The following is a 239,284-nucleotide window of genomic DNA, read 5'->3' as shown; positions in this document are numbered from 1 at the left end:
CATACTATGGAAATGTGAACGGCAACTTAAAAGAGAGATGGACTCCGCAGGAAAACAGTCAAGGAATTAGTTCTGTATAGACTGACTGTTTACATGCAGGGGACTGAGGCTAAAGACCCTCTTAATCTTGGTTTATAGTTTATTAAACACGTTAAGATTTGAAAGCCACAGCTCAAAAGGCTGTGTGTCTTTTCAAGACTAAACGCACATTTTCTAGCTTATAGTCCTGTGTCCTAATGAAAAATACCCATGTATATATTTTCTTCAGTGTAACTGGAAAACGTCACTGTTTTTAGTTTAGAGTAAGTATAAAATCAGAAAGAGAACCCCTGTGCAAGTAAAAGTCAAGTCATTTAAAGAAACATGTTGTATTCCTCTTCTGAAATACCACCAAGCCATAGGGCTACCAAGGTGGATAAACAATGATTTTAGCCCTCAAGGAACTTACGGGCTGCTGGCAAATCGGATAAGAAGTCGATTGTATTGGAAAGGTAAATGTTGAATGCTTCAGATAAATGGAGTAGTTATTCCCAGCAGTTAGAGAGATTAGAAAAAACTTTATGAAGGAAATTTTGTTACAGTTAGGTCTTAAAAGAGAGGCATTTAAAACAGAGAAATGTGTCATTATGGACAGAGACGAGGAGTGTGAAAAGGAGTAACAAAGAATTGTCAAGTGATGGTTGCACAACATTGTGAATGTGCTAGCTGTCACTAATGGTCAATTTTATATTATGTGTGTTCTACCACATAAAAAAAATTTATCAAAATAAAAGATTTTAGATTACTGTTAAAGTATTTTCACATAAGTTGACATTTGATTCTGTTAGTAACCACACCAGACATGAACTAATGCCATCGTTTTACAGATAAATTTAATCTCTGAGAGGCCAAACTGTTGCCAGCCTTAAATGCCATGCTAAAGCGACTAGACCATGTTCTGCATTTGATGGAGAACCACTGGCTTGGAACAGAGGAGTGTCTTGAGCATAACCCGACTTGAGCAAGATTTACAGGCATTACACATAATCAAATCAATAAATACAAACTGTTGTACATGCTGCAAAGGATACAGGGTACCTATTTGAGAGTATGCCAGGGCACCTGATCTGGCTTCTGGGGTTTAGGAAACGCCTTTCTGAGAAAGTTATATTTAAGATGAGACTTACAGAATGAATAGGATTTATCCATGGAAAGGACAGGGGAATGGGCATTCCAAAGAAAATAGCCTTTTGAAATCCCTGAGGTAAGAAGGAGCTGCGTGTTCTTGAGGACTGAAAGGTGAACACCGTAATTGGAGTATAATGAGCAAGAAAGAGGCATGATGAGAGGAGACTGGAGAGAGGAATGCAGGCTAGATCTTCAGACTCTTCCTTAAAAAAATTTTTAAGTTTTTTTTTTTTAATGTGGACCATTTTTAAAGTCCGTATAGAATTTTGTTACAGTATTGCTTCTGTTTTTTGTTTCTGTTTTTTAATTATTTATTTATTTTTGGCTGCGTTGGGTCTTCGTTGCTTCACACTGGCTTTTCTCTCGTTGCGGGGAGCGGGGGCTACTCTTCGTTGCGGTGTGCGGGCTTCTCATTGCGGTGGCTTCTCTTGTTGCGGAGCACAGGCCCTAGGTGCGTGGGCTTCAGTAGTTGTGGCACGCGGGCTCAGTAGTTGTGGCTCGCGGGCTCTAGAGCACCGGCTCAGTAGTTCTGGCACATGGGCTTAGCTGCTCTGTGGCATGTGGGATCTTCCGGGACCAGGGATTGAACCCCTGTCCCCTGCATTGGCAGGCAGATTCTTAACCACTGCGCCACCAGGGAAGCCCTTGCTTCTGGTTTTATATTTTGGTTTTTTGGCCACGAGGCATGTGGGATCTTAACTCCCCGAGCAGGGATAGAACCCACAACCCCCTGCATTGAAAGGCAAAGTCTTAACCAGTGGATCGCCAGGGAAGTCCCTAAAATTTTGTCTATTATCCAAATCCAGTAGGAAGCCACTGGGTTTTAAAGAGGGGAATAATGCGATTTGTGTTTTAGTAACCTGTGATATAACTGATCATTCTGACTGCTGCTCTGTGGAGACTGGATTGGACACAGACAGGAAGTAGGGAGACCAGTAGGAGGTTGTTGCAGTACTCCAGGCAAGAAATGGCAATGACCTAGACAAGATGATGGCAGTGGGGGTCGAGAGAGGGGAACAGATGCCAAATACATGTGTGGTCTACAGGCAGGATTAGAGTCGATAGTAGGAGAGTCTCTGAGGGTTAAGAGACTCGTTAGACAAGCTGGTGGAGCTCCTCAAGGGCAGAGAGCCAGCCAATTTTTATTCAGACAATATCCAGATAACTGCTGTGCACTGTAAGGATTTGTGCAGGTTTCTGAGTGATGGTTATGGTAGTAAACCTAGAAAGCCACCTAGATGTAGGCCCTGCCTAGAACCTTATACCCAGGACAGAGTGGCTCACTCTAGCAACTGGGTTGGGATCCTGAGTCATGAAAAATAGTTAAAGCTTTGGCAAGTGGTACTGTTGAGGGGAAAATAAATGTGATTTCTTAAGCTTTCTGTCAGTCCTCCTCGGTTATGTCCCACTCAGCAGAACAGATCTTCAGAGGTCGAGGTTTTGACAGCATGTTAAATGGTTTTTTAACTGTACTGCCAGCAGGAGAAGCATTCTCTTTTTAGATAAAAAATAGAAAGATACAAGTAACAGGGATTTTATTTTCAATGAAATATTTCAAATATACAAGAATAGAAATAATGAACACTTACATACCTACCATCTGGCTGTGTCAAACCTTAACGCCATGTCCTATTTCAGTTGCTTCATTTCATAAAAAGTATTCTGAAAACCATAGCTTGAAGCCCACTAGGTACCATTCATCTCTTTCCCTAGAGAATACTATATTGAATTTAATGTTTTCATTCTTGTGTGTATTTTTGTATTTTTACAGTGTATTATGTGTGCATGAACAATATGTAGTATTGTTTTACAAGGTTTGATTTTAAATTAGATATGTTATTGAGATCGTTCTGCAACTTATTTCACCCAGCTTTGGTGTTGAGATTTTATTATCTTGATATACATTTCTAATTTATCCATTTTATTTGCTACATGGTATTCTATTATATAAAAAATTATCTGGGGCTTCCCTGGTGGCGCAGTGGTTGGGAGTCCGCCTGCTGATGCAGGGGACATGAGTTCTTGCCCCGGTCCCGAAAGATCCCACATGCCGCAGAGTGGCTGGGCCCATGAGCCATGGCCGCGGAGCCTGCGCGTCCAGAGCCTGCGCGTCCGGAGCCTGTGCTCCGCAAAGGGAGAGGCCACAACAGTGAGAGGCCCGCGTACCGCAAAAAAAAAAAATTATCTGTTCTCTTGTCAAGAGACACTTCGGGTTTACAGTCATTAGCTAATATAAATAGTGCTGGCATAAACACATTTTCCTTGTGTATACAGACGAAAATGTCCCTTAAAAATTCTTTATTAGATATTTCCAAATTGTTCTCTAAAGTACTTGAACGAGTTTACATCACCACCATCCTCCCAACATTGAGCACAAGTTTCTCTTTTTTCCATACGTTTCTAAGATTTTGCTTTTTATATTTGGATCTTTGATCCACTAGAATGTATTTTTGTGTATGGTGTGAGGTTGAGATCTAATGTATTTTTCCCAAATGCATAACCAGTTGTCCCAGAACAATTTAGTTGTGTTACCCCTCTGTCATATATCACATTTGTACACATATGTCATATTGTTTCTGGGCTCTCTGTCCTGTTTCATTTGTCTGTTTCTTCATCAGTAGCATACTGTCTCAACTACTGTAGCTTTATAAACTCTTACTATTGAGTCGGACAAGTTTCCTTCATCTCATTCTTCAAAATTGTCTTGGCTCTCTGCTGTTCCACATTAATTCTGAGATAAATTTGTCAAGTTCTAATGAAGACGATTGAGACTTTTCTTATAAGATTGCATTGAAATTATAGATTAATAGGGAGAAAATATTGAGATTATTTTACTGAATCTTCCAATCCATGAACATGTTATACCTCTCTATTAATTCATATCTTTGAATATACCCTTCAATATTGTTTTGTAATTTTCTCCATAGAGGTATTACACATTTTTTTAAACTTTTCTTAGAGACCTTATAGTTTTTTGTGCTATTGAATAAGTATTTTTCGTTGTTACATTTTTGTTTGTTGTTACTGGAGTGGTAATGCTGTTGATTTTTTTAATATTGATCTTCTATCTGGCAACATTGCTGAACTCTTAAAGTGTCTGTGTCTTTTTGGAGTTTCTATATAGTGACACTATTTTTATATTTTTTAAAAAACAATCATCCATGAAACCTTAACTTCTCACTAGTCAGCTATTGTCACAGTCAAATACTTGATTAATTTCTGTACTCAGTACCTTCTCTCTGGGTTTACTTGTTGAAATACATCCTTTATCATTTATTTAGTGAGTTTCCATAGGTGGCAAATTTTTCTTTTATCTGAAAGTTTCTTTATCTTCGTTCTTATGATCTGTCTTTTCTCCAGTAAAGAATGCATCTTTATTATTGGCGATCTATGGTGTATCTAAATATACATATATTTTTAAAGATACTCAGACTAGACTTTCAATTTGAGGACAAAAGCATTTTTATTCTAGAAAACTCTCGGCCATTATTTCTTCCATAGCTTCTAGGCCATTCCTCTCATTTATTTGTCTCTTTAGGTCTGGTCTTCATTTTCAGGGGAGTTCTAGAGACTTACTTCTGTTCACTAATTCTCTTTTTGATTATATCCAATCTAAAGTTTATCCCACCTATAATTTGTTTCAATTATTATTTTTGTTTTCAGGATTTCTAATTATTTTTATTTCATATTTACCTGATTTCATTTCATTTCATTTAAGACATGTGCTTATTTTATCATTCTTTTGTCCTTTTTAGTAGATGTTATATATATATTTTTTCTCTTGAAAGTCTTTGTTCTTTAAAATGTTACCTGAAGTGAATTCATGTACTAATTATTTTGTTGGCAGTTCTTCTAACCCATTTTCCTCATATATTTTGGAATTTGTTTGTAAACCCTTTTGAACGGGAAGTAGTTTTTCCCTTTTCCTCCTCTTTGCTCTCCACTTCTCTGCTCATACCTCCTGTCTTGGAGCGAGTCTTCTAACCCAGCTCAGCCCATGCTAACACAGCCCCTGGTTTCAGGTTGCCCCTTCTTGCATGGAGCACTTTCATTGCTACATGTTTGGAGTACAGTGATGATTAAAGCATGAATTCATTGACCTGATCTGACCCAAAAGTCTGTGAAGAGTAAGTTTTTGTCATAGAGGGTGAAGGGTGGTAACTGGTGGTTTTACTTCATGGAGGACTTTAGGTCCAGTTTATGGGAGGCTGCCACCATCATGGGGCTCTGCTGTACACCTTTCTGCTCAGCCTCCAGGGATTTCTCTTGAGATTCTTTGCTTGCTCTTGTATCTATATTTTGCTCATTCACTTCTTGCATGTAATACTGTTAACACCTTTCTGCTCCATCTCTGCTCCTTCAAAAAATTTAACTCAAGCATGATATGACTTACAGATTTTTGACAATTTAAAAAATTTGGTTAGTCAAGGGTAAAAAAGCACAGCTGAAATGTGTCCCTTTGATGTACCCTGTCCTTGCCCCCTTTCTAGAAACTTGGATTGGTCTGCTTGTGGTCATAGCCAGCATTACACTACTTCTGGTCTCCCAGGTCATTGAAAGAATCAGGACTTCTGAGAGCCACAGTAACACATGCTCCAGTTACTGAAAAGATTGTCCTGAGCTCATTCACATCTTTATATACTCATCTTGGTTTGTTCCGGTTTTCCACCCAGGATTCCCGTTATACAGACATCTTCTTGCAAGTGTTTCCATTCCCTTCCTTTTCCACTCTGTACCTGGTGCCCGTATAATCTGAAATAGCAGGGAAATGACGGTCAGCTTTCTGGAACCTGTGTTTTCAACAAAACTCTCTGATCCCAGAAAAACCATGGATCGAGAGGTTGCAAAAGGACTGCTTATAGTAAGTTCTCAACTGCTAAGTCCAACCCCTGCCAAGCATTATCTGGTCTTGTAACCTGGGGAAGTAGGCCTTAGTAAAAGTAAGACTCTCAAACCAGCCTTAGCTTTATGAACAAAATTTATCATTTTTCTTTTAAATGAAGTACAGCAACCTTCAGTATCACTGTTGCTATCACATTGCATTCAATCATACTAAGATATTCTCAGTGCCAAATACCCACTTCTATTTTTTCTCTCTTTAGGACCTAGGGGTTTCAAAGATGTATGTGTCTACAACCTTTTAAATGTAACCATCTGGGATTACAGGGCTGGATTGAAGGAAAATGTCTTTGTAAAACTTGCTAGTTTTGGGAAGCTCTGATTTTGGTGAGTTTTATTAGAAGGAGAAAATAAGACGTGCTTATTTTTTAAAAAATTACATTCTGAACCTGACTTCTTAGTATACAGTTATAAATTTTTAAGTGTAAGAGCTAGAACATTAAAGCTTCTAGATGATAATCATGGTAGAACATCTTCATTACCTTAGATTTCTTAGGACACAAAATAAACACTAACAATAAGCAGTTGATACAGTGGACTTTATTAAAAATAAAAATTTATGTTCAACACAGGACACTGCTAAGATAATAAATATACAAGTAACAGACTGGGAGAAAACATTTGCAACATGTATATCTGACAAAAGACTTGTATCTCAAATATACAAAGAATTCCTATCCCTCAATAATAAAAAGAAAAAACATCCCCATAAAAAAGAGCAAAAGACAGACAGATGCTTTAGAAGGTAGAGGATTGGCCAGTAAAAAAGCACATGAAAGAGTACTCAGCATCACCAGTTATCAGTGGAATGCAGATTTAAACCACAATAAGATACTAATTCCAGTTCTAGGTAATTTTGCTGCAAATAAAATGAAGACATATGTCCACAAAAAGACCTATACAACAATGTTCATAATGCTATATTTATGCTAGTCTAAAACTGGAAACATCCCAGGGGTCCATCATCAGAATAAACACAGTGTAGTATAGTCAAACACATTAGAGATAGTCATGGAATATACCAGCAAGGTAAAAGGAGTGAACTGCTGATAAATACAACAACATGGATGAATCTTTAAAACACATTGAGCAGCCAGACATGAGAATCTAAACTTTATGATTCCACTTAAATAATATTCTAGATTAGTCAAAGCTAATCTATGATAATAGAAATCAGATTAAAAGATCAGTGGTTGCTTGGTTGGTGATCAACTGGGAAGGGTCATAAGGGAACTTTCTGGAATGACAGAAATATTCTCTAACTTGATGGGGTGTAGGTTACATGGGTTACGGATGGTCAAAACTGATCTAACTGTATACCTAAATCTGCATAACGTAAAATCTTTTTAGAAGATTTACTCAGAGTGAAAGGTTGAATAGGAAGTATTGGAAGGAAAAATACTACTTTTATCTGAAAAGAATTTGAATCTATAAAGAACTCTACAAATCAATAATAAGACAAACATATTTAAGAATGGGCATGTATGGAAAGCTGGTTGGATTTTATTTTTAAACATAGTATAAACACATAGGGCCAGTTTATTGTCTTTTGTTTAAATTATGTATGTGTGGGGTTCAGATTGCTGTTCACTCTCTGGATTCTGTTTAGGGAAACTGAAGGGCACAGGGATATGCATACTTCTTAGAGGCCAGCCCTCTCCTTTTAGACCTAGACAAGGTGGCTCTTCCCACCACCCCCATCTCTGTGTCCTTATTTGAGAGAATCTTGGATCCTTGTGCCAGGAGCCTAGCCAACCTGTGAAGAAAATCTGGTCTTGTGGTTATCCCGTGAATGACTTACTTGTTAGGTTTTCTAAACTTTGTTTCACTGGTATGACTAAGGAATGAGCAAGTGTAACCCTACTGGACTTCGAAGACTCAGACTCAGGTTTTGGTAGGCCTGTGTGTATCAGAATGATGGGAGAGAGCTCACTTCTGAGCTGGAGACTGTACTGTTGAAGATGAGCCTTTCGTGTCCCGTCTTTTGTGTGTGTGTATATAAGAATGATTGTCAGGGAGATTTATTACTGACTTGAGATTTATTACTTACATGAGGAAAGTTTCTACTGCACCTTTTTCTTATTTGCCCTCGTTTTCTTCCTTTTTTAAGATGTGTAATTGCTTTTTTTTTTTGATTGCGTTGGGTCTTTGTTGCTGCCCACGGGCTTTTCTCTAGTTGCGGTGAGCAGGGGCTACTCTTCGTTGCGGTGCACGGGCTTCTCATTTCAGTGGCTTCTCTTCTTGTGGAGTGCGGGCTCTAGGGCATGCAGGCTTCAGTAGTTATGGCACACGGACTCAGCAGTTGTGGCACACGGACTTAGTTGCTCCGCAGCATGTGGGATCTTCCCAGACCAGAGATCAAACCCGTGTCCCCTGCATCGGCAGGCAGATTCTTAACTACTGTGCCATCAGGGAAGTCCTATTTGCCCTCTTAAATGTCAGAATGTACTTAGAAAAACCAGAGAGAAGTTTTCAGCTTCCCATTGACAATATATAGAACTTGGATATTTCTCCTGTATCACTCAACTACTAAACCACCCACCCACAACAACAGGTAGCTACTGAGCCTCTTGTTTTGTAGCCAAACAAGCATATACAACTAGTCCACACACAGTTGTGGGAGAGTGCTGATGACTCATTAGCGTAGCTTTCATTTCTGAATGTTAGGAGCTAGAAGCAGAAGACGTTTCTTTCTTTCTTCTTCCCTTCCCTTTCTCCCTTTCTTTCTCTCCCTCTCTCTCTCTTCCTTGAGTCTTCTTTGCTGTGCATGGGCTTTCTCTAGTTGCGGCGAGTAGGGGCTACTCTTCGTTGTGGTGCACGGGCTTCTCATCGTGGTGGCTTCTCTTGTTGCGGAGCACGGGCTGTAGGCTTGCAGGCTCAGTAGTTGTGGCTCGTGGGCTCTAGAGTACTGGCTCAGTAGTTGTGGCGCACCAGCTTAGTTGCTCCGCGGCACGTGGGATCTTCCCGGACCAGGGCTCAAACCCGTGTCCCCTGCATTGACAGGCGCGTTCTTAACCACTGTGCCACCAGGGAAGCCCCAGAAGACATTTCTTGCTCCATGTGCCCCACACACCTGCGTGCTCAGAAGGCCAGGTACCTTGACTGCAGTTCTTATGCCTCAAAGACCACATGTCTATGTCATAGGTAGAAATCACTGCAACTCTCTTCGGTTGTTGGCTGGGGGAACTAAGAGCCGAGATTCTTGAGTTCTCAAATTCTTTCCCTGTGTTCATGTCATATAGTCTGTTTCAGGCCTTGTAATATTCCCTGGCCCTTTTGGATTTCTTGGATTTTCTTTATTTTCCTTCCTTTCCTTTCTCACTTGACATTATTATCAGTCCTTGCTTGTGAACCTTTTTTCATTCAACAAGGTAACAGAAATCTTTTTCCATCACTGTTGATTAGATTGTCTTTTCACACCCTTTTTAAAACCTTTCATTGGCTTTAGAATCAATTTTTAAACCTGCCACTAAAAGCTCTGTTAAAAAAATGTCTTCCCAATAACACTGTTTCCCTCAGTCTCATTAAGAATACTTTTAAATGCAGAAGTTAGAAAATGGTGAATAATTATAGCTGTTCCTGGAAGTCACTGTGTTCCTTAGTAATTACATGTTGTTATCTTTGGTTCTGCTTCCTTGACAGTTCCATCAAATTGTGAATGATTGTCTTGAATTTAATGAAATTCAGTCCTAGCAGAAAACTGTTGTTGGGTCACAGATTCAGCAGCAAAGCTGTGATGCTGATGTGGGAATAGGGATGTTTATACCCTTTGTGTTGACAGAAGTTAATTTTGGGGACATGTCATGTGGGCTTTTCTTAAGAACATAAACATTTCACAAAATGAAAGCCAGAGGCTTTCTTAGCAATCAGACAAGAGCCAGTTCTGCTTGTCAGGGAAATGGGACAGCGTGAGTTCTCATCAGGTATATGCCTTGCTTAACTGAAGCTCAAGTTCCTTCTCTTTGGTTCAGAGCTCTGAACTTGGATATTCAGTGTCTGTCTTTACTCCACCGTCCCTAAGCAATCCACCTTTGGCGCTGGGTCTTTTGCAGGGTGAGAAAGACTGGCAGAAATATGAGACTGCTCGGCGGCTGAAGAAGTGTGTGGACAAGATCCGGAACCAGTACCGGGAAGACTGGAAGTCCAAAGAGATGAAAGTCCGGCAGAGAGCTGTAGCTCTGTACTTCATCGACAAGGTGAGAGCCTCTTCCCGTCACGTCGTCTACCATGTTCATCTTAACGAAGATGTGGGAAGCATTTACTCCTCCAGGCCCTGTGCTATAAGTACTGCTGGAGAGGCAGTGATAGCCCAGACATCTGTGGTCCTGCTCACCTGATCTCTGGTCCAGTAAGGAAGGTAGAAGTGGAGAGAGAGGTGTTCAGTGTCTGATGCTGTCTAGATACAGTCTGCCTAATAGGAGGATCTTCATGAATCTGAATGTGCCAGAAATACTGACACTTTCAAACTCTTTCTGACAATGCACCACCCCCCCCAAATTTTATTTTATATCACAACCCAACACATAAATGTGTTTGTGTGTAACTGAAACAAATGTTGCACAAAATAATGCTTAGCCTTTCTATGAGCAGTGAACTCTGATGTCTTTTACTCTTTCTTGTTTTTAAACAGGATGGTTATAATCCTTAAAATTGGTTAAATAATCTGCCAATGTATCACAACTACAGTTTAGAAGTCAGTGCTTTGAAGATCAGTTTCTCAGCACTCTTTTGGAAGAAAAAGATTTCTTATTTTCCCCGGTTTTGCACTGAGTATATTTATTTTAACACAAGTTCTTATTGTCTTAAAAATTAAGCAAAATTACGAGACTAGCTTTTTGAGTCTGATTGCTGAGAGTTTAAAATATGTTCTTTCCTCTATCCCCATTTGAAAGGACAAGAGTAAACAGAAGCTTAGATTTCTGGGAAAGTTTAATATCCCTTGACGATCCACACTTCATTTTATAAGGGAAGAAGCAACAATGCAGATCCGGAATTCCCAGGCCTTGCAAACTGATGCTCTGTCCCTGAAGAGAATTGGGAGGCTTCTGGTTTTGGTTTCCTACAGAGCCTGTGATGTTGACGTTTCTTCATTCATGCTTACCTTTTTTTTTTTTTTCCATTCTCTCATCCCTGGGCAGCTTGCTCTACGAGCAGGCAATGAGAAGGAGGAAGGAGAAACAGCGGACACTGTGGGTTGCTGCTCACTTCGTGTGGAGCACATCAATCTGCACCCAGAGTTGGATGGTCAGGAATACGTGGTAGAGTTTGACTTCCTGGGAAAGGACTCAATCAGATACTATAACAAAGTCCCCGTTGAGAAACGAGTAAGTTAATGTGGCCTGAGCTCCCTGGCCTGTTTTTTCATTCATTCATTCAACAAGCATTTGTTGAGTGCTTTTTCTGTGCTCTGTGCTTTGCTGAACACTAGAAGAAATGGCTTGAAAGAGAGTGGAGAGGTATTGTTTGGTGTCCTGTGTACCTCCTTTTAGTCCCTGCCCCTCACCCCATGCTACTTTACTGGAATGAGGGGCCATCTCCTGTGGCAGCATTCAACAGAGAATGCTATAGAGAGTTGGCCCTCACAATGAACTGCACGTTAGGTTTATCCCATCACACTGTTTTAATGATCTAACCACACTTCAGTATTCCCTGGTCATGTTGCAAATTTGTCATTTTCGTAGCATTGCTCAACTTTCCCCCAACTCCTCATTCAGCAAAAAGGTAGCCCTTGAGTCCCCAGATCTCTGAGCCCATAGCTGAAGAGGGTGCTGCAGCACCACGGTCCGCCAGAAGTACTGGGCTTGAACTGGAGACCTTACAGAGTGCAGTACCCCAGTAGTCCAGCCCTTCAGCGGTCTGATGTTTCATCAGTAATTAGGTTTTGCTGGCTGTGGAAATGTTTCAGATTAAACAAAGCTAAAGAGATCTGACAGTTAAATGTAATATTTGAGTTTAGGTTGGATCCCATACTGGGGAGGTAAAGAACATCATTGGGTCAGCTGACAAAATTGGAATATGGACAATAGATTGGATAAAAATGTGTCAGTACAAATTTATAAAGCTGAGAAGTACCGTGTGTATATAAGGGAATATCTCTATTCTTAGGAAACACACTGAAGTATTCAAGGGTAAAGGGCCATAATTATGTAAGTACCCAGAAATGGTCCCAAACGAATAATTGTGTATATACACACATAAATGTGGAAAGGAAATGAGTGTACGTGTGCACTGCACAAATAGGAAATGAGGTAAAATATTAATGGTAGGTGGATCTGGGTTAAGGATATGGGTGTTTCTTTGTGCTCTGTGGGGTTGTTTGTTTGTTTGCAAGTTTTAAGTTGCAGTTATTTCCAAAGTAGAGGTTTCAAAAATAATAATAATTAGGCTCTGCTTATTTCTTTTAGGTTTTTAAGAACTTACAACTATTTATGGAGAACAAACAGCCTGAGGATGATCTTTTTGATAGACTCAATGTGAGTGGGTAAACTGCACTGGGTTGAAGAGGGGTCCAGCCAGAGCCTCCCAAGGTCCTAAAGGAGAGGTCTGCCTGGGAGTGACTGGGGCTCTCCCCTCGGCCTGTCCTGGGGCACCTTGTATACTCTCCCTTCCTCAGGCACACAGCAAATCCATGGCCGAAGCCCTGGGATGGGGTGGACGAACCCTGCCTGTTACCCTCTGGCTCCTGCGGAGCCTTCCCTTGGCTGGATGCTTAGCCACCTGTGCTAGAGACCCAAGACCTGTCCCTGAAGTCTTATTGGGGAAGATCTTAATAGGGAAGGATACAGTTGCTTTATTGGCCTGCTTAAGATTGAAGTGTGCTTCTTTGGGAGGTACATGCAACTCTGTATTCTGGAATTCTTCTCCCATTTCCTAACTTCCCACTGGCAGGACAGTAAACTTGGCAAGGTGTAACTGCACTGGCATAAATTTCCTGGAGCTTGCCAGAAGGGCCAGGGTGGTATGTATGGCTTTTACCTAAATCCCAACATCCTCTTCATTGCTTTGTCTCCTCCAGACTGGTATTCTAAATAAACATCTTCAGGATCTCATGGAGGGCTTGACAGCGAAGGTGTTCCGTACATACAACGCCTCCATCACGCTACAGCAGCAGCTAAAGGAACTCACAGCTCGTAAGTACTGCCTGACCAGATAGGGCCCATGGCCTTAGTGATGATGACCACTATCCTTACTCAGCTAAGTCCTAGATCTGTTCTACTTATCCTCCTTGACATTGTGACTGGAAACTTTTTCCCTCCATACCTCTAATAGAGGGCTAAGGCTTAGATGTATAAACAGATCAGTGCTGTTTCCCCTATTCCTACTCTAGCTTCTAGAATAGTTTTATGAAATGCTGACAGGGGCTTTCTGTCTGCTCTGATAATGCCTGCATTTTGTGTTTTATATCTATGTTATTTAAAAGCTCATAGAATGAAGATAAAGTGCTATGATGTTCTGTTAAATTGGAGAGAGTAAGGCTGTCATGGTTACTAAAACAGCATAGGAGCAAATCCTTTCCCTGAGGTTTCTTTTTTTCCCTCTTAAGAGTTGGTAGTATTCGGGACTTCGCTGGTGGTCCAGTGGTTAAGAATCCACCTTCCAATGCAGGGGATGTGGGTTCGATCCCTGGTCGGGGAACTAAGATCCCACATACTGCAGGGCAACTAAGCTCACGTGCTCTAGAGCCCACGCGCCACAACTAGAGAGCCCGCATGCCGCAACTACTAAGCCCACGTGCTGCAACTACTAAGCCCACGTGCTGCCACAAAAGATCCTGCATGTCACAATGAAGATCCTGCATGCCGCAACTAAGACCCGACACAGCCAAATAAATAGATAACTAAATAAGTATAAAAGAAAAAAAAGAGTAGGTAGTGTCCTCCTAAAAACTAGCTGCAGAAAGTATCACCAAGATCCACAAGCTTTTTTTCCTCTGGAGCCTAGTCACTGCTGAATTTCCACTGTCCTCTAGAAATATGTCAAATGGTATTAGAAAATGGTATTCAAAAAGCCAAAGATGGGTATGTTGAGGGTCAGTATTTTAGGGTGGGGCAAAGAATGCTATATGACACAAGTAAAAACATTTCTTAGATGACACTTTGTATTTTTCTTTCTGAAAGATATAGTGCCTTGTGGTTTTAAAATGTAAAATTTCTGGTCCCTTCATTTTACCCTCCTCTACAGGCTCTTTCTGTCCCAATTCCCATATTTTCTTCAGGCTATTTTGGGTGGTTAGATGGGGGAGGTGGGCACTGAGGCAAGCAGATGATTCTCTTGACTCTCAGATTTTGACCTTGTGCCTTGTGGGAACCTGAATTGATCATCTGAGTGAGATGAGGACCAGTAAAACCTTTACGTGAGGATAAAGCGCCGGGGAAGGGACATTGTGTGTTCTCTCTTCTTATACAGATGGACTCTTATTACCATGTTTCTTTCTTTACAGCTGATGAGAACATCCCAGCAAAGATACTATCTTATAACCGTGCCAACCGAGCCGTTGCAATTCTTTGTAACCATCAGAGGGCACCACCAAAAACTTTTGAGAAGTCCATGATGAACTTGCAATCTAAGGTATTTTGGATGTGGATGGTGGGGTAGCAAAATGAAGAGAAGCATGTCTGCTATGGGCATTTATACTCCACCCTTCTGGGTTGGGATATCAGAAAGGTTCATGCTAAATAAACGGAAATTTGGTAGTAACTATTGCTGATCAAGATACTGAATATCAGGTACTCATTGTTCAGCAAGTCTTTATTCTGTGTTGAGAAGGTAAATTTGATGTACCCTCTTTGAAATACTGCTAATTATTGTCCTTATACATGAGGATAATGGATATAAAGATAGTCTTCACAATTCCTTTCCACAGCCCAGAAATACAACTATTTCCAAATTATATTGTTTTAAATTGAAGATGATGAAACAATATTTAATTTCCCCCTAATCCTAGCACAACTATTTTTATTTCTGCACATTCCACATGAATCATATTTTTATATAGCTCATCATCAAACATCTGTTGAATACAGGCTGTGTGCCAGAGCTGCTGCCCTAGAGGGAGAGGGTGATGTGCAAACAACTAGACACTGTTCCTCTTCCAGGTGCCTCTCTCCTTCCTCCAGCTCTGCCTGGTACTGAGCTTTTAAGCGGCAAGGCACTTAACATTTGATGATGTGCATTTCTGTGTTACCAATGGCTACATAACTAATCCATTCTAATGTATTAATCCACAATGAGAATTCGTAGATATTTCACTACAAAGCAGACACATGGGTTACAAAGTAAACCAATTATCTTGAAATATGTTTACCAAAAAGTCTGATACAGTAATAGATGTCCTTCCTTATTAATTTATTAAGTTAGATCTTAGGTGGGTCTGATAATTACTATAAATGTCAAGGTAGTCATGAATATAAATGATACTTTGATTTCTGCAGCAATATGAAAATATATGAACTAGCTATGGGTGATAAAGTCATAGATACTACTGATATTACTGTGTTCAATTGCCCACACTCATAACTGAAGAAGAAATGATGAGTTTCAACTAGAGGTTAATTAAACTACAGATTGATTCTTTTCCATCTGCGTTCACAGCATACTGTACTTGAACAACTGGAGTTTAAAAACTACTGCTGTAGAGTGAGGCTGCATACATATTCTGAGGCCCAGGGTGTTTTCCTTCTGTTGAAATTTCTTCCAGATAGATACCCAGCTGTAGTACATATGGGTCAGAAGACACACATAACCTGCAGTTCATGCTACAGATGCCATCTGGCTTTCCTGAAGGGATGCACACATCCACAGTAAATACATGTGTGTCCACAGACATCTCAAATCCTTGGATCATGTGACTGGCAGGCAAAGAACCTGTACAGACCGCCCATCCTAGCAGCTCTGTTAATGGCAGTCATCTGGTGCCGTTTACTCTCCTCATGCTATCATTTCAAGCCAGAAGTAAAAGCATGACTCTTCAGGTGGTATTTACCTAATTCAGGAGACCCCTCCCTGGAGCATGAGGAGGCCTTTTGTTGGTCTCACTCTGGAACCACTGTTTGGGCACCCAGGCTGCCTGCCAGACGAGCCCTCTAAGCACAGGAACCATCTCCTGTGTGCCCACAAAGCAAACACATGCCCCTGTTTGCCAAGTGAATCAATGGAGTCTTTGATGCTTTGAGAGAATTCAACATAGCCTGCCAATTTAGCATTCACAGAAATGGTTAAAAGATTGTGGTTTGTTGCATTTCTGGCCTAAGAATCTGGCTAGTGGTGTCTGTGATGCTTTTGTGTCAGTTCCTTCAGCTTGACTTTGGACAACATAGATGTTGGAAGTAAGCCATTCATAGTAAACATATTTAATGATTCTCTCACAATGGTGACCTCTGTTTCCAGTCTTAGGCTGTGCGTGTAAATCTAACAGACAATTCCAGGCTGAGAGCAACAGCTCAGTGTGTATGAGTCAGGCATGTATTTACTCGGCAGAGGTTCCCTTGACCTTACAGGTTAGCAAGGTAGTAACAGGTCAGGGGCTCTCCTGCTCCCAGCAGTGTGAGCTCACTGCTTTGGGGCTCTAACTCCACAGTGTTGCTTAAGTAAGAAGAACTTAGGGCTTCCCTGGTGGCGCAGTGGTTGAGAGTCCGCCTGCCGATGTAGGGGACACGGGTTCATGCCCCAGTCCGGGAAGATCCCACATGCCGCGGAGGGGCTGGGCCCGTGAGCCATGGCCACTGAGCCTGCGCGTCCGGAGCCTGTGCTCCGCAACAGGAGAGGCCACAACAGTGAGAGGCCCGCGTACCGCAAAAAAAAAAAAAAAAGAACTTAGAACTGGTTCTTTCAAGCAAGAAAGACTGGAACTGCCTTTGTCTCTTCCTTTAAAGACTGGGTCCCCATGAGATTTCATTTGAAAAAAGAGCTCCACAGCTAAAAAAGTTTTCAAATCTGCTTTGGGTGATGACCATTTTAATTTCCTTCCCATCTCAATTTTCTCTCCTTTTAAAAACAGAATGCCAAAGCCAGGCCATGCCATGTATTGGCTTGGAACAGACTAAGCTGAGCTCTTTGGCTTCCTGGGTACCTTTTAATTGCCATTTTCTAGTCCCTCGGATATTCTCTTCAGTGCATCCTTCTTTCTTGAGAAGTTGGCAGCTCCTTCCCAGAGTGCTGGTAGAATCTGAGGAATGAGCTGCGCTCAGTAGATGCAAGGACCCTATCTCAGCTTCATAAAGAGTATCTCCTGCAGTTGTATTCTTAGAATGGAAGCGACAACCTGGCACGAGAGCCATTTGATAAACAGCTCTCACCTGTAGCCCTCCTCTCCCAGTATCTAAAACCGAAGTGTTCTCTGACTGTAAGATTAGCACCCACATTCCCAGTCCCAGTGGGTTCTTTTCCCTGAGCTTCTGGATTAATGGGGGCCCTGGGTCACTGCCTATAAAACCCTCATTTCTTCAAGGGTGACTGAAGAACGTAAATGGCCAAGTAGCATTTGAATTCAGCACCCGCTGCACATCTACTCTGTGCCTTCATGAAGCCACCCCTAGTTGTTTTGACCTGGCAAACCACCAAGACAGCCTGCCTGGTGTAGACAACTTCTAGGTTTCATCCTCTCTTGAGGAGCCCTTCTTTGTATTCTCTGGGCTTACTTTATTCCTAAATCTTATTATTCTTCCCCACCCAGATTGATGCCAAGAAGGAACAGCTAGCAGATGCCCGGAGAGACCTGAAAAGTGCTAAGGCTGATGCCAAGGTCCTTAAGGATGCAAAAACCAAGAAGTACGTGCCTGGTGTGATACAAAGCTGGGGGTTGTTGTGAGAGAAAAAAGGGCGGAGCATCAGCCAGAGGCCCTAGCCTTTCTAGGGTTTCTGAGTGATGTCTTTTAGAAACCTCTGTACCTGGGGCTTTTCTGCTTTTACTGTCCCTGGATGGCACCATGGGGTTGCAGTGCTCTTGTCCAGAGGCCAGGCCTGGCTCTTGATGACTTCCTTTCTTCCAGGGTGGTAGAGTCAAAGAAGAAGGCTGTGCAGAGACTGGAGGAGCAGTTGATGAAGCTTGAAGTACAAGCCACAGACCGAGAGGAGAATAAACAAATTGCTTTGGGAACCTCCAAACTCAATTATCTGGACCCAAGGATCAGCGTGGCTTGGTAAGCACCGCACCCTTCTTGAACTCCACCTGCTGGCTTGAGAAGGGTGATGGGGGTTCCAAGAGCGTTGTCAGCTTTCACATGCAGTTCCTACGCTGCACACTTAGAGTCCTCTGGGAAACCTCTGTCTTCTGCTGTGCCCACTACAAATGCACTGGAACATCCTGGATGGTCCTAAATGGTCAACACTGTTACACCATCTTGGAGTGTGTTTGTTTGTTAATGCAGGTATGGTCCCTACCCCTAATGGAACTTTAGGACAAGAATGGAGACTCTTAGTCCTTATTGAAGGAAAAATACAGAAGAGCCCACCCATCTACCTACACTTTAACTTTTGAATAACATTTTTTTTTCTTTACAAGTGAAGGAAGTAAGGTATGGACAAGGAGAAAAAAAAAATGAGAATACAGATCTGAGAAACCTATGCAAAGAGTTTGTGCTACTGTTTGCTTGTTTCCCTGTACCACTGCCCCGCCCCGGCCCCAATTTCCAAAATAAATGGCTTTTTTGGAAGATGCTTATTAGTTAACTTGAGTTATTATTAGCTTCTGGGCCTAGGAGGAGCAGTCATCTCCTGTGGCCCTGCTCCTCTGGGCCAGGGGTTCCAGCAAGCTCTTGTATCCTTTCGACTCTTTTTGCCCTGTTTAGTGCTAGAGGTTTGGTTAGCTTGACAGGCAATAGACTGCAGTGGTTAAGAGCATGGACTCTGGAGCCAGACGGCTTGGGTTCGCTTTTCAGCTCCATTTTAACTAGCTGCATGAGAATGAAAGCAAATTACCTAACTTCTCTGCCTTAGTTTTTCATCTGTACCTTTTTCATTTGTACATCTATAATAGCATCTACTTTAGAAGTCTTTGTCAAGATTAAATGAGTTAAGCACATGAAGCTCTAAGAAACATGTCTGGTACCTTATTAACTCTCATTCTCACCAGACGGATGTGAAGAAGGTGGCACATCCAAGCCTCAGCCTTGGGTCTGGCCCGTTGTTCCCTGAGACACACTAATCCCCGTTCTTTCTCCCTTGTCTGCAGGTGCAAGAAGTGGGGGGTCCCAATTGAGAAAATTTACAACAAAACCCAGCGGGAGAAGTTTGCCTGGGCCATCGACATGGCTGACGAGGACTACGAGTTCTAGCCTGTCTTGAGGGGCAGGAAACAGTTCTGTGAAAAGGAACAGTGTGGTTTGGGGCAGATGGATAAACTGTGAGCCTCGATTGCCCTCGCACCTGAGGGAGAGGGGCAGCAAGTCTTAACAAAGCAACATCTTTGAGAAAAGATAAACCTGGAAATATTATAAGGGAGAGCTGAGCCAGTTGTCCTATGGACAACTTATTTAAAAATATTTCAGATATCAAAATTCTAGCTGTATGATTTGTTTTGAATTTTGTTTTTATTTTCAAGGGGTCAAGTGGATGGGAATTTGTCAGAGTTCTGCCAGACAAATTCACTGTTTCACTGAAACATTTGGATTCTCTTAGCTACTGTATATGAAGTCCGATTATATTGGTGCGTTTTTACAGTTAGGGTTTTGCAATAACTTCTATATTTTAATAGAAATGAGTTCCTAAACTCCCGTCTCCCCCATTTCAGGAATTTAAAATTAAGTAGAACAAAAACCCAGCGCACCTGTTAGAGTTGTCACTATCTATTGTCATGGGAATCAGTTTTCATTAAACTTGAAGCAGTCGTGACATCGGCAGTGTTTTGGTTCAGACACCTGTTCACAGAAAAGCATGATGGGAAAATATTTCCTGACTTGAGTGTTCCTTTTTAAATGTGAATTTTTATTTCTTTTTAATTATTTTAAAATATTTAAACCTTTTTCTTGATCTTAAAGATCGTGTAGATTGGGGCTGGGGAGGGATGAGAGGGGGTGAGCGAGTCTAAGGATAATGAAATAATCAGTGACTGAAACCATTTTCCCATCATCCTTTGTTCTGAACATTCTCTGTGCCCTTTCAGATACCCATCTTTTTCATTTTAAACCCCAGTCTTTCACTTGAAAGATTTTATTGTATAAAAAGTTCCACAGGTCAAAAATTTAGAGGAAAATGAGTATTTGGTCCAAAAAAGGAAAAATAATCAAGATTTTAGGGCTTTTATTTTTTCTTTTGTAATTGTGTAAAAAATGGAAAAAAAACCACATAAAAAGCAGAATTTTAATGTGAAGACATTTTTTGCTATAATCATTAGTTTTAGAGGCATTGTTAGTTTAGCGTGTGTGCAGAGTCCATTTCCCACATCTTTCCTCAAGTATCTTCTATTTTTATCATGAATTCCCTTTTAATCAACTGTAGGTTATTTAAAATAAATTCCTACAACTTAACGGAAACTTGGTGTCTGCCTCTTTGTAACCCAGGGCCCCAGGCCAGAATGGAGCTCTGGGGCTGGGACTTGGAGTGGGATGTGGTCTGCCTGCTCCAGTGATGCCTTCCTCCCCAGGAGCTGGGGGCTGGGCCAGGCCTGGAAGGGGCTGCATCTGTCCTGCTGCCGTGGGTGTGGGTCACAGAGGAGGGAGCCAGAGTCCACATCCTTAGAAAAAGGCAGACCCAGGAAGTGAGGGCGAGTACAGAAAATCTACAAGAACAGGTGGGGTGCAAGAACTATATTTGGAGCATAGGGTAGGTTTATTGAGCAAGACGGAGCAAGTGTATTCAGGAGACAGATTTTGGAACACTTTCCATGTGTGCTGGCAAGAAGCAGTAGGAGCTTCTTTGGGTTTGCTTATGTGGCTAAGGTTACTGTTAGGATGGCAGGAATGAAGGGTACTAAGCCAATCAGAACACTGGATCCCAGAAGCGCTCTCCCAGATGGAATGCAGACTTCTTTTGTTGATTGAGAGAAGGAGTGGTCTGTGACCACTTCTCTGTGCTCTAGTACCTGAGCTGGCCAGGGTCCCTACAAAAATTGTTTTCCCATTCATCCTAGGTTACAGCTGTCTGGAATTAGGTTGAAAGGTGAGGTCTCCTGGTCAAATGGAGTCAGGGGGGCAGGAAGGCCAAAGTGGTCAGAACTGGTCCCTTAGCTAGCCAGCAGGCACAGGTGTACTCTGGGAGGAGAGCCATCTCCCTGATGGTCTCTGAACTTCCTGGGGCTGGGCCCACTGCAGAGAATCCTGAGGGGTCCTTGGCAGCCTGTATGTCACTGGCCAGTGAGGGAGGCAGCATTCACCCCAGGAAATAAAGGAGGTTATGTAGCCACCATTGCTTTGGAGCAAGAGATTGCAGCCAGGCATTTTTGAATTCTATGGTTCTGGGGCAGCTAGACCACTGAATGTAAGGAATAGTAACAAGAGAGGCTCGTCCAGTGCCTTATCAATACACTTCAGCGGACCTGCCACAACCAGAGGACAAACCTTGGACCACAGCTAGAAACCGGGGACAGGCGGCCTTACAGGCAGATTTTACTGATGAGCACAAACTTGTGCCCACCTTTCCTGGCAAGGACCTTCCTTCTGCTGAGGGCAGGTGCAGGGCAACTAGATACTGGTCAAGAATGGTTGTGAAGGACATCCTGGGTGGTGGCAACAAGGCTGAGAGAGCAAGCCAGAGAATGGGAAGCTGACCTGGCCACTGCAATGAGGGAAGAGTCTAGACAGGTAGGTGAGGGCCAGGTATGAAGGGCCCCGAAGGATGCTTGAACACGGAGTCAGGAGACCACCCCTTCCTATTCATCTGGCAGGTAGGTTCCCTCCTCCCACTTCCAGCCTCATCTGGGAGCAGAGGCCAGATGTGCAGGGTCTGACCCACTCCCTCCTGTCAGGCTCCTCCATGATGCTAGAGTCCAGCTGTGGGCAAAGGGAGACCGCTTCCACACGCTACCACAGCCAGACATCCGGGTGCTTGCTTGCCTCCGCCCTCCCCCGCCACGTCTGGTCAGCCCGTCCGTTCTCCCTGTCAAGTCTACCTCAGGCCTCTCCCACATTTAAAAAAAAAACAAAAAAAAAAAAACGAGAAAAGAAACCACAACTCCCAACCCTTTCCAGCCACCACCCCCTCCCTCTCTCTGTTTCACAAGCACCTGGAATGAGTCATCTCTACCACCCGGTCACTCCCCCACCCACAGCAACTAGCTTCTGCCCCATCTTGCCTCCAGTTCCCCCTCCACTCGGACCACAATCACCCATGAATGAACGACCAAACCACTAAATGGGCTCTGCTTCTGCATCTTATTTAAACTCACTGTGGCACTGGACACCTGACCACTTTTTTTTAATTACTATTGATACATATCATAAATCCACCCATTCCAACTGTACAATGATTTTTAGTAACTTGAGTGGTGTAGCCATCACCATAAATCAGTTTTAGAACTTCTTCCCCCCAGTAAGATCCGTCATGCCCACATACAGTTAATCCCCATTCCCACCTCCAGCCTCCACTAATCTACTTTCTCTATAGATCTGTCTTTCCTGGACATCTCACATAAATGGAATCATACAACGTGTGACCACTCCCTTAAAGCACTTCTCTCGGGTTTCCATGGTGCCACCCTCTCCTGATTTTACCCCTCCCTCTCAGGCTGTTGCTTCTGTTTCCTCCTCTATCAGGTCCTTAACTGCTGTGGTTCTCTTCTCAGCCTAGCTGATTTCATTCACACTTGAACACGATGACCTCCACATCATTTCCTCCAGCCTAGACCCCCTTCCTGAGCTCCAGACACATACTGCACTGCCAACTACGTCTCAGTGGGGATGTCCGTGTTCAATCTCAAGTCTGTAGAACCGAGCTCAGTACCCACCACTCCAAGCCCACTGCGCCTGGTTTCACATCTCAGGGAAAGGCACCACCATCCACTCTGTCCCCCAACTGGAACCTAGGGCAGCCATCATCCTTCACATCTTTCTCTCACTTCCACAACCAGTAAATCACCAACTCTGATATCACCTCCTAAATACCACATACACCAAATATAGGTATTTCCTCCACAGAAAACTTAAAAAAAATTTTTTTTTTCTTCTGAGAAAAGTGTTTACTTATATTTCAGTCCTTACAAAATCCCTCATATATTGCGTTATTCTCTCAACTGTTTCGAACCGAAAAGCACTTTCTGGAGAAAACACATTATCCTGAAATGACCTCAGTCAAGCTAGTTTTGGATGATTATAAGTAGTCCCTTGACAAAACGAGTAAACAAGGAGGCAAAGAAATTTACCACAGACGCGGTAATTATTTCTCACAATCCCAAGTATTACATGTAAACAGGCCTCTTCAAGATCACTTTAAATAGCAAAACGGTGTTGATTTTTTCAGGTTTGAAAATGATACTGCAGTTATGTATGTATGTTTTTAAAGAGTCTTTTAGAAAAACACTGAAATATTTATAGATAACATTATAGAGCTAAGATCTGTGTCAAAATTATATGGAAGGGGTTAGCGGGTAGAGTCTGGCACAAAACAAGAGTGGCCACCAGTTCATAATTAAAGCTGGCTGATGCTATCCTGTCTCCATTTATATATATTTGAAATTTTCTGTAACATTTTTAAAGCAATACAGTTTAAGTGGTGATTATGTAGATGATTAATATATATCTATGGGAGAAATGAAAAGAAACCTGTTTTAATGTTATACAAAAAGGTAATTATGCTTAGGTTAACATTTCTAGTGACAGTATCACATACTGATTCAAAAAGTATTTTCTCTGCAACAACACAGATGAATCTCAAAAACATTATGCTGAACATAGACCCAAGGGTACACACTCTATGATTCCATTCACATGAAATTTTAGAACTCACATAACTAATCTGTAGTGACAGAAAGTAGACAGTGATTGCCGGCTGGGGGCAGGGGAGATTGACTGTAAAAGGACACCCAAACACTTTTTGGGGTGATGGAAATGTTCTATGACTTAACTGGGTGGAGGGCACATGAGGGTATACATTTGTCAAAGCTCACCAAACTTTACACTTAAAATGGGTGCATTCTGGGCTTCCCTGGTGGCGCAGTGGTTGAGAGTCCGCCTGCCGATGCAGGGGACGTGGGTTCATGCCCCGGTCCGGGAAGATCCCACGTGCCGCAGAGCGGCTGGGCCCGTGAGCCATGGCCGCTGGGCCTGCGCATCCGGAGCCTGTGCTCCGCAACGGGAGAGGCCACAACAGTGAGAGGCCCGCGTACCGCAAAAAAAAAAAAAAAAAAGTGTGCATTTTAGTCTATGTAAGTTATTCCTTATTAAAGCTGATTTTTCAAAAGTGCTCTTTCTCAACTGAGAAGGAAGATGACGTGCTTTCAGAAATTATACTAGATGACTCAAAAAGTGGCTTTAATGGCGACAACTATATAGAAGTCAAAGATTCATGTAAAGAGGGACTTCCCTGGTGGCTCAGTGATTAAGAATCTGCCTGCTGATGCAGGAGACACAGGTTCGAGCCCTGGTCCGGGAGGATCCCACATGCCGCGGAGCAGCTAAGCCCATGCACCACAACTACTGAAGCCCGCATGCCTAGAGCCCATGCTCCACAAGAGAAGCCACCGCAATGAGAAGCCTGCGCACCGCAATGAAGAGTAGCCCCCACTCGCCACAGCTAGAGAAAGCCCACGTGCAGCAATGAAGACCCAACACAGCCAAAAATGAAATAAATAAAATAAATTTAAAAGATAAATAACTAAAATATGTAACTAAATACACTTATATGTGGACATCTGAATCATGCATCTCTAAAAATATTTATCAATACATTTTAGTTGCAAAAATAGCCACAAAACACCTGGAGTGTGACCTTATTGTGAAAACAGGTGACTGACTGTCTTATATTTAGAGCTGCCATATCTTAAGGCATACCCCTCACTTTGCTCTGTCCCCACAGCCACCAACAGGTCTAGTAAGGTCAGCTGTCCCTTCCCAGTGCTCCAGGGGCCCTTATCACACTAAATTGTCATCTGTTGACAAACGTCTGTTGGCATTTCTCTCTCCACTACTGGAGTGGGAACTCAGTCTGATTCATTCTGTCTCAGTGCTATAGAGGAGGCATCAGGAGTGTTTGTTGGAACAAGGGAAGAAAAGGTGGAAAAACAGCAGGTCCGGCCTGGCCTGTGCCAGTGGCTAGCAAGGGCACTCCCCTTCTCTGCCTGCAGCGAAGCAGTTACAGTATCCCTGCCACCTCCCTGAAGAAGGGACATCTGGAGTCCAGCTCTCCTGCCTCAACATCTGGGTCCCATTAGAGGAGCCCATCAGCAAAGGGGAAGCAGGGTCTGCAGAGAGAGCAGAGTCCTGGCCTGGTTTCCCCCTGAGGGACAGAAAACACGAGGCTCTGGAGAGTACCTCCCAGGTGAGCAGAATAAGACAGAAAAAGTGTGAGGCCCAATGACTAAGGTGGAGCCAATGGATGGATACTGGGGATGAGAGCTCAAAAGACATGACCGCAGGTTGTGGGATGGAGTTCAAAGTGCACTAAGGTGAATGCTTATTAAGTACCAGCTGTATGCTTAGGAGCAGGCTGGCTGACTCAGATGCTGGAGAAGGGCTGGTCAGACATCTAACATAAGAAACTACTGAGTAACAATTTTAAAAAGTTTAAAGAAAAGGGATAAAGTTTCATGCATGGATCAGATTTGATGCTGCAAGTCTATAAATCTGCCTACCTTCAACTGTGGAAGGGGCTTCACTAAGCTATATTTTTATACCTTCTATATTCACTCGAGGTCATTACAAGGAACAATGAAAACTGTGTCGGCATTTGCTGTTAATCTGCTGAGAACATTCTCCACTATTTCAATCAAATAAGTGTCCACTTGAGAAACTTCTTTTATAACTTAAACCCAGGAAAATTTTTCTCCCCCAAGGAATCAATTATCAGAATAGAAGGAGTTTTTGCTTTGGCTACCAGGAAGCTCAGCCAACATTCAATTCTCAATCACAGCCGCCATGTTAACCCATATTAACCAAATTACATTCCTCCTTCAGGTAACAGCATATCCCATTTCTACAGTACAATATTTTTGCCTTTTAAGAAATGTTTCAAGTACTTAAAAGACTAGAAAGAAGACATCTGTGATGGGCACAGTGATGTGCCACTCAGATTCCCCTTCAAGGAAGCACTTGTTTCCGGGAAACCTGTCAGCTCGCTAAGACCACCGTGGCTGCAGACAGCTGTCTGGCCAAGGCTGTGCTCTTCCCAAGACAGCCCACATTCAATGGCTTATTGAGGTGCTGCAGCAGAGCTCCCTGGGGGGCTGGCTGAGGCTGTCGCCAGGCCTGAATCACAGCTTAACTTCTCCCTGCGTCCCCTCCTGTTTCCTTCCCTCCCTTCCACAGTGTTGATCCCAAGGGCACTCCCTAAAAAATGTTCTGCACACTAACCTCTGACACAAAGCCTGCTTCCCAAAGAACCCAGCCTGTAACAGCATTTAACCAAATAACTGAAAACAGAAAACACATCAGGTATGGGTATTAAGGAAGGGGTAAGAAAACACAATAAAATGTTCATACCTACATGGAAGGCAACACAGCATGGACTCTGGATGGGTTTGAATCCCATCTCTGCCACCTCTTAGCTATGTGTCCACGAGTATGCCTCTCAACCTCTCCATGCCTCAATTTTTTTTCTGTGAAATGGGGATAATGAGAGAACTTATCTCAGTGCTGTAATGAAGAGTAAATGAGCCAAGGGGGTAAAGCAGTTATACTACATGCCAAGTGCTGTTCTAAGTGTTTGCTAAATAAACACCTGTGGGGTCAGGCCCACAAGGCCAAAGGGGCAACTCGGCTGGGACTCCCCCCCAAACTCCAGGCACAGGTACTGGCATAGCCGGAGCATGCTGAAGCATGAGTGTTGACAGAAATAGGCCCAAGCCGGGCTAGCTTTGGTGATGTCATCTGTGTGGGCCTTGCGTGGGTGCTGGGCTGCTCCCTCCCAGCCAGCGCAGCTGCAGGCACTGCCAGTAACACCCACGTACCCATATATATGCTGAGCTGGGGGAAGCCCATACCAGTCACACCCTCTGCACACCCTGCTTTTCCTGAACCTACTTTGGTGGAGGGAGGCACCTGAGACCTGGGATGCTGGCTCAGAAGTCCCAGGAAAAAATGGGGCCCTGCTTCCTGATTAAGAGCCTGGCACTAGACTGAAAACTTGAGATCCTGTTGGCAGGAATTTCTGGAGCCCCCGGAGGCCCGGACCCAGAGGCAAAAGTAAAAGCAAAAGCAAGGAAGCATGGGCTACATGTCGGGAAGCTCTCAGAAAATGGAAAAACGGAGATTTTTAAAAAGCATCACCACCCACAGGCTGCCCAAGTTGGCCCAAGAAGTAAATGAGGGCTGCAGCACTTAGGAGGCCTCCTGGAAAAACGGATTAGATCAGATAAGCAGGGAGGGGCCCAGTCAGCCCCAACCTGTCTTCCTGGCCTCATCACCTCCCGTGTTCCCTCTCATTTAGTAAACTCTAGCCCTCTTTCTATTCCTAAACTTACTAAGCTCTTTCTGGTCTCAGGGCCTTTGTACATGCTGTTACCTCTGCCTGGAAAGTACTTTCCTCCAACCCACCTCTAATAATTCACCCAGCCATCTCCTCACATCCTTTAGGCCTCTGCTGATGTCTTCTTGTCTACTAGATCTCAAGTAAGTCTCCCTAATGTTTTAGCTCATAGTCCTCTGTTCTTTTTCTCCATAGCCTCCATGATAATTGTCCCTACATAACAAAGTGTTTATCTAATGTCTGTGAATTCCCGGGGCGCTGGTGCTGAGTTTCTCTTGTTCTCCTGACTCATGGTTCCGACACCTAGCACAGAGAAGCTCAAGGCCGCAGACAGGGGCAAGCACCACTTCAAGCCCCAGCAAGCCCAAACCACACGCTGCGAGCACTCAAGTTCTGCACTCAGGTTTCCTGTGCCCAGGGCCAGCCACTCCCAGAGCCAGCCACCCCCAGGGCCTCCCCTCACCCTTGCTGATTAGCCATCTAGCCTCCGTGTCCACTGTCCACTGACCACCAGCACCTACTGAAGCCAGTGGCTTTCCTGTGAGGCAGAAAATGCATGGCATCAGACAGATTTGGGTTCAAATCCCCATTTGTTAGTTATGTGGCCTTGGGGCAAGCTGTAGAACTTCTCTGAATCTCAGTTTCTTATCAGTAAATTGGGAACAATCATCCCTGATTAGAGTAATTATGAGGATCAGGTGTGATAACATGTTGTAAACCTTGTAATGCTGGGCCGGGCATTGGGTCAACTTTCATTCCCTCCCTCCTACTTTAAAGGCCTGTCACTAGGTGGCAGCCCATCTCAGCCACTCCACCTCCCCTTGGGTAGCTGAATCCTACTAGCACAAACACCTCAACTGCAGGCTGAATTCTCAGCTCCTTGGGGGTTGCACTTGAGGGGATCAAAACACACACACACACACACATGCTACCACTACAGCAAGACAAAGTCAGAGGTAGCCCCAGACACTAGTCACCACCCAGATGGGGGGAAAGCCCGAACACACACGTATATGTACTCACACATTCCTGGAAGCCTGGATCTTTCTCCAGCATCAGCTGAGTGCTCTGCTGAGCCTCTTACCTCTGACGTGCAGTACGTTGTCCTGCTCTGTCTGGCTCTGCCTGGCTCAACATCCGTCAGACAGGCTCCACTGTGACCGCAGGTGTCTTTAGTTTGGGCGGTGTTCTGTGACAGGGGCAGCTAGATTGCAGGGGTGAGTCTAGGGAGTGGCTGCTGGAAGACAAAGAGTGGGAATTATTCAAATAACCAACAAAAGGCCTTGTGGCTGGAGAATGGAGTGAAGGGGAGGTGGTGAGAGATGAAATGGGTGAGAAAGGGGCCAGACCACATAAGACCTGCTGGGCCAGGTAGGGAGAGTGGATTTTGTGTGCCGTGGGAAGTTATGAATGGTTTGAGGCTGGAGGTAGGGAATCATGATTTAATTTCATTTTAAAGACTAGAGCATAGAGAATAGATCCAGGCAAGACCAAGGAGGCTAAAGAGTCTGTCTGAGAGAAGCTGGGCCTTGAGCTCGTGGGTGGAGCGGAGATATCCCAAGGTAGAGTGAACTGGACTTGATGGATTGCTGTGGGGTTTAGGCAGAGAGAGGAATCAAGGGTATCTCCAATGGTTTTGGCCCAAGCATCTTAGAGGAGTTTAATGCCACGTTCTGAGAATGTGAAGGCTATGGGAGAAGCAATTTGAAGAGGGAGGTGAGATGTCTGTGTTACGTGGGGACGTGGAGCAGGTAGTTGGATGTGGGGGAGATACAGCTTTGGCACTAGGGTGCCTGGGTTTGGCGGGGGAGGGGGGACGGGGGGGTGACGCCATGGGAAGGGTCAGGTCGCCTTGGGAACTGACTCAGGACCCACCGCAGAGGAAGAGAAGCTTCTGGAGGTCGAAAGGCAGCGGCCAGAGAGGTAGGAGGAAAACAGGGGGAGTCGGGCCGGGAAAACCAAAGCTCTGGAGAGCATCTGCAGGAGGGGCGCAGTGAGGTAGGGCCTGAGCCCGCGTCCTGCCGCGTGGAGACGCAGCGTGCGGTGAGGAAAACACTGGTCCAGGCAAGGGACAGAGGCGAAGACCGCTGGAGGACTTGCAGTGGATGCTCAGGCCTGGGGTACTACTCCGAATAACGGGACCCCCCCAAGGCCACACTGGCCACTGGGCCGGGACAAACGTGGGTCCAACAATCTTAGGAGCTGCCCGCGGGCCGGCCCTGGGCGGCCAGAGGGGAAAGACGGGACAGGCCGGCTGTCCGTCAGAGCCTGACGACCAATCCGCAGGAGGCCCCGCCCCCGCCCCTCCCCAGAGATGGAGCTCGGAGGACCCGCCTCCGCCGCCGCCGCCGCCGCCGCCGCCGCCGCGGGTGTGAGGCGAAGCGGCCTGGCCTGGTTCCCTCCGCTGGGCAGCCCGCCCAGGTACTGGGTTTGGCTGGCGGGCCCGGGGGGCGCTCCGCACCCTCACCTCTCCTCCCGGTCGCTGCGCGGGCGGCGCTCCGGAAGCGGGCTTGAGGGAACTGCTGCGGCCGGGCCTGTGCGGGACAGTGGGCTGGGCAGCCGGCGTGTGCGACTGACGGCCGAGTCGGCGCGAGGCTGCCGCGCGTGACGGGGCCGGCCGTGGCCGCCAGGCTGTGTCCGGGGCCGCGTGAGGTAGCTCTGCGGGACGGAGGGACTGGCAGGTCGACCGCGGGCGGCGCGCTCGCCCCCAGCCGGGGCCTATCCGGGGGTCGCGGGGCGCAGGCGCGGCGGCGGGCGACGGGCGGGGGTCCTCCCCACGGGCGCGCGGGCGCCTTTGTTCCAGGCGCGCGGGCCGAGGCGGGGCCTGCAGGGCCGCCCCGCCCCCCGCTCAGGCCCCGCCCCGTCTCCGCCCGCAGGAGCCGCCGCCGGGGTCTGCTCGCCCGCCGCCTCCGCCGCCGCCAGCTCGCTCCCGGCGGGCCTGCGCCGCGGCAGCCTGTGCCGCCCCCAGCGCCGGAGCCATGGCGGGCGCCGCGTCCCCCTGCGCCAACGGCTGCGGGCCCGGCGCGCCCTCGGACGCCGAGGTGCTGCACCTCTGCCGCAGCCTCGAGGTGGGCACCGTCATGACTTTGTTCTACTCCAAGAAGTCGCAGCGGCCCGAGCGGAAGACCTTCCAGGTCAAGCTGGAGACGCGGCAGATCACGTGGAGCCGTGGCGCCGACAAGATCGAGGGGTCCAGTAAGTGCGCCCCCCTCCCTGGGGCCCGCCGCGCGCGCGGGGGCGGCGGTGGTCTGCGCGGCTCCCGCGCGCCTCGGGCCGCCGCTGAAGAGAGACTTGGGCAAACTTTCGGGCTTTCCCCCCCACACCCTGTGGGCCCCGCCCCCGCCTCGGCCCGGGTGGTCACCGGGGGCGGGGGGCATCCGGGTCCTCAGTCACCTGACAGGACACCCCCTCCCCCAGCCGGGGGGGCGTGTTCCAGGCTCTTTGCCCAGAGGCCTAAAAATCCTAGCGGGTTGGAGACCAGCGAGGCCGGCGTCTGGTCCCCCACAGCCCGGGAGCGGTGTCGGCCGAGGCGACGGGAGCCGAGGCAGCGTGCCCCCTGCCAGCCCCAGAACCGGGGCCAGACCAGATGCGCGCTCTTTCTCCGAAAAGAGCAGCCTCCGCGAAACTCTGGGCCTCCCGGCTGGGCTCATACTTGGAACGGAACCTTTGGGGTCCCTGGGTAGAACTTAGGCAGTTGCTACGGGAGGGCTGGTTTTGGAGCGGAACCGGGCCTATGCATCTCCGTCACGGGGAGAGGGAGGAAGGTGGTCCTGTTCGGTTTGGAAAAGCCTGAGGGGAGGCAGTGGCTGCTTTTTCCCGCCGCCTCTTTTGTCCCGAAGCTGAATTTTGGAGGTCTGTGTGCGTGGGCAGACACCCAAAGCCGGGGCACGGAGAGGGGCCAGGCTCCCCTTGTCCTTGGATGCACATTCTCAAGAGCTTGGCTCCCAGGAGGCCAGCCTCACTGCTTTGTGTCAGGTACTGTTCAAGAGCACGCAGCCAAATTGGGGTCTAGCCCTTTGTGGCCTGTGGCCTGTGCCCCGTAGCTGGAGGGAGCCAGGAGTGGCTACTCTTGATTTCCTGCCTCTTTGCCTTCCCAGGCCTGACCTTGGCTGCTTTTGCGAAGGAGGGAGGTGGGGGATTTTGAAAAACCCCAAATCCTTCAGAGTGTTATTCCACTGAGCGCATGCTTGTGCTGTGGCCGGATGGGCCCCCAGCTCTGCTCTCCGTTCCCCCGCCTCCAAGTGTGAGGGGTGATTTGTCTGCAACCCCAGGCTGTGGGTTGCTTCCTGCAAGGACCCCCAGAGACTGATGTTAGAGCCAGGTTCAGAATTAGGTCCATGTGTAGGAAGGGGGTTCAGGAAGTGACACCCCCAAGGGAAGGTCCCACAGACCTCCTTGGCTGTGGTGAGAAGATGGCTGAGAAGATTGGGAGGAAGGAAGGTCTTACGGTGAGGCAGCCGTCCTCAACTGCAAACTCCAGATCTGACACAGCTGCCGAACTTCCACACGGCAGCCGCCTTCCTCGGTGCCCCTGTCGGCCCTGTCAGCCATTGGGAGAAAATTTTAGTTATTTGAGAGACTGGATTCCAAAGTGGAGGAAGGACAGACACTGCAGAGAGCTGGGATGGCCCTGGAAACATCACCCAGGCATCAGACTCCAGGCGCAGCCCCTTCCATGTTTCTGTGGTGCTCTGTGTGCTCGCTCTCCTGAATTGGTAGCACGGGCTGGAGGTTCCCAGATAGACTTCTCCTAGGTAACAGGCTGCATTTCAAACCGTGCTCGTGACCAGCAGGCAGTAAGTGCAGCACAGTGGTTGAAGGCAGGGTTGGATTTGAAGCCCGTGTATATTAGTTGTGTAGCCCCTGCAGCTAGCTACTTCTCAGAGCTTTAGTTTCCTCATCTGAGAAGTGGGAGTAATAATACATCCACTATATTTTGTTGCTCTGGGGGTTAAATGAGAAGATTAAAACAGCTAGCACAGTGCCCGACACATTGTAAATGTTTAATAAGTGTAAGCCGTTATTAATGGTAACAATAATGGAGTATGACTGCTCTCCTGGACTGAGACTGTGTGGCTGCAGAAGAGCGTGAGGGTGAGGGTGTCGGAAGGGAGGAGGATGGGGCCCCAGTTCCCATTTCACTGAGATCACTACCCGGAGATGGGAGGATATGGTTTTGTTTTGCCCTGACCCAACTACTCAGCTACCCACCTACCACGTAGAACAGTGGATAGAGTAAGTATAAGGAGATATGCACATCTGGCTCATGAGTGGGTAACTTTCTCGTTTGTACGTGGGGCATGTACAGAAAGAATGGGTGTGGAGAGGCAAGAGGCTAGTCCACGATGTCTCAGGTGTTTGGGGATGGAGACAGGAATGCAGAGGACCTGATGACCCCAGCCCCCAATGGTGGGTCAGCCAGAGAGGTACAAATTCAGTGATCTCATCAGTTAGCTGGTGATATGCACATCTGGCTCATGAGTGGGTAACTTTCTCGTTTGTACGTGGGGCATGTACAGAAAGAATGGGTGTGGAGAGGCAAGAGGCTAGTCCACGATGTCTCAGGTGTTTGGGGATGGAGACAGGAATGCAGAGGACCTGATGACCCCAGCCCCCAATGGTGGGTCAGCCAGAGAGGTACAAATTCAGTGATCTCATCAGTTAGCTGGGATTTGAGAGGCCTGGAACGTGGGCAAAGGATGTAGAAGGGGCCCTGGCCCTTTGATTTTGGAGGCCCGGTTTGAAGGATTCCGGGTGAGAAGGCTAATGGACACTCGTGTGGAGTTCAGACCTTGCAAACAGAGCCTCATGCTGAAGCTGCCCCATTGCTGTCTATTCATGGGTGCACCTCATTGTGGGGTTCTGATCCCTGCAGCCCCCCTCTGTAGGTTCTGAGAAGTTTAGACTCCCAGCAGGGCCCCTTACCGTCTGGCCTTTTCCTGCTGACCCTGTAACCTGGCCAAAGAGAGAGAGACACTTCTGGGACCCTCAGGGTGTCCGTGGCCCTGAGGAGAGACTGGGGTTCAATGAAAGTGCCCGGCACTCATGTAGAGCAGGGGTCCCCAACCCCCGGGCCATGGACTGGTACCAGTCCTCGGCCTGTCAGGAACCGGGCCGCACAGCAGGAGGTGAGCGTGGGCGAGTGAGCAAAGCTTCATCTGCTGCCCCCCGCCATCGCTCGCATTCCCGCCTGAAACGCCCCCGCCCCCTGTTAGTGGAAAAATTGTCTTCCTCGAAACCAGTTCCTGGTGCCAAAAAGTTTGGGGACCACTAATGTACAGGACCTCAACAGGACCTCATTCTGGCCTAACTCTGTGCCCTCTCACTTTATCCTGCACTTGTGAGACGGGGCTGGCAGGTGCTCACTTCTCCAGTGGGAGTTTGGCTTAAAAGAGGGGTGGGGAAGTGCCTTGGTGCTGGTTGTCACGGTGGTGTGACAGGAACCAGGTCAACGTTGGGCTTTTTATGTTACAGATACTGACTTAAATGAGCACAAAGCAATTACAGACCTCCTGCTGAGTGCTACAGAGACTTTTCATCATGTTTTCTTGGTTTATCCTCTAAAGGGCCTGGAGTACCACCCCACTTTACAGATGAGGAAATAGAAATGTAGGGAGGGAATTGTGCTGCCATGTGACAGCCTCAGTTGGACCCGGCTCTCCAGTCAGTGGCTGGTCGGCCAGTCCCAAAAGGACTCAGAGCCCCGGGATTGTGCTGTGAGTGGTCTCAGGCCCCCGTTCTGTGGTCTGCGTTGCTCCTCTGAGGAGAAACCGTTGTGTTCAGACTGTTCCTTACAGACAGCCTCAGCCTCTCTAGGCTCTGGCTCTACACTTTTCCCTCTGGTGCCTTCTGGGATGAGAGGTTCAGTCGAGGGTCATTGTGGGAACAGTGTCTCGGGTGGAGGCTCCATGGTGGGCTCTGAGTGCCATCCAAGCGTATCTGTGGGAACTTTTGCAGCCCCAGCCTTTCGTCTTTGATTCTTACATTGACACCCTTCTAGACGCCAGGCTTTCTCAGGTGGTGAATGAAAACAGGCCCTTGCCCTTAGGGAAACTAAAGGGGACAATGGAATGGTACCTTTGATGCCAGGGGTAGGGGGTGGCAGAAGAACGCAAACCGCCTTGGACAAGGCAGTCAGGCTCACAGGGTAGGTGACATTGGTACCAGCTGTCTGAGGCCTGACCCCTGTGGCTGTCAGACTGCTGAGGAGATAGACCACAGGACCAGCCCTGAGGGCTGGGCCCAAGGTGCCCGAGGAGGGCAGGCCTGTATCATTGGGGATTTTCTTTGTGCTGGCTGGTTGCTCCCGGGGGGAGAGGGGTGAGAGCACATGTCCGGATCTCCAGAGCTAGCCATCCTCGCCTGTGCGTTTCCTGTCTGACTAGTTTTTCCAGGGGAAGTCAGACCTCTTAGTGTTTCCTCAGCCCCCCAGGCTTGCCCTGATGTGTGGGTTTCCAGACCAGCACGGCCAAGCTCTCTGTCCAGCTGGGGCTTTTTCTTTCCTGTGAACCTAGGAAAGGGGCCTGCTTCACAGATGCCTGGAAGAGCTGAGCACAGCAGCCCTGGGGCCCCCAACACCTCCACCTTCTCTCTGTGTGTGCACGTGCCCACACAGACGTACGCAGATGCACAGGCTTGAGTTACCAGTTAGAGAGCTTGGTCACTAGCTTGCTTTGGGTAGCCCCTTAGAATGAGGGGCATTTATTTGCTCAGTAAATATTGTGTGAACACCTCTTATTTGCCCAGTGCTAGGCACTAAGGGTTCAAAAGATGGATAAGACTTGGTCAGTGGCATTGAGGGACTCCCAGACTCCTGGAAGAGACAGATTTGGGAACGTGTAATTATAACCCTGTGTGTTATGTACCTAGAGGTACATGCTGAGAGCTTTCTGAGTGCAGAGTAACGAGCTCTGCTCAGCAAGCAGGGGGTCGAGAGGAGAGAGCCGGGAAGGCTTCACACGGAAGGTGGCCGGGGAGCTGGGCCTTCCTGAGTGGTTGAGGAACTTGCCTGTACCCTGGCTGAGGCCCTGGGGATCGCTGTGCAGGGGTTGGGCTGGGGGCAGCGTAGGGAGGGCCACGGCATGCTGTAACTCGTGGGTTGTGCTCTGTTCTGTAGGCCAGCTGTCACCAGAGGCTGAAGCAGGACTGTCCTGTGTTTGTCTGGGAGAGGTTGAGGAGGGAGACCCGTGAGCCACTGCAGTTTGCAGGAGAGACCTGATGAGCACAGCACAGCCTCCTTGCGAGGCAGGCAGGAGGCGGCAGTGATGGAGGGGAGGGGAGGGGCTGGGGCTGGAGGGAGGAGACAGTAGAGCCAGAGTAGCTTAGCATTCGGGCTCTGAACTCTGACTGCCTAGGTTAAAATCCTGTTGTGCCGCTTACTTGCTCTGTGACCTTGAGCGGGTGACTTTATCTCTCTGGACTCCTTGTTTATAAAAGAGGGATAGATTACATTTTTCTCATAAGGGAGTTACGAGGATTCGGAGAGAATCTGCAAGATGCTTTGCATGGAGTGTAGCACCGTGTAAGTGCTTCACGCATGGGAGCCCTGATGAGGAGGAAGGTGAAGATTAAGTTGCCCAGGAGGACCTGTTAGTGGAAGGGAGCAAATGTACCTGTGGTATTGAGGGGATGGCCACCAAGCGCTTTGATTCGGAGACAAGGAGGCCCCCTAGCCTCTTCCATGAAGCTCTCAGGAGCCCCTCTATCATCAGGGCTCTTTCCTGACGCTGACTTTTGCAGGGTGCCAGGGCAGTTGGCTGTGAGCAGCGGTTTTGGTATCATATGAAGATATCAGATTGGCCTATTTCTGAGAACGTCGCCCTGAGAAATGCTACCTGAGCGCCTTGGTGGGAGACCCCTGTCTTCCAGGAAGTGCTTTAATGCCAGCACGTCAGTGTGCTAGGGCCTGCCTTTGCCTCTCCCGTCGCCGTCCCTGTCGGTCTCCGTTAATTCAAAGCATCTCTTCCCACTCTGTGCCCTTTTCTCTGGGATGTGGCTTCAAGGAAGTCAGCGGTGGCTAAGTTGGAGGGAGGAAGTGAGGCCTAATGTAGCAAAGTCCTGACATTAGGGGATAGGAGACATTTTCCCCCTCTCTGCTCCCTCTCTTAGAACTGCAGAAGTCAGTGGGGACTTTGAGGGGAGTCCCAGGAGAAGTGGAGGTGGGGCAGGAGGAGGGGAGTGTTCTGGAGCTCCTAGTAGAGTGCTTTGTTTAGAGAAGCATGGCGCCCGGGCTTCTCTGGGGGGAAATCTTTTGAGAGCAGCATGGTAACAGGTGATAAGACTCTAGGCGGAGCCCAGGGTGAGGAGTGGCCTCCAGCAGCTGTAGCCAGAATCAGTCAGATTTGGGTCTGAGTCTCAGCTCTTCCTGTGACCTTGGGTACACGTCATTTTAACCTATCTTAAACTGATCTTCAGCTGTAAAAATAATTTCTCCCTCACGGAGCATATATTAACAATGGTCAAATGAGATCCGTATGAGAGTGAGAGATTCTATGTGAGAGTGCTCAGCAGAGCATGTTGCACTCGTGGGTGCTTAACAACTATTTGTTTCCTTTGCTTTCACCATAACTAACTACAGAGCTCCAGTTCTCCTGTCCACCACGAAGCTGGATGCCGTGGCTGCTCTGACAGCCTGGGCTAGAAGTCTGTTTCCTACTTCTTTTCTTTGTTCCCTCCCTGAGTCTGTACACAGAGGTCGGGGGCAGGAGAAAAATTGGGTACTTGAATAGTGCATTAGTTCATGGAGCATTTTCTCATCCATTGTGTTGTTTAAGCTCCACCACAGCTCCAACTGAGAGGTGGGAATGATAGGCTCTCCCTTGTAGATGAGGAAACGAAGGCCCCAAGGCTAAGGTGCCCCAGCAGGTTCATGGTAGTGCTGGGACCAGAGCCTGGAACTTCTGATTCCCACTGCAGTGTTCAGTTTATTCCTCCACTCTGGGGAAATGACAGTAAGGTGGGTGTTCTGCAGGACCAGAGTTGTTTTACTTTATGTGGACAGAACTCCCTGATCTCTCCTCTGCCCTCTGGGCAGATGTCCTGGTCGATGCGCCCAGGCCCCCTTCCTGGCACGCTGGACTCAGAGCCTCCATCAGGACCCTCTGCTGCCCTCGGCTTGCCACAGCCCCCATCAAGATGCTTCTGTCCCTGCTGCGGGGGCCAAGGTAGCAGAAGAGCCTCGCCCTGACTTGCTCTTACTGGGCTGTGGTGACAACCGCACTGAGCCTCTGCCAGGGCAGTGGGAGCCTGGGCTCTGGGCTCTAGGTGCCCTGAGAAGGGCCTCTCCAGGACCCCGACGACAAGCTGAAGCACATGCCTTCGTCCACATGTTCCTTCGTTCATCCCACATTTAGTGTGGTCTTAGCTCCTGTGTGTTAGGTACGCTGAACCAGACATGATGACTCCAGCCTCTGACTTGTTCACTGTGGCAGTAGATCTCTAGCATAGTGAGCTTTCCGTATCACCATAGCTACTCTTTCTTTCCTTGAAGGGAAAAAAAAAAAAAAAGCCCTGAAAACAGCTTTCTTGGGCCCTGTGGCACACTGAACAAGTGAGGTGCCACTTGTGCCTCCCTGGCTTTGGACTCTGGCATTTGCTGATGTGCCAAGCACTGTGGAGTCTAGCGGTAAACATAAAGGTTAAGGCACATATAGCCAGAAAGAAAAAATAACGACGGAGTCCGGGCACGCTGAGAAGGAAACAAGCCAAGCTTGCTCTGTCGGTCTGGAGAGATGAGGGTGTGCTGTGTTCATCTCCATGGCTGACGGCAGCCGAGGCTTGGCTCTCCCGTAGGCCGTATGTGTGCGCCGTGGCAAGCCACCCCACTGTTTCCAGAGGGGGGCCTTGGCGGCTCTGGGTCTGCCCCCAGGTGCAGAGCCTCAGCACTCCGGGCAGATTAGGCTGGAGGAGGATTTGGGGAAAGGAGGCCAGGGAGGAATTAGTTCCTGTGACTTGAGCACGGGGTACAGTGAGGGTGGCCCCGCTGTTGTGGCAGGTAGGCTGCAGCCCTTGTGGGTCAAGAGGCTGCCTTGGCTGGGGTCTCGGAAACAGAGAACTTTGTGTTCACACTCCAAGGTATTATAGCCGTGCCCTTGCCTAATTGTATCTCTCCGCCTTCACCCCAACACACATACCCCTGCTTGAGCTGCCCCCGAGCCACAGCTTCCTGCCATCACCCCATCACCCCAGAGTTAGAGCCGCTCATCACAGCTGGGTGTGCTGGGGCCTCCAGAGGGAGTGGAGACTGAGGCTGCCTCGAGAGAGTGCCCTCAGCCCTAGAGGAGAGGGAAGAAGTGTGAGAAGGGGGAGGTCCTTGGATATGCTGGGGCTGGGGAAGAGGTGGTGGGGACGGTGCAGGTGGTCGCTTTGGTGGAGGCTGAGGTCCCAGGAGATGCGGCTCGGAGAGTCTCCGCTTGCATTCCTGCCGCAGTTCTTGATGGTCTCCCTCTCCTCCTTGTAAGACTAGTTCCTTTTGAGGAGGTGCTTGGCTTGCCTTTGAGAGGCTGCAGTGGCTGAGTGCCCAAGCACAAGTACTAGGTCTCTCCCCGACTTGTCACCTCTAGGAACCAAGCCTGTCCTCGGGGAAGCAGAGAGGGCTCCTTTTTATAGCCCACATGTAGGCTTTGTGTATAGGCTCTGCTGCTTCCTTCTGGGCCCTTCCCGGTGTTGGCCGGTGGCCCTGGCTTCAGCAAGACTAAGGATGCAGAATACATGGGGCAGGGCTTTCTCCTGCAGGAGACTGGCATCTCCCTTGCTGAGCCAGGCCTGGCACAAAGCAGCCTGGAGTTAGGAAGCAAGAAAAGGAGGTGACCCAGTCCTTGATCCTGGGAAGCTTGTGATCTGGAACGTGCAGAAAACCGTGAAAGCCGAGGGCCGGCAGGAGATAGTTGTGCCTAAAGTGCTGTTGGCTGAGCGCGGGGCTCCAGAGAGCATCAGCCTGCCACTGTGGGTCACTCCCCCTGCTGGCTAGCAGGCTGGCGTTGGCTAGAGGATCAAGGCGTGGGTGAGGAGTGGACGGTCTGACCAAAGCTCCAGGCCCTGGTGGCAGACATCTGACCAGACTGGTAAGGCGTTGGGCCACGGAGAGTTGGACCGCTTGTTTGTGTGAGACCTAATTCTAACTCATCGGGGGTGGGCCATTCACATTGGGGTTGGCTTCCTGTTTTCTTGGACACCTGGGGACGTGGCTGAGCTGAAATGTCCTGAGGGAAGTGGTTGTTTAAGGGGCGCCCCCCAGGTCCCAGTGTCCTTGGCCTGGCCTTGCCCTTGCAGGGGTAGGGCACTGACCATACTGGGACTCTGGCTGTGTAGCTGTGGGTGTGTGGTGGGTGAATGCAAACCCCATGGGATTGTGTGACTTCAGCCTCAGGCCCAGAGAGTGTGGGCCCGAGTTCATGGAGTGACTGACCCTAGGAAGGAGGGGAGGAGTTGGCCACAGGTCCCAAAGGCTTCTGCGCCTACTTGAGGGTAGGAGGTCAGCTGGGAAGTTGGGTAGCGACAGGGGCAGGGGGCGACGAGTCCCTCTCTGAGGCTCTGAAGACCACTTCCCCCTGTTTGTCCTCCGGTAGCTCTCCTATTCTGACCCTAACACAGTAATTGAGTATGATGTGTCTGTGTTCGCCTGTCAGTTCCTAACTGGGGCTGGCCTTTCTTGGGAGCTCTTAGCATATCCAGCAAGGAGGTTAGAAAACGTAGTATATATCGGTTTGTCAGGGGTTACTCAGAGCCTCTTGAGGCCAGCAGTAAAATAACAGAGAGTCCCCTCCAGTGAGAACACCTGATGCCTAGACTGTTCCTTGAGGGTGTCCTGGTCCCTGGCCTGAGAACTGGCCCACACTGGAAGGGTGAGGCTCTGCAGGCAGGGATGGGAGGCTAGCAGGCAGCTGTCTGTGCTACAGGAGGTGAGGCCAGGAGCTGTCTTAAGAGGGTGGAACCAGGGAATTAAAATCAGGAAGGGCAAGTCCCAAGGTAGCCACTCCTTTCAATAGGGGAGGTGATTTTGAAGAATCTGAGCTGGGCTTCCTGGGGAGGCAGGGAGTGGGTGTTCCCTTTCACCTCGGACTGAGGTCAGAGAGTAGATCACATACTGGGGCCTTGGCTCCCCGGGAAGCAAAAGGAGGACAGGAGAGTGACTTGGCTTGGGCTGGTGTTGCCCAAAGGGGGTGGCCCACTGAGGAGAGGCTGGACCAAGCAGCTCTAAACCGGGAGAGCAGGTGGGTGTACAGAAGAGGGCGTCTGAATGAGCAGGCCTGTGACTTACTGACCCTTGTCATTGTTTAGAACGTCTCCAACCTAATCAGGGTTGACTCTGTTGGGGGTTTGAGGGCTGGCCCCACATGTCCCCCAAAGAGGGAAGGGCCCATGGTGACAGTAACAGAAACCAAAGAGGCGGGGAGCCAGGGCCGGGGTCGTGAGACAGCATGGGGGTCAGCAAGCTCCACAGGGGAAGGCCTCTGCCATCCCCCTCCCACCTGTACCCCAACTTCAGCCCCTATCACTCAGCCCCCAGCCGGAGGCCCCTATCATTTCCTTTCAGGAGAGGGCCCCAGATTTTTTCTTTCTTCTCCTAACAGTGCATTTCCTGCTAGGCACTGGGGCATTGACGCCAACAGGCATGGAGCTTATGCTCCAGTGGAGAAGACAGTCAGTCAAATAGCCTTAAAATACACAGCATTCCCACTCATCTAGGTACTAGGTAAATGTGGTTGTGAATGATATTAGAAAAGCCAGTAGGACTTGTTCAAGGATTAGATTGGAGGGGGTGAGAGAAAAGATGTTAAGCATGGTTCTGAAGAGTCGAGTCTATGCACCTCTTTGGAGATGATGCTGTTAGCGGACCCAAGAGGTGTGGCAAGAGGCCTCGTTTTGGTGAGGGGTTGACTTTGAGGCGAACAGGTGGAGACGGCAAGTAGGCAGTTGGTTTGAAGGGTCTGAAGCTTATAGTCGAGGAGTAGGCTAGAGCTGTGTTTGTAAATTGCCTGCATTGACACTGACTGGGGAGCAGGGAGAGCATCGGGAGAGGAGAGGCCCTTGGCATGGGCCTTGACGAAGGCCAGCGTGGGGACAGGTGGGGATAGGCCTGGAGCCCAAGAAGAAGCAGGAAATCAGGAGAGGAGAAGTCAAGGGCAGAACTTCCAGCAGGAGGGAGGGTGTGGACACCCGTGTTGATTGCCCTGAGGGTCAGGAAAGAGGAGGCTAGAAAAGTGACTTATGCTTAGTACTCTGGTTCTCCAGGTGGCCTGAATGTACCATGAGGAGCATTTCATTGGGCCTTTTGAGATCCTGGACACTCCAATACCCAGCCCTGCTGGGCCCTCATCCTCTTCCCTGTAGCTGGGAGCCTGGCAGACACAGGCCATCTAGAAAGAACTCGGGCAGCACCAGCCTGCAGAGTGGGCAGATGTCAGCATCCAAGGGACTGCCTGGGGCGTCATGTGGGCTCGGGCAGAGAAGCTGGGGCAAGCCCCTTGTTGCACCTGCCCCCACTGTGGTGTTGATGGCCAGCGGAGGCCTACCTTCCCTCCCCTCTCATCCATGAAACTCTGAATGCCCTTTTCCCCAAACCCCCAGACTACTGCATCGATGCCTTGGCTTCTGTGATCCTCCCTGGCAGACCTGGACAGGCCAGTCCTCCAGACCTGCCTTCTGTGGACAGAATGGTCCGAGACTTCCCACATCCAGCTCCTCACTTTCTCTGGCTCTCGGTGCCACAGACACCTCCCTGTTGTTCTACTCTTTGCAGGACCTCATAGTTATCTGCTTCCCCATCTGTTTCCTCCACCGGGCAGGAGCTTTCTGGCTTTCTCAGGGGCAGGAACTCCAATGCCTTACTGATCTCTGTTTATCCAGGACCCACCCCAGGGCCTGACGTGGAGTAGACAGACATTTGAAAGTTTGATCCCGGTGATGGAATGAAAGAACAAGCCCAGTAGATAACTGCTCATCTCTCTCCCAGCTTTGAGTTCCTTGGGTGGGGCCTCCTTGCCCTTCCTTCCTTTGGAGCCAGGGCATGCTGTTCCCACCTCTGAAATGGATGGGATTAATTTTGCATCTTAGGGAAGAGGGCTGCCTGCCTGAATGGTGTGAAGGCTTGCTGGGCTGCCCTGCTTTTTCTCTGCAAACCCAAGTTCAGGGTGTGTGCTGCTGTGGGGCCGCTGCAGAGGGTCCCAGTTCTACATGAACTACCACGTGACTGTGACAAGACCCTTGGGAGCCTCCATTTCCTCATTGCTCCACAGAGGAGGTTCACCTAGAATCTAGACTCCAGATGATTCATGAACTGGCGAGGATCCTTGACAGCTGTGACCTGAAGCAGTTAGTATGTAGGAGTGCAGGGTTCCGTGTAGGAGGATCCCACAGATCCCCATCCAACTGTCCGAATGGCCTTTTCCTGTTTATTAAGGTGGGAGAAGGGCTGGCTGCTCTTCTCGGTCAGGTGTTTGGGGAACAGTGATGGACGAAACCCCAGCCGGGAACAGATGCTGAGCTCTGCCCTGGGTGTGCCCTGTACTCCAGGGTTTGGCTAGGCCTTCCCTGTTGCATCTGGGAAGGGGTTTAGTCCTCTCGCCCCTGCTGGTCTGGTTTGAAGGTGCTGCTGCACAGGAATGGGAAGGAGATAAACTCCGGCCTCACCTTCCCTTTGCTGCATGACCCTGTGACCCTGGGTCTCTGAGTCAGGATCCGTCCTTTGTAAAATGGAGGCTGAGAGCTCCCCACCCCTCCGCTCTCATCTTTCTCCCTGGGAGCCGCTCCAGACTGTTCTGTTGGGCGGGGATAGGGGGGCTCTCATTCCTACTCCTTGAGCAGTAGGTGGCCGACATGGAAGCTGCTGGCCATCCCAGGCCCTGGCTCCTGCTGCATCAGACTCCTTTCCCACCTGTGTGCAGGTTCTGTCTTATCTCCTCTTTGGCCACCTCCATCCTTCTCCTTCCAAGCTGTGAGGCTCTGTCAAAGCTGTATAATCCTGGCCGATCCAGGCACCCTAGGGTGCAGAGGCCTCTGGCTCCCTGTGTAGGGCAGCAGAGGTGCAGAGCTGGGAATCAGCTGGTTGGCAGTGCGCTTCCCTTCGTGGATTCCTTTCTCCATCTCAGCATCCTCTGGGGGAGAAAGTTCAGCTCCATTTGTGCTCTCTCCGGCCCTGATGTGTAGTTTCTTTGGAGGGTGGTACAGGAGGTGCTGACTTGCGGGATGGGGACTGGGAGTGGTCCATCTGTTTGGCCCCGGCTGTATGTGGAGAAGATGTGATTGATGAGAGATCGTTTCTGGGAAGGTCTGTACAACTCTTCCGACCCCTGGGACCCGCTCTTTTGAATCTCCTGGTGGCCTTGGCTTAGACCCAAGCAGGGCGTGGTGCTCAAAGAGCCCTGCCTGTTCTCTTTTGTTTTCCCCAAAGCACCATTAGCTTCCCATGGTTCCCACCGGCTACAGGAACCTGTGTACAGGAACCTCCCAGTGTTTTCAGATTACTCTGGCCCCTGGGGCGGTGCCCGCGCCCCCCCCCCCCACCCTGTGTCTGGTCCTTCTTTCTTCTCTCCACATGGTCACCCCACTGACCACTGCATTTGCATATTTGTTGGAGCTCCTCAGCCTTTGTTGCCCCATGGCACCACCTCTTCCAGGAAGTCATCCCTGATACTCTCTTTGAGCATCTGTGGCCTCTTAGATAATTAGCTCTGGAGTCTAACTCTCGTGTGTTCATTCCTGCTTCTAAGCACTCTGTAAGCATTTTGAAGCCTCCCCAGGGACCTGGGTTTGGGGAATGGAGAGGAGGCAGATGTGGTTTCTTCCTTGTGGAACTCACAGGTCAGTGGCCTTGACACCAAGGAGGCATCAGATGGTGTGACCAGAATGCGGAAGCACCAAGTATGCCACGGGACCAGGCCTGATGGAAACTTAAGTTGAGAAGGTGGGCCTGGCACATGCAGAGGCTCAGAGGTAGGGGGAGCGCTGGGAGCGGATGTGGGGCTGGGGTCTCTGGATCTCGTGGCTCTGACTGGACTTGGGCCCTTTTGAGGAGTGCTGAGCTTTGCCCACCTTCCTCCAGGACACGCTGCAGGGCTGGGCGTCCACAGCCCACTGTCAGGGGCAGTGAAAACCCCAGGGGAAGGGACCTGTCCCGGTAACATTCACTTACCTCTTTCAAGCTTCCTAGATGTTTTTAAAAAAACTTTGGTATTTATCATGACTTACAGCTATTTTAAGTTGTAAAAAGTATTTACATGCATTTTTATACGGTTAGTTTCTTTTTTTTAAATTAATTTTTGGCTGCGTTGGGTCTTCGTTGCTGCGTGCGAGCTTCAGTAGTTGTGGCACACGGGCTCAGTAATTGTGGCTCGTGGGCTCTAGAGCTCAGGCTTACTAGTTGTGGCACACGGGCGTAGTTGCTCCGCGGCACGTGGGATCTTCCTGGACCAGGTCTCGAACCCGTGTCCCCTGCACTGGCAGGAGGATTCTTAACCACTGCACCACCAGGGGAGTCCGGTTAGTTTTGAATTTCCTGGTGGCCTTGGGGAGAAACGGTTAGTTTCTATTGCAGAAACGGTTAGTTTCTATTGCAGTTTCCACCAATTAATTTATGCACTTAAAGGGAAGACTCTCTTAAGAGAAATATTTTGGCGAATGCATGTTTCATGTCCAGAAATTTGTGATATGTGTCATTTCGGTTTTTTGTGTGTGGTGGTGCTGGTGGTTTTCTTGACCGTATCTTCATCATTAGGGGGTTTAATTTTCAGTATGTTCTCTTGTCCCTTTCTAGCAAAATCACTTTGCTGACTCTGTGTAGTTCGCTGTCTGCATGTGAAGGGTTTATGGCAGGCCCACCCCCACTAAGGCCTTCACTTTATCCACAGGCTACCTAAGAGCTGAGAGACTTGCCCGAGGCCCAAGCTGTATCCTCAGAAACAGGATTTGAAACGTGGTGTTTGTGATTTCAGATCTGTTAGCATTCTCTTCTGGTGCCCCACCCTATGCAAGGCCGGGGTATGTGTAGTGCCGGCACGGCACGTGTTGGCTAGTGCACACGTGCGTAGGTGAGATGCTGTGACTGCAACAGGCCCGGTGCTGAGGCTCAGGAAGCAGCCTCTGGCTTAGAGCATGTCATGTCCATGTGCACCGATGTGAACTCGGAGGCTCCACAAGTCCCACTCTTCCCCCATGGTGCCCCATCCCCGTGAGACCCTTTTTGGAGCTGGGGAAATGGCTACTTGGGTTATTTTCCTTGGGCCAAGGCAGCTGTGGGCCAGCTTTACCTCGCCTAGGTTTGGGTTTGCCCCCAGCAACTCTGACAGTGGCTGCTGCTGGCTCATGTAGGCCCCATGTCAATGGCACTAGGCACACAGGCAGGGGGCGTCAGACTTCACTGGGACTGGCGGCTCCTGGCAGGGCCCTTATGCAACCCAGTGAGGTAGGAGGAATCCCCAGTTTACTGATAGGGAAACTGAGGCCAAAAGAGTGCGTGACTGGGCTTCCCTGGTGACGCAGTGGTTAAGAATCCGCCTGCCGATGCAGGGGACACGGGTTTGAGCCCTGGTCTGGGAAGATCCCACATGCCGCCGAGAAACTAAGCCCGTGTGCCACAACTACTGAGCCTGCGTGCTACAGCTACTGAAGCCTGTGCACCTACAGCCTGCGCTCCACAAGAGAGGCCACCACAATGAGAAGCCTGCGCACCACAACGAAGAGCAGCCCCCGCTCGTTGCAACTAGAAGAAGGCCCGCATGCAGCAATGAAGACCCAACGCAGCCAAAAATAAGTAAAATAAATAAATTTTTTTAAAAAAAGAGCGGGACTGCCCAGGACCTCACAGCTAGAGTTTAAGATCTGTGTGGTTCTCCTCTGCTGGGCCTGGACAGCCTTCAGGAAGGGGATGGTCAGGGCAGGCTTCCTGAAGGAGTGGGAGGAGGCAGCCTGGCCTGTGAGCAGGTCCTCAGCCCTTAGGGCTGGCATGAGAGGCCAGTCCCTGGTCCAGGTGCGGTGGTCCCTCATTGGCCCAGAGCCTCTTGAGGAGGGCAAGTCTATTTCTTCATGAGAGTTTGTGGGCGATTAAATGCCAGGGACTGAGTCCCCCCTCACCGCCCAGGCTTGTCGCTGTCTGCCATGGCCTTGCTTGGAATGGTAATACCCACGCTGTTCCTTGGGGCCTCTGCGTGGGCCTTGGGGACCTGGTCCTTAGAGGAATGAGCCCTCCATGGCTCCTAATGGGCTGAGCTGGCTGGGTTGTGCTGATGGACCCCCCCAGGCCCTCTAGGGTTTGGGTGAGCTTGGGGGTGGGCCTTTGTCATAAACGAAAGCCCTACTCCCTTCTGCTGCACATCAGCCCAGCCTGGCTGCAGGCCCCTGGTTGTGGGATCCTGCCCTTGTCCTCAGAGAGTTCCCCCATCTTACTCCCCCATCTCCAGCCTAGCCAGGACCTCCCAGTACCACTGGCTTTTCTTTTCCCCATGTCCCTTGAATGTTATTCTCCGTGGTTCTATGTGGGAATGAGTGCTGGGTCGTGGGTTTCCTGCTCCTCTAAGCAGTTTTCCTCCCTCCCCCAAGCTCCCAAGTCCTGAGAGGGTCTCTCTTCCTGCCCTTCCTTCAGGTCTGACCCAGACCCTGCAGGGCAGAGGCCGTGCCTGTCCCAGGGGGTCTCCTCCCCTTGATGGCAGTCCCTGGGCAACTGGTCCTGGCTCTCAGGAAGAGGACCCTGCTGTATTTATGCTGGGAGGCAGGAGGGTGGGGCTGAGGTGGGAGGTCACACAGGATGCAGCTTTTAAGAACCTGGTAGCGCCTCTCACCGTGGTGTCTTGTCCTTCCAGCCTGCGGTTGGCTTGATGGACTTGGAGGGCCTGAGGGCCGGGCTGACAGCTCCAATGGGGAGAAGTACAAGGGGCCTTGTGTGGCCAGCAGGAGCCTGGGAGACTTGGGCGCCTGGCCCAGAGCTGTTGTGTGCCTACCTGGTCCCTGTTTTGGGGACCAGCCTCTTTTGCTTCCGGCATGGTCTCACTGGAAATGTACTCAGGAGCACGGGGCAGGCCACAGGGCACCTAGGACCCGCTGGCAGTGTGTGTTGTGTGTACGTGTGTGTGCATATGCAGCACATGTGTGGGGTGCTGCAGGTGGCCTGGCAGCAGGCTTCAGATTGACCCTGCAGTTGCTTGCCGGGCGGTAGCCACATCATGGACTAACTACCTCTGATGACTGGTGGGCAGCTGCGCGGAAGGGCCCAGGCTGTGGACCACACAGGCCTCGTTGGCCTGTATGCGTTGTGTGTGTGAGGTCGTGTGCCTGTGTGAGAGGTGTGGGAGCGGGGTGACAGCAGCTCTGCACCGGAAAAGCATGCTGGTTTCTGTTTCAGAGGGCAAGGTTTGTGGTTATTCTGCAGTTTCTGATCTGGGCATTTCCCCTGTTCAGCTCCTCCTTCCATCTTTGGGAACCCTGTCTTCTCAGGCTGGGTCTTTGTGACCCAGTCTCCCTCCCCACCCCCCCTCTGTTTTTACCTGAGCATAACTCTTCATTTTAAAAACCACTCCCATTGTGCTACCCCTCCCCCCAGTGGTGTGCCTGCTTTTTCCGTTGTTTGTTCAGTCATTCAGCAAGCACTGGGTGGCCTTGCCCAGCCTGGGAGAGATTGAAGAACAAACACACACGTAGTGCCCCAGGGTGTCAAGGGCATGATTACTGCAGGAAGGCTCTTCCAAATTGGGTCTTTGGTGAGAGAGAGTGGAGTCTGGGAGGTAGACAGCCCCTGGCTAGGGACCAAGGTGAAATGGGGGACAGGAAACACAACAGTTCTTGCCCTCAGTCCAGCTTAGGTGGGATGGAGCAGAGAAGATGGGAGGGCAGAAGTGGCAGTAAATCACTGGAGCCGCATCACAGCGGGCCTTGAAGGCCGGAGAAGGAGTGGGTTCTCCATAGTGGGCAACCTCAGGACGGATCAGAACAACAACAGCCTATACAGATTCGTAGGCTCAAGAAGGATGGCTGATTGGTGAGAACTGGGGGGCCCTCAGCTGGAGGACTGGGCCTGTGAGGGTTGCTGAGGGCACGGGAGCAGGGCCCAGGGAGAACTGGCAGTGTTCTGGCAGGGGAGCTGGACCTGGGGCTGGAGGCGATGCCACTGTTTGAGGTGGGATAGGTGGAGCACAGCTGTGGCTAGAGGGACAGGAAGAAGGCCTTGGGATTGGGCCTCTTAGAACATTCCAGCCGGGGTGCTGTGCACTTCAGGCCAGGAGGGCTCTGGGGGGAGGTGGGCCAGGCAGCATGCTGGCAGCCCTCCTGGCTCCAGATCTTCCGGGCCAGTCTGGGTCGAGAGCATTTGAAGAGGCTCTAGAGCCAAGGGAGCGCTCAGAGTCATTTCTGGCGGCTAAGCCAGGCTTCTCTCTTTTGACCTCCCTAAATCTGTCTCTTTATCTGGCTGGAAAGTGTGCCCTCTGTGCAGGGTCCCAGCCAGCACCCAGGGACAGTGTGAGTGTGCAGCCAGGCGCTCTCCAGGCCTGGGGTCACAACCTGTGTGCCTGCTCCGACTGTCTGTGCAGACCACAGACCACCGAAGCTGACAGAGCCGACGGGGTGGGGGAGGCTTGAATGAGTGCCCACCATGTGCCACCTACAGGGCTGGGCGCTCTGGGCTGTTAGGACCTTTGAGCTTACCAACACCTCCAGGTGCCGCAGTCTGTTACCTGTGTTCACCGAGGGAAGCAGTGGGGTCAGAGTGGTTGTCACTCTGCTGAGGTCACGCAGCTAAGGTGAGGTGGAGCCCGGGAGTCTAGTCCCAGCAGGCCCACCCCAGGGCCCACGCAGGTCTTTTCTGCCACCCTGCCTTCTAGAGAAATTCAGTCAAGCTCTCTGCTCTAGAGATAGTAAAACCGAGATGGAGGGAAGTTAAATGAGTCACTCAGTGTCATCTCAGAGGTAGTGGCTGAAGCAGTTCATCTGCCACTCTGACCTGGGTGCTGCCCCAGTCTGTGCCGTGAGGCCAGAATGGGAGCCATCCGTGGGCAGCCACTGCTCTTGCTGGGTCTTGCTCAGGGATATTTAGGGGGTGAGCCGTCAGGCTGCACCAGTTCTCTTGGCCCAATCCCTCCTTCCTCCTACGGACCCTGAAACCCATTTGGGCCTGCCCAGCCCCAGGCCTGCCCTTGAGACTTTATGATTCAGTTTGTGTACCTGTTTTTTTTTTTTTGCGGTACGCGGGCCTCTCACTGTTGTGGCCTCTCCCATTGCGGAGCACAGGCTCTGGACGCGCAGGCTCAGCGGCCGTGGCTCACGGGCCCAGCCGCTCCGCGTCATGTGGGATCTTCCCGGACCGGGGCACAAACCCGTGTCCCCTGCATCGGCAGGTGGACTCTCAACCACTGCGCCACCAGGGAAGCCCTAGTTTTAGTACTTTTGTGTCAGGAAAGGGTCCTCACAGAACAGCCGTGGGTCCCCATTTCTCTTTGTAGAGTCCGGCTCTTTCCCAGGTCAGAGTGAACTGCCTATATTGTCACCGAGGGAAGGTACACAGGACGGAGATTCCTGTTCCCGCAGACACTCAGCTTTTAGCAGAGCTCTGTCCTTAGACTCAGCCCAGTTCTCTGCTGTACCCCAGTAGGACTGAGTGGTCTTGACTCTGCCCGCCTTCCCGGGGTGGGGGGGGTCTCTCTTTGTGGTCCTCCATGAGGAGAGTGTGGGAATGAGTGGGAGACAAGGCTGCCCTCGTTTCAGTGCTAACCCTGAGAGACCTCAGCCTGACCTTGACCTCTTCCCTGCCTTCCTAGTTGACATTCGAGAAATCAAGGAGATCCGCCCGGGGAGGACCTCACGGGACTTCGATCGCTACCAAGAGGATCCTGCTTTTCGACCGGACCAGTCACACTGCTTTGTCATCCTGTATGGAATGGAATTCCGCCTGAAGACCCTGAGCCTGCAAGGTGGGAGCTGAGGAGGTGGAAGAGTTAAGGGCAGCAGCCCCTGGCCCCAGGCTCAGCTCTTTGCCCCTTGCTCATAGCTACGTCTGAGGACGAAGTGAACATGTGGATCAAGGGCCTGACTTGGCTGATGGAGGATACGTTGCAGGCGGCCACACCCTTGCAGATTGAGAGGTAAGAACCCCCTGCAGACGTGCTTAGGGTTGGGGCATCGGGCTCTAGGGAGCAGGGCAGGGACTCAGGCCTCTGTGCCCAGAGTCTGCCTGCTGGTCTCCTCCCTAAGCCTGGACCTCACTTCGGGCTTCTCTCCCTCCAGGTGGCTGCGGAAGCAGTTCTACTCAGTGGACCGGAATCGTGAGGATCGGTGGGTCCTGCGCTGTGGCTCTAGCCCAGCAGGGTGGGTTGGGGCCGCCAGAGCAATAGCCCACCTCCAGGCAGCTGCCTGGAGAACCGGAGGACCTGCCTCAAGCAGGGTGGGCAGGTGGTTCTGGCACAAGGAGCTTCCTGCAGAAAGCCCTCTGATGGCCTTGTGCGAGCTGGCAGGAGAGGCCAGGGACGATAAGCCATGTGCCCTGCCACTGTGGGCAGAGATAGGCAGTACAGAACTGGCTCTGGGTGTCCTGTAGTTTGTGTGTGTGGGGGGGGTGCTTTGAAGCTCACGGCTTTGAGGCCATGGTGTGACTACCAGAGGGGCTACAGAGAGGTTCAGGACAAAAGCTGGGTGATGCATGATGAGGACCGTTGACTGGGAGAGAGGTGGACACCACGGAGGGTGTTGAAGAGAAACATGACATGACCCGGGTTCAGTTGCACAGAACTGCTAGCTGCGCTTGGAGGGTCCAGGGCAGGTGGAGTGGAGAACTCAGGGAGCAACTCCAACGCTCTGGGTGAAGAAGACTGGGTCAGGGTGGGGTATTAGGAAGGGGTTGGATTTTGGCTAGGCTGTATTTTGAAGATAGAGCCCAATAGCATTTCCTAACAGATTGATTTTGGGGTGAGAGAGAGTTGAGGTTTACGGTAAAAAGCTTTTTGGCGTGAGCATCTGGAAAGGTGGAGTTGCCGTTGACTGAGATGGGGAAGGCTGTGGGAGGTGCACACTTGAGTGGGTGAAGTTCTGTGATGCCCTTAGATGTTCAGGTAGAGATGTTGAGCAGGCAGGTGTGTAGAACGAGTTCAGGGGAGAAGTTGGGCTGGAGCTGGAACCTGGGGAGCACATAGGTGATATGGAAGGCCACGAGGCTGGTGATGCCTGGGGGTAACCTTGGCAAGAAAAGGGAAGGAGGCTGGTGGCTGATCCCAGGCCCATGCTGCCTCAACACTGGGGACTGGGGAGGTGAGGAGAGGAGCCAGCCAAGGGAAGTGGCTGCTCTAGAGTTAAGAGGAAAATCGGAGGGTGTAGAGCCCTGGAAGCCCAGGGAAGAGGGGGTGGCCAGCTGTGCCCGGCCTTGTCACGTGTGGGGAAGACTGAGAGGTGCTCCTTGGACTCGACAGCACAGAGGTCGTTGGTGACCTTGAGGCAGGCAGTGGACAGTGGGGATGGGGTTCAGGAAATGAAAGGAGCCTGGGTCTCTCCTTTAAGGCACTGCTGTGAAGAGGAGCAGAGAAGGGGCAGTGGCTGGAGAGGAAGCAGGGCAGACAGGTGTTTGGGGGGGAGTGGTAACAATCTGCGTGTAATGCTGATGGCAAGGAGTCCACAGAAGGAAAGCTTGATGACGCAGCAAGTTTCCTAACCTGCCCAGTGAGGACCCTGATGGCCCCACCCCCGGTGACTGAGACCAGGCAAGCGCTTGCTGAACAGCACTGGCTGATAGATAGCAGGACTGCCCAGGGCAGGGCTGGACTCCTCAGGGAGTTTTGGTGCTGCCTGCCAGGCCCTTGGGCAAGAGAAGGAGGGGTGCCCACATTCCCCTCCCTGCCACCACCTCCCAGGAAAGAAGGCCTCCCTCTCCCAATCGTGTTCATCCTGTTGCCAGGCCCAGCATTGTCCTCCGCCCCATTCTTGGGCAGGGGTGCTTCCCTGTCAGACCCCGGGAGTGTGCTCCATTGCCAGCAGTGGTATTGGGCTGAGAAGGATCTTCCCCCTCCTCCCCTCGGAGGCCCTGACTCCCAGGGGCAGTGGGCGGGAGTCCTGTGAGCTGCCTGCCCCTCTCGGGGAGTTTGAGAATGAGGTGGAAGGAGCCTGGAGGTCCCGCAGTAGTGGCTGCCTCTCTCTGTCCTTGGGAGAGCTGAGGGCCCAGACGTGTGGGCTGAGCGGTGCTGGTGGGAGGGCGGCCCGAAGATGGGCTCCCCTTGCCCCGCCCTGACCCACTTTACTGAGGCTGGTGACCCCTCCTTGCCAGAATCCTAGACTTTCCTTTGCTCAGCTGAGGAGACTGAGGCCCAGAGAAAGGAAGGGACTTCCTTTGGTTACCCCATGGTTCTGAGCCAGCCTCACTGTCAGGACTGCAAGTCCCAGAGTAGTGTTGTTTACCTGTTCAGCCCCAGGTGGACTCAGCCCACAGGTCAGAGGTCGTGAGAGGTGGGGTGAGGCCACTGGCGATGTCCTTGTTTCCTCAGTATATCAGCCAAGGACCTGAAGAACATGCTGTCCCAGGTCAACTACCGGGTCCCCAACATGCGCTTCCTCCGAGAGCGGCTGACGGTAAGGGCCGGTGGGCCGTCTGCAGGCGGGTGGGGAGGCTGGCTGCCCCAGGCTCTGCGGGAGGCCTGACCGGAAGTGCCGCTCTGCCTCGCAGGACCTGGAGCAGCGCACCAGCGACATCACCTACGGGCAGTTTGCTCAGCTGTACCGCAGCCTTATGTACAGCGCCCAGAAGACGGTGCATGAGCCACCTACCCCCACCGCCCCTACCCTGCTCTCCCACCCCAGCCCCGCTTGCCTCAGCCCTGCTGCCCTGCTTGGGGGCGATTGGGTGCCATTTCTCCAGTTCTTCTCCTCGTGAGGCCTGCCCCTTTCTGTTGCCCCAGCCTTTCTTCCTGAGAGCCCCTTCCCCACGTGGCCTCCCAGGGGCTCTCATGCTGACCTGGTTCTGTCTCCTGCAGATGGACCTCCCCTTCCTGGAAGCCAGTGCCCTGAGGTTTGGTTTGAGTTGGGGAGGTGGGGTTCTCCCTGGGCCCCTTTGTCCCTCGCCTGGTTGATTCCCGATGCAGGTGGGAGGCAGCGGGAGCAGGGGAGCCCTGCTGGCCCATTCCGGGCGGCTGTGCTGGCCGGGAGCTGGGCCCTGCCTTCCCAGGGGCCCCTCATTGTCTGTGGCCCACGCTAGCCAGCCGGCCGCCAGGCATTTCCCTTCTCTTCCGCAGGGCGGGGGAGCGGCCGGAGCTCTGCCGGGTGTCCCTTCCTGAGTTCCAGCAGTTCCTCCTCGAGTACCAGGGGGTAGGACTGGGCTGGGGTTGGGCCAGGGTGCTGGCTGAGAGGGGCTGGGCTCACCACGGGATGGAGGCCCCTCACATGCCCCACCCTCCCACCCATCAGGAGCTATGGGCTGTCGACCGGCTCCAGGTGCAGGAGTTCATGCTCAGCTTCCTTCGAGACCCCTTGCGAGAGATCGAGGAGCCTTACTTCTTCCTGGATGAGGTGAGCCCTGCCCCTCACCCTCCATCGGGGAATCAGGGAGCAGACGGGCCCACGGGAGCCCGGCCAGGTCCCTCCCGCAGTCCATCGTGCCCCCGACCTGGATTGAGCACTCTCTCCCGTGTCACCCTGTGCTGTGGCCCAGGGCAGGGGCTCATCCTCTCTTCTCTCCGCATTTGCTCCTGGGCAGTTCGTCACCTTCCTGTTCTCCAAGGAGAACAGCATATGGAATTCGCAGCTGGACGCCGTGTGCCCCGACACCATGAACAACCCCCTGTCCCACTACTGGATCTCCTCCTCGCACAACACGTGAGTGACTCCCTTGGCCCACACCCGACCCCGGGAGGTGGGTCTCGCCTGACCACCTCGCCCTGCTTCCCTGTCCAGGTACCTGACCGGGGACCAGTTTTCCAGCGAGTCCTCCCTGGAAGCCTACGCCCGCTGCCTGCGGATGGGCTGCCGCTGCATCGAGTGTGCGTGGGGGCTAGGTTGGGCGGGGGGGCGGGGGGGAGGCCTGCCCGCTTGACTCTGGTCACCTTGCTTGCTCTCCAGTGGACTGCTGGGATGGTCCAGACGGGATGCCAGTCATTTACCACGGACACACCCTGACCACCAAGATCAAGTTCTCAGACGTCCTGCACACCATCAAGGAGCACGCCTTTGTGGCCTCAGAGTGAGTGGCGTGGCTCGGCTCCAGCTCTCTCCTGGGTCCCCTTGAATGTGCTACCCCCTCCCTGCCTTCCACCTCCTGCCACCTGCTGGAGCCCACCCTTCCCGAGCCATTCACTTCCTGCACGCTTGGCCCACATGCTCACTCCAAGGGTCTTTCTCAGCCTGTGGAACACAGTCAAGCTTTTCTCATCCTCAAAAATTAATTCCTTAACCCTGGGCTCACAAGGCCATTGTCCTGCCAGTTCCTTTCCCGTCACAATCCGGAGAATTGTCTGTGCTCCTTGTCTCTCACTCTGCAGTTCCTATTGTTCCCCACAACACGTGGTCACTAGTCTCTCCCACCTCACTGAGGGGGTCACTGGGGTCCCCCAGTAGCTAAATTTGGAGGCTGCTTGTCACCTCTCCTGACCTTGGGTGTAGGATGTCTCTCCTTGCTGATGGGGCAGCCTCCGTGATGAGATCAACTCTGGGGACACCTGCCTGCAACAGTCCCAGCCGTTGGTTTCTGCTGCACCCAAAAGTGCCTCTCTAGACCCCTCTCCTACCCCCCACAGTGGCCAGGGCCTGCCTCTTCTCTGGGGTGACTACCCTCTAGAAGGGACCTTGGGCCCGAGGCTCCTAACACCTCACTCTGTGAGGGTCTGAGCCGTGACTCCTAGGAATTGCAGGATCTGTGTTATGCACTGGTCCCCCACCCTGCAGGTACCCGGTCATCTTGTCCATCGAGGACCACTGCAGCATCGCCCAGCAGAGGAACATGGCCCAGTACTTCAAGAAGGTGCTCGGGGACACACTCCTCACCAAGCCCGTGGACATTGCTGCTGACGGGCTCCCCTCACCCAGCCAGCTCAAGAGGAAGATCCTCATCAAGGTAGGGCTTTGGGGGCCCCACTCCTCCGCTCCAGCTGTGGGTCCAGGCCTGGGTGAGGAGGTGGGGCTCTGGGCCTGGGCCTGGGCCTGGGAAGCCACGTGGTGGCCTGTCCCCCACAGCACAAGAAGCTGGCTGAGGGCAGTGCCTATGAAGAGGTGCCTACGTCCGTGATGTACTCTGAGAACGACATCAGCAACTCCATCAAGAACGGCATCCTCTACCTGGAGGACCCCGTGAATCACGTGAGCGCTGGGCCTGGCTGGGCCTGAGGGGCAGGGTGGTGAGAGGGCTCTGTTCACAGGCCTCGCTCCCGCCTCTTCCAGGAGTGGTATCCCCACTACTTCGTTCTGACCAGTAGCAAGATCTACTACTCCGAGGAGACCAGCAGTGACCAGGGCAACGAGGACGAGGAGGAGCCCAAGGAGGTGAGGGGCTGGCCCAGGGCCGGGGGCCGGGCTGGGGTCAGAGTCACCGAGTGTCTCTGCTGTCGCCCTCTGCCTTGCAGGCCAGTGGCAGCACAGAGCTGCACTCCAACGAGAAGTGGTTTCACGGGAAGCTCGGGGCAGGACGGGATGGGCGGCACATTGCCGAGCGCCTGCTCACAGAGTACTGCATCGAGACCGGGGCCCCCGACGGCTCCTTCCTCGTGCGCGAGAGCGAGACCTTCGTGGGCGACTACACCCTCTCCTTCTGGTAACCCTCCCAGCGCGTGCACACGTGGATCCGACGCCGGCAGGGGAGGCCAGGTCCCACAGTGCGTCACGCGCACACACGCTTGCAGTTAGCGCGGAGCCCCTAGAGGGCCGCCCCCACCTGAGCCGTCCTCAGGGTGTCTCCTGCTTGAGGCCTGGTGCCTCGCCGCGGGTGGAGCGTGGCGTGTGGCCCGGCCTGCTGCTCACTGCCTCCCCGTGTTCCCTCAGGCGGAACGGCAAAGTCCAGCACTGCCGGATCCACTCCCGGCAGGACGCAGGGACCCCCAAGTTCTTCCTGACTGACAACCTCGTCTTCGACTCACTCTATGACCTCATCACACACTACCAGCAGGTGCCCCTGCGCTGCAACGAATTTGAGATGCGCCTCTCAGAACCCGTCCCGCAGACCAACGCCCACGAGAGCAAAGAGTGAGGGAGGGGATGGGGACGGGGCAGGAACCCGGGGGTGGTGGCCGGGTCTGACTCGGGCCCGTCCACAGGTGGTACCACGCGAGCCTGACCAGAGCGCAGGCCGAGCACATGCTGATGCGCGTCCCCCGGGACGGGGCCTTCCTGGTGCGGAAACGGAATGAGCCCAACTCCTACGCCATCTCCTTCCGGTGAGGGGGTCCCCCTGGGGTCTGGGGCGGTGTGGGCACGCCTGGTCTGGGCTGCCCTGACCCTGTGTGGCTGTTCGGTCCCTGTCAGGGCTGAGGGCAAGATCAAGCACTGCCGCGTCCAGCAGGAGGGCCAGACCGTGATGTTGGGCAACTCAGAGTTTGACAGCCTCGTGGACCTCGTCAGCTACTACGAGAAGCATCCCCTGTACCGCAAGATGAAGCTACGCTATCCCATCAACGAGGAGGCGCTGGAGAAGATCGGCACAGCGGTGAGAGCCTGGGAGGCAGGGCGGGGCAGGCCGCACCTGACGGTCCCGGGGTGCTGTGGATGTGGGGAGCAGAGAGGCCCGGGGGCCGCGGGGCTGCTGGGAGGGCCAGCTAGCCCAGCTGGAGCCAGGAAGGCATCCTGGAGGGAGTGGCCTCTGAGTGGCATCTACAAGGACAGGCACAAGCTGGCCGGGTGAAGAGGTGGGGGCAGGCGTCCAGCAGAGATCCCCGTGGGCCAGGATGTGGGGTGCGGAGGTCCTAGGGCTCACACGGGGAGAGGGTCTGCCCGGGGCTGGGCACAGACCAGACTCTGTCCCCAGGGCAGGGGCGCATAGGCTACAGAGGCGCGGCTGTGGAGGGAGACCAGTGAGGGAGGAAGGCAGGGCTGTGGGGCGGGGCCCCAAGGGCTCTGGGCCAGGGGTGTGGCCCTGGGGAAGAGGAAGGGGTCCAGCGCAGAAGGTCCACTTGAGACTCTTGTCCTTGGACCTGGGTGGCCTAGGCGCGGGCTGCCGCCTGCTGAGGCTGGGGTGTGAGAGAAGTGTGCTGGGGGCTTGGGGCAGGCGCAGGGGGGCTTCAGGAACCGAGACTTTGGAGCCGTGGGCGCAAGGGCAGAGAGAGGAGGGGTGAGGCCAGGCCCCTGAGGTTGGGGGACCCTGGCGGACCAGGTGTGTGAAGGCAGCAGACTTGGTCCGGTGAGGAGGGGTGGGGACACGGAAGCCTGCAGCCTCTCTCCCCTCTGGGCGTTAACAAAGCCCCTTCTGTCCCGTTTCCAGGAACCCGACTATGGAGCCCTGTATGAGGGCCGCAACCCCGGCTTCTACGTGGAGGCGAACCCCATGCCGACTTTCAAGGTGCAGCCTCGGGCTCTGGGCGCAGGCAGCTGGGGAGCATCTCCAGCTGCCTGGGGCTTGCATTCTCTGCTCAGGGCCACCTGCGGTCTTTGGGGAGAAGTGGTGTTGTGGTCTTCCGAGGCCAGAGAGGGGGTGAGAGGTGTGCGGTTGGTGTACGACCGCGTCTCTCCCGGCGCCGACCCCTCCCCAGCCCTGTTCCTGGGGGTCCGCACCGACCCTTCCAGACTACTCCCTGGGTGACCCCTGTTTTCTCCCTGGGGGCAGTGGGGTGGGGGTGGGGCACGCTGGCCAGAAGACGGTGTTCTCTGCTCCTCCCTCCCTCCCCTCATGGAGCTCTGTCAGGGCTTTTTTCTAAGGGGTAAGGAGCTGTGCCCTTTTCCTCACCCGCTTTCCTCAGCAGCCATGGAGCCTGGGAGAAGATTCCTTCTCCTACTTTGCAGATGAGGAATGATGGGGTCCCAGGCACACTGCAAGCCTTCCGGTCCCAGAGGAGGCACTCAGCACCCGCAGACACTCCCCTCCTAGCCTGGCTCCTGGGGCCCTGGGCAGGGGCTTGCAAGGTTCTCCCTGGACCCTGAGGAGCTTCCCTGGCAGAGGCCCTGCTCTCCTGTTCCATCTGCCCTGGAGCCTCCCACAGGCCCGGGCTGAGGACGGTAGTGAGGCTGGGTCACTGGCGGTGGCGCCTGAGCCCCAGCTGGGCAGCCCCAGCGCATGTGCTTGCGGCCACAGGTCAGGAGAGGAGGCAGAGGGCCTGTCTGCTTTGACCGGTGATTCTCTTCCCTGCAGTGCGCCGTCAAAGCTCTCTTCGACTACAAGGCCCAGAGAGAGGACGAGCTGACTTTCACCAAGAGCGCCATCATCCAGAACGTGGAGAAGCAGGAAGGAGGCTGGTGAGCCAGCTGAGAGCCCGTGGTGCGGGGCCAGGCATCCTGGGTGCCGGCGGCATGGACAGTGAGAGGGGCTTGGGCGGCACGGGCCTGCACGGGCCCCGAGGTGTACCTGCAGGGCTGCCTTCCTCTGGGGGGGTTGGGGTGGCTGCTAGGGGTCAGCATGCTGCGGCTTCCCCAGGTGGCGTGGTGACTATGGTGGGAAAAAGCAGCTGTGGTTCCCGTCGAACTATGTGGAAGAGATGGTCAGCCCTGCGGCCCTGGAACCTGAGAGGGAGGTGAGACCAGAGCCCCGTTGGTGGGACGGGGCTCCCATCCCCAGACTCCCTTCCTGTGCACACGCCACCACGGGCAGGGTCAGCGTGCCTGTGCGTGCACAGCCCCTCAACGTGCGGTCCTGTCTGCCCCGCCGAGGCCGCGGTCTCTGATAAACGTGGGCCACGCTCGTGCATTCACACGCTCGCTTGTCAGATGTATTTCCCATGTGGGCACAGTGGGCTTGCTGACCGTCCGTGGGCTTTGCCTTCCGCAGCACTTGGACGAGAACAGCCCCCTGGGGGACTTGCTGCGGGGGGTCTTGGATGTGCCGGCTTGTCAGATAGGTGAGCCCCCAGCCCCTTCTCTGCCCCTTAGGGTCACGCAGTCCCTGGTGGCCCTGTTCAGGCCCCAAGGGAGAAAGCCAATGGCCGGACCCCTAAAGGCTGCCCTCACCCTGAGCTCTCCCCATTCCTGGATACACTCTTGACGCCCAGGCTCCCTTCTTCACCCCTGGCCTTGACCCCTGCGTGCTCGCCCTGCACAGGCGCTGTGGAGGGTGCCACTGGCGAGCTGAAGCCCACGGTCCTGATGGGCTGGTCGCTGGGTTGACAGAGGCTTGGGGACGGGGTGGGGATGGGCACGCGGCCCAGAGTGGCAGCGACTTATTGCTGGTCTGCAGCGTTCTCAGCTGTGAAGCGGGCCTGGCAGAGCAGTGCTGCCTCCTCACGAGGTGTGGGGTGGGGACTCAGGCACGTCTGTCCCCAGCTCTGCGCCCCTCTCCCTCCCTCCCTCCCAGCCATCCGTCCTGAGGGCAAGAACCACCGGCTCTTCGTCTTCTCCATCAGCATGGCATCGGTGGCACACTGGTCCCTAGATGTGGCTGCCGACTCACAGGAGGAGCTGCAGGACTGGGTGAAAAAGATCCGGGAAGTGGCCCAGACTGCGGATGCCAGGGTGAGAGCCTGCCAGTGGCCCTCAGAGCAGCGGGGCAGCCCCGGGTGGGCAGCCCCCGCCGCTAGGCAGGGATCGGAGGAAACACACGTGGTCGGCGGTATGGCATGTTGAGGGTGTGTTGAGTTTGAGGTACCTGTGGGACGTCCAAGTGGCCCTGCTCAGTGGGCTTTTGGATACCAAGGGCAGAGGTGAGAGGACAGGTCGTGGGCTGGAAGCAGGAGTGGGTGCCCAGGGGCTTAGGGATGAGGTGGTATAGGTTGGGAACCAGGTGTGTGACCTTCGAGGATGTAGGTTTCAAGAAAGAGAGGCAGAGGGGTCTGATGCGCGGAGGGCTGCAGAGCAGACAGGCAGGGTCCGAATCTGAAAGTGCCTGTTGGAGTTGGCAGCAGCCGTGTCAGGTCGTGGTTGGGTGGGATGGCAGTGGGCATCACGGAGCGTGGAAGGCAAGGGCGCAGCCTCTGCCGGGCAGGATGGTGGAAGAACGCGGAGCCCAAGCTGGGTCGGAAGGACCAGCCTCTGGAGGAGGGAGGCTCTTCCACTGAGCCTGGGGCAGAGGAGGAAGTGCTTGCCAAGGTGTGGGAACTCCTGCTCAGTGCCACCGCAGTCATTTGGGGTGGGGTGGAAGGCCTGCAGTACACATCTGTGGCTGCTTTGGAGAAAGGACACCCACGAGCCAAGCCGAGAGGGCTGGGTGCTGAGGATTCTGTCAGAGCAGGGCCCGGAAGAACAAGGCAGAAAGGACCAGGAGGTTGAAGGGATGGCTCCTGAGGTCTGGGCTGAGAGGGGAAGGAAGAGTCTGAGAATAGGAGCCCCTTCTGGAAGGAAGCGGGCCTCCAGGGGTCAGAGGACGGGACGGGGGCACTTGTGAGTGGGCCTCCGTAGCTGAAGTCTGGCCACAGCGAGTAGTAGGTGGTTGTGTTGAGTGAGTGAGGGGAACTGAGGGGTGAGGCTTCTGGGCCAGGGTGGGTGGGAAGGACGACGGTCCTTAGGACACAGAAGATAAGCCCGAGTCCCCAGCGAGGTCACAAGGAAATGGGGAGGCGGCCTATGTGCCTATGTGAGGGAGGCTTGGGTACTGAATGGTCACAGCATCTCTGCAGGTGCATCCAGCTCAGGGCCCTGGGGTGTCACTGGGGCCCGGTTGGTGGTGAGGATTCCACTCTCCTAAGTCTTGGAGAGCATGTGTCCTCAGGGGCAGGGAGGAGAGAGTACGTTTCTGGGGTGAGACTGGGGACAGACAGTGGGGTCTGGAAGGTGTGGGTGGGCATGCCCCAGGTGGCTGGGGGCTTCCCTCTCCTGGTGGGGGGAGGGAGGGGCCCGGAGGAGTCCTGCCTGGGCTCAGGGCCTGTGTGTCACCAGCTCACTGAGGGGAAGATGATGGAGCGGAGGAAGAAGATCGCCCTGGAGCTCTCCGAGCTTGTCGTCTACTGCCGGCCTGTTCCCTTCGACGAAGAGAGTAAGGGTCTGGCCCAGGGGCAGTGCGGGGGTCTGGCCCCCAGCAGCGCCCGGGTGGGCGGGCTCTGTGAGCTCTCTCCTTGTTTGGCCCAGAGATCGGCACAGAACGCGCCTGCTACCGGGACATGTCGTCCTTCCCGGAAACCAAGGCCGAGAAGTACGTGAACAAGGCCAAAGGCAAGAAGTTCCTCCAGTACAACCGGCTGCAGCTCTCCCGCATCTACCCCAAGGGCCAGCGGCTGGACTCCTCCAATTACGACCCCTTGCCCATGTGGATCTGTGGCAGTCAGCTGGTAGCCCTCAACTTCCAAACCCCAGGTGAGGAGGTGGCCCATGGGGCGGGGTCCTGCCGGGCAGCTGGGCTGGAGTCCACTGTAACCCGGCTCTTCCAGACAAGCCTATGCAGATGAACCAGGCCCTCTTCCTGGCCGGCGGGCACTGCGGCTACGTGCTGCAGCCGAGCATCATGCGCGACGAGGCCTTCGACCCCTTTGACAAGAGCAGCCTCCGTGGGCTGGAGCCGTGCGCCATCTGCATCGAGGTGGGAAGGGGGCGCTCTGCTGGGCTCCTTCCAGCGTCCAGGCCGGGGTGCTGGTTAATGCCATGGGGCAGGGGGCACTGGACTGTCCTGGAGTTCGAGGAAGATGTAACTGTTTGCTGAGGTGGGCGTGTAGCTACCAGCCTCCCCCGTGGGGCTGGGCTCTGACCAGCACAGGCTGGAGGCAGCTGGCTAAGTGTGGACAGTGCTTGGCACTAAGGAGTCGGGCTATCCAGTAAGGCCAAGCCATGGAGAGCCACTGCCTGGCAGGAGTGGGCAGAAGACAGGCAGGAAGCTAGTGCCAGTGGTGAGCTAGCGGCCCACCGGCAGGAATCGGCTAGATGGTACTTAACTTCCTGGAACGGGGCTTGAGTGAGACGGAGGCCCCCTGCCGCCCCTCGAGGTCCCGGGGCTCGCTCTGTGGTCGCACCCTTGAGGCCCCTGGTGAGCAGCCGTGATGTGGGCAGCTTGGTGCTGTGGGGTTCAGGTGTGGGGCCTGAGCAGTCTTGGAGGGAGGAGTGAGGACGGCGTGGGGTGAACCAGGTTTCTCCCGGAGAGGAGCTATTTTTTTTGTTCTAGGGGGAAGTAATTTTTAAATTTTCATGTTAAAATAGACATGGATTTCATGTGGAGTTGACTGCAAAAACTCACGTGAAAATTTTGGTTAAGGCTAGGACTTCTTCAAAGGAACTTCTGCGGCAGCTGCCTTTAGAGCCCTGATGACTTGAGGGATTTAGTGGGCAGTGTCCTTGGGGCCCAGCAGAGGGCGCACTGCCTCCGCTGGGTAGTGGGGACTTGGCATGAGTTGGAAGGACCATCCTGGGCCCATCTTTGCCTGCCTTACAGGTGCTGGGGGCCCGGCATCTGCCGAAGAATGGCCGAGGCATCGTGTGTCCTTTCGTGGAGATTGAGGTGGCCGGTGCTGAGTATGACAGCACCAAGCAGAAGACTGAGTTTGTGGGTGAGTCTCCTCCCCGCTCACCATCCTCATCCTCCAGGGCACTGAAGGCCCCTCCGCACCTGTGATCCGTCCTCTCCTGGCAGTGGCCTGAGGCCTTTTGCCCTTGCTTTCGCAGTGGACAATGGACTGAACCCCATGTGGCCAGCCAAGCCCTTCCACTTCCAGATCAGTAACCCCGAATTCGCCTTCCTGCGCTTTGTGGTGTATGAGGAAGACATGTTTAGTGACCAGAACTTCCTGGCTCAGGCTACCTTCCCGGTGAAGGGCCTGAAGACAGGTGAGGACCCTTCCTAGAGACTGTGCCCCCCGCCCCGAGATCTGGCTTGTGGGTGAGGGGGCTTTGCTCGCCTTCCTCTTGGGCTCAGGGCCAGGCTTTCTCCTCCTAGGATACAGAGCTGTGCCTTTGAAGAACAACTATAGTGAGGACCTGGAGTTGGCCTCCCTGCTCGTCAAGGTCGACGTTTTCCCTGCCAAGGTACCTGCGGCCAGGTGGGGCGGGGCAAGTGCCGGGCCCAGCCTCACCGGGGGCCAGTCAGCCGCTGACCCCCTGTGCATCTGCCCCTGTTGAAGCAGGAGAACGGCGACCTCAGTCCCTTTGGAGGTGCGTCCCTGCGGGAGCGGGGCTGCGACGCCTCGGGCCAGCTGTTTCACGGCCGGGCCCGGGAAGGCTCCTTCGAAGCTCGCTACCAGCAGCCATTTGAGGACTTCCGCATCTCCCAGGAGCATCTCGCCGACCATTTTGACAGTCGGGAACGAAGGTGAGGGGGTGGAGGCGAGGTGGCCAGTGTGCAGCCTGGAGGAGGGGGCCTGAGAGACGGGAAGGAGTGGCTGGTCCGCCTTCGGTTCCTCTCCCTCCTGTTGGCCTGTGGGCTTTCCCCCTGGGCTGTAAGGCTCGCTGCTGGTAAGGACACTCTCCCCTTCCGTCCAGGGCCCCGCGAAGGACTCGGGTCAATGGAGACAACCGCCTCTAGCTGTGCCCCAGCCTCGTTGAGAGCAGCGGGTGCTGTGCACCTCACGGAGGGCCGTGGACTGGGTTCCTGGGAGGCTGCCTGCGTGGCAGCCTTCCTGGCCTTGCCGCCTGGAGCCTGGATTCCAGCAGTGGACGCTAGACGGAAAGCATGCCGTTAATGAAATGTATCACTCACTATTCGGGGCCTCCACGCCCCAGCTCTGGGTGAAGGCAAAAACTGTACTGTGTCTCGCATTTAAGCACACGCATCTGGCCCTGCCTTCTGGAGATGGAGCCTTCCATCTGTGGGACCAGGACCACGGCCGCAGCTTCTCAGAGAGAGAGAGAGGCTGCCTCAGCCGGCGGCATGGGAGGCTCTGAGGGACCACTGACATTCCTGAGAGGAGGGAAGGAGGAGCAGCTTTGCTGGGCTAGGGCGACGAAGTTTACGTAGTCCTGCAGCTTTAAAACCACAGCCGGGCAGGGAGGGAGGGTACGTGTTCCCGCAGTTCGGCCCTGGAGCCAGGGCGGAGGAGCAGAGGGCCTGCCTGGCGAGGAGGACGCAGCACAAGGGCACATTGCCCACGACCAGGAGCACCACCCAGCCTGACAGACGCGGGGCCGCGTGGGCAGCTGGGCTGTGGAGGGTTGCCCCGAGAGGGCCAGCGGAGGAGGCCGAGCCCCGGGGTGCCACCTGGAGCGGGGACAGTGACGACGTGCCCAAGGCCACAGCAGCACCCCGGGGCCATGGGAGGACGAGGGCCCCGGGGCTGGACACGCTGGGCTGTGGCGCCACCTGCCTGCGGCCTGGACGCAAGCCTGAAGCACCCGCTCACCAGGGTGGACCTGTTCGTGGGCGCTGGATGTGCTGGGCGGCGACTCCTCCCACGTGGTCAGCGAGGACGTGCCTGCATTCACGCCACGGCCCCCGAGATCCACAGCAAGGCAACAGCTTGGTCAGGACGATCGGCGCCGGTGGGGCCAGAATGGAAAAGCAGGTCACCAAGGCAGAGGTCAAGCTGGGCACTGTCCCCGTACGTTCAGGAAACTCCTGCACACAAGTAACGTGTCCTCCCTCAGCAAGGCACCCTCTGCAACCCCAGCAGGCTGGCTGTGACCCCCAAATCAGACCGAAGACCACTTCTTTCCCTGTTGCATCGAAAGACCTTGGATCTGAATCTGCCGGATGACAGTGCAAGGGGACGCTGTCTGAGATGATCGCAAGTATTTGTGAAATCATCAATCAAATCCTGTTAATAGACGTACATGATGTTGGAGTATGGAATTTTAAAGTTTATTTTTTGCACACTCTATTTCTCGCGATCTTCATTACTTCACATAGGATGTATGATTTTCTACGTCTTCCACTTTGACCTGAAAGCTGCTTGGTGAGGGGCTTGGGGAAGCAGAATGAATGAACTTATCTGTGCACTGTGGCAGAACTGTTATTTTTATGGATTTTACAGCTCAACTAACAAACAGTGTTACCTTTTCAAGATTTATATATACTCTTCAGAAGAACCACTGAGCCGTTAAAGCCTTGTTGTTATTCGAGCCTAATAGTGATTCCGTTTTCTATAGCTTACTTTTAGGATAGACAGTAAATTATTTAACATTATATTAAACTTTCCATATCACGGACTGTAAACCGAAGGAAATTATACAATTTCTGAGAAAACGTATTGATTTATTTAAACTAATTCTGAAGTTGTATTTGAAAGTATGACCTCACAGTCAGCTGTCCATAGCAAACATGTCTATATATGGTTGCCAACGTTTGGTTTATAATTTAAATGTTAATAAAAATTTTAAATTTTATTGGAAAGGCTTTCCTTCTGAAAAGGACTTTAACAATTAGAATTATTTTTCTTCTCCATGGTACTGTAATGACATTCTGCTCCCCACCCTTGGATGGAAATGTCTGTGAGGAGCAGTGGTGGGCTGCCTGCCCTGCTGGCAGGGGTTGATCTGGGATGTTAAGCACCGTCAGGAATGGGCGAGGCGGGGTCGGGGCGGGGGGGAGTGGGGAGGAGAAGACAGAGCAAAGCCTGTTCTGGTGATGGAGGTTTCTTTAAAGGCAAGGAGAACACAGGATGCTTTCCCTCAGGAAGGAAAGAGGGATTAAGGAGCTGCCGGCCTCGTGGGGGACAGGCAGCCGGCTGCTGAAGGGCACTCACTGTTACGCTCAACGGCAGTTTCTGTCCAGCTGGTGAGAAGACCCAAGGAAGGCGATGGAAGCTTGGGGAGGACAGAGGCCGGGGTCCAGGCCCGTGGGCGTGAAGGTGCTTCAGCACAGCCAGCGTTCAGCTCACGCAAACCCGCTGCCCGCCCCTGGGCACAGGGCTGGCCGTTCGCAGCTCTGTTGCCCTCTTAAGAGCTAACTAACTGTCAGATAAATTACCCTCACGCCCTTTACCCTCTAACTTGTTCTTCTGGAGGCTCGGCAAAGCCTGCTGCTGTCGGGAGACTTGTCACCTAGGGATGCTTGCCTGGTGGTTATCCTGCGGTAGAAGCAGGTGAGGAGTTTCTGTTCACCTCCCAGGTCCAGCAGATCTTCCCTCTGGGCTACCGGGAGGTGTGAGGCCACGCCCTCGTCCAGCTCTTCCACCGAGGGTGTGGCAGCATGGAGTGCAGCCTGCCTGTGAGCAAGCCCAGGTTTCCACAGGCAGCCAGCTTTCAGGGTGAACAGGAAGCAACCAGAGTCCCCTTGCCAGTTCCGCAGAAACCTCGCCTTAAAAAAAAAAAAAGCATTCAAATGTACATTTCTGGGTGCCACTCTGGTTGCCTCTGTAGCTTGCAGACAAAATCTCTGTGCCTAGAACATGGTTTAATGGGCCCTTCCCTTCCTGTGGCTATTTTTGTAATGGTCTGTGCTGCTGTGGATCGAAAATAATGCTGTACAGAGAAAAGAGCTGCCTGCCTGATGGATGGGTGGCGACAGGCATAGTAAGCCAGCCCAGGAAGCCTGAGAAGATCTGTCATTGAAGAGACGCAGGTAGGTATAATCAGTTGGTTGGTTGTTAGAATGATCATTGGCACGCCACCCTGGTGTGATAATGCAGGTAGGTACCCAAGCAGGGTCACTGGCCTTGGAGAGACGAAGATTTTTTTGAAGACGAGCCCAAGGTGGATTTAGTTGTCAGTTCAGAGCATCCCTTTTCTGTATGACAAATCAGACCAAGACGTACATTCCCCAAGTTCTCAGATCTGGGGCCAGTCCTGGTCCATTGTAGACCCCCTCTGAGTACCATCCACCAGGAGAACTGGGATCGCAGTTTAAAGTGTTTCCTGTCATCTCTGAACTCGATCAGCCGGAGCGCCCCTGCTTGGGTTCTTGCTGGCCCCTTGGCTTTCTTCCTGGAGCTTCATGGTCTGACTCAGAGGAAGGTGGTCCTTTCCCTCGGACAAGAAGGTGGCAGGTGGGAATTAACCTAGGCTTTCCTGACCCGTGTTTTCCCAGAGTCTTATGGGCAGGAGAAGAAAGCTTTTCTAACCAGTGACGAAGAGGTTCTGTGCTGGCCGTTGGGTAAGGAGCCATCTGTGCCGTCATGTGGCTTCCCTGGCTGTGGATGTAGACCACTTTCATTTTCCCAGGACATCCCTCCTTTACTGGCTCTGCTGTCTCAGGCAGCCTCACTGACCTGAGACACGCCTCCTCCGGGCTCTCCTACAATAGCCAGGTGACTGCCTTTGCCTTTCACTGCAAATGTCTTGATCCTTCTTCCTAGTGGAAAGCAGGACAGCAAATTGGAGCAAATGCACAGATCAGTGTCACCTCGAATTCCTCCAGACCTGACAATGGTTGAATGACCCAGGAGGCCCAGCGGGGGCGGGGGGGGGGGAGAGACCCTCACTTGGGATGGGACCTCCCGGCCCACGGTGGGGAGTGGCCTGCCTCACCACACGCACACACAGCACCACCTACAAGTACAGGGGCTTTCTGCAGCCTGACCAGAGGGCTCAGGTCAGGAAGCCCCGCTCCATGGCTGCCCTGCAGGGAGGAGAGAGGAGCGGTTTCTGGCCTCGTCACAGCCCTTGACAAGGGCCTGCGGTCCTGAGCGCTGAGGGCAGGGCCTCCCCACACACACACCTGAACGTCATCACCCACGGCTGCGCCTAGGGCTAGATACTCACTGGCCTTCCAGCTTGAGCTCATCTCTCACCACCTCAGTTCTGTTGGGCGAGAAAACAACGCTAAGTAGTACCAGGTCACCCCACCAAACAAGCTCACGGAACAGAACGCAGTCGTCCTCCTGGCCATTTCAGTTGAACTGATCAAGTCCTGTCTCAGCCTGAGAGTCCTCAGTGGGTCTTCCAGAGTCAGTCTGGGGTTCTGTTCCCTGCTGGAGGCCACTGCAGCTGGCCCAAGGACACCCACAGTGACCCCTGGCTGCCACTGCTGCCCACTCCGTCGTCCATGGTTAGGTCCTCTGTGAGCTGCTGCCTGTGTCTGCAGCCACCACGGGGTCAGCTGACTGGCTTCAGGGTTCCACACTCAGTTGGTCTAGCTCCCGAAGACTTGCTTGTTAGGTTCAGCAAAAAGCTGCTTCCCCAAGACTTAAGCTGGCCTCCAGAGGGCCAGGTCAGGAACAGGGCCTGGTGTGTCCCCGCCCAGGGGCTTCGTCAGGGGCCCCTTTCCCCGTTGGCACAGGCCCTGAGCGTCACCCCAACAAGATTCAATTGCTTTGAACATTAGAAGTTGGCCTTTAATCCTACTCCTTCAAGACCCCAGGGTCCTTAGACATAGCCACCCTCTCCTTAGCCAATGACAAGCTTATCAGTACCCTCCTCCCAGATGGCTGATTGCTCCAGGTCTGACTCAGTTTCCCTTTGTCTAGCATAAATTCTGCCACACTGCACTTCATTCCCCCAGGAGGCACTCCAGTGACCCCGCGCGTGCGAGACGGGCGAGCTGGAACTTCCCTGGAGCGCCTGAGGGAAACTGCCCCACTCACCCCTCCACGTTGTGGGTCTTGCCCCCAGGGTAAATCAGGAGATAGAAGCGTTCTCAGCTTTCTTTGATTCCCCCACAAAATAGTCAGCAGATGAGAAATGCGTTTACGTTTTTATTTAGGAGCAATCGAAAGATTTTCAGTACCATTTCGGCCCATTTCAAATTGTACAAGCAGTTTGTCCCTGTTCCCCTCCCTTATCCAAATCCACAGATACAAAATCTAGGAAATGTGCAATTTGCATCTTAGAAATAGCAGCATCCCCACAGGGGACCTTGTGAGGCCTGGAGACTCAGCCCGGAGAGGGCAGCGCACTCCTCCCGCCCCAGCACAGCCCCGGTCCAAAGGCAAGTTCCATCTTTCTGTTAAAAACATGTCCCTAGGGCGAAGAGCCCCCTCCACCCAGGCCCGGTGACAGCCAAAGTGTGCCTGTGCCTCTCTCTCGGTTTGGTCTCTCACATGCAGCCACTGCAGGAGGAGAGGCCCTCTGGACAAACAGAAGCCGGGCAGTGGCCTCTTAGCACCAAGACGATGGCTTCTTCGGCGTCTCCGGGAGACGGGAAGCGCACCACAAGCCAGCTGCCCCTGCCTTCTCCAGCCTCCCTTCCACAGATACCCTCGCCCTCAGGGAACAAAGGGTCTGAGCTGAACACCAGACCGGAAGTGGGTGGCAGAAAACCAGGAACCTGCAGGCCTCTGGCAACCTCTTCCCGACTTGCACAAAGGCGGCGCCGCTCAGTACCCTTTCAGTCAACCACGTCAGGGGGGCGGGGTTGGGGGAGGACGAGGTCTCTTTTCAACAACAACGATGGCACAGTCTGGCCCTCCCGACGCACTGAACAAGGCGGGGTGCTGGGGGGCAGGGTGGGAACCCGCTGCCCGGGGGCAAGCACCCCTCCCCACGCGCATCACCCAGTGGCCTGCCGACCAGGCTGCATCCGCTGAGGGTGGCGCTGGCTCTCCGGGCCACGTCTGCAGCAAACCGCAGGACAGGGCAGCGGGCCGGGCCGGAGCCAGGGATGAATGACAGTCTCTCTCTGAACACAAATTACAGGATTAGCAGGCACCCCTCTCCGGGTGCCTGCTCTGCGGCTGACTCCTGAGAAAGACCACGGGCCTGCAGCCTTCTGCGCTCCACGACTCCAGACGGCCTCCACCCGAGACATTCCACCTCCAACTCCAGTCACATCGGGGGCCTTCAAACCACTCATCAAGGGAAGGAACAGATGTCATAAAGCATTAGCCGAGAAAAGCTACTCATCAACACACACGCGGCAGAGCCCGGCTCCTGAATTCAGGAAAGGGCGCTCACGGCAGGTAAGCACGCAGACTCCTCTCAGTCGCCGCTTGCCACCTGCCCCGAGTGGACAGCAGGAGAGACTCCCGCAGCCGGAGGGGAGACAGCCCGCTCCACCCCGTGGGGCTCTGGCCCGAGCAGCCTGAGGGCTGTGAAAGCCTGGGGCCTAAGACAGCAAAGCAGGAACTACGCGTTCTCTGCGAATCCTCACGGTCCCACAAACCACAAGACAGGATTTTAACAACGCGAGGCAACAGGTGCTGGCCCCGCCCCTGTCCACAGGGTCAGCGGCGCCTGCTCACCCCACACTCTGGGTCCCCACCCCTGCTCAGGTAGGATGGTTGGTTCCCGCGGGGTCCAGGCTGTCGGTCTCCAGTCTGGCTGCAGGGCTGGGGCTCCAAGCAAAGGAGAGGCCAGACTGACAGGCAAGTCACGGTTCTTCAGGGTTGAAGAGCCAAAGAGCGTGCCTCCCGTCCCCCGGGGGGTTCCGTCTGCTCCTCCTCCCACTCGGGCTCTGGGCCAACCAGGGGGAGCTGACGTCAGCCCTCGCCCCCCTCCCCAGCGCGACAGCACTGGGAACACACACAGATTGCAGCAGAAACGAATTCCAACCGAGGTCTGTGGGTTCCATCTAGACCTAGAGCTGGGCCGCCCAGCGGCTCTGTGATCCCACCTCCACCCTCCACTCACTCGGCCCAAGTCAGCATCCAACCCTTGGTTGAGAGGTTGCCTGCAGCCGCCCCAGCCCCAGCGTTGCTCGGCTCGGCTACTGTGAATGGACCACAGGAGACAAAACAGACTGAAGCCTTGCTCCGGGAGGGGCCCGTTCAGGAGAGGGCGTGGGCTCCACACTCCCCACTTTTTCGGGTGTTGGAGCTTCTGTGAGGGCAGGTGCTCCCCCAGTCACACGGAGATGGCCCCCCAGTCCCGGGCAGGAAGGCTGGGAGGGCCTGTGCTCCCAAGAAAGGGAGCGAAGGAAGCCGGTTCAGGAGAGCTGGAGAGGGGCCTCCAGTGGGAGTGGGGAGGATGGAGCCCCGTTACTCTCCTGACCTGGGCAGGCTGCCGGCTTCTGCCTGGAACGGCTGGCCACGCCGACCTTTACGTGTCTAGAGGACTTTTCTTCTCCAGCACATAACTGAGCCTTGCCAATCAATGGGATACAGGACAATCTAGACATAATACAAAAGGTAAGTCAAACCAATAACCTGCCCCAGGTAAAGTCTGAGCAAGGAAAAAGGGGGAAGAAACTTTAGGAAAAGCCCAAACTCCAGGTTTGGTTTGTTTAAGGTTTTCTTCTTGGCTGGTTCTCCTCTCCTGCAAAGTGCCTTTATCCACTTGGGCTGCGATGTTTGAATAGACAGAGCCGCTCCAACCCGAGGATTCTGGTCCGAGAAGAGGACAGGAAAACAAGAGGCAACCGGGCCCGAGGCAGGGCCGGCACAGGCAGGGAGCTGTGGGTGAGGAGGTGCCCCAAAAGGGCGACGCTGAGCCTCTGTGGAAGGCAGCCTGGCACATGGGGGAGAGGGGGTGTCACAGGCCCTGCCATGGGACCACGGACTGAGCAGGACAAAACCCATGGCACCCACATCTTGGCCTGGAGAACATGCTGAGACTTCCTGGTGGAACGGCCTCCCAGGGCCGTGAGCGCACTCGGGACCTGCAGGTACCACCGACCCTCGCCCACCTCCCACCTTTGCTTCCCGACAGCAGGTGGGCACTTGGCTGCGAAAGGAGCTCCAAGTCGTACAGGGCCACCCACCCCAGGTGCCACGAGTCCTCCAGCCAGGCTTTCCACTTCAGGAGCCCACGACTCAGGAAAACGAGAGCCCACCTTCCAAATCACAAAGCTCGTCAACAGTCAAGAATTAATACACGTAATCGAAGTACGCAGAGCATCTGTGCCACAAACCCAGGTTTCCTTTGTCAGAATGGCGATCTGGGCTCACCTACTAAAACTGCATCTACAACCCCATGTAAAAAATACAATAAACCAAACATGTACAAGACACAGGCAACAAGAAACACTGACATAGTTCACCATCTCTGATGAGTCCAAGTGCATACAGAGAAGAGGGGAAAGATTAGTCACCTTACGAAACAAGCTTTTTCTTTGGGAGAGACTAACCCCACCCTACTTCCCTCAACTCTAGAGCCCACAGACTGCCCTCTCCTGAAGGCAGCAGCACAGTCTAACCCTGGGTGGGGCGCAAACCGTGGTGACCTCCCTGGCCACGGGGCCGGCTGCGGCCGTCCTGCATCCCCACCGCACTCTGGCGCGCGCCGGCTCCGGGCTGCTGCGGCTGTGTCTCTGCAGCCGGTTGGCTGTGTTCCTGGTTTTGCCCCCAGGGCCCCGGGTACCTGCTGCGACGTCCCTTTAGGCACCTGCTCGATGAACCAACCATTTCTGTCTCCATCACCTCATTCCTTAGTCACTCGGGTCCCAGAGTAAAGGAAGGAGGAGGGTCTGTCCAGCCTGGGCAGTCTCGCCGTTCGGGGGGTCGCCCTGGCTAGCGGGCAGGCTGACTCCTGTGAGCAAAACCTGCCCGCAGGCAGCACCGTGACGCTTCCACTTTTTAAGGACGAGCTGGTGCTGAGCTCGGGGCCCTACGTCCTGCGTGAACTTGTCCACCATGTAATTTATGTTTTCTGTTTCGCTGTTTGGGTTGTAAATGACATGAATACAAATAAAATAACCAAGAAACTCCGCTGTAAAGACACGGCCCTCGGCTGGGGCACGCAGGGCTCTGGGAGTGACGCCGGCAGGGTGGCGTCGCAGACACTCGGATGTGGCTTCGCGCGGGGCCGCCCCGGCCTCCCCCGCAACCCCCCGACACGGGCTGCTCTCCCCAACACCCACGTGCTGCGTCAGGCAGACGCGTCACAAGTAAAGCATCAAACGAGTATCTGTGCTGTATATGGATACATATAAATTAATCTGCATGTACATAACCACTACAGGAAAAGTTCTAGGTGTCTGTTCTCTGAAGGAAGGCAATCACTCGCCATTCTGGGCAATTCCGCAAAGAGGCCTTGGGGCTAAATATGGAAAGGATACAAAAACAGGCTACCAAACTTGCCAAGTCCTCACAAGTCACCTGTTTGAAACCAAGAGGTGGTCCCTAACAGGACAGGGCAAGCAAGAGGAGACTCTTTAGAAGAACAATGGTTCAAGGGCTTTTGGTTTCCGAAAAAAAGCCTCTCCTGGAGGCAGGAGGTGCGACCCCCGTCTCTGTGCTCAGAGCCAAACCTGGGAGATGCCCTGCCCGGCCCAGTTCCCGGGGGGACGGGGGAGAAGGACCGTGCCGAACACCGCCCCCCCCAGTATTCTTGCCCAAAGCCCCTGCCCTGTCTCTGGGGTCTCCGAGGCCTTGGTGCTCTGGGAAGCGGGTGGTTTCTGGGAGGTGATGCACCTTTGCCAGCCCCCTCTTCACCTGCTGCTCTCGGGGCAGCCGGTCTCGGGGAGATCGGGATTTACCGTTCAGCACAGCTTTGTAGGCAACTTTCTCAATGTTTCAAAGGCACCTTTTCCTGTGACTTTTCTCAATTAAAAAAATGGATATGAGGGTTAGGCTTAAGTAGACAGAGATCTTGGTTCCAAGTCTGGGGATATAAATATAGAACTTTAAAAACATCCTCACAAGGACCTGTCCAGCGATGTCCAGCACACCAACCAGGCCCCAGGCACGGGGGCCAGGAGGGCTCTGGGTCTTCTGCTGGGAACCCCACATGCAGGTCTTTGTGCTGAGGGCCACCCTGGCTCCGATAATTCCGAGAAGTCCCCGAATCCCGCCAGCTCTCAGTCTAACCAGGCGAGCGTGGGCCTGCCTTCCCAAACCAGAGGCGGCTCTGGGGTGAGGGTCGATAGAGGGCAGAGAGAGCCCCAGCAGCTGTGCGCCTTCACTCCCATCCCCCATCCCTGTTTCGCTTGTCAATTTTCCTCTAAATGTGTCTAGACTGAAAAAAAAAAAGGCGGCACATAGGGCAGTACATTAGGCTTAACAACAAATGTTTCTTTAGTTGATCTGATCACTGAAGAGTTATGGTCCATGATTCAAACTCCCATGAAAAAGCAGACTTACTGTAACAACTTACGAGAGTGGTAAGCATCAAACACTAATCACATAACCGGTCAGTTTTCTGAACTGCGGGTAACAGCATGTTCTGCACTATCATCCCGTAAGGCAAGGCAAACCTGCTATGCAATGTTGCTGGTCACCGCTTAAGGAGCAGAGGTCCCTTCAAAGGTACCACCTTCCCGAAGGAGCGCAAAGGGGGCCCCAGCGGTAGCAGGTGTGGTTCTGAGCGTGTGATAACCCCGGCCTGACCATGGAAGGTGCGGGAACACGCAGCCCAGCGATCTCCAGAGAACAGACACAGGGCATTTCCAGAGATGATATAAAAGACCACGTACTGCTTTGCTAACCAAAGTTTCTATGTAATGAAAGTGTTTATAATCTGATGTTTTATTAAATGTGTATAGGCAGATTTATATGTTAAAAACTTGATTCTGTGTCTATGAATATGAAATCTGAACTATTTATCCACTGGAAGGCAAAAGAAAGGTCCTACATTGTGGGCGGAAGAACTGCCAGACGCTCCTCCCTGCTCGCTGGGGTGGCGGGCCGGGTGCGGACGGCGGCAGGCTTGGCCGCGTGGAGACCTGTGTGAGCATGGCGGGCCGGGTACGGCGGCGGCCCGGGGCAGCAGAGGGGGGTCAGGCCCTTCCATGTGGAGGGCGGCCGCCCCGGCCAGGCCTTCACAGCCGTCGGTTCCGGTTCAGTCAGTTTCTGAGGAGAAAACACAGGCCCGTCACCTCTATGTGCATCGCCAGGATGGCCCGTCCTCCCACGTCTGGGGACTTAATCCCACCAGCCCCTCCCTGCCTTCCAGCCCGAGGGAAGGTGGGGAAGGGCATTTGGGCTGAGGACGGGGTGCTGGCTAAACCCGGCGGGGCACTGGGACCACCCAGGGGCCACCCGAACCGGGGCATGGAGCCGGGGCGGGAGCCTGACTTCTCTGGGCCGGGAACCCTCGCTGTGCGCCACCCTCCCCCCATCCCCGGATCTCCAGGGAACGCTGCTGTCGCACAGCAGCAGCTGGTCTACTTCCAAATATGTGTCCCACAGATGCCCTCCCTTCATTTGTCGGGGGTCGTTCAGAGAGGCCCTCACCATCGATGCTTACAGGTGGGGCCCCGGCATTGAGGCTGGCTCGGGAAGCCACGAGAAAACAGCTACAGACAGACAGGCAGACAGGCCCTCCCTGTCCCCTCGGGTACCTCCCTCAGCCAAAAGAGGGTGACGCCACAATGGCACAGCCGCCCTGGCCGCTCCTGCTCTGTCCCACCTAGGACACCAGCTCCTTGCTTAGTGTTGGAGCTACCAGCTGAGGGGAGCCGGTGGATTTAAACCCATTCCTCCCAACTCCAGGTTAGCATTTTTAATTGTGGTCAAATATACGTCACATAAAACCTACCATTTTAACCATTTTTAATAAGTATACAATTATGTGGCATTAAGCACATTCACAATGTTGTGTAACCACCACCCTATTTCCAGCTACAAGAATGTAATTCAAAAAAAAAAAAGGGGGGGGCTACCATGGTGGCGCAGTGGTTGAGAGTCCGCCTGCCGATGCAGGGGACACGGGTTCGTGCCCCGGTCCAGGAACATCCGAACATCCCACATGCCGCAGAGCGGCTGGGCCCGTGAGCCATGGCCACTGAGCCTGCGCGTCCGGAGTCTGTGCTCCGCAACGGGAGAGGCCACAACAGTGAGAGGCCCGTGTACCACAAAAATAAAAATAAATAAATAAATAAATAAAGAATTTAATTCAGTAGAATTTCAATTAAAAAAAACAAAAAACCTAAAGAAATTAGTTTTCCTAGTGCCCAGCAATCTGCCATGCTGCTGGCAGAGCCAAAGCCAGGGGTGGGCAGGCCCGGTGCTGGAGAAGGTGCCTGAGGCAACCCGCCCTGTGAGCCCACACCTGTTCCCTGGTGCCCGTGATGCTCCCTGCGGGGACCTCACTGACTCACAGGGGCTTGGAGGAAACAAGGTCGAGTCCAGAAACGCCGGCCCTGGAACCACCTTCTAAAGGTCCCAAATCAGGGAATCTGGGAATCCAGATACTTCCTTGGTTTCCACAGCTTCCCGTGAAGAGCTCAGCTACCTCGCTCCTGGCCAACCTGTGACAAGGCCACCCAAGAGGAGGGTGGGAGGGAAGGGAGAGGCCAGGAACTCAGAGATCAAGACCCAAGAAAATCAACACCCAATAACGTGATTTGTCTGAGGCTTCAAACTGTCTTCAGTAAAATAATCTTCTAAAGCTTTCTTTCAAGTACTACTGTCCTGATCCAGAGAAAATGAGGAACAAAATTCAAGCATTCGATTCCATGTTATGTCTAAGAGGGAAGAAGATTTTCCACTACCTCTATATCAGGAAGAATAACTGCAATGCAAATTACAGGATTTTTCATCATTTAGGAAAAAAAGCACTTTGTGTATCTAAGGTCAATTAAAGGCTCCCTCTGCTTTTGTTCACCAACTGGGGTTGAATTTCCTCGTAAGTCCTATTCTCTCTCTTACCCAGCGGTCGTGGTTCTATCTGGCTCAGATGACATTCTGACCTATTCTCCTTTGGCTAAGAAATGACTAGAAAAGGGTGGGCCCTTGGAGGTTCACTACACTCCTTCCCCTGTGCAGGTTTAACAAACACGAAACAAAAAAACCAAGTGTCAAGCCTTTATCATATGATGATGCTCCAATGGATTCTGCTGCCAGGTGCCCCCCGAAGCAGCCAGACAACACGGTCCTGCTGCCAGACAGCCTTAGAAACAGCAGATGCCCCGGCACTGGATTCGGTGCCTGCCACAGGTGCCCCCCAGACCCACAGGGGACGGCACAGCCCCACAGGCTCCTTACCCAGCTGAGGTCCAGCCTGGGGACTCGGCGTGTCAACGGGCTCTGAGCTGGCCTCAGGGGCACCGGGTTCCCATGACTCACTGTTTTCGGACACCTCTGAATAGGTGTCGCCCATCCCTTTGTGAACTGCTGCAGGGTCGCTGGGGCCCTGGCCCTCACCACCCGTGTCGGCCACGGCCCGGGTCTCCTCACCCATCCTCTCGGCAAACCACTGCTTGACCTGCTGGGCGCTCATCTGGGTTTTGTCGCAGAGGCTCTGCAGGTCCTGCTCGTACAGCATCTTGTGGGTCACGTAATAGTCTTGCAGCAGCTCCCGGTTGCCGGGGCTGATGACCAGCAGCCCGGGGGGGAAGTTGCCCCGTCTGTAGTCTTCGTACCACTTGAGCTGGCCGTTCTTCAGGGCGTACCTGCTGTCCCCAAACCAGCGCACCACCTCGGGCCGCGGCAGGCCCGTCTGGGCCATGATGGAGTCGTAGTCCTGGTTGCTGGGCCACTGCGTCTGCAGGAAGAGCTGCCGCAGCAGGTGCCGCTGCTGGGCCGTCTTCCTGTAGCTCACCTTGCCCGGCAGCTGCTCCGCTGGCTTGCTGGGCACGTCGTCCTCGGGCTCACAGGCGCCCAGCCCCGGGAGCTCGCCCTTGCCGTTGGCCTCCGTGACTCGCAGGTTCTTGAGGTTGATTTTGATGGGGCTGACTTTGCGTTCTGCCAGCACGTGGCTGCCGGGCGTTTCTGGGGAGCCATCTTCCCCTGGGACCCTCGGGTCCCTGGCAGAGCCCTCCTCCCCTTCATCCTCGGCGGCCTCCTCCTCCCCCTGAGAGGCGCCCTCCTCAGCCTTCTTGGCCTCCTCGGCACTCACTTTTTTCCGTCTCTCTGAAAACCAGCCATCAATCTCCCTGCGGGTCATTTTGGTCTCGGTCCTCAGGCGGTCCAGTTCCTCGTCGAGAGGAAGGGGGTTTTGGGCAAAACTGTTCTCCAGGGCCCTGAGCTGCTCGGGGGCCCGCTCCTTGTATTTGGTTGGTGTGAAGTCGGGGGTCTGGTGCCAGGACTGTCGCTTGGCAGAAGGGGGGGTAGCTGGGGTGGCCGCTGTCAGGAGGCAGGTCACCTCCGGGGCCTTGGACGCCAGGGAGAAGGGCACCTCGGGCACAGAGTCGACGAGGAGGGCGCCATGCTCCCCGGCCAGCCCGGCCCTGGAGCCCTTCAGGTTCCGGCAGTGGTACCTGCGGTCACTGAACCACTTCCGCACCTCACGGGTGCTGAGGCCGGTCACTTTGGTCAGATGCTCAACTTCGCTCTGTCCTGGGAACTGGTTCCGACAGAAGCTCCCTTTCAGAGCTGACAGCTGTTCATGAGATTTCTTGTTTTTGTAGATGCTGGCATCCAGGAAGGCTTGGGAGGTGATGCTGGGACACGCCGTGAGGAGGGACTGGGCGGCATTCACCACCTTCACGGCGGACGTTGTATTTGAACACACGGTGTTAATGGGCGCGACAGCGGGCAGCTTGGGGACAGATGTGACTGCCAGGGGGAGAGATGAGCTGGGTGCCTGCAACCCATTGGCCATCAGTGGCTGAGTGACCAGAAGTCCCCCGGCTGTGCCCTCTGGCTGGCCCACCACGTGGCCAGGCAGAGTGGGCTGGATGAGATGTTGGACGTTGCCGCCACTGGCAACCAGCGGGGTGTTGAGGACAGTGATTGTGGGCTGGGGGACGGACTGGATGACCGTGTTGAACATCTTCTTCCGGGCGTCCTCAATCTCCTCCGGGGACCAGCTGATACCTTGCTTCAGCCTCTGGGCGGTGAACCAGATCTTGAGCTGCTCTTCCGGGTACTTGGTGACCACGGTCAAATAGCAGAGCTCGGCTTTGGTTGGGTAGGGGAACTTGTGGAAGGAGTTCTTCAGAAAGCTGTTGGAGTCCATGGCCGCGTTGTACGTGGGGATGCTGCTCAGCGGGATCATCACTTTGGGGAGGGACTTGGCCGTGGGCAGGGGCTGGTGGGCGTGGTGCTGGGCGTGCGGGGGCGGCTGCTGCAGGGAGAGGAACTGGGCGATGCCCGCGGGCAGCACCGGCACCGTCCCCAGCAGGGGCCCGTTGGCCGAGTGAGGGGGTTTTGTGGAGTTGGTAGAGGCCTGGCTGACCGGGGCTACCCCGTTGACAAAGGCGTGGTCCCCCTCTTTCACCTCCGTGTCCCCGGCTGAAGGGGTCGGTAAGGCCTCCCCAGCAGGCTGACTGGGGACGTTCTCCTTTAGCGTGTGAATTTTTTTGGCTTCGGCTTTGCCTTTCATTATCTTCATGATTGGAGTTTTGGTGATGATGATTTCCGCCTGTCCATCTGTCCCTTCCATGTTTGGCTCCCCCGATGGGTCGGGAGGGCTGGTGCTCTCGGGGACACTCTGCTCCACGACGACATGATTGTCTGGCTTGGCCACATTCCACACAAAGCTGGCTTCCCCCGAGTGACACTTGGCATTGTGCAGAGAAAGCCCTTCGGGAGTTTTTGCCAGAAAACTGCATTCAGTGCATACAAAGTTCGGGTCTTTGCTAAAGTCTGTGTGCTCTGAGCTCAGGTGTCCCACAAACCGGGTTATGTCCTGGGATCTGAAGTCACAGCATTTACAGGCATATGTGTAGCCGTCCAAGGTGCTCCGGTGCCCGTTGGCCAGTGCGGCACTGTCTGGACTGCTGGTGCCCTGGGTGGCCTCGCTGCTGGCGGTGGGAGCTTCTGGGGGCGGCTCCTGCGGGGGCCCCTCAGGCACGGGCTCCTCGGGCAGGGCCTCGGCGCCGGTGTCCTGCAGCACCACGGTCTTCACGGGGATCATGCACGGGGTGGTGGACTTCCTCTTGCTGGCCATGGTGACAGCCGCGTTCGGGGGTCAGTGGGCGACAGTTCGTCCTGTCGGGGGCCTCACAGCGCAGGTTCCAGCTGCTCCATGAGGCCCAAAGAAACAGCTTCCAAGGGCGGCTTTTTCAGTTGTTTGCAGAAAGCGAGTTTTCCCTATTAAACCTGAGGAGGAAAAGAGAAACGGTGAGCATCCCTCTCTCGGGCTGCGTGTGTATTTCCCAGACTCCCAGGCACACTCCACTGCTTGCTTTCGATCACCCGGGCCTTTTCCCAAGGAACCAACATCCAACCTCGGATGTGACTTTTGAGTCAGAAGCCCCACAAACACTCACAAAAATAGTGCCCTGAGGAATGACGCGGGGACGTCCCAACACCACTGGACAGACTTCAGCCATGTGTTTCTGTGTTGTGTTTCCCTCTGTTTCCTCGCATAAAATAACTCAGATTCAAAAATGACAACAACAAAAAAAACCCTCTTCTGGACCTCCAAATGAATTCTGACCATGTCATAGCGAGAACAAAAGATCCTAGTGTAATTCTTGTTTAAATGTTTGGGCCCACAAGGGTTTTCTTTTCATAGCCTTCCCACGTGTGAGAGCAGGATGCCCGCTCCAGGCCCAGAGGCCAAGCCCACTGCAGTGCGTGCACCAGGGAAGGGCACTGATGCCACAGGAGCGGGGCTCTGCGGGCTGTCCCTACCTGCTACCCTGTCACCCCAGCCCCCTGTTGCTCAGGTGAAGCCCGAGGTCAGAAGGTCAGGGGATCCGCAGACGCGGTTTGTGGCCCATGAACTGTACATCTGTCTCTGGGGCAGCAACCCCACAAGAAGCCTCACCTTAGGTGTGCACGCTACCCGTGACCTTGTAGTGGGCTTACTTTTTATTTTTTTCAGTGCCTTTATTAGTCCTTAAAAAAAAAAACAAAAACAAACCTTAAATCTTTGTTCCATTTCAAATTTATTTCAAAAGCTGGGATGATTGATTTATTTACATGTTAAATACTACTACTACTAATTCTTTCATGAGATGCCAGGAGAAAAGTATTTCTGTGATCTCTACTATTAACATACCACCACAATCATCATTACCTTTTTTTTAGCAAATTGCAATGCTGATAATGACTAAAATAATAGTAATTCTAATACCAGAATCATGTTATCATCAGTGTTTGGATTTGATATAAAAATGTAAGAAAATTAAATACCTCTATTCAAATTCTTAGTAAATAAACACAGCAAACTATCTTTTCTGATTTTAAGACTAGTCCTGGTGATCATGATGATAAAAAATACTTACTCTTAAAAAAATAGTTGGTGTGAGATAAGGATAAACAGATACCCAGTGTACCCACCTGTCACCATTTCCCCCACTGATGTGAAATGTCAGGCATGTTTTTTAACTTAATAGTAAAAAAAATATATCAACAGAAAATGGAATTTAAGAAAGCCACCTATAATCTTCCATCTAGTCCAGATATTTTATACACATTTTTAATCATTAATGGGCACACACTTGTGTTTTGGTTTTTTCCACTAAACATTTCATCATCAACAGTGTCGTTAAGTCAGCTTCGTAATTACAATATGCAACAGCTGCCTAGTCATGTACCACGACGGACTTAACCTCCTCTGCTGTGAACTGGCTTTCCGCGCGCCACTCTCATAGGTGACAGTGAAATGACCTCTGGGCATAGAGGATGTATTTCTTCTATCATATTATTTCCTGAGCCTGAGCGCACAGAAACGGGTAATTTACCAGCTCAACAAGTATCAACATTTCTAAGCTCTTCTATCTATATATTACCGGCAAACATTTTAAATCAGGTGCTTTACCACCTGATTAGATTCCAAATCAGGAAAACTAAGAGTAATACAGTTTCGTTTCCAGTAAGCCAATCAGATTTTCCGATAAGACACTGAAGACACCAAACAGAATATCTGAATGTGCAAGTGCCGTAAGAAAAAACAGATAAGTCAGACTTCATCAAAATTAAAAAACTTCTGCGCTTTAAAGGCCATCATCAAGAAAGTGAAAAAGACAAGCCACAGAACAGGAGACAATATGTGAAAATCACATATCTGGTAAGGCGCTCATAACTGAATAATAAAAAGACAAAAACCCAATTTAAAAATAGGTAAAGGACTTAAATAGACATTTCTCCAAAGAAGACATACAAATGACCAATAAGCATATTAAAATAAGTGCTCAACATCATTAGTCATTAGGGAAATACAAATTAAACCACAATGGGATACCAATTCACACCCACCAGGATGGCTATAATCACAGTGACAGATAATACTACACGTGAGGAAGTGGGGGAATCTAGAGCCCTCCTACGTTGCTGGTGGGAAGGTGAAACGGTGCAGCCACTGCTGCACTTCAGAAACCAGTTTGGCAGTTCCTCAGAAAGTTATATATACACTTACCATAAGACCCAGTAATTCCACTCCTAGGTATATACCAAATAGAAGTGAAAATATGTCCACACAAATATTCAGAGCATCCTCATGATAATAGCCAAATAGTAGAAGCAACCTCAACGGCCATCAATGGGTGAATGAATAAACACAATACGGTATGTCCCTATGACGGACTACTGTTCAGCCATAGAAAGGCATGAAGCACTGACACATGCTACAGCACGGACAGAAACATCATGAAGGCAGACACAAAATGCTACATATCACGTGACTGCATTTGTATGAAACACCCAGAATAGGTACATCCACAGCGACAGAAAATAGGTTAGTGTTTGCCAAGGGCTGAGGGGAGGGGAGAATGGGGACTGACCACTAATGGGGATGAGGTTTCTTTTGGGGGTGATGCAAATGTTCTAAAATTAGGTAGTGGTGATGGTTGCATAAAACTGTGAATATACTAAAAACCACTGAAAGGACTTCAAAAACCCAAGAAAGGTGGAGGACAGAAAGTTACAGCACTCAGTTCTGTAGAAGAAGGTCATCATTCTCACTTCTAAGGTTACAGGTGATGCCACTGATTTATGACTTCCTGATTTGCCTTCCTCTTCCTGACTTCTGCCCTGGGGAAAGGTGAAAGGCAGTGGCTGTGAACGTCAGGTTTGAGGCGAGAGAGGGAACAGAACCGCAGACCTGGCAGCTAAGGAAGCAAGCATGCTCACCAGGAGGCCAGGGAGCAGCGGAGCTGAGGAGCAGGGAAGTGCAGGCCCAAGGTACACAGCACCTGACACTCAGGCCTAACTGACATTTGCTATGGGGACTGGGCTCCACCGAGGAAGAGTTACATTATGTCCCTCGTATTTTATTTACTAAGGCTGAGAGGGGGACAACATGAAGATGCATTTGATTTGGGGAAATGGTCCCAATGTCATTCACAACTGAGTCTCAGGGTAGCCCCAAATTGTCTTTCAAATCAATGATGGAGGGGAGCACCACTGCCCACCACTCTCTGAGGGAGTCAGTCATCCATGATGAAGATGATTGAATAACAGCAGTGGGGGAGGGGGGAGGAGGGGCAGCCACTGCCACAGGTCACTGAGTGTTTAATACCAATACCATAGGGAGTGCTTTTAGCCACACCCTCTCATTTTACTCTCACAGCAAACCCCAGAGGAGGAACTACTGTCACTCCCGTTGTACAGACAAGAAAAACAAGGCTCAGAGAAGTGTAGTAACCACCTGAAGGGCGCACAGCTAGGAGGCAGCAGAGGCTGGTAAGCTGGTTACGGCGGAGCCTGCCCTCAACCGCTCCACGCACTGAGCTCTCCGAGCAACCACAACACTGCTGGAAGAAGGCCTGCATGACTTTCCTGAGCTGTATTTACCCCCGGTGTTTATTAGGAAAGATTTCAAACATTCAGCAAAGTTGAAAGAATTGTTCAGTGAATACCCACGTACTCACCACCTGGCTACTGCCACGGGGCTACTTCCAGCAACATGACCCATATAGGTAAGCTGGGGTTGGTCTATTTGTCATACATTTTTTAAAGGGTATCCAATAAAAGCGGTGCTTAAAGGAGAAAGCTCTAATTATCTAGAAACCACTCCTCCAGAAGGCACTCATGGACCACGCCTGACAAGCAAGGCAGCAATTACTGTGAGGAAACAGTTTGCCGAGTCGAGCCCCGTGTGAGGTGAGCTGTATGAATGTGAGGTTCTGTGCTGCCAGAGACTCGCAGCAAAGGACCAGACGACAATTGCAGGTTCTTCATTCTTTGTACAATTCTTTCTACACCCTTTCTCGAAAGCTTCTGTCTTATAAATGGATTGCTTTTTTAATGAGGAAATAAGACTGAAAGTACATAGCTTTCCCCCCAGAATCTGTCTTTGGAACCTGGGAATTGCTCAATTCCCTAAATTAACAAAGCTGCAGCTAATTGTCACTGTACTTCAACACTGCAAAGTATCACACATATGGGGGCTGGAAATGAGTTTGTAGATCACAGTCTTAAAGTGTTTAGCTTTAAATTATAGATAAGTCAGAAACTTTCTGTTGTTGTTTTAATTCTCAGGAAGGAACTGAAAGGACAGTAAGAGTTCAACAAAAGATTTCAAATGTTTAGAAGGCGACTGTCAATAGACGCTTTCCAAATGTTATGGTGGCCGGGCCTCGGCCCTCCTGGACATGCAACCCACAATTTATTGATAGAAACAGGAATAATGGGAGAAGCTGACAGAGTTATAGAAACATAATCAGAGATTTCAATACACTACTCGTGGTTTTGAAAGCTCAAGTAGACAACAAGAAAGGATGTGAAGAATGAGACTTCTGTAACGAGGATGATTTGACAGATTTGGGTAGTCTTGAATATTCCACAGTAATCAACTTCATATTCTTTTAAGAACATTCATGAGACATATTTAAAAGTGGGTCACGTGTGGGGCTTCCCTGGTGGTGCAGTGGTTGGGGGTCCGCCTGCCGATGCGGGGGACGCGGGTTCGTGCCCCGGTCCGGGAGGATCCCACATGCCGCGGAGCGGCTGGGCCCGTCCGTGGGCTGTGGCCGCTGGGCCTGCGCGTCCGGAGCCTGTGCTCCGCGACGGGAGAGGCTGCAGCAGTGAGAGGCCCGCGTACCACAGAAAGAAAAAAAAAAAAGTGGATCATGTGGTATAACGGGTCACAAGGAAACCTCAACTCATTCCAAAATAAAAATTTGCAGGTAGCATTCCCTTTTCTTTGTAATTGTTAGCAACACAGATTTACACTGAAATGTATCTTTTTTCCTTTCTATTTCAAATGATGCTCTATGTAGAGTTTCTCTCAGAAATAATGAAGAAAAGTGAAAATCCTTCCTATTCTCCCCAGAGATAGCGACTGTTAACAATCTAGGGCCCATTATTTCAGATATGTTTTCTAGACATAAGTTACTACAACCAATTTTTTAAAAAACCAAAAAAGGAGTTGTATTTTCACATTCTGTTCTGATCCTCTTTTTTTCTTCCCACAACAATGTAGTTCCAACATCTCTCCCGGTCAGAACCTACAGTTTATCTCACTCTTTTAAACAATGTTCCAATTTATGCGTGCATCATAATTTACTTAACCAACCTAGCTCTTAACAGACATTTGCATTTCGCCAATTTTTGAAACTCTTACAAAAATGTTTCACTGGTTATCGCTGCGAATACTTTTGCACATTTGAAAATATCTGAAATTCTGAATTTCTGATAAGTACAATTGCTGTGGCATTTAAAATGCTGTCGGTAAACTACAAAACTGCCCTCTAAATAGGTGGTACTGACTTTCACCCCCATCACCAGAGAATGAGGTGATCTAAGTGTCACTGCATGTCATCACTACTTCTAGTCTTTGCTAATACGTACATGGAAAACTGGTCACTACTGTTTCAACTTGCATTTCTTTACAGGCATGGCTGACAAGCTTTTCACGTGTTACTGACATTTTGTGATAAATTATTTTTTGTCCATTTTTCTACGGATGTTAAGAGTTCTCTATATATTAAGGAAATTGGCTCTTCATCATCTATCAGAGGAAGCTGAGGTTTATACCAACATCGCAAGGATGTTTTAAAACTAGGAAATCTCTAAAAATCATTAACATCATTAATAAATTAAAGGAGAGAAACCAAAACAGCACTTAATAGGATTACACTCACGTTTTTTCTTGTGGTAAAAAACACGTAACTTAAAATTTACCATCTTAACTACTTTTAAGTGTACAGTAGTGTTAACTACACCCACACTGTTGTATGTCGGATTTCCAGACCTCTTTTTATCTTGCAGAACTGCAACACTATACTCACTGAACAAAAATGGGTCCCCTTTCCCCTTCCCCAGCCCCTGAAAACCACCATTCTACTTTCTGCCTCTACAAGTTTGACAACTTTAGACGCCTCGTGTAACTGGATCCATGCAGAACTTGTGTTTCTGTGACTGGCTTATTTCACTATGCCCTCAAGGTTCACCCATGTGGTATCATGTGACAGGATTCCCTTCCTTTGAAGGGCTGAATAATATTCCATTGTGTGTGTATACATATACATACATATATATACATTGTGCGTGTGTATATATATATATATGTGTATACATATGTGTGTGTGTGTGTGTGTGTGTGTGTGTGTGTGTATTCTCCGCATTTTCTTTATCCATTCATCTGGTGATGGACATTTAAGTTGCTTCCATATCTTGGCTATTGTAAATAATGCTATGAACATGGGTGTACAAATATCCTGCTTTCAATTCTTCTGGATATAAACCCTGAAGTAGGTTTGCTGGACACATGGATTTACTAAGGAACCTTCATAATGTTTTCCATAGCATCTACACCATTTTACATTCCCAGCAGTGACAAGGGTTCCAACTTTTCCATACCCTCACCAACACTTATTATTTTTGTGTGTGGGGTTTTTTTGGGGGGGGGGGCATGGGGTAGATAGTGGCCATCTTGTCTGGTCTTGGTATCAGGTAATGCTGACCTCATGAGTTTGGAAGTGTTCCCTCCTCTTCAATTTCTGGAAGAGTTTGAGAAGGTTTGGTGTTAAAATTCATTCATTTATTTTTTTAATAAATTTATTTCATTTGTTTATTTATTTATTTATTTGGCTGTGTTGGGTCTTTGTTGCCATGCATGGGCTTTCTCTAGTTGCGGCAAGTGGGGACTCTTCTTTGTTGCGATGCGTGGGCTTCTCATTGCAGTGTCTTCTCTTGTTGTGGAGCATGGGCTCTGAGCATGCAGGCTTCAGTAGTTGTGGCATACGGGATTCAGTAGTTGTGGCTTGCAGGCTCTAGAGCACAGGCTCAGCAGTTGTGGTGCCTGGGCTTAGTTGCTCCGCAGCATGTGGGATCTTCCCGCACCAGGGCTTGAACCCGTGTCCCCTGCATTGGCAGGCAGATTCTTAACCACTGTGCCACCAGGGAAGTCCCATTCATTCATTTATTATTGAGGTACAGGTGAATTCAAATTTTTTACATGTTTGGTAGAAATCTCCAGTGAAGCCATTTGGCTTTTCTTTCTTAAAAGGTTTTTGATTACTGATTTAATCTCCTTATTATTTATAAGTCTGGCCAGATTTTTTATTTCTTCATGATTCAGTCTTGGTAGGTTGTATGTATTGCAGAATTTATCCATTTCTTCTAGGTTATCCAATTTGTTGGCACATAATAGTCTCTTATGATCTTTTTTATTTTTGTGGCATCAGTTGTACTGTCTCCTCTTTCATTTCTGATTTTTGTTATTGGGTCTTCTCTCTTTTTTTCTTAGTCTGGCTAAGCATTTGTGAATTTTGTCCTTAAAAAAAAAAAACTCAACTCTGTTTTGAATATTTCTACTGTTTTTTATTCTCTATTTTCCCTCTAATCTTTATTAGTTCCTTCCTTCTGCCAGCTTTGGGTTTAGTTTGTTCTTCTTTTTCTAGTTCCCTGAGGTATAAAGTTAGTTGATTTGAGATCTTTCTTCTTTTTTTAATGAAAGTATTTACCACTATAAATGTCCCTCTTTGTATTGCTTTTGCTGCATACCTAAGTTTTGGAATGTTGTGTTTTTGTTTTCATTTGTTTCAAGGTATTCTCTAACTTCCCTTGTGATTTCATCCTTGACCCACTGGTTGTTCAAGAATGTGTTGTTTAATTTCCTCATATTTGTGAATTTTTCAGTTTTCCTTCTGCTATTGGTTCCTAGTTTCATTTCACTATGGTTGAAAAAGATACTTGATACAATTTCAATCTTCTTAAATAGCTTAAGACTTGTTTTGTGTCCTAACATGTGATCTATCCTAGAAAATGTTCTCTGTGCACGTGAGAGGGTGCATATTCTGCTGTTGCTGGGTGAAGTGTTCTATATATGTCCATTAGGTGCAATTGTTCTTTAGTGTTATTCAAGTCTAAACGACCATTCTTGAAAAGATTTAGCAAATGAAGGAAATAAAGGAAAAAAGAAGGAAATGTCCTTAGATGAAGGATTTCTCCCAGAAACCACAGCAAACATTATACCTAATAGTGAAACATTCAAGTCAGGAACAAGATAAGGATTCCCGCTATTATCATTTGACACAGTAATAGGATGCTAGATGGTAAAAACTGTTGAGACAAAGCAGTGTTACTTGCATATGAGGGGACTGTCTAGTAAGAAAACCCCCTGAAAATTAATTATGACTAATAAGAAAACTGACAGGATGATGAGATATATCTGCAACACACACATATCATTAAGTTTCCCATATGCCAAAAGTAATCAATTAGAGAAGGAAATGGAGGTGGGGAGAGAGTGAGCCCATTCACATTAACAAGCAAATGTGGAAAAGACCTCAGAATAAACCTTATATCACCTCACACCTGTCAAAATGGCTATCATCCAAAAGTCTACAAATAACAAATGCCTGTGAGAATGTGGAGAAAAAGGACCCTTGTACACTGTTGGTGAGAATGTAAATTGGTGCAGTCACTATGGAAAACAGTATGGCGGTTCCTCAAAAAACTAAAAATAGAACTACCATATGATCCAGCAATCTCACTCCTGGGCATATATCTGGAAAAGATGAAAACTCAAATTTGAAAAGATACATCACCCCAATGTTCACAGCAGCACTATTTATAATAGCCAAGATATGGAAGCTACCTAAGTGTCCATGAACAGATGAATGAATAAAGAAGATGTAGTGCGTGTATGTGTGTGTGTATGTGCATATATATACATATATGTGTGTGTGTGTATACACACACACACATACATATGTGACAGAATATTACTCAGCCATAAAAAAGAATGAAATTCTGCCATTTGCAACAACATGGATAGAACTAGACAACATTATGCTTAGTGAAATAAGTCAGACAGAGAACGACAAACTCTCTATGTTGTCACTTATATGTAGAATCTCAAGGGTAAAACAATCAACTGTATATAACAAAACAGAAACAGACTTACAGATATAGAGAACAAACTAGTGGTTACCAGTAGGGAGAGGGAAGGGGGTAGGTAAGATAGAGGTATGGGATTAACAGACATAAACTACTCTGTATAAAATAAACAACAAGGATATATTGTACAGCACAGGGAAATATAGCCATTATTTTGCAATAACTTTAAAAGGAGTATAATCTATAAAAATACTGAATCACTACGTTGTATACCTGAAACTAATATAGTATTATAAATCAACTATACTCAATTTTAAAAAAATTTTAAATAAACCTGATAAGATATGTGTAAAATCTATATGACAATAACTATAAAACTTTAATAAGAACAAAAAAGACTTAAATATATAGAGAGCCATAGCATATTCCTAGAGATAAAGATTTGGATTTATATAGATGTCAATTCTCTCTAGATTAATCTCTAAATTCAGAAGAATTATAATCACAATCAAAATTCCATCAGGTAAAGCAAGTACTGTAAAATGTTAACGGTAAAATCTAGGTGGTGAGTATACGCATGGTCATTATAAAATTCTTTCAGTTTTTCTGTATGTTTGAAACTTTTTATTTAAAATATGTTGGGAGAAATGCATCATGATTTTTGATGGAATTTGACAAGCTGAATCTGAAATTCCTCTGGAAGGAAAAAAGTACAAAATAGCTTTAAAAGTTTTGAGACAGAACTATTTAGAGGAACTTACTTTACATCAAAACATATTTTAAGGCTAGAATGATTAAAATAATGTACGATCAGCATAAGAATTGATAAGTGGATGAATGGATCATTTACATACACTTTGAATACATGGGATTTTCAGGCTATGAAAGCAGTGCTATTTTTAAATCAGTTGGGAAAGAGAGGCAAATAAGTATTAGGACAACTGAGTTCAACACATTATAAAGAACAATATTTTTCAAGCGAATTTAACAGAGAAATATAACAAGCAAAATTACAAACATAGTAGGAAAAAAAAAAGAGAAGTTTATAGTTGTGCTGAACATTTTAAAGTTCTTCCTATGCAAGACTCAAAACCTAGAAACCACAAAAGAAAAGGTTGATTGATTTGACTACATAAATATTAAAAACTTTTGAATAGTAAAGGAAGCCATTAATAAGGGTTAAACACAAGTGACATACTGGGATAAATTTTATAAAGCACATTATAAATAATTAATATTTACAATGTGTAAGACAAAAATATAGAAAAAGCTGCAAAGAAAATGAACAAGCAAAATACACAAGCTATAAACTAGGAAAGATGCTCAACCTCACTAGTAATCAGGGAAATTGAAATTAAATAAAAGATGAGGTTTTTTTCCCCCCATTCTTCACAGATTGGCAAAAATTGGAAAGACAGACCATACAGTATTCGTGCACCATTGGTGAGAGCATAAATTGGTGAAATTTTTATTACGGTCAATCTAGTAACAGCCATCAAAACTTTAAAAGGCATATCCTTTTATCTAGCCATTTCACTCCTAACAACCCACATAGTCGGATGAAGTACTAAAATACAGGCACATGATCACAACGATATCAGTAAGGTCATTCACTGCATCATTTCCTAGCATTAAAAATGTCCATTAGTAAAGTAGTGATAAAACAAAAAACAGAACATATGTACTAGGAAATGAAATGCAGCCACTGAAAAGGATTAAGACCTATGTGTACTGATGTAAACATATCTCCAAGACATATTTAAACAATAAAATATGTAAATATACTGCATAATAAAATACATGATTTCATCGTATAGTGAACAATCTATCTAGACTTGTATTTGTTTGAATATGAACGGAATTTAGAAGAACAAAGGATAAATACTGATCCATTAAACAATAATGACTTTATCAGGAAGGAGAAGAGCATTTACTTTTTTTTTTTTTTTAACTTTATGCCTTCTATATTGTTTGAATTTTGTTACAATCACGTGTTGCTTTTAATTTTTAAAATAGCAGTAAGGATTAAAATAAATAGAATGATTAGTGCCAGTGAGCAGTACACCCTGCAAATAGGGTAGCCAGCATACAGAATGGCTGTGAATTGCTCATTTACAGCTGGGAGGTTTCACTGTGATGTGAACCATTCTGTGCACAAGAGGTACAAGAGGGGGAATGGGGGCGGCATCCTGATACCCCAAGGCCTTGTCAAATTGGAGCCCTATTTTGTGCCACTATCTTATCATTTACTTTGCAAACTTGCCTTGCTGAAGTCATTCAACTGGAACAATAAATGATAACTGCCATGGATTTCCCTGTACCAGAGAGGCGGAGGGAATCGGACCACTCACTGTTTTCAAGTATCATTTTCAAGTCATCAGTGGATTTGACCATTTTGTTGAACCCTTGCCATCCTGAAATCCTTACGGGCACAGTTTGATTAGGCAGAATCCTTGGAAGTGCAGTTTTAACCCTTGAAAATAGCCCGAGTTACAAACATCCTAAAAATTACATATCGGTGTGAAGTCACACATAATAGCTGAAAAATTTAGTGAACCCTACACACTGGAAGTGTCAAAAAGTTGTATGGGGGCCAGATGTGCAAGAAAAGTGAAACAGAACACCCAGAAGGTTCTCGTGTGAATTCAGTCCGGGCTGTAAGTGACAGAACGTACAAATACCTTTTAGAGTCGCTGTTTGGCATGAATCAAGTGATCCCAGTAGCAGTACTGTGAACCACTGCCATAAACTCTGAATTAAATCAATGGGTTCCATCTCCAGAGACTTCTGAAGTATAAGATAATACCACACAAAAGTGGATCAATTTGCACTAATGGCGCCACCGCTATGCTAGAAAGTCTGAGAAATTTATTTCCATGCCAACCAGGAAACTGGATTTACTTCAATTCTCTCTCTCAAAGTGCTTCATAGCCTGCAAAGCGCTTTCATCTCTCTCAATTCATCCCAGTAGCCTCCGGAGTTGGTTATTATTGCCCCTGTGCCCATAGCACCGAGGAGCTATTGAGCAAGAAAGGGGAGGTGACAGGACCGAAGTCACACGCAGATTCGCATGTGAGCCTGATGTTTCAACTCCTATGTTCTTTTTTAGGCCACATCCACTCTGAATACCAACTGAATAATAAACCCACTACCTATAATTATTTTTTACATTAGTTACATTATTAATTGCATAATTTTGGGCCTTCTTACAATGGGCTCAAAGATTTTTCCAAGCTGAGTTTGTCCAGTGTTGTTATTTTTAAAGATTAAAATGACTTGACAGGGCTATCATGATCCTTAATATGTATAACATTTTTAGACTGACAGAAGAGGGGAGGGATTACTTACTCTCATGACTAGAGAACTCTGTTACAGTGGGGCTAAGTGATTAGACTGAGGTTAGTCAGCAGGAACCTACAACAAAAAGAACACAAGGGAGACCATCCATCCTCAGGAATGTATATGGGCAGGACCTTGGCAGCCCAGCAGATCTGCTGGCTGGATTGTCAGATTTCTGCTGAAACAAAGAAAGGAGTTACAAAGAACTGAAGTCTGTCTCTGAGCCCAAGGCCTCCAGTGTCAAAGCCACGTCAAGCCCAGAGCTGGCCTCATTTTGCTCTCTGGATACTTACGGGTCACAATACTTCCTGCATTTAGTAATCACCATCCAGCGGAGGGCTCAGGGCCAGAGCTCTCTACTTATTTGTCCCCCTCAAACAATTCTTGTTTCTGTCAAGTCAGCAACAGAAATCGCCTGCTCCCGTCAGATGTTATCACCTCTACAGTGAACAGTAATTCACTCTTTCTCAAGCTCAGAGAGGCGATGATGATAAAAAATACAGTGGCCTCAGAATTAAAGGGACTTTAGAGACCACATATTTCAATCGCTCTTCTTTGCATGAATCATCTTGAAAGTATCACTACTGTGGTTAGGTGGCTAACCACGCAGTCCCTCCAGGTGGTTAGGTGGCCTATGCTTGACTACCTCCAGAGACGGAGGTCAGCACCTACTGGGCTTGAAAAGACATTGGAAATGGCTCCTAGTCAGCACCCCCAAAATTACCTTCCTGTGTGTTTTACTCACTAAATTTAATTTTTCACTCAAAAATAGTTGAGGACTTACTATGTGCTAGGCACTGGGTATGCAAGGATTTTTTAAAAGATGCCACCCCTGTACTGAAGAAGCTTATCACTTATTGTAGTTATTAGGCTATTCATCTGGAATCTGGGGCTTACTTTCCTTCTGCACACAGTGGATTTCCCTGACCACCTGTAGTTGGGTGTAAACAGTGAAATGTAAGCAAATGTGTCATCTCTAGGGAAAAGCATTAAGAGAAAGTACACGCTTTGCTTCACTGTTTACTCTCTGGCCTGGCAACTGGCAATGTTTCAGATCATGGTTACTGTTAGCCTGGGTTAGGGAAAACAAAAGCTGACCTGCAATGTACACATAACGTGAGCAAGAAATAACCTTTGTTGTTTTAAGCCACTGCAGTTTTTGGAGTTGCTTGTTACTACAGCATAATCCAACCCATCCTGACAGATACACAGTACAAGGGAAGCCAGACAAATAAATCAACAAAACTCGAATGACAAGCCGAGTGTTGCAGTGGAGGCATTGCAAGATTCAGTGAGGGTGTAGGAAAAGATTTACCACCACCTAAGTTTTCCGGAGTTGGGTAAGGCTTCACAGAAGGGGCAGCCTTTGACATAGACATTGGAGGATGAGTAGATACTGACTAGCAGACATGTTAAGAAAAAGGTGCTCTAGACAGAGGAACTCTTTGTGCAAAACCACGGAGGAAAGAGGGGACATGGTTGGAGAGCTACCAAGGAGTTCGGTTTTGCTGGCATATGAGTCTGAATGTGGTGTATTTCCCATGAAGCTAAAGACGCTGAAGCTTCAGGGACCCTCACTTGATGGGCACTTTCCAAGGAATGTATCTATATTTTTATAAATTTATGCTTATATTCTAGACACTTCCCCTCCCCCCCAGGAGACCCTCCCTCCTAATGTTCAGGTTCCACCAAAGCTGGGTCTGCTTCTGATGGGGTAGAGGGGAGTAGGAGATGACAACAGGTCTACAGAGAAGATCCGAAGACCTATAAATCTTCCACATGACACCTTTTTCAACATTTGAAAAAAGGAATCATGTTCCCTAAGAGTCTTTTACCCCCCAAGCCAGTCATTCTCATTCCTGCACTTGGGGTCATGGGTTGGAATGTCTGGCGTCATCTCAATTGCTCTTCTCTGAATGTGCTATTTGTCTAGAGCCCTCTTAAGAGTGGCACCTGAATCCAAATCGAATTCTCCAGATGGAGTCTGAATGTATTTATCACTTTTCTTAATGGAGTTTCATGCATCATACTTAATCTTTCCATAAAAGTTGCTACCCAGGGCTTCCCTGGTGGCGCAGTGGTTGGGAGTCCACCTGCCGATGCAGGGGACACGGGTTCGTGCCCCGGTCCGGGAAGATCCCACATGCCGCGGAGCGGCTGGGCCCGTGAGCCGTGGCCGCTGAGCCTGCGCGTCTGGAGCCTGTGCTCCGCAACGGGAGAGGCCACAACAGTGAGAGGCCCACGTACCGCAAAAAAAAAAAAAAAGTTGTTACCCAATGATGCCAGATTATTTACACTGTGAAATTCTCCAGAAAAATATAAGCATTGCTCTTGGATTTAATTCACCCCCAATACCAATACCAAAATACAACACTTGATTGTTTCCCTTTAGGTTTGGCAGACTGTGAAGAACAAGTTTGATAGAGAAAAGAAAGAAAGTTAATTCATTTAACAAATGTTTACTAAGCACCTACCCCATGCCAGGCACTGTCCTAGATGCTAGAATATGGGTAAGGCAAAAAAGAGATATAAAATTCTCTGCCGTCCTGGAGTTTACATTCTAGTTTAGGGGACAGACAATAAACCAAATAGATAAGTGAAACTGTGTGTTAAAGAGGAGTAAGTACAATGGAGAAAAATGAAGCAGGGAAGGGGGACAAGGAATGTGGTAGGTGGGGAGGGGATGAGGTGGCAATGTTAATTATGGTGGCTAGAATGGCTCTGCTGAGAACATGACATTGGAGCAGGGACTCAGAGGTGAGGAAGTGAGCTATCTGGAGTTGAAGAGTGTCCCAGGCACAGGCACAAGCTGGTGCAAGGACCTTGAGGTGGGAATGTGTCTGGTTTGTTCAAAGAACAGCAAGGAGGCCAGTACAGCTGAGTGGGAGTAGTCAAGAGAGAGCAGGAGAAGACAGGGTCAAAGAGGTGGGGAGGCAGACTGTGCAGGGCCATTGTGACGACCTGGGTTTCTCTGAGATGGACAGTGCCCTGGGGGCGCTTGGAGCAGAGGGTTGATGTGATCTGACTTGTGTCCCACAGGACGCATCTGCTGGCCGTGTTGAGAACAGGCCACAGGAAAAGCAAGAGGAGAAGCAGAAACCTGTCAGGAGGGTATGGCAGCAGTCCAGGCAGGAGATGACAACAGCCTGGTCCAGGACAGTAGAGATGGAGGTAAAGAGAGATGTCTGCATTCTGGACACATTCTGAAAGTAGAGCTGACAAGACTTCCTAAGGATGGAGCATGTGAACATCGCATCCACAGGAATCAAGGATGACTCTGAGGTTTCTGACCTAAGCAACCGGAAGGGTGGTGCTGCCATCAACCAAGATAGGTTTGAACCTGGGAAGCTTACTATCAAAAGCCAAAGCAAATGCGTACTGAGACTGGAAGGTCCCTTTCTAGGTGGAAAACTGGACTGGGCTGGTTTGGACATAAGAATTTCAGAGAACTAATGGGTCAGGCTGCTAATGAGCAGGGAGGCTGTGCAAGGCCAGCGTCCCAGTGAAAATTCTGGTGTCTGCCGAAACCTGCTCGAACCCACAGAGAAACTATGGGAAGCAGGGTGGGGGCTGGAGGGTGAGGAGGTGGGGACAGGGGGAAGCTGGGGACAAACCGAGGCTACTTTGAAAGCCAACTAGTCAGAACCAGCACCTTTCAAAGTTAATCATGTTACAGGGAAATGTACTTGAATCCCAAATGCTGTTCCAAGTACAAAAGTAAATTACTTTATTAAATTTAAAACTAAAAATTCAAGAGAGCAAAATAGGAAATGGTTTGTTCTGGATATGGTTTTCCTTCTGAATTGCATTGGTTTTGTTTTAACTGAACTTTTCCAGCATGGGTCAGAGACTTTACAGGCTAGATAGCTTGCAGGCCAGTGGGCACGCCTGAGCCTCTCAGGAGCATTCATCTAAAGCGAACTCTCTGGCTCTCCCCCCTGGGGGCTCTGTTCTCCTCTCCCCTCCCAGGCTCAGCCTGCACTGTGGACTTTCTTCAGTGGCCCCACTACAAAGCCCAGCAAGAGCTCACACACAAGAAAGGATGCTCCATTGCACTCAGAGCACAAGAAATACTAATTAAAACCACTCTTGATTCTCCTTCTTTCACTTACTTTGGAAAAGCTTGAAACATGTGACAATGTACTGAGTTGGCAGGGAAGTGAGGAAATTAGGCGCTCTCACACACGGCTTGTGGGAGTGAGAAGTGGTAAAATCTCTACCGAGAATGTTTAACAATAGCTAACAAAATTACAAACGCTCACCCGCTTTGATTCAGCAAGTCTGCTTCTAGGAACGTAGCCTACAGATGTGCTTGTCCATGAGCGCAGTATTGTAGGTATAAGGTGGTCCACTGTCAACCCCATAGTAACAAAGAGCTGGAAATAACCTAACTGTCCCACAAATAGGGGAAGGGGAATAACATGCACCCGTGAAAAAGAGTGGGGCACACTTTTTACACTGCTATGGATTAAGCTTCAAGATGTCTTTTTTTGGGGGGGTATAGTTGATTTACAATGTTCTGTTAGTTTCAGGTGTACAGCAAAGTGAATCAGTTATATATATATATATATATATATGATCCACTCTTTTTTTTTTTTTTTTAGATTCTCTTCCCATTTAGGCCATTACAGAGTATTGAGTAGAGTTCCCTGTGCTTTTCAGCAGGTTCTTATTATTCTTATTAGTTACCTATTTTATACATAGTAGAGTGACGATGTCCTGATATATGTTGTCTTTTAAAAAGCACAGTGCAGAAGAAAAAAACATACATGTGCTTATGTATACACGCACTTCAAATCTCTCCAGACCAGGACGTGAGAAACTAGTAACAGCGGCTGCCTCTGGGGAGAGGGACGGGGTGACAGGGAAGCTTTTGCCTGTGAACCATTTCAAATGCCGAACAATGTGAAGGTGCAGGATATTCAAAACAAAAGATTAAAATGTGAATAAATATATACATGGAAAAATGTTAGCCCCTTTCCTAAAGTATGTGAGTTGTTACAAAGAGCAACAAGTGAAGCAGTGAGTGGCTGCTGGGGCTGGGCAGAGGGCCTTGAAGAATATGTGACTGGGGCCCAGCACCATGCAGAGCTCCTCCATAGTTCAAACTTCTAATCAACACAGATGGGCTTGTGTTTAACTTCTGTAGTGGTGCGCTAGGGCACATCACCTACAGCTAAATGGAATACCTGCAGCTAAATATACTCCGCCTGCCTCCAGCCTAAAGCCATGGTTGTAAAGTGACTTCTAAGCATTGAAGTTGGAGGAATGGGACAGTACATGCAGAGCAACCTCTTTCCCAATCAAAAATTCCTACAGCAACCTGTTATCCAGTCTCCATTTGAGTACCTCCATGGTCTGAGAGCTCATTATCACTTACAGCAATTTATTAAAAGCTCTTTTCTTAGTTGGATCTGATTCCCAGGTTTTAGACTTGTGTTTTGAACAGACACAGAACAAGTCAACACTCTTCACTATGTGAGCAGTCAACTCTCTCTATACATCAGCCTTTCTCGCAGTTGAAGGTCATCATTTCATTCTTTAGTATTCACCTCTGCAGTGTGAGCATCCCGAATTCAACCCACTCTCTCTCTAGTGACCTGCTTTTTGAACACTCTCTATTTTGTCTATGTCTCTCTCAAAATGTGGCAATTAGAACCAAACAAGCATTCAAGATTTAGCCTAAACAGAAGAGAATTAAACCAGGCAGTGTTTTAATCATTCTATCACCACTGCTAATACTATCAGAAATCTATCCAGGGAGAAGTTCTATTTTCTTTTTGTCCCCACACAAATGAGGGATTTGAGGCCCAGAGAGGTGAGGTGACCCAGTGGGACAAGGGAACACTGTTGGAATTTGGTGGGACTGGGATTCTTTCATCACGAGGCCACTGGAGTACACATTTTACAATTCTGATAGAGCAGTTAGTTCTCTGCTTTCTTCCCCTTTGAATTCTACCTTCTCGTCTTTTTTTCTTTCCTTCCAGTTTTACTGAGATATAACTGACATACAGCACTTCGTAAGTTTAAAGTGTGCAGCCTGATGAGTTGCCTTCCCTACAGCATGAAATGGTGACCACAATAAGTTTAGTGAACATCCATCATCTCAGACAGATACATTAAAGAAAAAGAAATTTAAAAAAATGTTTTTCCTTGTGATGAGAACTCTTAGGATTTACTCTTAACAGATTTCCTATATAACATCCAGCAGTGTTCACTGTATTTATCATGTTGTACATGACATCTCTAGTGCTTATTTATCTCCTAACTGGAAGCCTGTCCCTTCTGACTGCCTTCATCCTATTCCCCCTCCCGTCACATACCCACCTTCTCGTCTGGAGGGAATGTTTCGGTTTCTTGTCTTCATTATAGCCATGCCACATGGGTCACAGCTCTGTGGCCAATGAGGCTCCTGTGGGCTCCAGAGGGCCTGGGTGGGGATGGCATCTGGGGCCCCTCCGTGCCGCTAACACCTCTCTCCCCAGGGATAACAGCCCTTGCGAGATCTTCTCTGAAAACCCTCTTCAAACATCTAAGTCAGCCCAACCTCCGCCCTGAACAGTCTTCTAGCACAGCACCCTCTTTCACAACACTTACCAAAATTTGTCATTGGCTCCTTATCCACATCTTTTCCTGCTTACTGTCTCTCACAGTTGGCTGTAAGCTCGATAAAGTCGGGGCCTAAACCCCCAGTGTCCTCACTCAGCATCCAGCTCAGTGCCTGGCACACAGTAACGATTTTCAGTGAGTGCATGGATGACTAAATGGGAGCTGAGAACGGGGTTAACAACTCTAACCACCAGACAGCTGGGTTTGGGTCCCAGAGCCCTGCCACTGTGAACTGTGTATTCCTGGGCAAATGACTCAATTCCTCACTGGTAAGATGGAGACAATGACGCCGAACTCACAGAGCTGACATGATATTCAGTGAATTGATGAGTGCACATAAGCATTTAGCGTGCCGCCTCGTTCACAGTAAGCGCTCAGTAAATCACAGTGACTGCAGCAATTGCGGCTGCCCTAATTCTACCACCTTCCACTCAGAGGCTGGCCACTGGAGGATGACAATTAACTGGAATAGCAAAAGGTACATCCGCTCTTTTATCCTGTTTGCTTTTTTTAAAAGTTGTGTTAAAAAAAACACATAACACAAAATACACCAGCTTAATACTTTTAAGTGTACAGTAGGATTAACTAGACCCACACTGTTGAACAACACATCTCCAGCCCTCTTTTCATCTTGCAAAACTGAAAGTCTATACCCAGGGAACAGCAATGGGTCCCCTTTCCCCTTCCCCAAGCCCCTGGCAGCCACCGTTCTATCTTCTAAGAGTCTCTGCCTACTTGAGGTGTGGAGCTGTGCAGTATTTGTGTTTCTGTGCCTGGCTTATTTCACTTAGCATTACGGCCTCAAGGTTCACCCAGGTTGTAATATGTGACAGGATGTCCTTCCCTTTTTAAGGCCGAATATTTCATTGTATGTATAGACCATGTTTTTATCCATTTATCTGTTGACAGACATTTGGGTTGCTTCGGCTAGTGTGAAAATGTTGCTTCATATAAACAAGTGTGTGCAGATCTCTGAGATGCTGCTTTCGATACTTTTGGATAGAGATTGCTCTTTTTTTTTTTTTTTAAACTCTCCACAAACCAATCATGCCAGTGGAGCAGCAATAGTCACAGAGGTCATATCTGCCTTCACCTTTCTGCTCCTGTCACCAAGTTATCTCTGTCCCAAGCTCACTCCCTAGTCCTTTCTGATGTCCTCCAGGTTCCTCTATTTTTAAGTGAATTCCATAGGTCAAAATTTGAATTTATATCTTTGTCAAGAAGAGAGGGAAGCTATTAAGCCTCTCCTTCTCCCCTCTGTTGCAAAATCTCCAGGTCCCTCATCTGGAGTAGGGCCCTGCCCCAGGTCTAAGCAGGACGGGGCTGCAAGAGGCCAGGGCCCAGGCCCCTGGAACAGTGCAGGGCTGTGGCATAACCTCATTTGGTCCAGTACAGTTTTAATAATGTTCAGTTTATGAGTAATTTTTCTCCCCTGCACCATGCGGGATCTTAGTTCCCCAACCAGGGATCGAACCCGGACACCGGCAGTGAAAGTGCCGAGCCCTAATCACTGAACTGCCAGGGAGTTCCCGATGAGTAATGTTTTGAATGCTGCTAGTATCTCATCAGGAAGTTATTCGTTTCCCTTGACAGGTAAGATTAAATAACATTCACTGGGTTTAACAGCCTTGTGACAGAGCCAGGGTATTTGTATGCAAACCCACTTCCGATCTTATGATGTCCAACCAAAGGGTCCAACTGGACGTGATCAATAAAGTTCCACATCTTCTCGTAACTCTTCAGGATCACTTTCACATTATTGTCCTGAAGAGCAACAGAACAGAGGTGTTGAGAGCCAGATGGAAGACACATTAGGGGCCTTCTGGGGGCACGTGGCTCTGTTTTGAGGAACTGTGGGTGCCAAGGTCACCCAGAGGCAAGGAGGAGCAATAGGTCTCAGCACTCACGCCTCCTCTAGTCTATAAAGCAGTAATAAGAGGGGCTATGATTGTGCAAAATATAAAATTCCCACAACTATTTATTCACAAACATCGTCAAACCAGGAATAAAGTACACACATCTCCCCATTCCCATCTCAGCCCTCTTCCTACAAAACGTGAGTGGGTGCGCGGACACACACACTCACCACTGGTACACTCAGGAGAGTGTCTGAGGAGGTGTAATTTCTGCTGCAAACGAGTAAACGTATTTATTTTCTTGCCATGAGATTTCAGGAACCTAAATCAAAAGTTTCTAAGATCTTTTCTTGATAGTGTATAAGAGAACTGCTGTGATGTGCCTGCCATCATCTATTTGCTTATCTGTTTTTAAACGAAAGGCTGCTTTAATATTACATGGTGGTGGTATTTCTATGATAATCCTGGACAACAAAAGTTCATCTGACTTTACTTAAAATATGACTTAATTCTCATAAGAACAGAGATCACCCCCTTAACTGGCCCTCGCCCACGCCTCCCCACCACAGCCAGCTCCCACTGTCACACTTACTCAATTTCCTTGCTCAGTCAGTCCTTGGCACACTGCAGGCTCCATTCCCTCCTATTCTGCCCAAACTACTTGACTAAGGTCACCAGTCAAGTGGCTCTTTCTGACTCCCGGGTGGTGAGTCTCAAAGTCATTCAGGACCTAAAGGAGGTTAACACCCACACCTCGACAAGCTCTCCACAAGGGAGCAAACTCACCCCGGCCTAGGGCTTTGCAATCTCCTGTACCCAAGTGACTTCAAAATTGCCCTTACCAGCCATAAAGTACTTGTCAAGCTCCAAATCTATCACTTCCAACTGCCATTGGTTCTTGTAGGTTTTTTAAAACTAGACACAGTTTCTACCTCCCCTTATCTTGGCATTCACCCCTCAAAACAGAACAAAACAAGCAAAACAAAAAAATTCAGTCACCATGTTCTACTGCCTAGATCTTCATCTCACGTCTCATCATCCATCCAGATTTCCAAGCACGAGATCTGATCTCCAAATCACTCCTGTATCCTTTATGCAGCCCTCTCCCATCTTCCCCTTACCTGGCTGCCATCAAATCTTATACATGGAAGAATGTTTCAAATCCAACCTGTCTCCATTCCTCCAAGACACAGCCCAGTGGCTACGTGCATTTATGTCCTGGTTTATGTCCTGATTCTGCCTCCTGTGAGCTTGGGTACCCTGGACAAGGTGCTTGTGCCTACTCTGTCTCCATTCCTCCTCTGCAAGTGGAAATAACAGTCTCAATCTTTCAGAGTTATTACAAAAATGAAGATCTGAGTATAACGGGTGCAACACCATGCGTGACACCTAGCAAGTGCACCATAAACGATGGCTACTGGCATCATCCTCGTGTCTTCTACCCTAATTCAGTCCCTCATCTGCTCTGGCCTAGAACAACCCTTCAGGTTCCCAGCCCTTAGTTCTTTCCCCCTTCAGTCTACTTCTAACATTGCCACCAGGCTCAACATCTGAAAACACAAATCTGTTCATGTCACTCCTTGGTTTCAAGAATTTCTGTAGGCTTCTTACTTCCAATCAGAAGATTCTACACGTATGTAGTTCGATACTTCAGCCACCAGCCGCATGTGGCTATTCAGCACTTCAGTTGTGGTGTGTCCAAACTGAGATGTACTATAAGGGTAAAATACACACTGGATTTGAAGATTTAGTATGAAGAGGAATGTAAAATAACTCACTAATAATTTTCTTTAGTAGAACAGAGTTCTTCATTTAAAGCAGAGACAGAACAAACGCCAATTTAGTACCTTTTAAATTACCTTTTTATATCAACATGCTTACATTTTTTGGTAGTTTCTTATTTTTTCTTAGTCCCTTACTCATGTCTCCTTTTTCTCTTTTTCCATCTGAAATGTCTATAGTCTCAGAAGTAATTACATCTTTTTTAGAAGGAGAGGGATTTAAAAAAAATATTGTGGTAAAATACTGTAAAAAAAAAGTACGTATTTACATATAATACAAAATCTATGTTACACATAACATCAAATCTTAATCATTTTTAAGTATACAATTCAGGGGCATTAAGTATGTTCACACTGTTGTATAACCATCATCAACACCGTCCAGCTTCAGAATTCTTTTTATCTTGCAAAACAGAAACTCTGTCCCCACTAAACAGTAACTCCTAATTCCCTCTCCCTTTAGTCCCTGGAAACCACCCTTCTGCTTTCTATCTCTATGAATTTGACTACCCTGGGTCCCTCATATAAGTGGAATCACATGGTATTTGTCCTTTTGTGACTGGCTTATTTCACTTAGCAGGACGTCTTCAAGGTTCATCCATGTTGTAGCATGTGTCAGAATTTCCTTCCTTTATAAGACTGAATAATATTCCTTTGTATGGATATAACACATTTCATTTATCCATTCATCCTTCAATGAACATTTGAGTTGCTTCCATCTTTTGGCTACTGTAAATAATGCTGCTATGAACATGGGTGTACAAATATCTCTTTGGGTCCTTGCTTTCAATATTTTGGGGGTATATACCCAGAAGTAGACTTACTAGATTGAATGGTAATTATATGTTCAACTATCTGAGTAACTTTCATATTGTTTTCCATAGTAGCTGCCCCACTTTATATTTCTACCACAGTGACGAGAGCTCTAATTACTCTACATCCATGCCAATATTTGTTATTTTCTGGGTTTTTTGATAGTGGCCATCCTAAGAGGTGTGAGATGGTATCTTACTGTGGGTTTGATTTGCATTTCCCTAATGATTAGTGATGTTGAACACCTTTTCAGGTGTTTGTTAGTCATTTGTATAACTTCTTTGAAGAAGTGTCTATTCAAGTCCTCTGCCCATTTTAAAAATCAGGTTGTGCTTTTGTTGTCATTGAGTTGCAGGAGTTCTTTATATATTCTGGATATTAACCCTTATTAAATATACGATTTGCAAATATTTTCTTCCATTCCACAGGCTGGGCTCCCACTCTGTTGAATGTGTCCTTTGAAGCACAGAAGTTTTTAATTGTGATGTAGTACAATTTATCTATTTTTTTCTTTTGTTGCCTATGCTTTTGGTATTATGTCCAAGAAAGCACTGCTAAATCCAATGTCATAAAGCTTTTCCCCTATGTTTCCTTCTAAGAGTCTCATAGTTTTAGGTCTTCAAATTAGGCCTTTGATCCATTTTTAATTAATTTTTGTATATGATATAAAGGTAAGGGTCCAACATCACTCTTTTACATGTGAATATCCAGTTTTTCCAGCAGCATTTGTTGAAAAGACTGTCCTTTTCCCATTTAATGGTTTTGGCACTTTTGTCAAAATCATTTGACTTCATCTGAGGGTTTATTTCTGGGCTTTCTATTCTCTTCCAATGGTCTGTATGTCTTCGTTAATAATTTTTAATACTAGGTACATGTTGAAACAACATTTATGATATATTGGGTTAAATACAGTCTTAAAATTAATTTTATCTTTTCTTTTCACTTTTTCAATGTGGTTCCTAAAACATTTTAAATCACACATGTGGCTCGCATTATACTTCTATTAGACAGCGCTGCTCTAGATGCTCTGAACTCAGACCACCAGGCAACAGTTGACACCGGGGGTTCAGTGACAGTCTGCAAGCTCCCTTCCTTTTGTGTTTATCATTACAGTGCTTAGGGAGCAGGAGAGAAGTGTGGTTGAGAAGTGAGGTTTTTGAATCAGAGAAGTTCAGGCTTCAGTCTTCAAGACCTGCCCTGTCCAATGCAACAGCCACTAGCCACATATGCCCACTGAGTACCTGAAATGTGGCTGGTGCAAACGGAGATGCACCGGAAGTGTAAAATCCAGACTAGATCTCAAAGACTCGGTACCAAAATAAGTGATGTAAAATATCTCATTAATGACCTTTATATTCATTACATGTTGAAATTTTAATACTTTGATAGTTGGGTTAAATAAAATGTATTGTTAAAATAAACTCCAGTTGTTTGTTCATTAATTTTTAATAGTTTTTTAAGAGCAGTTTTAGGTTCACAGAAAAACCCTGTGGCAGGTATAGAGACGTCCCGTACACCCCCGGTTCCCACACATGCACAGCCCCACCCATCATCAACAGCCCCACCAGGCGGTACCTTTGTTACAACTGATGAACGTACAAGGACACATCATCATCAGCCAAAGTCCACAGCTTACATCACAGTTCACTCTTGATGCTGTACATTCTATGGGTCTGAACAAATTTTTAACAACATGTATCTACCATTACAGGACCCTATAGAATAGTTTCACTGCCCTAAAAATCCTCTGTGCTCTACCTATTTATCCCTCCTTCCCCCCAACCCCTGGCAACCACTGATCTTTTTACTATCTCCACAGTTTTGCTTTTTCCAGAGTGTCATATAGTTGGACTCATATACCATGTAGCCTTTTCGGATGGGCTTCTTTCACCTAATAATATGCATTTAAGGTTCCTCCATGTCTTTTCAAGGCTTGATGGCTCATGTCTTCTTTATTTTTTAAAACGTTGCTCCTAGAATTTTAAAATGACTTAGGCAGCTCACATTACATTTCTGTTGGATACTTGTTGGCTTGGCACGGGCAGTTTTTCAGAGGCTGGCATCTCCCTGCCTCTCCAGCCACTCAGGTCATGGCTGGCCACCCCGAGTTCCCTGCCCCATGACATGCCAGCCTCCTCGCCTTCACATGTACTAGAGTCTCCTCACTAGACTTTACCTTCCTTTTCCCTGAAGATTAATTCATATCCAGACCCAGTTCAAATATGACATGTTCAGTGAAGCCTTTCTAAACTTCCACTGCACCTAAGTCACCTTTTACAGCACTTTGCACTTTATACTGTAAAAAAATTTTTTTTTTTTGGCTGTGCCCCATGGCTTGTGGGATCTTAGTTCCCCAATCAGGGATTGAACCTGGGCCCTCGGCAGTGAAAGCACAGAGTCCTAACCACTGGACCACCAGGGAATTCCCATACTGTAAATTTTTATGTGCCTGACTTTCCCTTTAGATTTGAGCTCCTTGAAGTTAGGGACCATGTTTTGTTCATCTTTGGGTCCTCGATCCCTAGCACAGAGCCTGACACTCAGTAGGCATTCACAGATGTTGAATGACTAAATGAAGAAAACACTACAAAATTCAGATTATCCTCCAATAAGAGACAAGATATCCACTTAGACATCAGACAGCTCAGAAAAGTATCTTAAATGCAACAAACCAGGCTGCAAAAGTATATCAGCCAATAGTTAAAACTATTCACAAGCTAACATTTGTTTTTTAAGTCAAATCAACACCGTAATAATATTTATAAAGCATGTCACAATTGAGAGATGGTAAACCAGTCCCTAATGGTGAGTGGATTCTGATTGGCTTGGAAATGGGGGGGACTAGCTATGGAAACTGAATGGTTAAAACCACATTCCATATCCATTAGCTGACAGCCCAGACCCCACCAGAATAGAGGCCCTGAAACTGAGCCTTTGATGTAGTTTCCAAAGAAAGCCACCAAGATGATTAAAGGGTTGGAAAATGAGATTTATGGGGAATGGCCACAGGAACAGAGACAGTTTTGCCCAGACAAGAGAAAAGGCCAAAGGGTGACTTAATAACCATCTTCAATCATTGTTACTACACAGATGATGGTGACCAGATGGTCTCCATTTCCACCAAAGAAAGAATACTGAAAATGGACTTAAGCTGAAGCATAAGAAAAGCTGTCTAGTTTTAAAGAAAGAACTTAATGGCTAAGAATTAGCTTACAGCAAAGCAGACCCAGGGAGTGTGTGCTACAGTCTTTATTATGCTAAGAAAGCAGCAAGTGGGTAGAGCTTGTTCAGGCCTTCAACAATCCTTTGTTGAGGGCAAATCCTCAACTGGCTAATCATCAAACGAATCACGTAATGCACAACCATAGGAATAGAAAAGAAATAAAGATACGAACATTGAAACACAGCACCCTCTGGTGTACATAACTGTCCTCCAATCAAGGAGGATTCTTGACATATGTATTTCTCAAAATATAGGGTACAAACCATGATAGAGTCCAGAGAAACTTACACCAGACTGGTCCTAATGTTCATTTAATCCCTCCATCCATCTGTATCAAGCACCTCCTCTGCACTTCCCCTTTGGTACCAGGAAGGCTCTTACACAGGCAACCTCACTTCTGTGAACACTGAACATGGCTGCATCCCAATCACATTAGAATGTTGAACTCAGACTCTGATACATCAACTGGCACACAAACATCTCACGCTGTACGCCGTTCAGGAGTACGTTATATACAGAGTTAGGGAACACCCGAGTGGGGTGCTCCTCTAACGTGTCCCTCTGCTCTGCCATGGTGCACATGGCCCTTCCTTTCCAATCCCTCTTTGTCTCCCGAATGCCAACAGGCCACTTTTTACATCTTCCTAGGCTATATGCTCCAGAACTTTCCAAGCTCAAAAGGTTTGAGAATCAGTCAGGGATGTTTTGAGGTCCTCCCCGTGTCTTTAGTCATCTTGGTGCTGGGTGGAACCTCATTACATGACACGTACACTTCATTCATGTGACTCACTACTGCTAAAGCAGCTGGTGTGTGTCCTCGATCACTACTGCTAAAACAGCTGGTGTGTCCTTGATGAATAAATCACAGGCCCTGTGTCCAAGAGCCACAGTCCAGTGGGGGAGATGGATAAATACAGGTGTAAATCGTTGTAGCTCAAAGCTGTAAGTGCTAACAGAGCAAAGAAAAAAGGGAATGGAAACACCAGAGAAGTACTATCTGGGAGTTCCTCAGGACATGAGAGCAGAACTGACATCCTGTGGGAGCAGGTCTCAAAGGGTGAGAGGCATTGCCCAGGCAGAGGAGGCAGGAGCAGGTATCACTCTAGGTGTAAAGATCTAATGGTCCCCAGGCATGTCACCACTGGGAGAACGGAGCCATGTAACACACTACGCCTCCTGTCCCAGGGTCTCCTTGAGGAGGCAGGAGAAATGCACCCGAACAACCTGACCTCTGTACACTATACAAAGCTCATGCCTAAGTGGCAACAAACAAACAAAAATGATGCAGACCAGGTACCGGTCTGATGAAGGTGTGAACGGGCTGGAGTGGCGAGTTCTGCGAGGCAAGGCATCTGGCTGGAAAGCTCCAACAGGAATTCCCCTGACACCCTCCTCGGCCCCCCTCCGTCCCAGCGAGTCCCATCCTTGCTTGGCGGCTCTCTCCCTTACAGCACTGGCGACAACGCACTGTGACTGTGCGTACAAGCTTCCTCCCCCATGAGGCCATGGGCTGAGACAAGAGCAGTCATCTTTTTATCACTATGCCTCGATCACTCCACACATGTGGAGCTCAAACAAACTGGATGAGTACACCAAGTCATCAGTTCATACGCGTGATAGGGTTTAAAAGGGCAGAGCGTGGACCTATTACCCCAACACCTTCCCCTATGCAGTTCACCTTGTTTTGTTCTTCCTCGTAAGCTATCCATCCTCACCTGGTTCAGGCTTTCCTATTCTTTCATTCTATCCTCACAAATCAACCCTGACCCTCCAACTGAGGAAAAGGAGCACATATCTGTGCCCCCAGTTAAGAGTGACCTATGTCGGGACTTCCCTGGTGGCACAGTGGATAAGACTCCACGCTCCCAATGCAGGGGGCCCGGGTTCAATCCCTGGTCAGGGAACTAGATCCCACGTGCTTGACGCAACTAAGAGTTCACATGCCACAACTAAGGAGCCCTGGAGCCGCAACTAAGACCCAGCGCAACCAAATAAATAAATAAATATTTTAAAAGGAGAGTGACCTATGTCACATGGAAAACCCACTAAACCAAAGAGGTGACAGGGAAGTGGCTTCCCACACACCCGGAAGAATGTGAGATTACCTCCTCACAAGGGAAAAAGAGAAACCCAACCCGATTACAGTGTAAAAATAGGTCACTGCCTGAATATAGCCCTTTGGGTTACTGGCAGCCAAGCCCCTTTTGCCTCTGGCTCCAGTGTCACAAGAAAGCGGCGGCACCATCTTAGAATAAGGGCTCCACGGCCAGCTGCCAGCCTCGGCCTGGCCTTCCCTCTGGCATCCTAGAACTACTAGGCGCTCAGCAAGCCTCTGTCACGGCTGGCGTGGAAGAGCCAGAGCTGGTAAGTTTTGTTTTGAACAAACTAGGAGGCAATTCAAGGTTGTGCTTATGACAAGTCTCTTTCCCCTGTATCCAGCCACACTTACTTCAGTAGGAAAGAAAGGAAGACTTTCAGTAGCTTGCTTGTACCTAGGCGGGGCCAACAGCAGCCTCTCTTCCATGACAGAGTTACAATTATGATCACTGTAATGCTTTACTTGCAGCAAATTCTCTAGGTGTGCATGACCGGAAGGGGTGTCAAAATTTTGGTTCTATGGAAAAAAACTGCTGTGGATTGCTTTAAAAAAAAACAAAAAAAGCCTGAGAATTACCGATCAAGAATCAGTGGTAGAACAGAGAAGGTGGGAGTTCCCTGGTAGCCTAGTGGTTAGGATTCCAGGCTTTCACTGCCATGGCCCAGATTCAATCCCTGGTCGGAGAACTGAGATCCCACAAGAAAAAAAGAACACTGACTGACTGCCCCTGGGTTAATCACTGTGGTGACATGCAAGGGGTTACCTGATTGGGCTTAAACACTCAAGGGCCACCCCCGGAGCTGAGGTGGGACCAATCCCTCTCTACCAGAAGACAAAAACATTGTTTGCTATGGGAGGAAGTGGGGAGGTAGAAGACATGGGGGAGGAATGGGGACAATTATAAAGTCCTTCACACATCACCTGGTGCTGAATTTGACTCAGATACCCAGTATCGAGGGCAAACGTGAAAGTGCATTTTGTGTTTGTTTGTTTCTGTTTTTTGTTTTTTGGCACATGGCAGGTGGGATCTTAGTTCCCTGACCAGGGATCGAACCCGCGTCCCTTGAGCTGGAAGCGCGGAGTCTTAACCACTGGACTGCGGGGGAAGTCCTAAAAGTGCATTTTGAGTGATACTTTATCATTTAACAAAGATGAACGTTTATTCCTATACAGAGACAAATTCCCTTGGAAGGTAAACTCAAGAAACGTATGTCTCGGAACTCTACGTAGGGGAAAATAGGTAAAGGTGAGGAGAGCGGTCTGTTTGGAAAGATGCAATGAAACCCACTCGAACAGGCCATTCTTACACTGATCCTCCGGAAGGCAGAGGACATGACAGTAAAGCAAAACCAACTGAAGTTATTTCAGCAGAGGGCTGAGATGAAACGGTCCAGATGCTTCTCTTCAAATGATCTAACTTACTGCAAATAGAGATTGACTTGTCTTAGACGCCTTCTTATATATCAAATTTCTAAAAATTAGCTACAACACTTTAAAAACCTGACCCCTAGAGTTTTTCAAGTTATTGTCATTATCAGGTTATCCTCTGAGAGTGTGTTTGTATGTACATGTGTGTACCTGTCACTTACTTTAAATAAAATACTTGAGGGCTACTAGGTGCTCAGCTCTGTGCTAACAGGGTGGAAATGGGAGGATTAAAGGTCACATCTCTGCCCTCAAGGAGTACAACCACCAGCTGAGTAACATTACTATTTGTCAGGCACTGTACTAACTGCTTTACATTTATTTCCTCATTTAATTTTATCCTCACAGTGATCCTATGAGCTAAGTATCATCAATGGATTTTCCAAATTAGGAAACCAAAGTTAAATGGCTAAGCAACTTGACTCAGCTCACACAAGCAGCAGGCAACAGCTGGGATTCACACCTAGGTCCTCCTCATTGCAAAACTACGCTCTTAACCCACAGCACAAACATCCCGTAAGAGTGAACAGTACAAGACAGTACGTCAGAGTGAAGAGCTCAGTGCTGGGACGCAGAGCTGAGTGCCTCCGGATTCTGGGGAAGCCAAAGAAGGCACATGGTGTGAGGATGAGGATGAGCCATCACATGCTGCTGTCACTCATGTGAGCCGATGCCCAAGTGCCAATACACCATCTGTCCCCTGGCCTCGCACCCATGGCCACCTCCTGTAATATTTCTTCACTCTTAACCATTTATAAAAATGGAAGGCCAGCAACCTTTGTGCAGGCCTTAGGATGTTTCATAGCTATCTCCAAGGATGGAATCAGTTCTTCCTTGATGTGCAAAGATTTCCTCTCTGTTCTAGAGATACGACCACATATTGAGGAATTAAGTTTGAAACTCTTTAGGCAAATACTAGATGTTATTTCCACTGCTGATGATTTGTATATCCCTAGCCCTAGCTCTAACCTCTTGGCACTGTGGCAAAAAGTAAATGTAACATAATGTCTGAACAAAATGTGATACTACTTCCTCGGTGCTGGTCTCCGTGTACCAGAAAGTGGTGGGAGTGAATGGAGGCAGTGTCCCTCTCATGCCTCAGCAGCCCCTTTACCAGGCAGCCAGCCGACTTCTGGTTACCTCAGGGCAGGGCAGACCTCCCAACCTCCAGGCTATGGTTCCAGGGCTCTGATGTTCCAAGTGAGGGAGAAATATCTCCTTCTAAAACAGCAGGGAGTCAGAAGCATATGGGATTTCTGCTTCCATGGGATTAGGGGAAAGTATCAATACTCTAGTACTTCTTCAGTGAATAGGATGTGCTGGTACTACGGCTCCTACTCATTCTCATGTAAGGAGCAACACTGAGATGTGATCTGGAACTAGGACTGCTGCTATCAAGGCAATAGGAAACAATTCTGTTTTCAGGGTCACATCTGGGACCCTGGAATCATTTCCAGTTTCAACCTACATTGGACTGATCACTGTGTACCAGGTTCTGAGCAAACATCTCCTTCCTCATAGCTGCAAACAATCCTACGAAATGGACATTATCTCTACCTTACTTGTGTGGACGCCAGGGCTCAGGGAAATAGTTATGTCTATGGTCACAGAGCTGGAGTGTTATAGTTGGGGACCAGACTGAATCTCCTGATGCCAAGTCCAGTGTTCATTCCATGTTATAAAAGTTTGCGGCCTTGGGATATTATTATTATATAAACTGGGGTTTGGATGGTCATCCTCATTATAGCCAAGCTCTCACTTTGCTTTCAAAGGAGAAAGAATAAATCATTTTGAAGGGGGCTATTAGAAGGCCAAGGGCGGTAAGTGTTGCAGTGAATGGACACAAGCCGTGTGGAAACTCTGGGGTGAGAATCAGCTCTGACTGAAGTTGGGATGGAAAAGACCTCAGAGAGGTGAGGCCACCCACTGGGCAGGAGGCGCTCTGGGGGTTAACAAAAGCCCCTAAAAGCGCAGACATGGAGAGGAAAGCACAAAGAAAGGGACTCGTGTGGGAAACCCCTTACAGCAGGGCTTCTCAACCTTGGTACTAACATTTTAGATCAGATAATTCTTTGTTCTGGGGGCTGCACTGTAGGATATTTAGCAACATCCCTGACCTTTACCCACTAGGCGCCTGTGGCACCTCCCATCTTGTCCCTTGTTGTGACAATCAAAAAAGTCTCCCGACATTGCCAAACATCCCCTGTTGAGAACCACTGCCTTAGACAGTGATGTGTCAGCAACTGGGGGCTGGCTGGCAGGGGGTCTGGGGAGGAGCAGAGAAAGAAGGGGAGGCCACGAACCTGGCAGGGAAGGGAACAGATGCGTGCCCTGAGTGTCCTCTCGTTAAGCCCTTCAGGTACGGACTCTGACGACATTAGGACAAATGGGGCCAAACATGATCCCAGGATGAGATCCCTTTGAAGGGTGCCCAGCAGGACCCTGGCTGGGAGGAGAACATTTGCAGGAGAGAAAGGGTTCTAGACTAGGCAACTTGCAAAGGGCACCCTTACTCCCATACTCTCTCTTCTCCTTTCAGTGAACGGAAGCAAGAGAGGATGACACAGGGAATGCTACAGGAGCCTGGAACTCCCAAACCTATTGGGGAGCTTTAAGGGGACCTCGACTAGGAGGATGAGGGAGCTGCGATTTGCCTGTGACGGCAACACCACCCTTCCCCCCAGAAGCCATCCCCGACTCCCGCACCTCTCACCCTTGGACCACAGTCGCCCAGGAAAAGCGGAAAGGAATTGGGATACTTATCCTGGGAGACAGGAAGCAAAAAGGAGAAAGGGGGTGAAGATGAAAGAATTTTGAGCTTCAAGAGAGATATACTGACAGAGTTCACAAAGGGGACCATGTTTCTCAGCGAGGTAACAACAAAGTAGAACTGGGTCTGGGGGTTTGAGGAAAGGAAAGAGGCAGAGAAATTAATATTTACAAAATGTCCACTGAGTGCTAGTTCTGGGCAAGGCCCACTGCATGAGTTACACGTTCGGGTTTGACAGCATCATTCAATACCTATGTGCGGTGTGGGCATTACAATCTTTTTAGAGCAGAGGAAAGTAAGGTGTAGGGAGGTGAGGAATTTCTCTTTGTTCCCGGCTGGAGGGGCCTCCCCAAATGACCAGGGGCCCCAGGCATGGTTGGCGAGTCCCCCTCCCCCCTCTGCTGTGCCTCCTCCCCTCGGCTCCAGGGCCCACAGCCTCTTGCTCCCCTTGCTTGCCTGCCTGCCTGCTCCACTGGACTGAGGCTGTCAGGGGCTGTGTTTTGGGTTCTGCATGTCCAGCATCTCCTTATGTGCCGGGCACGGGCCTGCATCCGCGAAGGAAGCACGCAAGAGTTAATGCGGAGGCAAACAAAGAGCCGTGAGGCCCAGCTGTGTGAGCTGAGGGCAGAAGCAATGAGCACACCCGTTACATAAGTGCTTCTCCTGCTCTGCTCAGGCCCGGGAGGAGAGCGGGGCTCTTGCCTCCCCTGTGCTATATATAATCTCTGTTTTGGCAGAGGAGCTTGCTACAGTTCCACAGCTCACTCACAGGAGATACTCATGTTTTCTTAAGAATCCAGCAAATTTTCTTTGACTAGTGATGCCACAAAATAATAAGACAGACTTGGTGTAAGGTTTAGACACTTTTCCCACATTCCCAGCATTTTTCTCTCTCAAAAACAGTATTTCTGGTTCCACTTCAAGAAGCAAAGGAAGGGTGAAAATGAGATGGCAAAGAGACAGCTTGCAACATCCCATAATTACAGCCTTTGATGCTGGAACCTCAAGGCTCCAATCCCAGATGGGACAGTGTTTCCCTTTTCGAGGCTCCAATCCCAGATGGGACAGTTACCCTTTGGTAACTAAACAGGGGCTGATCCATTAACCAAGAATATGTCCCCCCCAACACCTTTTTTTCTGGCCGCACGGCTAGTGGGATCTTAGCTTCCCAACCAGGGACTGAACCCGGGCCCTTGGCAGTGGAAGCATGGGGTCCTAACCACTGGACCGCCAGGGAAGGCCCCAAGAATACGTGTTTGATACAGAGTGGGCCAGGTTTGTTTCTGATTCTTTCTCACCTTCCTCGTAAGCCCTTACCCTGGAATCCATGACCGCATGACTATAGAATGAATATTTCATAGAATCATTCATTTATCCTGGGACTTAATTGAAGATAAGTTCTACTTAGTTAACCCCTTCTTTAGCTGTAGTAGATTTACCTGAAAAATGTTTTCTGAGACCTTTAAAAACATATATTTACTAAAAATCACCACATTAACTTCATGTTAGTCCTAAAAGGTTCTCTAATTACTGAAAGCCATAGTTCATTATTCTAATACAAACTGTTATAACACATACTCACTTGAACATTAAAACATGACATTTCCTTTAAGTATAAACAGTCCTTTAACTTTTTACCAATTTGGTTGGGACTTCCTCCAGATCAATTCTTCCAAAATGATGCATTTTTAAGAAATAAAATCATGAACCTGATGTTTTCATAAGATGACAGGTTAAGAAGAAAAATAGGCTTTTAAAATGTTAATTTTATTAACATTAATACTAACATCTAAGTATTAGCAGAGCTATTATTTATAAGCATAGCTCCTATAGTGAGTATGTAGACACTGTGAGACCTGCTGACAGTGGGCAGCTCAGTTCTAGCAGGTTCTATTCCAAGGTGGCCTGTCACTATAGTGGGAGTCAGATAAACCTGAGTCCCAGCCCTGACTCAGCAACTTCCTAGTGCAGGTCACTTGGGTCTTGGGTGATGTATTTAACCTCCCAAACCTCAGTTTTCTTTTATAAAATGGGAACGGTATGAGTGTATATAGGGTAATGTTCACTTCAAAAAATAAACAAGACAGTCTATGGGGAAAGCATCCTGGACAGGCATGTTGACAGTCAGGCAGAAGTCTCAGGCTTCCTGCCTCCTCACTCCCTGCACTGTCCCATCACCAAGGTGGCCCCTCTGCACGGTTTCTGAGTACTGACCTTCTCCTCTCGCCTGCAAACAGCTGCGGTGACTTCAGTGACCTACACCGCCTGCATATACACTTGCCCCCTTCCCCCTGTTAGCCTTTAGACACACAGATCACTGTCTTCAGTGATTCCCTGCAGCATAAAGTCCACCCACTTGAGCCTGGTGTCATGGTCCTTTCTTAGTCTGGCCCAACCCACCCTTTCTGAGCTCATGGTCCCTTGCAAACCCAAGTCTTCCCACTCCAACTCTGCCCATCGCCCTGCTTCAAAGCTCTTACACAGCCTCCACGGCCTACAGTATAAACTCCAAACTGCTTCATGTGGCATCTGAGACATGTTATCTGGTCCCTGCCCATCTCCAGTTTCACTGGCCACCACTCCTTTGCCTCCTTGTACTTTATAGCCAAGCAATTCTACTTACAGTACCGGAGCCCTATGTTGTCTCATCACTCTTCAACTTTACACACACTCCCCTTTTTGCCCAGAATACCCTCCTCCTCTCATCTATTTGGCAAAGTCCTAGACAGTTTTTAAATGGCCCCACTTCTGTGACAGTCTGTCAAGTACTGACTGTGTCTCGTACCTTTGTCTGTTACTGCACCTGCCATGTTGTAATTATTTTTCATGTTTTCTTGTAATTCACTAGACCACTATAAATATCTTCTTTGGGGGGTGAACCCAGGACTTGGTCTTACCCAGAGCAGTCACTCAGGAAATATTTACAGTGTTGAGCCGAAAAAGCTTCCAAGCTGGTGGGAAGAGCCACTGAAATGCAGGGGCTGCGACCTACCAGAGCAGCCTGCCGCTATGAGAGTAGGCAGAGGGAGAATTTAACAGAATTCCCATTGAAAATGGTAAAATGGTGGTGACTGCCAGAGCTCAGAAAAAGAAACCCTTTTTATGTGGTTATAACTCTAACAAGTCAATTACATTTACCTAAAGCCAGTGGAACTCCAAACTGTATTTTTCTCCCCATAGCTTCATTCTTTTATAAAGTTCCCTTGCTCTGTGCAATGATCATGGGCAATCGCGTTTGCAGTTTTCGGCGATGCCAGTTCATGGCTATGTTTTTCTGTTCACTGAACTGGCTCATTTCTTCAGAACAAACTGTTCTGCACTGAAGCAGGAATTGGCTGGGTTCTAACAAAAAGATTTTTCCCCCCTGACAGTGTTTTTGCAAAAGACCCAAGTCAATTTATAGCCAAGTAACAAAAGGTCAGAAAGGTTAGTCAAGCAATGGGCGTAATTCCTGTGTGTCACAGCCAATAAAGGAAATGGGTGGGAATAAATAGTATGCAATTTTAACCTGAAATTATTTGTGCAAAACTATTATTGTAAACTATACAAAGGGACCCATGGCTTCCAATAAAAAGGATTTCCCACTCTGATTTTTCTTAAGACACATTTACTGTGGAAGAACTGAGATGACCTCGAATTCCTCATTTGCAAATGGAAAAATGTCAAAAACTTTTTCACACTAATTTATGAAAAAACTTGGCCACTGTTTTGCAGCCCTGAAATAGAAATATTCACATAAAAAATTAAATATCTCCCAGTTAAATCACAATTAAATACAATCTGCAGGGCTGAATTTAATACAAAATCTTTGCCAAAAGAGAAAATTAACCAAAAGAGAGGCTGAGAAAAGGGCTCTAAAAAGGCCATAGTTTATCTGTTGTAATCATGCTAGAAGTGTGACAAACTACTGCATTATTCAACGAGCATAAGAACAACAAGAAATGCCTGCCTTTAAAGCAGACACGAAGAGCTGACATCACAGCCCAGCAAACGGAAGACAGATGAGTAACAGCCTGCACTGGGAGGCCAACCAGGCCCAGGCTTGTGGGTCTGTGGAGTAAGGAAGCCTTTCAAATTTCAAGGCCGATGGAACCACCCCCCACACCCCATCATCACGATGTCTATAGTAGTCACCATTTAAAACAACCTAATCATCCAAAAGATGAATGGTTAAATAGAACACTGTCACAGTCGTGGACAAGATGCTGTAAACCATTTCTCCCCCAGCCTCCTTGCTAAGTACAACTATAAACTCTGGAAATAATACAAGAGGCAACCAAAGAAGAAGTCTGAAAGGGGGTAAAAGGAAGGTGAACAAGTTAGGGATCCCAGGGCTAAAGGAACAAGACAGCAGCAGGGCATCCTATGACTCCCCTATCCAACTGAAGAAGGTGGCCCAAGCCAAATGTTTCCCAAGTCCCAGTGTAGCAACATAAGGCAGCTCAGGAAGGCTTATCCTTCCCTATGACAGAACGGGAGTTCTGCGGACAACACCAGGCCAGCTGGCAGCACCAACAAGGAGGATCTAGTTCAGGATCCCACTGATATTAAAATAATCTGGGAAAACACTCTCCCTCCTTGCAGGGCCCCCAGGAAGTACTCTTTATTCCAGCAGGATGGAGACTTCTTTCTTCCACCTGAAGGCACCAGGCAGCATGGCCTGGGGAAACTTCTCCCTTTCATCAGATAGCACCAGCAGGGCCCAGTGGGAGCCCCAGCTGCACCAGATAAACCAAGCAGACCAAAACAGTAACAGCAAAGCCTCTGAAAAGTAAATCATCATTGGAATCACAGCCCACAACAGTAGATCCCAACCTGTGTGCTAAACCTAAAGAGAGTGACTTCCTGGTAAAACAAAAGGTTTAAAGAGGACCCAGAGTTTCCTAACATAATAGACAAAATGTCCAGAACAGAATGGAAAATTCCCTTCCTACCAAGAACCAGGAAACTCACAACCTGAATGAGAAAAGACGATCAACCGACACCAATACCACGATGAATCTGATGTTGGAATCAGCTTACAAAGAATTTTAAAGCAGCCCTCACAAAAATGCTGCAACAAGCAATTACAAATTCTCTAGAAATAAATGAAAAACTAGAAAAACTCATCAAAGAAACAGAAGTTATAAAAAGGACCAAATACAAATTATAGAACTGAAAGACATAATAATAGAAATAAAAACTTGCTAGATAGGCTTAATAATAGAGATGACAGAGGATAAAAATCAATGAACTTGAAGACAGATCAGCAGAGCTTACCCAATGTGAACAAAAGAGAGAAGACAGACTGAAAACAAATGAACAGAGCTTCAAGAACTTGTGAGACAGTAACAAAAGATCCAATGTTCATATCATCAGAGTCCCAGAAGGAGAATAAAAAGAAAGGGGCTGAAAGAGTATTCAAAAAGATAATGGCTGAGAATTTCCCAAACCTACAGCTTCAAGAAGCTGGGCAAACCTCAAATAGATAAGCTCAAAGAAATCCATGACAAGACACATGATGATTAAATTTCTGATAATTAAAGACAAAGAAAAACCCTTGAAAACTGAGAAAAACAACCCATTGTCTATAAGGGAACACCAATTCAAATGACAACAGATTTCTCATTTGAAATCACAGAGGCCAGAAGGAAGTAGCACAATATTGTCAACACTGAAAGAAAAGAACTGTCAACCATGAATTCTATATCTGGGGAAACTATACCTCAAGACTGGAGGGGAAAAGACATTCTCAGACTAAGGAAAACTAAAAGAATGTGTAGCTAGAAGACCTACCCTTAAAGAATGGCTAAAGGAAGTTCTTCAAAGAGAAAGGAAATGATAAAAGAAGAAATTTTGGCATATCAGTTAGGAATAAGGAACAGAAAAAGAAAATGAGTATATACAATAGGCTATCCTTCTCCTCATGAGTTTTATATCATATTTAATGACTGAAACAAAAATTATAATACCACCTGATGCTCAAGATAATTATATTTAGAAGTGGGGATTAAAGGGACCTAGATGGAAGTAAGGTTTCCACATTTCACTCAAAGTGGTGAAACGCTGATACCAGTAGACTGTTATAAGTCAAATATGTATCTTGTAATACTCAGAGCAACCACTAAGAAAATGATACAAAGAGATACACTCAAAAATATTACAAGTAAGATAAAATCCTTTAAAATGTTCAAGTCACCCAGAGAAAGGCAAGAAAAGAGAAACCGGAAGCAAAACAAATAATAAAATGGCAGATTAAAATCTTAATATATAAATAATTACCTTAAATGTAAATGGTCTAAATACACCAATTAAAAAGTAGAAACTGTCAGAATGGATAACTATATGCTGTTCACACGAAACTCACTTCAAATTCAATGAGATAAGTAGGCTGAAAACAGAGTGCTGTCCATATAGTAGATGGAATATCAATAGCTCTTTTAAATTGTGCTTATGAATAATTTTCATGATATAGGAAAATGTTTAGAATATTACATTTTATAAGACGTGATAATTAAATAAGTAAATATTTTCAAAACAAGACGCAAAATGTATATATAGCATGACTTCACACTGTATGTAAACAATTTATGAATAAATGCCTCAAAAGAATGCATGTTAGGGTACCACCTGCAAGAATCTCAATTCTCTTCATTATGCTTTCTTATATTTTTCAGATTTCTACCATAGAATGAATGGCTTTTATAATCAGAAAACAACATTATGTTTTAAAACTTCTCTTCAATTAAAGCAGTCTATTAAAGATAACTGCTGCGTTCTGAAGAACCTAGGGACAGGACAGGAATAAAGACGCAGACGTAGAGAATGGACTTGAGGACACAGGGAAGGGGAAGGGGAAGCTGGGAGAAAGTGAGAGAGTGGTATGGACATATATACACTACCAAATGTAAAACAGATAGCTAGTGGGAAGCAGCCGCATAGCACAGGGAGATCAGCTCAGTGCTTTGTGACCCTCTAGAGGGGTGGGATAGGGAGGGTGGGAGCGAGATGCAAGAGGGAGGAGATATGGGGACATATGTGTATGTATAGCTGATTCACTTTGTTTTAAAGCAGAAACTAACACACCATTGTAAAGCAATTATACTCCAATAAAGATGTTAAAAAAAAAAAGATACAGTTATCAAAAAAAAAAAAGATAACTGCTGCTGCCTGGGGAGGAAGAACTAATATTTATCACTGGCAGCCACCATTAACGTGGCTCTTTCTACTGGTGAGTTGGCTGCCTCTCCCTTTCCTGCTCCCCAGAGGACCAAAGGTACAAGGTAGAAGGCCTGAAAGACTCAGAAAGTGCTCTCTCTGCAAGCTTTGTACATGGGATCCCGGAGGTGAGGGTAGGAAGGGGGAGGCAACTGACAGATAGGGACAGCAGAGCAGGACTGCTAGAAACCTGTCTCATGGCCAGTGGTCTCCAGAGTCACTGCTGTAGGTCTCCACAGGCCTGACCACCGAGTTGGGTCCCATGATTCTTCACTCCATCACCCAAGGCCACACGAGCATGTCTTGGTCCTCACAGCCCAACAGAGCCTAACACGAGGATCATCCCACCACGCTGGAGGCCACAGTACAGAAGAGGAAATTCTTCTATTTGATATTGCCAAGTCGGTATCAATTTAACACCCCTGTCTTCCTTTCTTTTTCAAAGTCTCTCTCTAATTTTATCCAGGAGCCCAGTGATAAGCTTCCTACTATAACAGACCCAATCCTTTTTCTGACATTTCAAGTAAGAAAACTCAAAGTAATCTTCAATTCTTCCTTACCCTTTATTTGTATATCCAATCTATTATCATGAAGTAGATTCAACATAGAATGCAGAAGGTAGCAGATATAATGATTTCTAAGATTCCCTATCAGAGATTTGCAATTCTTTTACCAAAGATTACCTTTACCCTTTCTTAATGTAATGAATAAACAAACCCTCTTAAAGTCAAAGTCGAAATCTCTGACCAAGGCTCCTTCATGTATAAGATGCTTCCTTGTTGATTTAACAAGCAATGGGACCATTTCAAGACTTCCCACTGTTATAACCAATTCTGGAAAAGTTGCCTTTTTCTCTTACTGAGGACATGGAATCCCATCTCTATGGCCATACAGGATAACTCAAAGCCAACCTTGATTTTACAGCACTTTGCAAACTCTGCAGGACTATTTCAGTGCCTCCGCCTTTGCCATCTCCCATATCTAAACTACGCACATGATGAGGTAACACAATTTTACAAATTACTTGAGCACGTATTGGTGACCATGTTAACCTTTTTTTTTTTTTTTTTTTTTTTTTTTGCGGTACGCGGGCCTCTCACTGTTGTGGCCTCTCCCGTTGCGGAGCACAGGCTCCGGACGCGCAGGCTCAGCAGCCATGGCTTACGGGCCCAGCTGCTCCGCGGTATGTGGGATGTTCCCGGACCGGGGCACGAACCCGTGTCCCCTGCATTGGCAGGCGGACTCTCAACCACTGAGCCACCAGGGAAGCCCCATGTTAACTTTTTAAATAAACTTTTGATTTGCCTGTTGTCTTGCTTTTTTGGGGCTAGAGTGGAAAAAGCATGGACTCTGGAGTCCAAGAGTATCCCTATTACTTATTAGCCACATAACTTTGCAGCCTCTTCATCTATAAAATGGAAATAAGTATGCATACCTCTTATGAGGATTAAGTAATATATTACTTATAAAAGTGCCTAGCATATCATAGGTGCTCTCTTGGATCATTCCTACCTTAGTTTCCTTTTTTCCAACTACTTCTCGTTTATGATTTATGCTTTATGCTTTTATGGACCTAAATGAGTCACCTTAAATTCTTATGGAACAAAAAAAAAGCACATAAAAATACAACATAAAAATAGTAAACGCTCTGCTGGGAAGTAGGGGTGGGCACTGACTGGGAAGGGATATGAGGCAACTTTCTGGATAATGATACCCTCGTAGGAGTTTGGGTTACACAGGTGTATGCATTTGTCAAAACTCAGCAAATGTACAGTTAAAATTTAACTACAATGAAATGTACCAATCTTACCTCAAAAGAAAAAAAAAACTATAAACAAATAACAACCTCTACTTAGTGATAGGCATGCTGAAGCACTGAGAGGGAATGCATAAAAAATAGGATGGACAGACGGCTGGACAGAGGAACAGGAAGCACAGAGTAAAATGTTAATGGTCAAACCTGGTGGTGGGTGGATGGCTGCCCACTGTAAAATCTTTTCAATTTTGCAGTATGTTTGAAATTTTTCATAATAAAATGTTGGGAAAACATATGCTATGGAAAAGAATGGAAGGCACTCAATACACATTAGTTCTCTTCCCGAATCCTCTCCCTTATCTTCATGCATCCATTTGTTCATTTACCTGCAAACATTTCCTAGGCACACACCGCAGAATCGCCTAGTACAAGTTGCTTAACCCCAAGCCCTCTGAATACGTTTCCTCTAACTACATGTGCCTCATGGGGTTTCTGTGAGGATTAAGATGATAAACATATAACGCTTAAGCTCAGTACCTGCCCTGTAGCTGGTACTCGACAAAAGCTAGCTATGATTATGTCAGTATTACATAAAGAGCCCAGGCATTATAGTGTATTATTCTAGTAGCAAGTAGTGGCTAGAAGCCCTGACCCCTAACTGACTGCTTGGGTTCAAATTCCAACTCTACCACTTTGTAGCTTTGGGCAAAATCCTTAACCTTTCTGTGTCCCAGTTTCCTATTCTGTGAAAAAGGGATAAGTGTTCTCTTTCATGGGGTTATTAGGACAATTCAACATGATAATATATACAAAATGCTTAGACAGTGGCTGGAACTGTATAAGCACTCAACCAATGTGAGCAAACTCACTATGCTGGATATTTAGAGAATATGGAGATGAATGGAATGCATAAGTCCCTGACACCTCAAGGAGCTGACTACCCAGGAGAGGAGAAGGCCATGTCAACAGAAGCATCACAAAGTGGTGCGCGCTGTGTGCCATAGGGAACCTGCTACTATGGGCTTGGGATACCGGAAAAACAGACTGATGATAACGACCGAGGAAGACCAAGGAAGGCCTCAAGGTAGCAGCACTGGATGACCTGGAACCTGAAGGCAGAGACAGGGAAGAAAAAGGTTGGTAATGTGAAAATACATGGTACAGAGAACTTAATAAAAGATAGGTAGGGGCGGGTTAAAAGATTTGAGGCTGGAAAGAGATTGGGATCAGATGGCAGAAAGCTCTGCTGATGAATGTGGACTTTGTTCTGCAAAAGTACTTTGAAAAAATGATCATCCATTCATATATTCCATGGATTAGAAGAGGTGAGTCTTCAAAATTAATTGTTGACCAAAAAAAAAAAATTCTTGATTTTTCTATCTGATAAATAACAAATACTGCTAATCATTTATCCACTGCACTCTTTATGTAAAGTAACTAAAAATTCATTACAATAACTATTTTACCAATTCACAGCATCTCTACTGGATAAGAAGGCCCAGAGCCTCTGGAAGGAGGGCCAGGGAAAAGCTTACTAACAGCATTGTGGAATCAAGTTAGTTAGCACCACTCTAACTGGTCATTGCTTTGAGGTTCAGTTTGGAATCTGACCCAAGATATTAAATTCAGGAAGGGAGAAAAGTCCAGGCAGCAGCAGAGAAGGGCTGGCTCCCTTTGGATGCTGCCAGCTGGCTACGCTGCGCCTCTCAGAGCTCACTCTGCCTTGGTAAACACATTTCTGATGGCCGTAGGCACTGAGCAAACCCGCTAAGCCTTACCCAAGTGTCTTCAGCATCAAAGCCTGAGGGGAGCGGCCAGGGGACGGGGAAGGTTTTACGATTAAAGGCAGCAAATGCTGCTTCCAAATTATGTAATTTAAATATATGAACCACCCATGAAAACACCTCTTCTTTCTAGCACTATTGGAAGGAAATTAAAATAACATAAAACATATACGGTGAGGTTTAAAAGTTACAGGATTATCTACAGGGAAACTTTTATCTTCGTGTGGACCAGGTCCTTTTAGCGGAGGCACCTTTGAATGGGCTGGTGCGCTGGCCGGCTCCGGCTCGGAGGCACAGTCTCCTGGCCTGTGGGCTCTGTGAGGAGCTCAGCTGTCTTGCTCCTCTGTGTTCTCAGGGCCTAATACAGTGCCTGGCCTGCAAAGGGTGCTCACAAAATCTTTGTTAACTCAATAAGTAAATGATCTAGTCCCCAGCTTTGTAAGTTCAGAAATATGATTTGTTTTAGTTCACTGAGATTATTAAATTCTTAATTGAGTGGGGGTAGAATTGGTTTAATACCAACCAAACTCAATGGAGACACGTTAGATCTTACCCCACCCTCCCATTTTAGAGGGGGTATAGCTTTCCAGCAGCCCCACTGCTTCTGAAATTTACCCAGAGTTGTCCTTTCCTAACATGAGGGCACCTGGGAAACAGAATCCCTAATCAGGTGGTTGCCTGAGGAACAAATTTAGAACTTCTAAGAAGGTTTTCAACCTAGGTATGCAGCAAGCCCAACTTTGCAGCAAGCAGAATGTTTGCCCCAGGCCAGTGTGGCATCTCGTCTCCTGTGGACAGCGTGAGATGTACTCTGACGGAGTGCAACCCTCCACATCCTTCCCAGGCTCCATGCACACTCCCAATGTGGTGTCCCTTTGCAGCATTCTTCATTTGAACAAGTCATGAACCCCTCGCTTTTAAGATTTTTCTGTTTACAGGGCTTTAATTTGGCCTCTAATGACGAAAGAGGGACTTTCATCTCCACATGCCTCCAGAGGATCACTTGGATCTGGTCGTCTCTGCATGGATGTACACCAATTTTCAGGCCATTTTGGGCTCAGCAGCAAATGCTGAGCAGTATCTTCAGAGAACCCCAGGGTACTAAGTGATACCCACCCATAGCTCTGTTTAAGACTGGTTTGGATTTTTTTTTCCCCTAAGTGCAGTATTTTGCACTAATTTTCTATCCACTTGGCCTCATAAAATTTTCAGAAAAATTTCCCATCAGCATAGCTTTTTACTACTGTACCCTTTAAAAAGGTCTCGGAAATTCAACATATCTGGAATGAGTCTCGAGGCAACACTGTGAGAGGTCATCATTAACAGTTACCCACTTGGAGAAGGGACCATAATTGTAAGCTTTCTTTCCTCTTCTTAAGACAGTTTCTACCCAGAATCAAATAGTTTCTCTATCCCATGATGGCTTTTTACTTAAAAGAAAAATGAGATAGAGAAAAAACAGAAAATTTTAAATTTTGAGCTAATTTTAGACTTACAGAAAAGTTACAAAAATAGTACAGAGAGTTTCCTTATGTCCCTGACCCAGCTTCCCGAAATCTTACATAACCATAGTTAACTGAACAGAACCAGGGCATTAATATTGGCACAGTACTATTAACTAAACCAAAGATCTTATTCATATTGCACCAGTTTTTTTCTACTAATGTCCTTTTTCTGTCCCAGGATCCTATCCAGGATCCCCATTGTATTTCGTCGTTATTTCTTAGTCTCCTGTGGTCTGTAACAGCTTATCAGTCTTCCTTGTTATTCATGCCCTTGACACTTTTCAAAAGTATTAATCAGTTATTTTGCTGAATGTCCCTTGATGTGGGTTTGCCTGATGTTTTCTCGTGATTACACTGAGGTTACGCATTTCTGGCAAAAATGCCACAGAAATGATGTTGTGTTCTTCTTAGTGCATCATATCATGGGGTTTCATTGATGTTGCTTGTCTTATTACTGGTGATGCTGACCTTCATCTCTGGCTAAGGTGCTTTCTGCACTGTAAAGTTACTATCTTTTCTTTCCTTTATAGATAATAAATAAGTTGAAGGAGTTGATTTGAGACTATGCAAATTTCTGGCAAAGGTTTCTTAAAGGATTACTGGCTCCCTCATTCACAAGCCTGCTCGCTTTCCTTAAAAACTCGAAGAGCTTAGCTGATAGTATTTCCCCTTATTATGTTTGTCATGCAAGCATTTTGTTATTACTTTTTTGTTTGTTCAATGAGATTTATTTTTCTTCTACTTGTAAAAAGAGCACATCTTCACTGTCAAAGAAAATATGGCATGTTCATAAACATGGCTTTAGAGATTGGCACCTATCATGGACTGAACGTTTGTGTCACCCTCCCTCCAAATTCATGTTGGAATGCTAACCCCCAATGTGATGGTATGAGGACATGGGGGCTTTGGGAGATAATTAGGTCATCACAGTGGAACCCTCATGAATGGGATTAGTGCCCTTATCAAAGGGACCCTAAAGAGCTCTCTCACCCCTCTCCACCATGCGAGGCTACAAGAAGAAAAAGGCCATCTGCAACCCAGAAGAGGGCCCTCACCAGAGCCCGACCATGCTAGCACCCAGCCACCAGGACAGTGAGAAAAAAATGTCTTTTGTTTATAAGCCACCCCTATTTTGTTACAGCAGCCTAAACTAAAATAGCAACTCTATATATAAATGCAGATATAGATATACAGATATCAGTGAACCTCTTTTCCTCTTTTAATACCACTGGAGTCAGATACCATAGGCTTATTCATTAAGTCCCAGCCCCACCATGGACTTCAGGAAAGTTACTGAATTTGTGTGCTGGTTTGCCCAGCATCTGTTATTTGATGATGAGATGAGCAAAATTAAATAACATTTTTTGGGAAGAACTATTCAGAAAGGTAGAGGTAAAAATTTTATGGTCTGTGTTTAATGGAAGTCAACTGAACACTGCCATGGGGAAGGTGAGATCACACAGTAGACATCTGCAACTCCAGATGCCACCTGTGGACAAAGGTTCAGTGTTCACTGCTGAATTCCTTAATGACAGGAAGGACTGCTACATGGTCCCCAGGATTTGCCTATTTCCAGTTTACCAAGTGAGGCTCCAACAGACTGTAAATTTATCACTTATTTGCGTGGCCCAAATACAATCAGGAAAAGGTTATTACCTCTCCCACTATTTTCCCCCAGAACAATAACAACAACAGGAACAGTTAACAATGGTGGAAAACACGACTCGCACTGGACACTGTGCCTTCTAAGCCCGTTACGTGCACTGGTTCATTCAACTCTCATCACAGTCCTTGCTAGGAGGTATTATTATTGCCTCCAGTTTACAGATAAGGAAAATGAGGCACAAAGAAGTTACAAAAAGTAACTTGCTCAAGGTCACTCAGCTAGTAGCTGGTAGAGCCAGAATCTGAACCCAGGCAAGCCTAGTTCCAGAGCGCAGGCACTTAGGCACTATGCTCTCCTATTGTCAAGAGAATGCAAGAACACATTATCATCTAGAAGAGAGAGACAGTCCATGAATTCAAGTTCCGGGGGAAGCTGAACTGAACAAAAGATTCACATGACAGACGAAAACCACTTCCAGAATGGAAAGACCTGAGAGAAGAAACAAGAAGGGGCTCTCAGGAACGATCGCACACATAATTAGCAATCAAAGTGGGTCACTAAGACAACAGCCTGGAAACATCTGAAAACAATGCGTAGAAAAGGACTCCAAGTTGACAAGTTAAACAAGCAGGTTATGTGAAAGGGAACCCAGCAGTTACTTTTGATTTTTTTTTTAAGTAACAGAAGCCCAGAGACAAGGCGATCTAAAATATAAGACCTCAAAGGAAAAGAGATGAGTGAATCAGAATACTTCAAGCTGTCATCTCTAAACAAACAAAATGATGCCAACCCCCTAGGCCAGATGCTCTTGTCATTCCTCTACCACCAAGATGTCTCCAAGAGCTGCGGTCAACAGCGCTGTCTGCATTTCCTCAGCTGGTCTGACTCCAGTGTGAGCTGACCTCCGCACCCTGTGGACTGAGCACGGTGGAATCACTATCAATTTTCTAACTGAGAAAACCAGGGGCTGAGCTTCTCCTTCTCCTTCTCCTGCTGGACCCTCTGGGTGAGTGGCCACTGCCCCTCGTAGGAAACCATCTCTTCCACAGCACTCTTTTCTGCTTCTCCCCTACCTCTTCCTCTAGCATCAGCTTGGCGTTCAGGCCTGGTTTGCATCCCACTTACTAGCTTAGTGACAATGCCTTGGAGCCTTAGTTTCCTGGCCCATGAAGTAGGGTAGTAATAATTTCCACACGCAGGGCTATTAAAAAGATAAAGTAAGCCATCTGAAAAAGCTCTCACCGCCCCGTGCAGGACATGTATTACAGGGCTCAGTACATTTTGACTTCCTGCACATAAAGACTGGTCTTGGCCAGGAGGCCAACCTAAGCCCTTTTTTCTGCCTACATGCTCTCACAGGGGGAACTTTATATCTATTCCATGGCTTTGACCTCCTCCTTGGAGCAAGTATATCTCACAACCTTTATTTCCGGCCCCTACATCTCAACTGAGTTTCTAACTCATATTTCCAATTACCCCTAGATATGTTTTCCTAGATCTGTTGACAATTTTTTAAACTCAGGAAGTCCTAAAATGCTCTGTCTCTCTCCAAAGTAGTCTCTGCGACCCCCTCCACAACATCCACCCCGTGATATAAGGTAGTCGATATTTCCACCGTCTGTTATTACCTTCCCTAAAACGAACAAACAAGAAAACCCTCTAAGTCATCCTCTAATCCCAATCTCACCTGAGTCAGGAACGAGTATTTTTAGATTCTTCCTCAAAACACCTCATCTTCTCCATCGCCGCTGCTACCACCTTGTTTGAGTTCTCATCATCTCTTACCTGGATGACTGCCACAGCTGCTCAACTGACTTCCTCCCTGCAGTCCGTGCCTCACATGACAGCCAGAGTTATCTTCCTAAAAACAGGCTTGAACAGAGTACTCCCCGGCTTTAAAACCTTTCTGGTGGGGCCACAGAAAGCCGAAATTTGTTGGCCAGGCATTCCAGGTGCTTCGCAATCTGGCCCCAACAACCCTTTGTCCAGTCTCCTCTCCAGCCACTTAGGTACCTTCAGGCTTTTGCCCATCCGCTTTATCCTCTATCCAACAAAGCCCTACTGGCACAGTAACACTCAGCATTCAGGATGCCTTCGCTGACTCACCAAACATCATTCCCTCCCTCCCTGTGTCTCCAGGACACCTGACACATCACGTCTTTCGCCATTGTGGGTTTGCATGCATGCCACCTCCTCAACCAGAAAGGGACCTTGAAGGCAAGGACAGAGCTACCTTTCTCTTTGTATCTCCTGCACCTAGTTCAGTGTCTGTCCAGCTCAGAGTGAGGCTTCAGTGGTTGTTAACTAACTTAATCAAGAATAACAAAATACTTATGAGTATCAGGCTGAAACCTAGAAGAATTAGTGCACCTCACAGAACAAATGTAAAATGTGAAGGGTAAAAATATCTGGAGTAGATGAGAAGTAAGAAGAGGGGATGCCAAAACAGGGAGAAACTGAGTTTCCTTATATGGAAGGAAAGGAAAGTTCCTGCTTTTGCTTTGATGATAGTAAATAAATTTAGGGAACAAATGTTATTTTTAGCACTAAGAGAATTGTTCACGTTTAAATTTTGTCTTAAAGTTAAAAAGAAGAAAAGGCCACTCCATAAAACAGAAGGCGTAACAGGAAAGAGACGACTAAGCAATACAAAAATTAAGAAACGAATTATACGTAGAAAACATAACAAATGCAAAAGCAACCATAAATTAAAGATGCTAAATTCACACATAAGTTATAGAATCTTCAAGATTGGTTGAACAGAAGACAAAATCTGACAACATTCTGCTTGAAATAACAGAGCTCTGAAATAATAATGAAATTAGAAAATATAACAAAATCACTGCACAAGAAATTTATAGACTATTAAAAAAAAGAACAGAGGACAAGCATTGCTTTAAGCATTGTTAGAAAACAAAGATTCTAAAATACTTAACTAGACCAACATCTTTGAAAAAATAAATAACTACACCCCTGCCTCCAAAGCAACTCGCCCCTGATGGTTTATTAGTGGATCATTTCAAACTCTCCACAAACAAACAAAACATATTATAGAAAACATATCTAAAAAAGGTCAAGATATAGGTTATCTAGTTCATTCTACGAACCCAATTCTAAAACTGGCAGAGAAAATGAAGAGAGAAAACTAGATGAAGCTTACTCAAAATTTATGCTCAAAAATTTAAAAAAAAACCATAAACAGAATCTAGGAATAGGTTAAAATTTTAAATTGCATCATGTCATCAGATACCAAAAATTCATTTGTTAAACTCCAACAGATATTCTTAATTTTAAAATTCTAAAACTAATAATAAAGGTATACTTTCTTACCCTTTTTAGAGTAACTATTTAAAACCAAATGTCAACAGTATACTTCAAGGAAGAAATGAGACATGCAGTCATTAAAAACAGGCACAAAGTGAAGCAGCATTTTATCATCACTGTTAATTAATATAGGATCAGAAGTGCCTTCCAATACAAAGCAACATGAAAACGAGTAAGAAATACAAATACAATAAAGGAAGAGGCAAATTTTTTAATATATATAACACCACTGTAACTTGCAAACCCAAAGAAATCACTTAAATGGTTACGATGAGCTTAAAGTGACCAAAGTCATCACCAGTATAGAAAAAATCAACACTATTTCTGGTCCTCAAACTTGACCGCAGTGAAAATCACCCTGGCAGATTTTTAAAATGCCAATGCTTACAACTCACCCCAGACAAACTGCCTCAGCATCTTTGGTGGTGGGACGAGACATTAGTAATTTATAACGCTTCTAAGTTGATTCTAATGTGCGGCTAAGTCGAGATACCATTACTCTATACGTAATTATCTAAGTGTCTAAAAAAATGCAACGCAAAACCATTTGTAATATTCGCAAATGGGAAGAGAAAGATTGCTGTAAGGCAACAGGAGTGCAAAAGAAGAAGCCCAAAAGGGGACACTTAGCTCCTGTGCCTGCAGTTCAGGCAAAGAGGCAGGCAGCCGCCCAAGTTATTGGACGGGGACATGACCCATGCCAACAACGGAACAGTGGCAGCAAGAGATAATTAGTCTCAGTCCAAGTGCTACTGAACTCAGAAGCATGCATGAAGATTTAACAGAGGCTGAGGAGGTTCAAGATTACTTGCATACCTGTGCGAGGTTACATGTGAGATCAATTCCTAGAAATGCAATTGCTGAGTCAAATGGTATGTGCCTTTGAAAGTGAAAGATTAATTTTAAAAGATCTTAAAGGTGAAATAGAAAAAGCATGATGTGTAGAATAAACAAAACATCACATTTGATAGGTAGGAGGAGTGGAGTGGGCGAAAGGAGGGAAGCTGGAGCTAGGCGAGGTGGCTCAGTGCTGCCAGGGGCTAGGTAGGGAGACTGACATCACAGAAAATTCCTGGTGATTCCAATTTGGCTTTGGCCTTCACATTCACTTTGCCCCCACAGCAGAGACCTGAAGGAGAAGGCGGCCAGGAGCCACGTGGCTACCTGGGAGGACAAGAGTCCACGACTGACTGAAGAGCCGTAAGGAGATCAGTGTGACTGACGCAGAGTCGGTGTGAAGGTGAGCACTAGAAAATGTGTGCACAAGTGCACTTGTAATAAACTTGTCTTATGCCGTTTTTCGTTTAGAGGATTGATATACAAGGCCATTAAATAGTTTTTACTCCACCTTCCAACTCAAAGTTAAAGAATGAGAAAACTGGAATATACCTTCTATCTAACAGTAGGCCTGCCACAATCCACCATGAGACAGGAAGTTCCACAAGTGACAGCTGTGAGGAAATTCCCATGGGCTGGGTGGCCCAGGCTTGTGGGGAGGGAGTGATGTTGCCATGGAGTTATCCAAGTCAGGCTGCTGTGCACAGAACTTCCATTATATACCAGCAATGACCCTGACTCCATTTCCTCCCCTTTCTTTCCAAAAAGTTCTACTTATTAAGGTTCTTAACTTTATAATGATAAATAAGGTAGTAAATTTCCTTTATTTAAAAAACTTTAACAACAAAACCCCTCAAAATCTAAGCCTGTGAGCGGCTCAGTAACAGAATAAACTGAGTTCCCAACGCATATATGTATATACATATGTGTATATGTATATACATATGTGAGTATATAACTTTACTAGGGCACATCTAGTTCATCAAGGGGAGGCTATGCCTATTTACATTAATTATTGGCCAGTCAGCTTTGTCTTTAGTATTAATTTTCATATTCCAGAGAGCAGTACCACACATCCTATAGCCTGAGAACATGGCTTGGATCATTTGGTATTCAAACCAGTGTTTTTCAAGTCAGTCATTTAATAAAGCAGAAGTATGTTTTGCACTCAGACTAAAAAATTGACCTTGAACTAAACCTGCACATCACAAGAGACACAACACACAACTCTTTTATAATACCCAATGGTCAACCTAAGATATAACAGGTTCCTATCAAGTGATCTAAGAAGTCATCTAAATTGTATATTCAATACAGATATTTTTAGATTAATCCAAATGATTAATCCAAATGATTAAAAGAATCATTTGATCAAAGAGCTCAGCAATAAAAATCAAGGAAGGAGAAAATAAAGAATGTTTAACAAAGATTAAACACAGCCATAAAGACTTAGGCATGACAAAGTAATGGTAATTGATATGCAAGAAACCTAAATTCAGAAGTGTACTATTTACCTAGGAAACATACTTTTTCCTTACTTCCTTGGTTTCTCCAGTTCCTCTCTTCTCTTTGTGCAGCCCCATATGCATCTTTAAAGGTTCACTTGTTGCTTCTGCAGTTGTATCCCGTCCTGCAAAAGAAGCGACATATCCTCACTTCATGAGAAAAGAGATAAAGTGTATTCTAGGATGCTGAGCTATCCAATCTCATCAATCTCCTTTCCTAACTCATTTTCACCAGAACTATACACAAACAGAAAAACCAAGGGGGTGGGGAGAGTAAGAAGAGGTCACTAAAATACAAACTAGCAATTTTAAATGATTAAAAATGCTAGTAGTAACTGAAAAATATCAATGGAAAAAAGGCACACTTCATTGTCTCTGATGATAGATCAGAACAAGATGACTCATTAAAATCTCTTTCCACCAATGAGTTTCCATCTTTCTCTCCTGGCTAAGTTTGAGATGGCTTAGCAGAAATGATCAAATTAACTGATGTGTGGGACTTCCCTGGTGGCACAGTGGTTAAGACTCCTCGCTCCCAATGCAGGAGGCCCAGGTTCAATCCATGGTCAGGGAACTAGATCCCACATGCATGCTGCAACTAAGAGTTCACATGCTACAACTAAGGAGCCCACGAGCCACAACTAAGGAGCCTGCCTGCCGCAACTAACACCCGATGCAACTAAATAAATAAATAAATGAATAATATTTTTAAAAATTAATTGATGCGTAGCCTTACAACTTCAAGGGTGAGTACCATTAAGGATGTGCTATTTTCTGATGCTCTTCCATTCAAAGCCCTGGGGTTTTCCTGACATGGATTCTAGAGGTACAAAAAATGATCTAGACTGAGTTCCGGGCTAAGGAGTTATGTTATCTTCATCTTTTGTCTCTGACCCTTATCCCTATGTCATCCCATTCTACCCAATGACAGACACATGGTAGCTCTTGCTTAATGAATGAGACAGTAACTATGTTTTCAACAAACAACCAGAAATGCTTCACATGATCCTAAAATTACTTGGGAAGCAGTTGAAAAACCACTGCTTTTGAGTTCTTTATTTCTTTCCCAAAGCATTCTCTTTGGTTGAGATGCCCAGTAAAATGGCCCTCAAGTGAGTATACCAGAGGGTCTCAGAACTTCAAACGGTGCATGGGTACACGAGAGAGTAGGGACTACGAATATCTGAATGTTAACAAGTTTGCCCCTCGAAAAAGCACCCTGGGGACTTCCCTGGTGGTCCTCCAGTGTAAGGGATGTGGGTTCAATCCCTGGTCAGGGAACTAAGATCCCACATGCCGCGGGGCAACTAAGCCCATGCATCACAATTAGAGAAGCCGCGCACCCCAAGAAAGACCCAGCGCAGCACCGAGTGATCTTTCCCCATCATTCTTCTGTCTTTAGCATACACATGTCAAGCTTTTACTCTGTGTCAGGCACTGCTCTAAGAGCTTTAACTAGCTGTGGGTTCAATCCACTACAAACCACTTCCCTTTGTTTGCTTCAAGTCTGCAAACCCTTAGCCTGGATGGCACGTTGTGGGTCATGAGAGGAGCCAGGTGGAAGCGTGCAAGACAACTAGCATAAATAACATCTGCTTGAGAAACAAGTCTACATACAACACAGGGGCAAGAGCATGACCCTGAGGCAGAAGCATCAACTCCATACATAAAGAAAAGCTTCACGATCACTGGCAAGGCACTGCTACCTTTCTGAGTTAAGACGCTCTTCTCAAGCTCAGATCTCTTTGCTAGAATCTAACTTAAAGTCCCTCCTTCAAAAAACAAAACAGGTATAAGATTAAAATAAGAAACTAAGGATTTTAGTTTTTGCACACACAAAGAATTTCTTATTCCTGACACCAATTCCACTTATAATAAAAAGCACTTGTAATGGCTTTCGAAAGTGTCACAGAAGTCTCTAGCAGTGCAACACAGCAAACCACCAGAAAAATCTTACTGCAATTCCATATGTATAGCTCACATTCTTGAGAAATTACTCCTAATTTTCATAAAACCAAAAGCTGCTCCATCGCCAAATACTATAAAGTTACTTTAAACACGCTCTTTCAAATTAAATGAAGAGACCAAATCCTATCAGTCCAGATCACACTTTAAAACAACCAAGGGCGCACTCAAGGTAGAAGTTTCAACAGCTTCCACAAGTCAAAAAGAAAAGGCTATATTCCTTAACTGTTATTCTATGACGAAACCCACTTGGGATCATCTGTCTTCGTGTTTTCTTGCCCACAGCTGGAAAGAACTTTCCCAATGTATTAATGCTACAAAGTACATGGATTCCAACAGTCACAAGGTAACCATGACAGCAAAGCCACAGTTATTTATGAGATCACAAAAACTATATGATGCAATTTTTTTAATTTGAGGGAAAATTCACATAACATAAAATTAACCATTTTAATGTGTACAATTCAATGGCATTTAGTATATTCACAATGCTGTACAACCCTCACCTGTATCTAGTTCCAAAACATTTTAGTCATCCCCAAATGAAACCTTGTACTCATGAATCAGTCACTACCATTCCCCCTGCTCCAGCCCCTGGCAACCACTAATATGCTCTTTGTCTCAATGAATTTATCTATTCCGGACATTTCACATAAATGTAATCACACAATATGTGACCTTTTGCGTCTGCCTTCTTTCACTTAGCATGATGTTTTGAGGTGTTTCCACATTATCACTGCATCAGTACTTTACTCCTTTTTATGGCTAAAAAATATTCCATTGTATGGATAAATCACATTTTGTTCACCCATTCATCCACTGATGGACATCTGGGTTGTTCCTACCTTTTGGCTGCTGTGAATAGTGCTGCTGGGAACATCTGTGTACAAGTACTTGTTTGAATACCTGTCTTCAATTGTTTGGGGTATGTACCCAGAGGTAGAACTGCTGGGTCATGTGGTTAAGTCTATATTTAACTTTCTGAGGAACTGCCAAACTGTTCTCCACGGTGGCTATGCAATTTTACATTCTTGCCAGCAAAGCACAAAGGTCTGACATCCTCACCAACACGTCATATTCTGCGTTTGGGATGTTTTTAAATTATAGCCATCCTTGGGGGTGTGAAGTAGTATCTCATTGTGGCTGATTTGCATTTCCTTAATGACCAATGACGTTGCACATCTTTTCATATACTTGTTGGCCATTTGTATATCTTCTTTGGATAAATGTCCAATGAAGTCTTTGCCCATATTTTAATTGTGTTGTTTTTCTTTTTGTTGTTGAGTTTTTAGAGGTCTTTTTTTTTTTTAATGTATTATGGATACTAGGCCCTTCTCAGATTTGCATATTTTCTCCCATTCTGTAGATTGTCTTTCCACTTTCTTAATAATGTTATTTGGTTAGGACCTGTGCAGCAGGGAGAGGAAGCACATCGAAAGGAGGGCCTCTGGAGTGTGGGCTTCCAGAGTGTGGAGCCATGTGGCTGACAGGGTCTTGGTGTTCCGGCAGGGTGTCAGGCCTGTGCCTCTGAGGTGGGAGAGCCGAGTTCGGGACATTGGTCCACCAGAGACCTCCCGGCTCCACGTAATATCAAACAGCAAAAGCTCTCCCAGAGAGCTCCATCTCAATGCTAAGACCCAGCTCCACTCAACGACCAGCAAGCTACAGTGCTAGAAACCCTACGCCAAACAACTAGCAAGACAGGAACACAACCCCATCCATCAGCAGCAAAGAGGCTGCCTAAAATCATAATAAGGCCACAGACAACCAAAACACACCACCGGACGCGGTCCTGCCCATCAGAAAGACGAGATACAGCCTCATCCACCAGAACACAGTAACCAGTCCCCTCCACCAGGAAGCCTACACAACCCACTGAACCAACCTCACCCACTGGGGGCAAACACCAAAAACAAAGGGAACTACGCACCTGCAGCCTGCGAAAAGGAAACCCCAAACACAGTGAGTTAAGCAAAATGAGAAGACAGAGAAACACACAGCAGATGAAGAAGCAAGGTAAAAACCCACCAGACCAAACAAAGGAAGAGGAAATACGCAGTCTACCTGAAAAAGAATTCAGAGTAATGATAGTAAAGATGATCCAAAATCTTGGAAATAGAATAGAGAAAATACAAGAAACATTTACAAGGACCTAGAAGAAGTAAAGAGCAAACAAACAATGATGAACAACACAATAAATGAAATTTAAAATTCTCTAGAAGGAATCAATAGCAGAATAACTGAGGCAGAAGAATGGATAAGTGACCTGGAAGATAAAATAGTGGAAAAAACTACCACAGAGGAGAATAAAGAGAAAAGAATGAAAAGAATTGAGGACAGTCCCAGAGACCTCTGGGACAACATTAAACGCACCAACATTCGAATTACAGGGGTCCCAGAAGTAAGAAGAGAAAAAGAAAGGGACTGAGAAAATATTTGAAGAGATTACAGTTGAAAACTTCCCTAATATAGGAGAGGAAATAGTCAATCAAGTCCAGGAAGCACAGAGAGTCCCATACACGATAAATCCATGGAGAAACACGCCAAGACACATATTAATCAAACTATCAAAAATTAAACACGGGGCTTCCCTGGTGGCGCAGTGGTTGAGAGTCCGCCTGCCGATGCAGGGGACACAGGTTTGTGCCCAGGTCCAGGAGGATCCCACAAGCCGCAGAGCAGCTGGGCCTGTGAGCCATGGCCACTGAGCCTGCGCGTCCGGAGCCTGTGCTCCGCAATGGAAGAGGCCACAACAGTGAGAGGCCCGCATACCGCAAAAAAAAAAAAAAAAAAAAAATTCAATACAAAGAAAAAATATTAAAAGCAGCAAGGGGAAAATAACATACAAGGGAATCCCCATAAGGTTAACAGCTGACCTTTCAGCAGAAACTCTGCAAGCCAAAAGGGAGTGGCAGGACGTATTTAAAGTGATGAAAGGGAAAAACCTACAACCAAGATTACTCTACCCAGCAAGGATCTCATTCAGATTCGATGGAGAAATTAAAACCTGAACAGATAACCACAAGCTACAAGAAGTCAGCACCACCAAACCAGCTTTACAACAAATGCTAAAGGAACTTCTCTAGGCAGGAAACACAAGAGAAGGAAAAGACCTACAATAACAAACCCAAAACAATTAAGAAAATGGGAATAGGAACATACATATCAACAATTACCTTAAATGTAAATGCATTAAATGCTCCAACCAAAAGACACAGACTGGCTGAATGGATACAAAAACAAGGCCCGTATATATGCTGTCTACAAGAGACCCACTTCAGACCTAGGGACACATACAGACTGAAATTGAGGGGATGGAAAAAGATATTCCATGCAAATAGAAATCAAAAGAAAGATGGAGTAGCAATTCTCCTATCAGACAAAACAGACTTTAAAATAAAGACTATTACAAGAGATAAAAAAGGACACTACATAATGATCAAGGGATCAATCCAAGAAGAAGATGTAACAATTGTAAATATTTATGCACCCAACATAGGAGCACATCAATACCTAAGGCAAATGTTAACAGCCATAAAAGGGGAAATCGACAGTAACACAATCATAGTTGGGGACTTTAACACCCCACTTTCACCAATGGACAGATCATCCAAAATGAAAATAAATAAGGAAACACAAGCTTTAAATGATACATTAAACCAGATGGACTTAATTGATATTTATAAGACATTCCATCCAAAAACAACAGAATACACTTTCTTCTCAAGTGCTCATGGAACATTCTCCAGGATAGATCATATCTTGGGTCACAAATCAAGCCTTGGTAAATTTAAGAAAACTGAAATCGTATCAAGTATCTTTTCTAACCACAATGCTATGAGACGAGATATCAATTACAGGAAAAAATCTGTCAAAAATACAAACACATGGAAGCTAAACAATACAGTACTAAATACCAAGAGATCACTGAAGAAATCAAAGAGGAAATCAAAAAATATCTAGAAACAAATGACAATGAGAACACGACGGCCCAAAACCTATGGATGCAGCAAAAGCAGTTCAAAGAGGGAAGTTTATAGCAATACAATCCTACCTCAAGAAACAAGAAACATCTCAAATCAACAACCTAACCTTACACCTGAAGCAATTAGCGAAAGAAGAACAAAAAAAAACCCCAAAGTTAGCAGAAGGAAAGAAATCATAAATATCAGGTCAGAAAAAAATGAAAAATAAATGAAGGAAACAATAGCAAACATCAAAACTAAAAGCTGGTTCTTTGAGAAGATAAAAGTGATAAACCATTAGCCAGACTCAACAAGAAAAAAAGGGAGAAGACTTAAATCAATAGAATTAGAGGACGAGGGGAAGATGGCGGAAGAGTAAGACGCGGAGATCACCTTCCTCCCCACAGATACACCAGAAATACATCTACAGGTGGAACTACTCCTACAGAACACCTACTGAACGCTGGCAGAATACCTCAGACCTCCCAAAAGGCAAGAAACTCCCCCACGTACCTGGGTAGGGCAAAAGAAAATAGAATAAACAGAGACAAAAGGATAGGGACGGGACCTGCACCAGTGGGAGGGAGCTGTGAAGGAGGAAAGGCTTCCACACACTAGGAAGCCCCTTCGCGGGCGGAGACTGCGGGTGGCGGTGGGGGAATCTTCGGAGCCGCGGAGGAGAGCGCAGCCACAGGCGTGCGGAAGGAAAAGCGGAGAGATTCCCACCCAGAGGATCGGTGCCGACTGGCACTCACCGGCACTCACCAGCCCGAGAGGCTTGTCTGCTCACCCGCCGGGGCAGGCGGGGCTGGGAGCTGAGGCTCGGTAGGAGCAGCGCAGGGAGAGGACTGGGGTTGGCGGCGTGAACACAGCCTGAAGGGGGTTAGTGCACCACTGCTAGCCGGGAGGGAGTCCGGGGAAAAGTCTGGAGCTGCCGAAGAGGCAAGAGACTTTTTCTTCCCTCTTTGTTTCCTGGTGCTCGAGGAGAGGGGATTATGAGCACTGCTTAAAGGAGCTCCAGAGACGGGCACGAGACGCGGCTAAAAGCGCGGACCCCAGAGATGTGCGTGAGATGCTAAGGCTGCTGCTGCCGCCACCAAGAAGCCTGTGCGCGAGCACAGGTCACTATCCACATCCCCCTTCCAGGAAGCCTGTGCAGCCCGCCACTGCCAGCGTCCCAGGATCCAGGCACAACTTCCTCGGGAGAAGCACGGCGCACCTCAGGCTGATGCAACGTCACGCCGGCCTCTGCCGCCCCGCACTCCGTGCCCCTCCCTCCCCCACGGCCTGAGTGAGCCAGAGTCCCCAAGCAGCTGCTCCTTTAACCCCGTCCTGTCTGAGCGAAGAACAGACGCCCTCCGGCGACCTACACGCAGAGGTGGGGCCAAATCCAAAGCTGAGCCCCTGGGAGCTGTGAGAACAAAGAAGAGAAAGGGAAATCTCTCCCAGCAGCCTCAGAAGCAGCGGATTAAAGCTCCACAATCAACTTGATGTACCTGCATCTGTGGAATACATGAATAGACAACGAATCATCCCAAATTGAGGAGGTGGACTTTGAGAACAAGATTTATGATTTTTTCCCCTTTTCCTCTTTTTGTGAGTGTGTATGTGTATGCTTCTGTGTGAGATTTTCTCTGTATAGCTTTGCTTCCACCATTTGTCCTCAGGTTCTATCCATCCGTTTTTTGTTAATTTTTTTCTTAATTATTTTTTATTTTAATAACGTTATTATATTTTACCTTACTTTATTTTATTTTACTTTATCTTCTTTCTTTCTTTTTTTTCCTTCCTTCCTCCCTCCCTCCCTCCCTCCCTCTCCTTCCTTCCTTCCTTCCTTCCTTCTTTCTTTCTTTCTACTTCTACTAATTCTTTTTTTCTACTTTTTATTCTGAGCAGTGTGGATGAAAGGCTCTTGGTGCTGCAGCCAGGAGTCAGTGCTATGCCTCTGAGGTCGGAGAGCCAACTTCGAACACTAGTCAACAAGACACCTCCCAGCTCCACATAATATCAAACAGCGAAAATCTCCCATCTCAACACCAGCACCCAGCTTCACTCAACGACCAGCAAGCTACAGTGCTGGACATCCTATGCCAAACAACTAGCAAGACAGGAACACAACCCCACCCATCAGCAGCAAAGAGGCTGCCTAAAATCATAATAAGGCCACAGACACCCCAAAACACACCACCAGACGTGGACCTGCCCACCAGAAAGACAAGATCCAGCCTCATCCACCACAACACAGCAACCAGTCCCCTCCACCAGGAAGCCTACACAACCCACTGAACCAACCTTAGCCACTGGGGACAGACACCAAAAACAACGGGAACTGCGAACCTGCAGCCTGCAAAAAGGAGACCCCAAACACAGTAAGATAAGCAAAATGAGAAGACAGAAAAACACACAGCAGATGAAGGAGCAAGATAAAAACCCACCAGACCTAACAAATGAAGAGGAAATAGGCAGTCTACCTGAAAAAGAATTCAGGATAATGATAGTAAAGATGATCCAAAATCTTGGAAATAGAATAGACAAAATGCAAGAAACATTTAACAAGGACCTAGAAGAACTAAAGATGAAACAAACAACGATGAACAACACAATAAATGAAATTAAAAATACTCTAGATGGGATCAATAGCAGAATAACTGAGGCAGAAGAACGGATAAGTGACCTGGAAGATAAAATAATGGAAATAACTACTGCAGAGCAGAATAAAGAAAAAGAATGAAAAGAACTGAGGACAGTCTCAGAGACCTCTGGGACAACATTAAACGCACCAACATTCAAATTATAGGGGTTCCAGAAGAAGAAGAGAAAAAGAAAGGGACTGAGAAAATATTTGAAAAGATTATAGTTGAAAACTTCCCTAATATGGGAAAGGAAATAGTTAATCAAGTCCAGGAAGCACAGAGAGTCCCATACAGGATAAATCCAAGGAGAAATACACCAAGACACATATTAATCAAACTGTCAACAATTAAATACAAAGAAAACATATTAAAAGCAGCAAGGGAAAAACAACAAATAACACACAAGGGAATCCCCATAAGGTTAACAGCTGATATTTCAGCAAAAACTCTGCAAGCCAGAAGGGACTGGCAGGACATATTTAAAGTGATGAAGGAGAAAAACCTGCAACCAAGATTACTCTACCCAGCAAGGATCTCATTCAGATCTGATGGAGTAATTAAAACCTTTACAGACAAGCAAAAGCTGAGAGAGTTCAGCACCACCAAACCAGCTCTACAACAACTGCTAAAGGAACTTCTCTAGGCAAGGAACACAAGAGAAGGAAAAGACCTACAATAACGAACCCAAAACAATTAAGAAAATGGGAATAGGAACATACATATCAATAATTATCTTAAATGTAAATGGACTAAATGCTCTCACCAAAAGACACAGATTGGCTGAATGGATACAAAAACAAAACCCATAGATATGCTGTCTACAAGAGACCCCACTTCAGACCTAGAGACACATACGGACTGAAAGTAAAGGGATGGAAAAAGATATTCCATGCAGATGGAAACCAAAAGAAAGCTGGAGTAGCAATTCTCATATCAGACAAAAGAGACTTTAAAATAAAGACTATTAGAAGAGACAAAGAAGGACACTACATAATGATCAAGGGATCAATCCAAGAAGAAGATATAACAATTGTAAATATTTATGCACCCAACATAGGAGCACCTCAATACATAAGGCAAATACTAACAGCTATAAAAGGGGAAATCGACAGTAACACATTCATAGTAGGGCACTTTAACACCCCACTTTCACCAATGGACAGATCATTCAAAACGAAAACAAATAAGGAAACACAAGCTTTAAATGATAAATTAAACCAGATGGACTTAACTGATATTTTTAGGACGTTCCATCCAAAAACAACAGAATACACATTTTTCTCAAGTGCGCATGGAACATTCTCCAGGATAGATTATATCTTGAGTCACAAATCAAGCCATAGTAAATTTAAGAAAATTGGAATTGTATCAAGTATCTTTTCTGACCACAACACTATGAGACTAGATATCAATTACAGGAAAAGATCTGTAAAAAATACAAACACATGGAGGCTAAACAATACACTACTTAATAACGAAGTGATCACTGAAGAAATCAAAGAGGAAATCAAAAAATACCTAGAAACAAATGACAATGGAGACACGACGACCCAAAACCTATGGGATGCAGCAAAAGCAGTTCTAAGAGGGAAGTTTATAGCAATACAATCCTACCTTAAGAAACAGGAAACATCTCGAATAAACAACCTAACCTTGCACCTAAAGCAATCAGAGAAAGAAGAACCAAAAAACTCCAAGTTAGCAGAAGAAAAGAAATCATAGAAATAAGATCAGAAATAAATGAAAAAGAAATGAAGGAAACTATAGCAAAGATCAATACAACTAAAAGCTGGTTCTTTGAGAAGATAAACAAAATTGATAAACCATTAGCCAGAATCATCAAGAAAAAAAGGGAGAAGACTCAAATCAATAGAATGAGAAATGAAAAAGGAGAAGTAACAACTGACACTGCAGAAATACAAAAGATCATGAGAGATTACTACAAGCAACTATATGCCAATAAAATGGACAACCCGGAAGAAATGGACAAAATCTTAGAAATGCACAACCTGCCAAGACTGAATCAGGAAGAAATAGAAAATACGAACAGACCAATCACAAGCACTGAAATTGACATTGTGATTAAAAATCTTCCAACAAACAAAAGCCCAGGACCAGATGGCTTCACAGGCGAATTCTATCAAACATTTACAGAAGAGCTAACACCTATCCTTCTCAAACTCCTCCAAAATATAGCATAGGGAGGAACACTCCCAAACTCATTCTACGAGGCTACCATCACCTTGATACCAAAACCAGACAAGGATGTCACAAAGAAAGAAAACTACAGGCCAATATCACTGATGAACACAGATGCAAAAATCCTCAACAAAATACTAGCAAACAGAATCCAACAGCACATTAAAAGGATCATACACCATGATCAACGGGGGTTTATCCCAGGAATGCAAGGATTCTTCAATATACGCAAATCAATCAATGTGATAAACCATATCAACAAACTGAAGGAGAAAAACCATATGATCATCTCCATAGATGCACAGAAAGCTATCAACAAAATTCAACACCCATTTATGATAAAAACGCTGCAGAAAGTAGGCACAGAGGGAACTTTCCTCAACATAATAAAGTCCATATATGACAAACCCACAGGCAACATCGTCCTCAATGGTGAAGAACTGAAAGCATTTCCACTAAGATTAGGAACAAAAGGAAGTTGCCCATTCTCACCACTCTTATTCAACATAGTTTTGGAAGTTTTAGCCACAGCAATCAGAGAAGAAAAGGAAATAAAAGGAATCCAAACTGGAAAAGAAGTAAAGCTGTCACTGTTTGCACATGACATGATACTATACATAGAGAATCCTAAAGATGTTGCCAGAAAACTACTAGAGCTAATCAATTAATTTGGTAAAGCAGCAGGATACAAAATTAATGCACAGAAATCTCTGGCATTCCTATACACTAATGATGAAAAATCTGAAAGTGAAATCAAGAAAACACTCCCATTTACCAGTGCAACAAAAAGAATAGACTACCAAGGAATAAACCTACCTAAGGAGACATAAAACCTGTATGCAGATAATTATAAGACACTGATGAAAGAAATTAAAGATGATACAATTAGACGGAGAGATATACCATGTTCTTGGATTGGAAGAATCAACATTGTGAAAATGACTCTACTACCCAAAGCAATCTACAGATTCAGTGAAATCCCTATCAAACTACCACTGGCATTTTTCACAGAACTAGAACAAGAAAGTTCACAATTTGTATGGAAACACAAAAGACCCCGAATAGCCAAAGCAATACTGAGAACGAAAAATGGAGCTGAAGGAATCAGGCTCCCTGACTTCAGACTATACTACAAAGCTACAGTAATCAAGACAGTATGGTACTGGCACAAAAACAGAAAGATAGATCAATGGAACAGGATAGAAAGCCCAGAGATAAACCCATGCACATATGGTCACCTTATCTTTGATAAAGGAGGCAGGAATGTACAGTGGAGAAAGGACAGCCTCTTCAATAAGTGGTGCTGGGAAAACTGGACAGGTACATGAGATTAGATCACTCCCTAACACCATACACAAAAATAAACTCAAAATGGATTAAAGACCTACATGTAAGACCAGAAACTATCAAACCCTTAGAGGAAAACATAGGCAGAACACTCTATGACATAAACCACAGCAAGATCCTTTTTGACCCACCTCCTAGAGAGATGGAAATAAAAACAAAAATAAACAAATGGGACCTAATGAAACTTCAAAGCTTTTGCACAGCAAAGGAAACCATAAACAAGACCAAAAGACAACCCTCAGAATGGGAGAAAATATCTGCAAATGAAGTAACTGACAAAAGATTAATCTCCAAAATTTATAAGCACCTCACGCAACTCAATAACAAAAAAACAAACAACCCAATCCAAAAATGGGCAGAAGACCTAAACAGACATTTCTCCAAAGAAGATATACAGACTGCCAACAAACACATGAAAGAATGCTCAACATCATTAATCATTAGAGAAATGCAAATCAAAACTACAATGAGATATCATCTCACACCAGTCAGAAAGGCCATCATCAAAAACTCCAGAAACAATAAATGCTGGAGAGGGTATAGAGCAAAGGGAACCCTCTTGCACTGTTGGTGGGAATGTGAATTGGTACAGCCACTATGGAGAACAGTATGGAGGTTCCTTAAAAAAACTACAAATAGGGCTTCCCTGGTGGCGCAGTGGTTGAGTCTGCCTGCCGATGCAGGGGACACGGGTTCGTGCCCCGGTCCGGGAAGATCCCACATGCCGCGGAGCAGCTGTGCCCGTGAGCCATGGCCACTGTGCCTGCGCGTCCGGAGTCTGTTGCTCCGCAACGGGAGCGGCCACAACAGTGAGAGGCCCACATACCGCAAAAAACAAAAACAAAAAAAACCCTACAAATAGAACTACCATACAACCCAGCAATCCCACTACTGGGCATATACCCTGAGAAAACCATAATTCAAAAGAGTCATGTACCAAAATGTTCGTTGCAGCTCTATTTACAATAGCCCAGAGATGGAAACAACCTAAGTGTCCATCATCTGATGAATGGATAAAGAAGATGTGGCACATACATACAATGGAATATTACTCAGCCATAAAAAGAAACGAAACTGAGCTATTTGTAATGAGGTGGATAGACCTAGAGTCTGTCATACAGAGTGAAGTAAGTCAGAAAGGGAAGGACAAATACCGTATGCTAACACATATATATGGAATCTAAGAAAAAAAATGTCATGAAGAACCTAGGGGTAAGACAGGAATAAAGACACAGACCTACTAGAGAATGGACTTGAGGATATGGGGAGGGGGAAGAGTAAGCTGTGACAAAGTGAGAGAGAGGCATGGATATATATACACTACCAAATGTAAGGTAGATAGCTAGTGGGAAGCAGCCGCATAGCACAGGGAGATCAGCTCAGTGCTTTGTGACCAGCTAGAAGGGTGGGATAGGGAGGGTGGGAGGGAGGGAGACGCAAGAGGGAAGATATATGGGGATATATGTATATGTATAACTGATTCACTTTGATATAAAGCAGAAACTAACACACCATTGTAAAGCAAATACACTCTAATAAAGATTTTTTTAAAAACCCACACAAAAAGAAATAGAATTAGAAATGAAAAAGAAGAAGTAACAACTGACACTGCAGAAATCATGAGAGATTACTACAAGCAACTATATGCCAATAAAATGGACAACCTGGAAGAAACGGACAAATTCTTAGAAAAGCACAACCATCCAAGACTGAACCAGGAAGAAACAGAAAATATAAACAGACCAATCACAAGCACTGAAATTGAGACTGTGATTAAAAATCTTCCAACAAACAAAAGCCCAGGACCAGATGGCTTCACAGGCAATTCTATCAAACATTTAGAGAAGAGCTAACACCTATCCTTCTCAATCTCTTCCAAAATATAGCAGAGAGAGGAACACTCCCAAACTCATTCTAAGAGGCCACCATCACCCTGATACCAAAACCAGACAAAGATGTCACAAAGAAAGAGAACTACAGGCCACTATCACTGATGAACATAGACGCAAAAATCCTCAACAAGATACTAGCAAACAGAATCCAACAGCACATTAAAAGGATCATACACCACGATCAAGTGGGGTTTATCCCAGGAATGCAAGGATTCTTCAATATATGCTAATCAATCAATGTGATAAGGCATATTAACAAACTGAAGGATAAAAACCATATGATCATCTCAATAGATGCAGAAAAAGCTTTCAACAAAATTCAACACCGATTTATGATAAAAATGCTACAGAAAGTAGGCATAGAGGAAACTTATCTCAACATGATAAAGTCCATATATGACAAACCCACAGCCAACATCGTTCTCAATGGGGAAAAAATGAAAGCATTTCCTCTAAGATCAGGAACAAGACAAGGTTGTCCACTCTCATCACTGTTATTCAACATAGTTTTGGAAGTTTTAACCACAGCAAGCAGAGAAGAAAAAGAAATAAAAGGAATTCACATCAGAAAAGAAGAAGTAAAGCTGTCACTGTTTGCAGATGACATGATACTATACACAGAGAATCCTAAAGATGCTACCAGAAAACTACTAGAGCTAATCAATGAATTTGGTAAAGTTGTAGGATACAAAGTTAATGCACAGAAATCTCTTGCATTCCTATATACTAATGATGAAAAATCTGAAAGAGAAATTAAGGAAACACTCCCATTTACCAGTGCAACAAAAAGAATAGACTACCAAGGAATAAACCTACCTAAGGAGACAAAAGACCTGTATGCAGAAAACTATAAGACACTGATGAAAGAAATTAAAGAAGATACAAACAGATAGAGATACACCATGTTCTTGGATTGGAAGAATCAATATTGTGAAAATGACTATACTACCCAAAGCAATCTATAGATTCAATGCAATCCCTTTGAAACTACCAATGGCATTTTTCACAGAACTAGAACAAAAAAATTTCACATTTATATGGAAACACAAAAGACCCCAAATCGCCAAAGCAATCTTGAGAAACAAAAACTGAGCTGGAGGAATCAGGCTCCTGGACAACAGACTATACTACAAAGCTACAGTAATCAAGAGAGTATGGTACTGGCACAAAAACAGAAATATAGATCAATGGAACAGGACAGAAAGCCCAGAGATAAACCCACGCACATATGGTCACTTTTTTTTTTTTTTTTTTGTGGTACGCGGGCCTCTCACTGTTGTGGCCCCTCCTATTGTGGAGCACAGGCTCCGGATGCACAGGCTCAGCGGCCATGGCTCACGGGCCCAGCCGCTCCGCGGCCTGTAGGATCTTCCTGGACCAGGGCATGAACCCGTGTCCCCCGCATCAGCAGGCAGACTCCCAACCACCGCGCTACCAGGGAAGCCCTGGCACCTTATTTTTGATAAAGGAGGCAAGAATATACAATGGAGAAAAGACAGCCTCTTCAATAAGTGGTGCTGGGAAAACTGGACAGCTACATGGAAAAGAATGAAATTAGGACACTCCCTAACACCATACACAAAAATAAACTCAAAATTGTTTACAGACCTAAATGTAAGGCCAGACACTATAAAACTCTTAGAGGAAAACAGGCAGAACACTCTATGACATAAATCACAGCAAGATCCTTTTTGACCCACCTCCTAGAGAAATGGGAAAAAAACCAAAAATAAACAAACGGGACCTAATGAAACTTAAAAGCTTTTGCACAGCAAAGGAAAACATAAAGACGACAAAAAGACAACCCTCAGAATGGGAGAAAATATTTGCAAATGAAGTAACTGAGGAAAGGATTAATCTACAAAATTTACAAGCAGCTCATGCAGCTCAATATCAAAACAACAAACAACGCAATCCAAAAATGGGCAGAAGAGGGCTTCCCTGGTGGCGCAGTGGTTGAGAGTCCGCCTGCCGGTGCAGGGGACGCGGGTTCGTGCCCCGGTCCGGGAGGATCCCACATGCTGCGAAGCGGCTGGGCCCGTGAGCCATGGCCGCTGAGCCTGCGCGTCCGGAGCCTGTGCTCCGCAACGGGAGAGGCCACAGCAGTGAGAGGCCCGCGTACCGCAAAAAAAAAAAAAAAAAAAAAGACAAAAATGGGCAGAAGACCTAAACAGACATTTCTCCAAAGAAGATATACAGATTGCCAACAAACACATGAAAGGATGCTCAACATCGCTAATCATTAGAGAAATGAAAATCAAAACTACAATGAGGTATCACCTCACACCAGTCAGAATGGCCATCATCAAAAAAATCTACAAACAGGGCTTCCCTGGTGGTGCAGTGGTTGAGAGTCCACCTGCCGATGCAGGGGACACGGGCTCGTGCCCCGGTCCGGGAAGATCCCACATGCCGCGGAGCGGCTGCTGCCGTGAGCCATGGCCGCCGAGCCTCACCGTCCAGAGCCTGTGCTCCACAACGGGAGAGGCCACAACAGTGAGAGGCCCGCGTACCACAAAAAAAAAAAAAAAAAAACTACAAACAATAAATGCTGGAGAGGATGTGGAGAAAAGGGAACCCTCTTGCACTGTTGGTGGGAATGTAAACTGATACAGCCACTATGGAGAACATTATGGAGGTTCCTTAAAAAACTAAAAATAGAACTACCATACGACCCAGCAATCCCACTACTGGGCATATACCCTGAGAAAACCATAATTCAAAAAGAGTCATGTACCACAATGTTCATTGCAGCTCTATTTACAATAGCCAGGACATGGAAGCAACCTAAGTGTCCATCGACAGATGAAGGGATAAAGAAGATGTGGCACATATATACAATGGAATATTACTCAGGTGTAAAAGGAAACGAAATTGAGTTATTCGTAGTGAGGTGGATGGACCTAGAGTCTGTCATACAGAGTGAAGTAAGTCAGGAAGAGAAAAACATATATCGTATGCTAACACATATATATGGAATCAAAAAAAAAAGAAAATGGTTCTGAAGAACCTAGGGGCAGGGCAGGAATAAAGACGCAGATGTAGAGAATGGACTTGAAGACACGGGAAGGGGGAAGGGTAAGCTGGGACGAAGTAAGAGAGTGGCATGGACATATATACACTACCAAATGTAAAACAGACAGCTAGTGGGAAGCAGCCACATAGCATAGGGAGATCAGCTCGGTGTTCTGCGACCACCTAGAGGGGTGGGATAGGGAGAGTGTGAGGGAGACGCAAGTGGGAGGAGATATGGGGATATATGTATATGTATACCTGATTCACTTTGTTATAAAGCAGAAACTAACACACCATTGTAAAGCAATTATACTCCAATAAAGATGTTTAAAAAAAAATGTCATTTGATGCACAAAAGTTGTAAATTTTGATGAAGTCCAATGTATCTATTTTTTCTAGTGCTGCTCCTGCCATTAGTGTCATTTCTAAGAATCCATTACCAAATTCAAGGTCATGAATATTTACCCTTATGTTTCCTTCTAAGAGTTTTGGCTCTTCCAGTTAGGTCTTTGGTTCATTTTGAGTTACTTTTAGTATATGGTGTGAGGCTGTAATATAACTTCATTTTTTTGCATGTGGCTATCCAGTTATCCCAGCACCATTTGTTGAAGAGACTGTCCTTTCCCCCATTGAACGGACTTGGTATCCTTGTCAAAAATCAATTGACTACAGATAAATGGGTTTATCTCTGGACTTCCAATTCCATTCCATTGATCTATGTTATCCATCCTTATGCCAGTACCACATTGTTTTGATTATTTGATTTTTTTTAAGGTAATTAGTGGATTTATTTAGAGAGATACACATTCCATAGACAGAATCTGGTCCATCTCAAAAGGCGAGAATGGCCCTAGGGGAAACATACTCCATAGACAGAGTGTGGGCCATCTCAGAAGGCGAGAGGCCTATTGTAGCTTTTTTAAAATTGGGAAGCATGAGTCCTTCAACTATATCTTTCTTTTTCAAGACTGTTTTGACTATTCGGAGTCCCTGGCAATTTCATATGAATTTTAGGATCAACTTTTCCATCTCTGCAAAAAAGGCTGCCTGGATTTTGGGAGAGATTTCATTGAATCCGTAGAGCACTTTGGGTAGTATTGCCATCTTTATATCAAGCCTTCCAATCCATGGATGTGGGATATCTTTCCATTCTATGACATAATTTTAAGTTACCTTAAAATGTCCTTGATAAGGTAATGCCATAACTTCCTTTAGTGGTCTGTCTACCTCTATCTAGGTAATCTACTAAGTACAGCCTGGAGTAAGTCACAAATATGAAGTTTATATTTACCATGGAGAGCCCAGTATTCATATTCCAGAGAAGGAATGTCAATTATTCAGGGTCTTGCTGTTTGCTTTTGTCTATGCAAAAGGTTAGAACTCAAGGATTTTCATTTCCTTGATTTATAGTTAATTATCATCTTCAGTTCCTAGTAGAGGAATTGACACACATGAATCTTGTATATTCCCTGATAAGAGTAAGTTGTTTAGGAGATTTCATAGAATGGTATCATGAACTCTCTTTCATAGAGTTCAAATTAAAAAAAAATTGATCCTGAAACATTAGCTACTTTGCCAAAGATTGTGCTCAAACACCCTTGGTTAGTTAGAGCTTAAAGTATCAACTATAATTGGGAGGGAGGGGAGGAAGTCTTTAAAAGTCTTTTCTCCAAAAAATTTTTGCTAAAGACTATGAGAGGACAATTGTTTGAAGTTATAAAAGTAACTTGGGCTGGACACAATCTGTTCTTTGCACTCATGTCAAAATTAGAACTGAAGACAATATAGTAGCCCAGGAAAAATAACTGTGGCTTTTTCTAAGAGTAGCAATTTCAAGGAATTTATAGATTCCTCAAAGTAAAAGTCATCTTAAAACCAGTGGACTATTAGTCTGAGGTGTAACAATTGCTTCAGTTCCCATGTTTGGTGTCAACTTTTTGAAGCTTCCATTTATACCTCCTCTCAACATTATGGGTCACATGGGACTCATGGTCCACGGTGCTCCAGTAAGATCAAAAGAGGCTTTAAGAATCAAACTGCCTATAATTATAAATCAATCAGAAAATACCATCTGGTGTTAAGATAAACTAGCAAACAAATCCTGGGAAAAAGAAATCCAATTCCATGTATTTTGTCATCTATAATGAAACCAAAGGCAATAAAAATATCTTCTGGCAGGTGCTCAGGGTCAGTGCCTTGGCAGGGAATGTTAACTAAGGCAAAGTTAGAAGGTCCAGTTTTTAACCAGATAGTTTAAGCTGAAGAGGGCAAAAAATAAGGAGGCAAGGGGAAAAAATAGACCCGGGCAAGAAATGGGGGCCAGATAAGCAGGTAAGAACCTGACACACTGAGGTAACAAACAACAGTCCAGGGAAGGGACAGCTAGCCTGGGGGGTACGTGGGGTGGACAGCTTGCTGGCTGAGTTCACTGCCGAACATCAGAGGATGCTTTCAGCACAGTTATCAGCAAAGCTGGTCAGTATAACATCCGCAGTAGACTCACTCTCATGGCATGACTTTTGCTACAAATTCTTCTAGAACTGGAAAGCCCTTATCACATGGCAGGTGGAGAGCGCACCCTCTCCTTTGGTCCTGCCACTGCCTAATGGGGGTCCTATCTTCAGAGATCACACCATTTCCCACCCCCTAAAAGCAGTTTCCACACACTGACTAAACAACTGTACTTCTCCCTCCATGCCTCCTCAGCTCTATCTGCACTCAGTTCATCTGACCCTGTGTCAAAATTCAGGGGAAAGGCGGGAGAAAGAGGCAGTGCCCAAGGAAGTGGGATAAAGGCCATATTTTCCTTGGTGGGAATAGGACAGATGGAAATGAACTCTACAAGGAGTGAACTGGGGAAGGGGAGTGCTGGGCCCTTCCCTGTCCCAGAGAGAGACATCCTGGGCCTCTCAAACCCAGAACTCGTAATTTCTGCTCTTGTGTAATAACGGTGAATACCTGAACGTGTGATAGCCCCTTGGGTCTGAGAGGAGTTTTTTCCCAATTATCAAATCACATGCCCCAAGAGGCTGTGGGGTTTTTTATGTAGCTCTATTGGCAGTGCACTCAGAGCCACAGAGCAAGTGCTTCAAGTCATCCTGCTCCCCTCACCCCAGAAACCCCAGCAGAATGGAGTCCAGATGGGCACTCGGGCAACACCTGCTGCAGGGCCAGCTGGGGTGAGGAAGCACCCCACCCCACTCTCAGTGTAGTTAACACTGAGCATCCCGAGTAACCTCAAACAACTGCTGTGATTTGGACCTAATGTGGTAATGGCTCTCTTGGTCCCCAACTGGGTGCTCTGAGCTCTTTCACTGCTTAGCTTTTTCTTTTCTTTCTTTCTGTAAAAGGAGCGTTCAGTTAATCTGCAGGCCTGCCACTCTGTGCCCAGGAGCTGAACTCCTGGGGCGTCTGCCCTGGACTTGGTGGGCCCACTTTACTTTCGTTCTCTGATCTCTTTGTGGTGGTCTTAGTTACAAGCTCCTGGAAACAAGCCCTGATTTGCAAGCACTGCTAGTCAAGAAAAGAGAAGTGGGGGGTTAGGGAGCAGCTACAAACTCAGCATCCCTGATTTTGAAAGAGTCCAAACCCAGATACATCCTACATGTCTGTCAACATGAGAGTGGATAAACAAATTGTGGTATTCGTACAATGGAATACTACTCAGCAATTAAAAAGAAAAATGTTCCCAATACACACAATACAGAAGAGTCTCAAAATCATGGTGAGCAAAATAAGGTAGACATGAAAGAGAATATATTATATGATTCTGTTTATGTGGAGCTCTAGAAGAAACAAGATTAATTTATGGTGGTAAAAACTGTAACAGAGCTTATGTTCAGATGTGAAGATTGACAAGAAGGGAGCATGACGGAACTTTTCTGGAGTGACAAAAAAGTTCTATAGATTGTTGAGGTGGTATTTACATGGGTAGAAACATTTGTCAAAACTTATTAAACTACACAGTTAAAATCTGCACATTTTGCTGTATGTAGATTATATCTCAATTTTTAAAAATAAGAAGTTCAAAAGTCTTTACTAAAACTGGCAAGAAGATAGTTTTCCATCACGTTGCACCTATGTGGCTAACATTCTGAGAAAGAGACAAGATATTCAAAGTACTCAAATATATTCCTATAGACAAAACAAAGATAAATCTCTCAAAGTAACATGAAATTTATATCAATGCATTCATTTAATTCTTAAGATTGAATTAGGTAAAGAAGTCCCTCAAATTTCTCTTATTCAACATCCAAGTTAAATATTTTAAGAATGCTTTAGAGCAGAAAGTATAGTATAGAGGATAGAAAGACAAAAATAATGTATGAAAACCATTTCCCCTGATTATAAGAGCAATATACATTTAGTACAGGAAAACTGGAAAATACAGAAGATAAGACTATAGGGGAAGAAAACTCACATAATCCAAACCAGAAGCATAACGAAGAAAATTAAAAGTCATCTGAAAAATATTCCCTACCCAAAGCTAATAAGCACTGTCAACATTTTGATACACACACACACAAATTTTAACCAAATTGGGATCATAGTGTACATATTGTTACTATTTTTTCACTTAAATTTATGTAACAAACATTTTCCATGTCATTGAGCATTCTTCGAATTTTTTGTTACTACTGAAATTAAATAGTTTCATGTGATTATTGGCCATTCTTATTTCTCTGTGAGACAGCTTGGCAATTTAAAAAATAATATTGATTCTTTTTCCTGATTATAATATAGTTACTGCTGAAATGTGGAAAATACAAAAGAGCATAAGACTATGGTGGGGGCTTCCCTGGTGGCACAGTGGTTAAGAATCCGCCTGCCAATGCAGGGGACACAGGTTCGAGTCCTGGTCCAGGAAGATACCACATGCCGCGGAGCAACTAAGCCCATGCACCACAGCTACTGAGCCTGTGCTCTAGAGTCCACAAGCCACAACTACTGAGCCCGCGCGCCACAACTACCAAAGCCTGCGCACCTAGAGCCCGTGCTCTGCAACAAGAGAAGCCACCGCAATGAGAAGCCCAGGCACCACAACAAAGGGTAACCCCTGCTCGCCACAACTAGAAAAAAGCCCGCGTGCAGCAATGAAGACCCAACACAGCCAAAAATAAATTAATTTTTTAAAAAACTACAGGTGGGAAAACTCACATAATTCAAATCAAAAAACAATTGTTACTGTTAATTTTTACTTTTCTTTGCACATATGTTTTTCTTATAGAATTGATATTCTAGGTAAGTCCGCTTTAGAGTATATCTTTTTTCACTTAGCATTATTAAAAACTACATAAGCATTTTCCCTATGTAATTAAAGTCTCTAAACATTTATTTTTGTTAGCTTCATTTGTTTGTAGAATTTTGTTAGCTGAATACATGTACCAAAATTTAACAACTGCTCAGTGTCAGGCACTTGAACGTGTACATTTTTGTTTGTTTGTTTGTTTGTTTTACTTTACAATGTGGAGATGAATATCTCTATACATAAAATATTGTCTTAATCTATGATTATTTCCTTGGGATAGACTGCCAGTATTTTAATCCCTGGGTCAAAGAGTATGAACTTTTTTAAAGGCCCATATTGCCAAAATGCATTGAGAGTTATATCAATTTGCATTTCACAAGCAGTATATATGACCCTTGCTGGCATTAAATTCTTTCTCGGTCCCTCACATACACACACTCCACATTCCTTATTACTCCCTACCATACCTCCCACCATACCCCCCCCCAAAAAAAAACACCTTGCTAATTTGATATGTGCAAATGGTATCTTACAACTTTAAATGCAGTTTTCACTAATGGAATTAAGTCATTTTTCACTTGGTTAAACTGCCTATAGTTCCTCTTCCATGACAAACCTGCTGAATTCCTTGGATATCTGATGTTTTTCAGAGGTAAACAAAAAGTGTTTGCGGGCTGCTGTTTCATGACAAATAATAGAGTATTAGAAGTATTTCTCCCCTCCTTTAAAATGCCAAATATAACAGACTATTTAGTTATTTATTATAACAGTAAGAATACATATTATAAAAATATAAAAGTAAGAATAAGTCCACAGCAGCACAGGATAAACAGGAACGATGCCATCAGGAGAAGAGCAAGGAATTGTGGGCAAAAAAAAAGCCATCGGAACTGAATGATGTCAGTGCTTAACCATGTAGAGGAACCTCCAACATGAACCAAGCAAAAGAAGAAAGTTTTTAAAATGTGTGTGCCCAAGAGAAGCTTGGTGGAAAACAAACCTAAATTCAGAGATAGTAGAAGCTGGATGTGGGAGAGGAAGAGCACCAGGGATGGTCAAGAGAATAATTAAAGGTCTGTGGAACAGCTACATCCTCCATTGTTCTCAGAAAGGCTAAGCTGTGAGACCAGCTCTCTATAAAGCGCGGATCAGCAGTAGGGGACCACCCACATAAGTGCCAGGACTAAAGGATGAAGAAATAGCACCACAAATGACAAGGCACACACCCACCGAGGACTCTAGAGGGATATCCTGGCCACTCAGCAGGACCTGTACTCTGAATTTACTCCTGAAAGGACAATTCTCAGGCAAACGCAAATCAAAACCACTATGAGATCTCACTCCACACCTGTTAGAATGTCTATTATCAAAAAGACAAGAAATGACAAGTTTTGGTGAGAGTGTGGAGAAAAGGAAAACTTGTGCACTCTTGGTGGAATGTAAACTGGTGTATCCGCTATGGAAAATAGTAAGGAGGTTCCTCAAAAAAATTAAAAATAGAACTACCGTTTTGTGGTGTGCTCCAAGGACAAAGAACAAGATAAACTCAAAGGGCCAATATTGTCAGAAGAAGGAGTTACAGGACTCCTACCACTCTGTCACAATGTGACCATTGCACTGTCCCAGAGCCCTCCCAAGTAGCATGCCCTGTCCCTTTCCCATCCCATATAAGAAAAGACATTTGCCCCGTTTTTCTCCTGCTCAGCACACTGAAGTATACATACTCTGCCCAGTCAGCAGACGACTTGCAGGTTCCCTGGCTATAAAAACAGACAAGCAACCCATGCTCATTGTCGACTTTCCCTGGCTACCAGGAAGTCGGCCCGCTGTTCTTGCAGCGACCCCTCCCTTTAATAAACTCTACCTTCCTTACATTCTGCCTCATGTCTGGAAATGCTTTTCCAACCCACACTCAGACCACGACATTTTGGTGGCCCATATGGCGATATCTCTTGGGGGGATCTCCTCCCCCACCTCCTCTCCTCAATTCTTGGGACCCTCTGTAAACAGGCAGGTTGCCGGGCAAGCAACAGAGGAACTCTGGCCAGGGCCACACCCTGGTGTGTTCTGAAGACTCCACGGCTCACTTCGCCTCCGTAACTACCGCCCAGAACCAGTGAGGGTCCCTCTGACTTCCTTCTGGCTGAACACTAGGCCGATTGGTATTGTGCAGGCACAGGTCAGGCCATAGGGCGCCTGCCGCTTGAAGACTCCCGTGAAAGGATAAGGGGGTCACAGAACAGACCAGGCTGTTAGAGCATCTGCCCCCAGCAAGACAACTTCCGTGCACCGTGGGGCACATATTGGTTCAAGAAAAACCCCTCCCCTTGACCGCCACCTTCCCGGCAGGACTACGAGGCCTGTCTTCTCTGTTACTTTCACTTTTTTCTCTGTTACTTTCACTTCTCTGTTACTTTCACTTTTTTCTCAGTCTGGATTGATTTACAGGAGCCTAGGTGTTGCCTCTGAGCCATCCCAGGAGTGCCTTTTCACGTTTCAGGGAATCGCCAAATGGTGAGTCACCCGGTGGGTCCCGGGAATCTCTCTCTCTATTTCTTCCCCTGCCCGAGTCGCACGGTGCCTCAGTCTCACGGTTGGTGCCTCAGTCGCATGCTCAGGGGTCACCTCTCACGGTCGGACGCGATTGTTGGGACGGTCAGCCCATTTTGTGCCTTAGTTGCACGGAGAGATCACTGAGACAGAGGGGACGCCTTTCTGTCAGCTGGTGACTCTCAGTACCCCCTTTCTATGGCATATAGGCTAAGTAAGAACAGGTTCTGGTACGTCTCGGGAGCCTCCCTGAGACTCACCCCTCGATAGTATCCTCAGGAACTGGAAAAAATTTGACCCTGAAAATCTCAAAAAGAGGCTCACTTTCTTTTGTAACACAGCTTGGTCCCAGTATAAAGTGGGGGACCAAGAACAATGGCCCCTTAATGGCACACTAAATTATAACACGATCCTCCAACTTGATCTCTTCTGCCAGAAAAAAAGAAAGGACTCAGAGGTTCCTTATGTCCAGACCTTTATGGCCCTTAGTCAGAATCCGGATCTCAGGGACTCATGCCACATGTGTCTTTCTGTTGCCGCCTTATCCCCCCGACCCCCTCTGTCTCCCTCTCCAGCAGATCTCCTAGATGACCCTCTACTCGACCTTTCCTGTCCCCCACCCCATCAACCCCCTTTGCTTCAGCCCCCGCCCCCTCACCTCAACCCACAGCTCCCCGACAGGCACCCCCTTATCCAGGCGAAAGGCCCCCTCTCCCCTCCCCACACAAGATCGAGGACTGCCCAACGCCAGGAAACAGATTCTGATACGCTTCCCTTGAGGGAAGTAGCAAATGGAGACATGGGCACTATTGGAGTCCATGTTCCCTTTCCCATGTCTGACATTTCCCAAATCCAAAACAAGTTAGGTTCCTTCAGTCAGGATCCCACCACTTTTATTAAGGAATTTCAGGCCCTCAATATAGCCTCTGACCTGACCTGGCAAGACATTCATGTAGTCCTGACCGCTTGTTGTACTCATGAAGAGAAAAACAGGATATGGACATTAGCCCAAGCTTGGGCAGACGAGGCAGAATTCTGTTTCCAAAGCCTGGACGGATGGTGACCCATTTTGGGCTGGCTAAATGACTCTCTTTGTAACTACACCCTCAATTCTAATCGGACTAGCCTGGAGTGGAATCCCTGTTCAGAGAAAATTAAATATGATGTACATGAAGGTAATTTCACTTTGTGCTGGGGAAATTCAAGGAAAAATGCGACTAAGAAATGTATTAATGAAGACCATATTCCCATAAACAGCTCGGCCCTGGGAACTAAATATGTGGGGAATCGGTGTGACCACCAGACACTTACTTAGTTTAACCTCCCGGCAAGATTCTCCTCCAAAATATAACATAATTCAGCTAACATTCAGAAAGTTGTTATGCCAATCCCCCAGTCACACTGATAATCAGTCAGAGCCCGGATTCTCCCCTTTATGTGTAGATGATTATTTCCTTGGAATTTGGCCTTCCCAATATAAGCCTAGGCCATGGGACCTCAGTCTATTTCCAGAGGAAAACTCCCAAAAGGTCAGGGCCTGGCTCTGGGGACCCACAACGGGGGTATCCTTGAGGGGCACCGGATTTTCATTTCTATGCGGTAACGGGGTCTATCTGGATCTTCTCACACTTTGGAGGGGCTCCTGCCCAATTATTGCTGCGGTCCCAGAGGCGACCTTTATGACTACAAAGGATTTAGCTTCCTCAGGAGGCATTCCCAACCTTGGGTCCTTCCTCGAGGAGGCCTTAAGACCTGTCTGGGAGAGACAAAAACGAACCACTGATTGGGGGAGGACATGCGTATGAAACCCAATTCTTGACTGGCCCGAGATAATACACAGCATCTTCAGAGGGCTCTTCTGGTTTGCAGGCACACCCCTCTTAGAGAGGAGTGTTCTCAGTTTCACCATCACAGTCCAGGAATCTTGGAAGGCTACGGTAGCAGCCACTGAGGAACAGCAGTCAGCCCTAGGCTCTCTGGCCAAGGTGGTTTTACAAAATAGAAGGGCCCTTAATGTTGTAACAGCTAAGGGGGGGTGTGTCTGTGCCCTACTAAATGGAACATGCTGCTTCTATATTAATACCTCTGGCCAGGGTGAAGAAGACCTTCAGATTCTAAATCAAAACATCAAATTAATAGGAGATTTAAAAAAGAGAGCAGGACAGGGCCCCAGCTGGCTTTCCAGCCTCCTCTCCTCTATGGGGATCCAGATATGGACATGGCTATTGCCCTTGTTGGGACCATTAATCCTGATAGCCTTTGTTTTGTTGTTTGGCCCCTGCATTATTTATTTTATTTATTTTATTTATTTATTTATTTATTTAGGCTGTGTTGGGTCTTCATTGCTGTGCACAGGCTTTCTCTAGTTGTGGTGAGCAGAGGCTACTCTTCGCTGCGGTGTGCGGGCCTCTCATTGTCGTGGCTTCTCTTGTTGCGGAGCACGGGCTCTAAGCATGCAGGCTTCAGTAGTTGTGGCACGTGGGCTCAGTAGTTGTGGCTCGTGGGCTCTAGAGCACAGGCTCAGTAGTTGTGGCACATGGGCTTAGTTGTTCCGTGGCATGTGGGACCTTCCCAGGCCAGGGCTCGAACCCGTGCCCCTTGCATTGGCAGGCAGATTCTTAATCACTGCACCACCAGGGAAGCCCGGCCCCTACATTATTAACACATTATCTAAGTTCATCTCCTGACAGGTTCAAAGGATTCAATTCCAGATGGTGCTACAACAAGGGTACCAGCCATTTGGCACATGGACTACATTGGAACAAGCCGTCTTATCATTCCATGGGCTCTCATCTCCCTCCATAAATATACCCTGACAGAGAGCAGGCATCAGGAACCCAGGACCCCTACGACGCTCCCACCCAGAAGGAAGTAGCCAGAGAGATCATCGCCCCTTCTCCTTACAAAAAGGGTTCCCAAACGCCTGAGAAGGAGCTAGACAGGTAGGTAGACGTGAGCAGGGTATCCAATAGGGCCAAAGAATTGGCCCTGTAAATAAAGAGAGGGGGGAATGAGGTGTGCTCCATGGACAAAGAACAAGATAAACTCAAAGGGCCAATACTGTCAGAACAAAGAGTTACAGGACGCCTATCGCTCTGTCACAATGTAACCATTGCACAGTCCCAGAGCCCTCCCAAGTAGCATGCCCTGTCCCTTTCCCATCCCATATAAGAAAAGACATTTGCCCCGTTTTTCTCCCGCTCAGCACACTGAAAGTATACATACTCTGCTCAGTCAGCAGATGACTTGCAGGTTCCCTGGCTATAAAAACAGACAAGCAACCCATGCTCATTGTCGACTTTCCCTGGCTACCAGGAAGTCAGCCCGCTGTTCTTGCAGCGACCCTTTTCTTTAATAAAACGCTATCTTCCTTACATTCTGCCTCGTGTCTGGAAATTCTTTTCTGACCGCGCTCAGACCATGACACACATGATCCAGCAATTACACCTCTGGGTACTTATCCCAAGAAAACGGAAACATAACTCAAAAAGATATATGCACCCCATACATAGGACACTTAGGAAACCACCTAAAAATGTGGTATCTTTATATAATGGAATATTATCCAGCCATAAAAAAGAATGAAATCTTGCCATTTGTGACCACATGGATGGACCTTAAAGGCATTATGCTAAGTGAAATAAATCAAAGAAAGACAAATACCGTTTGATCTCACTTAAATGCAGAATCTAAAACAACAATAAGAACACCAAGCTCATAGATACAGAGGACAGATTGGTGGTTGCCAGAGGCAAGGGGTGGGGGGTGGTTGGTGAAACTGGTGAAGGGGGTCAAAAAGTACAGATTTCCAGCTACAGAATAAACAAATCATGGGTGTACTTATTTACTTATAAAATAGATAAGTACATCGTGGTGACTATGTTAATAACTGCACATTTGAAATTTGCTAAGAGAGTAGATCTTAAAAGTCCTAATCACAAGAAAAAAACAACTTTTGTAACTATATATGATGATGGATATTAACTAGGCTTATTGTGGTGCTCATTTCACAATGTACACACATATCAAATCATTATACTGCACACGTGAAACTCCTGAAACATAATGTTATATGTCAATTATATCTCAAAACAATTAAAACATCAGTTGCCTAGGCCCCCACCTTAATCCAATTAAACTAGCATTTATAGAGGGAATGAGGAGCTAGGCATTTGTATTTAAATGCGCTCCAGATAATTTAATGCACCCTTAGGACTGAAAACCTCTGACCTGGATCCTTATTTAGAAATGTGAACAGAAAACTAACTAAGGGGACTTCCCTGGTGGTGCAGTGGTTAAGAATCCACCTGCCAATGCAGGGGACACGAGTTCAAGCCCTGGTCCGGGAAGATCCCACATGCCTCGGAGCAACTAAGCCCGTGCGCCACAACTACTGAGTCTGCGCTCTAGAGCCCGCGAGCCACAACTACTGAGCCCGTGTGCCACAACTACTGAAGCCTGTGTGCCTAGAGCCCATGCTCTGCAACAAGAGAAGCCACCACGATGAGAAGCCCGCGCTCCGCAACAAAGAGTAGCCCTCCGCACCGCAACTAGAGAAAGCCCGTGTGCAGCAACAAAGACCTAAGGCAGCCAAAAATAAATAAATAAATTTACAAAAAAAAAAAAAAAGAAAGAAAACTAACTAAGAATAAAACACTAAGAAAAACAATAGATTGAAAGGAGGCACCAAACTGAATAGAGGAACCAAGCCCAGAGGAAACAGGGTTAACAAAGGAAACAAAATAATTTTAGTGTTCCCTGAAAGATCTATGAAGATACCATTTCAAAGATAAGATACTAAGGCGGGGAAAAGCACTACTATAAGTTACCAGTGGAGAATAAGGAAACAAAACTACAAAAAAAAATCATTTTTTAAATCCCTCAACAGCAAATCCCTGTATAGAAAAATAAGCATGATCAAAGATGGAAGGAGTGATCTGGAAGGCTGAACTGATAAATTCTCCCAAACCAAGGGATAAGAAATATGGGGTGGGGGGATAAATCTAGATGATCCAATGTATATCTAATATACATCTAGTTTTTTCAAAGGGAGAGGATAGAGGGGAAAGAAATATCAAAGAAAGAGCAGGAGCAAATTTCTCTAAGTTGAAAAAGGACCTGAGTGCGAGGTTGAAAGGGTCTGCCAATGGTTTATAACAACACTGAAAAAAGAAACACCTAAATACAACTTGGTGAAATTTTTAAACTGCAAAAATAAAGAGACCCTGACAATCTAAGGTGGGGAAGGATGGCGGGGGTACAAACCATAACAAAAGGAAAAGTGGATTTGCATCAGACTTCTCATCTATAACACCAGATGCTAAAACACAAATGAAACAATTTCTACAAACTTTTGAAGGAAAAAAGTCATTTTAAACTTAGAACCCTAGATCCCCCTAAAACCATCATTTAAGTATGAAGGCAAAATGAAGATATTTGGGGGTGTGCAAGAGCTCCATGAAGTTCACCACCCATGCATTTTGGAAGGGGAAGAAGTATAAGAGACATACTTAAAGTATAAGCTTATAAAGTATAAGCCTTATACTCAAAGTTGTACCTTAGCAAAATGTAATTTAAATTTAAGAAATAAAAGTCAAATTGAGATACAAGAAGCAGTGTCTATCAAAGAAATAAGTAAAATTTATAGTTAAATCTCAACAATTATTGCTCAAATATAATGTGAAGTGCAATGCAACTACTAATAAGAATTCTTGAAAGAGCACAGGTATAATATAGAAAATTAATCAGAAACTTTGAAAAAAAATCTGGGAACCAAAGGAGTAGGAAAAAAGAAGCAGACATAGGTTAAAGTCTTTTCTTATTTGTGGAGGAAACATAAATGCTACTTAATTTTGATGCCTACAGAGAAAGTTGGGCTCAAATAAAAGGATAACCTGGCTCCAGGAACTGGACGGATGGTGCCAAACGTAGGTGAGAGGGTTCAAAATCACGTTAGCGAGTCCAAGGCCATGTCATGCAGCCTTGCAGACCAAACTGGCGATTTAAAAATTTTATCCTAAGTGCAATGGGAAGCCATTTAAGAGTTTTAAGCAGGGGAGTAAATCCACACTTGATTTATGTTTCCAAAAAGATCACTCTGGTTAAAGTATAGAATGCATGGGAGAGAGACAAGAGAGGAAGCCGAAAAGGAAGGCAGAAGGCCACCGCAGAAGTCCCAGACGGTGATGACAGCGACCTGCATTAGGGCGCTGGCAATGGAGGTGGGCTTTCTGTGTGCTGGAGGTGGGATCTGCAGGCCTTTTGGTGGAGTGGGCATGAGGGACAGAGTGGTTAAGCATGACTCCCAGGTTTCTGACTTTACCACCAAGTCTGCGAAGGTACTATTTTACCAAGATGGGGAAGACCAGAGATCAGCAAGCTGTCAAAGAAACACTAAATACCCTTTCAGTGATTTTGCTCTGGATCCTGTGGTAATACTGCAGACACTAGGGGCAATCACAGTTCTCTTCTCATCCTCCCTGCCAAGTAACAGTTTTCCTCAAGCACCTATTTTATGCATATTAAACACTGTGGAGGCAATGCCGCAGAGATCCATTAGACACATTTAGGCGCCTCTAACGAGGTCACCTCTAAATGATGGCCAAGCATCAACTCTAGAAACTTAGGCCCATTACATGCAGTAAAACTGGGCAAATAAGGAACCTAATAAAATGTACAGTGTCTCGTGACTAACTTCTCACTAACGTTCCCTAAAGATGATTATTTTGATCAGCTAGAGATTGGTACAAGTAATAACACCCACGATTCAGTGCCTCACCAAAGATACGTCACAACTCTTTAGGTATCCCGTGCGTGTGTGCGCGCACGTGTGCGCACACATATGCATGTGTTCACACGCCAATGATTTTCTATACCCTGGAAGTGAGATATTTCCCCTAACCTGCATCGGTCCAGCTGTAACAGAGCTTCGGAAAGTCCATAATATGGAGCTCCAGGTATCCACTAACTATGCAGTTGAATGACTTCCTATAAAGGCAAGGTTGCCCACCACTAAGGGCAAAGGCAAGTACATCTCCTGGGGAGGCAGTGAATGAATATTAATATAACTCATCTATGGTCACTGTGAGTCAAAGACACACAAGAGGAATCGCGTTCTCCAGTCTCCAACCTAGACGCTGTTCAGAACATAGCTTCTCTTAGGAACAGTACATGGAAAGTCATTGAAAAGTCTTGGGTGGGAAAAGGGTGAGGAGAGAGGTAAAGGGACAAATTTTGTTCTCTACACTCGTGTATTTTTTGGCTGTTACAAGTTTGTGAATTACTTATGCAAATCTAAAAAGAAAAAAAAGGAAAGGTTATTACATGAAAACCTCCATTTCTCAAACCTCTGTAATAGAAGAAAGTTTCCCCAAAGTAACAAGAAAATTGTACTTGCTTCATAGTGTTACAATTACCGAATAAGGAATGCCCTGGTGGCACAGTGGTTAAGAATCTGCCTGCCAATGCAGGGGAAACGGATTCGATCCCTGGTCTGGGAAGATCCCACATGCCGCGGAGCAACTAAGCCCAGGAGCCACAACTACTGAGCCCACGTGTCACAACTACTGAAGCCCGCGCATCGCAACAAAGAGTAGCCCCCGCTCGCCTCAACTAGAGAAAGCCAGTGTGCAGCAACGAAGACCCAACGCAGCCAAAAATTAAAAAAAAAAAAGCAATGCTTATTACATAGTTACTTCAAAAAGAACACAGCTGTACATCAAATAAATGAATTCATAAACATCTACTTGGTACTTTACAAGGTACCAAACATCATGCCATGCTAGACTCTCTTCTCTCAGACCACTCATTTTCCCTTCCTGACCTCTGCTCCAATTGTTTCAAATTCCACCTTCCATGCCAACAATCCCCAAAGCCAGTTTTCCCTCAACTACAGAGCCAGCTGTCCAACAGATACCTGCTCTCAGATGGCCCACTACCTCCCGTGTTCAACATGTCCCAAGCCAGAATCATCATCTCCCTCAGACCTGATCCATTTCCTTTATTTCACATTCGACTGCAACTTTAGGGCCACTCATTCATGAACTCTCCATGATGGTAGTTGCTTTTTGCTTGGTGCTATCATATCTTTCGCCTAGAAGAGTGACTGGTACACAATAGACACTTAATAAATATTAGCTAATTTAAAACATGGTTAAAACCATGTGCTATAATGGTAATTACAAGTTTAGAAAACTAAAAAGATCCTAGGATGTTTCTCTAGCCAGTGCCAGAGTTTACTGGAAGGGCTACAAACTGGAGGTCCAGAGGCAGAAACTGGACTGTGGAAGACAAGTCTTAGTTGGCCAGATGATACTTGGAAAAACAATTGTACTCAGACAGGGCCCAAAAGATTCCCATAGGTAACTACCACGCCTGTCTTATAAAGACAAATTCCCACCTTTATTTATTTTTTTAATCTTTTTATTTATTTTTATTTATTTATTTTTGGCTGCGTTGGGTCTTCGTTGCTGTGCGCAGGCTTCTCAATGTCATGGCTTCTCTTGTTGCAGAGCACAGGCTCTAGGCGTGCGGACTTCAGTAGTTGTGGCGCACGGGCTTAGCTGCTCCGCGGCATGTGGGATCTTCCCAGACCAGGGCTCAAACCCGTGTCCCCTGCATTGGCAGGCGGATTCTTAACCACTGCGCCACCAGGGAAGTCCCCCCACCTTTCTATTATATGCCCATGACCCCTGGTCTATAGTTAAACATTCTCCATCAGCAGAGGTGTTGGACGTAGGCTTGAAGGCATTTCTGCACTATAAGGGTGACTATCCTAAATTATCTTTAAAGCTCCTCTGAATTTTGGGACTCCATAATTATGTTTATTTATATATGTTACTTATGTATTTATTTGCAATTATTTAACATTAAGGTGTTAAAATTGAATATACACAAATATTTGCAAAGTTTTAAGAAATCAACACACTTTTTAGACATGCTAACCAATGGAACCTAACAAAGAGTCTTTTTTTTTTTTTTTTCAAAGAACCCAGGAATAATTTTAATACTAAACATACGTTGAAAACACTGCAGGTATCTAAATCCAAAAGATCCATCACGTATCACCACAACAAACTTGGCAGGTTCTTCACAAACTTAGATACCATTCTTTAGGGATTAGACTCCGTCTCCATTAACCTGAATCAATCTCAATCCTGGAAATCAGTCAGTCCATTCAAACAGTTGTGTCTCATTTCAGGAGGTGGTGGTATAGACAGGAGTAAATGCCCACTTCTTAGGTCTCTGTATGATGTGAGTAATCCTGCATTTAATAAGGGGCATTTTCAGTCCATTGGCCTGGTCTCAAAGTTATTCACATGATGGCATCATGGAGCATTCTTACTTATAGCTGATTGTAAACACTTTCAGGGAAGAATCAGGAGTAAAACACAACTGTCTTCCTCTCTTGATAGAGCACTATAAACAGAGATCTGGGGGGGCTGACTTTAGTAAGAATTCTTATTTTTCATTGACTTTTGTCAGTTTTCACAAGATCCCACCTGCAGCTTCCAGAACAAGTGGGGTGCCCCAGCCATCCCTTCATAGTCACCAGAAACTGTAGGGGAGAAAAAATATCTTTTTCCTCTACCATTCTAAGTTCCCAGCTGGGTCTCCGGGCTCCCTGTCCCGCGGCACAGGGCGGTGGTGGGGCCGGGAGGCATCCACTGAGGAGATGAGTGCCTGGGACCCTCCAGCTCCAATCCAGACCCGAAGCCGGACAAATACTCTTGAGTGCATAACCAAGAATTATTTTCAATCATCACCAGGCTACTGGTGAGTGATTATTTAGTTTCAATTGTGTTGTTTAATGGAACTGTGCTTCCAATTTCAAGTTCATGAATGACTCCAAAGTCACAGTCAAGCAGAGAAGAGATAAAGGAGCTCCTTGTCTTATTCCAAATTTGAATTTAAAGGTCTGGTTACATCATTGCACAGATACAGATCAGTGTCTCCCTCAGTACATCTCATTTATTCATAAAGAAAGCATCTGTCTTTCTTTGGAATAACATATCATGGATGTATTGGATAGATCTACAAAATATTCCAAAATCTGCATTTTTCTTTTCAGCTGTTTTAACAATGTCAATTAGTGCTGTCACATTTTTGATACAATCCAAGCTGATGAAAGCTTTTTTCCCCTTAGATTACAAATGCCATGGGGAAATGACCCCATCTTACTTGTTCACTGCTATTATCCTAGTGTCTAGCAGTAGCTGACAAACAGTAGGTGGTCAATAAAAGTCTGTTGAATAAATAAATTTAATTATGTAAGTATTCACCTTTATCTTAGGCCTAATTTTAGCAAAAAGACACCTATAGACTAAAAATTAGTAAAAAGAAGTCCAAACACATTTTGAGGCACAGGCAACACTGGAATACATAAGAAGGTTTCAAGATGACCAGTTTGAAAGGAAAGCACTCCTATGTTTGACAAAGTTCTGTTCTGGTTGTTGGAAAATCTGCTAAATCTGTGGTCACAATTTTGAATGTTATTAAGCTACTAAAATTCTACAGCCTTCCTTTAGAAAGACTGTTAAGTCTAAAAAGAAGTAAAGGATAAATAGCAGCTTGCTTTGTTGAATGCTGATTACATACCAGATACTGTGCTTGGCACCTCACACACTTATTTCATTTAATCCTCACCAATACCCTATAAAACAGGTTCTCATTACCTCCCTGTTATTGATGAGGAATCAGACACAGAGAGGCCAAGGGACCTGTCTTATGTCACACAGTGGCAAGGCAGGAATTTCAACCCAGACTATGGCTTTTAACCACTTGGCTACCTTGGCAGAGGCAATGTTACACTGATCATAAAATTACCAGGGCAGCTATGAGGTCCAAATGAGCACATGGAAAAGAGATTACAGGCACTCAGTAAATACTACTTACCATCTCCCTTCCTGGTTCTCCTCTCCCACTTTGTGAGTCTAGGGGCCTCCCATCCTGGCTCCTTAGGCAATGCTCCCTAAGTTGTAATTTGGGAAGACAAGCAGTGACTCGATAATTTGTTTCCTCCCTGCCTACAGATTTGGGGAGCTTTTGGAGATTTTAAACAATTTGTGGTATTGTTTGATGCAGGCCACTGAAAAGGAAGTAGACATGTTACAAATAATTGGGGAAGTTAAATACACCACCTCGGGTCACACAGTAAGTGGTAGAACTGAGATTTGAACCCAGGCTTCTTTTCCCCCATGTAGTGCTCCTTCTATTACTGAAAGGGGAGTCACGTAACCTCAAGGTGGGCTACCCACATGAAAAAGGGAAGAGAAAAGAATTTACATAAAACTTTAAGAATGTGTGGAAGTCGATGAGAAATGCTGCCAGAGAAAAGCAAATCCAGAATAATACAATTCATTTTGCAGAAGGAGGGTTACAGAAGTGTCCGTAAATTGGTACTGTACTAGAGCAAGTTAGTACAGATTTGGAAAAGATGGCTGGATCAGTTTTTAAAATATCCTCTCTTCTAACCAAAGATGCAATAATTATGATAAAAAATGACTACATTTGTCTTTGGTACTAATTTAGCAAGCACAGAGCATGAGCATTGTATGAAAGCAGTGGTTATGTGAAAACAATAGAAGACAGATTAAGAAATATATCTTCTAAACCTACAACGATTTTTATATGGGCCATTAACTAAAGCATGAATCTAAAAAAAAAGACATTTTTGAGCAATAAGGAAAATTTTAGTGTACAGATTAGTAGGTGATATTAAAGAACTTATTGATATTTTTAGCTACGTTAATGGCACTATAGTTATAGGTTTTTTAAAGTACTATTATTCAATCATTGTTAATGCATTCAAGTCACTACTTTTCAACTTGGATTGAATATGGGCATTATTGCTTAATTTTCACTGAAAATAAAGCAGTCTAATTATTGTCAATATCAAAGCTTTATTTTTGTTGCTACTGTCTTTCTCCTGTGGTTGGGATTTCCTAATTTAATGTCTAGTCACAGGACTCAACTTTTAGGACATGTTTGAAAGACACTGTCTTTAGTACTTAGGAGTCAAAATTATCTAAACACATTAATCAACAGTGGTTGAAGTGATCAACTCATTGAGACTAATAATACTTTCTTTTTTCAATCAGAGTTAGGCAAATTGTGTTTTATCTATTCGGAATGAAAACTTACTTATATTACATTTACTTAATTAAACTGTGGACATACCATAAAAGCTTCAATTATGCACTGAAATAGGTTCAGAATGTTTAGTAAATCACAAGTTGGAGATTAACATTGATTTATCCAGAAAAGCCAGAAGTCCACCACTTGGTGCTGGCAGTGTTCTCTGTTTCTTGATCTGGGTGCTCATTATATAGGCCTATTCAGTTTGTGAAAATTCACCAGCCTCTACACTTATGTTCATTTTTATGTATATTATACTTCAATTTAAAAAGTTTTACAAAATTTCTCTGTTATGTTACATACTGAAGTATTACAGAAGAAATGACAGGCTATCTGGAATTTGCTTTAAAAGACTAGAAGATGGGGCGGGGGGGAAGACCATGTATGCTAGTGGGTGGGGAAGCGGATGAAGAGGGGTGAGAAATAAATGAAGAAACATGATTAGAAAGATGCTGACATTGTTGAGATTATATGATGGGTGCATGGAGGTTCATAATACATATTTGAAAATTACTATAATAAAAGAATTGTTAAAGGGAAGGCATAATTGCTGCTGCACCTGTGCTTGCATGCGAGCTGCTGAAAGAACAAAGAGACATCTGACTGATCTTGGAAAACCATTACAGAAAGGGAGGAAATTAATGGGTGAACTACAGCAGCAACTACAGGTCGCTCCGTACCTGTCTCCCACAGGCTCAAATGACAAACTCAGGGCTAAGGGGCTTTAAGAACCCAGAGAGAGAGGGTTTTTTGATATTCAGTGAGCTGCATACCTTCCATGGTGGTGGCCACACCTACTATTTTCAAAAAAGGATAAGGGGGGAGGGATAAATTGGGAATTTGGGATTACAGATTCACACTACTATATATAAAACAGATAAACAACAAGGACTTATTGTACATCACAGGGAACTATACACACACACACACACACACACACACACACACACACACATAACGGAATCACTTTGCTGTACACCTGAAACATTGTACATCACCTATGTTCCAATCAAAAAATAAATAATAAAATTAAATCAAAATTCCTTCTGTTTCCATTGGGGGAAAAAAAAAAAGGAAAAGGTGACCAGGTCACAATAAGCTCTACAAAATAAGTAAGTGTCGATATTTTTTCTCTCTACATTTTGACATAATAATCATTCCTTGAACTGACCAAAAAAGTCTTGGCCACAGTGTTACCTGCCTTGTACAAAGGGCAAAAGAAAAGTACCTGTCCCCTGAGCTAAGAGAGAGAAACCTTGGAGAAAGGGGGGGTCAGGTGCTCATGACCTCCCTGCCTTGTGTTCTACAGACTCACTTGCTAAATCTGTTACTGAAAGGCTGCCAGCTACATGAGGATATTTCAGCTTAGGAATGTAATTTCAACAATGCATCCATTTTCTCCAAATTCCAATAGAGTAAAAAAATTTGGATGCTCCATAATATTTCTTATAAAAGAATTTTATCAGGAACACTGTATCTTATAACCAATGTTTAAAAAACTAAATATCCATTCAGTTTCTCTTCTGGTAACTTTCTGGTATATGAAGGTATACCATAACAATGAAAAAATTTTTAAAGTGCTCAGTTTACATGAGCACTTTTATCAAATGTCCAGATGACAAGAAACTTGAAAAGATACCAAATATGTTGGATAACAGCTAGTCAGGCTGGAATAAAGGGTCCAACAAACATGCACAGAGAGGTACATACCACTTGGAAGCTGGCGAAATAGCATCACTCTTGTTTTCTTCATTTACTTAGTGAGGTAGGAGATGAACCTCTGAGTATTTGGGGCCAAGTATCTGTATCAGAGAGTATCTTCTGGGGGCTCTGATGGGCACAGCACAGCTATCCAAACACTGAAGGATTTTTTCTCATGAACAACTCTTTCCCAAAACTGGGCCTTTCTACTCAAAGTATGACCTGATAGACCTGCAGCATCAGCATCACCTGGCAACTTGTTAGAAAGACGGAATCTCAGAGTGCACCCAGACCTACTGAATCAGAATCTGTATTTTAACCAAACCCCCAGGTAATTTGTATGCACATCACAGTTTGAAAGAAGCATGGGATTAGGGGATTACTGTCAATGTGGAGGGAGGTTTCCAGAGCTCTTCCATGGGCCTCCCCTCTTCCTCACTTTTACTAATGACTCACATGAAGATACTGAAGAGCCTTCATCAAATCCCAAGTGACACTAATCTAGAAGGAAACACTCAATTGCACAAGCACCTCCTGGAGCAGGCCAGGCTTGATAGCAGATCACGTGAAAAGATGTAAGCAACCAGCAATTTGCTAAAGAAAAAAAAGTAGTGCACACTTGACTGTATTACTGCAAATCAGACCACTTCTGGAGAACAGGCTGCAGATCTGGCCACATATTCTAAGTGTGACTGAGAGCAAACCGTGGTCAAAGACAATGGTGAGAACCCAGCTGGGAGGGAAAGGGATCCGGAGAGTGTTCCATGAGGAATGGCTGACCTAGAGGACATTAAACCCAAAGAGGAGGCGACTAAGTGGGGACATCATGGTTGTATTCACACATTTAAAGGACCGTCTCAAGACATTTCATTCTGCAAATGTGTTTTTGAGACTCTGCTATGTGCCAGGCACTATGCCAGGAGCTAAGGACAGAGCGAAAACCAGAACTGCTCTCTGATTTTCTAAAGCTTCCCGACTAGAGGAAGAAACTTGTCTGTTGTTCCAGAAAGCAGAACTGTGGCAGACGGAAGGCAAGTGGAAGGGCAAGGGCACCATACAAGGAAGCCCCTCTGGCCAGGGGGCTCCACCTTCATAAAGAGGGCACAGATGAAAGTGGCCTGGCCCCCCTGGGCTGAGCAGAATGGGTTAGGGAGGGGATGCATGCTTCCCGGGGAGTAGCCCAGGGGACTCCCGGGCCAATGCTATATTCCAGGGATGCAGGATAACCGGGGCCAATATCATTAATCAAACACAAAATTTGTTCAGAATTACACTATATTCAATTTAGCCAAGAACAAATTTTTTTAAACTTAATCACAACTTAGGGTTTCAGCTAAATTTTATATGTAAATGTAAATGGTGTCTAATTTCTCTTTTAGCAGTAGTTTTTTAAACCTAGGATTTAATAAAAATCCGTATTAACATTTTAAGCAACAACTCTGCTTAATGACTCATTTTAACTGTAATCTTACTTCTCTCAGTGACCCTTAGAACTACTCTATTTAATGTCCCTTGATATACCTTCAGAGTTGCTCATCCCACTGCTGAGAAATTATCCTAAAAAAATAACAATTCCTTTCCCTCTGCCACAAAGAACAAAAGAGGGAGGGGATGGGGAAACTAGATGCATGGAGATTCAAATGAACAACGTTTATAAAGAAAAACAGTAAATAAACCACTTAAATGTTCAATAAAACCGCCAATCTTTTTATGGCATGAAGCAGGGGAAATAAACAACATCTAACAAGTAGGAGAATGTTTAAGGTGAATTGAAAAACTATTTTAAATAATCATGAAGGTTATATAGCAACATGGAAATATACACCTAATGACAAGAAAACAACATAAACTTGCACAATTCTAGCCATGTAAAATCTATGTATGCATGTAATGAAAACTAGAAAAAAAAAGAAAAATTTAAAGTTTATTTTCTAGGTTGTGAGAATTTCTCTTTTTTAAATTTAAAATTTCAATTTCACTGTTGACCGTTCAATAAATAATTTTACAATGAATGTATCAGGAATCAAAATAATTTTAACTTATAAGCGTAATAATTTGTGTATCAGCAAGAAATGAAATCACAAAGGTGACACACAGTTGGAGCTTAATGTTCAATTGGTTCTTTGTCTTTTATAAAGCTATTTTTCATAAACAACTAAAAGTAAAAGAAAATGAGATTCATGTTATGAACAGTGCTTAACATTCGTGGAAAGTAAAAAGGACTTTGTACAGCAGCTGCGCATGAACTTTGGGTAAAAGCAAAACTAAATTTCTGGATTCTATTTTGCTTTTCACCTTATTTGATCTCAGTTAACATCGTTCATGCCAAGTTGAATTTTTTTCCTCCTCTTTCCCCTTCTCTTCAAGTTCACAGATGTGAAGGAAAAAAAAAAAAAATACACAGCAGCTCTTTTACAGTTCCCCCCGGCTCTCCCAGCAATGCCATGAACGGTGGCTTTCTGGAATGGGCTCAGAGAAAGTCAGATGTGAGAGCTATCTGGCTACCATCTGTCACCACGGGGATCACCAGGACTGAACTGACTTAGGGACAAGAGATTTGGGTTCAAGTTGTCCACATCTATAACATATAACTACTTCTACTTACCCCGCAAGGTGATTGGATCAGGAGAAAGTACCTAACACGTGGCTATGGTAAGAAATGCTTACCTTATCCTTTTTTCCCACCTTGCACTACACACACACACACACACACACACACACACACGCACACACACGCACACACACGCACACACGCACACACAAGTTCTGTCCATCGTGAAGTCACGTGGTCCTTCTGTCTAGTATCTTTCTATTGCTCTCCAGGTGCACTCTCCACCCTTCCCTACCTTGCTCCTGCCCCCGCAGACTGATCTCTATGGATCCCATCAACAAACCTCTGTGCCCTAGACTTCTAATTGAGTTTGTCCAATGCTGAGTCCCAGAAAGAGGTCAGGGAAGGAAACAGGAGGGTGGGGGCACAGGGCGAGGAAAGGGTGAGGTTAGGAATTCGAATATTCTACTTCTGCCGGCTGTATCCCTCAACCAGAAGTCACTGCTCCTCTCAAGGTGACCTCTTCTAAACGACAATCTCTTCTGGCTTCTGATGGCCACTCCATCCACTTGTCTCACTGCAGCTAGGGGTGGTATTAGTTCCACCATTACCACAGCTCTGGGTTCCTGCTCTGTCCCTTGAGATTTCCTCTACATCCTATCCACACCTCTTTTTTTCTTTTTTTTCTTTTATTATTTTTTTAGCATCTTCATTGGAGTATAATTGCTTTACAATGGTATGTTAGTCTCTGCTTTATAACAAAGTGAATCAGTTATACATATACATATGTTCCCATCTCTCTTCCCTCTTGTGTCAAAAATATGGAACGCTTCACGAATTTGCGTGTCATCCTTGCGCAGGGGCCACGCTAATCTTCTCTGTATCGTTCCAATTTTAGTATATGTGCTGCCGAAGCGAGCACCTATCCACACCTCTTTAACTCTCCCATCATTTCCCTAAATTGAGAATACCAGCTTTTCCTGTCGGGACTCTGACTAATAAAGTCCTATCGACAGCATTCCATCTACAGCATTTACACCTTGAATCACAGGGAGAATGGGCAGTTCCAGAGTTCATCTCAGGCTGAGAGGCACACACAGGCAGGACCTGATGATTCTAAGATACCTGACTGGCAGGACTAGCCTGTGCTCCCCCACTAGGCCTGATGTAGTCCTACAACTGAGCCCCTCTCCTCAGACCACAGGGGAATTAACATCAGCTCCTAAACCCTTGGGGCCCTGTGAACTAGGGGTGACATTCTGGGCAGACCTAGATTTTAATTCCTCAGTCCAGGCTCACTTAAAGAGTTCCAGTTTTCATAATTCAAAAACAGTCATGTACCACAATGTTCATTGCAGCTCGATTTACAATAGCCAGGACATGAAGCAACCTAAGTGTCCATCGACAGATGAATGGATAAAGAAAATGTGGCACATATATACAATGGAATATTACTCAGCCATAAAAAGAAACATAATTGAGTTATTTGTAGTGAAGTGAATAGACCTAGAGACTGTCATACAGAGTGAAGTAAGTCAGAAAGAGAAAAACAAATACCTCATGCTAACATATATGGAATCTAAAAAAAAAATGGTTCTGAAGAACCTAGGGGCAGGACAGGAATAAAGATGCAGACACAGAGAATGGACTTGGGGAGGGAGAAGGGTAAGCTGGGATGAAGTGAGAGAGTGGCACTGACATATATACACAACCAAATGTAAAATAGGTAGCTAGCGGGAAGCAGCCGCGTAGCACAGGGAAATCAGCTCAGTGCTTTGTGACCACCTAGAGGGGTGGGATAGGGAGGGTGGGAGGGAGATGCAAGAGGGAGGAGATATGGGGGAAAAAAATAAAAAGAAAAGTAAATAAAATAAAGAGTTCCAGTTTTACCCCCAGTTTAAAATGGTCTCCAACTCACCAATTTCTTAGGGACTGGGGGAGGGGAAAGAGCAGCTTCCCAAAGTCCCATCCTTCCAACTGTGCCACTGTCTCAAGTGTGGAGTTGGGAAACAGGGCACAAGAACTGACTCTCCAACACCAAATGGGCTATTTTAACCTCTGGAAGAGTGGGAAAAGAACGTGGAGTAAACAGCTCCCTGCTCCCCTCATACATTTCTCTCCCTCCCAACTCCCAGGAAAGGAGGACACTAAGGCTCACAGAGGGTGCGTGTGGAAGACAGAGCCAAGACTGATCTGGGTATCACATCCCTGTATTCGGTCCTGGCTGCTGGTCCAACCTCAACGACAATAACCATACTCTCCCCTTTGGTCTGTGCTAGCCAGCTGCCCAAAGGCAAATCAAAGGTTTAGTCCTAGCCCACCATGACAGCATCAGACTTTTACTGGTTTAAGATGGACTTTTCTTGGCCCTGGAGACACAGAACTAAGGACCTCAGTTCTCCTGTCAGCACCCACCATATGCAGAGCACTCTTCTAGGGGCCCTGGTGAGTTGCAAAGAACCACCCAATTCTTTCTTTTTAAAATTTACTTTTTAATTAAGAAGACCAGAGAGCTAAACGTGAGGCACAAGAGAAGGGCATGGTACACAGACCTTTACCCAGCAGAAAGGTGTCAGAGAGGGAGGATAGTGGCATAGGAGGAGCTCAAGGTCTGGGTCACACTATGATATGTGAAACATGGGCAAGTCCCAACCTTTCTAAGACTCCATTTCTTCACCATTAAAATGAGGTCAGTAACAGTGTCTACTATTAATGATATCATTATTTACCAGGTCGTTGTGAGTATGAAACTAAATGATATGTGTAACAATCCCTGGCACAGTGGCAGCATGCTCTGAGGGCACAGTCAATGCCAGTCTTTATTATCAGACCCAACTGAACTTGCTTAAGCCTCCTCTGGCGAGAAATCAAATTCCATGCCTTACTGGTATTTTACCTGCACCCTAGGACTTAAAAGCCTTTGTTTTCTTTTAAGGGAAAGTATATTACAACATTATCAAATGTAACAAAATGCTTTCCTGTTACGTAAGACCACTGAGATAAAAAATAGTCCGTTAAATAGACATTTTAAAACCTCCGCTCAGAGGCGGGTTCCACGAGGGCGGGTTTCAGCTGAGAGTAAGTTTAACAAGAGATGGAGCCACCAGAGAAAGCTAACAAAACCATGGGATGCTCTATTAGGACCACAATATGTAGAAAAAGGAAGGAGGTTATATCTGAAGAAACCAGGAATCCACAGTCTATAAAGAAGGGCTTGGGCAATAAAAGGGAAGATAGCTGTCTTCAAGTACTTAAAGGGTTGAACATGTGGTGGAAGAGACTCACTAAGTAAATCCAAAGGGTCAAAGACTGTAGTTTCCTGTGAGGAAGAATGTTCTCAGGCTAACAGAGAGGTCCCCCATGTAAGAAGGGATCTCACTGGTGGGCACACTGGAAAACCCTGCGTCCTTTCCTATCTGAGCATCTGTAATCCTAATGTCTTGTTTGGACACCAGAAATAAACATAAGTGGGAATCAAAACAGTGGAGTTCGTGTGTGTGCAAGCATTTCTCATCCTGAGAACAGCAAACCCTCGAGAGAGTAATGTGGGGACTCAAACTTAGTCCCTTGTTACACACACTTAGGCATTCTTATTTCATTTGAGAGATGTCTAAATTTAAAAATAAATAACAGGGCTTCCCTGGTGGCGCAGTGGTTGAGAGTCCGCCTGCCGATGCAGGGGACACGGGTTCGTGCCTCGGTCCGGGAAGATCCCACATGCCGCGGAGCGGCTGGGCCCGTGAGCCGTGGCCGGTGAGCCTGCGCATCCGGAGCCTGGGCTCCGCAACGGGAGAGGCCACAACAGTGAGAGACCCGCGTACCGCAAAAAAAAATAAATAAATAAAATAAATAAATAAATAAATAACAATCTTACAGTGTTCTTTTCTTAGAAAATAATCAGCCCAACACTACATCCAAAAAACACAAGTACAACCTGCAGCATTATTTTGAGTAACGAAGCTAAGAGTTCCACTTAGTCAAAGGCATCTCTGCTTTTTGCTCTGTTAGTCTCAGAAAACTAAACACGGGGAAAAAAATTTTAAAAGATTCTAAAAATCCAGCCACTGGGAAGAAAGTGATTCGACATTTTCTTTTCTTTGTTCTACCTGCCAAAAAAGATAAAGTGGGTTTGGAACTGAGAGAAACGACAAAAAGAAAGAAAGGGTAGAAAAAGGCATTTGAAAGAGAAGCATGAGAGTTTAGTGACATTAACCACCCAGAACCTTACTGAAATTCCAGATGTGTGACGTGCACACTTTGCTGTCTCTACCCACCTCTTCTTTTTCACCCCTGGTTAGCAAGAGGGAAGGATATAAAGGCAGAAGCACATCTTTCATTCAGCCCATTTGCTGCCTTTGAAGGCGATCACACTTGAGCCCAGGAGAACGTTAATGCTCATCACCATAGAGGCAGCTGGAACGTCAAACCCAGAACTGTGGAATCTCAAAACATGAGGCACCTGTGACAGGTTTCGGGGTGGGGGCAAGGGAGCAGAGAACCAAGTTACCAGGCAATGCCGGTCTTCAGAAGCTCTTCTGAAGCAATTCATATTCTTAAATTCTCAGCTTTTTTTCCTTTCAGAAGATGGAGACAATTACTAATTCTTTGGAGCTAAATGAATTCCTTCTGTTCACAGAAGACATTATACCAGACTTCACAGCCCTCAGACCCAGTGAGAAATGAATGATCTACTAAAGGACATACAATCAGGTGTAGATACCTACATTATAAAGTGTGGCTTTCACCTGAACTGGAGAAAGCAATCTTTGTCCTAGATCACAGGGTATTTCGTTGTAATCCTATCCTTCCAGTACTGTTAGACTGGGGAGACTAATAAGTAAGCAGGGTGCTAAGTGCTACCATATCCACTTCATACTCCAGGAGAAGTGGAAATGGAGGAGAAGCGGCACCTAACCCAGCCTGAGGGGTCAGGGAAGGCTTCCTGAAGGTGGGGGGCACCTGACATGAAGCTGAAAGGCAAGTAGGCATTGTCCTGATGAAAGCGGAGAGGGCTCTTTCTTTTCCAAGAGGCACAGAGGAAATCCAGGAGGACCAAGGTCAGTAGCCTGGGTAATGCTGTCATTTCAGAACTGGTCTAAGGACTTGGGGACCACAAAAGGGCCAGAGAGACAGAGGGCTAAGGAGAATTTCAAGGCAGGAATGGCTCACAGTGTGACTGGATGCAGCTCAAGCCAGGAGAGGGTCAAAGGCCTGGACTTGGCTAATCATAAAGGGCCTTAAGTGCCCTATGCCCTAGACATTTCAGGGAAGTGGCAGTGACAGAGGCCAGAGCACAGAGGCTGGAGCTGAGGAGGCGAGGAAGTAGAGATGGTGGATAAAGCTACTCACAGGAAGCTTGGCTGAGAACAGGGAGGGAGCTAACAGGAAATACAGCATCAAATTTTCTTTGCCAGCCTGAACCTCTGCTCTGAGCTCCAGACTCACTTCCGTCTTGAATTCCTTTTCCCTTACCCACCGCATCCAATATACCCTGTGACCTTCCTTCCACCCATTCACCATTCAACAGCCAGAGTAGTCTTTTTAAGCTATAAATCAGCCCATCTTGCCCCCACGCAAAGTGTACAACGGTTTCCTGCTGCCCTTAGAATAAAATCTCATCCCCCGGCCATGACCTGTACATGCTTGTGCGACCTGGGCCCTGCTTCCCTCCCCAGCACCTTCTCCCGCACCCTCCCTCCTGCTCAGCATGGACCAGGCTGGCCTCTGTTCAGTCCCCAAACCCTCTAAGCACTTTTCTGCCTTAGGATCTTTGCTCAGGCTGCTCCCTCTGCCTGGAATGCTCCTCTCTTGCCCTCCCTCCTCCAACCCAAGCAGCCAAAGGGTGAATCACCTATAAAGGAACAGCCACCACAGAGGTGCTCCCCTCCCCCACCCCAGGGGTTCCCCTCAAGCCTACTTCAGAGTCCAGGTTCTCAGGTTCTCCAGGTGGGATATTTCCTGGCTCTCACCGCCAGGGGCTCTGATGTCAAAAACCTCAAGTCCTAGCTCATTTCTCTGCTGCCTATTAATTGGGTGTCTCTTGTCAAGGCACCACCTCACAGGGTCTGCCTCCCCAGCTGTTAGGAAGCTCATCTCAGAAGGTGTGTAGACACCCGGGTTCTCGCCCACCTGTCTCCCCCCGCCCTGGGGGCCCTCTCTCCTACCTTTGTGGTGCCCCGCCTGCCTTCATGGGGAACAGTCCTGGGTCCCTCAGCCCTTCCCCCTTCCCCAGCTCTGTCTCTCAAGGCAGGAGGAGTGTCCTCTCCATTCTGTCCTAGGCTCCACAGGTCCTGCCTCACTCTTTTCAGCCCCCTCTACCCTTCTGTGCACACTAAAACCCACACACCCCAAATTCATCTCCATCCAGTAAATGCCTCCTCTCAACCATCTCTCCTTTGGCCTTAGTCACCAGCTCCCATCCTAGGCCTGATGCATCAAAGCCTCCCAATCATAGACATTCTCTCCCCCCACCCTGTTCCTGGACATCGATACCCAGGGCAACCATGGAAACCATGGTTTGAAGACAGCAGAGCATCCACCAGTCTGGGCCCCCCCCCCCACCTCCATGGCTGATTGGATTTGAAATGAGCATGAAAATGTTTTAAGCCACTGAGATTTCAGCAGGGTTTACCTGTTACAGGAGCTAGCATTTCTCTATGTAATACAGGCTGAATTTAGATAGTTGAAGAGAAGGGGACAGGACTCTAGTGGTAAAGAAGAAAGGTTATACAAACGCCTGGCTCTAGGATTATTCGTGGCCTGATGACACCAGCTCCATTTATATATTCCTTATCCTCTTCAAAATACTTTAAAATACGTTTTCTCATCTGACACAACCATCATCATCATCACTTATCATTGGTGTTGTTATAATTAACAGTTTACAAATGAAGAAGCGGACTGAGAGACGTTAAGGGGTGTCCAAGGTCCCATCGCTAGTAAACGGAGGAGCCAAGATTGGACCACAGGACTCCTGACTCACAGTCCACTGGCAGCTCCCCCGCAGCATCCAGTCTCGCAAAGCCACACTCCGGTGCTACAAGAGACACTCTCGGCTAAAGTACACAAGGGTGCTGGAATCAAGCAAGGAAAGATAGGGAGTCTGGCAGAATTGGTTAAAGGCAGACTGGAGGACTTTATAAACATCAGACTGCGGAGTATAACTTTCATTCAATAGACAATGGGCAACAATAATCAGCCTCCACTTTCAAGTCTCACAGCAGTAATTTTATACCTTTACCTCTGTCTTCAAAGACCTTACTGCACCCTCTCCCCTTGGCTATCAGATGTTGCCAGAGGTCCACTTTACAAAGAAAATAGAAGCTTTTATGAGGGCAAAACTTCCAGCCCCCTAGCTTCTATAGACATACCTGTATCCCCAAATAGCCTTTCCCCTTTCCATACCAAGTGAAAGAGGCATCCCTCCTCTGGTAAAACTACTGACCCTGTGCACATCCCTCTATCCATGGAGGAAACCTTGATCAATCGTTTGTCCTTTCTCTCCCTTCTTCCTTTCTTCTAGCTCTGTTTCTTCAGCCTCTGAACATGCTAGAACCCCTCACATCCTAAAATCATCCCTTCCTCAGGAAGTTCACAGCCCCTTCTCCTCATACGTCATAACTGAGCTCCTTAAGAAGCAGCAGCAGCAAACATGCACCTCCACTTCATCACCCCAGGTCCTCTATTCCACCCACTGTAATGAATTATGACACTGAAACAGTCACCTCTAATGATACCTCCTAAGAGCTAGGTTCAATGGACAGACAGCAACATTTCTCTCGACCTTTATATGGGACTTGACAGTGCTGCATTCTTGAAATTCTCCCTGGCCATGATTTCCATGTCCACTCTCTCCTTCCTCCTCTCTGTCTGCTCCTTCTTGGTTTCCTTTACTGGCTCCTCTTCCTCTGCCTCTCCCCTAAATGTTAGTGTTTCCTAGGATTCCATTTTGATACCTCACCTTACCTTACAAACTCTGTTCTCTCTTTCTGAAATCACCCACAAACACAGCTTCAACTGACAGCTATAGACTGGTGACTTCCAAATTTACATCCCTTCAGTCTAGACCACTCATGTGATCTCTCCACACCCTGGCTACATTTGCCTGCCGGTATCTCCCCATGGATTCCATGGGCGCCTCAAATTCAACACAGCTAAAACCAAACCACTAAGCATCTTGCTTACCACACTTGTTCCACCTCTTTCTGCATTGATAATGACAGCATTTGTTGAGTACCATATCCGTCTTGGACTTAAACAGGCACTCTGGAGTCAGGGTCCGGCCCTCTCACCTCTACATCCACAGCACCCTACACAATGCCTGACACATAGCAGAAGCTCCATAAATGTTGGCTAATGACCAACTGGGTATAAAACGAAATGCTTTTATTCATTTATTTATTTTTGGCTGCGTTGGGTCTTTATTGCCACGTGCGGGCTTTCTCTAGTTGCAGCGAGCGGGGGCTACTCTTCATTGCGGTGCGCAGGCTTCTCATTGCGGTGGCTTCTCTTTGTTGCGGAGCATGGGCTCTAGGCACGCAGGCTTCAGTAGTTGTGGCATGCAGGTTCAGTAGTTGTGGCACACGGGCTTAGTTGCTCCATGGCATGTGGGATCTTCCCGGACCAGGGCTCAAACCCATGTCCCCTGCATTAGCAGGTGGATTCTTAACCACTGCACCAGGAAAGTCCCCGAAATGCTTTTAAATGCGAATGGGACAAAATGATGTAGAAGGCACTGAATTGTGATGAAGAAGAATCAGGAAACTTGAACAAGGGCTGGGCTGTAAATCAAGATACAGCCCTTCCGGGGCATTCACTTGCCAGAATTACCTGACCACTATCCCTACAACCAAATGGGGGACCCTCACATTGAAAGTAGCACATCAGTTCCAACTTGAATGTCTCAACAACCCTGTGAAGTTGGTGTGGCCAAGAAAAGGCCACATTTTATGAGTAATTTGAGGCTCAGAAAAACTAAGGGTCATGTCTAGGTTGCTACAGAAAATATCTACAATGAAGGGTCTTAGTTCTTCAGTGACAGGTATAAGGGGACCATAAAAACAACAGAAAGTCAGAACCAAAAAGGACCCACGCAGTTCAAAACTCTTTATCAAAATCTGCAAAAACTAAAAGTATCTTCTACTACTTACAAGGGATACTTTTTATTTTATTATGATTATTACTCAGATACATTTCTGTCTTACTGTACTATAATTCCATGGTATATATTAGATTATTAGCACTGTCACATATACGTTGTTGTAGTTATATACTAAATACCTAGAGGCACGTACTGCTTTCTGAAGTAACTGCCAGATGTATTAAATCTGTCGTTCTTCAGGGATGACTAGGTAGTCTGTATTAACTCCAGGCACCAAAAAACCGCTGGTTTTTAAATTTATTATTAATAAACATTAGAATTAGTGAAATATTAATAATATACAGCCCAAATATTATATTCGGTGATTTTCTGAAGCCATGGAGTAGTGGAAACTCTCCATTAGCTATTCCTACTGAACAAAGCTGATTACCCCCACCTATATTTGCATATATAGTAACTTGACCTTTTCAAAACTCTTATTTATGTACTGTCATTTAAGTATGATAAAACTCTTATAAAGCTTTTTAAAAGGTGTTTCAGTCCAGTTGACAGAAAAGAGAGGCAAACGTCTAACGTCATGTAATTGATAAAAGGCAAAAGCAGGACTAGACACCAGGCCTTTCCACCTCCGCCTACCGTTATACTACAAAGCTATGGTGGCTTCCTGGCCATGGAGCTGCCAGACTGTCAGTGATATGAGGCCAGAGGGAGACCACGTCTGACTTGCTCCCAACAGTGTCTAGCACAGTACCTGACACACAGTAGACACATAAAAAGTACATTACTGGTGAGCAACTGAATTCATTTTCTTAGAGTTGCTTTAGTCACCTGCATGGTAGTTTGGGACATACAGCATTGCCAAATATCTTGGCTTTTAAAATGCTATTGGCATTATCAGGAATAAGCAAAAAGTACTATCTTTTCAAAACTGTATGTGTTGATTCCCAAAGGGATCAGAATTCTGAGCCAGGGCCCCATTTCAGCACAAAAGGTAGCAAGTTGTATGTTTTTCAGCTTCCTAGAAAATTAAGTGTTGGCTTGATGGAGCAAGTGGGAGACTGAAACTAGAGTCTTCTCGTGGGAAAGAAAAAACTGCAAGGTCTCTGGCATAATATAACCATTTGCAAGGCTGGTACAATGGTCCAGCTGTCGCTAACTTACCACGGCAAGAAATGGGCTTGCTAAAGGAGTGTGGATTCACCCAGAAGGACACACATCAACACGACAGAATCTGTGGCACGAAGATGCAGGTCTGAGGCAGGACAAGCCCAGCAACAAGGAACACAGAGGCTTGGGGCAGGAAGAAAAATTCTGGGCATGGCTTCACAGCCTTCCTGTAAAACCCCACGTGCTCAGCCATGCTAGAGCAAGGAAGAACAAGAAGAAGCTGGCCGCCTTCAGTTTATTATGGTGTTCAAGAGGCCTCCTAACCCTGCAGACGATTCCTTTCCTATGAAGTTCTCACCAGTATCACTTACAGCTCCATCTTCCCCCAGTTCCTAAACCACACATCCAAACATATGCCTTCCATTGTCATTCAGATTGTCTAGTCACCACCACAGCACTGTATTTCCATTTCTTCAGGGATTTGAGATATCCACTGTGATTCCAAGATCACCTTTAAGGGCTTCCATAAAAGCACTTCCCCAACATACATTCCTTAATACTTCATATCTTACTTACAGAGACAAGTTATCCAAAATAATTAAGGCGTGAGGCATTCTGAATGAGTGAGTCATTTAGATAACTGAACGCTAATCCATTAAGCACCGAAATATTTCTATAGGCTTGCTAAAATAAATGATGCCTTAGTAAACAAAGAATATAAAAAATAGTTCAAAATTCTATCCAACTTTCAAGATCCAGTCTGATTACAAACATTCCCTGAAAGCATCCTCCAACCTCCTCTTGCCACCTCTACCCACCACCAGAAATAACCTCTCTTTTGCTGTGATCCCACATTTTGATTATACCTCCTTTGCAGCTCACTGCATGGTCTGCTTGAGGTTAGAGATTTAAATGCACCTTGTCTAACTTAAAAAAAAAAAAAGTTCCTGGAGACCAGAGACCTTCTTTTTAATACCAAGGTGCCTAGTTCAAGGCAGGCCTACAAACACTTCACAAACTGAAATACTCTTAGTGATTCAGACGTTGTAAAGGGCACCATAACACAGCAGAGCCTTCCAGGGTTCCCGAGGTCTGGAGGGCAGGGAAGTGTGACATTAGAGAATATGTTAGTATCATTAAAATCCTCTTTGGCCTCTGTCAGTATTTCTCAGCTTTAGAGAAAGTGTTTTTCTACAAGGTAAAAATACTCTAAATTCCTGTTTGTTTGGGTTTTTTTCCTAAAAGGGAATTAGTTAATCTCAACTTGCAAACAGAAAGCTCTGGTGGAGCTGGCATTGCTAAACCTCCACTGGTCTCAAGATGTGCATTCGAATGGCTGTCTGCAGTTCAGCAGGGAGATGAGACAGCGCATGGAAGGACGTGATAAGTGACAGGAATATAGCCAAGATGCTATGCCATGTTTGACATCCAGTTCACCAGTCTGAAAGCCAGACTCCTCAGTCTGGAAATAAGGAACAGAGCACACGATCGAGCAATTAAAGTTTCAGGCTCAAGGTCCAAAGCAACCACTTCTAGCAGGGTAACAACATTGTTTTCCCAAAGCTTTAGTGTTTGGGCATGACAAAACAGGTGGTAAGTATAGCTTAATATTCCAAACACTCAACTCAAACCCTCCTCACCAGCAACAAGGGATTCTAAGTGGTCAGCCCAGGATGGTGAACTCCAAGTTCCCTCCCCAGCAGCTATTCTCTTGCAGGATTCCTTTTCCTTGTCATGGAAACAAACAGAATTTTCTTCATAAAAATAGGGAGGGCTTCCCTGGTGGTGCAGTGGTTGAGAGTCCGCCTGCCAATGCAGGGGACACGGGTTCGTGCCTCGGTCCGGGAAGATCCCACATGGCGCGGAGCGGCTGGGCCCGTGAGCCATGGCCGCTGAGCCTGCGCGTCAGGAGCCTGTGCTCTGCAACGGGAGAGGCCACAACAGTGAGAGGCCCGCGTACCGCAAAAAAAAAAAAAAAAAAAAAAAAAATAGGGAGAATGGGGTGGTAGGGTTGCTGGTATCATGATATTAAGTATCTAGGCATGTTCGCAACCCCTCAGGGATAGTAACTGCTCTTGTCTTTGCCTTGTCATTGAGTAAAGGGTTTTTTAATCCAGTATCTTCAGAGACAGAACTGCGTCACATAAGTTAATTGTACTGATAACTGAAGCACTAAAACATGCAAGATTAGAACAGAAAGCTTTCTAAATTCAATCGCATTACTTCCTTCTCAAGCTTTCTGAACTAACCAAACCATAATTTGACCTATTCCTGCTGAACAGGATAGCAATTATGATTAATTAATGTATTCGGAGACCACAGAGGCAAACAAGACTGTTTCCTCTATGAATGTCCCCAAACTGCTGTACTTTGAATTATTTTGTGGAGAGTTTTTGTCTCTGTCATCACCAGCTGTCTCTTCCTGCTTTCGTCAGGGGGTTTGCCTCTAATGGAGGGTCTCTTAATTCAGTGCATCTGGTATCAGCTAGACCTGGAAAGGCAAGCTATTAAGAGTCACCGGCTAAGGCTCTCTCTCACCAGCCTCACTTCAGACCCCGGCAGTCGGCCTCCAGACCCCGTGTTCTTACCCACTACAGGCACATTTCCCAAACTTGCCTAATTATAAAGGACTACCAGGTGTGTGTGTGGAGGGCGGAGTGTTAAAATGCACATTCTCAGACTCCTGTCCTAGAAATTCTAATTCAGTGGGCCTGGGGTGGAGCCCTGGAATCTGTGTTTTTAACACAGACCCTCAGATGATCTCCATGACCAGGTTTAGAAACACAAATCTATATGCCATCCATGCTGCCCACCTAGAATTGGGACTCCTTCAGAAGCATAATGAACCTGGGCCAAGGCCAACTTCTTCCAAAGAGACCTTGCAACCCACAAAGCTTCCAGGTCACTGCTCTGCCAATGCCCTGATCCTCTGCGGCTCCTGCAGGCTGGTCATCACACCTCTTCTCATTGCCAGTATGTCATTCACCGAAGATTTGGCACGCCTTCCTTCTCTCCACCCCAAATGTCCCGCCACCCTTTTGATGGCTTGGATAACCACATGGATGACCCAAACAACACTCGAGCCTCAGTTACTTGACCTTCTTCACTGAGTTCGCTTCACTTCAGCCACTTATTTCTGTGGCAAAACCCAGGTGCCTGTCATGTCCAGTAATTAATTGCTCCAACTCTGAAATCTTCCACTCACATGTCACTCTCTAACCACATCCTCCTATTACTCCATCGCTCCAATACATCCACTGCTTGATTTCATCCACACCTCTGGTCCTTTTCTCATCCACGTGCAGCAGAGACCCCCTTACTGCTCGTGTTAATCACTCCCTGCTCAACACCCTCAGTTCCTCTGCTCCACTGTCCTTCCGCTGCTCACCCCCAGCAAAATTCAACCCTGGCTCAGTCCAGCTATATGTCTTGTTTGCTCCTAAACCCAGGCAGCTGAATGCTCCTGGCGCCCTGATCAATCCACGGTCTCTTACCTCAACAGAGCCCTGCATACTGCCGAGAGGTCATGGACGTTGCCCCAAGTTCACTCTTCCTCTTCCTGACCTCAGCTGTACGTCAAATCTCCTTGTTTTTCCTCTGACCTCTTCCCTCTTACTCTTAGAGGACAACCTCACCCTCTATTTCACAAAGATGATGGAAGTCATCAGACTGGCACTTGCTCTTAAGTCATCCCACCAGAAAATGCAACTGTGCCCAGATATTCCATCATAAGGGCTGCCAAGCCCATCCATGCCTGTGCTGGGCCTACTGTTTGCTTGGTTATTTGAAGTAAACTCCCTGGTGATAATCATAACTGAAGTAAGCTGTAACGGTGGTGAATGGGGAAAAAAAATAGCCAGCCTCTCAAAGGATCCCTCTACCCTGAGAATCTTTTTAAGATTGGGAGGAGTTTAAAAAGAAAAAGAAGAAAACAAAACTATCTTACCTACAAGCATTGAACAAGTTTAAATACAAACATAAAGTTGCCTACATCAATAGAATGATTATAAATCCCAAGCCAAATAGTTAATTGCCTGATAATTTTTATAAACTCAAAACCAGAGTCACTGAAACACTACTGTTAGTTATGGTTTCTGTTTTTCACTCTTAACCAAACTCTAGTTTATTGATGGGGCTAAAAGTCTTTTCCTAACTTTTTTTTCCTCCTTATAATATTAATATTGATAGCTAACATTGACTGTTTTTTGCGTATAATTATGCTACTCACAATGACCCTGTGAGATAAGAACTATTATTTTTCTCCATTTCCAGCTGAAAAAAACAGACTTAGACATGTTAAGGAATTTGCCCAAGAGCTTGCAGCTAGAAAGTGGCAAAGGTAAAAGTAAAACACAGAGCCCAAACACAAACTCATCTCTGTTCTTTGGCACAGTGGTTATCAACAGAAACTTCCCAGGAAATGCACCACCCTAACCCAAGCATTTTTTTTTATACTCCAATATATGCTCAGAAACACAAACATGAGGAACCACCCAATATTAATATCACCGCATATTCCACATTCATTCACTCATTCCTACATTCATATCAGAAGGCAGCAGTGAATCAAAGGGAAGCAATGAATTCTACAGTCAGATCATACAGATCCAAATTCTACCTCCGCCACTTTCTTAGCTGCCATATTTTAAAAGTTACTTCTCTAAGCTCAATTTTCTCAAAACAAAAAAACCCCCCAAATGATAATATAATAATGATGGTAATATAATAATATAATGATGGTAATATAATAATATAATGGTAATATAATAACCATCACCACCTTAGTAGGTTCTCCCAGAGATTTAGAGATAATGCACGAACACACTTAGCCACGGACCTGGCACATAGTCTCAAGAAAGGTTAGCTGTTATTATAATTCTTATCATTCAGAAGGTACTGGGGACCTGCAGCTGGTGGAGTCTAGGCAGAGCACAGTGCCCAGACTGGACCATAAACAGGCCAAGGCTGTCCCTGCCCTCTTGGTCTTGCAGTCTACTGGAGTAGACAATAAAGAAGGAAACAAACATATGAATGAAATACTTGGAATTTTAGTGAAGTGCTAGCAGGAAATGAACACGTACTGAGAGGGGGACAATGGGGAGGAAGCTACTGTAAAGGGGTGATCAGGGAAGAGGCTCCTCTGAGGAGGGACATTTTTGCTGAGCCCAGATGTTGGAGAAGGACCTTCCACAAGAAGAGTCGGGGGAACAGTGTCGGACAGAGGGAAGGGCTGTACAGAAGAGGAGAAGAACTTGGCATTGAGAGGAACCGATGATGCTCCCACCTGACAGGAGCGCAGCGAGTGAGAAGCGGAGCAGAGAGGAGACAGAGGCCGGCACCTGAGTAAGTGTGCACGTGGGTCTGAGGGCGGTAGGGAGCCTCGAAGTGGGCAGGGGATGAGCAGGGTGACAGGGACTGGTAGGCTCACTGGCTGCTGGCAGGAGAACGGGTTAGCGAAGGCAGGAGTGGATGCTGGGAGACCAGGTGACAGGCAGGAACAGTCATCCAGCTGAGAGAAGACGGTGGCTGGATTAGGAGGACGGAGGGAAGGGAGGATCTGAAGTACCTGGAAGCTAGGCCGACAGGCCACGCTGACGGACTGGAGGTAGGGTGAGGAATCGGGAAAAATCCAGGTCAACTTTCAGGTCTCTGGCGAAACGATGAATGGACAGTAATGACATTGAGACAGGGAAGGCTCAGGGCAGGGGAAAGCTGGATGAGAGAGGGGAGAGGGGTCAAGAATGAGGAATACAAATTTGGAAGTTTGAGGGGGAGATTGAGCAATCGATTTTGGACACGTGAAGTTTGGGATCACTGTGAGGCTGCCAGGAGAGAGAGAAGGGGGGCGGTACGTAAAAATGTAAGTCTAGGGCTTCCCTGGTGGCGCAGTGGTTGAGAGTCTGCCTGCCAATGCAGGGGACACGGGTTCGTGCCCCTGTCCGGGAAGATCCCACGTGCCGCGGAGCTGCTGGGTGCGTGGGCCATGGCCGCTGAGCCTGTGCTCCGCAACGGGAGAGGCCACAACAGTGAGAGGCCCGCGTACCGCAAAACAAAAAAAACAAAAACAAAAACAAAATGTAAGTCTAGAACCAAAGAAGGGTCCAGGCGGGAGGTGTTACTGAGGTAGTCATCTGCATCCAGAGGGTAATCAAGCCCTGGGAATGGATGAGATCACTTAGGAAGAGACTATGATGAGAGAAGGGAGGGAGCCAAGCGAGAAAAGAGAAGAAGTAATACCAAATCAGGTCGGTAATCTAAAACGAAATGTGGTAATGTAGCCCATACAAAACCACACAGAACTGCCCCGACTATGTGCTTGATAAATGCCCGTGGAACAAAGAAAAATTAATTAACACACTCCCTTTAGGCCTTAAAAGAATAAAATTTTTCATTTAGGATTTTTTTCCCCAAGTTCTCATATGTTTGAGGCATAAGAAAAAAGATTTTGAAGGTTTGGATTGTGTTCAAAGGAATTCTTTTCCTTTAGAGCAAAAAGCAAGGATTCTTTTCAAAAACTCACTGAAATTAAAGATTGCCTACTTGAAATATAAGCTTTTAGAAAGCTTACACTCACACTATATTCTCTCTGTAAAAATTCTACCCCAATATACAATTTTTCCCTTCCTTATAATGAAAATGCAATTATATGTTCTATTACAGATGTCATTTCATCCTGAAAGATGAAGCTGGTACTTTCAAACAGTTCAAGAGTCACGTGAGAGTTGTAAAATGCTCAAGAGATCAAGGATTTATTTTAAAATGTTTAAAAAAAAAAAAAAACTTAAGTTACCTGCTAGGCCATCCAAAAACTGATAACCAGGGAATTGAAAAGGATAAAACTGCCAGGAAAATAAGTAAATATAACAGCTACTCCTCAAATGAAAATGCATTAAAGCTGTAATTATATCTCTGGGTATCTATTGACACAGAAAACTCACTATCCTCTTGAGGCTAATACTATCACTACGAACTACCAGACTGAAATCATAGCAGTAAACACAACTGAGATACTTTATACGTTTCAAAGTTTTCCAATGTAACACAAGGTATAATGCATAAGAAGGAGAGTCAGTAACATTTGCCAAAACTGTTCCTTCCCTCAACTGTTCAAGTTAAATCAAGATTGTAATTCTTTTTAAGATCATAAGCCTCACTTTGTAAAATTCTTCTCCTCAGATATGTAAAGGAGAGGACTATCCTGACTTTTAAAGGATTGTTATCCCACTTCATGATATAGCAATCTAAAAGCCTAGGAGGAAAAAAATAAATGGTTCTGATGAACCTACAGCCAGGACAGGAATAAAGACACAGACATAAAGAATGGATTTGAGAACACGGGGAGGGGGCAGGGTAAGCTGGGACGAAGTGAGAGAGTAGAATGGACATATACACACTACCAAATGTAAAATAGATAGCTAGTGGGAAGCAGCCACATAGCACAGGGAGATCAGCTCAGTGCTGTGTGACCACCTAGAGGGGTGGGTTAGGGAGGGTGGGAGGGAGACGCAAGAGGGAGGGGATATGGGGATACATGTATATGTATAGCTGATTCACTTTGTTAGACAGCAGAAACTAACACACCATTGTAAAGCAATTATACTCCAATAAAGATGTTAATAAATAAATAAATAAATAAAATAAAAGCCTAGGAGGCTACCAGGAAGGTTACATGCATGGATGGGTAATAAGCATTCATTCATTCAACAAATATTAAGCACCAAAATGGGTCAGGTCCTCTCTGGGCCCTTGAAGATACACCAGTGAAAAAAGCCTCACATTTCCAGATTAATCGAGGGAAAGAGACAATAAACCAACAAATAAATAGGTATTTGCCAAGTGTGGTAAGTGCCATGAAGAAAAGTAAGGTTGGTTAAGGAGGACAGGGGAATGGGGTGTATCCTCCACAGAGTGGTCAGGGAAAGGCCTTAAAAGGTTACACTGGAGCAGAGCCTGAGGGAAGAAGAATCATGGTGTCCAGGGAACAGAGTTCCAAGCCGACGCAATAGCAAATGCAAAGGCGAGGAGGCTGGTGCATGCTTGAAGTTTTTAAGGAATAGCAAAAAGATCTGTCTGGCAAGGCTGGAAGTGAGGACACAGAGGTAGCCTTGTAGACCAAAGCAAGGACTTCAGATTTTACTTTAAGATGTGACGCTGTTGGAGCTCTCTAAGCAAAGGACCTAATCTTTTTAAAAGGCTCAAAAAAGGAACAAGTTCTTATTAAAACAAGACATACCTCTCACAATCTATTTATAAGTGTAAAAAAGCAGACAATAAAACAATCTTATGGTAAAGCAGCATTTCTGTAAGAAAAAAAATACATATGGGAACAAAAGACTAACGGGATAAATACCAAACTATGGTTTACTATGGTTTGTGGGATGGTGGGTTTTTTCTTATGCTTTTCTTAGGTGTTTTTTTTCCCCTAGTTTTCTGCCTTAAACATGAGTTATTTTTGTAATTTTTGATGTTATCTTAGAAAAGAAAAAAACCCACTCCCACATGAGACTGCCCTAGTCTGAAATCTTAGTTAAATATGACAAAAAAAAAAAAAAATGGGGACCATTTTCTCCCCAAATTACCCTGCTTCCCATGCAATGTTTTCCTGTTAGGAAGCACTGTACAAATCAAGCGCCACGCAATGTATCAAGGTCACAAAACCAACTTGGTTAATATGTTTATCATTACATAGCAGCTCTGTCCTCTACAGCAACTTTGATACCATCTTTCCAAGGCAGCAACAGAAGGGCCCTTTTCATTAATTTCCTGACACTCTTAGCTACTACTATGCCGCTTCTGGATTTTTCCACTGTATGTCTCTTAGAAACAAATTAAGCCCGAATAAGTTGTTCCAGCTAATGAAGTGCGCTTTTGGCTCTTTCCCCGTGGTTGAGAATTATCCGGCAAAATACCAATTGTTTTAGGACGCATTTTCTCTTAGTTTTGAAATATGCAATACGAAGTTACTGCAAATAAAGAACATTAAGATAACAGCATACAAGAGCATGTATAAATGGAAACTACTGTAATTCTTCTTAAAATTGAGGATGTGTGGAGGTCTCATGAATAAACATACTATACGTCCACATGACACAGATAAAGACGGAAAGGAGTGTGCCCTCCCTCCTCCTCTACACCCCCCTCCCCCCGCCCCACCACATAACATTTTCTCGCAGGGCAAAAGCCCAGGGCAATCACTGCTCAGAAATGCAAACCACGCAACTCAAAATGACTCAAGCTCTCAAAACACTTTCCACCTAAGCTCCTCATCCCACCCACTCCTCAATCACTTCCGACAGGCTTCTCTGAATGGAAATCCCAAACTGGGAAGGTTTAGCAAGCCCCCAAACTCTGCTCACATGCCACCTGCGGCATCCGGGGAGCCAGAGCCCAGCTTCGCTGCCTTCTCGAGGGCAAACACCGGTCCCAGGATGGAGAAGTCTACTGCACCCAGAGTGGCTCGAGTCCCTGCTCAGCTGCCTCCCTGGCCGAGCGGACCAGAGCCTGGGGCTGCCCCCATCCCCGCAGGACGCAGCCGGCCCGAGGGACTTGGAGCAAGCGGCTCTCGGCCGCCCGGCATCTCCGCCCCACGTTGGTCAGGCCGCCCCCCGCGCTCCCCTCCCGGCGCTCGGGCGCACACTTGGTGCTCACAGCCGGCGCACACGGGGACACGCACCCTCACATGGTCCGGCGGGCATCTGCGGACACCCCCACTGCCCCGCCACAACCCCCTCGTTGCAGCCGTGTGGCCCGCGGGGGCTACTCGGACCCCCGGGAGCGGCGGCGGCGGCACCCTCACGCCTCCAGGGTGCCCGAGCCAGCAGCGAGGTCGGGGGGGGGGGTGCTGACAGATGGGGCGGAGGGAGGGGCTTCGGGGGGAAGGGGCGGAGCGTCCCAGCCAGGGGGTGCTGGCGGCTGACAGAAAGACCCGGGGTAGCCGGCGGGAGGGGGTGGCGGACACTGCGGGCAGGGCCGGGGGCCAGGTGTGGTGGGAGGAGCTCGCGCAGACACAGGGGGCTGACAGGAGGAGACACACACACACACACACGGGGACTGACAGTCGCGGGGGCACACTGGGCCGGCGGGCCGCGGCGAGCGCTCACCTGGCAGCGGCAGCGGCGGAGGCGCCCGCGGCCGGGCTGCTCTCCCCGCGCTCCGGGCCTCCCTCCCGGCGGGCGGGCGGCCGGCCTGCCGGCCGGCGCAGTCCCCGCGGAGGTGGAGGCGGTGGCGGCGGCGGCGGCGGCGGCGCTGGCGGCAGCGGCAGCGGCGGCGGCGGCGGCGACGCCGGAGCCGCGGACTACTGGGCGGCGGGGACGCAGCTGCACCAACCGACTCCGGGCCGCTCGGCTCGGCTCGGCCGCACTCGGAGGCGCTCGGTTCCGCTCGGCCCCGCTCGGCTCGGCTGGGGGCGTGGCCCGAGGCCCCCCGCCCAGGTCGCCTCTGGCGCCCGGGGGGGCGGGGCTTTCGTGCGGGCGCAAGCCCCCTGACGTCGCAGAAAGCGGACCTTACCCCGGGCGCATGCGCGGGCGCCGCTCCCGCTTCTCCCCGCGTGGAGGCTGAAGGGGGCGGAGAAGGAGGGGACCGGGGGCGGATGCTGCGGTTCTGGAGGTTCCCGGCTTTTGTACTCCGTATCCTGGTCCTTCTAGAGGACCACCTGAGGAAAGCCACGGCAGGCTGTACTTTCAAAAAGATGCAGGCAGGGCAGGGACCCTGGCCCTTTCCCGGCCCCTCTGCTCCCACTCCCGTGTTTCCCAACGAGCATCGCCTGGGATTTGGTTTTTCTTTTATCCCACTAGCACAGCACCGCAATTTTTTATCTCTTCTGTTTCTTAACAACAACGACGACTTCCGATGACTGCTTTCTTAACATTAAGTCTTCAGGTACTTGAGAACTTTCAAGCATCAGTTAGCCCCCTCAGGTACAATAATGCTCTTTTTTCACAGCTTCTATTGTGGAACCTGTAACGCCTGAGGTGAGGGTGACCCTTTTCTGAGTTTTTGTCACAAGTTCCAGGCACCTTTTTTGTTATGGAGTCCATGTCTGTAGCAAATATGCCCAGAAAGTGGTCCCCACCTTTAGCATCTCTAGTCTGACATACGTAGGTTGAAATCCTGCGTCTGCATTATACTAGCAGATTAATAATTGGCTGAGTGACTTTGGATATGCTATTTAATCTCTCATCCATAAAAGAGCAATGAAAATATCAGTAATGAAGCCAATAGGAATGACTGAAAGGATTAAATAACAGCACACGTGCAGCTTTCTGCACAGTGCCTGGTGTTCAATAAACAACACTGACTTTAACTTCAGGTTGCATCATAACCTTCAGATCCTGAAAACCAGTGAACATAAACAAGCGCTGAGCAATATGTCCAACTTGACACGTCCAAAGCCAAACTGTGGAACTTGCACCTTTCAAAGTCTTCCCCACCTCAGTTAAGGTCAATTCCATCCTTCCAGTGGCTTCCACCAAACCTTTAAGTCATCCTTGACTCCTCTCTTCCTATTATATCCCACATGTAATCCAGTAGCAAAGTCTGTCAGCTCTACTTTTAAAATACCCTCATTTGAGCCCTCATCTTCTCTGTCCTGGAATATTGCAATAACTTCCAAACTGCTCTCCTTGATTCCACTCTGCTCTCATAGAACTTGTTCTCAAGCAGCCAGAGAGATTCTTTTAAATCCTAAGTCCTAAACCTATTTCCCTCCTCTAAAGCCTCCAATGGCTTCCCATCTCAGACAGAGCAAAAACCAAAAAATTTTTTTCAAGGGCCTCCAAGATCCTATTTGATCTCCCCCTCCCCCCTCCTTACACTCCCCCACCTCTCTAACTGCATCTCTGTCCACTCAACCCCTTAACTACTTTCCAGTCACACTAGCCTCCTTCTTGCTCCTGGAATGTGCAGGCTCACTCCTACCCCAGGACCTTTGCACTGAGTGTTTCTTCCCCCAAGATATCAGAAACACATATGCCCTTAATCCAAATTTCTATTCAGAAGTCACCTTCCCAGAAAGACATTCCCAGAACACTCTCCTAAAACATCAAGTCCCAAGCCCCATCATTCTCTCCCATCATCTTGCTTTACTTTTCCTCGTAGCCCTTATGAGCTCAATAGCATCTGTAATGTTCTGAGAGCAGGAACTTTGTGTTATCCACCTGCAGCATCTGGAATATGGCCTGATGTTCTTAGCTGTTCAATAAATATTTTTTGAATGAGTAAGTATATATACAGTTGACCCTTGAACAACACAGGTTTGAACTGCACATGTCATGGATCTTTTTCAATAAAGACATACCACTGTATTACACGATCCATGGTTGGTTGAATCCGAGGATGTGGAAGCAGGGGTACCGAGGGCCAACTATGGGGCTTGAGCATCCATGGATGTTGGTATCTGCAGCAGATCCTGGAAACAACCCCCCACAGATACTGAGGAACAGCTGTATATAGGATATGTTACTCCCATTTAAAATTTCATTTATTCAACAAACTTTTTCGAGCATCTATTCTGATCCAGCACTGTGGGATACAGAGATAAACAATGCACTCTCCCAACCACTAAGAACTCAGTATTTCAGAGGAGCCAGACATGGAAAGAAAGAATTCTGGAAGAAGATATGTAACACTAGATGTATGTGTCAACTGCTTTCGGAAGCAGAGAGAAGGACATCATTCATACTACGTAGGAGAGCATGGAAAGACTTCCCAGAGGAGGTGACAGTGGGGCAGGGTCTGAAGAGTAGATGAGAAGAGGACACCAGGCAGAGGAAACAGCATGCACTTGATACCAGTGTTGGGAGGTATGTGGCAAATAATGTTTATCCAGGGAGGCAAATCATTTTCCTTTAAAAAACATTTTAAACGAATTCGAGGTGATCCGTATAATAATGTCACCTGCACTCATTCACATTCTGAGGAGCTTTCTCAAGCAGAAAAGAAACTGGCAGAAGTATAGTTGATGCAATAGAATTACAACCCGACCTCTATTCTGTAGGACCAGGACAGTGACAGACCCCTTAGCTTAATCAACAGTACATAGTTCATTTCAGAGCAAGGGTCATATCACTCTCTATGAATCCTTATGTTGCCTTTATAAAGTCTGGAGTGAAAGAATCCCGGAGGCAGTTAGTTTAATATAGTATGTAAGTAAGTAGGATTTAAATCCAGAACTCCTGAGTTTGAATCCTGTCTTCCCCACTTACTTGCTGTGTGAGCTTGAGTAAACTGACTTAACCCCCTAATGTTGTGAAAATTGAGTGAGATAATCCACATGTTGCTGTTACCACGGTGTCTGATGCGTGATGAGAACTCAAAAGTTAAAAAGGAAGTCCCATTAGTCTTCTTAAGAAAAGTTCTGAATCCAGTTATGCCAACTTATTGCCTCTCTGCTCTAAATCCACCCTTCCTTGCCTTGCTTTGTGATACTGGAGTTGAATTCTGTCAACATTTCTTTTTTGTCAGTGGCACAGTGTTTGGCTTTGTCAGTAGAGAGTGCTAGAGGGATGCTGCTAGACCAGAGATGAACTCGAAGGTCCATAAAAGCCTCCCAGCTCAAGGCACTGTCTGTCCCCCCCACCACCACTCTTTTTCCCAGTAAATATGTATTGTGCACCTACTATGTACCTGGCTGTGTGTTAGGCTCTGGGTATGCGGCCTTGAATAAAACCAAAGACCATCATGGAATTTACAGTCTAGTATGTCGGGCAGATATTGGTCAAATAATCAAAAACATAAATCTTACATGGTGCATGGTACCATGAGACCCAGAAATAGGCGGCTTTGGGTCAAAGATGTTTAGGGAAATAGTTGGTGTGAGATCTAAAGGGGAAAATAGGGGTTAAACTGGATGTATTGGTGTGCTTGGCCTGCCATAACAAAATACCATAGACCAGGTGGCTTAAACAGCAGAAATTAATATTCTCACAATTCTTGAGGCTGGAAGTCCAAGATCAAGCTTCCAGCCAATTCAGTTTTGGTGAAGACTCTCTTCCTGGCTTGCACATGGCTGCTTTCTCACTGTGTCCTCATATGTGTGCGTGGGGAGAGAAGAAGAGTAAACTTTCTGGTAACTCTTCTTATAAGGACACTAATCCTATGGGATCAGCGGCTCACTCTCATGACCTCATTTAACTTTAATGACTTCCTTACTCCAAATATAGCCACACCGGAAGTTAGGGCTTCAACATATGAATTTTTTGGGTACACATATGTTTAGTCCATAACACTAGGAAAATATGGGAAAGAAGAGTGCTCCCTGTAGAGGGAACAGCACGTGCATAGGCCCTGTGGCTGTCAAGGGTACATGGTGATTTAAACAAAGAGGGAGAAGGCGCACAGACAATGAGGCAGATAATGGGAGGAGATCAGGCTGGAGAGGCGGACAGTGGCCAGATCATGCAGGGCCTTGAAGGTAGTGGTAATAAGTTGAGTTGTACCCTAAGAGCCCTTCAGTAAAGGTGTAGGGACAACGTGCTGGGTGCAGATCAGAATGGAGGGCTCAGAATGGACGCAGGGAGAAAAATAATGAAGTTGTCCTGAGTGTCCAGATTCAGCCCAGGTTATACAAATGGGCACTGGTTGGCCTGGAGGAGACACTGGCCAGCCAAGCTGCCCAGGACCAGGGAAGAGAACTTGCTTCTGGCCCAGGTGAACAGAGGCCTTGGACTACAGAGTCATCCCCAGTCACATTCTCAGCTTCTCTACAGTCCTGGCTTCTCCCCTCCCCTCTTCTACCTTCTAGACCCTGTGCCTTATACCACCTCAGTCAGGACAGCCCATATCTGTGGCTGGTTCTGTTTCCCTAGCCCTAGTCTGGCCCAGCCTGCCTTCCTCGTTTTCCCACATTGGACCACAGAACCAAGATTCAACATGCTGCCCTCTAATGTAAGTTGGTGCAGCCACTGTGGAAAACAGTATGGAGGTTCCTCAGAAAACTAAAAATAGAACTACCATATGATCCAGCAATCCCACTCCTGGGCATATAATCAGACAAAACTATAATTCAAAAAGATACATGCACCCCTATGTTCATAGCAGCACTATTCACAATAGCCAAGACATGGAAACAACCTAAATGTCCATCGACAGACGAATGGATAAAGAAGATGTGATACGTATATACAATGAAATACTACTCAGTCATAAAAAAAGAACGAAATAAAGCCATTGGCACCAAAATGGATGCAACTAGAGATTATCATACTAAGTGGTGTAAGTCAGAAAGAGAAAGACAAACACCATATCATATCAGGACTTCCCTGGTGGTGCAGTGGTTAAGAATCTGCCTGCCAATGCAGGGGACATGGGTTCGAGCCCTCGTCTGGGAAGATCCCACATGCCATGGAGCAACTAAGCCCGTGAGCCAGAACTACTGAGCCTGTGCTCTAGAGCCCACAAGCCACAAATACGGAGCCTGTGTACCACAACTACTGAAGCCTGCGTGCCTAGAGTCCATGCTCGCAACAAGAGAAGTGCACCGCAGTGAAGAGTAGCCCCCACCCCCTGCAACTAGAGAACAGCCCACAGCAACGAAGAAAAGCACAGCAACGAAGACCCAACACAGCCAAAAATAAATTAATTAATTAATTTTAAAAAAATACATCCAGGGCTTCCCTGGTGGCGCAGTGGTTGAGAGTCCGCTTGCCGATGCAGGGAACATGGGTTCGTGCCCTGGTCCGGGAGGATCGCACATGCCGCGGAGCGGCTAGGCCCATGAGCCATGGCCGCTGAGCCTGCGTGTCCGGAGCCTGTGCTCCACAACGGGAGAGGCCACAACAGTAAGAGGCCCACGTACCGCAAAAGAAAAAAAAATATATCCAGTCTGATTTTCTATGGCTTTAGAATTTTTACAAATTTTTTTCTTTTTTTAAAGTGGTTGCCCAAAATTAACACTTTGTGGGTTTTTTAAATGTCGTAGATACTCTACAGGCCAAATATTGCTAATATATTTGAATCAAACTGATATTTCATAGTAAAATCACAAACCATACATGTTTATTAGAGTTATTGCCAATAAACTCCCAAATAAATAGAAACAAAAGTAATTTGAGTCACAGAAGGAGAAGAGATAGTGGAAAGAAAAAAATATTTGAAGAGATGATAGTTAAGAATGTTTCAAAATTAATGAAAGATATTCATAGGTTCGAGAGGTTCAGCAAATAAATAATACATTGAATACTATATAAAGAAAACCACATCTTAGACACAACATAGTCAAACTACTAAAAGCCAACAACATAGTCAAACTACTTAAAAGTAGGCAGAAGCAAAAGTAAGACATATTTCAGAGAAACAACAATTAGAATGACAACCCGCTTCTCATCAAAAAGAAGACAGAAGACTAAAATGGTATCTTTAAAGTTTACAGGGGGAAGAAAACTGCCAACCAAGGAATTTTGTACTCAGTGAAAATAGATTTCAAAAATTAAATGAAATAGGGCTTCCCTGGTGGTGCAGTGGTTGAGAGTCCGCCTGCCGATGCAGGGGACACGGGTTCGTGCCCTGGTCCGGGAAAATCCCACGTGCCGCGGAGCGGCTGGGCCCGTGAGCCATGGCTGCTGAGCCTGCACGTCCGGAGCCTGTGCCCTGCAATGGGAGAGGCCACAGCAGTGAGAGGCCCGCGTTCCACAAAAAAAAAAAAAAAGGATGGTGCTAACTCTAGAGTTTTTACATACCCTGTATCAGATTGAGAAGTTCTTTCCTATTCCTAGGTTGCTGAGAGGTTTTATTGTGAGTAGATGTTGAATTTTATCAGATGCTTTTTCAGCATCTATTCAGATGATCAAATTATTTTTCCCTTTTATGCTGTTAATGTGGTTGGTAGTATTTAAATGTTAAACCAATTTGCATTCCTAGCCCCCTGGCTCACGGGCCTAGCCGCTCCGCGGCATGTGGGCTCTTAAACTGGGGCACGAACCCGTGTCCCCTGCATCGGCAGGTGGACTCTCATCCACTGCGCCACCAGGGAAACCCAACACCATCCTTAATGGTAAAATATTGAACATTTTCCTCCCTAAAGTCAGGAACAGAGCAAGGATATCAGCTAATACCACCTCTAATCAACATTTTACTAGATGTCCTAGCCAGGGCAGTAAGGCAAAAAAGAAAAAGTCATAAAGACAGGAAAGAATAAAATAAAACTATCTTTATTCAAAGATGACATGATTGTGTAGCTAGAAAATCCTAAGGAATCTCAAACAAACTTTTAGAACTAAAAAATGACTGTCTTAGTCTGGCTGCTATAACGAAATAGCACTCGGTAGCTTGTAAACAATAGAAATTTATTTCTCACAGTTCTAGAGGCTGGAAGTCTGAGATCAGGGTGCCACCATGGTCAGGTTCTGATGAAGGCTCTCTTCTGGGTTGCAAAATCAATATACCAAAATCAACCTTATTTCTATACTCCAGCAAGAATCAGAAAAGAGTTTTTGAAAAGAAGAGTCAAAATAGTTTTGAAATAGCAAAAAAAAAAAAAAAAAAAAACCAAGTACCTAGGGGTGGATCTTACAAAAAACATGTAAGACCTCTATGGCGGAAACCACAAACATTTTAATAGATATTAAAGAATAAATGAATAATGGAGAAAAATACCGTGTTAATTAGATGAAAAGACCCAACAATGTAAAGCTATCATTCTCTCCAGTTGGTCTATAGAGTCAAAGAAATCCCAGGTGATTTTCATATGGAACACGACAAGATGATTCTAATGTAAAATTTATGTGAAACTGCAGAAAGCCAAGAACAGCTAAGATACTCTTGAAGAAGTACAAGGTGGGAAGATTTACTCTATCAGCTAATAAGACTTATAATAAAGCTCTAATAACTACAACAGTATGGTATTGGCACAAGAGTAGACAAAAACTAATGGACAGAAGAGAGACACCCCCCCCCAAAAAAAAACCCAGGTTACTAATAAAGATAGCACTGCAGAACAGTGTGGGGTAATGATCTTTTGAATAAATAGTGTTGAGTCAATTTAATATCCTTATGGGAAAAATGACATTGGAACCCTATCTCACACCATACTCAAAAGCCAACTTCTGATGGATTATGGACCTAAATATGAAAAGTAAAACAATAAACATGGCCTGACACACAGAAGAAACTCAGTAAATGAATGGGTGTATATAGGGGATGCGTTATTCCAATTTAACTTAATTTAGTCAATAAACAAAAAACCAATTTCTGTTGGATTATGGACTTAAACATGTAAGGTAAAACAACACAGATTTAGAAGATAACATACAATAATATTTTCATGACCTGAAGGTAGAAAAGGTTTTCTTAAACAAGACAGAAAAAGCACTAATCACAAAGGAAAGACTGATAAATTGGACTTTTTTTTTTTACAGTTAAGAGCTTCTTTCATCAAGAAACATTAATAGCAGAGTGAAGAGGGAAGCTACAGAGGAGAAAGATTTGCAATGCATATAACTGACAAAGGGTTTATATCCAGAATATACCAAAAAACAACCTACTATAAATAACTAATGAAAAGATAGCCCAATAGAAAAGTGGGCAAGAACAGGCTCTTCACTTCACATCAAGAAAATCCAAATGGCCAACAACATGAAAGGTGTTTAGCCTCCTTAGTAATCAAGAAAATGAACCACAGTGAGCAACTACTACAGACCCATCAGATGGCTAAAAGTACAAACTCTGACAGTACCAACAGCTGGTGAGAACTGTTGGTGAATGTACAAGGCGAGCTCGTATATATTGCTGGGGCGGACTGTACGTGTATAATCATTTTGGAAAACAGTTTGGCATTATTTTTCAGAATTAAGCATAAGGCATACTTATAACCCAGCAATTCTGCTCCAAAGTGTATACCTAAGAGAAAAACATGCTCAGGTAGAGCAGTAGACACGTACCAAAATGTTCACAGCAGCATTATCTATAATAGTCCCAAGTTGAAAACAACCCAAATGTCAATTAGTAGTTGACGGGATAAATAAATTGTGGTATATTCACCCAATGGAATGCTATGTGCTGCACTAAAAGTGAATGGACTACAGCTGCACACAACAACATGGAAGACTCTGACAAATAATGTGGAGTGAAAGAAGCCAGATAGAAAAGCACACACACTTAATGATGGCCTTTATATAAAACCCATAACCAGACAAAACTAAATATGCCCCTGCCCCCACAGACTTCCTCCACTCCTGTACTTATGAGATATGAGAAGAGCAGTAACAAAAGACGGATTTGAAAACAAGTTGAGGAATCATTCTTTTGTCCTCAGCCGCAATCAGCCCACTGCTGGAATATCTCCTGTTTGGAGGGATGATAAGAGAAAATGACTGGGAGATGAACTGAAGGAAATTATTGACACAGCTCTCTGATGTCGGGGTGGAGAATGATAAAGTCAGGCACCCTTCTGTCAGGGTCCATTGTGATGGCCTCAGTGACATTTTAATAAAGTCACTCAAAGTTAGGGGACCATAATGACAAATTTCTAGTGTGTTAAACCTTCACTGGAAACCTGGAGACCGTGATATGGGCTAACAGGTATGGATAGTTTCTGAGGTGCAAGGTGCAATGGGGCCATGCAGCTTTTGCAAGATTCCCAATAACAAATACAATTTAGTTTGGTATACGTGCTTCCAGATTTTTTCAGGGTACCTAAACATTTTTTGTTATTATAACTATGGGATTATATTACACACACTGCTGAACATTTTTTTTCTAACTTAATAGGTGTTCAACTTCTGTTGAACTTCATACTTTGTGGGGAGATGGATATATTCAGTAGCTTGATAGTGGTGATGGTTTCATGGGTATCTACACATGTCAAAATTCAAATTGTATGCTTAAAATATATGGGGTTTATTGTATATCAGTCATAACTCAGTAAAACTGGAAAAGCACTGTACTTTAAATCTCTTTTACTGTCTTCCCCACTTAACACTTTACGTTTCATCCATGCTGTTGGATGTACATCTAACTCATCATTTCTCAGTGCTGTATAGAATTCCAAGGTCTGCCTCCACCATGGTTTACTAACTCACTTCTGCCTCCTGCTCACCTATCTTGTCTTCTTATGTATCTGAGCAAACTTTCTTTAAAACATACTTCAAGGAGTAAGATTGCTGAATTCTCTAACCCATGCATACTTACTTTTGCTGAAGACTGCCTGTTTATTTTGCTTATTTTATGGAAGGACTGAGCAAGTTGCCATTTCTGCCAGCTGAGCATGAGAGTTCCCAGTCTCCTCACCTGGATTTCTGACCCTTCATGCAGCAACAGGACAGAAGGCATGGATGTCATTCTTGGTGCCCGGCCCCCCGCCCCTCCCCACGCTCAATTTGGTATAGACTTCATGGTTGCTGACAAATAATTGTTCAGTGTGTGACACATGGCTTTGGCCATTCCTTAGTGTTTAACAGATGGAATTTCTATTTTCACTTGTTTTTTCAATCCTGTTTTTGGGGAGAGGTGCAGGTGAGAGACGGGAGATCTGTAGCCTGTCTTTCCAAGGCACTCCCTGGCAGCCTTCAAAGGTCCCACCTACATGAAGGAACTGGGCCCCTGTGCTTAGGCCAGTGTTTTAAGCTGCAAGGAATGTGGTGACTCAGCTGGTCGTCCAGGGACACCTCGGTGAACAAGGCAGAGGAAAGGAAGTCATTACACAGACAGCTGGGTTGTAAAAAACAAAAATACTCCACACACCAAGCTTTACAAAGCAGTGTGGCTGTGTGTCCCGTGACTTAACGGGACTGCTTCTGCTACGTGGCCCTCCAGCCCACGATATGTGGCCCCCAGCTCATGACACGTGGCACCCAGCTCAGAATATGTGGCACGCAGCCCTTACTCAGTGCTGGCTGCTCCTCAAGCCGCTTGGAAAGCTGACTGGGTGGGGACCCCAGGAAAATCCGTGACTGTCTTCTCCCTTCCACCCTCTCCTACTGCTTCCTGCATCATCTCTTTTCTCCTCGTTCCTTCCTCTTGAATTCTCTTGCCCTTAAAGAAATTTAAAAACATGGAATTTAGTATTCAGTGGGAGACTTGGCAGAGATACAGCAAGATCCAAACACTGACCCCCTAGGAAGGCCCTACTGTGTCAGGCAGATACTGGCAACAAGTCGTATCACCTGCACAAGGTCCAGAGCACGGTGAGAGAGGCCAGGGGAAGACAGGCCAGAAGTACGGGATGGAGACTCCAAGGTGGAGGCAAGACCATCGAAGATGTGGACTCTCACCCAGCCTTCTTTATTGGATACCTACCATGCGCCAGACCCCATTCTTGGGATGTATCAGTGAAGACACATCCAGAGTCTTATCTCCATAGGGCCTGCATTCTCAAAGGGGGAGACAGATAAACATCAAATATCAGAAATAAGTCAATTATATAGCATGTGCATGGGTGGTTAGTGCTACTTTAAAAGATCAGAACAGGGAAAGATGCATGGGAGTGGTCCCGGTAGAAAGGTGACATCTGAGTGCTCCTAAGCGGTGAGGGAGTGAGTCACGTGGATGTCTGGGGAAAGAGCCTTCTGAACAGAGGAAACCTCCAGGGCAAGGGGGAGTGTGCCCGTGTGCTTAAACATCCATGAGGTGGTAACCCTGGTGGCTGCAGAGTAAGTGCTTGGGGGGAGTGTAGTGGGAGGGCACAGCAGAGAGGTGGGAGGTGTGAGGGTGGGAGCCATTGGAGGGTCCTGAGCAGAGCTCTAACCCGAACTGACATCCCGCTGTCAGATGGCTTTGACCGCTGAGAGTCCAGCGCAAGCAGGGTGCAGAATGAAGGTGCCAATCTTGCCGAAGATGTAGAGTTTATGAAGTTGATGAGAGTGACGTTGAATACAGGTAGAATCATACAAAGCATTAGAAGATGACGGCCTGTCATTGTTAACAGGGCAGGAATTTCAGAAGAATAAGTAAGGGTTATGAGAAGGCTTTGGGGAAACCAAAGGAGCCCAGAAGCAATTTTTGATAGTTGTGCTTTTTCAGCAAATGCAATGCTCCATGAAGGATGTCATACCATGTAATCTATACCCTGCTCCCAAATCATTTATTCTTTAGTCATACTAAAAATTAGGCTACAGTGGTATGCACAACCAGAATTTTATTAAGTATAAGATAATAACATTTTGTTCAGTATACTTTTGAGTACATATAATGTAACTGGTTTCCTTTTCTTCACATGTAACAATGCTTCCCACTTTACGAGATTGAGTAAAGATTAAATAAGAGCATTCACTCACTAACACATGCAACTAATACTTATTACGGGTCTTATTCTAAGTGACAGGCACCAAGTGAGGCTCTAGGGTACAGTGATGAACAGAAAGTACCCTCATGAAGACATAGCATTCATCAAATGGTATATATAAAGTTCACATAAAAGAGTAAGATGAAAAAGCACATGATGTTATGAGAGCCTATGTAAGGGAAATTTAACCTAGCCAGAAGGTGTATTAGTTAGCTATTGCTGTAACAAATCACTACCACCTTAGGGCTTTAAACAACATACATTTATTATCTCAGTTTCTGTGAGAGTCGGGAATCTGAGCATGGCTTAGCTGAGTCTCTGCCTTAGGGACTCACAAGACTGTAATCAAGGTGACAGCTTGGCTGCATTTTCATCTGGAGACCCAGCCGGGGAGGAATTGCTTCCAAGCCCCCTCAGGCTGTTGGCAGGATTCATTTCCCTGTGGCTGTAGAACCGAGGACCCTGGCTTCTCGCTGACTGTCAGCTTCTAGAGGCCACCCAGAGCTCCTTGACATGTTTGTTTCCTCTACAGGGCTGTTTACTTCATCAAGTGAGCGAAGAGAGTCTCCAGGGCTAGTCTGCTAGCAAGACTCTTTTTTTTTTTTAGTAAATTTATTTATTTATTTATTTTGGGCTGCACTGGGCCTTTGTTGCTGCACGCAGGCTTTCTCTAGTTGAGGCAAGCGGGGGCTATTCTTCGTTGCGGTGCATGGGCTTCTCATTGCGGTGGCTTCTCTTGTTGTGGAGCAAGGGCTCTAGGCGCACGGGCTTCAGTAGTTGTGCCACGCGGGCTTAGTTGCTCCACAGCATGTGGGATCATCCTGGACCAGGGCTCAAACCCGTGTCCCCTGCATTGGCAGGTGGATTCTTAACCACTGTACCACCAGGGAAGTCCAAGACTCTTATATGATGTAATGTACTATGGGAGGTGACATCCCATTACCTTTGCTATATTCTACTGGTTAAAAGCAAGTCACAGCATATATACACTACCAGACATAAGGTAGACAGCTAGTGGGAAGCAGCCGCATAGCACAGGGAGATCAGCTCAGTGCTTTGTGACCACCTAGAGGGGTGGGATAGGGAGGGTGGGAGGGAGGGAGACGCAACAGGGAAGAGATATGGGAACATATGTATATATATAACTGATTCATTTTGTTGTAAAGCAGAAACTAACACACCATTGTAAAGCAATTATACTCCAATAAAGATATTTAAAAAAAAAAAAAAAGCAAGTCACAGGCCCCACTCACACTCAAGAGGAAGGGATTACACAAAGGCATGAACACCAGGAGGTGGGAATACAGGGGGTGACCTTAGAGTCTCTCTGCCACTGAAAGCTTTCCTGAGGACGGAACAATGGAGTCGGAATCTAAAAAGCGAGTTAACTATAGGGACAGGAGAGGGAACCACTGCCCAGGTAGAGAGAACAATGTGGGCAGAACAGTGCATATAACATTACAAAGGATCTAGCACAGTGACTACCAATACTGTGTCACTCTCCTGCTCAGCGACCATCAAGGGCTCCTCAGTGCCGATGGATTTGCCCCATATTCAAGGTCAGACAGGCCATCTCCTTGCACTCACTTTCATGGTTTCACTCACCACCTCCACGGCTTCACTCATCACTGACACTGCGCCTGACCCTCCTGTACATACATACTCCATCTATATATAATTCAAGGCCCAGCATCAACTGATCTCTAAACAATATTTTTGGACATCTATTATCATTCTATTTATGAACAAAATTTAAATCTTTTGAACATCCATGCTAGACCCTCCTTGAATTGAAAAGCATACCGAGACATGATTCTGGATGCCAGATGGAGGGGAATGGGGCCAGAAAGTATATCTAAATAAAAAGAGGAAAAATAAGAGGTCCCCTTGCTGAAGGTTCACCCCATGGGACAGCTGCTAAGTCCTGCAGGGATTTTAGAACACACAGCTCCACTTCATAGAATGGTTAATGATCTTTTAGTTTTCTTCCCTAGGCTAGAAATCACAAATGGATCACAAAAGAGTTCGGTCAAACTGACGTTTTTCCGGGAAGGACAGTTGGAGCGGGGAACTGCCCAGCCGCAGCCCACACTGCCAGGCAACCTGGCCAGGTCGGGCCAGTCCTCGACTGGCACCAACGGCTTGGTTGGCAGGAGTAGAGGACAGCAACGGAAGTCCCCTGCCCTCCAGCCTAGGGATCCCTGACCGCATCCAGAGCTTATCCCTGAAGGGCCTGGGAGAAGAGGCCCCAGTAGCACCGCAGCCTTAGCCACATCAGCAGGGATAGAGAACAAGGAAGGGAAAAGCAACCCAGATCGCAGCCCAGAATCTGGCTTCCTCCAGCCAACAGCTGCAGGAGGGACTGAGTCTGGGGGCGAGGCCGGCGATGGGGGCGGACCATGGGGGGAGGGCCGGTAGTGGTGGGCGGGGTCTGGTGGGGCTGCTTCCCCAGCCCCACCCCTGAGCCCCGGAAGGAGCAGGCCTTGGTTGCTGCAACTCCACCTGCCCAAAGCTGTTATTGGGGGCTGAGTCTCTGCAGCTGCCTTGGAGGTCAGAAGCAGGCTGGATCTAGGGGCGACGGAAGGCCTGACACCCCCTGGGTCTCTCCTCGCCGCCCTCCCCTCGCCTACTATCTTCCCTAGTGCCCGCTCCACATGGAAGCCGGAGGGCTTTTTCTCAATACCCATTAAAGCTTCCTCCTTTGCTTTGAGGGCAGAGGACCCCGCACTCCCTCCCCCAACAAACACACTATCTGATTCCCCCCCCCCCCCCCCCCCCCCGCCACTCACACTGTCACAGCTTCCGTCATGAACTATCAGACTTCCCTGGTGGTCCAGTGGTTAAGAATCCGCCTGCCAGTGCAGGGGACACCGTTTGATCCCCAGTCCGGGAAGATCCCACATGCCGCGGAGCAACTAAGCCCGTGCGCCACAACCACTGAGCCTGCGCTCTAGAGCCCGTGAGCCACAACTACTGAGTCCGAGTGCCACAACTACTGAAGCCCGCGGGCCTAGAGCCCGTGCTCTGCAACAAGAGAAGCCACCGCAATGAGAAGCCTGTGCACGGCACCGAAGAGCAGTCCCCGCTCACCGCAACTAGAGAAAGCCTGCACGCAGCAACGAAGACCCAACGCAGCCAAAAAATAAATAAATAATAATTAAAAAAAAAAAGACTGAACTATCCCCAGGTAGTTCTGCCCGGCCTCTGTACAAACTAGTCAGTACACTTGTAACACCGTTCCCACCCTTCTTCATCTAACTAATTCCAATTTATTTTTCAGGCTTAGATAGATATCTACTCGGGAAAACTTTCCTGGACCCTCCCATCCTGCTACCTTACATCACAGTTGCCTGACTGCCTGTCTGTTCTTCTTCTTTCCCTTCTCCCTCCCCCCACCAAGACTGTGCCATCGCTGCAGCACCTCCAGTGCCTCACCCAGGCATGGGGCTCAGAATGATCATAAATGCCCTGCCTGGCGGTCCTCTACACCTCTATATCCTCTATACCTCTGCCTGGACGGGAGGTTCCTGCAGTTACTTCATGTCTTAGAACAACAGGTCGCAAACTAGAAACCCTTTGGTGTGGGGGAAGGGAGTTTATTCACATACAGATTGCTGGGCCCCACCCTCAGAGTTTCTGATTCAGTAGGTCTGGAGTAGGGCCTGAGAGTGTGCATTTCTAACAAGTTCCCAGGTGGTGTTGCAGCTGCTGGCCCAGGGACCACACTTTAAGAATCGTGTCTGGGACTTCCCTGGTGGTACAGTGGTTAAGAATCTGCCTGCCAATGCAGGGGTCACAGGTTCAAGCCCTGGTCTGGGAAGATCCCACATGCCGCAGAGCAATTAAGCCTGTGCGTCACAACTACTGAGCCTGGGCTCTAGAGCCCGTGAGCCACAACTACTGAGCCTATGCGCCGCAACTACTGAGCCCACGTGCCTAGAGCCCATGCTCCACAACAAGAGAAGCCACCACAATGAGAACCGTGCACACTGCAACGAAGAGTAGCCCCTGCTTGCCACAACTAGAGAAAGCCCGCATGCAACAACAAAGACCCAACACAGCCAGAAATAAAATAAATAAATTTATTTAAAAAAAAGAAAAGAGAATCATGTCTTACAACCTACAGACTAGGAGAAGGTATTTGCAAATGACACAGGGCTTAATTTCCAAAGTATAGAAACAGCTCATACAACTCAATATCAAAAAAACAAACAACCCAATCAAAAAATGGGCCAAAGACCTAAATAGACATTTCTTCAAAGAATCATACAGATGGCCAAATAAATGCTGGTGAGGGTTGGAGAAAAGGAAACCCTCCTACACTGTTAGTGGGAATGTAAATTCATGCAGCCACTATGAAAAACAGTATAGAGGTTCCTTAAAAAACTAAAAATAGAGCTACCATATGATCCTGCAATTCCACTCCTGTGCATATATCTAGAAAAGATGAAAACTCTAATTCAAAAAGATACATGCACCCCAATGTTCACAGCAGCACTATTTACAATAGCCAAGACATGGAAGCAACCTAAATGTCCATCAACAGATGAATGGATAAAGATGTGGTATACTCAGCCATAAAAAAGAATGAAATATTGCCAATTGCAGCAACATGGATGGACCTAGAGATTATCATGCTAAGTGAAGTTAGACAGAGGACAAATATTATATATCACTTATATGTGGAATCTAAAAAATAATACAAATGAAGTTATTTACAAAACAGAAACAGACTCACAGACATAGAAAACAAACTTATGATTACCAAAGGGGAAAGGGGGAGAGGGATAAATTAGGCGTATAGGATTAACAGATACACACTACTACATATAAAATAGATAAACAACAAGGATTACTGTATAGCCCATGGAACTATATTCAATATCTTGTAATAACTTGTAATGGAAAAGAATCTGAAAAATAATATATATATATATATATATAAAACCAAATCACTTTGCTGTACACTTGAAACTAACACAATATTGTAAATCAACTATACTTCAATTTAAAAAGAATCACATTTTAGAGCACCAGTTCCTTCACTGGCAAAAGAGGATAACTACTGTCCCTCCTGTACTAGGTTATGTGACAATCAAATGAGACAATGCAGATGAAAAACTCAGCATGTTGCCTGCACCCAGTAGGTGCTCAGTAAGTGTCTGCAATTACTACAGGGAATGGGCAGGAGAAACGCCAGGCAGGGAAAACATGAGAAGGGGCAGAGGTGGGAAAGGGCCCAAGCAGGGCAGCTGGCCTGGCAGAAGAGCACGGCCCAGCATAGCAGCCAGGGAGTCCTAGTTGCTCTATGGAAGCAGCTGGGAGCCACACATAGTTCTGGAGCAGGGCAGTGACAGGTGGAAGCTCTATGTGGCAACATTAAGCAGGAGGCCATTGCAAACCCCATGTGCTGAGTACTCCTTGGCTGTTTGACCAGTTATAGGGGTGCCAGATTCAACCAGTAAAAATAAAGGATATCCCATGAAATTCGAATTTCAGATGCCAATGAATATTTTTTTTAGTATAAGTATGTCCCAAATATTGCATGGGACATACTTACACTAAAAAATCTTTTGTTATTTACCTGAAATTGAAAGTTAACTGGGCATCCTTTATTTTTATTTGCTAAATTTGACCATCCTGGCCAGACCTCAACTGCCTGCTGCCCAACCTACGAGTCTGCCTCCTGCAGGGAGCCCGTGCAGGTTCCTTTGCTTCCCTTCCCACCTTCAACGGGGCCACCAGGAGTGGTTGAGGAGACACTCCTGCAGCCAGTCTTGCTACCCATGACAAGTGGCCACAGCTGCAGGCCTGGGTGAACGTGTCCTCCCACTTCATGCCAGGTTCACCCAGCAAGAAAGCAGTGGGGAGCAATAAATAATCATTGGGTCTGAGACTTAAAGAACATATGGCCACCAAGTTCGATGAAGAAGGCAGTGCCCCCTACACTGATGGGTTACTCAAAAAACAAACAGTGGTGTAAGCCCCTCCGCCCTGCCCACAACCGGTGAGGGAGAGGAGAAAATTGCCTCTATCCTTAACACCAGAAATGGGCATACACAAGCGCTCATGCTGCTTGCACGCTCCAAGGACGCCTTGGAAATGGTGATGTAAACCACAGGCTAGAACAGGGTGGTCCCTGCCTCGTACATTTCAGTTGGGTGTTAGGACAAGTCATACTAGAGGCTGCCTGTCTTCCCCACCACCATAAGCATCAAATCCCAGATGATTCATTGTTCTGGAAACAAGCCTGTCGGAAATCCAATTTCTGCAACAACCTTTATGTCAACTTTTTTTTTTCTAAGAAGGAACAATGAAAACAATGTGTACTCCATTTTTTTTTAATGTGATAAACATTGTTGAACACCTAGTGTTTGCCCTGCGCTGTGTGCAGCGTTTTATTTAGCTCTGTAGTTCTCAGCCTTGCTGCACATTACAATCACCTGGAGAGTTTTTTTTTTTTTTTTTTAATTTCCACACCCCAGGCATCAGTATTTGCCAAGGGCATAGTGACTTCAGTGTGCACCCAAGGTTGAGAACCACTGATTTACTTCATCCTGTTTAATCCCCACAATACAATCCTGCAAGGTAGATTTTGTCTCCATCTTGCAGGTGAGGAAATTGAGCCTCAAAGAGGTAGCATTACTGTGGCATCTGTAGCCATAACCCCTGATCTGTCCTTCCTTCCCTCCCAGCCTCCCTTGAAGGATTCCTGATGTTTCCAGTTTTTCACTGCTGAATATAGTAGCTATACACAATGCTTCCACAGACATGTTTGCGGCATGGCTCTGCCCTCTGGCCACCTTAAAATAGCTTTGCTCCCGTCCCATCAGAGCTCTTCTGAGATACCAGCCAGACAGCCTGGTTTCAGGACTGACACCAAATGACTTTTGCTAAAGCAAGGACAACTGAGGCCAGTCACTTCCAGACAGGTCGTGTCATCTTGAGTCAGAACAAGAGCGGACACTTCTCACTCCCCACCGCCCAGTACTTTCTAAGCCTGACTCTTTGCCATTGTGCCCCACCCCTCCGAGCTTTTCCTGGGTTCCCGCCCTCTTTATAGCAAACTCCCTCACCTCCTGACATTTCTCGGAGCATCTTCTTAGCAGGGGCCATCCTCACAGGTTGTGGGAGACGTCTTTGGTACAGGACAAGCCACCAACCACAGATCCAAAGGATAAAACCATTCCCTGGCCCAAGCCTCGATCCTTCAAATCTTCGCGCAACCCGGGCTTACCTGTTGCCCTCGTGGCGCCTGCCGGCGGAGAGGATGCGCAACTGGGCGAGAAGGCTGGTCATCGCCTGTCCTCTGCTGGCCAGTGGAGGTATTGACCCCGCTTCCGCTCCACCAGGGCATCAACTGGATGGAATGGAGAGTGGGCATTTATTGAGCTCCTGCTGTATGTCAGGACTGAACTGGACACGGGGGTGTAAGGATGAACGAGACCTGTTCTCACGGAATTCAAATTCAGAGAGGCTGACAATAATCAAATAGTTATTCAAGCGAATATGAAATTACAGCTGTGGGCTCTGTGAGTGTATAATACGAGGGTACGGTCCAGCCTTGGGGCGGGGGGAGTCAAAGCTGCCCCCGAGAGGGGACTTTTGAGCGCCAGGTGCCTCACAAAGTCATTTCAGGTAATCTCGAAAATCCTGCAAGGTGGCTACCCCCTTTGACAAAGTAGAAAAGTGGGGTCAGATTGGGGAAAGAATTTACCAAAGTCACACAGCGAGCTAGGAGCAAAGCCAGGAAGGTTTAGGTCGGCTCGACTGGAAAGTCTCTGCTTCTCCGCCGCTCCTGGGCTGGTGGCGGGCAACTGGGACTTTCCTTCGGGGAACGCTAGAGCGCGGGGCAGGACGGGCTGGAGCTGGAGTGGGCGGAGCCTGGAGCCTGGCCTCGCCCCTCACTCTATAAGGTGAAAGGACGCCCTTGGGCGTGGGGACTGGGCGGGGGCGGGGTCTCTTTAGGAGGTGGAGTCTAGACGGATTGAGACTTGCAGAGGCCGCCCTTGGCTCGTGGAAGGGGCGGAACCGGGATCTCACCCACTCCTAGAGGAGCCGGAAGTGCCTAGTGAGTGCGGGGCCGAAGACACCTGCTGATCTGTGCACTCAGGTAGAAGCGGCAGCTCCGGGGCCCGGAGTCCAGTGGGCAGCTCCTCAGGTAGGGCCCAACTAGAGCCAGAGATGAGGTATCTCCCCTGCCCCACCCTGCCCCGCCCATCTGTCCGGCCATCTGACCCTCATTCCTTCCTGTTCCCGGGCCTGAGGGGCCGGCTTCACTTCATCCCTCTCCCCGATCCAGGGGCTGCGGGCCCCCGCGGACATCCAGAATGTGGGATCGGGAGAGAGTGAGATGTAAAAACCTCTCAGGGGAAAAGTCTCACCCCAACTTCACTCCAGACTAACTGTATCACCTTGGGGAAGACACCCACCCTCTCTGGTACTGAGTGTCCTCAGTTGCAAAACAGGGTCTGACCCTTGCCCACCTGCCCTGAGACTGGGCAGGTCAGATGAAGTAGTTGCGAAGGCTACTGGGGATCCTGGGTGGAGCTGCCTCCCTTCCAGGGCAATAGCAGTGCTGATTCTCCTGCCGCGTCTGGTCCTACGCGGAGAGCCACATCCCCACCCCTCCCTGAATCTGGGAGCCCAGAAAGGCTGAGGGCTGACAACCAGGGCAGCTTGTTCTGGCTTTCCTGTGGTGGGATTGCGTGCAGGCCTGGGAGGCATGTGGATGTTCCCAGAGTAGGCTCTGAGGCCAGGGCACCTCTTGAGGCCCTCCTGGAGCAAAGAGCGGGGCCACCATCATGCAGGGCCTTGAATGCCAAGTTAAGAAGTCTAAACTCTCAACTCAGGGCAGGGGCAGTGCATTGGAGTCTGACCTGTCGTGCCCTCAGGACCAGCCCGGGTGAGTGGGGCTGTCACGATTCCAGACACAGTGCTGCTGCTAGGTGGCGCGGGTGGGCGTCTACTGCATGCTGCTGCTTTACACGGGTCACGCCATGAATCCCTCATGCACCCCCATGTTAGCCCATTCCAGAGGCCGAAAATGAGGCTCAGAGAGGTGAAGTGATTTGCACAGGGTCACAACTAGTAAGTGTCAGGGAGGGGATTAGAATCCAGACAGTCTCATGCCTTAACCACAGTGCCTGCTATCACCCAGGATCTGGGCATTGGTCATAAAGCCTTGACCTAGGCACCTGGAGGAGAAAGGAGGGGCCAGATGAGCAGGAAATTGGGGAATAAGACTCAGAGGGCTTGGGAGGGAGGGGTACCCATGAGTCCTGAGAGGAATTCAGCTGACCAGGTTCCCCAGGGGAAGATGAAGTGTTTGATTTTAGCCATGTTAGTTTGGGGGTGAAGGGTGGTATAGGGGAGCCAAGAGGAGCTCTCCTCCATCGGGAGCAGACCAAGGAGGCAGAGCTGGTCCTGGGGGCAGGAGATGCCTTCAGGGATGGGGGCAGGTAGCGGAGAGGAGCCCGGGGCTTGGCTCACAGGAGTCCCCCTCCCTCTCCACAATGCTAAGCAGGCAGAGATGGGGGCATCCACTCGTGGGGGCAGGAGGAACAAGGAGAGGAATGACTTCTAGGCTCCCATGACATTAGAGCTGAGAAGGTCTAAGAAATCCAGGTCTCGTTTCATAGAAGGGCAAACTGAGGCCAGCAAGTTACTTGCCCTAGAGTACTCCATGGGTGGATCAGAGTAGGACCCAGGTGCCCCCAGGTGCCCCCTTTGCCACTCAGCTCTTTCTGCTATTTCAGTGGCTCTCAACTGCGGGCAGTTTTGTCCAGCAGGGAACATTTGACAAAGTTTAGAGACAATCTGGTTGTCACAGCTGGAGGTAGGGTGCTACCTGGCATCTAGTGGGTAGACTAGGAATGCTGCTAAACATCTTAACAACACTCCCGCCAACCCTGCAACAAAGAATGATCCAGGGCTTCCCTGGTGGCGCAGTGGTCGAGAGTCCGCCTGCCGATGCAGGGGACACGGGTTCGTGCCCCGGTCCGGGAGGATGCCACATGCCGCGGAGCGGCTGGGCCCGTGAGCCATGGCCGCTGAGCCTGCGTGTCCGGAGACTGTGCTCCGCAACGGGAGAGGCCACAGCAGTGAGAGGCCCGCATACCACACACACAAAAAAGAATGATCCAGCCCCAAGCAGCAGGGGTGGCGAAGTTGAGAAGCTCAGTAGTAGGTGGAGCCGAGCCTGTCTCCTCTGCCCCCTCCCCATCCACCCACCCACTGCCTGCTCTTTGGCTCTCCGCAGAGCAGATAGCTCAGACTTGGGCTGCCAGCTGGGCAGAACTTTGCCCCCACTCCCGGTGTGCCCCTCCCATGCGTGCTTCTTTATATTCCTGGAAGCTTCTGGAGTCTTCTCTGCTTTTCCTGGGCACAGTGGTCTAGAGCCCTGCCTACCACATGTTTCTTCTTGTCAGTCGGTCTGTCTCCCCAGACCCATATTCAGACTTTGGTGTTAGGGACAGAGAAACCAAAGTGGGAGTTTTCACCTATCACATAGCAGGTGCCTTGCAGATAAAAGATGTATTCAATTTGAGTGACGTTTTCGGGGTCCAAAGCGTTTCATTTTTTATCCCAAATTTTCACTTTAGCAAATCTCACAGGACCTTATGTTTGTGAAGCTCTCCGTTTCTAACCAGCTCCCAGGTGATGCTGGGCCCTGGACCACATTTTGAGTGGCGAGGCATTACAGGGCTGTGCAGAAGTGGGCTGGGGGCTGGGCGGCCCTCTCTGCAGACAATGGTGGTGTGGTTTGGGGACCATGGAGGGGAAGGAACCATGGTATGGAATCAGGAAACCAGGATATGAGTCATCACTCCCTCCCTCCATCTACGGCTTATTAGCTTCATAAGGTTTGGATAAGTCACTTGACTTTCGGACGCGCAGGCTCAGCGGCCATGGCTCACGGGCCCAGCCGCTCCGCGGCATGTGGGATCCTCCCGGACCGAGGCACGAACCCGTGTCCCCTGCATTGGCAGGCGGACTCTCAACCACTGCGCCACCAGGGAAGCCCCCACTTGACTTTTTTGAAGGGTGATCTTGCATGGCAGGCAGAGCTCCAGGGGTTCTGTTGCAAGGTCAGAGGGAAATGCCCTGTGGAGCTGGGATGGTTTGGGGTCCTGGCAGCCAGAAGGGCCTAGGCCACTGGCGAGGCCAGCAGGGAAGGGGCGACGAGCTGAAGCTGGCAGGGCGGGCACCATGCCAGGGTAGAGGTGGCTCTGCCTGTTGTGGGAGCGCTGGAGGGACCGGCCTGGCTGGGGGAAGAAGGAGCAGCTTTGGTGGGCCAGGGGCCAGCCGAAGGCCTGAATGTGGGTCTGAGGAGTAGGGGTCGGGGGCTGAGAACTATGTCCTAGAGACACTGGGGTCAGGTTGTGGCCATGGACGGGCTTCCCACGTATCCCAGGGAGACTGGGAAGAATTTTGGAGTTTGAGCCTTAAATTTTGTAGTTTGGGCCCAGCTATAGGGGGTGCCCTACTGCAAGCATCTGAGAACTGGGCAGAGCCTTAGGTACCTGAGGTACCCCCACCCCGGCCCCCCACAAATTAGCCACAATAGCCCAGCAAGGTCCCTTCCAACTTCTAGGACCAGGAGGCAGCAAGACAGCTGAACCCATTTCTCAGATGGAAAAACTGAGGCTCCCTCCTCCCCACTTCCTGGAAAGAGATCAGCCTTCAGGACTGTCACCTGTTACCCAGCAGGGCCCTGGGCCTGATCTATCATGAGGCTGCCCCTTATTGCCCCTCAGGGAGGGGTGCCTGTCCCCACAGTTGGGGCCATCCCAGTGGTTCACACCGAGGGCTCTGCAATCACACAGGCCTGTATGTGAACCCTGGCTCCTGACTAGTGGCCGTGGGCAAGTCACTCCACCTCTCTGAGCCTGGGCTGGCTTGTCTGTAAACAGGTATGATGAAACCTGCTCGGCCAGCCTGGCAGGTTGTTGTAAAGATGAAATGAGCTGTGGTCATTATCATTACTCATGGCATTTAGAGGCTCACAGCGCCCCGGATGGCCTTACCCGGTGCCCTGATTTGACAGATGTGGGCAGCAGCCCTTGGAGAAGGGAGGTGGCCGTCCAAGAGCCCCACGGCCGGTGGGGATTAGAGCCCACGTCTTCAGGCGCACCTCCCACCCCATCACTGCTGCCCATCTGCAGAGGTGCCCCGAGGGCCACACGCTGTAAGCTTGGGGTCCCAGGGGTCAGGCTGCAGAGCCCTGTACGGAGGCCGGTGGGTCAGGCCTTGGTCCCAGCACCACCTCCCTTTACCAGCACAGCCATGAACTACGTGGGGCAGCTGGCAGAGACTGTGTTTGGGAAGGGGCTGTACCGGGGCCTGAACCCGGCCACGCTGAGCGGGGGCATCGATGTGCTGGTGGTGAGGCAGGCGGACGGCTCCTTCCGGTGCTCGCCCTTCCACGTGCGCTTCGGCAAGCTGGGCGTCCTGTGCTCGCGGGAGAAGGTGGTGAGTGATGGCAGTAGAGGGACCTCTGCAGGGCGCACTCAGGAAGCCGGGATAGTCACTACAGTCCCAGGACACGAACCAAACCTCCCTGGGGCAGGGATGTGTCCTCTGGACAGGCTTCCCTTCTTTTGTATTTTCTTGGAAGGTTTTGGGTTGGTTTGGGGGTTTTGGTCCAGGAGGGCCCTTATTTTCCCCTGGAAGCAGCACAGCGGGGCAGCCTTCTGTACTGGGGCCATCAGACCTGGCTCCAGCTTCCTGAGACCTTACCTGTGTATTCCTGGTAAGTCACCTCACCTGAACAAATTGATACACTCTCATTACCTGGTGATTAAATAAGAGGTGGTAACACTGTCCCAGGGCGAGGCATGGGGCTGATACTCAAAAATTACCTCCTCACTCTTAGGAAACCGGCACCGTCTTCATGGGGCTCAGGTGAACGTGACAGATTTTTGTTAGCACTGAGTTCTGGTTCTGGTTTGGTGCGCCCAAACCCTCTTCACACTGGGGTGACTGTGAATCTTCCAGAATCCTAATGGGAGAGTGTAACCTTGAGGGAGACAGTATAGCTAAGTGGTTAAGAGCTTGCGTTGTGGATTCAGACCTTCTGGGTTCATAGTAATTCCCAGAGAATTACTTAACCCCTCTGAGCCTCAGTTGCCTCATCTATAAAGTGGGGATAATGATGGGAGGTACTGCCAGGGGTTGCTGTGAAGATTAAATAAGATGGTCTATGTAACACACTGGACGAAGTGCCCAGGAAAGTGTCATTCTTACTGTTGTTCATGTTACCCACAAATGTTCGGGCACTCTTCTGCGGGTTGGGGACACACAGGGACAAGATTGGATCGTGTTCTTGTTCTTATGGGCTGTGGGAGAGAGAGGAACACAGAAACCAAGGCATAAACAAGAATACTGAGATGGTGAGCAGAGACCCTCAGAGTGGGGAGCAGGGGGCTCCTCGAGGTCTGGGGGGAGAGAGTTCCAGAAAGTGCAGTGCTCTGGGGCAGCAGGGAGCCTGTGTCTCCAGGACCAGCTGGGAGTCCAGAGGACTGAAGCATGGGAGTAAGATCCGACGGTGGGGAGCCCCATCCCACCACGCCCCATTACAGGTAGACATCGAGATCAATGGGGAGCCAGTGGACTTGCACATGAAGCTGGGGGACAGCGGGGAGGCCTTCTTCATCCAGGAGCTGGAGAGCGATGTGGTAAGTGCCTCTGGGCCTGCCTGGCCCTGTCTCTTCACTAGTGTTCCCTCCAGGCGGGGCCTGGGGATTTGTCACCGTCCCCACTGTGGGGAGGACCCCATCGGCGAGGGTCTGAGGCAGGGGTGTCAGGACGTGCTGGTGGACCCTGGGGAGGGATGGGGGCAGGAAGGGCTGGCGCTTTTGGGGGGAAGTTTTCTCAGAAGAGGACACTTGAGCTGGGCCCCTGAAAGGGGAAAAGGAGGCCCTCCCTGGGCAGCTTGGAGAGGAGGAGGGTGCCGAGCAATGGCCGGGACTGGAAAGCATAAGATGGCTTGTTGTAGATCTGGTGCCGGCTCAGGGCAGCTGGAACATGGAAGTGTGGGAGCAGGGGAGGACCAGAGGGGTGTTTGCAGGAGGGAGGCAGGGCCCAGCAGAAGCCAGTAGAGGTGCTTAAAGTTTTGACAAACTTAATAATTGAGCCCCTACTCTACTGTAGGCCAGAAACAGCAGTAGACCTGGATGAGGGGTGACCCCTGCCAAAAAAGAAGGTTCCCAGACTAACCTGGGAGACAGACATGTAAACAACAGATGAAAGAACTATTTGGTTATTGCAGCGAAGGGGGCTGGAACTGAGGCTGAAAAAAGTCAGGGCAAGCTTCCTGGAGGAGGCGACACCTGGCTGAGTCTTAAAAGGGGAAGTAGGTGTCTGCTGTGGTAGATGTGGGCAGGGGAGATGAGAGGCTGATGCCCAGGTTTCTGTCTGGACTGTGTGGTTGCCGTGGGCTGCCAGAGGTGTAGGCACCCCTGGGATTGGGGCCGCTTTATCTCTGTTAGGGAACATTGAGGCCAGCAACAGTTACAAGGCCATGCTACCACTGGCTCTGTCCAGCCTCCAGGCCTGTTTTCCTGCCCCCTGCCCCCAAGCTGCAGACCCCTCAGCCCTGCCCCCGATCTGCTCCACAGGAAGACATGCCTCCCCACCTGTGCACATCACCCATCCCTTGGGGGGGCCTGTCTGGGTTCCCTTCGGACTCCCACCTGGGCACAGCCAGAGAGCCTGAGGCCAGCATCGCGGGCACAGCCTCCACGGGGTGGAAGAAGAAGCGTCGCAGGAGGAAACCCAGGCGGAAGGAGGACGCGGTGGCAGCCGATTCTAGTTCGGAGGAGCTGGAGGCAGGCACTGGGAGTGAGCTATCCCTGCTGGAAAAGCCGAGGCCGGAGCCCCCGGGGTATGTAGGGGGTTGAGGGTGTAGGAATGCCACTTGGGGTTCAAGCACAGTGTCCTCTGCTGATGCTGTGTGACCCTGGGCTAGGTCCTTGACCTCTCTGGCCTTTAGTTGCTTTGCTTCATCAAGCCCCTGATGTCCAGGCTTCCATGCCCTGCCCAGGTTGCCTGTCCTATCACTGACCATTTATTTCCCTGTGGTCCCGCAGCAGTGTCCAGCCAGAAGGAGAGGCCTCACCGCAGCCGAAAGACATCTACCCCTACTCCGATGGGGAGCGGCCCCCCCAGGCCAGGTGAGAGTCCAGGTGGGCTACAGGCAGAGACTCAAAGCCAAGGTCTCAGAGGGCTCTCCATTTACATTTTTCTGATGAATAACGACATAGAACATATTTATTGTGTTTACCAGCCATTTGTGTGTCTTTTCAGTAAAGTGTTGACATTCAAGTCTTTTGCCCATTTTTTTTTGTTGTGGTAGAACACACATAACATAAAATTTACCCTTTGAAAGGGCATAATTCAGTGGCATTTAGTATGTTCACAATGTCATACAACCATCACCCCTTATCCAATTCCACAACTTTTTCGTCACCCTTAGTGGAAACCCTACACCCGTTGAGAAGTCACAGCCTTGCCATTGTTTCGTTTTGCTTTGGTTTTTCTACTGGATTGCCTTCTTATTGTTGATTTATAGGAGTTCCTTATACATTCTGGATCCAACACAGGCATAAATACGTGTTGCAGAAAAAATTTTCCCAGGCCAAGGAGGGCGGCAGGGGGTGGCAGGCTGGCCTGGGGGCCTCTGAGTTCTTGCTTCCTGCAGCCTCTCAACGGGTGGGTTAACATCCCCCAAGAGTGACTCGGAGCTGGAGCTGCGGACCCCCGAACCCATCCCCCTGAGAGCTGAGTCCCACATGCAGTGGGCCTGGGGGAGGCTGCCTAAGGTTAGTTCCCCTGTGTCAACCCTCCATCCTTACCTTTCAGCAGCTCCGTGGCCCCTGCGGGTCAGGACTGGAGTGACTTGAGACTTGGGCCACCTCCCTGAGGCCTTTTGGGGTGTGGGAGGCAGGCCCTGCACCGCCCCGTCTTCCCGCATTTGTTTGATCGAAGGTGGGCAACGCTGAGTGGCCCGCGTCCTCAGTGGTCCCTGATGGCAGCTCCAAGACAGCCTCTCCACCTCAGGGGGCGCCCAGCACCCCCTCTGCCTCTGTGGTTGGCGTGGACCCTTCGGGAATTCCAATCCTGCAAACAGGGCCTGGCACCCACCTTCTTCACCCTGACACGGAGGTGCCTGCTCTGGTGGGTCCCCCTCTCCAGCCCCCTGAGAGAGAGGAAACCAAGACTCAGAGTTCCGGGGATGTGGGCCTCCCTCCTCCCTCTGAGTCGTGGAGCTGGGCTGCTTTGGAGGCCCCCGCTTGCACAGGGCAGCCGGAGGGGATCTCCAGGAGGAAAGGTGAGTGATAGCTGGACCCCTCCCACTGCTGCCCTGGCCTCACGTTATCCCCTGGGTGGACTCTGGAATTTCAAGCATGTTTGAGCACCTCCTGTGTTCCGAGCACTGTTTCTGGCCCCGGCCCTCATGGGACTCACAGTCCAGAGGGGTAGACAGATGACAGACGCATAACAGGAGGAGCATGATGTTGGGGCGGCGGGACGCAGGACAGAATCATTGGTTGGGACGGGGGCTATTTAAATCATGTGGCCAGTGATGGCCTCTCTGCGCGGGTGATGCCTGAGCTGAGACGTGGGCCATAAAGATCCAGCCGAGTGAGGACCAGGGGAAGAGAATTCTAGGCAGAGAGAACATCAAGGCCATGAGGAGGGAGAGAGGTTTCATGTCTAGGAACTGAGGCAGCTGGTGTGTCCTGAGCGAGGCCAGGGAGAGGGTTGGGAGGGGAAGCTGGCACCTGGGCTATCCAGATGGGTAGTTACTGGCTATATGTGGCTATTTTAAATTAAATTTAAATTAATTAAAATTAAATAACACTTGCAGGACTTCCCTGGCGGTCCAGTGGTTAAGACTCCGTACCTCCACTGCAAGGGGTGCGGTGTGATCCCTTGCTGGGGAACTAAGATCCCATATGCCACACGGCATGGCGAAAAGAAAAAAAAGAATTAAATAACACTTAAAATTCTATTTTTCCATCACACCACATTTTAAGTATGCCCAGTAGCCTTCTGTGGCCAGCAGCTACCCTACTGGACAGTGCAGACATAGGACTTTTCTAGCATTGCAGAAAGTTCTACTGGACAGTGCCACCTTAAGGCATTCAAAGGTAGGGGGACGCACACTGATCACAACACTAGTCCTCACGGGTTAGGTCTACATATGTCCCCTCCTCTGCTCTCAGGCTCCCTGAAGAGAAGCCAGCACCTGGGCCCCAGTGAAATCTACCTGGATGACTTGCCCTCCCTGGATTCTGAGAATGCAGCCCTTTACTTCCCCCAGAGGTGCCTGGGTTCTGGACGCCAGGGTGTCCTGGGATTGGGGCCTGTGGGGCCAGGAGTCGGCTATCAGGGGCCTGGGAGGGCTCCAGCCCCTCCTCCCAGCCTCCTTGTATTCATGTCACTATTGGCCCCTTTGTCCCCAGCGACTGTGGGCTGGGGGCCAGGAAGTGGAGTGAAGCCGGAAGCCAAAAGTCTCTGGGGGACTGCAACCCAGAGCCCACTCGGGACACAGCGGACACAGTAGTGCTGTCCCTCTCGGGGGGGCTGGCTGACAGCGGAGACATCTCTGTGGGTATGCTCAACTGTGGCCCCCCACCCCTCCAAGGACTGTCACTGAGCCCAGGGGACGGGAGAAGAGAGGGAAGACCCCGGGGTGGGGGGGTAGCAGAGGTGTGCACGACTCTGGGGTTTGTGGAGCCCACCCTGGGCCAGCAAGCCCTGGGCATCTCCAAGACCCCGTGAAGCAAATGCTAAGTCATGCTAGGCTGTGACTTATCCTGTGAATCCAGGATGGCAAGTGCCTGGGGTGGGACCATCAGGTGCCAGAACCCCAGGTAGCAAGGAGCCCTGCTAGGTCGAAGACCCAAGTTGCAGGAGGCCTGAGCAGCAGAGGCGGGGCAGCCGGGAGGGGCGGGGGCAACGGGTCACGTGGGATGTGCTGGCCTCACCCCTCGCTCTCTGTCTCTGTGCCCAGAGAAGTTCAACCAGCACATCGTCTCCTACCAGGACCTCGCCCAAAACCCCGGCCTCCTGGACGACCCGAACCTGGTGGTGAAGATCAACGAGAAGTGGGTATCGGGACTGGGCCGCTGGATCGCCCCGCCCTCCACGGCCCTAACACCCTATCTGTCTCTCCAGGCATTATAACTGGGCTGTAGCTGCCTCCATGATCCTCTCCCTGCAAGCTTTCCAGAAAAACTTGCCCAAGGTAATGGTTATAGCACCCCTGGGCCTCCTGGGGGACGTGGCCATAGCCTTGGGGTCGGGGGCCCTTGGCAAGGAAGTGGAGGGTGGGCAGAGATGGGCTTGGGGCTGCAGGACCCACTCTGAGAGAAGAGACCCAGGTCCTCTGAAGCCTTGCCCCAGGCTGTGTGGACGAAGCACCCCCCGCTTCCCTGGTTTCCTGACATGGCTGAATCCATTTGGATTGGATTTAGACTTGACTTCAAAGGAATTCAGGACAAACCAGAGGCGACAGGGACATGCCTTCAACAGGAGGTTTTGGGATCTGCGAGACAGTCTCGGGAGATGGAGGTCCTCTGAGACCCTCTCCAGGCTGGGCTGCAGGGGATTGCTTTATCAGCACACAGTCGTTGAGTACCTACTGTGTGCCGGGCCCAGACTGGGGACAGTCGTGCCCTCACAGGAAGACAGTTAATCAAAGACTCAGCCAAATGAATATAAAATTCAACTGGGAAGGAGAGGTCTGGGGGTTTGCTGAGCAAGCGCCCACCGGGTAGAGGTCTGAAGGATGAGTAGGCAAGGGGTGGGGAACAGCATGTGCAGGTGCTCAGAGGTGGGAAGGACCAGCCTCTATAGTCCCTCCCAGAACCTCTATCCTGTGCAGGGCTGGCCTGCACCTGCCCCTTCTGCCCCTCTGGGAGCCACCCAGTGCCCACCCTGGTCTGGCCCATCATTACTGGCTTGGCTTGCCCAAAGAACATCGCTCACCTGATGTTGACAGCTGGTGCCTCCCTTTGGTGAAGCTCAGCTCTATCCTCTGGCTGGTTCTGGGTTGGAGCAAGGACCCAGAGCTTGTGGGAAGAGAGAGGGTCCCCCCATGCTTGGCTTTCCTCACCTTACCCAGAGAGACCCACCACCTAGGGGAAAACTCTCCCAGCCTGTTCCCAGCCCCAGTGGACACCCTGGCTGTTTTCCTCGACTTGGGTTCTCCATTCTGTGTTTGCAGGAAGCTGATATGTCTCCTAGGTGGGCCTGGGCCCTCCCTGGATTTATCTAGCACAAATCTAATCAGAATTTTTCGCAGGGTCATGTTGTCCCCACCAGACAATGACGGTAACAAGCAGAGAGGGAGGCTGTTCGCGGGATAGATCACTGACCTTAGGAATTGCCCATGTTGGTCTTGGAGGTTGAGGGTGGTACTGACTAGACTGTCCCTGCCACCAGTTGGTGGCATCATGCAGGGAGACCCAGATCTTGAGAGTCTCCCAAAGCGCTGCCTTTAGCTACTGGAATAGGGAGACTGAGCCACAAGGTCTGGAGGCCAGGCCAAGGCTGGTCTAGAGCTGGGGGCGGGGGGGGTCAGGGCTGGGGTGGAGTGGAGGCGGGCAGAGGTGGCCCTTGTTCTCCCATGCTCATCTCCTTGAACCAGTGCTCAGAATCCCAAGATGGGGGTGAGGATGCTTCTTTAGCCTCCAGATGTTGGTAGCACCTTGCTGTAGGGTCAGCCCCAGACTCTGGGCCCATGGGGGCCCCAAGGGCAACGTAAGGTGGGATTTTGTGGTACAGGAAAAAATGCCATGGCCTTCATCTGCCTGCAGAGCACCGTGGACAAGCTGGAGAAGGAAAAGATGCCCCGGAAGGGAGGGCGGTGGTGGTTTTCCTGGCGATGCAGGGACTTTCCGGCCAAGGAGGTGGGTGGTCATGTCCACAGGGCGGGGCCGGCACAGGCAGGAGGCGGGGTTCACTAGATGGATATTCTCCCCACAGTGCAGAGTCCGGAGGGAGAAAACCGCAGCGCGGCAGCAGCAGCTGGGGTGAGCTGGATCTCCTGCCTGGGGCTCTGCAGCTGGAGCTCAGCCTGGGAAAGATCACTGTGGGAGCGGCAGTGGAGCCAGAACCCCTCCCCTGCCGTGGCATGTCTTTGTCCCTCTGCAATCACTTCTACACCTCTTCTTTCTCCTGGGACATGTCCCCATGTCACAGATGGGAAAGCCTAGATACACCAAAGTTCTCGCAGCCGGGAAGTGGCAGGGCTGGAATGGGTACCCAGACTCCCGGCCCAGACAAAGGGCTACCATACGAAGGCGGAGAAGGGCTTCCTCTCTCCACCAGGGGCCAGCTGGCCCCAGCTGACCTTGCTTCCTTTTTTCATGTCTGAAGTGACCCAGGATGTCCAAGGCTGGGTGGGGGGTGATCAAGGACGGGCTGACTGCCTCCCACAGCAGGTGGGATTGGCCACGATGCAATTCTAGATTTTTCTGGTGCACATCCCCAAAGCAGGTACCAGCATCCTAGCTGTGGAGAGCGGCCTGGGTCCTGGGCGCCCCGGGTCTCTGCTCCAGCTCTGCAGTCACCGTTCTGGGTGTAGACTACTAGCCTGGTTCCTGATGTCTGCTGCCACCCCCAAAATGGGTGGCACCTAAAGGGAGGGGTCCTTAGAGGGGCAGAGACCAGCAGCAGGCTCCTTGCGGCCTGGGTGAGGGGTGGGCATCTACAGGAGTGAAGGCCTTGGCTGGGGGAAGTGGCTCAAGCGCCGGGCGGCCCGCAGGGAGAAGACGGAAGCCCCGAGCAGTGAGGACGATGCCCCCGACAGCCCCATCCTTCTGGAGGCCCCCTCCCCACCCCTCTCGCCTCCAGCCCACACTCCTACCTACAAGAAGTCCCTCCGCCTCTCCTCCAATCAGATTGTAAGTGTGTGCAGGTGTGGGAGTGGCGGGCCTGAGAGGACGGTGTTCCCGAGGCCCTCAGGGCCCAGCTGAGGAACGGCTGGTGTTCCGCAAAGCCCCGAATCCATCCCTGTGGCAGCCGCCTGCCGGCCTCTGCTTGCGTCATCCGGGGACAGCTTTCTGTGCCGCTTCTTCACGTGCCAGCCCATTCTCTGTTGGATGTTCTCGCTAGAAAAGCCCCCTCTTATGGCATCTTAATATACCTACCTGCGGTGGGCTGGCTGGCTCTGGGCCTGCCTTTGGGAGCTACAGGAACCAAACGGCCCATGACAGCCTCTCCGATTCTGGCAACCCCAGGCCCCCAACTCACACCTCGGAGTAACTGTGGCTCCTGTCATGTCTTCTTCCTGAGTGGAACTCTGTGGTCAGAGAGGTGCCCAGGAGAGTCTGGCGCACCTGGTACAGAGTGGCTGCCCTGTGTGGTTCCCTGGGGCTCACACCCAACTCGGGGTCAGCCAGGTCGCAGGCTGTGGCTAAGAACTGCCCTGATCCTTATCTGTGGACCAAGGACAGGGCTAGGTCTCTCTTTGGCGGGGATGTCCCAGGTACCCTAGCCCCAGGCAGGAGGCTGCCTGTGAAGATCCCCACAGGGGCCCCTCTGCCCAGAGCAGTGCTGGCCCCAAGGCTGACCTGAGAAACCTGGACGGGGTCATGGGCCAGGCTTGGTCCGGGAGCGTCATCTCAAAGCTCCTGTGCCTGGAGCTCTGCAGGCCCCACCAGCACCCCTCACCTCCTCCTTGAGCCACCTTCTGCCTACATGGCTGTCTCTGCTGAGCTCAGGAAGGTTCTTGAGTTGGGAGGAACAGGAGAAAGAGAGGCCCATGGAGATGGAAGGCCACAGTTCTGGGGGGGTTGGCGGTGGGCGGACAGCCTCCAGCTGCGGCAGCTCACAGTTCCCCCCTTGCCTGGCCTCAGCGGCGCCTGAACCTGCAAGAAGGTGCCAACGAGGTGGTCTTCAGCGTGACCACCCAGTACCAGGGCACCTGCCGCTGTAGGGCCACCATCTACCTGTGGAAATGGGACGACAGGGTGATCATCTCAGACATTGATGGTACCATCACCAAGTGAGACCCGGTCGGCTGTGGAGGGGGAGAGGGAGGGCCTGGGGACTCGCCTCCCTCTGTGCTGGGGGAGGGGGGACAGGGAGAGAGGCCCTCCCCTCCCGATGGGCCATCCTGGGATGGGGGCGGGGCCACACCCACAGAGCAGGAGGGCCACGTGAGGCTGCCTTGGCGTGACCATCACTCTGGGTCTAGGTCGGATGTCCTGGGCCACATTCTACCCCAGCTGGGGAAAGACTGGACACATCAGGGCATCACTAGTCTCTACCACAAAATCCACCTGTGAGTGCCTGGACTGGGCTGGGGTGGGACCCCAGGGAGGGAGGAATGGCCTGGCCTCAGCCCCGGGAAGCCAGGCTTGGGGACCCACAGGGAAGGAGACCAGGGCAGGTCCCTGGAGTGCTGAGACCTACTGGTCCTCAGTTCTCCTGTGAAAGACTCGTCTCTTGGGGCTGCGGTCGGGCTCTGAGTCTAGCTGCTGGCCTTCCTGCCGTAGGCAAAGCCTACAGACTTGCCCAAGTCCTCACCTGTCCTGGTCCACCTGGGCCTCAGGACTCTGTGCACGCTTCTTCTCCCTCTCAGCCCTGGCTCAGCTCTTAAGTCCCCTCCTTGCAGAGGCTCCAGGGTTGGGCTGAGCTGGCCGAAGCCCAGAAGGCGAGATGGGGATGGCTGGTCTCTTGACGGCTCTGCGCTACCCCTTTGTCCCGCCCCCAGAAATGGGTACAAGTTCCTGTACTGCTCGGCACGGGCCATCGGCATGGCTGACCTCACCAAGGGGTACCTGCAGTGGGTGAGCGAGCGGGGCTGTGGCCTCCCTGAGGGCCCCATCCTGCTGTCTCCCAGCAGCCTCTTCTCTGCCCTGCACAGGTAACCGCCCCGCACAGGTAACCTCCCCATGGGACGTGAGCCCACAGCCCAGCAGGGGGTTGCACAGGCCCACTGCCAGCCCTGCACAGCCCAGGCTGGGCCAGCATCAGACCTCGCTCAGATGTCCACTGGGTCAGACCCTGTCACCAGCACTGTCACCTCACCCTGCCATCCTCTGGTCGCTAACCCCTTCCCTGCCCATGGCCCCGACTGCCGCAGGGAGGTGATTGAGAAGAAGCCAGAGGTGTTCAAGATTGCCTGCCTGAGTGACATCCAGCAGCTCTTTCTGCCCCAGAAACAGCCCTTCTATGCCGCCTTTGGGAACAGGCCCAATGTGAGTGTCCCCTCCACGGCGGGGGCGGGGGGCCTGAGCCACCTTCTCCACACCTCCCAGCCCACCGACCCCTCCTTGTCTCCTGTAGGATGTCACTGCCTACCGGCAGGTCGGCCTGCCTACATCCCGCATCTTCACAGTCAACCCCCGAGGAGAGCTCAGCCAGGAGTTCATGAAGAATCACAAGTCCACGTGAGGCCAAACCCTGCCACGTGCCTCCCCAGCCCCGCCTCTCCCTGGGACCCAGTGCCACCCCGCCCCCGCCGGGGACCCCTCCCCGGCCCAGGGCTCCCGGGAAGGACCCCTCCACCTGCCGTGGTGGGGCTGAAGCCCGGCAGCGGCTGAGCCTCACTCCAGCGCCTCCTGCCCGTAGGTACGAACGGCTCGGTGAGGTGGCCGAACTCTTCTTCCCACCTGTGGCCCGTGGCCCCAGCACAGACTTGGCCAGCCCTGAATACAGCAACTTCTGCTACTGGCGGGAGCCACTGGCCCCTGTGGACCTCGACACCTTGGCCTGAACGAGCCCTGGCTGCTCCCCAGGACTGTGTGTCCCAGGGCATGGGGGTTGGAAGTTGGATGCTGCAGGGCCAACCCACTGAAGGGGAGGAGGGGGCTGCGGGCTAGTTGTGGCCTCTCCTGTCCCCTGCCTTTGCCAGCTGAGCCGTGCTACAGGCCTCAGCATGGCCCTGCCCTGTAGCCATTAAGTGACTGGGTCCTTGCAGCATTCTCCATACCCTTGATATCTGTCCCTGTCACCCTGGGACCCTGCCTCAACTCCTGATAGGACAGAGACAAGAAGGAAGCCCCTATGAGGTTTGAGACCTGTAAGCCCAGGAAAGGGTTCGTGGCAGCCAACAATCAGGGAAGAAATATTCCCCCGACCCACTTTGGGGAGCCTGGACCATACCCTCTGAAGCTAGACCCTACATAGCCCTGGCCCCTTCCCATAGCTCTGGAGCCAGACATCACTGCTCTCCCACGCTGGTGCCCTGATTATCTCAGCACATCCCAACCCCAGATACTCTAGGGCCCCCCCAACATCTGGGAAGGGGGGATCCCAGGGCAGTGCCAGGGCTGAGGGGGTGTGGCTCCCACTTGGCCTAGTACATACCCAGCTGCCATCCCTGCCCCTCCTCACACCCCTGCTGAGGACACAGCCCCAAACCCTGCCAGGGCAGGTGCCTGGCCTCCCCCAGCCTTTGCCAGTCATTTCACTGCCCGCACAGCTGCTGAGTGAGCTTCTGCCCAAGGAGCAGGGCTGACACCCCACTGCAGCCTTCCCGCCTACTGCCTTTGGGGAAGAAAATTCCTTTAGACAGGCTAAAAGCTTTAATCCAGGCCTGCCCTCCCCCAACGGCACCAAAGTGGGGGGCAGAACACCAAATGTCAGGAACCCAGAAGGTGGGGCTGCAGGGACCTGCAAAACACCATGGAAGGGCCCGAGCTGCTGTGGGGAAACTGAGGCTGGGAACCTCAGCAGGGATGGGCCTCTGGGGCGTACGCAGGCCAGACGAACGCTTGTGTCCTCATGTTTTCATACCTGAATTTCTCACCACCTTGTGAACATCCGGGCAGGGCTGGGGTTTTCCAAGGATGTTGGAAACTAGGCCTGGAGCCCTTTTCCTCCAGCTGTGGCCTCCTGCGCAGGGTCTGGCCTCATTCAGGCCATGATGTGCATGAGGGCCACCCTTTGGAGAGAGGCCCTAACCTGGGGTGGAGGGAGATTCTCCTCCAAGTGGGAAGGAGAGGATCACGTGGGGACCAGAGTACCCCAAAAACATCTTTGGGGAGGGGAACGAAAAGGATAAATTACAGTGGGAGGCGTCTCCAAACAGATCACTTGGACCCCATCCTTTCCTCCGGGAATCCGCGGCTGCCTAAGCCCTCACCTTGGGAGAGAATCAAAAGGAATAAAGAGAACTCTCCACTGAGTCCTTGTGTTTCCGTTCTGTCCTGAAGGACCCGCAGGGTGGTGGAAACCTCTGGTCCTTAGTTCAGGAACAGCATCCTTGAAGCTGCCAGGTGGGAGGACAGTGCCAGTGGGCACGACCTTCCTGAAGAAACCAAGCCCAGGTGGCTGAGAAGCCTCTAAGGGCTTGGAGCTGCTGTCCACAGGCGAAGGGAGATGCGGAGAGACTGCTGTCCGAGAACGGACCTGAAGGTCTGCGCAGATGCTAACTGGTGTGTCTGCAGAAGAGCGATTTGCAGACCGTGGGTGGTGCAGTCTCTTGGGGCCACCCCGGCCTTCAGGCATGACGTCCTGGCCTTGACCGCAGTCCTGAATTGCCCAGTTGGTGCCTGGGCAGTCAGGTGGAGCCGGACCCACACTGTTCCTTCAAGGCCCTCTGAAATGGCATCCGCGCTGGCCAGGGGAGGCTGGGAGGCACTGCTAGGCAAGGCTGGGCTCTGGGGGAGGGTCCCCAGGGTTGGCGGGATCTGGGGGTTGGCCTGTCCAGCCCACCTAGTCGGCCTGCCCTGCCCGGACCTGCTCGGCCAGCTGGGCCCGGCAGTCCAGCAGGTCATCCCGGAGGCGGGCAATGTCCTTTGCGTGCTGGGCCAGCGTGCGGTTCAGCTGGTCCACGTGGTCCCACAGGCCCTCCCTGGGCCCAAGGGACTCAGCCGCCAAGCTGTCCAGGCCCGCAGCCAGCAGGCCCAGCCTCCCACAGGTACCTTCCACTTGCGCCACCCTCTGGTCAAAGTGACCCACCGCAAGCTGCAGTTCCTGGGCCGTGTCCTGGCAGCGGCTCAGCCTGCCAGCCACACTGGCCACGCCGGCCTTGAGTTGTTCCAGCTGCCCCCGCAGGCTCAGGACCTGCCTGTGTCCGGCCCGAAGCCACGAGCCTTGGCTGCTGACCTGCTCCTGGATGGCGTGGACCTCAGCCTCCACCTTGCGTTCCCGCTCATCCAGGGATGTGTTGGCGGCCAAGAGGGCATCAGAATACTGGCTGACAGAGTCACTGAGGCCCGTGAGCGACTTGCTCACAGAGTTCAGATTGACCTTGAGCAGGGTGATCTCGCCTTGGAGGGAGTTGCCCGCTGCTTCTGCCAGCTGCCCCTGGACCTCAGCCACGGTGCCATTGAGCTTCTGGAGCAGGGCCGCATGGCTGGCCACCTGGCGTAGGAGGGCCTCGCTCCGGCTCTGCCAGGCCTTCACTTCGGCCACGAGATTGTCCAGGATGGCTAGGGTGGTCCTAGGGGTACACGAGGCCTCCAGTGAAACCAGCCGTTGTTCCAGCACCGCCAGCTCCGTCTGCACGAGCGGGCGAGCCGATCTGCCTGCAGGAGCGCTATCGTGGCTCGGCTCCCCAGCCAGCGTCAGCAGGCGTTCCTCCAGCCTCTGCACGCGCTCTTCCAGCATGGTGTGGAAGCCACGCACACCCCAGCCCCCCTCCTGCATCCCCAGACAGCAGCCCCTGGCTCCACCCTCTGTGCTGTTGACGGTCTCCAAGCCCTCCAGCAGCCCATCCACGCCCCCCTCGAGCATGGCAGCAGAGAGCCGTGTGAGGTCATTCCCGTCGGGGGGGCTGTGGCCCCTTTGGGCCTCGGTCACTGCCTGCAGCTTCCTCTCGAGGCTGTCTACGCGGGTACTGATCAAGGCCAGCTGGCCACAGCAGCTGCCCCTGCCAGCCACGCCCAAGCCCTGCAGCCGGGTACCCAGCTGTGAGAGCTCCCGGCGCAGGGCCAGCTCCCGGCCATCCAGGCTCTGGTGCAGCCTCCGGCTGGCCGCCTGGCCCTCCTCAAACTGCTGCCGCACCTCCTGCACCTGTAGGTCGCACGCATTCTGGACACCCTGCAGCTTCTGCTCGACGCCATCCAGCAGGTTCCCCCAGAGTCGGTGCAGCCGTCGGTCCACATACTCGTCCAGCAGTGCCAGGGAGGTGAGCGGAGATGGGGGGCTCTCCCGCAGCCGCTGCAGGTGAGCCTCATGGCCGAGGGCCAGTCCATGCACCTCGTCCAGCAGTTGCACCTTGGTCCGGAGTGTGTTGCTCACCTCTGTCACCTTGCTCAGGATCTCATCCAGAGGAGGAGTGAGTGGTCCTCCAGCTCTGTCTCTGGGGTTCACAAACCCCTCGGGGATGACCCCAAAGCCCACAGGGGCAGCAGGAGCGTTGGAGCCACCAGTCACCCTGTTGGGGTCTTCGTGGCTGGCCACCAGGCCACTGAGGGTACCATATGCTTGTGCCAGGCGCTGGACATCACCCTCCAGGCGTTCCAGCCGTTCACCAAACAGCCCTGGGCCTTTCCTTCCTGGGAAAGAGGAGGAGAGAACCCCAGGGTCATCACTGGCCTGGCTCTCTCAGCTCGTCCTGTTGCCGGGCCACCCGAGAGGTTTTCTGGTCTGAGCCAGCCTTGCTGGGTATGGTTCCCCCAGCTGTGGGAGGGGGCTCTAGGGGCTCACCCCCACGTCCAACACGAGACGCACCCTCCCCAGCCCTGATCGGGCTCAGCCAGCTTGTGTCAGTCCCCAGAAACCGATCACCTTGGCGAGGGTCTCCATGGGCAGACTCACCGTGGGGGCTGGAGGCTGCTCTGCTAGAAGGAAGGGGCCTGGGGCCTGGGCCCACCTGCCCCGAGGGAACCTGGGGCTCAGGCTCCGGCTGAGGTGGGGCGGCCGCGTGGTCCGTGAGATGCTCGGGGCAGCCTTCTCCAGCGAGGCCGGGGCAGCAACGCCAGGCGAGGTCGGTCACTGTCTTGTAGCCCACCTTGTATTTGGGTCTGAGCACTGTGCGGTACCTGGGCCAGGGGCGGGCAGAGGGCAGGGCTCTGTACCTGTGGGCTGAGGCTCCTGCCTCCTGGCAAGTGACCTTGCCCCCTGGCTGGGGTCCAGGGCCACTCCAGACACTGGCAGAAGGTCTAGATGTCTCCCAGCTTCACTACACCATCAGCATTTTTCCTTCTTCTGTGCTTAAGGTGACAGGCGGTAGGGTGGAAGCAGGCCTTGCAGAGGCTCAGAGATGCGTTAGGGGAGGGGGCAGGTAGAAGCCCTACCCCATCTTGTTTGCTTGGGGAAAGGCTAGTGGGAATTTAGCCTCAAGACTCCCAAGACCACTTGGACACCCTGTGGCTCATACTGCCATCAGAAATTCCACTCTGGCTTTGGGGGTACCTTGAAAACTTTTGACAAAACCCCAGCCCCTCCCTCTGGGTGGATGAGGGGTACAGCACTGGAGCTGGGGCAGGCAGCCCTTCACACTGCCTGGGGGCCACTCCCTACCTGGGGGCCACTTAGTTCTTTCCCCTCCTTCCTGGCCTACTCTGGGAATTCAGCTCTGGTCCTGGAAGCTGGCGGAATGGCACCTCTGATTATGAGCACAGCGGGGAAGGCCCAGGGGTGCAGGGCAGAGCTCACCACGTGTACTCTCTCCCCTGTTCAGCCGTGTACCTGTTTACCCACTGACACATGGGAATAAACAGGTCTGTTTTCAGACACATGTTTGAACGTCTCCAAGTACATCACACCTGCATGCAACACGTCCTCACAGCCCACCTGTCTGGCTGAAGCCCCAGAAGTCTGGCTTCCCTCCTCTCACCCTTGGCCTGCCTTCTCCACAGTCACCACAACCCTCCCTGGGTCTACCCAGGGATCAACCATTGCTGCTGTTGATCCTCTGCTCTCCCCTGTCCCCAGCCACCCCCCTGTGCCTCTGCTGCTTCTTCCTTGCCTTGCACTGCTTCTCCCCTGGGAGCCCTCCCCTGGGTCCCCTTGGGGGCTCCAACCAAGCCTGACCTGGCCCCCCGGCGGCCCCCTCCAAATGGCCTGTGTTGGGGCAGGGGTAGGCTCTTTGGAGTCCAAGGAGTTACAACCCTTGTGGGGCTGGCTGCTGCCCTCAGCTGAAGGCAGGCCTGGGGCTTATGCCCAGGGATCCTGAGTCGGTGGGATGGGGGTGCACTCACGTGACTGTCCCGGGGCAGTTGGTCCCCCATCCACACTGCCGGTACTCAGCCTTTATGTAGTTATCCGCTCCCTCCTGTAGGACACAGGTCACATTCCTGTGTACAATGTAGGCACAGAGGGCCCTGCAGGGGGAAATGGCATCCTTGGAATATCTGGCCTGTGCCAGGCCCACTGAGGCTTCTACTCCTCCCCTCCCCCAGCTGTGGGCCTAGGAAGGAGACCAGACTCCCATCTCTCCTCTGCCCCTTCTTCTTGTTCCTGGGATCCAGGGCCCTTGGCCTGGGGTCCTGCCCCACTGCTGGTCTCTCCAATCCCAGCCTCGCCAGTGGGCTGGTCACTGGGCTAAGTAAGTGCTGTACTGAACCAGGAGCCCAGTGCAGCTGCCTCCCTGCCTGGGGAAGAGGCCCACCCTGGATCCCCCTCAAGAGCCTTGCCACACTCCCCACCCTCCTCCAACTCCTTCACTGGCTCTCAACTCCTCATCTCGGCATTGAAGCTTCTGAGATCCCAACATACTGCCTTTGAGACCACACTTCTCATCTTTCCTCCCGACTGACCCCCACCCTGTAGTTTTCCCACTCCTGCCTTTGCTTCTGGTTCCTCCCTCTCAGATCACTTTTTGTACCACCTCCTCCAGGAAGCCTGCTCTGATGTGCCCAGGCCTACTGAGTGTCAGCCATGGGCTGGGTACACTCCTCCTACAATACCTCTCAAACTCAGCTAGAGTTCACATTCAGCTAGCACCCCAGGCAGAGGCCCTAACTCACCTGAAGCTACTAAAGACCAGAAGCTGAGCCAGGGGAGGACACAAGGGCTAGGGAGGCTACTGCCTGGCATAAGCCGACCACCTGTGGGCTGCTATTGGGCTCTGGAGCCACAACACGGGCCCAGGACCCAGGAGCCCCCACCAGCTCTGCCGCCCATCCACGTTGGGCCTCCCAAAGGGTCGCAGGGGTCCAGGCTGAGCATGGGAGGGGTCGAGCCGCCGGGTGCACGGCCTCCATCTCCCACCTGGCGGGGCAGGGGAGAGATGAGAGGCCCTGGCACGGGATGGGGGTGGCCCCGCGTGCTCCGCGTCGCGGACCGCCCGCCCTCCCTCCCTCCCTCCTCTCCCTCCACCTGGTCCACTGCGCCCGGAGTCTGCACACAGAGCAGCTGGAAAATGTTACTTCTCTGGAAAGGTTTCCGCGGGCACTGCCAGTACCCCAGCCGCCGCGCCAGGCCCCCTCGGCTTCTTTTCCTTCGCCAGCCCCGCAGGCCCCCGGACCGTGGGGCGCCCGCCCGGGCGGGGGCTCGTCCTGGGGTGCCCGGGGCCCCCGCGCGCGCCCGGGGCAGGTGGGAGCCTCGCCCGGGCCCATCCCTCCCGCTTCCCGCCCGCGGAGCGGCCCGCGCTTACTTGTGCGGCCCCGGGCGCAGCCGCGGGCGCCATCCCGTCGTGTAGAGGCTGTAGCGGGAGGCACCGGGCGGCGCGGGCCGCGCGAGGAGCGGGGTGCCCTTGGCCTGCGCCCCCGAGAGAAGCGCCGCGACGGCGCACAGCCAGACCGGCAGGCGGCGGCGACCCATCGCGGCCCCCGGGTCTCCACCTGGCCCCGCGCGGGTCCCCGCCGGGTGTGCGCCCGCCCACCCGCCGCTCGCCCGCCCGGGTCCCGCCGCCGGTCGCGGCCCCCGGAGCTCGCTGGCCCGGCCGCCTGGCGCTTCGCGGCGGCTGCGTCCCGCCGAGTGGCCGGCGCTGCTCGCGCCTGGGGCCGCCGAGGGGAGGCGGGAGGCGGGCTCTGCGCTGATTAGCATAAACTTGGGGCCGCGTCGCTCTCCTCCGCCGGCCCCCTCTCCGCCGCCGGCCCCCCGCCCCAGCTCCGAGCTGACGCCCGAGGGGCCGCCCGCGAGCGAGAGGTTAAGAAGAGAGCAGCCCCGGAGTGGCAGGGGCGCAGGCTGTCTTACCCCGGGAGGCCCCCCAAACACACCCATCACCCATCCGCCACTGTCTCCCGCGTGCACCCGGGCGAGAAGCAGAGCCAGAACCCTGGGGCCGGCCTGGACGCGGGGCCGTCTAAGAACGCCCACCCGCTGGACACACTGCTCTTAAAAACCCGTGTGCGCCCGGGAACCGCGGCCCGGGGCTCTGAAGCTGAGATGACCGTGTTTGGGGACGGGCCAGCAACACCTTCGCAGCCACTTCCTTGGAATAGGCCCCAGATCATCCCTGTTGGCTAGCTCTGCCTCCCCGCAGCGTCATTGTTCCAGGGTGCCCAGGACATCTGATAACTCTGCCTACCCCTCCCCGGACAACTTAACCCCTCTGTGCTCGAGAACCCTCCGCAATCCGTTTGGTGGCCAGGCTGTCCTTCTGGTTTCCTGGTGGAGTGCATCTTACCTCTGTCTCTCTCAGGTCTCTGGCTGCACGGAGTCCTGAACGCCTGTCACCCCTCCAGCCCCGCCAAAGGTGCTCTGCTTCTCCTTGTGCAACTAAAGCTCTTAGCAGGCTGGACTGCAGCACTGGCCCATTTTCAGCGTCTGGTCAAAGAAAACCTTTCGGTCTTTCTCACAAGGAGTTGCTGTTAAGTCAGGCTTCCTCCATATTTCCCTTGTGAAACTGACTCTTGGAACCCAAGAGTTGACCTTTACAGCCATCCTCATTCAATGTCATCTTGTTGGCTTTCTAAGCTGCAAAAAGCCTTTCGAGTCCTGCTTCTGTCCTCCAACAGACTGCCGCTTCTTCCTGGCTTGATCTTATCCACACAGATGATCACAGCCACCTGGGTCTTTCCCCAAGTAAAGACAGGTGTGCAGAAAGCACAGAACTCTGAGGCACACCTGGAGAGGCCTCTCTCCAACCGGACTTTGAGATGTGAATTCACACCCTTTGGGGAAAGCGATGCTATCAGGGGTGCTGGACTAGGGCAGGTCTGAAGCCCACATCTGCACCCCTGCCCTCTCCCAGCCGTGCTGGCTTGCGGGTCTTGGAGCAGGGGTGAGGCCGGCGCACACCTGAGCCAAGCAGGCCAATTGTTCTCTCTCCTGGGTTTTGAAATTGAAACGCAGAGGCTGAGGGCGATCCGGCTTCCAGGTGGAGACTCTATTTGTTTCCTAGGGCTGCTGTAACAAATTACTACAAATATAGTGGCTTCAAACAACAGAAATGTATTCTTCCACAATCCTAGAGGCTAGAAGTCTGAAATCAAGGTGTCAGCAGGGCCACAGGGAAGATTCCTTCCTGGTCTCTTGCAGCTTCTGGTGGTTTCTGGCATCCTTGGCACTCTTTGGCTTGTAGCTGCATCTCCCAGTGTCTGTTTCTGTCTTTACGTGGCCTTCTCTCTTGTCTCTGCATGGCCTTCTTCACAAGGCCCTCGTCTCTCTGTGTCTCTGGGTCCTCTCCTCCTACGAGGTCACCTGTCATTGAATTTAGGTCCCAGTCTAATCCAGTCTGACCTCATCTTAAGTAATTACATCTTCAGAGACCCTATTTCCAAATAAGGTCCCATTCTAAGGTTCTAGGTGGACATGAATTTTGCGGGAACGCCATTCAACCCACTACAGGGTCCCTGAGGGGTTAGTGAGAGGACAGGCCAGGGCACCCTGTAGCCATAGCTCCGCAGGAGTTATGGGGAAGCTGAGGAGGAGAGCTTGCAGGAGGAGAATGGGGCAGAGTGGAGGGGCTATGTACTCAGGGAGAAGTACGGTGAGTTGCCATTTGGTGACTGGCTTCCTCTGTCTGCCTCCATAACCCACTTCACCTGAGCCAGCTCCAGTGGGTTTCTGATCCCAGCAA

General features: G+C 48.1%; 5 protein-coding genes across 14 annotated transcripts in view; 3 read left to right on the top strand and 2 right to left on the bottom strand.

Annotated features, from left to right (window-relative positions):
- TOP1 (DNA topoisomerase I) overlaps nt 1–21,136 on the top strand; it is an 85,117-nt gene extending 63,981 nt beyond the window's left edge. Inside the window, exons 12-19 of the mRNA XM_079944610.1 lie at nt 10,013–10,262; nt 11,205–11,390; nt 12,471–12,539; nt 13,082–13,196; nt 14,507–14,634; nt 17,738–17,832; nt 18,054–18,203; nt 19,235–21,136. Coding sequence (XP_079800736.1) covers nt 10,013–10,262; nt 11,205–11,390; nt 12,471–12,539; nt 13,082–13,196; nt 14,507–14,634; nt 17,738–17,832; nt 18,054–18,203; nt 19,235–19,337 — 1,096 coding nt within the window. The 3' untranslated portion in view covers nt 19,338–21,136. The remainder of the gene's footprint in view (nt 1–10,012; nt 10,263–11,204; nt 11,391–12,470; nt 12,540–13,081; nt 13,197–14,506; nt 14,635–17,737; nt 17,833–18,053; nt 18,204–19,234) is intronic.
- Nucleotides 21,137–29,972: 8,836 nt separating this feature from the next.
- PLCG1 (phospholipase C gamma 1) lies at nt 29,973–66,180 on the top strand. Of its 3 annotated transcripts, none has more exons than XM_079946404.1 (33): nt 29,973–30,036; nt 30,492–30,810; nt 50,352–50,504; nt 50,582–50,675; nt 50,818–50,865; nt 53,058–53,142; nt 53,237–53,320; nt 53,544–53,578; nt 53,802–53,874; nt 53,974–54,075; nt 54,263–54,381; nt 54,460–54,545; nt 54,625–54,745; nt 55,447–55,615; nt 55,735–55,857; nt 55,939–56,040; nt 56,121–56,308; nt 56,536–56,736; nt 56,808–56,927; nt 57,016–57,196; nt 57,968–58,045; nt 58,832–58,935; nt 59,114–59,210; nt 59,465–59,534; nt 59,987–60,144; nt 61,504–61,600; nt 61,693–61,917; nt 61,992–62,140; nt 62,984–63,098; nt 63,214–63,375; nt 63,485–63,573; nt 63,669–63,856; nt 64,027–66,180. In XM_079946404.1, the coding sequence occupies exons 2-33, from the start codon at nt 30,594–30,596 to the stop codon at nt 64,067–64,069; spliced, it is 3,876 nt and encodes a 1,291-aa protein (XP_079802530.1). In that variant the 5' UTR covers nt 29,973–30,036; nt 30,492–30,593; the 3' UTR covers nt 64,070–66,180. The 3 variants fall into 3 exon arrangements, with proteins under 3 accessions (XP_079802530.1, XP_079802529.1, XP_079802528.1); XM_079946402.1 differs by having other exon boundaries at nt 29,982–30,267; XM_079946403.1 differs by having other exon boundaries at nt 29,981–30,810; nt 63,672–63,856.
- A 2,459-nt stretch (nt 66,181–68,639) lies between these two features.
- Nucleotides 68,640–194,666, bottom strand: ZHX3 (zinc fingers and homeoboxes 3). 7 transcript variants are annotated; one of them, XM_079944480.1, is made up of 4 exons: nt 194,291–194,666; nt 132,792–132,907; nt 77,220–80,219; nt 68,640–75,083 (listed from the first exon to the last, which is right to left on the bottom strand). In XM_079944480.1, exons 3-4 carry the CDS (start codon nt 80,065–80,067, stop codon nt 75,073–75,075), a joined length of 2,859 nt encoding a protein of 952 aa, XP_079800606.1. In that variant the 5' UTR covers nt 80,068–80,219; nt 132,792–132,907; nt 194,291–194,666; the 3' UTR covers nt 68,640–75,072. The 7 variants fall into 7 exon arrangements, with proteins under 7 accessions (XP_079800606.1, XP_079800612.1, XP_079800607.1 ...); XM_079944486.1 differs by having other exon boundaries at nt 77,412–80,219; XM_079944481.1 differs by having other exon boundaries at nt 132,805–132,907.
- Nucleotides 194,667–218,676: 24,010 nt separating this feature from the next.
- On the top strand, nt 218,677–230,178 carry LPIN3 (lipin 3). Its single transcript, XM_079946498.1, has 19 exons — nt 218,677–218,877; nt 219,987–220,082; nt 221,025–221,290; nt 221,496–221,579; nt 222,107–222,227; nt 222,394–222,736; nt 223,635–223,734; nt 223,875–224,023; nt 224,426–224,519; nt 224,590–224,659; nt 226,233–226,325; nt 226,402–226,448; nt 227,183–227,321; nt 228,276–228,424; nt 228,617–228,703; nt 229,136–229,288; nt 229,508–229,622; nt 229,711–229,814; nt 229,996–230,178. The coding sequence occupies exons 1-19, from the start codon at nt 218,692–218,694 to the stop codon at nt 230,138–230,140; spliced, it is 2,541 nt and encodes an 846-aa protein (XP_079802624.1). The 5' UTR covers nt 218,677–218,691; the 3' UTR covers nt 230,141–230,178.
- Nucleotides 230,179–232,083: 1,905 nt separating this feature from the next.
- On the bottom strand, nt 232,084–237,462 carry EMILIN3 (elastin microfibril interfacer 3; the record flags this gene model as incomplete). Of its 2 annotated transcripts, none has more annotated exons than XM_079946496.1 (4): nt 236,915–237,462; nt 235,518–235,640; nt 234,133–234,356; nt 232,084–233,870 (listed from the first exon to the last, which is right to left on the bottom strand). In XM_079946496.1, the coding sequence occupies exons 1-4, from the start codon at nt 237,304–237,306 to the stop codon at nt 232,084–232,086; spliced, it is 2,526 nt and encodes an 841-aa protein (XP_079802622.1). In that variant the 5' UTR covers nt 237,307–237,462. The 2 variants fall into 2 exon arrangements, with proteins under 2 accessions (XP_079802622.1, XP_079802623.1); XM_079946497.1 differs by having other exon boundaries at nt 235,518–235,591; nt 236,915–237,073.
- Nucleotides 237,463–239,284: the final 1,822 nt, after the last annotated feature.

Source organism: Stenella coeruleoalba (genome assembly GCF_951394435.1).
Source record: "Stenella coeruleoalba genome assembly, chromosome: 15".
NCBI lineage: Eukaryota > Metazoa > Chordata > Mammalia > Artiodactyla > Delphinidae > Stenella > Stenella coeruleoalba.
The sequence above is the reverse complement of the archived record's forward strand: the minus strand, read 5'-3'. Positions and strand labels throughout refer to the sequence as shown.

Excerpts from the sequence above, each read along its gene's own strand:
- PLCG1 (XM_079946404.1), top strand. The coding sequence starts at position 30,594 with ATGGCGGGCGCCGCGTCCCCCTGCGCCAACGGCTGCGGGCCCGGCGCG. Across the intron at positions 56,737-56,807 it reads AACGCCCACGAGAGCAAAGA|GTGGTACCACGCGAGCCTGA; the intron begins GTGAGGGAGGGG and ends GCCCGTCCACAG. Across the intron at positions 60,145-61,503 it reads CCCAGACTGCGGATGCCAGG|CTCACTGAGGGGAAGATGAT; the intron begins GTGAGAGCCTGC and ends GTGTGTCACCAG.
- ZHX3 (XM_079944480.1), bottom strand. The coding sequence starts at position 80,067 with ATGGCCAGCAAGAGGAAGTCCACCACCCCGTGCATGATCCCCGTGAAG.
- LPIN3 (XM_079946498.1), top strand. The coding sequence starts at position 218,692 with ATGAACTACGTGGGGCAGCTGGCAGAGACTGTGTTTGGGAAGGGGCTG. Across the intron at positions 223,735-223,874 it reads GCCCTTTACTTCCCCCAGAG|CGACTGTGGGCTGGGGGCCA; the intron begins GTGCCTGGGTTC and ends CTTTGTCCCCAG. Across the intron at positions 229,289-229,507 it reads CTCTTCTCTGCCCTGCACAG|GGAGGTGATTGAGAAGAAGC; the intron begins GTAACCGCCCCG and ends CGACTGCCGCAG.